At 35.3% G+C, this 229,195-nt stretch overlaps 2 protein-coding genes across 5 annotated transcripts; both read left to right on the top strand.

Annotated features, from left to right (window-relative positions):
• Window positions 1–4,945: 4,945 nt before the first annotated feature.
• On the top strand, window positions 4,946–228,868 carry LOC129948485 (axotactin). Of its 4 annotated transcripts, none has more exons than XM_056059498.1 (20): window positions 4,946–5,791; window positions 70,121–70,628; window positions 70,705–70,957; window positions 72,721–72,940; window positions 73,821–73,956; window positions 75,581–75,865; window positions 93,731–94,261; window positions 95,316–95,512; window positions 128,980–129,848; window positions 147,610–147,824; window positions 148,592–148,991; window positions 168,655–168,902; window positions 168,987–169,418; window positions 169,564–169,764; window positions 172,867–173,484; window positions 179,447–179,631; window positions 179,696–179,983; window positions 180,048–180,408; window positions 180,493–180,671; window positions 228,343–228,868. In XM_056059498.1, exons 2-20 carry the CDS (start codon window positions 70,181–70,183, stop codon window positions 228,664–228,666), a joined length of 6,390 nt encoding a protein of 2,129 aa, XP_055915473.1. In that variant the 5' UTR covers window positions 4,946–5,791; window positions 70,121–70,180; the 3' UTR covers window positions 228,667–228,868. The 4 variants fall into 4 exon arrangements, with proteins under 4 accessions (XP_055915473.1, XP_055915476.1, XP_055915475.1 ...); XM_056059501.1 differs by having other exon boundaries at window positions 228,256–228,486; XM_056059500.1 differs by lacking the exon at window positions 228,343–228,868 and adding an exon at window positions 205,044–205,486.
• Window positions 54,046–54,970, top strand: LOC129948487 (probable peptidyl-tRNA hydrolase 2). The gene has a single exon (XM_056059502.1). The coding sequence runs from the start codon at window positions 54,194–54,196 to the stop codon at window positions 54,734–54,736; it is 543 nt and encodes a 180-aa protein (XP_055915477.1). The 5' UTR covers window positions 54,046–54,193; the 3' UTR covers window positions 54,737–54,970.
• Window positions 228,869–229,195: the final 327 nt, after the last annotated feature.

Consider the following 229,195-nt stretch of genomic DNA (forward strand, 5'->3'; position numbering starts at 1 on the left):
ACTCACTTAAAGCACTTGTTAACTTCCCATAGGAAGTTAGATATTGTAATGGGTCCGATTTGTCAAATTGAAAATTTTGAAATTTCTCGACGTTTCTAGGTCCCTAGAGTTGAAATAAAAGATTTTTAGAAAGATGTCTGTGCGTGAGAGTACGTACGTCCGTACGTTCGCGACGTTTTTTTCGTCGTCCATAGCTCAAGAACCACAAGACATATCGATTTCAAATAAATTTTGTTATACAGATAATAAGGCAGAAATATTCAAAAAGGGCTCTCAATAAAAGTACGTGGGTGGTTTTTTTACCATAGCAAAGAAGTGTATTTAAAAAAAAATCCTTTTAACGGTTTGTTTAAAAATCAAAAAACTGAAAAAAATTTGTCACCTCCAAAATTTTACGACTAAAGTATGATTTCTTCTTTAAAACAATTTTGTGCAACGAAGAATAATGTTTTTGACATTACATGATAAAATGTTGAGAAAAATCGAATTGACAGTATTTTTTACAAAAAATAAAAACCTTAAAAAAAAATTTATAAAAGTTGTTAAAAATTTATTTTCGACTCAAATATCTTTTCAAAAATTTGAAATATTGGCTTCAAAGTAATTTAATTCACAAAAAAATATTGTTTTCGATATTCAGTAATTTTTATATAAAAATACAACAGTCCGTTTTTTCAGAAAAAATAAAATCTACAAAAAATAGTACGAAAATTTGGTAAAAATTGATACGAGTACTTATAGACAAACGGGATGGGAAGTTATCAGTGTTATCCCAGCCTCTTTTTTTTCAAAATTTAATTAAAACAAGCTCTACTCTAAAACCCCAATGATTGGTAATAAAAAAGTTACCAAAAACCTGAAAACACAAGTTTTTTTTCGTTTTTTTAATTGTAAATATTTCTTAAACCCGTTTTTTGGGAAAAACAAAATATGGAATAAATCAGAAATGTATAAAGTTTATATTGCAAACAAAAATTTGGTATTAAGTTAATGAGTACAAGTTCTTTTTGTTTTTTTTTAAAGAAGATCATAAAAAGTACCTGTTTTTTTGTGTCACATGGAAAGGGAGGAGATCTAAATTTACCTATTAGAGTAATTTAAATCAGATAAAAGGATACCCTGGTTGTTTGGAAGCTTAGAACGAGTATAAATTTGATAGAACCAAGAAGTATGGGTAGAGTTATGGGTCTAACCAAAGAGGAAATAGGCCGAATTCGAGCTTACCACTATCTCGGCAAAACTATCCGTCTTTTAGAAGTTATACAACGGAAAGAAGTTGAAATTTTGTATACAACTACCTCAAATACCCAGAGTTATGGAAAAAATCACAAAAGAAGAGTCAATAAAACCACATCATTTCAGAAAAAGCAGCTTTCTATTATTAAATTGAAGGCAGGAAACTGGGGCAAATGATGACATGTTCGACATCAAAAAATTATAAAAAGACCACCATTGAATGCTGTATGCAAGAGCAAACGCCTTAATTTTGCACCAAATCAACGTAGGTGGAATCGAGCTTGGCATACCGTCGTCTTTTCCGATGCAAACAAATTAATTTGGACACACCTGATGGATGTAGCTGGTAGCTTCATGGTTTAAGAAAGGAAGAAATGTAGCAGACTAGACCCCACTCTATGAGAAGGAAGCACACATTGCAAAATTTTTTTTTTAATCTATTCAATAAAACCATTATTTACCTGAACCTGAAATTTAAATGTGACACAAAAAACAGGTACTTTTTATGACTTTCTTTGGAAAATCCGTCAACTTATTATATTATCAACTTAATAAAAAAATGTAATGTAAATTAAAGACATACCTCATTCAATCTGCATTTGAGTTTTTACAAAAAAGCTTAAGGGTTTAAGAAATATCGGCTAAAAAACAACATGAAAAGCTTGTCACTATCCATGTGACATGAAGTGTGCAAATCAGAGTCATGTCTATTTTGAAATTGTATTATTCAAATTTAAAAAATTCAGTTTTAAAAAAATGTCTACTTTTTTTTTAACTACCACATATTGCTATCATTTTTCAGTGGAATGAAAATTTTAATTTATAAAAAAAAGATATTGTCCAAGTAAGCTTAGAACAAAAGAGGTGTAAAATGTTCATAAAGTTAATGCATTTTTTTATTTTTAAAATGTTCGAGTATAAATGGTAGCATAAATTTGTCACTTTTTATTGTTTGATATATGATGAATGAAATATCATTTGAGACATCATTTTTGAAATTATTTAGTCAAACATAACATTTGTTCAACATTTAAAGTTTAACAAATCGGAACAAAACAAAAATGTTTACTATAGAGTTAAGAACTCACGTTTTTTTTAACTTTTTAATTTAAAACAAATTAGCTCTTACTTATAAAAATTAATCTTTATGTATAACGTTAATGTTTTTATCATTTTATCATCATTTAAATAAAATTAGTTTCATGTCTAAAAATCATGTAAAAACATAAGGTCACTAAATAAAATAAAGTTAAGTTAAATTTTACTCCTAAACTTTAAGTTTTTTTGTGTATTTTATTTGAAATTTCTTGATTTTCAGACTAACTCAATTTGAACTATGGAAAGACAAATAATCAAGCCACGCATTAAAGGACAGCTCTTATTGCTTCTTTTTGGCAACTCCTCTTTGTTCCCAAAAATTGCACCATTCACGCTCGTCGTTAAGGAATATTATGCATTTACAATCTCACAAGGTGCAATTGAATCAAGAACTAAAGCCACTTGACCATTGCAAGCGTTTTCTTTAGTCAGAATCGTGGCAAGAAATGGCAATGGTGGATTTTAGAAGAAAGATGCGAATTTTCCCCTCTGTGGATTCGTCAATAAGCTAAATTTAAGCATTTCAGCGAATAATAGTCCAAGAGTGATTGTTGAAAAAACAGTACCACCTACAAAGAGTGACTGTGTGGTGCGATTTTTGAGCAGGTTTTTTACCGAAATCAGTACGGTCAGGCAATAAGTTTGAATGGTGTTTACTAACGTGAGATGATAAAGAACTTCTTATGGCCCACAGCTAATGGAACAATTGTTTTTTTTGCCGTGACAACTCAATGATCGTGTTATCTCACTTTTGGCGATGTCAATCGGCTGCCCAGATCATATAGTTTGACACCGTTCGTGGCGCCCATTTTAATAAAATATTCTGTATCTCATATAATTGAATTATACCAATATTATCATAATGAAAAGATATGGCAGTTATTTTTCTAAATAATGTGTTTTTTTTTTTTCAACATCAATATCGGTCCTTAAAATTTGACCATCCAGTTACTGCAATAAATTTGATAAGAAGGAAACCTTGTATTAAAACTGTCATTTCTGCTTTTTCCGAAACATGGTTATCCCACTGGAATGAAATTTGGATTTGTATGCAGGACTGTTTCGATTTGATCCCAAAAGAGATCTAACGAAAACCTCAGTTTAATTTTTCAAAGCCTCGTTAGGTATATTTAATATAATTAACTGCAGATTGAACAATTGCTCTAAAGGGCTTTTAAATTTTTTTTTGTGACATCTCTCAAATGTTTTGTTTATTATTCAGTTGTTTACGCGAAATCATCAGGGCAAGTTACACAATTGAACACCACGTTCAAACGGTAAAACTTTATTATCAAAATGAGTGTTCGTCCACTTAAACGTTGTGCGCATTGGGCCTATTTTAAGGTAGACGTGGTATCCCTTCACAGTCGACTCTTCATCGTTTGGTCTCCAAATTTGACACAACCGGTTCAGTCATCAGCCAACACCCGTGCGTTCAAGGAATGCAGGATCGGCCGAGAACATCGACGCGGTCGGTGAAAGTGTACAGCAGAACCCGAGGCAATCTATTCCTCACCGTGCCGTCGGGACTTGGACCTGCACCCGTACAAGATCCAACTGACCCAGGGGCTCAAAGTTCATGATAATAGACAACAATTTTGGCTCAAAATCATCTTTAGTGACGAGGCTCATTTTTGGATGAATGGCTATGTTAACAAGTTAAATTGCCGTATATGGGACGACACGAACCCAAACGCCGTTCACTAGGTGATAATGCATCCCCAAAAAGTTAATTGGTCCGTACGTTAGAGATAGCGGTCACCTTCAACAGCGAGCGCTAAATTATGATGATAACTAATTTATTATGGCTCAAACTAAACCATATGGACCTAGAAGACATGTGGTTCCAGCAGGAAGGTGCCCGTGCCACACAGCAAATGCCACGACATCTTTACATAACACCTACCCGCTCTTATTGAAAAACCCTACATACATTTTTATTCACGAATATTTCAAAATTGAAAAATTAACTTCTTGGACCTTAGTTTCAAACTAATGCTCTTACAATTCTGATAGTTATAATGCTAAGATCTTGAAAACTATAAAATTTTAACATTTGTTTAGAAAAAATCAAAAAAACTAAATGAATTATTATCATAAAATAAATACATGCATTGAACATCTAATACAAGTGCGACAGCTCTGTGCTTAACCATTATCTCTTAAAACCAAAATTCATGCTTATCTATTATCTGTGAATTCTGATCGCACACCTTCTTCATCGTACTTCAACTTTTACACCTGATAGTTTTCCATATGTGATTTCTTTCCAAACTTATAGACATTAAGATCGATGACGCTCCTAACGTTTCCAGTGACAGTGACAAAGTACAGTTTCACCGAAATCATCGATCGTTTGCATTAATTTAATTCTATGTTCCAGCTGATCTCAATTGTATAAAGTTCACTTTTGATAATAACTTCGCCACACTTTTGTCATCGAAAGAGAGAGAATTCAAATCAAAACAGTGATTTCGCTATATTTCCAGATTCCAGTCTACCTCACTTTTAAAAAAGCTTTTTATTGGTCTCATTTAAAATTGGTGAATTGTGGTGAATGGTGAATAATGAATGAATTGTTCAGTCTTCTTATCAGTTGATTCAAGTCGTCCTCTTTGTATCACCGTGATCAGCAAGCAGAGCAGCCAGAATTCTACGAACTGTACGATCAGTCAGATAAGCTGTGTCGTTTTGTCAAGGTAGAATTTGATCTCTGCGGTTTTAATTCGATTTCATCCAATTGAATTTCCGTGACGTGCGGTCTCAATCTTAGTCTGATAGTCGGTGGTGCCATCAATAAATCAATCTACATAATTCTATTATTATGATTTCTTATGTAAAAATAAGTCTTAAATAAAAACCTTTATTATAACTTCAAAACAATCAGCAGTGGCTGAAGAAGTTTTTTTGTTCTGTCTGTGGAACACTCAGTAGTTAAGTGTTGTGTGCATCATTTTCACAGCATTTCATTCGTCGTCTATCCCGAAGATAGTTTTGAGTGAATTTGAATTAAAGTGAAAAATCACTTTGAATTGTCGTTTTCGTTTTTGTCGTTGTCGTCGGTGTCGTTGTCGGTATCGGACGGTAATGTTGCTGTTTCGTGTCATCAGTGAGAGGAAGTGTTAATTATTAATCGCGATTTAAGAAGTTTCTTTTCATTCTTTCTTTTTTTTGCGAATTTGTATTCGGAGCTTCTATATTATATAAAATAAGATTTCGCATTGATTGTTATGTACTTTGATGTTGACAGCAAACAAAAGTAGCTTCAATACAGTTTGTTATTAAGAATGATTATATCTAAAATATTTATATAGATTAATTTGAATAAAAATCAAAAAAGAAATATAAGCACGAAAAATTAATATAAATACTGCGCGTGAGTGGAGGATTTTGTCCGAGGATTTAATTCAATTTGGAATTCTATCTGCTTCCTGTTATTTGAGTCACAACAATTTTGGTAAGTCAATATAAATAATAGTATAAATTTGTTTAAATAAAAAAATCATTGAGTGTTGTAAAACTGGTGAATAGTGAGTCAGTTTAATTTATTAGTAGAACGAACAACATACGAAGGTTACGATACTTAATATAAACAATTTAATATCAATTTGTATCCAACTTTGAACGTACTTTTAAGTAAAGAGATTTAATCTTTCGCCGTACTACGAGAATGTGAAATGCTTTCACAAATTCTGTATTTTCCTGTCATTCAAATGTTTATGAATCAAAAACCAATTTGAACTGACCCATCCTTTTAATACACTCTTATGCCAGCACTTTTTTTTTAGCATAAAAAGTTTATGAAAAACTTCTTTGTACATTTTTAATTAGAGTTTTTCTTAAATATTGTATTGTATGGGTTTTTTAAGCCTACGAATTTTATAAAAAGAACTAAGTTGGATTGAAGTCAACTTGCTAGTAAAAAAAAACACACAAACTACAGAAAATATTACACCGAGTATGCAATTGAACTTTTACTTGATTATTTTCCCTACTTTTCTTCTAACTTTTTAAACTTTTTTAAAGTAAGTTTTATTAAGAATTTTCACTTTTTAGATCTAAGCTGAGGTTTGGAAATTTAAAGATTTAATACAGAATTCTCTTGTATGCTCAAACAGACCCATTTTTATAAAAAAAATAATAATTTGCAGAATTCAAAAGTTAGCCTTTCCTTTGGTCTGCCTTAAGGAAATTGCACTTTTCAATTGGGTTTTGATGCCCTTAGTTCAAATCCTACTTTAAAATGGATGCATCACGTCAGCCTTTTGCATTTTTAAAATTCGAAAAAAAACATGTATATAAGGTTGTTTGAGGTTAAAATTTAGGTGGTGCAATAGTCCGTAGAGAACCAAGGCCTAGTGACTTGCAAATCTCAACCATTTCTGTGTGCGAGCAATTGCAGGGATGGAGAAGACCTACAGTTTCTTTGCCAAATCTAAACGGTTAATTTGAGAAAGCACTTTTTTATGACAAGAATTACTCTTGGAAAATTTATCAATTCCTCGCAAGAGGAAGTGCCCGTGAATAAAATTTTAAGTGACAAAGGTATTGACCGAACCCAAGACCTCTCGCATTACAGTCCAATGCACTAACCATCATGGAACGCGTTTTTAGAGGTTATCTAAATTTATGAAGTACTTAGCTTTTTTTTAATAATGTTGAAAACAGGTATTTTTAAAGCTTTACAAAAAAGGTTAAAATTAAAGTCTGCATTCGAAGTCTTCCCTAAAAAAAAATCATCCAAAACAAATTTTCCAAAACTATTAAAGCACCAAATTCTAGTTTTTCTTTGAACTTAACAACGATTCAAATAGAGACTTGTAACTTATGGTAATTTCGAGAAACTAAGTAAGATACTACAATGACTTAGTTTTTATCTAAAACAAAAAGATTTGTACTCTTAAAAATCATCATACAATTTATTATTAAGAGATATTTTGGGTTTTAACTTAGTATTGAATACCAAGTCTTTGGTCATTTAAAGCATTTTTTAATGGGTTATATTTTAAAGACTTGATGTTGATGTTGAAGCTTTCATTTTCGGACATCTTCAAAAAAAGTATTGTTGTATTATACAGGAAAAACGTAATTTTGACAACCATTCTTTGAAATCTCAAACAGCCTCAATAGAAATAAGAGGCTGGGATGTGACCTACACTGATAACTTCCCATCGTGTCTGTCGATTTGTCTTGCTTATAAGGTTTATAGGTTTTTGTGTTTTGTTAAAAATTAATGTCAGTTGGATTATTCTTACAAATTTTTAAAATTAATAATAATACTTTGCATATATGATGAAATAGTTTGATTTCAAAATCTATTTTTGTTAACGAAATTTTTTATAAACGAACACAAATTGGAAATGAAAATAATTTAAAGTCAGTACCTTCTATTGTTCACGTAATATCTAGAACATAACATCATTTTTAGCAAATGTTCGAACTGTTTTTTGTATATTTTATTTTTTTATGAAAATACGTACTGCTGGATTTTTATCAAAAAAGTTAAAAACAACATTTTATGTGAGATAAAATAAGTTTGAAACCAATATTTTTAACTTTTGTATAATTTCTATGAACTTTTAGAAGTACTTTTTTTAGGTTTTAATTTAATGCTAAAAAACTATCAATTAGATTTTGTACAAAAAATTTATCGAATGTTGAAAACAACATTTCTCATAAGATAAAATTAGATCTTTGCCAAAATCTCAAAGTTTTGAAAATATATTAAGTCAAAATTCAATTTTTACCAAAGGGAAGTAATGTTTTTTTATTTTTTTTTTAAATAAAATAGTTATTAAGTTTGGTTAAACCGGTGACTAGTGAGTCAGTTTGATTTATTACTAGAACGAACAATATGCGAAGGTAATTGAAATACCAGTTCGTATCCAACTTTGAACGTACTATGAAGTACAGAGATTTTTTCTTTTGCCGTACTACGTGAATGTGGAATTATTTAACATTATTCTGTCTTTTCCTGTCATTCAAATTTTAAGGAATAATAAACCAATTTGAACTGACACTTCCTTTCAAAACACTCTTATGCCAGCACTGTTTTCGTTTGCTAAAAAAGAGTATGAGAAACTCTTTTGTACATTCTCAATTAGAGTTTTTCTAAAAGATCGTAACATAATGTATAGGTTTCTAAGCCTAAAAATTTTATAAAAAAAATAAGATGGATTGAAGTAGCTTATTAATATAAAAAAAAAAAACATACAACCTTCAGAAAATACTACTCTTAGTATTTTCCCCACTTTTAGTAATTTTTAAAGGTAGTTTTATTAAAAATGTTCACTTTTCAGATCTCAATACTGAAGTTTTAAAAGTTATAAAATGTAATATGGGATTCTCTTGTATGTTCAAAAAGACCCATTTTTATAAATCAATTTAATAATAAGCAGAATTTCTTTTGGCCTATCTATAGCTCGGTTTGCAGCTTAAGTCTTTATTTGAATTTAATTCAAATTTAGGGTTAAAGAATCTTTAGAAATTATCCAGAGAAGGAATTGGACTTAAATCTTGCTTTTTCGGTTTCAATTAATATTTTGTTGCAAGTGTTTCGATGATATTGAAATAATATTGCAATCACTAGTTTCCAAAAAAAAATAACACTGGTCGACAAGGTGTTCTTACTGGCATTGAAATTGCAATTTTCCAATGGGTTTTGGTGGTCTTAATTGATATTCGACTCTAAAATGAATGTTTCACGTCAGGCTTTTGAGATATCCTTTAATAAAATTGGAAAAACACGTGTATAAGGCTTTTTGAAGCTATCAAAATTTTGGAAGATGCTTTTTTTTTACAAATTATTTAAGTATTTCTAAAACTTAAACAAATGGTTTAAATCAGAGTTTGCATTCGAAATCAGCACTAAAATTAATTGTTATTAATTATCCAAAACGAATTTTCCAAAACTATTAAAGTACCGAACTCCAGTTTTCCTTTGAACTTGATAAAGATTCAAATAGGAACTTATGACTTATGCGAATTTCCAGAAACTAAGTCAGATACTAAAATGTCTTAATTTGTACCTAAAAATCATCAAACAATTTATTGTTGAGATATATTTTGTGTGTTTAACTTAGTACTAAAAAACCCGTTTTTGGTCGTTTTTAGCATTTTTAAAGGGGAATATTTTAATAACCTGATGTGATAAAAAATGTAGAAGTGAGCTTTGAATTTAGGACATCTTCATTCTTTAAAAAAAAGTATTATTTTTTTATACAGAAAAAATAAACGTAATTTTGACGACCATTCTTTGAGATCTCAAACCGTCACAAAAGAACATTTCTTTTAATTTTAGTATATTCTTTAAATTTTTAATTCCCAAAAGAAGTTATTGTAATCGGTCAAAATTGTTCAATGGAACATTTTAAAATTTCTTAACGGTTCAACGTCCCTAGAGTCTAAGATAAGAGATTTTGTATGTGAGCCCGTATTTACGTACGTTCGGAAAGCTTTTTTCATCGCCAATAACTCAAAAACCAGTAGAGATATTGATTTTAAAAAAATGTGTATATTCAGGAATAACACTAAACAAATTGAATTGGCCTTTTTTTCAACACAGCAATTTAAAAAAAAAAAGTGAAAATTTCAGCTAGCCCAAAATATCTCACGAACCAAAAACGCAAGTGACTTGAATAAAATTGTATATAATATATCGTGACGTGATACCAAACAAGTACATTTTTAGGAAAAAATTCAACTAACGATCTTTTATAAACAAAAAAAAATATGAAAAAAAAATAATTGTTATCTCGAATATTTTACGAACAAAAAAATGATCTTATGATAATGTTATGCAACGAAAATAAGATTGTGATACCTGGTGAAATTTTGAGAAAAATCGAATCGTTTTCGTAAAAAAATATGAATCTAAAAAAATATAACGAAAACTTGGTAAAAATTAATTATTGACTCAATTTTTTTTTTTTGAACATTTAAGATTTGGGCTTAAATCAAACTTCTTCTTATAGTAAATATAGCTTTCGACTTACTTAAGGTAGCACTACAGTCCTGTGTGAACTAGGGACTCACCCAACAAACTTCTTCATCTAGCTCGGTCCTTAGCTAGATTTCTTCAGTTTCGCGCTCCAAGTTGGGTGAGGTCACTTTCCACTTGTGCGCGTTACCTGATCCGCGGCCTTCCTCTGCGCTGTCCTGTGGGTGTGGATTCGAAGACTTTCCGGGCCGGAGCATTGGTTTTCATGCGCTCTACGTGACCCAGCCATCTTAAACGTTGGACTTTTACCCTTCTGGCTAAGTCTACATCGCCCGTACAGCTAGTCGTTCCATCTTCTCCTCCACTTCCCTTCGATGCATACGGGACCGTAGATCACACGAAGAACTTTTCTCTCGAATCGACCCAAGGTGCTTTCATCCGCTTTTATCATAGTCCATGCTTCTGCACCGTATAGCAGGACTGGGATGATAAGGGTCTTATATAGCAACACTTTGGTTCCTTGAGAGTGGACTTTACTACTTAATTGCCTTCTTAGTCCAAGGAAACAGCGGTAAGCAAGAGTTATTCTGCGTTTGATCTCAGCGCTGGTGTTGTTTTCTGCGTTTACAGCGGAGCCTAGGTAGACGAAGTCCTTGACTACTTCAAAGTTACGTCTGTCGATTGTGACGTTTTGACCAAAACGTCGGTGTTGTATGTCCTTTCTAGACGACAGCATGTACTTTGTTTTGCCCTCATTAACCGTTAAACCCATTTTTGCCGCCTCCGCCTCAATACTTACAAAAGCCCCATTGACATCACGCTGAGTTCTACCGATTATATCAATGTCATCAGCATATGCCAGTAATTGGACAGACTTTTGAAAGATAGTGCCCCTAGTGTTGACGTGTGCGCTCTGCACTATTCTTTCAAGCACGATGTTAAAAAAATCACATGACAGCGCATAACCTTGTCTAAAACCTTTTTTGACATCGAAAGGTTGTGTTAAGTTGTTTCCAACCTTTATGGTGCAGGGTGAATTCTCCAAGGTCATCCTGCACAAACGGACGAGTTTGGCGTTGATGCCAAAACTAGACATGGCTCTATACAGATGCTCCCTGTAGATGCTGTCATATGTGGAATTGAAATCGATGAAAAAATGGTGGGTGTCGATTTGGTGTTCTTGGGTTTTTTCCAGGATCATCCGTAATGTGTATATTTAATCAACTGTGGACTTTCCTGGTCTAAAACCACACTGGTAAGCACCTATCAGGTTGTTGACGATGGGCCTTAGACGTTTACATATTACGGCAGAGAAGATCTTATATCCGATGTTAAGTAGACTGATAGTTGGTGCAGTTTAGAGGATCTCCTTTTTTCAGTTTTCGTCATTTAGTAAAAATTGTATAAAAACACAACAGTGTGTTTTTTACATAAAAATTAAAAATTAAAAAAGTAGTACGTAAAATTAGTATCAATTGACATTCGATTACCGAATTCTCGTGAATAAATTAAAGTGTAGTCTTCAAACTAATTTCATACTGTGCTAAATTTTGTTCTTACCGTAAGATATTGTTGTTAGAAAAATCTAAACTGTATTGGTTTTCGAAATAAGATCTCGTTAACAAAATAGATTTTGAAATCAAACTATTTTATCTTATGGAAAATATTCTTGTTAATTTTTACTTAATCTTTTAGAAAAAATTACAAATTTAAGAAAAAAACACGAAAGCCTACAAAAACAACAAAAAAAACTGATAATAAATGGTTTTCGACTAAAGTAAAGAAAAAAGAAAGATGTTGACTTCGAATTATTTATCTGACGAAAAATACTGGTATAAGTAATTTGTTTAAGTTCTAAGCAAGACAAATGGACAGACGGGTGAGAAGTTATCAGTGTGGGTTGCATCCTAGACTTTATTATTTGAAAATATAAGTTTTTAGAAAAAAGCTTAATTTCAACACATTTCTTCATGTGCAAGTTTAAGAGATCCACTCCATATCGGGCCTGTGGCTCTTACCGATGTTGCTTATAGAACAAAAATAATGATATAATAAAAATCATAATTGAACACTCATATTGATTAATTAGAAAAAGAAACATATAAAGATCCGATAATAAAACGAAAAGCACAAGTTAAAGTTTGGGCTCGAAATTTTCTTAGTACTGTACAAGTTTTTTTATTCCAGGATTTTTAAAAAAACACTTTTCCTCTCTTTTTATGTTACGAGTATGTTAATCTGTCTGCATCATTACGATTTATTTTTTATTAATTTCATAATACCTTTTGTAAACCTTTCAATTGTCATAAAGTAATAATACTCAATAAGTGTGTTGCACTTGAATAACTCATAATCAAACAATTTTTTTGGTACAAAATTGTTATGTCATAATAATTTGCAATTGAACTTAAGTGATATTAAAGTCACCAGAAGCTGAGTAGCTTTGTTAAACTCTTCTAATTACATATAATTTTTTTTGTGTAGTTTTTAAGCTTTTGCAATATAATTTATTGCGAAGACTAGAGATGGATACGATTCATTGCACTGTACAAATAATGATATTTGCTTTTGTTATTTTCTACACAACTAAAATATTGTAGCTTTCATTATAATAAAAATTATAGTGGGAGGTAAATTTCCGTTGCTGGTGATGTGTTTCGTTTATCTTATTGTGATGAGTTCTATATCTGCTAGATAAGTCTTATAGATCACACAAAATACGAAAAATTATCAAAAAGTGTAAGAACTTCATATAAGGAACTTTTATTAGCAATTCACAAAATAGAAGAAAAAGATTGAAATGTTAAGGTATTGTAATCTTTTGTGATATAGACAGAGGACTAAACAAAAACAGTTGAAAAATAAAGAAATTTTCCAAAATATCAAACTAACAAGTAATTTTATTTTCAACAATCAGTAAAATCCAGATTCCAAGAGGAAAAGGGTTGCTGATTTTTTTTACTCAATTGTGCTACACTGAGTGGTGTTGACTTTAATACTAAAGTGTAAATACTTATGAAAATTAGCTTATCTCAAGGAGGTATTAAATTACTGCTGTTTATGTCAATAATATCAATAAATATATAAGTACTCACTTTGAGATGATACTTGTTGAATTTGTTTATTCAATACTTGTCGGCGTTCTTTAAAAATTTCACATCATACAATCATACTCTCTTGCTCTAATCTTATGTGTTTAATTTTTTGAGATACAGCGAACGTTTAATTGGCATTTCATTCTTGTTTACATAAATAATATGCTATGCCCATATATTGTCTCTTAAATCAAAAATACCAGGTGATGGTGCTTTTGGTGTATGTATAATTTTAATATTAAAGAATTTTTGAAACAAAAATTCGAATCCAGGGTTTTTAAGGCTAAGTTGAGTTTTGAAAATATTTTTTAACAAAAGGTATGATGATCTTGCAAAGGACAAATCTTTCTTTGATACAGTTTGAATCATTTGAGTATTTTAAATAGCTTCTGAAAATTCCCATTGCATATTCATTTGATTCTATATGAAGTTTTGAGAAAATCTTGAATTTCGAATCCAGGCCATATTTTAACTATAAGCGTAAGTTTTGAAGATACCCGTTTTCAACACTATTTTTTATATTTTTTAATTTATTTTAAAAACTTAATATAACAGAATTGTTTAGACAACGGATTCGTTATAAGAACAAAACTTACTTTATAAACCATTGTAAGACAGGTTTAATTTACAACATATGAAGATTTCTTGAAGAAAGAATATTTATATTTTCACTAAATATTAAAGAAAATGATTATAGATTTTGAAAACCAACACGTATTTTATTGAAAAAAAGCTACTTCACAAATTAATATAGTCTCAAAAAGCCTTATGTAGGTTTTTTTTCAAACTTCAAAAATTAGCATTTCAACAACCTGACGTGAAACACTAATTTTTAAGTCAGATTTAAATTAAGACCATCAAAACCTAATTCAAAAGTGCAATTTTATTGCCAGGAAGAAAACCGATCAATTTTTTAGATGTGATTTGTCCATAAAGGAAAAAGTTTAAGAAACGTGGTTAAAATAAAAACTGATTTTAATCATCTAAATTGTGAGCATTGTTTTTTTAAAATTGAATTGTTTGTTGTATTACAAAGTTATGACCTAGAATATAAATTTTTTGAATAAAAGAATTTTATAAGAATATTAAACATTAAAAATCTTAGATTGAAAATATGTTTTTCTAAATTCGTATTTAAGTTTTTCAAAAATTTAAAAATCAAAACCTCACATTATTTTTACAAATTTACAGGAAATGCCTTTAAATGCATGCAAGCTAAAATGATAACTTTTAGCTTATACTGTTTTAAAATTTGTATATTAATAAGCTTTGACAAGGCAGCGCACAAAATTCTATACTTTATTAGAAATATTTTTGAGTATTAAATATCTTACAGAAACTATCAATTCTGGAACGCTTTTTTAAGTTTGATAAAATCAAGAAGAACAAAACAAAGCACATAATTTAAGCTTTGATCTATAAGATGGGTATTATATACATCTATATTAAATAAGCAATAATGAAAACAATACATACAAAATCTTCTACAAGGAAAATAAATCATGTCCGGGAACGTTATTGAAATGACCGTTCACCAAATGACGATTTCAAATAAGAGCGCCTTTTGATTATACGACGGCCATCTTAAATGCGATCTGGCTTTTTTAATAGGAACATATTTGAGGTTACTTTGTTATTTCGAGTCGTAAAAAACATGGAATGACGGACTATTGATGTAAGCTCTACGAATAATGAATAGAAAGGTACTTAACATTTAGACACAATTTATTTGACGAAAAATACTCTGACAGCCGGCTTTGTTATTGTTCTCTTATTCGACTGACGTTTGACACCGAATGGCTGGAAATACTTAAAATAAATTTTGATCGATTATCGATATGTTCACTGAAATCACTTGAGCGGTGTTTAACAAACTATTTTTGCATTTTTATAGTTAAAAATAAATAATCTTTTAGTAAACTACAAACAACATTTTATATAAAAAAAAAGGTGTATTGAGTAATGACCGGGGTTAAATACCTTACATTTTTCAATTATATTTTGGACTTGTTGTTAAAGATTGTAAATTAGGACACGTGTATATTCATTTAATTTAAAATCCACCTTATTAATAAATTATATTGTTTGACGGACACACAAAACAAGTTAGTTTTAGTATTTTTTTTGTTTCAATTAGGTCAAGATTTAAGGTATTAAATTGCTAGCAAAGCCAATTCTGCACCTTTGAGATTTTGAGGCATATTCATTGAAACATTTTATTAAATAAAAAAAAAACCTTTGAAAAATACATATATTATAAAGAGAAAATTAATTTAAACAAATCGTATGAAAATACTTACCTGAATACCATAAGTAAGTAAGTACGAAAATACTTTTTAATATTTAGTTTTTCTACAATTTTTTCTGAGTTAAAATGTGTTCCAAAAGTGACTAAACGAACTTAATTTACGAATAAGTTGATATTCACATTAACAAATGATTATTACGAAAAATGTCTTGAAAATTAAAGCAATAAGTTCATACTTAAAAATGGCTTCTTAAATATATAGCTTTGCGAAACGAATAAAATCCTCGACTGGGTCTCGCGATCTTCCTTCTGTATTCAAAAACAAAAAACGCTAGGGCTGTTTTTTTTTTAAATACATTTTTTAAGTACACTTTTTTTAATTTGTTCTAAAAAATATTTTTGGTGCCCAGCTTTGTAGTGCTTATAAATATATGTTCTAAATTTATTTTGATCCGTTTTTGACATATCGAATTTAAGAATACAAATAAATGATTTTTTCAAATCCACAAACTGTAAACAATGAAATGACAGTAAAATAAATACGTGTACAAAACAATGATTGAAATTGGTTGATCATTTCTTGAGAAAGCTTGAAAATTAAAAAAAAAAAAAAAAAAAAAACGGTTCTATGGAGGGTACCCTTTAAGACCAACACAAAAATATTTTTGTGTAACGAAAGAGGCCAAGTTAATAAAAACAATTTAAGAGAATATTAAATAAAACTATATCGGTTAGTTTTTGAGAAAATTGGCATTTTGCACCAACAAATTTGTAAGGAGACTACTATTATTTTTAGTCTTACAAAATCCCTGCTTAAAAGTTTGTATATTTTTGTGTTGGGTAGAAAAAGTGGTCAGTTGAATTGTTCTTAAAAATTTTAAAATTACCAACAATATTTTTCATATAAGGAAATAGTTTAGTTTGCAAATCTAGTTTTGTTAAATAGATTTGTAGTCGGAAACAAATTTTTACCAATTTTAGTAGCATTTCGTAAATTTTTACAAATTGGGTGAATGAAATTATTTTGAGAGATATCAAGAACGGAACACCAATTTTTACCAAATTTGCGTACTATTTTTTTATAGAATTTATAGAAACCATATTTTCTGTGCAATAAAAAAAGTTTGAAGACAATGTTTTTAACTTTTGAAAAGCTATTTGTGTCAAAAGTAAATTTTTACCAAGTTTTAGTGTTGTTTTTTTAGGTTTTTTTTTGTAAAAAAAATTGACAATCCGATGTTTCTCAAAATAATGTTGAAAAAAAAATTTGTATAAGCTTAAATTAGCTCAAAGAAATAATTTCAAATTTTTGAAATGATATTTGTGTCGAAAATCAATTTTTACCAACTTTTGTAAAATTTTCTTTAAAGATTTTATTCATTGTAAAAAAAAAACTGTCAATTCATAATATAATATTTCTAATACGTTTAAAATATTTGAGAGCTATAATCTCCATTTTTCGAAAAGATATTTGAGTCGAAATCAATTTTTACCAACTTTGACTAATGTTTTTTTTAGGTTTTTATTTTTATAAAAAAAAGCTATCGATTCGATGTTTCTCAAAATGTTCCCAAATGTTAAAAACGTTATTTTTCGTTGCACAAAATTGTTTTCGAGATGGAATCATTTTGTATTCGTAAAATTTTAGACGTGAACAATTTTTTTTCCAGTTTTTTTCGATGTATAAAAAAAATTTTAATTGGATTTTTTTTTCCAAAAAAAATATGTTTGTTTTGTTACAATATTTACATAATACAAAATTTAATTCAAGTCTCTAGCGTCATTGGTTCATGAGATATTTAGGGCTAACCAAAATGTTCACCTTTTTTAGGCTGCTATGGTAAAAAAGCCACCCACGCAATTTTCTTGAGAGCCCTTTCTGCATCTTTCTGCATTATTATCTGTATAGCAAAATTTATTTGAAGTCGATATCTCTTCTAGTTCCTGGACGACGAAAAAAACGTCGGGAACTTATAGACGTATGAACGTACGTACACACTTACCCACAGACATCTTTCTAAAAATCTTTTATTTCGACTCTAGGGACCTTGAAACTTCGAGTAATTTCAAAATTTTTAGTTTAACAATTCGGATCCATTACAATAACATCCTATGGGAAAATGGCTATTCTGCTTAAAAGATTAATTTTTAAGCTAAAACTCAATTGTCCTAATGGTTAAGGCTGTAAAAGCATGTACAGAATGACAGAAAGAGAGACTGACGGACCCGCTTTTTTAATTTCTCTACCATCTACCATGTTTGATTTAAATCTTAGATTCTAAATTTCTTACGAAAGCAAAACTTGTCATTTATTTCCATGTGTCGCAAGAAAAAATTATAAAGAACGCAAACTTAAACACTTAAAAAGTTTGTAGAAATGAAGGCTTCGACAAAAATTAGGACTGAAATTATTCGAAATTAATATATTTTAATTTTTAATGGCTTACTGTTATAGAGGATTTTGAGGTACAAACCGCAAGCTATTCAGCCCATTTATTTGAATTTTCAAAACATTTATGAAATTTCAAAACTTCGATTCTACGCTGAGCAAGTAAATAGTCTATCAATCCGTGTATCCTGGTCCTGTTAGCAGTCGGCTGGCGAAATAAAAGAAGTTATTAAGAGTTCAAAAATGCCACTTAATAGGAAACAAAATTTTACTGCCGATTGGTACTTAAAATTCTTAGGAAAACAAAGTCTAATTTCTTTAAATCGCTCTACCTAGATGCAAATAAAACGCATAAGCGAGTATGCAAAAATAAACAAAAAACTAGGTTTATCAAAATGTAAAGTCTCAAAGTCGTTTCGGTCTTAAGTGATATTGTTAGGTGGCGTTAAAAATATTTTAGCAACTACAATGAATGTAGAGTTACTAGCAAACCATTCCAAGAAACTTCTTAACGCGTCAACAAACTCACAACTATTTCAATATGCTTCACCCTCAATCACTATTTCAGACCTAGACGACCCAATTACAATGAATGAATTGCAAGAATCCCTAAAAAACATGAAAAAAAACAAGGCAGCAGGGCTAGATCCCCTCACTTTTCCCATTCTTTCCTAAATTTTCTTCTTGATTTGTTTAATAAACTTTTTGAAAAAGAAGAAATACCTCAGTCATTTTTAATGTCACAAATTTGTCCAATTTTTAAAAAAGGAGATCCTAGCCCACCAGCAAACTATATGGGCATTTCGATTCTTCCTTGTTTGAGAAAAATATTTACCCAAATTCTATACTGCAGGCGTATGAGGTGGGTAGAAGAAAACAAATTGCTAAGCACTTTCCAAGCTGGTTTTCGCTCTGATCTTTCAACTGTGGATCAAATCTTCGCACTCTCCAATAAAGCAAAACGTTTCATCGATAACAAACAAAAACTTTATGTATTTTTCATTGATTTTAGGGCAGCATTTGATACTATCAGCTGGAATTCACTAATTTATAAATTAACAAATTTAGGTATATCGACGAAATTTTTGAAACTCTATAAACTTCTCCTCACCAATACTTGCGCTACTGTGTCAAATGGGAGTTCCATATCCAGCTTCTTTAACACTGATTGCGGTGTGCCTCAAGGTTGCCCCTTAAGCTCGATTATGTTCGACCTTTTCATTGACAATGTCTCCCGTGATTTTCCTGGGTTTGGAAATCTACTTACTAAGGTACTACTTTATGCGGACGACCTTGTTGTTTTGTCGGACAACCTCACCACATTACAATTACAAATCAATAGACTTAAAAACTTTTGTGATAAATGGGACCTGAATATAAACACTTCAAAATCAAAAATTATGATTGGAAAGGTAGGTTTTATGAATGTATTGCGTTGGTTGATGATTCAAGTTCTTAACCTCGAACCTCTCCAAGCAGATTGGTCTACAAGCAACTCAATCACACTTTGTTTGTAAACAATTATTTTAATAGTAATCTTCCTGCAAATCAAATAGGTACTTCGTTTAAAGCAAGAACTGAGATGCTAAATCTGAATTACAAAACTCATAGATATGATAATCCCAGGTGTAACCTCTGCAATCGAAAGGAAATCGAAGATGTCAACCACTTTTAACACGTTTGTCCAATTCGAAAAAAGCTCTATAGACTTTATTTTTCAAAAAGCTTTCTCAATCACCAGGAAGCGAAGCAAATTTTAAATGGAGAGTGGGATTGGAAGGACTTTTACAATTTTATTGATCATGCCTTATTTTAACGAAACAGTTTTTTAGAGTAATTTTAAATGTTCTTATATAATTTTTCAAATGTATTTCGAGTTTTGGTCAAATAAAGAATTTATAATAACAATAATAATAATAATAATAATATATTTTAATTTTCAAAGAAAGAAGCATTAACTTCAAGTCAAGAATTTAATATAAAATTTTGTATACGAGAAATTGCCAACTAAAATTATATGTTCATAAAAAACTGAAAATTGTATCCGTTAAGTTTTTTCGATATCCGGATTAAGGCCTTTGAAAGAGTGTTTATTAGAAGGAATATAAAAAAGTTGAAACTCAGTCGCTCCTCTACTTCTTATAGCCCCTTTTCTTATTTCATTTTATTTTCTATGGTTATTTTAATCAATTTAATTGCAATTTAATAATCATAAACCTTACCACCCATCGATTTGATTCTCAAGTTTTTTTTTTCGAAATTCTTTCATTAAGACATATAAAGCTGTATTTAAAAATGTAAAATATTATCATCATTATTATTGTAATTAAAATACCATCGCATTTATTTACATTAATTTTATTCTAAAAATAAAATTTATACAATTAAAAAACGTTTTTTATGCGGTCAAGTCAATTCGTGTATTGTGATTTTTTTTGTAATCTTTTTGTTTAATGTTTTCTTAATTCAAATTAATTTTGCTCGTAAATAAAAATCTTTAATGGGAATTCCCTCAACTCTTCACAATATAAGATTGTGTGGTGTTTTATGACTAATTGCAAGGTAATTATTCAAACTGAAAAAGAATTATTACTTTTTTATTTCTACCGCACAACAGGTTGATTGCCCTACCTTATTTATTATTAAAGCTTTTAAAGCAGCTTACCGGTTAAGAAAAAGGTATTTTATACTTATGTGCAAAGAATTAGGGTATGGAATTAGTTTTGAAAGTTGTTTTGTGAACATCTGCATTTATTGTGAGTTTATGTTTGAACAATTAATGTTAAACATTTTAAAAAACAACCCCATGTTGAAAACCTATTGGGCCATAACTACAAATAATCAGGCACAAATATCATGTTTACTAACCCCATTTGAAACAAGGGGGCTATTTCCCTCTCACCACCTGCCTGTCGATAAAAAAATAAATAAAACAAGATGTAAATTTAAGTTAACACCCATCATCTAAAAGCATGCAGATACTTAACTCTCACCCCCACATGTCATAACTCAATTACATACCTTTCAACAAATTAACACACACGATCCACAACTAACAATCACATGAACGGTGTTGAGTATTAAAAGTGTCAGTCTGTCAGATGTACACATATTCTAATTCTCACCTCAATCTCAAATGAATTCGGCCTGGTGTAATCTTTTTAGCAAATATCATTATGCAATATCTGATGGCTTTGGCTGATATTTTGAGCTTATGGGAATTTGGGGAGGCTTTGACGTGAAAAAAAGAGCAAAAAGTCGCGATTTGTTGACATATCTGTCAAACTGCCATTATATTGGTTTAAATTGTTGATTTGGTTAAAGAGACTTATAACGAGCTAAACAGTATAAGCTTTTATATGGTAAAGTTTGCATAAAGATTTATTTCCACTGATATGTTAAAGGTAAAAACCGATTCAAATTTTCGACTTGATTTCACGATTATTGTTATGCTTATAATAAAATGATAAGATAATTAACATACCTTTATTCAGGTGTATGCAGAGTACGTAAATATCTACTATATATGTAAATATTAGCATAAGAGTTTAAAATAATGATAATGTTGCCTGTCAGAGAAAACTTGATTTAAAAAAAGAAAACGTGGTGGAATCAAAATATTTAACAAGTGCTTTTGAGTTGTATGTTGAATTATGAGCAAATAAATATGTGCACATATTTATGGACTGACACCAATGTTATTTTGATTAGCAGTTCAAAATTCATATGCTTATGATTATGATCTTCAAGACATGAAATGAAGATACATTTTAGAATTATTGTCTTGATGATATTTTGATTTCCTTTTTGCTTGATTTTTGTGAATGTAAACTAATAAAAACAAGAGTTTCAGTATCTTTGAATTACGGACATTGTCTCGTTCTGTAAAGCTTTGAATGTAATACTATGTCTTTTTAAGGGGCAAAGGGTTTTTGAATTTAAGATTTCCTGAAATGATTGTTTGTGCTGCTTTGGTGGGTGGCCCATAAGCAAGCTATATTTTTCATAACTAGGGTGCGTATGGTGAATTTTTATTATCAAATTGTATGTCAACAGCTGAGTTGTAGTGTGTGATTTTTTGGCATGTAGAGCAGTAACTTTTTTAAAGACGGGAATAGCCTGAATTTTCTCTAATTTTTAAACCGATGTGGATGGGACTGGGATGTGACCCATACTGATAACTTCCCATCCCGTCTTTCGATTTGTCTTGCTTATAAGTTTATATGTTTTCGAGTTTTGTTAAAAAAATTATTGCATAATTATATTCACTAAAATCAATACAAGCTCCTGTGATAGAATTATACTTATCATAGCTAGTACTGTGGTAAGGAACATTTAAAAATCACAGTCACGAGGGCGAAAGTTTCTAGAATGCGCATGAATAAAAAACATAGATTACAAAACTGGACAGTGTATATTAAAATTCAAGACATCAAAAGCAAAAAGCATTGTGTTTATTTTTTTCTCTGAGCAAGAGGTTTTAGATCAATTAGGAGTAAAATACATCTTTTCTCATAAGATAGAACATTTGAATAACCAAATATTTTTGTATCCAAATCCTTTGAATTTCGATAAACAAACCCTTGGATAGAGTTTGCTTTTGAGATGGCATGGTGTATGTGATTTGAGAAATTCATTTAAGAATCGAAGATTCCGCCCAGATCCTTAAAGGTATCAAGTCTTTGTAAAATATCGTTTTCAAGTTTATAATTATAATATAATGAAATGTGATTTCTAGAAAATGTCACAACGCTACATTTCTTATTATTAAAATAAAGCCCATTGATATTGCACCATTTAATTAAATTATTTAAATCAATTTGAACTTCTTTTTGCATCGTTAAGTGAATTTATGGAACTGAATATTTTCAAATCGTCAGCAAATAGAAGACATTTAAAAAAAGTAAGATATTAATGTAAGTCGTTAATAAAAATTAAAAAAAAGTGGTCCCAGGTGACTACCTTGAGGAACACCCGAAAAATTTATAATTTCCTTAGATAAGGCATTATCAATTTTTACCACCTGTTTTCTTCCTACTAAATAGCTCTTTATCCACATTAGAAGCTGAGAGTGAAATCCATATGTCTCTAGTTTTTTAAGAGATCACTATGTTTAACGTTGTCGAAAGCCTTTGAAAAATGAGTGTAAATAGTGTCGACTTGAGAACGCATTTCCATCTGTGAAAGACAAAAATCTCAAAATATTGCTAAATTTGTTGTAGTGGATCTACCTTTTAAGGAACCATGTTGGTAAACTGAAATTTTATTGTGAATAAGATTATACAATTTGTTTTTTACTACAGCTTCAAAAACCTTAGAAATTAACTGCAGTTTTGCAATTGGTCTGTAATTTACAATCGAACTTTTTGTACCTGATTTATGAAGGGCAGTTATTATAGAGTGCTTCCATTTATCTAAGAACTCCCCATTACTTAAATAAAGGTTAAATATTAGCACAAGTATTTTAAAGAATTGGTGGGATATTGTCTGGTGAAATAGAACAACTTTTGTTCAAGAGATAAAAGTAAGTACTTGTAAGACATTGACCACATATTACTGCAAATTACCAAGATCAACCATAGGATCTGATTATATTGTGTTAGCATAGTCTAATTTGAGATTAATGATATTAGATTGAAAAGACGATGTGAAGTTATTACAAATTATATTAATATCGGACAACACATTATTATAAGTCATGCTAGATGGAATCTCAGTAGAGTTTCTTTTCGTGTTAATAAATGACCAAAAACTCTTAGAATTATTCTCAATATTCGATTCAAGAGACGAGGTGTATTGGTTGTATAAATTTTGTTTTAAAAAATCATACTTCCTTCTAATTTGGTTGAGCTGTTCATTTAAATGAATTGAAGATTGAAGAAACAAAACATGAATCGTGCGTTAGTTGTATAAACGAATGTTGCCGAAGAAATAATATCTAAAAAATCAACCTTTATAAACAAATTGGATGAATGAAATTAGTATGAAGTCACGACATATCCAGAACCAAACATCAATTTTTACCAAATTTGCGAACAATTTTGTGTAGATTTAATTTTTTTTTATGAAAAAACGGACTGTTGAATTTTTATAAAAAAAAATTCTGAAGGATAAAATAAGTTTTAAGACAATCAATGTTTACCAACTTTATGTAATGCTTTTTTTAGGTTTTTATTTTTTTGTAAAAACTTCCCACTCGATTTTTCTTAAAATTTTCTCGAATATTTAAAAGACATTTGAGTCGAAAATGACTTTTTACAAACTTTTATTAATTTTTTTTGAAATGTGTTCACAAAAAAGTCATCTCATTTGCTCACTTCATTGGATGATCTGTAGCAGGCTGAATTATAATCTTAATGAAAGATACTACTTCCAGGACTTAAGTACTGTAGAGCAAATCTCCAACATGTTTCGTCTAAGAGCTAAACTTCCAAACATAAATTACGTTCCACATCGCGAAGGTGTCCAGTCCTGAGAGAAACTAGAAGAAATGTTCTTGGTAGAGACTTTTTATCAAAAAATGAAATTTTAGCTCTCTTAAATGAAGTGGATGTGTCTAAAATGCTTATATATTGCAAAACAGCACTTATTTATAGAAGCTGAATAATAAATACACATTTTTAGCTAACACAGCTGCAACTTAATTAATTACAAAATTTTAATACAGTTAAAACTTTGTCAATCAGGCAGACAGAAAAACCATGGTTTGAAGACTGACAATAAAATTGTACAAATAATTGCAAGTAAATAAAAATCTATCTAAATCTAAAATCTAAAAATCAATTCGATTTTTTTTTAAAAATGTCCAAATATTGAAAACCATATTTCTTATAAGATAAAATTAATTGGAAGCCATAATCTCAAATGTTTGAAAAGACATTTGAGTCGAAAATCAATTTTTAACAACTTTGAGTAATGTTTTTAAAAAAAACTTATCAATTCGATTTTTTTCAAAATTTTACCAGATTTCAAAAACGTTTTTCTTCGTTGCACAAAAGTGTTTTGAAGATAGAACCATTCGACAAATCGGACCGATTACAATAACTTCTTATGGGAAGTTTAAAATATTTTTGCAGTGGCAAAGGTCGATTCATAAGTTTCTGGATAACATTTGAAACTCAATGTAAACGTCAAAAGTAGCAAAGTGTCAAATTTTGCTGAACGACAGCTTTTTTTAAACTTTAAGCATTTTTCAAGCAGTCAATTGGCCTGCTATAGTCTCAAGAACAACATCTCTAACGAAGCTAACGGCTAATTTGAAAAAGCACTTTTAATGACAAGAATTATTTATGGAGGATTTGTCAATTCCTTGCAATAAACAGTACTCGCAATTTAAAAGCTGACTAGCTTGAAGAGAGAGGTGATCTACCTTTCGTAGGTTAAAAACAAACCGAGCTATTGCATTAAATGCCACCTTTAGTTTGTGAGCTGATCAAGATCCGCAAACAGCTCAAACCCGTATGTTATTATAGGTAGGACAAGTGCTTTTACCAGCTTTAATTTGATATGGGTAGGTAGTACGGATTTAGTAACAGATAGTCCTCCAAGTAAAGCATAAATCTTTGACACAACTGCATCGACATGGTTATTTTAAGTTAACCTGTTGTTAATGACCAAACCTAAATTTCTAACTTGGGTAACATATCTAATAATACAATTATTCAACATAACGGGAGGGAAATTATCTGGGTTTGGTTTGTTTATTGAAATTGGAAGAGCTTTAGTTTTTTTCAGGATTGAGTTTAAGTCAGTTCTGTGTCGACCAATCATATATTGTCTGTAAATCAAAGTTCATTTTGGATAATTGCACATAACCTGCATAGATATCAAACTGACAGTAAGATAAAACAGAGGGCAGATCATTATTGAACATTGAAAACAGTAAAGGTATAAGGATTTATCCTTGGGGAACACCATTATTTACAAGGAGGAACGAGGACATTCTACCATTGAAAAGTCAAGTAAGGTTATCACAGTTCTAAATTATTGTTTAAAGCATGTCTTATGTCATCAGATATGTTGAGTAAAGCTAAAACACAACTATGTCCAGACCGAAATGCAGATTGCAAAGGATTCAATAATTGCTCGTATTTAATACAATATTTTATCTGGTTACTTCTCAGACTTTCAAAAACTTTAGATAGAAAAGATAGGACAGCTATCGGTCTAAATTCCTTCTTTCCTTGTTTTAAGATAAGGATAATTTTCGAAGTTTTCCATAGAGTGGGATATGTAGATGTCATTATAATGGTGTTGAATATGTGCGTTATGTGGGAAAAAAAGGAAGGATAGGAGGATTTTAATAAAGTCAGGATGAATATTGTCAAGTCCGGTGCATTTAAAGAATTTAACGTTTAAACCTTCCAAATCAATATTATCATCACAAGATTGAACATTTTTTCTCAAACCAATATTCTTAACTTCCTTCCAGAAAAACTTTGACGACCGATCTGAGTTAAACTTGTTGTTATAAAATTTGTATTTCGCAATTTTTATCAAATTCGTTACAGAATTATGTAACCGTTTAAAGTCGAATAGCATTTCTGGACAACCAAAACGTCTCCAACGTCAGTATGAGCCTTAATAGCATTAAGTATATCCGCAGAGAGCCGAGGGCAACTTCGAGATTTTCTATGACACGTTTTTAATGTAACTGATGTAAAGTATTCAATTTGATAGTTTACGTTAGATGTGGTGTAAATTGAAGGAACATCCATCAACATGCATTCGTCCACTCAATCTCTATCGTTCTTCACACAGAGAAATGGTTGGAAGTAATTAGTCCCTAAGCCCTGTCCTAGAAGAAGAAAAATCTGCACCATTGCAAATGTAGATTTGAGTTGTATAAAATGAATGCGCTCATGTCAATAACAGAATTACCGGCGATAAGTGAAAATTCAAAAATTCCCAATGAACAGCAAAATATCGTTTTCATTGTCACATAACTATTGTTGCCGGTGCGATAGTCTGGTCAAATACGTTCTGGTCAAATCCCATCTGTGAATAGCCAAAAAGAAATTCTCTGTCCTCAAAACTGATGGACTGAATATGATTTTTCGTTCGCAAAAAATAACTGAACTTTTAACCAAATCAATGTTTTGAGTGCATAATCAAACAATTTGGCCCTAATTTTCTCAAAAAACAGTGGTACAATAAATGGCGTACACTACGGCGTATACGCACTTTATTTTCTAACATATTTTTTTCAAAAATGTCACGAAAGGAAAAGCTTCAAGTAATTGGAATAAATATGAACTTAAAATATTTTAAAGTGGAAATGCATCTGGTAGATTGCACAAAATTCTGCCCACCATTTAACCTAGACAATATTTATCATGAACTCTGCGAACTTCATTCCTAACATTTCGCACTTGTAATTTCTACCCTTTTGTTCGCAATAATTTAAAATTTCCTCTTAACAACATTAACGGATTTTCAAAATTCTATTCTAAAACTCCCTGTGAGAATTATAAGTTAATAATTCATTTTCAACACCCCAAAGTTATCAGAAGATAGTTTTGCTGTGGAAATTCAAATAAAATACCTGTTACATTTCTACATTCTTCATTAAATAGCTTATCTATGAATTGTTGCAATAAAGTTCTCCTATTTATAAGAATTTGGATTGTTTCATTTTAGTGCTGCATTTTGTTTTAAATTTTCATGAAATTCAGATGGAAGCATTTAGAAGATAAAATTCCAAAACGAGAATTCATTGAGATATTTGTCTTTGTGATTACTATTTTCTTCAGAATTTTTCGTGTTGCATCTTGATTCCTAAGTCGTAGGTTTGTCTTTCTTTGTGTGACTTCTTAGAATTTGAGAAAATGTTTCAAACATTAAACAAAATTGACATTTTATTTGAAGGTTAATTAAATTTAATCTCACCAAATCGCCAACTTGAAATGACTAGCTACATTTTCACAAACTTATAACAATGTATATGCATTAAGAATCTCATTAATTATTACTAGTCATCAATTTATTATTTAATAAGTCGTCACAAGACACAACAATAATTAGATATAACGCGCGCGGTCTTCAGACCTATAAGAACTTTCAATTAAATAAAACATTCAACAAAAAAAAGAAAAAAACTAATCCAGTGCCAAAATTCTTAAACAACAGCAAATAAAATATGTTTTTCCACTTGAATTCAATTCAAATAATAGATTCACACAAGATAAAAGATACACAACAACAACAGAAAAAAAAACGAAGAAATTCAACATTGAATGCTTGAGTTGCTTCAAATAAAGTTGCATACATCAAAAATGAACAACAACTGGAACTCTGACATACTCATTTCATGATTTATCAACGAATCCTTTAAGTGCAAACTTATGTCCATTTTAAACTTACTATCGCCAGGATACAGCTATTTACTATTTATACTCACAGACTATAGGATTTTTTTTTCTTTCTTTGATTCTTATTTTGTAAATCCTTTCGCAAAGTTGCTTCGATTCGAGATTGGAAGGAAATTTATTGACACAGGAAAAGGAATAAAAGTCCATTTTAACAGTTCCTTACTTTTTCTTCCTTCCAATTGCTTTTCCTCATTCGAAAAAATTGTGTCGCATTCTTATCGATGGTGTTGACCAAAAAGAAAATGAAGACGAAAAAAGAACACATTTGTCATTTAAGATAATGTATCTTTCTTTGCTTATTTTTAAGTATCTTACACATACTGAGATAAGCTTTAAATAAACATAAGCAAAACACACTCACTCACTCACGCTAACACTTTACTGGGGCTGGAACTTTGCTGAATATTCAAAGAATAATTTTTCAATTTAGAAAGAGAGTTCATTGATTCAATAAAACAAAGCTGACGACGACAATAATGATGCCCAGAGATGTGATGATGTTTCGGTATTGTTATGTCGGCAAAGCGATGTGTAATACTTGTTTAGGGTTGCCACTAGAGCTGCCAGTTTATTTTTCAAAGAGATCGGAAATATTGGGTATTAACTAGACTTTGAATTTTTAGACTTTTCTAAGGAAAATTCCAAATGCAAATATTATGTTTTCGAAAATGTTAAACTTCTCAGAAAATTGTTTGAAAAATCACACAATGGCAACACTAACTTTATTGAAATTGTTTCAAACTTAGTCGAGGCTATTTACTTAAGCAATATACAGAGAACAAAGTAGACTTGCTAAAGGTCAATAAAAAAGTAGTGTGGGGGGTCATAAGTGAAATCATGTGGATTCAGCTTCAGCCACTTGTATAAAAGATTGAAGCGATTTAAGTCAATAAGATAATTTTAAAGAAATTTAAAGATAAGAGTGTTTTTTTTTAAGGAATTGTCTCGCATATAATATTTGTTTGTATTGTTTCTTATTATTTATGACTTTTGTTGATTCATTCTCTTCATTTGTCCAAACTTTTTTTAGTTCAAATTATAAGATAGTATGCAAAATTATTTCCATGAAAACCTTTTTATTTTCTATGGAAGAAGTTGTACTGATGTTGGAAAAATTAAAAATTTTGTAAGTGTTCAAATTTGATTATGAATTTAAGTAAAGGCAGTTAACTGATTTTCTCGAAATTCAGTGTAGTTTTTTTTAAACTACTTTTTCATAAAATATTTTTTGTCGGTTATAATTTTAATTATAAGAGGCCTATTGATGAGAAGTAGTGTAACCTCAAATTCATTGAATTAAAATAATTGCGATTGATGATTAAAAAGATCCATTTGTTTCATTGGACAAAAATACACATAATATTTAAATTTAGAATATTTAATTCAATACTAAGGTAACCTAATATTTTAGAAATAAAACATTAATTTTTAATTTTCGTAATTCTTAACAAAATGTTTGGTCCAAATAATAAAATATTTCATATCGATTTTGGCACTCACCATTATTTCTTAACTCTTACAAAAATTTCAATTCTATCTTTAGGGAATAATATAAAATCCTTATTCTTTAATTTTGAAAAAGTAAGTCTACGTCTAAGTCCTGACTTAGACGAAGTAAAGATTGCCGTATCTAAGCTGAAGTCTAACAAAACCGCTTGAATGGCGAGCTCTTCAAAGCAGCTTGAGATAAGTTAGTAAGGAGCATGCACCAACTCATCTGCAAAATATGGTATGGGAAGAAAGCATTTCCGATGGGTGGAATCTCAGCAAAGTTTGCCCGATTTTGAAAAAAAGAGACCATCTAAACTGCACCAACTATAGAGGAAGCAGTCGTTTACAAAATCTTCTCTGCCGTAAGATGTGAATGTCTAAAGCCCATCGTCAACAACATGATATTTGCTTATCAGTGTGGTTTTAGACCAGGAAAGTCCACAGTCGGTCAAATATTCACACCCTGAAAAAAAAACCAAGAACATCAAATCAACACCCACCACCTTTTCATCGATTTCAAGGCCGCATATGACAGCACATAAAGGGACGAGCTCTACAGAGCCATGTCTAGTTTTGGCATCCCTGCCATTTGTGCAGGATGACCATTTAGAATTCGCGCTACTCCATAAATGTTGGAAACAATTTAAAAGAATCTTTCTATGTCTAAAAAGGATCTAGACAAGGTGATTTGCTGTCAAACGGGTTTTTTAACATCATACTTGAGGGAATAGTGAGAGCTCCGACGTCAACACTAGAGGCACTATCTTTTAAAAGTCTGTCCAATTAAAAGCATACGCTGATGACATTGACATAATCGGAAGAACTCAGCGTGATGTCAATGGGGCCTTGTAAGTATTGAGGCAGAGGCGGCAAAAATGGGTTTACTTGTAAATGAGAGCCAAAGTTCATGCTGTCGTCAGGAAAGGACCTACGACACCAATGTCTTGGTCAAAACGTAACCACGACAGACGTAACTTTGAGGTAGTCAAGGACTTCGTCTACCTAGGCTCCGCAGAAAACAACACCAGCGCAGAGATCAAACGAAAAATAACTCTTGCTAACCGCTGTTTCCTTGGGCTAAGAAAGCAATTGAATGGCAAAGTCCTCTCTCGAGGGACCAAAGTCTTGCTATTTAAGACCCTTATTATCCCCATCCTGCTATACGGTGCAGAAGCATGGACTATGACAAAAGCGGATGAAAGCAACTTGGGTCGGTTCGAGAGAAAAGTTTTTTGAGTCATATGCGGTCCCGTATGCATCGAAGGGGAGTGGAGCAGAAGATGTAACGATGAGCTATTCGGGCTGTACAGCGACGTAGACTTAGCCAGAAGAGTAAAAATCGAACGACTAATATGGCTGGGTCACAAAGAGCGCATGGAAACCAATGCTCAATAGGACAGCGCAGTAGAGGAAGACCGTGAATCAGGGACCTCATCCTACTTGGTGCGCGAAACTGCAGGAATCTTACTAGGGACCGAGCTAGATGGAGAGATTCGTTTGGTGAGACTCTAGTTCACACAGGACTGTAGCGCCACCTTAAGTAAGTAAGTAAGATGTTGAAATGGAATGACGTTTGCTGTTTGGCACGGAGCGCCGCGCCGCGCCGCCGTCTTGCTGGAACCACATTACATCTAGGTCCATATGGCTCAATTTCGGTCACACAAAATTGGGTGTCATAATAAGGTAGGTCTCGTTGTTGACGGTGACCGATTCACTAACGTCGTTTTCAAAAAATTAACTAAATACCCGGAAGGCCCAAAATTCACACCAAACGGTCACTTTTGATAATGCATTATCATCTGATACACCTTGCGTGGGTTGATGTCGTCCAATATAATTCAAACTTGCTTTTTAAAATAGCCATATATCCAAAAATGCGCCTCGTCGCTAAAGATGATTTTTCGACTAAAATTGCGGTCCCCTTTCCAAACTTCAAAGCTCAGTCAGCGACAAACGGCGATGTTGTCTATGGTCAGCAACTTTGTGCTTCTTGTTCGGGTGTACGCCAAGTCCCGAAGCAAAATTCGCCACGATTAAGTCTGCGAAAGGCCGAGTTCTTGTGCGCGGCTAGGAAAAGACTGCCTTGGGTTCTGCTACTTGACTAAAAAACGTTGAAGAGTCGACTATGAAGGGCCACTGCGTCTACCGTGAAATGGGCGCAATGCACGCAACGTTTGCGTTAACGAACACTCATTTTAATACTAAAGTTTTATCATTTGAAAGTGCTTTTCAATCGCGTTACATCCCATTATGATTTAGCATAAACAACTTAATAATAAACAAAACATTTGACAGATGTCAACAAAACAATATGGCCACCACGGCACGCCAAAATCTAACCACTCCAATTGAAATACACTTTATTTAGTAAGTAGAACAAAAATACATTTTCGATAATATGGATCACTAATTTTGATTTTTCTCAATAGATCTAAAGTAAAATCATTCAATCACCAGATAAAAAAAATTGAGAATTTCCACAAGTTAAGGTCAAGAAATGTGAAGTCTGGCCTTATTTGGGATGATCTTTACATTTCAGCACCTCTCACACTCAAAAAAAAAAAAAAAAAACTGGCACCGGCAAAGTGATTTTTAGATTCCTACCAAGCTACCAAAAATCTGCTGGTAAAATTTACTAGGATTTTCTAAAAAAATTTTTCAGGAGATTTTTTGAAGAATTCCTGGTAAAATACATCAGATTTCTCGTAGAATATATCAGGAGAATTTTTTTCCTTGTAAAAATGTACCAGAATCCTAGTGGAATATTCCAGAAGTATTTTTTTCTTCTGGAAGAAATGTACCAGAATTCTGGTACAATATACAAGGAATATTTTTTCCTGGTAAAAATGTAGCAGAATTCAGGAATTTTTATTGCTGGTAAAAATGTACCAGAATTCTGGAAAACGAAGCTGAATTCTGGTAGAATATTAAGCTCTTCCCGCCAAATTATTGTAAGCGCATTGAAATTATTATTCGTAGCGTATATTTAATTTCCTACTAAAAATAACGCATAGGTAATATTTCTAAAGAAAACATTCACATCATCATCGTCTCTAATATGTCCAAGAAAAAAAGGAATAAGGAATTGTGTCTTAACTAAATTATCGGAAGCTGATGGACAATAAAATTCCTTATTTTATTTACCAGAAAAAAGATAATTCTTGAAGTACAAAAATGTCTGGTATTTAGTACCGAAGACTGGTTTTATCTACCAGGAAAAACATACCAGAAAATAAATGTCCTGGTTCTATTTACCAGATTCCAGATAATCTACATTTTACCAGGAAAAACAATACTTTCTACCAGGACGCTGGTAACATTAAGGTACCAGAAAATTTTCTGTCAAAAATTTTACCAGCAAACCAGATTTCTGGTAATTAAAAGCAGATTTATTTTTACCACGAAATCTGTACTATTGTACCAGTTTTTTGCTGGTATTTTTTACCAGATTTTTAATATCAGGAACATTTTTTGAGTGCACCAGCACTTTACTCAGAATCAAGAAAAAGGATTTTAAAAAAATATTACAAAAAGGCTTTCAAAATAAGGCTAAATTTAAATCATAGATATTTTGTTTTCTAATAATAACAAAATGTGTTTTACTTATTCAAGGCTTAGCCAGAAAGCCAGAAACAGCAATTTGTTTTGAATATTTTCAGTTATTTTCATAAACTATAAAATATCAAGAAATACATAATCTTAACTAATATTCTAATAATTCTGTCATAAGTAAGCCAATTTTCAAGGTATATCCACCTATTGATACTTTAAAGAACTTTAAACCAATATGTATATCGGAATTAATAATAGGTCCTCATAGACAATAGGACAAAAATTGTAATTTGTAATTTGTGTACAAAATATGTATATGTATATTGCTATGCTTCCCGGCTTATAACCTAACGTACTTCCGAAAATCACCAACATCATATAAATCTTCTTTACTGAGGAATCTTACCTTAAATACAATTTTTTAAATTAAGGTATCAGAACTTGTACACCCTGTATTCAAAAAAAAAATAATAAACATTTGTCAAATATAAAAATGCATTCCCTTATCATTACCATCGCGTATGTGCAACGTCATTTTAGCTACCATTTTCCAATTTACCATTCATTTAGATAAATTTCTTTAAAACGTTTATTCAATTTTCCCTTCTCCATCCATCAGTATTCTCTAAGGTGGGGGTGGGTATATTATGAACAATATGAAGAAAAAAAATATACATATAAATAAAAATTAAATTTATCATTAAAAACAATTCACTGTTGTCACCCCATTTACAACAACTCATATATAATACAATAAATCCATTGGGTCCCTGCGTTATCGTACAGTGGTGCAATCAATACGACCACAATTGGAATAAAAACTGATTTTTTGTTTTACTAAACGTGTTTTCTTGGCATTTTATAAATATTATAGAAGAAAATTCCCAAGACAACGAATCGGCAGTAGCCAGATTTTTGTATTTAAAAATTGGTACAACTGAATAGAAGAAAGTTTTGTGAAAATCACAAGTTAAAATTAACTTTAGTAAAGGAAATCTAACTAAAACTAATAAAATGGACAATTCTCAATAAGGAATGGTAGAAAATGGAAATGGAGATTCTATAAAAATAGTTGATTTAACAATTGCAGCTTTGACATAAAATAAAAACTTCAAGAAGGGGGTTTGTTCGTAGACTACTTCATTAACATGTGGTATCAAAGCGAACATGAGGCTCGTCCCAATTCTTTATATATCTGAATCGAGTTGAAATGAGTTTGATTTGACTCGATTCCGGTCGGGGATAGGAATCATTTCAAAATTTGTGAAGAAAAACCTGTATGGAGGAGTTAGTTTCACAGATAATGCATTTTGGTTTGTTTATTTGCATGTTTGGGTAAAAAAAAAAATATAGTTTTGTGTCAATCAAATCAAAATTAAAAACTTGCACCTGAAGTAGGTAGCATATTCTTATATGTTGCTGAACTATTCAGTTCTTCAATGTTTAACACCAATCAAACTATCTCACTTGCACTTCATAAGAAACATCGAAACACTATTTGTATTTCAGATAGTTCTGTCAAACATTTTTGGTGGAAACACCAAAAATATTTATTTAATCTAAACTGAGATAAAAATTAAGTTCTTGCAAAATAAGCCCAGTTTGTCCATTTTCATTAACAAAACTTAATAATATCAACAGTAACCTATTGATTTTTTTTTCGCCAATGGAAAGCACAGTATTCCAAATGCACAACTACTCAACGAACACACCCATCGAACTAAGAATGCAATATCAATCGTACCAACATTTGAGAACGAAATCACATAAGATCCATTCGAGACTCGTATAAATGTCAAAAACCCATCCGTAGTAAGATTCTACTTTAACTTTTATCGGTAGTATTCATACTACGGATATTATTTTTGTTATTCGTGTAAAATCCTACTCTACTATTGATAGATAGTGGAATGACTTCGAACAGAGTATTAATGAAAAAAGTATCTCTCATTTGGACTTTTTTTGCCCCACTGTAAACCATATTGTCATATTCATAGTTTCACATACTATAACTAAGCCATACCATAATTTAGTTAATATAGCTCTTTATAGAAGCTTACTTCTGAATATACATTCATATACAAACATTATAAACCTCCTCACCGTGAACTAATAAAATGTTTCACCGCTCCTGTAGTATGCTCAGTCAAACCACGGAATTCAGATACTTTACACGCGTTTTCTTTGCTTACTTTTTACACTACTTACTTTGCCTACCTATTTTGTTCTAAATATTTTTACTTGAATGGAAATATTACTCTAGTGGAAACAAAGAAAATAACGTTGCGAAAAAAAAACACAATTTTCCCCTTACACTATACTCGTACCTCTATTGAATCATCCTTCTTTTAAGGATGACAGCTACTCACGTAAAATAGTGTAAGCATTCTATCGCACGCTATCCTTATAAATTTATCCATCTATCCGTATATATGTATTGTATACCTAGTGTTGTATAGGCAGTTCCAGTGCGGGTTATATGCGTGCAGCATAATTTTTTTGTGTCGTATTCCGTTGTAGTAAAGTTCATATACTCCTAAAAGTCCTTGTTCTCCTTTTTTTTCCTAACCTTAGAAGTTACCTATAGCAAAAAAAAGTGGAAAGTCTACTGCCTTTTATTGTGAATATGACCTTGGTATATGGTACTCATTCAATCACCAATCACTTCGTTGCCGCCGTCATCGTTGTCACGGAAGAAGTTTCCATTTTTTTGTTAATTCGTCGTTGTTGTTGTTGATATATTCTATCAGTTGCTATTTTCCGCATTCGTAACGCCACCGTGGTGATACCGTTTCGAAAATAAAGTATAACCTTAATTATTAAATATGGTAAATTCCATTTCTTTCCATTCACATTGAAAGGATATTCGCTTGTGAAAAAGAAGTAAAACGAAAATGGCGCCCGGGCAAGTTTAATAACTTCAGTGAGATATTTAGAAAATAACCAATATTCAATGTGTTTTCTCGGGAAAATCTGTTTAAAATTTAAACTGTGTTCAATTCACGGTAATTTTAATTAAAAAAAGAGATATTACACCAGAAATATCGCCTCGTCTATTAGTGCTTCCATTTATATAGCTAACCGGTTTTCTAGTCGGCTCGTCTATTAATTGATATTATACCTCCTCTACTTTACCCACCCACATTCGGGACAGAATATACTTACTTACTCATTCATGGTCATCGGTCGGGTGCCTTATTAAATTTTATATATCAACCCCCTATTTCTCCCATTCCCTACCCCCCAACCGTCTTTTTCGTGCCTTGCCTTGCTCTGCTTAGCCTACAATCCAAAGTCTGTATATTCGATGACATTTTTGTGTGAAAAATGTTTTCGTGATGAGATATTCTTCAACATCAGAGTCGGGCCGGCCTGTCTCATAGCAATTCCCTGAACAAAGTATATGGATGACCAACAAGTCGTATGTACATAGTGAGTGTAAGTCTGTGAGTTAAATTTCATTCAATCAAAACCGAAACGATCCGACTTAAGTCTTAAAGTTTATGTGTTTTGTTTTTTTTTTTTGTGGGTTGTTGTCTTTGAAATAATTGGATCCCTCGTCATTTTTGAGATACTCATAATAAGTATCTTCTGAATTGCCCACCAGTGAGTGAATTATTGTGACTATTACCAGATTAATCTCTTTTCTAGCAGGAGGGCCACACACCCCTATATTAAAAATACGTATGTGAAGTTAATGTTGTTGAAACTAAAGCTGTCTGTACAGCGGTTCATTTGAATGAATTCAAAATAAAATAAAGCACATAAAGTGTGATAGTGGTGGATTTGCATACAAAAATATACATAATTATATTTGTTTGTATTTTAAGTGTATTAAATTTTATTTAAGCCGGCCGGTATAGGGCGATTGAGCGTGTTATCCATGTCATCGCCGACGTAGTCGTGATTCTCGTGGTTGCTTTGATTTGATTCTGTCATTTAAAGTGGATTATAAATTATTATAAGCCAAAGAGCATAAAGACGAAAGATTTTTCTTTCCTTAAATAAAAATTTCCGGTTGGAGCTGGTCTTAAATTCAATATAATATAAACTACACTACAGTAAAAACTAAACTTATGTGCATAGCTAATATAATTATTGTCATCTTAGTGCAATGAATCTTATTGGCACTCTGAATGCAAATTGAAAACGTGATGTTTGAATTTAGATGATAATTGATATTGTTATAACGCCACTGTATTTGAAGCTGAATTTTGGATTACAACTTGCATTTGATATATTAAATGGGATACAACAAAAGTGATTAATTGTAATGTGAGTCTAAAAACAATAACCTATTGATATCCGTTTGCTTTTTATTCTGCATTCAATAACGTTCTATTTATTAAAATGTTAAAATATTTTTTTAAAAAAGAGGATGAGATGCAACCCACACTGATAACTTCCCTTCATGTCTGTCGATTTGTCCTGCTTAAATTTGTTTAGGTTTTCGAATGTAGTTAAAAAAGTTTTCGGTTGAATTATTCTAAAACAATTTCTAACATTATTTGGCATATAATGAAATAGTTTGATTTCAAACTAATTTTTACAAATTTTAGTAGTATTCCTTAATTTGAAGTCAATATCTTCTATGTTTAACTCTTTCAGTCACGATTATATACTTAGAATATTTTATCATTTCTGTTTTATTTTTATAATTAAAATCAACTAAAATATAGCAGAAAATATTTTTAAAACATCTTACTAAGGTTTTCGAGAAATGAGGTGAGGTTATTCCTTTTTCGAATGCAAAGAGGAACTTTGCACGTATTGCACTGCCATATTGTCCTCACTGCACTTACTTTTGTGCTACATTTGCAGCATATTCTCGAAGTACTTATTTCTGGTTGATGTTGACTACATTCTAGAAGAATTTCCTCTGCGTCTGTAGGCTTGTGGCGTTTGATAAATGCAAGTCCAAGAGATGAGGACCTGCAACTTCGTTTTCTGTGTTCTAAACCAGGCCTTTGCTTCTGTCTGACATATTCCGGCGACAGAAGACCCTGGTATACGCTTCGTCTGAAGTCTTTCAGAGTTAATGGGCTTAGGTCCGTGCAAGAAGAGGCCTGCAGTTCCTTATAAATTAAACAATCAAGGAAATGAAATAAAATCCTGTGCCACCACTTGTGTGATTTTCTATCAAGAGCATAACTTCCTTTGAGCTGGTCAAATTTATCGACAAAATTCATGTTCGCGTTGTAGTCTTTAACGGCTTCTGGACAGGAAACCTCGTTATAGGTACCATCGGCTCTCTACGGTTAACTTTACCAACCTTCTTAGGATCATGATAGTTTGACAACATAAATACTGATCTCTTGTCTTTCCCTTTCGCCTCTGCGTAAATGCCTGTCTTCTTTTAGCTTCGTCAAAAACTTTCTATTAGAATTCACCGTTCCACAGGCGAAAATTTTGTCTTCTTGTAATCTAACTTGTAAAGGGTAACTTTTAAAATAATTGTCAAAATAAACTTTATGATTTTTTCCTTTAAAATTTTCACAAAATTTCGTTACAACTTTGCCGCCTAAGTCAGTTTCAATTTTAGATCCCTACTTGCCAGTATAAAAATCGAAATCAAGGCAGTAACCTGACTCTGCACACATCACCCATACCTTGTACCCTCGTTTTGTCGATTTTGTTTAGCATGTATTGCTTCAAAAAGTTCCTTCCCTTGAACTTTATCATACTCTCATCAATAGCAATTCTTTCTGATGGCTTGTAATTATTTCGAAAATTAGTTAGTAAAATGTCCAGTAGAGGTATAATTTTATACAGTTTGTCGAAATTTGGGCAGTTTCTGTCAGGCATTACGCTACTGTCATTCACGTGCAAATAATTCAGAAGCCAACTGAATCTATTTAAGCTCATGAACTTCGAGACATAGCTGTCATGAAAATCAGGTGCTGAAGACCAGTAATCCTTGTAGCTTGGCATTTTTTTTATACCCATCACCAAGTTCAACGCAATCTTTGTATATGAAAACATATACAAAGACGCAATGAAAACGTCAAGTTCTTCAGTTGTAGTGGGTGTATAAGGTTTTCCAGATTGAGTTGCGTAAAGGTTAGTTTAAAAACATAAAATGTTTTGTAAATGTTCTGTCCAAAATAGCCGAAATAGTCAAAGAAGGGCAACATTCTCCATGCCCAGAGTTTCATCAGATATTCCCACACTTTCCGAAAACTCACCAGGTGTGTCCATTCTATAATTTTTCTTCCACTTTGGAGCTAGTGTCATTGGTCTATTTACATTCACGGTGTTGGACTCTGTAACATTAGGATTTCACTGAACTAAGTATGATAAAGGGAGATCATCATCGGAATCAAAGTCATAATTGGGAACTTCTCCTATTAAATCCCTTAACAAAAGTGGACTAAGCTGATCGTCTCTTTCTTTTCCGTCATCCTGGTCACTACAAAAACTGTCGTTTCTTCCAACAAATATTCAAAAGTTTCTCTTCCTTGTAGCCGGCGGCGCGACATACTGTAAAAAATCAATATCAGCAATTATATTTACATGTATAAATTTCATTTGGACTGTGACCAGAAACACACAACATTCATGGTGGTTAGTATAGTAACCACCATATTTTCTCCATCAGTACACAGTGAAAACACAAAAGTAACATTTTTTCTATGTTATGGTGTTATGCTTTAGCATAAGTTGTCAAGTAGCTACTGGTATACCGATGTTGCAATTTTTGCCATCAAAGGTAATGCTATTCCAGTTTTTGCAAGTTCGTCAGCTTTGAAATTTCCTGGAATGTCTCTATGATTTGGTGAGCAAATATTGTGAATTTTAAACTGCTCCTCCATATACACAAAAGATGTTTATCAGTTGCAGGCTTTTAGTGAGTTTATTGAGACATAGGTATGTTAGGTAGGTAGAAATGGCGATCTCAAGGCAACCTAGCCTGAGATCCGTTTTGATACCAAAAACTCGTTTGACCTTTAATTGAAGGGGATAGATTTATAGAGAAGCTTCATAGCGATTATGAAATAGCCATTTTGTCGCATTGAGAAAAAAGATTAGGTCTCTAATCTTTGTCTCAGATAGCTCATCAAGTTCTTGAAAGAATGCTTTTCCAAAGCATTTCATTCTGGTGTTTGCTAAAGCAGGACATTTGGTGAGGAAATGGATTACGGTTTCACTTTCTCTTTGGCCACTACAGCTACGGCAAAAGGTGTTGTAAGAGATACCCACCTTCTCTGCATGAACTCCTATAGGTTAATGTCCGGTACAAACCGCAACAATCCTGGCTATGTCTTGCCTTGGCCTGCATAGAAGATCGTTTGTACGGGTTTAATTATAGGTGGGCCATATCTTCCTAGATATAATGCAGTTGGATAAATTGCTCCACCTTCGGTTTAATTCAGGTTGGTAGATAGTAAAGAGTTTACCCTTCATAGCGTCAAGAGGAATGTTAACCATTTCCGTAAGTGAGCTATAAAGGGCCGATCCTTGCCTGGCTAGCTCGTCAGCCCGTTCATTTCCCACGATACTACTATGGCCCGAAACCCAGATCAGGGTGACACCGAGGTCAATATTCAGGATCGCAAGCTCATCGCGACATTGCTGGACCAATTTATATGAGTATATGGCCGAGTTAATGGCTTTGACAGCTGCCGCATTTCGGTTTTGTTTTGAGCTTTGTTTAAGTATCTTACATGCCTCCCTTATTGCCAGCAGTTCAGCCTGAAAAACGCTAGCTAAGTCAGGAAGTCTAAAGGATTTAGCTACATTAAGGGATTCAGAAAAGATCCTAGAACCAACTCCGCACTCCATCTTTGAGCCGTCAGTAAAGATGGTTAGGTCGAAACCTATCGATACGATGTCATCCTCCCAATCTTCTCTCGATGGGAAAATAACCTTAAAACCCTTACTAAGGTTCAAAGTAGGAGTGCAGTAGTCAGTGTCTACCGAGATAATATCTGAGGGAATCAATTTCGTTGTGTTGCTGTGACCATAAGGTTTTGACAACCAGCTGTTTGATTCCTTCAGCCTAATAGCGCTGCAGGAAACTATGTATTTAATAAAAAGGACGATTGGTAGAAGATCCAAAATAACGTTTAAGACGTCCGTTGGGCAAGTACGCATGGCCCCTGTGTTGAGATTGGACGTACTACGGATGTGTACGTCCATAAAATCATCTTCGACTGAAGTTCCCACTTTTTGCCGAAAGTTTTGCTGAATTTGATTTAATAGACATTGAATTGAATCGTGAACTACAATAGTTAATGAAGAACAAAGAATTATTTATTATCAAATTATGCTCGCAGTTTCGGCAAGACAAGTCGGATTCTTTTTTTTTTTGATGCACCAGGTGGAACCAGAAAAAAATTCCTTATTTCGATAATTCTTGCTTGAATACGATAAAATAATGGTATCGTATTGGCTGTTGCATCTTCTGCCATTGCGACAACTTTATTGAATGGAGGCGACTCAGCTCCTTCAGTATTTCAACTGCCAATAAACATTCAAAATAACTTAGACACGGTGTGCAATATAAAAAAAAAAACAATTATCCATGACCACAGTGCTAAAACAGTGTACAAATATCATCTAGGATGGATACACTATGGCACACAAACATTCGTTTGAAGAGTTGAACAGGACATTGAAAGAAAAACAACGACAGACTATTTGGCTGCACTCTTTTCAGGTGATTTCAGATAAACATTTCGCGTTCAACGTACACTGATGAGATCAACACGTGATGAAAGTTGAAAAGTACAACTGAAAGTAAATATGCGTTTTCAAATGCTTCAAGATCCATCTGCTGAAACATTCTCCAAACAACTGTTGGATCGGAAAAATTACTGGTCGATTTCTGCAAGATTATTCATTCACAAGATGCCCTCATTGACCAGATATTTCCCGATGTACACAGACAATATGCAAATCATGTGTGTGCGGCAAAAAATGTGGATGCCAACGAATTGAATCTCAAGATGCTACCGAAGCTGTAAATTATGCAACTGAATTTTTGAACTCATTGGATTTACCAGGAATGCCACCGCATAATTTACAACTCAAGGTTCGATCTCCGGTAATTCTGTTTCATAATTTGAATCCACCACGGTTGTGCAACGGAACGCGATTAGTAACTAAAAAATTAATGAAAAATGTTATCGAAACCATTATTCTAAATGGAAAATTCCGAGGTGAAAATATTCGTATATTATAACCATTTATCCCTATTATATCCACAGGTGTGATTTAAATGCCTTCAATTTCCAATTATATTGGCATTTGAAGTGACTATCAATAATTCTCAAGGCCATCCGATGTCTGCCTGCAGCTTAGATGTGAGCACTTCATGTTTTTCACACATTTTGACATTTCTCGACGTTTAAGGTCCCTAAAGTCGAAAGAAAATATTTTTGAAAGATGTCTCTGTGTGCGTGATACGTACGTTTGCTACGTTTTTTCCGTCGTTCATAGCTCAAGAACAAGAAGATAAATCTTCATGAGCTATAATATTGCAGAAAGATGCAGAAAGGGGTCTCAAGAAAATATCGTGGATGTCTTTTTTACAACAGCAGTTTAAAAAAAAAGCTGAACAATCTAATATAGTTAACAAGACTATATTAAAATAATAAACTAACATTAATAAATATTTAGCTATTTTTGAAATATAGATATTTAACATTTATCATTTAAAAATAGACAGCGTTACGGCTGCTGGAGCTGACAGCATCGCTGCCGAACTATTCAAAGCAGCAGGCGATGACTTGGTAGGGAGCATGCACCAACTCATCTGCAAAATATCGTCGGGAGAAAGCACGCCCGATGAGTGGAACCTCAGCATAGTGTGCCTGATACACAAGAAAGGAGACCCTCTAAATTGAGCCAACTACAGAGGCATCAGTCTCCTTAACAATGCGTATAAGATCCTCTCTGTCGTATTATGTGAACGTCTGAAGCCATTCGTCAAACCTGATTGGTTCTTATCAGTGTGGCTTCAGACCAGGAAAGTCCACTATCGACCAAATATTCACAGATCTTGGAAAAAACCCAGGAGCTTAAAATCGATACCCACCATCTCTTCATCGATTTAAAAGCAGCGTATGACAGCATCTATAGCGGAGAGCTCTACAGAGCAATGTCTTGTTTTGGCATCCCTGTCGAACTTATCCGTTTGTGCAGAATGACGATGGAGAATGCACGATACTCTATCAAGGTCGGAAAAGATCTCACCGATGCATTTGATTTCAAAAAAGGTTTTAGACAAGGCGATACACTGTCATGCGACCTTTTCAACATCGTTTTGGAAAGAATTGTGCAAAACTCAACTGTCAACTTCAGAGGCACAGATGATATTGACATAATTGGAAGATCAAAGCGTGATGTCACTGGAGCGTTTTTGAGCATTGCGACGGAAGCGAAGAAGATGGGTTTAGTGGTCAATTAGGGGAAAGCCCAAGTATATGCTGTCATCAAAAAAGAACACTGAACGACGACGTCTTGGACAAAACGGCACCATGGACAGCTATAACTTTGAGGTAGTTAAGGACTTTGTCTAGCTAGGTACCGCTATAAACACAGACAACGACACCAGTGCTGAAATCAAACACAGAATAACTCTTGCAAATCGCTGCTTCTTTGGACTTAGAAGGCAATTGATAATTAAAGCCCTCTCTCGACCATCTAAAATCACCATCTATAAGACACTCATCATCCCGGTTCTCATTTATGGCGCTGAGGCCTGGACTCTGTCAAGAAAGATGAGAGAGTCTAACGATGCTACGAGAGAAAAATTCTTCGGATGATTTTTGGTCCCGTATGCATAGATGGAGAATGGAGGACAAGATATAACGACAAACTGTACGGGCTGTACAGCGACACTGACCTAGTTAGCAGAATTAAAGTCCAACGGCTTAGATAGCTGGGTCATGTAGAGCGGATGGACATCAACGCTCCAGCCCGGAAGGTCTTCGAATCCAATCCCGAGGGACGGCGCAGTAGAGGAAGACCGCGACTCAAGTGGCGCAACCAGGTGGGAGAGGACCTCAACCAACTTGGTGTGTGAAACTGGAGACAGCTAGCTAGGGACCGAGCTGGCTGGAGACGCATGTTGGTTGAGGTCCGCCCCGGACTGTAGCGCTACCTTAAGTTAGTAAGTATTTAGCGTTATGGTTGGGTACTTTTTGTTTCTTTTGATTGTGAAAAGCTTACCAACTAAAGTCAATTATATTTGTCCTTGGAATATATTTATGTGCTGTTTTGATTTTCCTTTAACACGCGGGAAAATAAAAGGGATTTAGCAATGTAACCTTATATCTGGTATTCCATTCATAGATTTTTTTTTTGAAATATTAAACCTCTTTTTGGAGGTCCACCCTCGAGATTTTCGATTCAAGAAACTTTTTTATAGGTACGTTTTGTAGGTCTTAATGTTTGTAACCAAACGTGCGAATTAAATTCTTATAAACATTTTACCTCTTTACAAAAAAGTTAGTTATGCATTTTGAAAGCAATTGATTTAAATTTTAAACAATTTGAAACTTCGATAAAAGTCAACATTTTAAGTTCTATAAATGCTTTGAACGAGTATTTAAAAACGGGCAGTTCCATAGCATTCATGGATCTTAAGTGTTCAATAATGGTTAAGAAACTTTAAGGCTTAAGATGAAATGCAAATCCGATACTTTTGTACTTGATAAATTTCATTCGAATCTCTAAGCTTGTTTGTACTCAATTGTATGTAGGACTTATCTTTTCTGGTATATACCATAATATAATTTACACTGAAAATTTCTCACCACATACATCATCATAAATCATCTTCAATTTAAAACCTTTATGTAGAGAAGTGCTTCTTCTTATTAATAAATACTCATTCTAGATATCTATACTTAAGAGCATGAGGTACATAAATAGTTAGGTAATGTTTATTCAAGTTTACTAATTTATAATTTTCAAACAGAATTTCTGCTTCAAATAACTCTTCATACTTAAACATTCACAACTCACATGCTTCTAGACAAATTAAAATATAACTATTTCCCATTTATTCTGATTGAGATTTAAATTATTGTTCTGTTATTTTATATCTATACTATAACTTTGAATTGAGTTGCATGGAATTCGCTTCATTCAACACTTATGGTATCAAATGAAGCGCCACTACTTCAGTAGGATAAACTGCTCTGCACAAACATATTGCTTCCCATGTTCAACTTATGTGGAATAATTCTCAAAAGTATAGGTTTCTGAGTTTTGTTGTGCAATGTTGTAGGTGTATTATGCAATCAAACCTTATAACAATTACCTGGATCATGAATTGGAGTTAACGATAATTATAGAGACTTCAATATATACAAGTATGGATGTGGATTTACTTATAGGTTAGCATGCAGATGAACGGATCTAATATTTTAAGGGATGCATTATAAGTTCTTTTTTTGTTGTGTTAGTCAAATTAAAGTTTAATTTATTCCATTAAAGCAATTAGTTGATTTCATTGCAGTTACAATAACAAAGAAAAAAAAAACAAAAAAATTACTCAATAGCTTGTGAAACTTTTAGGAGTGCACTTAATGTTATAGAGGGGTTCTTTGCAAAATTACTTGATTGCTTGCGGTGTAATTGAGGCGTTTTGTGAAATCAAAGGGTAGAAATAGGTAAATAATTATAAATACCACAAGAATACTTGAATTAAAAATTGCGCAACATAATTATTGGGAGGGATTTGGGCTTAAAAAATAAAATGCATGGCTAGCTCACACGTATTACCCCTTTTGTGGGTCACGACTCACACGACTAAATGTGGCATGTTATTGTAATGTTTATTTTATAAACCGCCATGTGATTGAATTGCATACAAATTAGATTCGCGACAAAAGGAGTTATATAAGTTGCACACATTACAGCAAAATAAGACTCTCAAATAAAATTTGTGAGGAACTTATAACTTTAAACCGTCTTGCAAAGTAGTTTTTTTTTATAATAAGCGCACACTCAAGGTTATATATTACCCTTATTATGTAGACACAGTGTGAGCACTAGGAAAGGGAGAGAGGGTTTGAAAGGAGATGCCGGTGCACATTGGTTTTGAATTCCTTAATATTGCAATAGCTGGGAAAGACAGAGTGTTGCAAGGTATTCCACATTCGCAAGTTACGGCTAAAGAACGAATCTCTGTACTTGACAGTAATACCGAAGATGGGCTCGAGGGTATATTGATGAGCATTCCTAGAAGCGCGAGTATTACGGTTGAACTGTTAAAGGGAAGGAATGCAGCTGGCTATTTCTCTAGAGCATAAACCATTAAAATAACGGTAAAAGAGGGTGAGACAAGAAACATTTCGACGATGTTCAAGTGACGTAAATGATCTTATGATGGTAATATCACCAATCAGTCTAAATGCTATACGTTCAATACTGTCCAAGAGGCTTAAGTAAGTTGCAGGAGCACCAGCCCAGATATGGGAGTTATACTCAAGCTTTGGACGTATATAAGTCTTGTAAATAACAGCCAGATCAGAGGGGGAGAAAAACTTCTTGCATCGCCTTAGAAAACCCAAACATCTTGCGGCATTTTTGGCGACATCGCGTATGTGATCGTTCCACAAAAGGTGGTTGGTGATACACATACCAAGAATATCCAGATGTTCAGTTTCCTCGATGCAAGTGAAATTTATGAATAATGGCAGGGGGTATATTTCGCTTTAACGATACAAGACAGCATTGCGTTTTCGAAGCCTTAAATACCACGCGGATTCTTATTCCCCATTGTACAATGCTGTTTAGGTCGGAATTTAATGAGCTTTTCATATTTTGTCGTTGCAGTTCCACATCCGAAGAAGAGGGGTGTGAATCTGAAAACGAATATGAAAAGCAAAGAGTTCTATCGTCAGCGAAACAATGTATTGGATTAGATGTTGCTGACAGGAGATCATTAATAAAAATGAGAAAGAGTGTTGGAGATAGAACAGAGCCCTGGGGTACACCAGCATTTATTTTGTGGTTTTCAGACTTGAATCCGTCCAATACAACTTGTATTGAACGATTCGAAAGGTATTTACTAATCCAATGAAGGAGGGATTCATGCAAACCGAAAGCACGTATTTTCGATAAGAGAGCCTGATGCCAAACCCTATCAAATGCTTTTGAAATATCTAGTGCAATAATCTTACTTTCTCCAAAACTATGTAAAGATTTGTTCCACTGTTCGGTGAGATGAACCATGAGATCACCAGTGGACCTATTGCTACGAAAGCCATACTGTCGGTCATTAAGAAGCTTCCGTTCTTCAAGATATTTCTTGAGCTTAATCAGCGTTTCCATGACCTTGGAAAGAAGGGACGTAAGTGCAATCGGTCGATAATTAGACGGTGAGGAAGATTCGCCTTTTTGGGAATAGGCTGCGGTTTTCCATCTGCTCGGAATGAGACCTGAGGAGTAGGACATTGCTTGCGCAATGGTTTTGCCAGCGATGAAGAACACCTCTTCAACAATACAATAGCGGGTATACCATCCGGACCAGCAGATTTGTGTATGTTAAGATCTTTTAGGACTCTCGCTACAGTACGAGTGCGATAAAAGATATGCCCCATAGAATCATTAACTCGCTCAAGTACAGGCGGAGTCATAACACTCACTGGCAGAGTTGAATTGGTGGCGAACTGCTTAGCAAAGAGATTTGCTTTCTCTAAAGAGCTAACAAATGGAGTGTCATTCATAACGAGCGTAGGAACCGAGGAAGAGGAAGAATTCCTCATATTTTTTACAAATGACCAAAAATTTTTACTGCCTTTGGGACATTGCAGTATTTTTTTAGTTTGTACTAAAAAAGCTTATGGGTTTCGAGAAATGTTTTTCTTTAAACTAATTTTTACATTCACACTACTTCAGCATTTGTAACATAAACTAGCCATCTTCCGGCCACAATGAAATTTTCTAAGGCTCTAAAATTAACAGAGAAGGATTTCAAATTGTTTTTTTAATAAAACATAGATACGAAAAGTCATATGGGTTATTTGTGATAGTAACGGTAAAATGGGGTTAAAAAATATATGTTCAAATAAAATACTTTTTACATTTTTAAAAGGGTGTGTTCGTAGACCCTAATCCATACAAACTATTTTTGACCTATCTCTTTGTTCAAAAATTTCAAGAGAAAAAATGAAGAAATTCTTAATGTGACATAAAAATTGTTCTTATCGCTTCCGAAGCTATACTAGAAAAAGTATGTATATTGCTTTCAAGAGTCTTTTTTTTCAAAACATTCATTACAAAATGACTGATAACTATACATACCTTCATAATGTTGTACTTTATACCATTCTTTTAATCCGGTAATTCTGATGTTTTGGCATCCTGTTCATGATGTTGGCCTGTTTAATAACCCAAGATTTCGACCTCGAACTCTGAAAAAAATAAGAAAAAAATCTGAAATATTTCTGGCTTCTTTGTATTTTTTATAATTTTGTGGAACAATGGAAATTATACTTAAATATCAAAAATAGACAGAGTTAGAGGATTGAGCCAAAAAAAGAAAAGAATGGTATGGGATTGGGGGTATATGTCCTCCCTATTAGCCGGGAGGGGTAGTTTTTACGAAATGTGAATTGTAATTCACAATTAAAGATTACAATTTTACCCACAAAAATCGTTTATTTTTAACTTCCCATAGGAAGTTATTGTAATGGGTCCGATTTGTCAAATTGAAAATTTTGACATTGCTCGACGTTTCAAGGTCCCTAGAGTAGAAATAAAAGATTTTAAGAAAGATGTCTTTGCGCGCGTGTGTACGTACGTTTGTACATCCTTACGTTCGCGACGTTTTTTTCGTCGTCCATAGCTCAAGAGCCAGAAGAGATATCGGTTTCAAATAAATGTTGTTATACAGATAATAAGGCAGAAAGATGCAGAAAGGGCTTTCAAGAAAATTGCGTAGGTGGTTTTTTTACCTTTGCAGTTTGAAAAAAGGTGAACATTTTGGTTCACCCTAAATATCTTACGAATTAAAAACGCAAGAGACTTGAATTAAATGTTATATAATATATTGTAACGTGATATCAAAGAAGTATATTTTTTTGAAAAAAATTCATTTAACGGTTTTTTATAAATCAAAAAAACTGAAAAAAAAAAATTGTCAACTCCAAAATTTTGCGACTAAAATATGATTACATCTCCAAAACAATTTTGTGCAACGAAAAATTAAGTTTTTGACATCTGATAAAATTTTGAGAAAAATAGAATTGACAGGTTTTTTATAAAAAATAGAAACCTAAAAAAAAATGTATAAAAGTTGGTAAAAATTTACTATCGACTCAAATAGTTTTTAAAAAATTAAAAATATTGTCTTCAAACATTTTTTAATTTCACAGAAAATATTGTTTTCGATATTCAGTAGTTTTTTTTCATAAAAACCCAACAGTTCTTTTTTCATAAAAAAATAAAATCCACAAGAAATATTACGCAAATTTGGTAAAAAATTCATGCATACAATTTGTAAAAAATGATTTTTGTTGTTACGTTTAGACTTCTAAGTCGAATATATTAATTTCGTATAAGACCAACGTCATTAAGAAGTAATCAAAAAAAGGGTTAAGTTTGATATCCCGGTTTTTATATTCCTGCTTTTTAAAATCCAGTTTTTCAAAATCCTGCTTCTCATAATCCCGAAAATACATATTGATTGTGTAAGATTTAATTTTTAAATCGAAAATGAATGTTTATGTACAATAAAAACAAAACAAATATTATTATATTTTTAGTCAAGTAATTTAACATAAAAACCTATGACAATTATTGCTATTTAGTTTTGTGCATGTATTTTGTATAATATCGGCATTGTAGCTATTTGACGGGATTTTAATAAGTGGGATTGTTATTGTCGAGATTTTAAATAACTTACTTACTTAAGGTGGCGCTACAGTCCGGGCGGACCTGGGCCTCAACCAACAAGCGTCTCCAGCCAGCTCGGTCCCTAGCTAGCTGTCTCCAGTTTCGCACGCCAAGTTGGTTGAGGTCCTCTCCCACCTGGGTGCGCCACCTGAGTCGCGGTCTTCCTCTACTGCGCCAGGATTGGATTCGAAGACCTTCCGGACTGAAGCCTTGATGTCCATCTGCTAACTAGGTCAGTGTCGCTATACAGCCCTTCTCCTCCATTCTCCTTCTATGCGTACGGGACCAAAAATCACCCGAAGAATTTTTCTCTCGAAGCATCCTAAGACGCTCTCATCTTTCTTTGACAGGGTCCAGGCCTCAGCGCCATAAATGAGAACTGGGATGATGAGTGTCTTATAGATGATGATTTTAGATGCTCGAGAGAGGACTTTACTTCTCAATTGCCTTCTAAGTCCAAAGAAGCAGCGATTTGCAAGAGTTATTCTACGTTTGATTTCAGCATTGGTGTCGTTGTCTGTGATAGTACCTCGAAAATTTAAGCTGTCCATGGTGACGTTTTATCCAAGACGTAGTTGTTCAATGTCCTTTTTTGATGACAGCATATACTTGGTCTTGCCCTCATTGACCACTAAACCCATCTTCTTCGCTTCCGTCGCAATGCTCAAAAAACGCTCTCCACTGACATCACGCTTTGATCTTCCAATTATGTCAATATCATCTGCGTATTCGGGTAATTTGATGGACCTTTGGAAGATTGTGCCTCTAGTGTTGATAGTTGAGTTTTGCACAATTCTTTCCAGAACGATGTTGAAGAAGTCGCATGACAGTACATCTCCTTGTCTAAAACCTTTTTTGACATCAAAGGCGTCGGTGAGATCTTTTCTGACCTTGATAGAGCAGCGTGCATTCTCCATCGTCATTCTGCACAAACGGATAAGTTTGACAGGGATGCCAAAACTAGACATTGCTCTGTAGAGCTCTTCCCTATAGATGCTCTCATACGCGGCTTTAAAATCGATAAAGAGATGGTGGGTATCGATTTGAAGCTCCTGGGTTTTTTCCAAAATCTGCCGTAGTGTGAATATTTGGTCGATAGTGGATATAGCTATCTTCACTTCGTCAAGGTCGGGTAGGCGGAATTGTTGATCTGGGTCGCCGAGGTTGAGTGGTTCAATCTCCCTTACAGCGGAATTCGGTTCGTCATCGCCGTTATATAGTTTGGAGAAGTGATCTTTCCATATTCTTAGCATCGACTGTGGTTCTACTACAATGTTCCCCTGATCGTCGTCGTTGAATTCTTGCTTCTTTTAATTCTATAGTCACTGACTTTTTTTATAAGACTAACATTTTGCAAATTAATACAAAAACGGATTAATGAGTGTAAGTTGTTTTTTCTATAGTCACTGACTTTTTTTATAAGACTAACATTTTGCAAATTAATACAAAAACGGATTAATGAGTGTAAGTTGTTTTTTCGTCTTGAAAATACAATATTATCAATTTGAGTGATGGTTGGCATCTCGAGTCCTTTTTTGAGCTTCTTCAAAACAGTTGTGTTCATTAAATTTGGTTTTCCAGAAAACCATTTTCTTTTCCTTTTCGCCCTACGCTCTTTTATTTTTGTAATTATATTTCACTTTTATAATTTTCGAGACCGGAAATAAGTTTACTCCATCAATGTCCACAGACAGTTCCTTAGCATACCAAGATATGTGTACATGCAAAGTAAATTTAATTTTCCATAATTGCTTGCCTATCACATGCTGCGTTTACGTTGCAAAGTGTTCCTGCATCCGATAAATTTACCTTACATTCCTTACCGAAAATTCTTTAATCAATTAACTTATACCAAGAACTACTGGTAATCTCCATTAAAAGTTCCATTCGATTTTAAAACCAATCAATTTACCAAAGGACCAACTTTCATTTCTTCTTTAAGGGTCTACCTTTACAAAATACCACCGCACCAACATCAACATCCATCACAACCACCACTATACACTTTAACCACTAACAATAACAACATCAATATAAAACTTATAATCTGATGGGGGGAGGGTAGACGGAAGTGTATGCTTCAGATTGTAGGTGTATATATAAATGGAAAATGTCACCTCATAAATCGATTCCAAGTATCCACAAATAGCCAGTGGCTGACGTGAAAGTAATACACTGCAACTTCGATCCTTATAATTCACATTGTTCCTTCTATACCACACAGCTTGTCAGGTCTATCTAAAGGTATAGGAAAAGATTTACTTTACACAACCAAACCCTAACCCATCCCAACCCAACATTAACTAACCCAACGCAACAGCTAGTCATAGTCATAATGCTCAGCTCCTTTCCATTAAAATGATGCCTGTCCATTGTTTTAGGACTTAAACGATAGAAAATTGCTCGTTAAACAAGACCACCAGGTGTAGGCGTACGTACAATATAATCCAGAAGATCATTACCCGCACAGGACAATTTTAATCCAATACCCACTACCTTTACAATCTACCTTACCTACCTCTACGTATGTATGTTTACCTAGGAGTAGTATTCCCTATCCAGGCACCCAAGTCCAGGTAGATCTCAACTCCAGACACGTGCTGCTCTGCGGTGGGACAACGACATCAGACACAGTAAACAGGGATTAAGCTTAAGGACAATTGAATTATTTAAAAAGACAACGATGATGATAATGACAGGACCAAAAGAAGAATTAATAATGCTGTTTTGAAACATGACTAAAGTTGTTTGGACCCAGAGTCACACAGCTAGAGCTAGACCCAGAGTCAGAGCCTTTCTCTCTGTATGTTCGGTATATATGGTATTGTAGTTGTAAGTGCGTATAAAAGAACTACGTTGTTTTGTCATCATCATCGTCCTTGCATGAATATGATGTGTAAAGAAGAAAATCCATTAGAAGGACCCAGAGAGTTCCATTTAAATGGAGATTCACTTTGAATGTAGATGTTTTTGTTGTTGGTTGTTATAGCTTGTGGGTTGTCGGGTGTTTATTTGAGAAAGTGGACGGACCTTAACTGTCCCTGCATATATTCATGTGATGTTAGGAACTGGAACTGGAACTTGGACCTGCTAGAGGAATAGAAAATAAAGTTGATGACAAACCCTATAAAACTATTTTCGTAAATTGTAAGCAGACAAAGGTACATTTAATTCATTGTGTGTCATATGTTGTCTTAAAACAAGTGCCAGAAAAAGTTTTGTTGCATTGTCTTTAAAACAAGAATATAGAGACTTAAAATAGTTTTTGAGATAAAAGATAATCTTTTTATACCAACAAACAACTTGAAGATTTGTACATCTGCTCTGAGGTTAGTTTCATTTAAGTTTTATTGTTTCTTTTTTAATGATATGTTTTAAGGAATTTCGGTCATTTTCAAGTGGGTTATAATTTAAATAGAGTATAAAACTTTATAACAGCTACGATGGTTTTAACGAAATGTGCAATTTTTGTTTTTAACCTAAATATTTTGCTTTTAATTTTGAAGCTTTTGCAATAAATGTATAAAAAGTGCAGAAAATCTTATTTTTAAAACTGTACTAAATTTTGAAACTGATCAAAATATAAGTTGAGATTTCGAGGCCACAAAAATTTTCAAAATATTGAAAATGATCTACCACAGTTTTTTCGACTCTAAACGATCTTAAGAACGCTTGGATTTCTTTTCTGACGCTAACATACTCTACTTAACTCCTTAACTGTCATCTTGAGAGGCATACAGACGTGCTGACTTCTTGTGTGAATTCAAGAGACTCGCCACTCGGTGTCGTGAAAGAATTCCAACAAACTTATAAAAGGTCCTTTGCAAAGCAACATTGCTTTGCAGACCAGCCTTCCCGAATTATTTAAAGAAAAATAAGCATCTTCCTATAACTTGTCTCAGTTTTAAGGAACAAAAAAACATGATGGGTGGCGATGGTAAACTCGTCGACACTACTCAAGTCATCAATGGTTTGGCTGTGCTCCTCTCATTTTTCGTAGGCTATAAGTATGCCATCAAGAAGCACATTACAGAAGCTGGCGATGATAAAGATGGTTGTTCCAAAGACGAAGCTAGTTCTGCTGGAGCGATGTCCTTTTCAGACTACTCAGATAACTACAAAATGTTCATTGTAGTGCGAAACGACCTCAAGATGGGAAAGGGCAACATAGGGTCCAAATGCGGACATGAAGCTGTTGGAGCTTACCAAAAATCAATGAGACATAAACCAAATCTCGAACGCTTATGGGAACGAACTGGTTGTGCTAAAATAGCTTTAAAGGTAGAAAGTGAAAGAGAACTCCAGACAATCCGTAGATCTGCTGAAGCAAATGGTCTGGTATGTTGCGTCATCCACAACGCTGGTCGCACACAAATCGAACCCAGTTCCAAGACTGTATTGGCCATTGGGCCAGCTGCTTCTAGTGATATCGACAAGCTAACAGGCCATCTAAAGCTTTTGTAAAGCTTAATACGGTGTTTGCCATTTCCGAGTTGTTGAAGAATATTATATTCAACTTCCTTGACGAATTTTAACGTACAGGTATCTATCATGTAATTCACTTAAAGGAGCGCATGTCTTCGTTTCATCCAATTAGCACGAAAACATGGAACTTGATTCACCCTAACTCTTAAGATTTTCTTATTGTTGTTTTTTTTTCGAAACTAAAAGATTATTGACATTGAAGTCAAGAAATACAAAAAATATATTGTTCAGTTTCGGCTTCAGTATTGGGCAGAACAACACTAGACGTACAGTACAATACTTTCCCTTTGGTGAAGCCGAGTGGATAAAAAGGTCAATTAAATCAATTTTAAATACCCTTAATAAAGGGTTTTTCAATAAAGGCGGGCATATGATAAAAATGTCAATCGATGCATTTGTTGTGTGGCACCTAGCGCCGTCTGCTTTAACCACATGTCGTCTGGGTTCATATGGTTCCATTTGGGCCATGTTGTCGCTGTTGACAGTAACCGCCTCTCTAAGGTCGGTTTCAAAAATGTACGGACCAATTAAGCAGCCGGCCGGTAACTTTTTGAGAATACATTATCAGCTGGTGAACCTCGCGTTGGTTGGTGTCGTCCCATATCGGCAATTTTACTTGTGCCTCGTCAATAAAGACGGTTTTTGGGCCAAAATTGAGGTCCTCTTTCAAACGATTCGAAGCCCAGACAGCAATTAAACGGCGTTGTCTATGGTTATGAATTTTGAGTAACTGGGTTAGTTGGATCTTTTACGGATGTAGGCCCAAGTCCCGACGACACGGTGAGGGATAGACTGCCTCGGATTCTGCTGTACACGTTCACCGCCGCGGCGATTTTCAGAGCCAATCTTGCGTTCCTTGAACATACTGATGTTGGCTGATCGTTTACTGAACCAGTCGTCTCAAATTTGTCCACCAAACTATGAAAAGTCGCCTGTTAAGGACCACCACTTTTACCGTAAAATGGTCACAATGCTCCTCCTTTAGCGTTAGCGAACACTCATTTTGATAATAAAGTTTTAAAATTTGAACGTGCTGTTTAGTCGTGTAACTTTGATGATATGACTTAAACAACTGTATAATAAAAAAACGATTAGACAGATGTCACCAAAACAATCGAAAACCCCTATAAATGCAAAATATTGCTGGTTATATTTAAGAATAATTCAACTCACAACTTTTTAAACAAAACACGAAAACCTACAACCTCTTTTTTTAGAATTATGCATTCCACAACCGAAATTACATTCTTTTTAGCACAAAGACTAAGGTGCCTATATTTTTATACTTTTTAAGTTCAATTATCAAAAGAACTCAAATCAGGGGTTCACCACCAACATCGTATTTTCGCTGATTGTGTCCTTGAAATGCATCAACACTATTCTGATTTTCATTGAAGAATAATCTTAAGTGATGAAGCCTGTTTTAACATCTTAGACTACGTTAATAAGCAAAATGTCGGAAAATACAAAAATGATTGTTGAAAAACTCGATATTCCAAATTTTGTTTATTTTAGAATTTCTGTTGTTTAGCAAGATATGGTGTAACTACTAATGAAAGCATTGCAAGGTTCCAACAGTTTTCTAAATATGCCATTTTAGAAGTTTCATGCAGAAATGTTTGAAATTGTGTTGAAACGTGTTACGAAAATAATATATTTTGTTCTGGTTGGAATTTTTATAAATGCGAAGAACGCTTCAAAAATATACATGAAGCAACCCAGAACTAATGAGAAAGTTTCGCAGAAAAATGTGATCTTTTCTATTCGAAAATAAAACAATGATATGCATTTTCTGGCTCTTTTTTTGACGAATTTTTTCGGACTCAATTTATGGGAGTCTATAAATACTATCGTAATCAATCTTCTTACGTAGATTGGAGCTGATGCTAGGGGACAATTTCTTGAAAAATACAGTTTTATAGGAATTTAAAAAAAAATTGAATATTAAAGAAGTAAAAAAAACTGAAAAATAATGAAAAGAATGAAACAATTAAGTTACATTAACTTTCCTAACGTTTCGGCAGGGGTTGCTGCCTTATTCTTTAACTTAATTGTTTCACTGCAAAAATTACAGCGACCAAAAAAGGCGACGGAAAACTATATTTCCAGTAATTACAATTTAAGGAAATAAGTGATATTAGGTAAATAATTTCTCCAAATAAATAAAAACAAATTTTGGTAAACACATAAGTTGGGAAAAAACTTAAGTGTGGCGCACAAAAATTACACGTTGCAGAATCTCTTCTGAAAAACTATGAAATGTTCAGTATGTTTTTTAATTAGTCATTAATTTTTTAACTTTACTGTTTTTGAGGCATTTATGTATATTCTTGAAATTCTTGTTTAAATTTTAGTTCTAGAGCATCCAAAGCAAATTCACTTTAAAAAGTAAATTTCTTCAATATGTTAAGATTTTTGTTTTTAATATTAAAGCAATTTTGAAAGAAAACAACATTTTAAGAAAGCGTTACACTATTTATGTGTGTCAACAAAAATTAGATGGAGTTTTAGGAAATTAAAGGCGATCAAGGTGTCTTCCTAAGAACCTCAGTATTTGCTCTTTCTTTAAGAAAAGTTCTTACATAATACTAAAGTTTTTCCAAATTCCGTATTTTTTGAAAACGAAAATGTTTATTTTTTGAAAGCAAACCGGTTTTTTGTGAATATCGTTAAATAACTAACAAATCTTAAAATTAAATCTTTACATATGTATACAACTTAACTGTATATTATTTTGGCTCAAATGAACACAACTCCCCCAACATGGATCGTGCATTTGTCAAAAGTTGATGAATTTGTACTGCTTCTTGGCCCAATCATCAGTTTAAAGTAGTACTTTTAGCAACAAAGTTTAATAAGGAATTTTAGTCCGAAAACTTTCGTTTACCATGCTCACATGGCCAAACAGAAACAACGGTTGAACTTATTTTAAGCAGATTTGATCTCAGTAATAATGATTTTAAAAAAACTCCAAAAAGTGTTTTTGACGGATTCTGAAATTTCAATATCATCTTTAAATGATTTTCTTTTCTTTTTTTTTTTATTTGGTTCAGATGTAATAATGCAGGGGAGAATCCCTTAAATACTTTTTAAGATAGCGCTATAGCCCTGTGTGAAATAGATTTTAGATTTTTAAATAAAACTCTTAAAAAAGTAGATTATGTTTTCTTTTTATTTTTAAATATTATGATTAATGAATAACTGTTAACCATTTTGATTAAGCAAAATCATCGCAATTTCATTTCTTTTTCTCTGACCAGCCTCACTGAGCAAAATATCTCTCCTGGAAGTATTATTTGCAGCTTCCTCTTGATCATTTTCATTCGTATTTTCATCGGCACCTTGGAATGCTCTTGAAATGTTATGTAAAATAAAACACGCTAAAATAACTTTTGGGGCGTTACATGAACATTTTTGTTTGAGCTGCCCAAACACCCTTTCAATGGTGACTCCCTGTTTTGTAAAAATATAGTTAAAATTAACTTCGGCGGCACTGACCGGATTCCGATACGGAGTCATTAAAAATGGAGTTAGTCCATAGCGTTCGTCGCCAATTAGTACACTTGTTGAACTTTCAAGGAGAGTCTGGTATATATCCGAATTCTTTAAGATTCTCGAATCGTACACCGATCCTGGCCATGAAATGTCCACACTTGTAAGCATTTCTCCTCTGTCACATGTCGCTTGAATATTTATTTAGTGAAAACCTAAAAAAATATAAATACTTTTAAATTCACTAAGCTTGTGTTACCTACTTTTTCTATTTATAAATTCATCGCTATGTATCGAAGGTTTCTTTATTCGCACATAAGTACAATCAATTGCTCCAATACAGGATGGAAATTTATATTTTCTAAGCCAAATTATTTTTATTATTTAAATTATTTATTTCTTTGCAGCATCTTTATCCTCTACCGTATTGGGAAACTTGATCCACTCCTCTTTCCTAATTACAATTTTCTCAGCTACTTTGACAATAATCCTGGAAACTGTGCTTTGAATGATTCCAAAATCTTCGCCAAAACCGCTTTGAAAGCCAGGATCACCAACAAATCGTAAAAACACCATTATCTTATTCTTATTTGTTAATCGACCGCCTCAAGAAACAAATAAGACTTGCATTGGGGTAAACCTATAAAGATTCTTAAAATTTCATGTTGACTCAACAGGAGCAAACAAATTTAAATATTCAGCCATTGCGGTTCCTGAGACAACTAATTTGCAGTCTCAACATTTTATAAGCTTTACCTCATTTAAATGAGATAATGCGTTCTTTCTGCATACGCAAATGTCTCTAATGAGATAGATCTCCAAAATGAGATCGATCACATATTAGTTAGTTTTGTCTCAAAACGATTTTGCATAGCAATGATAGCAAAAGCTTAAAATATTGAGTTTTGAGACTGAGCCAGACCCAGAAACTCAGCCATTTTGATAGTTGTTTATTAATTGAGTAAGAGAAAAACCATCCTCAACAATTTGTGAGATCGATCTCATGCAATCAATTGTTTGCTCATCTTTTTGCATATCAAAACTAGAACTTTCGCATATAGAGCTTTCGTAGAGAGATCGATCTCAACACTTTGAGTTCGAACTCACAGCTTGAGATCGATCTCGTTCTCTTTATTTTGTTTTGAATGCTACTCTAAAAAAGTTCTTAGAAAAGTGAGTAAAGAGCTTAAACTCATCTTTTTGCATATGACCCATTGTTCTGTGTTTACAAATATTTTGGACTTGAATTATGTTTGTCACTTTTACCTACAAGTAGTCATTTTCGTTTTTAAATTTGGACACAATATTATTTTCAAGTGCCATTCGTGTGCTCGACTCGATTTAGAGCTTCATTATTTTCAAAGTTAATTCTTTGGAAGTCAATATGTAAAAAATCAAATGCACCGAAATTACTGACCATTTTAAATTATATTTTTTGTTTGTTCACTCTCTCTCGAAAACGTTTTCCGTTATCGGGAAAATATGAGCTAATAAATTCAGACAAAGCGAACATAAATCGACCTACCGTGCAGGAGATTTAATAGTTCAGAAATGTTCTTCAAAGTTTCTTGGGTACCGGTACATTAAAAATGTATTAATGAGTAAGAGAAAAACCATCCTCAACAATTTGTGAGATCGATCTCATGCTAACAAACGTTTGCTCATCTTTTTGCATATCAAAACTAGAACTTTCGCACATAGAGCTTTCGTAGAGAGATCGACCTCAACACTTTGAGTTTTTCAATCATTTTCATAGCTTAAATTTCAATAAATTAATAAATGGTAGACAAATTCCATTATATACAAAAGAATTAGGTATCATTTTGTTATTTTACTCCACTTAAGGGGGTATTCTGGTCTAGAAATTAAAAAAAATCGATTTTTTTTCTTTTCATATTTTCATTGTTTAACTATTTAAGAATATGTCTACGCGAAGATTTTTCCAAATTCAAATTATTTTCGGAGAAATAAGTATTTTGCTGAGCAGCCATCCAAATCGTTTGGGCTGCAACTAATAGAACAAAAGAAAAAATGAGGTACTTTAAACGCGTTTTTCTCAGAACTGCCTTTTTGAATCTGATACCCACGATTTCTCAGGTGCTGCCGAACCGATTTACTTGAAATTTTAAGAGAGTCTTCTTTAGGGACTTGTCTACGTCCGGAACTACGGCCATCCCCAAATTTTCATTTTTACTATTTTTAACAAATCGAAGAATGTTCAAAAAATTGGTAAATTTTTTGTATTTTTCTTTAGACAGCCGCCATTTTGTAAAAAAAACTGTTTGTAACTTTTTCGTAGTTCCAGATATTGCGACATTATTGTAGATTAATAATCTTTTTTAGTTTTTGATTTCAGATTCCAAGGAGGGTTAAAATCGTGGGTATTGTCACGCACCAAATTTTTGAGACGCACCACTCCATCAGCTGATAACTAACGTAATTTTGATTTTTTTTTTACTTTTTTATTTTTTTTTGTATGCTTCTAATGTAAATAAATAATGTATACAAAAATTGATGGCAAAATTGTTGCTTGCTTTTTTCTACAGCACTTCAAAAATTACCTAAAATTCATGTCTCTAGACCAGAATACCCCCTTAAATAGAATCATTTTTAGTAACATTTAATCCTCTCTAAAAACTTAAAATTTATTAATACGAAACATATTTAAAAATTCAAATAAAATGAGTTAAATGACTCTTAAGTCAAATTATTTTAATTTGATTACTCTGCTTTTGTCAACTTATTATCATTCCAGCTGAATACTCCAACTAACAAGAAATAATTTATTGTGAACTTATACTTGACATAAACCTACATTAATTTGCATTTTGTTAACATCAACTTTTGGATCAAATTACCTTCAATATTAAAAAATAAATGATACACGATTATGCCACTTTTTTGCACGCATTTCGATGGGTGCGTTTTTTTATGACAGAAGTTCGTTTTTGTATTCTGAACTCTTTTATTATAAGACAACAGATGGTGAATACTAATCAGTTTATATCTGTCACATTTGTCACAGGTGGTGTATTCATGAAATTATACAATTTATGATTATGATCGATACACTGCAGATCAATTAAATAGATGCAATTTTCAAAATGAAACAAACTAATTTAATGTTGGCTAAGATGATAAAAAAATCGTTAAAAATGGTCTTTCGGTATTTTTGCCTTTGATGAAAACAATATGGGCACTATTAACCATTCCGAAAAGGATCGGTCGTTCTTTTCAAAATGATGGAATAATAAATACCGCTCAAAACCCTCCTCAAACCCGTCCTAAAGTGAATCATCAACAAATGTCATCAGCATTTTCATATGTTATTAACAAATAATGAGTGTATCATGTTGCATGATGTTATCTGTCAATATTTAAACATTAAAATACATTTTTGATTGACAATTCAAATATGTTTTCCACTAAAATGTAGATATTTTAAATTTCATGTTTATCTTTGAACTATGTATGTATGTTGTATTGTATTCATACAGACAATATAAAATTTATAAATATGGTCTACTGCCTTAAGGTTGTCTCTTCCTATAGGTACTTAACTTATATACTATCTCCTATAGGGAGAGATATAACCCATTTCCAATTCAAAAACTCAATCTGTCGTAAAAGCTGAATTATTTGAAATCTAAGCTGAAATATAAATTACTGGACGAATAATTTGCCGCTTCGATTGCGTTTATAAATAACCAGATGAAATAGAGGTACACATAAACTTTCCTTTACATATATTTTGATGCAAATAAGTATGTGTCTGTATAATGGCCTTCAGTTCCACAGATTGAAACACGGTATAGGGGATTCGAATAGTTTGAGATTTAGTGTTGATTTTAAGTTTGTTGTAATTCTTTACATACGTGGGATGGGAAACGTCCAAAGTTCAATAACAAATGCAGTATTTAAAGAAGCACGGTTCAAAAAGTCTGACAGCTTAAAATTCACACATAACAGTGTCATTTCTTCAAGTTTTGTGTTCTAACTTCTTATTGTCAAATCGACTTATCAATGATCAGAATTTTGTTGAAAATCCCACTGATCAAGACCCCCGTAGAAGCAATATCAAAATTTGTACGTTAAAACTATAAAATATTCAATTTAACCTGACAGACTATAAAAAAGTCCATCCGTGTTCATGTTGTTCATGCGGGTTCTTTTGTATCCATAATGGATGTCAAAATCCTATACCGAAGCCTGAATGCGTTCTCCCTATAAAACATGCTCCTGCTGCCTGCTTCCATTTCTTGCTATTTGGACAAATAATTGCTCAGTTAACATAAATCGTCTATACACACATAAAATAGCCATCAGCCATCTCTCTTTCCCTAAACGAACTGGCGAAGGGACAAACTGATGCTTGCTCTATGTTCTGCTGCCATAAATACTCGTAAATATCTATCAAAATTTTTGAAACGGTTTTACATAAATATACAATCCTTGTTGTTTGTGCAGTGTATATGTGTTTGTGCCTGTGCTTGTGAATTGTGCAAGGACGTGCGTTTTGTCTATTCCTATATAACATCAGAGAGAGAGAGTTATTGTAAAAGTAAAGTGAAGTATAGAGTAAAAAATAGTAGGTAGGTTTGGACCGATAGGTAGTAAAACCGACCATCATCATCGGACTTGCACCATGCGGTCACTTCATTTGACTATAGATGGCGTGGCGGTTAGTTGGTAAGTCGTTACAACCGCAGTCGCTGCCGCTGGCTGGCTGGATGGCAATGGTGATGGCAAGCGGTCGGTCGGGCACCGTTGCCTCTTCTTTTATTCAAAACCAAACTATAATCCTTGTTGCTTTGAAATTGGAAACTTTCTGATGCACGAACAGCAGCGGACCATCAACGGATAGGGATGCTTCGTATAGGCGTTTTATATGAAGGGAGAAACGATTAATACTCATATTAAACCGCATACAATACTTTTTGCTTTGTGTGTCTCTTTCTTTCCCACTCACTCTTTGAGCTTAGATAGGCCGTCAAAGCTTATTTATTTGCCTTATCACAGTAACTGCAGAAACTGCAACCATAAAACTGAATTGAATTAGAAGGTCCAATTTATATGGACGTCATTGGTTGAGGGGGAATTAAAAGTTAATGTTTTCAATTTAAAATAAATTCAAAATTGATTTGAAATGTGAAAGGGATGTGATTTTTTAAAATAAAGTATTTCACTTTTATTTGTTCAATAGTAATATTAACTTTCCATAAAAAGTTACTTTGTTTTCAAACGATTTAAAAAAAAAGAGAATATAAAGCGGAATAACTTTCACTTGGATTAAAATAAAAAATTCGTATTTAAGAATATAAAAATATTGACCTACTTAAATTTGAAGAAATGCGTATCATTTTACTTTTATTTGCAGAAAATGTTATATAAGCACTTTTTGATGATCCCATTTTTGCTACAGATACAGATCCTTTTCAATTGCTAGTCTGGTTTTTGTCTTGTCAAATCAACACAAATTTCAGTGTATCATCAATAAAAACAATTCCTTGCTGTTTTTTACAGATGTTTTGGAATTTATTTTTCGGAGCTAGAACTTTAATATAGAATATTTTTAATAAGAAAGTTTACATCTATCTCTCTTAAATTTGTCAAACGACACTCATAAATATTTTAAATTATAATTAAGAAGGCAATGTGAACATTAAAATTTAAATTCATTTTTATTTTATTTGTGACACCTGCTGAAGAAGGGAATAGCGAAAGTTAAAGCAAAATGTACGCTCTTTTTACGGATATTGTTTAGATAGTATCAAACTATTCTCTCTTTTTGATTATATTCTTGGTACTAACCTCCTAGTAAGTAATGTTGGAAAGGAACCAACCTTCATAACTAAAACTCTTGAATCAGATACTATACAGCATATGATCTTGGACAGCAAAGTATCCAAAGAACACTCGTTCTCTGATCATAGATATATCCAGTTCAATATAAATGTGGATGATAACCCAAGTTCATTGACCTTTCGAAATTATCGGAAAACTGAGTGGGCTTTATACAGGAACTCATAACAGAGTTCACTAGAACCTGGAATATCTAGTGCTTCCTCTAACGCTAATGAACTTGATAACAAAGTCAATGACCTTACCTCAGCTATGAACAGATCGCTAGAAATTGCTTGTCCACCAAACCACAATGGTGGGCCTAAGAGCATGTCTCGCTCAGGAAAGAATGCAGGAAACTTTTCAACGGGGCACAAGCCATAAGACTAGCCTCTTACTGCGACTCGTACAAGGACTACCTAAGCATCGACAAGAAGGCACTAAGGAAATCTAAGCGATCCTTCTGTGGCACGATAGAAGAAATTTCTGAAACCTCTAGGTTACGGAAAATTCTTTCAACTAGTCCAGCGATGCCAAGCTGCTTGAAAAATGCAGACGTCTTCTGGACAAATTCAAGTGAAGAATCGGTGAACTTACTATTGGACACTCACTTTCCTGATGGTAGCTCTCTTACCAAAACTTGCACCAATTATATACGTTCAAGTTCAAATACAACATATCCACAAGGTCTTATCATAAGGGATAAGCTACAATGGGCTCTCAACAGCTTCAAACCATTTAAATCTGCAGGACCAGATGGGATAATACCAGCCGAGTTACAAAAGACTTCTGACATAATTGCACCAATTTTTGAGGAAATTTCTACCAGCTGTCTTTACCTGGTCCATGTTCTCTCGGCATGGAGAGAAGTAAAAGTTGTTTTTATACCCAAAGCAGGTAAATGATCGCAAGTCAATCCTAAAGATCTATGACCTATAGGTCTATCATCATTCCTTCTTAAGACCTTGGAAAGATTGATTGATATCCATGTAAGGGAAGTATTGATACAAGACTCCGGTCTTCGTCTACTGTACAGGCAAATCGCTGGAAACGGCGTTAAACCCCTTAGTACGCATCGTCGAATATTTCTTCCATCATAGAGAGTTCAATATGGTTGCTTTCTTTGACATCGACTAACTAAAATCTCTAAACGTAGAGACTCGCTTGGGGAGTTGATTCATTAAATGCTGACTAGCAAAATAACTATGTAACTCAAAACTGGACAACTCTTCTGCCAGAAAATTTGTTAGCGGAGGGGCACTGCAAGGTGGTGTTCTATCCACTCTCTTCTAGAACCTGGTGGTAAATGAAATAATTACTATTCTGTATGCGGAGGGCTTCAGAATGATAGCCTATCCGGACGACGTTCCTATAGCAGTTTCAGGAAAGCATCTTAACATCATAAAAGAGCTCTTACAAAATGCCTTGGACAGACTAATACTTTGGGCTGATCCGTGTGGACTTGGTGTTTACCCACACAAAACCAATTTGGTCTTATTTTCGAGGAGATATTCCATTCCATTTGTCCACCCACCCTTTATTAAAATTCTTAGACGAGGCTAAATACCTAAGTCTTGGCTTAAACAAAAAACTTAATTGGAAACGAAACGTACTTCTTTTTTTTCAAAAAAGCTATTGGTAATAAATGGGGCTTACAACAATCTCGCATTGGCTATACACATCGGTCATCAAACCGATTTTAATGTACGGTGTGGCAGTATGGTGGACTGCTTTGGGGAATGGTATAAACAGGGATAAGTTAAATTAAGTCCAACGTTCAGCTTGCCTATGTATAAGCGGATTGTTTCGCACTACCTAACTCTACATGACACCTCCTGACATATTTAGCAAACAAATAGCAGAAAGCTCTGCTCTTCACCTCAAAGCTTTATCGCAGTGGGCCTACAACAACATTGGTCACTCCGTAATTCTTAGGTATTTAGAATCAATTCCAAAGCACGCAGACTACACCATCCCCCAAATGCAATTTGACAGAAATTTCCAGATTTCTATGCCTCCCAGATCTTTTTGGGAGGATAGGACATTAATGGAAGATGAGTCAATCCATTTACATACAGAAGGGTCAAAAACAAAAGAAGAAGTTGGTGAAGGTGTGTACTCTGAACGACTGAAATTAAGTCTCTCATTCCGCCTTCCTAATCATTGTTCCAGGCGGAACTTTTGGCGGTTAAGGAAGTCTTTTACTGGCTTAAAGAAAACGTGATACCGAGCTTGTCCTTGGGATGTGTACTACCAACGGCAGCGTACGAAAGGATTATTAAATTCTGATCTTAACAGCATTTTACAATTCGAAATTAAAAGACATGTAGATTTGAACGCTTCGAAAACTCAATGCTGTCTACTGTCGCAAAAGCGTAACCTTCCACCAATGCCACTTTCAATTAATGGTACTTGCACCGAAAAGACTGAACAGCTATCAGTTTAAGGTTTGTGCATTACAAACCACTTGTTGAGGAGTGATCACATATTTGACATCGCCAAAAATGCTGCTTGGTGTTTAGGTTTTCTCCAACGATGCAAGAAATTTGTGTACCCCTCTTGATCTGGGTATAATTTACAAAGCTTTTATTCGTCCTAAACTCGAGTATAACTTTATATTTGGAGCTCCAATAACGTACTTAAATCTTCTGGATAGAATTGAAAAAAGACCTCTTAAAATGATAGGAGACCTTTCTCTCACCGAGACATTTGCTTCTCTTGAATACCGCGCTCCGCCGCAAGGTCTCATGCCTGTCATTGTTTTATCGTTATATTTGTAAACAATGCTCTAGCGAAATAGCCAGTTGCATTCTTCCCCTTTAACAATTCAACAGTAATACCCACATTGCTAGTAATGCCCATAAATTTACCCTCGAATCCAATTTCGGACGTACTGTAAAGTACACGAATGTGGAATGCTTTAACAGACTCAATATTTTTCAGTCAATACAATGTGCAGCCATTCAAAACCAATTTGCTTCGGTATCTCCTTTCAAATCCTATCCTCCCTTCCCAATTACTCGCACTGTGTATAATCATTATAAGGGTATTCATAGCCCCTTGAGTACACGTACAGTATAAACAAAAAAAATATCACAATAAATAAAAAAAAAAACAAATATCAAAAAACTGGCTAAAAAAGTTCAAATGAGTAATATTATTTTTTTTTTCAGTCAAAACCTTTTCCTATGTATGTGTTTATTTTGCTAAAGGGGTTTTAAGCGTTGATTAAAATTATTATATCGGGTTTTTCCATAAACTACAAGTTTTATTTTAAATAAAACAAAAACGGGTTTGGATATTAATGAGTCTTTCTGTGAAAGTTCGTTCGATAATATTATGTATGTAACCCGATTTCTTTTGCATGGTCACCACGGGCAAGCTTGCAGAAGTCTAGACGCTGAATCCAATTTTCGACGGTTTTCAAGCATAAATCGGCCGATACTGCTGCAATTTCACGTTCGATATTCGTACGAAATTCATCAATCGTCCCTGGTTTGTTGGCATAGACCATAGACTTGACGTAGCCTCACAGGAAATAGTATAACGGCAGCGTCAAATCTCACGATCGAGGCGGCGCGGCGGTGAGATAACACGTTTTCCAAAATTGATTTCCAATAAATTGATTGCGACATTCGCTGTGTGGCTTGTGGTGCAGTCCTGCTGGAACCAAATGTCTTCAAAGTCCATATCATCCAATATGCCAAAAACATTCGGTTATCATTGAACGGTAGCGACCCCATTCACAGTATCGTGCCGGTCTTGATCATCACGGAAGCAGTACGGCCCAATGACGCCGCCACTAGCCCATAAAACACACCAAACCGTAATTTTGTTAGTATACGTGTGGATTGTTGCCTGACTTATACCGCTTATTTTGTTTATTGACGAAGCAATTCAGCCAGAAATAAGCCTCATCGCTGAAGATGATTTTTCGATGAAAATCCGAATCATTTTTAAGTTTTTGTTCAGCCCAATTCACGAACATAAGATGCTTTTCGTGGTCAAGCGGCTTCAGTTCTTGCTTCAATTTAATCTTGTAAGGATGCAGACCAAGATCTTTTCGCAAAATTTGACACAACGACACGACACACAGATGCGCAATGCTTGAGAACGATGAGTGAGAGACACATTTGGGCTTTATACAACTGAAGCATCGGCGGTGGCAGCAGCAAAATTCTCGACACTACGGGCACTTCTTTGTCTCACTGGTACGGCAACATTTTGTACTGTGCCTGTGGAGTCATATTTTTATATTAGATGCTCAATTATAGATCTCGTAGGACGATTATGACAACCACAAATTGATGTTGCGCTCTTAACGTTGAGGCCACTGACTCCGAATTTCAGTCGTAAATTTTAATAATTTCGTACATCTTTCCATCATGAAATGGCAAACCTTACTAAAGGGAAATGTCAAAATAGCGGCAAGAAATATGGTGTCTTTTACTGTCGCTCTACGTTTCTAGCGTCCCTGTTGAAAAACTTTGTACAAGTTTATTTGGCCATATAGTTACTTGATTTTTTAATTTGCCATTGGAATGTTTGGAAATCAAACAAAAGCATCGATTCTCAAAGTTTTAATATTTATAGAATCTAAATCGGTCACCGCGGTTACATGAAATTTATAATAACCCAACATAACGCCTAAAAGATTTTTTGTTGTATATAAACGCGTCTAAGCAGTGAGCAATGTATGGGAGGATCAGGATTTGTGGTAGGTGCAAAGTTGGGTGTATGCCAAGTTTCTTTGCATTTGACTAATATGAATTTTTGAAAACACACAATTTCACATTTGTGGCATTTTCTCCTGAAAGAAGTTTCTGAACGATAGAGCCATTTTTGGGCGATATGACATTTGTAATATCTTGGTGTTATTTTATTGCGCAATAAGACCTTAAGCTTATTTTATTTGGACTTTCATAAAACACAAAAAAGTTTTAACGCTCAAATGTTCGGAAATATTGCCGAAATCGTGAAACAAAATTTTAATAAAATTCCTTCTAGCAAGATTATAATTATGTATATCATTAAAAATTTAAGCGTTTTCTTCCAGTTTGACTTCTGTTTGTTAAATTTGGTCAATTTATCATTTTTCAATACGATAAAACAGAAAAAGTGTAACTCAAGATTGTCAACAAGAGAGTCGAAAAGAACTCGAGCGATTTTGTTTTGATCTAATAAAGGTTTTGATAAGATTTGGTTAGAAGTCGTAGTATTACAGAAAACAATAGTTTGCATTAAATTTTCCTTCTAGCTGTTTTTATAATAATACAATATATTCGAATTCAAACACAGCTTATTTTATGTAAGTATTTTCTTTAAATAATTGCATAAGTTGTAATCTACACACCTGCAAGTGTTTAAGTGCTGAGATAAATAACTATTAATAACTCCTTTCAACCAATGTGTATTCAAAATAGACAAAGTTATTAAATTTCGATTTATTCAAGGTCCTTTTGGTTAAAGCTTTATTCTCTTAAACCCTAACCTCTCCAATATCCACCCTTACCCAAATCATACAGACTTCAACATCAATTCACTTTAATATCTCACAAAATAAAGTTATTGGTATACGTGCCTTGTCGTTGTCGTTAGTTTATTCCTTCTTCGTCGTTGTTGTTGGTGGTGTTGGTGATAGTCGATGTTGTCTACAAAATATACATCTTCAAGGATATAAATTGCCTTTCACATTAATCAAATCTAAAAAGGACCACAAGTGGCAACTTGTTGATCCTTAAGCCTTTTGGTTATTCAGTGTCATTCGGCAAATAAATACAAATAAACCAACACACAACAAGTCATAAATCTTTAAGGACCAAATTAATTTACCACAGACTTATAAAATCCTATACATACTTACCCTATAGCCACAGTATATGCAGTATATATACTACGAGAAGTATCCTTTTGTTCAAGAGTATCGTATCTATATCAACAAAATCCTTTTACGTTTGAGTGTTTTTAGTCTTAAGGACACATTTAGATCCTTAAATATCCAATATTTATCATAATTATTTTGCATTTCAGATCCAATAAAATCAAACAAACCAACAACTGTACACATCCGCAGTAGGCTATACAATTAAAATGAAGCGTCGTCATGTAGCCTGGACGCTTTGCAACTTTCTAGTTTTAGTAAACTTATTATTCGTGTCCTCAGTACCTGCTGCTAATACAAATTCCGTAGCAAGTGTGAATCCCAGTGTGAATGTGAATAACATTCCGGACCCAAACACTAACAACAACAGCAACAACAACAACAGCAACAATAACAACAACTTGAATGCTAGCACCAACATAAGCAGCAGCAACAATACAACCAACACTGCCACCAGCCCATTAGTCAAGGAGAAGACCTATGAAAAGTGCACAGGTCCCGGTGATCCGGGTCCATGTAAACACTACCTGTACAAATGGCGCTTCGAGCCCACAACCAACGAGTGCACTACCTTCATTTGGGGTGGGTGCGAAGGTAACAGCCAGAATCGCTTCAATACAGAAGCTGAATGCTTGTACCGTTGCATTGGAGCACCACGTAAGTTTTTGCAATTTGTCATAATTCCACTTCTGACGTTTGTCAACCCGCAAACTTCGTCTTTCTATATTTGCAGATACGCTGCCACCATACTTGCTGCAGACCACAACAAAGGAGCCATCAACAACTGAGGTGGCTGTTGTCGGCGGAAAATCGAACACTCCACCTCCGAGGCATTACGATGATCCCTCGCATATACCAGTGCCGTTCGAACTACGTGGCCCAGAGTTGACTTTCGCCGAAACGGGACACGAGAAGACGTTCTTTTTCGCCAAGAACAACACATTCATCCAGATGGACGGCGACATTATCCAGACTTTTCAATTAAGGTAGGTAAGCAGCTAGCTGAGTTTTACGATAGAAATGACGGAATTGGGGGGGGGGGGAATATTTACGCGTGCATTGCAGTTTGTTCAAAAACTCTCTCGTCTGTAGTCTGAAGGTTTGTTAGCTTAGGATATGATGCATAGGTGCAGGTTTAAGGGACAAAATTAAACAAAAGCTTCTTACTTGGTGGCATGCTTTGATTGGATGTATGTATACGGACAAGGACAACGACGACACCGACGAACGAGGATGATGCTAGAAGCTGTAGCTGACGGATAGTAGGACAACAACATGTGTGTCACCTAGGAATAATTCTGTTGACATAGGGAGAATTGAATTGCGGGTGGTTGGTTGCTTCTTTCATTTGTGTATCTCTGTACCCACAGATATAGACACATAGGTACAAGGACACCCGACGTGACCAACTTCAGTAATTTTATACTCTGATCTCTCTCTCTCTCTGTTTTTCTTTCTCTGTTTTTCTTATTACTCGTATCTGTACATTAAATCAGAGAGGCAGAGACAAAATTACTAGAGAGGCATGTGTGAGAAGAATAATGAGTGGTGATGGAAAGAAAAAATTAAATAAATCGAAAGGACATTGCATAAAGTACCTACACATAGAGAGACACAAGATTATTATGTCTGATTTGTCGTAGGTATTTCGAATGATGTACAAAAATTGACTTGAAGCTTGGAATTTACCTCAAGGGCATATTATAACAGCTATATTTATATACTATTAGACAGGTGAGCTTATTATAACCATCTTCAAGGACTCTTTGCATAGAACAGAAAATTAACTAAGTAAAAGTCTAGACTCAAAAGTGAATTTCTGAAGAATGAAAATATATGGTATTTGAATTATCAAATGCCATTACATACTCGTAATATACACAAGCTGCAATTATAATGAAGATGATCTTTTATTCCGAAGAAAAAAGTTACTTTGAAAATAAGAATACAAATTGTATTTACATAAATTAATCACAGGTTTAAAAATAATGTTGAAGTGTGATATGTAATTTAGGGTAAATTTTGCATTTGAATATTTGACTTGAAGGTTTAATCAAGGATACTTAAATACATGTATTTATTTTTATTCATCTTCCGGCGGTAACGTGACGAGAAATTAACATATTTTTGTTTTAAGTGGATACATACAAAAAAAAGACACTAGGTGATTTTTCTTTATAAAACCAAACGATAAATGGTTTAAAATGTTGTTGATTAGTGGAAGTATTTGTAATAACATATAAATGCTTGTAAAGAAAAGGTCACAGAATTTGAGTTAAAATAAAAGTTTGATTTCCTTTTTTCTACAGAAGGAATGGTAAACGAAACACTGGACCAAAAAAGAACGAAAATATATCAATTTGGTATTTAAACAAATTTGAAAAAATGAAAAAAGCGTATACGCCTCATTGTACAACCATTGTTTTCATGGCAACTCTTCGTAGAATAATTTTTTCTCCGAAGTTAATATTCTTGGATTCAATGTGTCTCTTTAGAATGTATTCATTACCACTATGAGTAACTGATACAAATTTCAGCAAGCAGTCTCTTAAAAAAATATCCTTTGAGAAATACTCAAACACATACATGTTTTGAAAATCATTTCAAGTAGGTAGCTATAATTTGAGCATATTACTCTGCAGTTTTTAATAAGATAATTGTCATTGAAAAATCACGCATCCTTTATTCTCCTGTCTAACTTCTACTCTTATTAAATTTCACCTTTATTTTAACTTACCTCTTCTTTCAGATTGTGTCGTGAAATTTCATTCCAATTTCGAACCCGTCTGCCGCACGGTCTATTAGTCTATCACAATGTTAAAAATCCTGATGGAATCGATTTGGATCCTTATGCTTTGTATGTCATTGTTGAAAAAGGACAACTTAAAGTTGTGCATGTCTTTGGAAAACATTCGACAAGTGTCACTGTCGGCGAAGGACTAAATCGCGATGAATGGCATAGCGTAATGGTAGGTATCGATATATGTATGTATGAACAATTGTAGACCTTACAGTATTATGTATGCTTCGCTATAAAAAACATTCTACCTACATTGCAGAACCTATTGTACTATCTTGCACATCAATTTCGTAAATAAACAATATGAAAAGAAAAATTGCAATAGTTTTCAATTGTTTCGAGAGTCGAGATCCTGTTGAAATGAGACTCCTATCATTCGAATCTCCAGACAATGAAGAAAAGAAGAACATTTTTTTCATTTTAACACAGTCAATATACATATATACAAAGATGTAGTAGTGCTATTGCATCATTTTTTTTGTTCTCCTTCGAGTCAATGATGGGCTATTAAAATAGACAAACAAAAATCAAAGCTGTACTTAGAGAAAGAAATAGGGGATAGATGGGTTGTTCGTGAGAAATTGGTAATATACTAAAATTGTAAAAAACTGCGAAGTTCTCCTAAACGAGAAATTTAATTTCACCTCTTTTTGATAAATATTAAGAAAAAGAACTTTAACATTTTACTTTACTTTAGATTAAATTTATTCCTTAAATGAATGAGAATCAAAAAGAACGAATAATTTAAATATAGGAATTAGTAGAATTTAGTCAGAAATGGTCCTATATTTGGACAAATAACATCCAAATGTGATATAATTTTTATTCATGTGTGAACATAATGTAATAAAATTTGAACTTGAAATAACAGTTAAATAAAAATTATTTAAAGCTACGAAAACATTCAACCATCTTTCCCCTAAATTTTTCTGCAGCAGAAAATTCTTTTTCTTTTTTTTTTCGAAATTCATTTTATCCTTTCATCAAACCCTAATCAATTTCTTTTTTTTTCTTCTTCTTCTTTTCGACACAATTGATGTTGTTCGCAGGTCCGTATCGATGTGCATGGTGCAAGATTAATAGCTCGCGTCGACAATAACCAAGAGGAAGTCTATCTAAAAGGACTGAATCACGACACCAACTATGGAGTTTCGACGAATCTGCCCTCGGTTGTTCTTGTTGGCGGTAAGTTTTCTATATATGTGCGATATACATGTATACGTGTATTTTGTCTTATAGTGTCTCATTTTAAGGGTGCTGTTGAAAGTTGATGATATTGATACCTTCATTTTTTTGTTTGAATTTTTTGTTGCGCCCATTTTTCGTTTTAATATAAGTTTTTCAACACAAGCATAATGATTTGGTATTTATCACTGTGACACTCAATTAAGGTTTGAATTTAAATTGAATGTGACTTATTGATGAAAATAACGGGTGTTGATAGCATTCCATTTGAGCCCTATGAAGTCATTTAGAGAAGTTTGAATCATTTTATTAGCTGGTAGTTATAATAAAGTCATTTATAAAAATTTGGCAACCTAATAACTTTTTCATTTCCTATTCTATTATTAAGAACATTAAATAATACCACACCTACACAAATATTAAACATTTTTCAAATTTTGTCATTGATAAAAGAAATGAAAAAAAAATGCTTGGTTTCTCTACAAAATTAATTTAATTACAAATTGAAAATATTTCAGAAAACTATTTTGAAATTACAAGATATAAATTTGACAATGTTTGTAAAGAGAAAATTGTTGGTCAACCGCTAAGTACCTTAAGAAATCAGTTGACAATTTACAAAAATGTTAAAATGGAAGCAACGTTGATAAGAGCTCAGAAGCATCACATTTTAACTGTGACCAGGACATTTTTTATTACTTTTGAAATATTTTTTTCAAAAATTCAAGGTATCCTTAATTTTTTTACACAGCTTTTAAAAATGTTCTAACACGTTACTACAATTCAAATTTCAGTGTTAATATTATTTTGAAAATCCGTCAAAACAAATCCTTTGTATGAGGAGGTGTCACAGTGTCCTAATTTTTTTTACCCATGACCAATTTTATTTAAGAGATTCAAACTTTTCTATACAAATTCAATTTAAAGAAAAACACAATTTCATCGTTCATCATCGGCTTCACACAAGTTGTGCGACGTGTTTGCTGTTTGCTATATATATAAATGTGCAAGGACAAAGTTTATCTCAAAAATGGCATCAAATGCCACTAATTAATCATGTCCTCAGCAGAATTTACCAAGATATCTCATCCTGTTATACCAAATAGAAAGAAGCTTTGCCCAACATAAAAAGTGTTTTCAACATCCTCGCACATATCCTGTGTGTGTCTGATGGATGTATCTGCTTGTATGTGTGTTCGTGTGTGTGTTTATTGTATCCTTTTCAATTTTTCATCCATTGTCCGAAAATTCTCTCTCTCCAATTATATAACGGTGATTTCTTTTTATTTTCTTTTTCAATCCAACATATGCCGGCGGCGGTGGCGGCAATCCGGAAATTCAACCAAAAACGGACAAATAACTCCTCACACGTACTCGTGATTCTGCAAAATACTCAACTGCCATCAATACTATTTTTGGGGATATTATCCTTGTGTGTATATGTGTGATGGGGGGCGGGGGTATGTGAACGTTACCATCACAACCACCAATACCATCATCCTGAACATTATTTTCGTTTTCGTCGTTGCAATGTGGGTATGATTCTATCACTATATCACCACCACACTATACCACTACTACCACCACCACCATCATCATCATCATCATCATCGCCATCCAAAAGGATTATCCTCGGAAGAGAAGCTGCATGGTGTCAAGTATATTATCGAATCATTTGTTGGTTGCATTCGAAATGTTGTCCTAAGCTCAGGAAAAGCTGCCTCCGATCTCCTACCAATCACCCCTTTGGTAGCCACAAAGCATGAAAACGTGAACGAAGGATGCTCCAATAAATGCCATTCGAGACGGAATTTGTGCTTCGTGGGATCCAGATGTATTAATCACTTCTATGGAATTTCGTGCGACTGTTTCGGTACTCACTATGAGGGTGAACACTGTGATATCTATAGTAAGTGTTATAACCAACTAACCTACATATAAACATATATATAAAAATTTACCTATTCTGTAATGTATAACTATATGAACTTATAACACTAAGGTGACCATATTTTTTTTTTAAACAAAGATCTAAAGGATACGAATGAATATACAATAAATATATAAACATAAATACTAACGTACAATTCGGTACTAAATTCTTGAACCTCGTTTAATATGATTTAATTTCGAGCCTTTTAAACTTTGTAAATTGAATTTACTTTTCTAAGGAACTTTAATTACTTATTTTGAATATAAAAATGGGAAAAGCACCTAACATTCTAGAAAAATGTAGCATAAGTAATCTCAAAATATTTAAATATCAATAAATAATAAATAAAGAATTAGTAGGGCAATTATAATTTATAACATTAACATTTTTAAGTTTTTATAAGAGAGTACACATTATAATTTAGACAAGTAGACAGAGACAAGTGACAGACAAGAGTTTTTCGTATATAAAGGAGAATATTATATTTTAAAAAAGATACAAGGTTTTGGCTGGGCTATTAAAGAGCCTTAAAAACTTTTCTGTTTTTTAATGTTTTAATGAAAGTTAATTGGAGTATCCCTCTAATTGAAGCACAATTTAGATGTTTGGACACAAATTTTCATCAATTTTTTAAATTTGATTGCTCAATGATGTAGTCTTTGGGCGTTGTTTTTATTTCTGAGTTCATACCTTTATGTTGTGTGAGTTTTCATTTTAGACCTAAGACAAACAACTTAAATCATTCACCATTCCTTACAACAAGTTTTGAATTTATTAAGAAAAGGAAACAGTGGATAATTTTTTGCTTCGGAAGTGAAGTTCTTGATTCCCAAAATGTTTACTTTATGAACTTAATGTAAACTTTTAAGGTATGAGTTTAAAACGAACATTAATCGCTTTTGTTCCTATCGTTTCCCTGAGTCAGCAAATAACACGAAAAGTGTAAAGTTCTGCTATTTTTCAAAGAATTTTTTCTTATTGTTTCATCAAACAATAAACTTTGCAAATTATACTTAGAATATTGAAAAGCTTTTCAGTAACATGCAAACATGAATGTTTTCGATTAACGAAATCGAATTTGTGTTGTCTAAAATTATAAACAAACTACAACTCGATAGCCAAATGAATCTGTGTTTAAGTCAATTGCAACAACTTTTGTGTTAACTACGTTGAGCTATGAATGAAGCCCAATATCACAGTCTTGCATGTATGAAGGGAATTGATGTTAATTAACACAGTCTATGATAATGTTTACAACATTTTAAAATACGAAATCATTGCAAAGTTGTGTTTTAAACTCAAAGTCGCTGGTGTTATTGATTCAGGAGATATTTGGTTTTAATCTAATGCTTCATTTTTTTTATAATTGCTGAAGACCTTAAAAAGTCAATTCAGCAAAGCGAACAATAACTTTCTATTGAAATGTTGGGAAATTAACAAAAACCGCACCTTTCATATCACGTCAATTTCATTATATTTACTTTACAGCCCTTCTAAAAATTATAAAACATCGATTTTCAAACTTTTTACTTCATATCTATCGATACTTTTGTAAAGGGTTTTTCTTTCAGGGTTTCTAAACTTTTACGAAGGTTTTTCTTGAAAGTATAGGTCCTTAAACAGAATGTTAAATCTGAGACGATCACCTGAGATCCATCAAAAACTGCAAGACTACCAGACCAATTTGCTGTTTGGTGTATACGAGTATTTTGGCTACAGCCTCATTGATTGGTCCAAACTCCTGTGAGTACATACTCGTAAAATGGATGGTTATAGATTAGGTGATTCCAATGCAAAAAATTGATCTGAACAAAATCCACATCCATGCAAAATAGAAGTTGGGATCTGTACTGTCACATGCAGGCTGTATCTGTATTGGTCTTAGACATTTTTTTTATTTTGCAATGACTGGACAATTCAGAGTAGATTATTGTAATATTCGTAGGCTAAGGGCACATTTTTGTTGGAATACTGCCATACTGTTTCATACAGGCCGCTGTTTTGGCACTAAGTGAAACCCAAGAAGGTGAGGATTCCGATCCTGCTGAATTTTGTATTCATGGGTATAGCTTGGTGGGTTTATTCTTTTCCCACCATGGCCTCGCCATATACAATAGGAATGATGTTGCTTATCAGCTCTTACCACAATATGGTCTTTGAACCAATTCCTTTCTTAATTATATGTGGTTTAAATTCTCCGTGAATAAGCAAATCATTCACCACTGCTTCCTTTATCGAAGCAAAAATTTAGACAGAGTATCAACTTCTCGTGAATTTGATGCTTTGTCTGATTCCATCCACTGAATTGTTTTGTCCTATCCTCGCACTGAAATCGTTACGGGCAATTTCAATCCTTCATGGCTTTAACATTCAGGGTAGACAACACCCGATGGAGCGTGTGCAGAAATATTCGCTGAGTTGAACCACCTAACTCAGCTTGTCAACGAGCCTACCCGAATATCGGATGTTGAAGGTCGAGCAGAAAACTCTCTTGACTTGTTTCTTACCTCTGACCCTGATAAGTACTCTGTTAGTGTTCCATCTCCTCTAGGCACATCTGACCATTGTGTTATATCAGCAAATTTCTCGTGTCAAAACTGTTCAGTTAAAGAAAGAGCTCCTATGAGAACCGTTTGGCAATACGAGAAAGCCAACTGGGACGGCCTCAATAATTACTTCAGGATCTTTAACTGGTCACAATGCTTCCTCGATAGTGACGTTGACGCCAGCGCTGATATGATCACAAGTTTAATTCTCCTGGGAATGAGAACTATTATACCAAACAGGGTTAAAAGTATCAGAACCAAGGAAAACGCTTGGCTTGATGCAAGCTGTAAAGAGGATATTAGTGCCAAAGAGGTTAATTTCCGTTGCTATAAAGCCAACCGTACTGAGGAAAGCCGGAAAAAGTTCAAACAAGCCAGGAAGGCCTGCAACGCCTATATTCGACGAACCAAACTTTTAACTGACCAAAATTTACGGCCAAAAATACTGCTATGTCCCAAAGGCAGTAAAAATTTTTGGTCATTTGTAAAAAGCATGAAAAATTCTTCCTCTTCTTTGGTTACAACGCTTGTTGTCAATGACAATTCTTTTGTTGGCTCTTTAGAGAAAGCTAATCTCTGTCAGTGAGTGTTATGACTCCGCCTGTAATTGAGCGAGTTAGTGATTCTATGGGAAACATTTTTTTTCGCACTCGTACTGTGGCAAGAATCCTAAGAGATCTAAACACACAAAAATCCGCTTGTCAGGATGGTATCCCCGCTATTGTTCTGAAGAGGTGTTCTTCAACGCTGGCAAAACCACTGCATAAGCTTTTTCATCTAATTACCGACCGATTGCACTTACATCCCCTCTTTACAAGGTCATGGAAACGCTGATTGATTATCAGTTCAAAAAATATCTCTAAGATCAAAAGCTTCTTAATGACCGGCAATACGGCTTTCTCAGCAATAGGTTCACTGGTGATCTCATAGTTCATCTCACCGAACAATGGAGCAAATCTTTACATCGTTTTGGAGAAAGTAAGATTATTGCACTTGCTATTTCAAAAGAATTTGATAGGGTTTGGCGTCACGCTCTCTTATCTAAAATGCGTGCTTTCGGTTTTCACGAATCCCTGCCTCATTGGATTAGTAATTACCTTTCGGATCGTTCAATACAAGTAGTATTCGATGGATAACATAAATGCTGGTGTGCCCCAGGGATCTGTTTTATCTCAAACACTCTTTCTCATTTTTATTAATCATCTCCTGTCTGCAACATCTATCCAATACATTGTTTCGCTGACGATAGTACTCTTAGCTTTTCATATTCGTTTTCAGACTCACATCCCTTTTCTTCGGATGTGGAACTGCAACGGCAAAATATGATAAGCTCATTAAACTCCGACCTAAACAGCATTGTTCAATGGGGATTAAAAAACCGCGTGGAATTTAATGCTGTCTTGTATCGTTAAAGCGAGATATACCCCCTTTGACATTATACATGGATGGCATTTGCATCAATGAGACTGAAAACCTCGATATTGTCGGTATGTGTGTCACCAACCATCTCTTGTGGAATGATCACATACGCGAAGGGTCCAAGAATGCCGCAAGGTGTTTGGGTTTCCTTAGGCGATGCAAGAAATATTTGGAACCTTCTGATCTGGCTGTTATCTACAAGACTTACATACGTCCCAAGCTTGAGTATAACTCTCATCTCTGGGCTGGTGCTCCTGCAACTTACTTAAGCCTCTTGGATAGTATTGAATGTAGAGCATTTAGATTGAGTGGTGATATTACCATCATAAGATCATTTACGTTGCTTGAACATCTTCGAAATGTTTCTTGTCTCACCCTCTTTTACCGTTATTTTAATGGTTTATTCTCCAGAGAAATAGCCAGTTGCATTTCTCCTCTTAAACAGTTCAACCATAATACTCGCGCTTCTAGGAATGGTCATCAGCATACCCTCGAGCCCAATTTTGGTCGTACCGTCAAGTACGCCTTTTCCTAGTGCTCACACTATGCCTCTGCATAATAAGGGTAGTAATATCCCCTTGAGTGTGTGTTTATTATAAAAAAAAGTCAATCTTAAAATTATCAAAAGCACGTAATGCTTTTAAAGTTTTATAAAAGTAGAAATATAAAAACAAAATGATTGACTCCATCATTTTTTTGTTTATCAGTTAAGCTTTCAGTTATCCTGCAGAAAATTATTATTAAGCACCATGTTTATGGGAAATTTAAGAGTCTTAAAAATGACAGTTGACCGTTAAGGCAGTGGAAACCATTAAATTTCAGTTGTCAATTTGTTTTGAAGTTTGTCAAAACGTTGGTACATATAAATAAAGTAATATTCACGTTCGGGTCATTTTGTTATTTTTAAAGCTTTCAATCTTGAAGTCAGAATTTTGAAAAGAAAACATCTCTTTGATTTTAAAGGAAATTAGGATGGTCACCTTAGCCTAAACTCTATTCACATTCGTAAATGTCCTATACACACATAAAATAGTAAAGAACTTGAAATTCATACTAAAACTTTTATATGTGTATAAACCTTCATATGCATGTATACATACACATATAGGACACGACAACGAACGGCGACAACTAGGATACTCTACCATAGGTATTATTATTTTAGTTTAGAAAATTCGGAAATACGATTTTCGGATGCACTTTTCTTTTTTTGTTTTTTTTATTTTTTCTTTTTGTATATTTTGGTGAGATATTTTATTTGTGGGTTGGATGGAAGTGGTTTTTAGAGACGTGCATACATATAGTTTATGAAGGTATATGTGTATGTGAATATAAAATGGGTGTGGTATTTAGTGATTAATGAAATGGATTTATTCTTTGATTATTATCTTCCCAAAGAAGGTATACGTAAGAAGTATTGCAGTTTCAGTTTGGGTGTTTTATCTACGATTATATAGATACGCGCAAGGTTTTAATTAATTTAAGAGATTTGTGCATCAGCAGATATGTGTAGTTGAAGATCTATAAAATATTGGATTGCTATTAATGTATGTGTAAGTGTGAAGTTTCGTTGGCTTAAAATTAAATCTACACGATGATATGGTGAATGGTGATAGGTACTAGAAGATGACAAGTGTGTAATTCAAAGGTCGTGTGGTATTCAGAATTAATTTTGAAATTATTTTATTCAATTCAAGCGTTTCAAGATAATTAATATTAAGAGATACTAATCAATATAACAAGGGTGGATGTAAATTTTTGAATTATTGTTGTTGATTTTGTGTGTTAGTATTTGGCAGCTCTATTTCTGATAGGTCAATAACGTTTCATTGCAGATGTTATTGTCAAACATCTTCGGTTTAGTCGATAATTTAATTATTTTCAGTCTTCTTATACACAAATAAATTATTAAATAATTGAGGCGGTAGAGGTTTGGGCTATTTTGAGTAAATGTTGCATTAAACTTTGTGACATTTAAGCACCATGACACGCTTACTAAGAGTGTGAAAATATTGCAGCTGTATAGACCAGAGTTAATGATGACCATGAATTATTGAGTAGGAGCAGTTCGCAGCAGTAATGCCTCGGTTACTCCACTACGTAGAAAATTATGCAGGTGCAAGAATATAGGCTCGGTGAATATAGACTTGGCCAAAGACCCTCTTTTTTATCGAAAACTTGTGTTGATCAACGGAGGATACATGAACAAGCTAAAATTCTTTATTTGGAATTGCAAGAGACTCCAATGCATACAAAAGATGCTGGGATGCGACCCACATTGATAACTTCCCATCCCATCTGTCGATTTGTCTTGCTCAAAAGTGTGTAGGTTCTCGTGTTTCCTTAAAAAGTTGTGAGTTTATTCATTTTTAAAATTATCAACAATATTTTGCATATGATGAAATAGTTTGAATTCAAAAACTATTTTTGTTAACGTGATTTTTAGACACAATGCAATTTTCACCAATTTTAGTAGCATTTCTATCATCATTCACTCTCAAAACTCTGGAACGATTGATTGATTCTGCTTTGACGACCCTAAACGTCGAATACTCACTCTGTGATTTGATTAATCTAATGCTAAAAAGCAGGATCATAGACTCTTAGATGGTGGATTTTTGTACGAAAAGGTCTGTCGGTAGAGGCACTCCGCAAGGTGGTGTTCTGTCCCCTCTCCTGTGGAACATAGTTGTTAACGAGGTACTAATATACCTTGAGAGGAAAGGCTACAGAGTGGTTGGGTATGCCAATGATGTTGCTATCGCCGTCACAGGAGACCTCCTCGAAAACGCATTCAATATGCTCGCTAGATGGGCTGATCACTGCGGGCTTAGTATTAATCGTCAAAAAACAGGCCTCGTCCTTTTTACACGGAAATACAAGATCCCAGTAATTGTACGTCCTTCAGTAAAAGGTGTACCACTTATTTTTAACAATGAATGGTCTAATATTGGACACAGAATTAAGTTGGAAATATAATATTCAGGAATGAGTTAAAAAAGCTACAGTAGCTCTTTTCCTTTGCAAGAAAGCCAAAGGAAGCAAATGGGGTTTTCAACCTAGCATAACCTATAGGCTATACACATCGGTCATCCGACCAATACTAATGTACGGGGTTGCAGTGTGGTGGACTACACTGGATAAAGCCACATACTACGACAAATTCAGCAGAGTCCAACGCACTGAATGTCTCTGCATAAGCGGGGCATTAAGAACCACACCCTCAGCAGCGTTAGACACTCTCCTCCATCTGAAACCCCTCGAAATCTTCATCAAACAAGTGGCAGCGAGTACAGCGATAAGACTTAACGCCTCATCTTAATGGACCAACAACAATGTGAAGCACTCCATCATTTTGAACCTCTTTGGTTCTATACCAAAGTACATAGACTACACTATTCTAAAGCCCCAATTTCGAAAAAAACTTCCAGGTATCCATTCCATCCAGAGATGAATGGGAAGACAAAAACCTCCTGGATGACAAAAGCATTCACTTTTATGCAGATCCAAGACAAATGAGGGAGCTGGTAGTGGTGTGTACTCTAAGCATCTTATTCCGCCTCCCTAATCATTGTAGCGTCTTTCAAGTGGAAATTTTAGCGATCAAAGAGGTTCTCTCCTGGCTAAGAAAAAACGTGATTTCAACTTCTGATATTAAATCTCTTGACGGCGGCGTCTCAACCAAATCTCAAACTGCCCTCTATTGTCTATCGTCTCTTATGGAGATGGCACAGCAATTTAACATTCACCTCTGTTGGGTGCCAGGCCCCAGAGACATCACAGGAAATTGTAGAGAATGGAACCGTAGTTCCTATTTCACCTGAAAGGGAGAAGATAGGTATACCGATAGCTGTATGTAAACTTCTGCTTAAAGAAACAGCTTCTGCGATGACAAACTCTAGGTGGCACAATTTACCAACATGCGCAGCCACAAAACTCATATGGCCTTCACTGGACCTAAAGCACTCTAAATACTTGTTATTTTAAAGCAGACTTCATATAAGCTCCCTTATAGGTGTCTTTACAGGACACACCAAGTCACGCAATATGACTTGGTGTGGCCTCAAATGACTTCTACAGGAGCTATATGGACGAGGAAGAAGAGGAAACAATCTCTCACCTTCTCTGCACTTGCTCTGCTCTTTCACTAAGACGCAAACTTCATCTGGGAGACTACTCTTTTGATAATCCCAATGGACTAGCTAAAAAGGATATCAAATATCTTCTTCGCTCAAAGCTCAAAATGGTTCGACTAGTAAGACGTAATTCTCTAGATTCATGTGGTATCACAATAGCCCTTTTCTGTTGGCCTAAGTGCGTGGATTCTGAATCAGCAGCCACTTTAACCTAACCTTACCTACCCTTGTAGCGTTTCTTGAAAGTTTTTTATTTCTTACATAAGCAAATACAAATTGTAGAATGAAATTATTTTGAAAGCAATATCTTTTATTGTTCACTAGATATCGAGAACCGAACATCAATTTTAACCAAATTTTCGTACTTTTTGTTTTAAATTGCATTTTTTATGAAAAAACCCTGCATTTGTTAATTTTGTTTAGGTTTTTATTTTTTGTAAAAAAACTGTCAATTCGGTTTTTCTCAAATTTTACTGAATGTTGAAAACAATATTTTTCGTAAGATAAAATTAGTTGAAAGCCATAATTTTCAAATTTTTGAAAACATGTTTGAGTCCAAAATCAATTTTTACCAACTTTGAGTAATATAGTTTTATATTTTTATTTTTTTTTATAAAAAAAACAATAGTTAATGATTCGAATGCACTGCAACGTTACTGTTAGTGGTTAGCGATACCTTGCAATGCTAATAATACATTTTATTTCAACAACACGTTAGTGCCACATGCCTCAAGATAATTTTGTTGGGGATTTGTCAAAAGGTCAATAGTAGCTATCGTTGATTTTTAATGTGAAACCAATTATTGGAAATTTATTGACAGGTGTTTTATACTAAAAATTTCTGTCATTGAGCCAAAATTCTTGGTTGAACTCCACCGAATAATTTTTACTGATGGAATTCTACTATTGGAATCGTTAGAAATTGGAACAATATTTGTGGAAAACTTCATTTTACTCCTTAAGAAATTCTTTATCTTATCCTAAAATAAATATTTGTTTTGCATTTTGATAAGTTAGACAATCTGCTATCTTTATTTTCTTATAAAATTCATAATTGATCTAAAGGGTGTTTTTTTAAAAGCTATTGGACAGTTTTTCAAAAATAAATACATACAATTCAGAAAAATGCACGAAATCTTTCTTTGAATCGATAGAACGGACCATATTTTTTTAATGGCTGAAGATGATTTCATAAGACTGCGCCTCAAAGGGTCCATCCGCTAAGTCCAAATTTGGCAACATTTCGGCCAGTATCTCACGAATAAATGCTTCAATGTTGTCTTCCAATGTGTAAATTGAAGCGATCTTGTCTGTATAGACATAAGCTTTAACATAGTCCCACAAAAAATAGTCTAAAGGCGTTTAATCGAACGATCAAGGTGGCTTATTGACCAGTCCTGAACGTTAATAAAAATGTTCACCGAATTCGCCACTCAATTAGTCCATTGTTGCGCGTGCTGGGTGACATATGGCACTGCCTTGTTGAACTCACAGGTCATGCAAGTCAAGCTCTTGCGTTTTTGACAAAAAAGTTGGATAGCGTAAGGTAACTGTGCGCTCACTATTCACAGTTACCTTACGATTCGCATCATAAACCGCACCAAACTGTGACTTTTCCTTTATTCATTGGTAGCTCTTGCAATTTTTCTGGCTGATATTTACTCCTAAATCGACAATTTTGCTTATTTACGTACCCATTGAGCCAAAAAGAGCTTCGTCGCTGAACACAATTTTACGGTAAAAAAGTGGTTCTTCGGCCAACTTTCCAAGAGCCCATTCACCAAATATTTTACCTTGCAGTAGGTCGTTGGGCTTCAATTCATGCACCAGTTGTATTTTGAAATTCATCACACATAAATCCTTCAGCAAAATTTTCCACGTTGTTGAGTAACAGAGGCCTGAATCGAAAATTTATGGTCATCATTAACACTGGTTAATACAGCTGCGATATTTTTTTCAGTTGGCACTCTACGTAAGCGTGTTGGTAGTTTAATGTCCAACAATATAAACTTAGTGCGAAATTTAGTTACAACAGCCCGAATAGCAGCTTCAGTGGATCGATTTAACTGACCATAAAATGGAAAAAGCGCGCGATGAACTTTCTTAACAGAGCACGCATTTTGATAATAAAATTGAATAATTTGCAAGCGTTGTTTGTTTGTAAGATGATTCATGGTAAAATTGTAGACCAAACTGAAGATGTTGTACAATGAAATAAAATATGAAACGTGCATCAGCTGTTTAAACCAGTTTTGCCAAAAATATAATAGCCTAATAATAATAATCACCCTTTACATAAATACATATTAATGAAGTGTATACCTCGATAGCGATTTAAACTTAATTTTTGCGTCAAGATGGAGATAAGAAGACTTGAAACACAGTCTTTTTGTATAGTGCTCTTAAAAAAAGGCCCTTTACAGTCATGTTTCACGGGTATTTACCATATTATATACCGGATTTTCTTTATGAGTGCATTTATTTATTAAATCCGTTAATTATCTAACGTTAATATAAACTTATAGCTATTTACATAATTCTTAATTTAAAATTTTAACTAAAATAGAAATAAATAAATACTATAACATATTAAAAAAGCTTTCTTTGTTTACTTTTAACATTGTCATTAACAGATGTAATTAAATTATAAAATTTATTGAAGACTGAAATCAATTGATTTCAAGGGCTATTCATACCATAGTTAGTTCTGCTAAAGATCGGACATAAAGGTATCTGTCTTCTTATGCTAGTTTGACTATGGCTAAAATTTAGACGATTCAGAGCTGTTGCGGTTATAATAGAACCATTAATTAATTTTAAAATAAAACAAAATTGGAGATGTTTTCTATGTTATGAAAGTGTAGGGAGGTTTATTAGCAAAAGTATCTGAGAATAAGGAGGTGGTGTGAATATTTGGGAAAACGGAAGAAACGAAGACAAAAACGCATAAATCTTTTTTGGATACTTTCAAGTATGTCAATATTGACTGAATAGTATGGTGGCCATATAACACAGCCGTATTCAATTATTGGCCTGACAAATGATACATAAAGAAGTTTTAAGACGTTTGGGTCACGAAAGTCACGAGAAAAACGTTTAATAAAACCTAGAATCTTGTTAGCTTTTTTAACTATAAAGTTATAATGGTCACAGAACGTTAATTTACTGTCAAGAATAACACCTAAATCAGAGAAAACGGAAAGGTTACAAAGGGAGGAAGAATCTAATAAAACACATAGTCTTACATTTGTCAATATTCAATAAAAGTCGGTTTGTATTGCACCATTCCCTAAAACTATGAAGATATTCTTAAAGCTGTGAACAGTCATTAATTGAACTAATAGATTTGAAAATTTTAATGTCATCAGCGTAAATTAAAACGGAGGAGTTTTTTAAAACGGATGTTATGTCATTTATATATAAGATAAATAATAAAGGACCTAAATGGCTACCTTGTGGAACACCAGAGTTGACGTAAAATTGGTCGGAAATTAATTTCTGAATATAACGCTATAACTTCTGTTCTTAAGATAAGACGAGAACAACGTCAAGAATTTGTCGTTACGTTGTTTATGAACTAAAGTCTTGTGACACAATTTGTCAAAGGCTTTACTGAAATCTGTGAATACGCAACCTACTGTTTACGATCTTCGAAGGAGTCAAAGCAGAAAGAAGTGAAATGAAGTAGGTTTGTAATTGTTCATTTATTCTGGACGAAACCATGTTGATTTTCACATACAGTTTAATTACAATTAAAGGATAACATCTTACAGATAATGTACTCAAATAGTTTGGGAATAACGGAAAGTTTGGCAATCAGCCGGTAATTCTTTATTTCATTCATAGATCCTTTTTTATGAATCGAAGTTATAAATGCACTTTTCCCTAAAAGTGGGAAAATTGAGATTCTGAAAGATTCATTGAACAAAACAAACACAGGGTACGATAAATGAGACACACAGTTTCACTTTAATAAAAACACTTTTATAAAAATCCAATTTCTAAAGGTGAAAAGGCTCATTTTGAGCATTTACTTATTTTCATTCACAAATAAAATAAAAAATAATTATAATTATTTAACATATTTATTATTTTGTAATTAGATATTTTTCATTTTTTTCTTATTTTTTTTAATATAAAAATGAAAAACATATATTTCCAAGAAAAATTAATTTCAATCGATAGTGAAATTTTGAAAACAGAAATAAATTAAAAACTATATAATTACATGGGTATTAATCCAAACATTTGCTTCGGGTAAAAAATGCACTTTAATAATTGCATGTTATGCTAAGTAATTACAAGTTAAGCTATATTCATTACTGATTTCTTAGAATTACATAAATGTCAAATGAAAACTATGGCTAACCACTTTGCGAATTTATCAGTCCATTTTCATTATTACTAGTGCCAGTATATTGGAAAAGTTTGGTATAGATGCATATGTCCTTAGGAGCCCTTATTTTGTAAAAGCCGTAATTGAAATGGGTAAAAGAATACAAACTACCTCGAAGCCAATTGAAATCAATAGTCATATGTGAATTAAAAAATATTCAAAAACATAAATTAGTATTCCACGAAATCAATGAATTTGAAATTTTAAGAGGTATTTATAATATTGAAATTAAATTGTTCCTAAATGGTAATACCTATAACAACTAAAATAAATTGATTCCAATTAAAATTGCCCATAAATAAATTAAATGAGCCATTCTTTAGCACCAAATACTTTCCTATGTACTGTACAACATATTATATGGATGCATATATCCCTAGCAGCTGTTGTTTCACTGATTTGTCCTGTAGCATTGATCTCCTCTCAATCACACTCATCATCAATCTTGAAAATAAAAAAAAAAACACAAAAAATGTTTATACCTAGAAAATAACTCAGTTTCCCACTATAATATCGACAAAACCCCAAGGGGTAATTATATTTTCACACTGCAGATGCAGTGACTATATAGGTAGATAGGAACTATACCAAACCAATGAAAGGATATCTGTCTCGTGTCCTGATGTCCTGTATGCTTGTTACCGTATTTCCGTTGTCTGTCACCTGACGACTGCATTCAATGCTGTGTCCAATTCCATTCCATTTAACCACACAAAAAAAATATATGTACATATATCTATAGGAGTATCGATGTTTATAATGTTGAATATCGCCATTGGTGACAATCTGGTAATACAAAAACACACATTGGTAGGTGTTACATATAGGGATGTGTACATAATTCGGAGTATACTCCATTCGTCCTCGATCCCCAAGGACATCGCATCCAATGATGGTAGATGATGGAGGTATATCTCTGGTTGGCGTTCAGGACATTATTTTTGAGAGCCAGTTAAATAAAATGACCGGTAATGGATTGGGAAAAATTATTTTCAATATGTCAGTAGGTTTTGACACTTTTCGTGACGCGTCGGTCGACCGTCGTTCGGTGCATGGTTCGCACAATGTTCGTTCTGAATAATCACACATATCGCACCTGTGTACAAAACACACATGTATCTTATCATGATGAGTGGTGTAGTGTACAGGTACTCGTCCTTGTGTTCAGGTAATTACCCACCCACTAGGTATACCATATTAGAATTGGTAAATGATTGAAGGGTTAAAAAAAAGAAGTAGGAGAAATACTCAATTAATGATTCTTCAAATTTTAATTCGAAACATCTATGGAAAGTACTTTTAGTCGAAGAGGAATTTAAGTAAAACTAAATTATTTGTAACAGATATTTTGGCAAGTACATAAACCTAGAACTGCAGACAATGCTGAGGATATAAAAGGACCACTTTTACAGACTGTATAACGGCGACGACGAACTGAATTCCGTTGCCAGGTAGGATGATCCATTCAAAATAGACAATCCCGTCCTCCCGACTAAAACGAGCTTTTCAAAGCAGTTGGAAATATTTTGGTAAGGAGCATGCACCAACTTACCTGTAAAATATGGTCGAACGAAAGCATGCTCAATAAATGGAACCTTAGTATTGTTTGCCCGATTCTAAAAAAAGGAGACTCTCTAAACTGCACCAACTATAGAGGCATCAGTCTACTACCGCAATATGTGAACGTCTAAAGCCCATCGTCAACAACCTGATAGGTCCTTATCAGTGTGGTTTTAGACCAGATAAGTCAACAGTCGATCAAATAATCACATTACGTCCGATATTGAAAAAACCCAAGAACATCAAATCGACACCCAACATATTTTTTATCGATTTCAAGGCCGCATATGACAGCATCTACAGAGACGAACTGTATAGAGCCATGTCTAGTTTTAGAATCATTGCCAAACTCGTCTGTTTGTGCAGGATTACCATGGAGAATTCACGCTGCTCCATAAAGGTTGGAAACAACTTAACGGAATCTTTTCATGTCAAAAAAGGGTATAGACAAGGTGATGCGCTGTCATACGGTTTTTTTAACATTGCACTTGACAAATAATAGTGCAGAGCTTCCAGGTCAACACTAGAGGCACTATCTTTCAAAAGTCTGTGCAACTACTAGCATATGCTGATGACATTGACATAATCGGGAGAACTCAGCGTGTCAATGGGACTTTTGTGAGTATTGAGGTAGAAGCGTCAAAAACGGATTTAACGGTCAATGAGGGCAAAACAAAGAACATGCTGTTGTCGAGAAATGACTTATAAGACTAAAAGTCTCGGTCAAAAAGTCACCTTCGACAGACGAAGCTTTGAGGTAGTTAAGGATTTCGTCTACCTGGGCTCCGCTATCAAACGAAGGATAACTCTTGCTAACCGCTGTTTCTTTGGGCTAAGAAAGCAATTGAGTAGCAAAGATTCGCTATAAGACCCTCATCATCCCCGTCCTGCTTTACGGTGCAGTAGCATGGACTATGATAAAAGCGGATAAAAGAACCTTGGGTCAATTCGGGAGAAAAGTTCTTCGTGTGATCTACAGTCCCGTATGCATAGAAGGGGAGTGGAGGAGAATATGGAACGACGAACTGTAGAGGCTGTACAGTGACGGAGACATAGCCAAAAGGGTAAAAGAATAACGACTGAGATGATAAGAGCGCATGGAAACCAATGCTTCGGGCGGGAAAGCCTTCGAATCCACGCCCACAGAAAAGTTCAGTACAGGGACACCTTGTGCGCACCCAAGGGGAAAGTAACCACACCCAAGTTCGAGCGCCAAATGATATCAAATCAAATGATAAGGATTGTGTTCAAGGAAAAAAACAAGCAATCATCTCGGAAATTGTACAATTTTCTATTTCGTTTGAACTAAGCAACATTTTAGAAACAAAGTAAAACTTAACAACAAAAAGCTTACAAATAGTTTTAACAACAGCGACGAAAATTATTGAAAACTTCGCGAGAAAATTTCTGCGTATTTCACATAAAATTGGACACTTTCCTATGAAATGGATTACATCTTCCCTTACTTTTAAGTTACAAAGGCTGCAGTAGATGGGCAGATCCTCCCGATTTGGTCTATAATTATTTCTCCTCACATTTTTAAAATTGCCGATATGAGCTCCTGTTTGTTCTCGTTTCGAAAGTAGTTACGTTCGCATAAATTGTGATTAAGATAGTTGTACGTAGATCTAGGCACCGAGGATGTAGCATAATTAATAGTGTGGGCTCTCAGTTTTTCATCTAATATAAGATTCCGGAGGTCATCGAAGTATTTACCATTTTCATCTACTCTTCGGAAGTCCGTTTTACAATAGGTAGCATGGTTTTCTAGCTTTGTTTACCACAGATTTTTCTTCTCAATTGTTTTCAATGCCAGAATTTTTGGGAGTCTTTTATCGGGCATATTAAAAATTTTGTTGATATAATCAACATGACAATTAATAGTTTTAATGAAGAGCGGTGATAGTCCTGTCTCAATTTAGATCATTAGTTTGGGGAGTTTTTCGGTAAACGAAAGCATTTTTTAATAAAGAACCTTCGAAGTTTCTCCCCTCCCCTTACCTGTGCTGCATACATCGTAACAGACCTCACCACTGCAACAAAGACCTTATATTTAACACTACGTAATATTGACTGATTTGAGAAGCATTACTTCCATGTTGCAGATATTGCACTTTAATGTTTAATCAGCTTTTCTTTAAGGTGTGTTTCCATATTAAGATTGCTGGTTATGTTAAATCCTAGATATTTATAGGCTTTAACAATCTCGATTGGTACTCTGTCAAAGAGCCATTTCTCATTCCTGGCTGTTCTACCAGAACCATTCTGGAATATCATAACCTTGGATTTGCTTAAATTGACTTTCAGATTCTATAACCGGCATAACACATTTAGTCAGTTATTCATCAACTGTAGGGTTTCGGGCGAGTAAGCAAACAGTATGACATCGTCTGCAAAAAGCAAGGCTTTGATGAGTATCCTCGATATTTCGATTCCACCAGGAAGAAAATCAATCAGGTCCTCTATGAGCAAAGCAAAAAGATTTGGGCTTAAACTGCATCCTTGCTTGACTCCCATCTTTTCGGCACCATTCCATAACACTGCCTTATTTTCGTCATAGATGCTTTCTAGCACCTGCCCAAATTCGGTTTCATAAAACTTTGATTTTTTCCTTGCATATTTCTTTGAACTCGCGTTTGCTACTTAATACATTTTTTTTGAAGGAATGGGAGCTGAATTTTCTAAAAGCCAACCAATTTTCTGTAATTTTAAGAATTTTTCCCTGGTATTTTCTTGGTTCCGGGCATGAAAGTTTTATAATTTTTTCAATGTCGCCTATTAAAATTGGGGTCGCCGTTGGAAGATTCCATTCCAGGTTGCATCGATACTCGTGCGCTCTGTCTTCTTTCCAATTTAATTTTCGTGGCAGCTTTAAGACCGTTATATTGTCTTGCTCTATTAAGTTAGTTCAGAATTCACCTGCTAATGACAAATGATCGGAAAACGGGACACTTTTGACCATGAAATCTGAAATTATAGAAATCAAAATTCCCTTTATTAGACAGCCAGAATAACCTTCTTGGACTACGAAGGTGTACTCTCCACACTTATCAGACTCAGAAACGCTATTTAATATTCAAAAACCAAAAGCATCACACACATTCAACCTTTAGTTCCTCGTGCATTGACAGTAGTGTCTTTCGAATCCCTTATTTCTTCCGCAAATCTGTTTTCATTTCATCATTAATTCCTAACTTCATTACTATTGTTCTTTATAAAACTATTGGGCAAATTGAAATCTCGATCCCAGTGATTACATTTTATATTATAATAGAATTATTGAGAAATGAGACATTATTCTAACAATAGCGATGAAAACTATTGCACATTTCTTGAGAAAATTTTAAATAAGATTGAAAAATATTTAAAAAATTTGTTTGCTGAATAATTTTGAATGAAATAAGAAGTATTTTTTAAACTAGTAGAAATTAAATTTAGGGTCTTAAAACCACGAAGATAACAGATGATACAAAATATCGAAAAATTAATATTGAAATTGTAACTGATATAATTTTAGGAACTATGTCTTCTGCTCCTACCGAAATAAATTTATAATCAAACGAACTGTTCTGTACTTCCTGAAAAATTTTAATTCAATTTTCTAGTTTTGATAGGAACTTTGGATTATTAAAGTTCATATTAATTCAAAGGAAAGCAAGTTTTGAAAAGTTTTCAATATTGTTTTCCAAAACAGATATTAAATTTAAGTTAAGTACCTCTATGTGCAGTGCATGTGAAAAGTCTAATAATATTTTTGCTTGTGTACCTTTTCTCTTTTAAACAGCCGCAACCATAATGACTTTACGTGGTGCTAGTTATGTATCATACCGCATCTACGATTGGAAAGATCGTGTTCATTCATCCTCAACACGCATCAGTATGATGTTTCGAACACGCCATGATGATTCAGCCTTATTCTATGCCAGTGGCGAAGCCCTCAAACATCAATATATAGCTGCATCCCTCAAAAACAATTCAATACAAGTCGAAATGGATTTCGGTGATAATTTGATGTCAGTTGTGCTGAGGGACAAATTGACACGCAGCTATTGGCACAATTTGACAATTTATCACGAGCAACGAACTGTGAAGATAATATTGGACCAGCAAATTAAAACGGTCGAAATACCAGCTAGCGCTAGTGCAAATTTATTATTCGATCCGGAAATATATTTTGGCGGTGGACCGGACTTGCACAAGAAGAAGGGTTTAGCATCGCATAATAATTTTGTTGGAATTTTGAAATATGTCTTCTATAATGATGTGTCCATATTGTACGAATTGAAAAAGGGGAATCCAAAGGTTCATTATCATGGTACGTATTAGAGTACACTTACATTTCTAACACATTTGAAAAGGGATAATGGTATATGTTGAAAATTGCAACCAAAAGGTGACACTCTCTTAAAGCAGATTCAAGTTTTGAAAATTTGTTAGTATCAAAAATGCTTTCAATCCTAAAACCTGTGTCATATTCATGGGAACTGATAAACAGGATCTTCTTTTAAGGTTAAAATGTCTCATGATCAAATTTTCGGTTAAACAGTGCTTCGCTAGTTTTTCTTTTGTTTGAATAATTTACACACACTAAAGGGATTAATTCTACCCTTCCCAATATTCAAAGTTTTAACACCGTGTAAGCTTTAGGAAATTGGAGAGGATTTAAAAAAAGATACCAATGCACATTGGTCTTAAAGTTTTAAATATTAAGTAACTGAAGTTTTACTTCGAAATTGTCTTAAGTTAAAGTATTGTTCATTATTTCAGGAACTTATTCAAAACTCTTATCAGTCCCAGTTTATCGCATCACCAAATAGCTTAATACTATATGAGCTCAGTTATTCTAGGGCATAAGCACTTCTACCGTATTTAATTTTGGCCACAAGACTTGATGTTTTAGCTTAAAAGAAAGACTACGATAGTGTTAAAGTAACTTCTATTTAAAGGAAATCAAATTGTTTTTTTTTTTAAGCTATAGTTTTGGAATTTTCAAAATTAAGTTAATCTCAATTTGATGTGAAATACAATCGAATTTAAAAAATGTTCTTACAGATTTTCATATTTGCTAATTACAATGAGTTTCCAATATTTCCCCAAGTTTTGAAACCTTTCAACTCCCTGTTTCGCCTTATAATGAACTCTATACAATATGCTAATCTTCTAAACGGATATTCCTTTTTAATAGAAAATCCTTAAATAGCAGACTATGTAGACAATATTCCATAATTTTACTCCTAATATTAGGTACCTAATCTATACGTACCTAATATCCTGTTTAATACTATTGATTCACATTACATTATGTTCTCGATTATACGTTACAACATTTCCAATATATATATAAATTTGTGTATATGTAATGTACATAGGTATCCTCGAAGCTGAATTCCAGGAGAATGAAGTGCATGTCATCCCAATAACATATCCTTTTGCGACATCTCACATTTGGTGGCCTATAAATCAAGCCGAAGAATTTAATATTAAATTCGATTTCCGAAGCAGCAGGACGGCTGCTGTCCTTGCATATAGCGATGTAACAACTTCAGCCGGAAATGGATTTTGGGAGGTAAGTTCTATATCCATATATATATACGTATATTTAAGTATGTATATTATGTTAACATAAACTTGCACACACAAAATATATGTCCTAAATCTATTTGTATAAATGTAACCCTAGAATTGGGATGCGATGTTCGTCGTAGTCGTCGTTGTCGTCGTCGTCGAAAGTCGTAAGTAGATTTTTTTAAGCGATATGGTAGAATGGATTTGAGCCTTGAAAATGTCGACGAACGAAGACGACAACGACGAAGGAGGAGGATGAGCACAACATGGTCCTAAGTATATATTTATTTCAGTTTTCTGTAAGAGAAGAAGTCGGTTCTTCGGATTGTATATGTAGGTTTTTCTTATTCTATTTTTGCTGTGGGCTGCATGTCAGGATTTAGAAGACTACCGAAAGGAATTTTCACAGATAACTCCTTAAGCCTTGCCGAATGTGTTCGGGTCGGTAGCCATAATTTTATGGGACTAGTTTCCTTCAATATCCTGTTTGATCATATATACATGTTTATATGAACTACCGCCACCGTCGGTCGTCGTCTTCGCCGTCCGTTACCAAAAATTCTCTTCTTGCTAAACGAAATGGTTGATAGTTCAAAATTTAGGAGGTTTCCTTTTTGAAGTCCCATGTACCATCCTCGAAAAGGTTATATATATTTATACCTCCCCCAAAAATAAGATGTACCCTTATTATGAATGTATCTGTATCTATAAGTATATATGTAAGTTGTTCTAATACATTAGTAGTTGCTTTTGAGTCAAGCTATATTTGCAGCTTTTACACGAATGCAGTGCATAGGATTCTCGCAGTATAGCAGGCGGTAGACTGTGAGATGGTATGGAATGGAGTAGGATGGGGGTTTCGGGTTACTGCGAGGGAATTAAATTACTAAATCGCTCCATGAATTGAGCCATATTGCATTATGTAAAGAAGAACTTAGGTTCCTATAGGGGACGAGTGTTAGCACAAAAAATGAAAGGTTTTATATTGCTCCCGGACTGGATTGAACTAAAATCAATTACAATCTATAAGTATATACGTGAGGGATGTGATTAATTCAAAAGGTTTGTCGGGAAATTGAGATATATTGATATTATCTTTAAATTGAATTTTATCAGCTTATGTCATATAAAATATAGAACATTAGTTAAACTGATATAATTTTCTATAACTCTTGGTAAAGGATATTCGAAACTTTGCAAAGCACATTTTGTAATGATATGAAAATCAATCAATTTGATAAGCTTCATTTGTCCTATAAGCTTATGTCGACCCCCTAAAGTAAATCTCTTGCTATAACTTTTTATTGCGCAATTTCAATAATAATTTGTCGAACATGTTTAAAAGGAAAAGTAATATGACCTTGAGCTGATATCAGGTTCTAAGAATATCAATTATTTTTCAAAATTTTTTTTCGAGTTCCTGTTTTAATAAACTGATTAATTTAAACTGTTAAATCTTTCCCTTGCACAAAGAAAAATTGTATGAAACTATTCCAAAGATGAAGGGCAGGAGAATATCAGACATAGGCACCACTGTGCGTTTTTACATTGATGCTATTTGTAAAAAAAACATGGCGATCTTCATGACTGATTCTATACTACGGTAACCCCTTATTACAATGAAATTATCATTTACGAATGAAGGCGGAAACGGTATAACTGTTACAAAAATGTATTGGACATTTTTTGGCCTTAAGATTTATTTATAAGATATGGCAAAAGCTAAAATTTTTGTATTGTACAAAAAAATATTGATATTAATTTTTTGTTAAATAAAAAAAAAATTGACAGACTGATACGGGTGGGATGTTTTCAGTGTAAGTTGCATCCCCATTTAGTATTTTGATAAGTTCGTCCAGTTAAAGCATAGGGTTTCCCCAGACTTGTATTTCTATCGTTTCCGAGGGTGAAATGTTGCGTGTCTTCTATCTACCTTAGGTCGCGTAGGGTGTACATTGATTCTGAGTTTGTTTTATATAGTTTTGCAGATTGTGGATATCATGTCTACACTTAGTACTTCAATATCCTTTGGCTATCTTGGATTTGTTCGAGAAAGCTTCTTAATTGGGTGAACTCGACTTTTTCATTGGTAAGTTCGCTAACATTGTATTCTCTGCAGAGCCTAAACAATTCATTGAAGCTTTGTTTGTTGCAGTTTTTTAGATGCGATCAATTTTAATTGTAAGCTGATATACTGGTTAGACCATCCCCTTCTTCATGTAGTAAAGATGGAGCTTAAGGGTGTGAAAAATTAATGTAATCCGGTCTCCATACACATAGGTAGTTTATAGTGTCATATGGAAGTCTGAACATTTTTGTTGATAAAATATCTTGAGAGTTTTTCCTTTCTTACTTACTTAAGGTGGCGCTACAGTCCTGTGTGAACTAAGGCCTCACCCAACAAACTTCTCCATTTAGCTCGGTCCCTAGCTAGACAAGCCACCTGATCCACGATCTTCCTCTACTGCGCTGTCCTGTGGGGGTGGATTCGAAGACTTTCGGGGCCAGAGCATTGGTTTCCATGAGCTCTTCGTGACCCAGCCATCTTAGTCGTTGGATTTTTACCCTTCTGGCTAAGTCTACGTCGCTGTACAGAACGAACAGCTCGTCGTTCCATCTTCTCCTCCACTCCCCTTCTATGCATACGGGACCGTTGATCACACGAAGAACTTTTCTCTCTTACCGACCCAAAGTGCGTTCATCCGCTTTTGTCATAATCCATGCTTCTGCACCGTAGGGCAGGACGGAATGTTGAGGGTCTTTTATATCGACACTTTGGTCCCTCGAAAAACGGCTTTGCTACTCAATTGCTTTCTTAACCTTAAGAAACAGCGGTTAGCAGTTAGAGTTATTCTGCGATTGATCTCAGCGCTGGTGTTGTTTTCTGCGTTTACAGCGGAGCGAAGTTCTTGACTACCTCAAAGTTACGTCTGTCGATGGTAACGTTTTAACCAAAACGTCGTCGGTGTTTAATGTCCTTTCTTTGCCGCCTCTGCCTCAATACTCATAAAAGCATAATTGACATCACGCTGAGTTCTTCCGATTATGTCAATGTCATCAGCATATGCCAGTAATTGGACAGACTTTTGAAAGATAGTGCCTCTAGTGTTGACGTGTGAGCTCTGCCCTATTCTTTCAAGCACGATGTTAAAAAATCACATGACAGCGCATCACCTTGTCTAAAACCTTTTTTGACATCAAAAGGTTCTGTTAAGTTGTTTCCAACATTTATGGAGCAGCGTGAGTTCTCCATGGTCATCCTGCACAATCGGACTAGTTTGGCAGGGATGCCAAAACTAGACATGGCTCTATAGAGCTCGTCCCTGTAGATGCTGTCATATGCGGCCTTGAAATCGATGAAAAGATGGTGGGTGTCGATTTGGTGTTCTTGGGTTTTTTAAAGGATCTGCCGTAATGTAATGCCGTAATATTTGATCAATTGTGCACTTTCCTGGTCTAAAACCACACTGATAAGGACCTATCAGGTTGTTGACGATGGGCTTTAGACGTTCACATATTACGGCAGAGAAGATTTTATAGGCGATGTTAAGCAGACTGATTCCTCTATAGTTGATGCAGTTTAGAGGGTCTCCTTTTTTTCACGATCAGGATCGGGCAAACAATACTGAGGTTCCATCCGTCGTGCATGCTTTTTTCCGACCATATCTTACAGACAAGTTGGTGCATGCTCCTAACCAACTTATCTCCAGCTGCTTTAAAGAGCTCGGCATTCAAGCCATCTGCTCCAGCGGCTTTATTAGACTTCAACTTAGATATGGCAATCTTTACTTCGTCTAAGTCGGGAGGACGGGATTGTTGGCTTTCGTCGTCTATATCGAATGGGTCATCCTGCCTGACAGTGGAATTCAGTTCTTCATCGCCGTTATACAGTCTGCAGAAGTGGTCCTTCCATATCTTCAGCATTGACTGCGGTTCCACTATGATGTTTCCACTTTCATCTTTGCAGCCTTCGGTTCTAGGTTTATGTACCTGTGAATTTCGTTTCACCTGTTCATAAAACTTTCGAACCTCATTCCTGCTTTTATACCTCTCACCATCTTCGACCGCACGCTTCTCATGTATTTGGGTTAAGAATTGAACTATAATATGTTCTAAACTCAGGAGCGGAAATTTGAGGGAAAATTTGACGGTCTTGGTTACGTATTTCCTTTGCCAACTTCCACAACTCTTTACTGACTTTTACACTCCTTATTTTGAGGTCAAGCCTTTTTGAGCTCGTAGATAGTTCTCTTTCGCTTCGTTGTTTTTCGTTTTCCGAAAAATATTGACCAATTTATAACTTTTTTTCCTGGCTGTTTCGCAATCATAATTGTACCATTTATTCTTCGGTTAGATCCTTCTGAATTATTAGATTTTGCAAATTAAAACTAAGATTATTTTGGTACTCAGTTTTTTTCCGATCATTCTGCAATTTAAGTAACAGATTAAACTTGATTGTGGTGTAACTCCTATAGAATTAAGCGAAAATAATCATTAAGAACTACTATTGGTATTAATATGCATTTTTTGTTGGAGTGGTTGTTATCAAAACTCAATTTAAGTATCTTTTCATAGTCAGTTCAACAAAAAAACAGAAAAGACAAATACTGACTTAAATAATGGTTTTCCATATAATTTTACACATAGGTATGCACTTACATAAAAAGACTTTTATTAATTTGGAAATAAATTTGAATGTTCTGTCAATATTTAATTCCATTCCAAAATGACAACCAAATTGTAGAATTGACTACACGCTCATCCCTACATAATTGTGATAAAATTACCAAATAAAATAATAACTATATATAGATATGTATACACCATATGAATTTAGTATAACATCCAATGTTCATATGAGGCTGATGATGTTTCTATATTGCATAAGCTTTTACGTCAATCTATACTTAAAACCAATGAGCATGTTTCCATTTAGTCCAATATTCGTTTCTCCATTTGTAATTGAATAAACTTTTCGATTGTCCAAATCCAAAATTATGGATATTATGACTCGGTCAAATTGTTGTCAATAAACAAATTATACTTATGTATGTATGTACCTATACAATCAACATATACTAAATGTATCAATGTATGTGTGTATGGTATGTAGAAAATATTGGCAAAAATATACTCAAACTTATAAATAAGCTTTTATTAGTTGACATTTGTCGTTAAGAACTAATGAATTTGCAAAAGGACATTATAAGGGCACAATCGACTCGGACATGCATAGTCATAGCCAATAACCTAACCTAGCCAGCTTGATTATAGGTTCTGTCCGCAATTTTCCAAATGAACCATATTTGTAGGTTTATTCTCCATCGCCTTCACTTCATTTCTATATAGAAGTGGCCAATAGACTTATAGCCTATTTAGATTATGGTACACAAATATGTAGGTATTAAGGTGTTCAAGCTGGAATTAATTTATCGTTGGTCATTAACTTTTACAATGAGACATTTCACTTTTAATTGATTGCACTCTCTGAAGCAGCAATGTGTCGATGCTTATTTTGTTATTTATGAAAGCTATAAAAGAATTCAATACACATGCAGAGGCATTAATACCATCACACACACACATATAAGCATATAGAGAGACCAAAGGTTCTCAGAAAGTGACCGGAACACAATTTCTATTTGTTTGTGATGCTTGCGAACTCATATTGAAAACATAATAATATTTTCCTTTGTGCCAACATCGTCATACCTACATACATACATACATATATGAAAAAGGTATTCGAAAATATTTTGAAAATTGTGCGCGCTAAAATTTTAATTAATTTGCAATTTATGCTTTGGAAGAGAAATTTTGATGGAGAACTCTATTTATTTCCCCCCCCCCCCTCAATTTCCTCGCATCACATCCATTCCATATTCAAAGTCTCTCGCCGGTTTTAGCCATCCATAGGATGTGTGGATGTATATGGTAACCATAAATGGTAATACAGAACTTTGATACGATGAGAGCAGGATGTTATAAAATCTCAATATAACGTTGGTATTTAGAGTTTATGATAAGGTATTTAAATGTTATGACATGAAGCTGCTGAGGCTGATGCTAACCAACCATCAGAGGTAGGTTATTACCTTTTAGGAGAAATACATTTCGGGCTTTTGGGTATTTGCCTTGATGACATCTAAAAACAGCTATGGCCACAATAATAGAAGCACTAATAAAATATTCATAACTCTATACGACTTTTCGAAAAATCCATAAAACTATCAAAGTATATTTTTAAGTAACGATATGAAAAACTATCCAGAGTTAAATTGTGTGTTAAAATCTCGTTGCTGAACGGCTAATTTAAGAAAGCACTTTATTCTTTTCCCACCATAGTCTCGCCATATACATTAGGAATGATGTTGCTTATCAACTCTTACCACAATATGGTCCTTGCACCAATTCTTTTTTAATTTCATTTGGTTTACATTTTACCAAAAATCACTATTGCTTCCTTTATCAAAGCCCAAATTTAGACAGGGTATCAACTTCTTGGGAATTTGATGCTTTATCTGACTCCATTCAAGGAATTGTTCCGTCCTATATTCACACTGAAATCGTTATTACTAGCGATTTCAATGTACACAATTATTCATGGCTTCAACATTTGGGCCAGTCAACATCAGAAGGAGTGTGTGCTGAGATCTTCGCTGAGTTAAATCATCTAACTCAGCTGGTCAACGAGCCCACTCGAATATCGGACTTGTTTCTTACGTCTGACCCTGGTATGACACCATTGTGTCATATCAGCAAATTTCTTGTGTAAAAACCATCCAGTTAAAGAAAGGGTTCCTAAGAGAACCGTTTGGCATATGAGAAAGCCAACTGGGACGGTCTCAACAATTATTTCATGATTTTTAACTGGTCACTATGCTTCCTCGATAGTGACGTTGACGCCAGCGCTGATTTGATCACAAGTTTGATTCTCCCGGGAATGAGAACTTTTATACCAAACAGGGTTAAACGTATCAGACCCAAGCAAAACGCATGGTTCGATGCGAGCTGTAAGGAGGTTATTAGGGTAGAGAAGGTAAGTTTCCCTTGGTTTAAAGCCAATCTAACTGAGAAAAACCGGAATAAGTTCAAGCAAGCCAGGAACGACTGCAACGCCAATATTCGACGGACCACATTTTAACATGACCAAAATTTACGGCAAAAAATACTGCAATGTCCCAAAAGCAGTACAAATTTTTGATCATTTGTAAAAAAAATATGAGGAATTCTTCCTCTCCCTCAATTCCTACGCTCGTTGTCAATGACACACTTTTTTTGTTAGCTCTTTAGAGAAAGCTAATCCCTTTGCTAAGCAGTTCACCGCCAATTCAACGCTGCCAGTGAGTGTTATGACTCCGCCTGTACTTGAGCGAGTTAGTGATTCTATGGGACCAATCTTTTTTCGCACTCGTACTGTGGCAAGAGTTTTTAAAGATCTCAACATTCATAAATCCGCTGGTCCGGATGGTATCCCCCCTTTTGTTCTGAAGAGGTGTTCTTCAACGCTGGCAAAACCACTGCGTTAGCTTTTTCATCTGTCCTACTCCTCAGGTCTCGTTCCGAGCGGATGGAAAACCGCATTTGTCCAGCCTATTCCCAAAAAAGGCGAATCTTCCTCACCCTCTAACTACCGACCAATTGCACTCACGTCCCTTCTTTCCAAGGCCATGAAAACGCTGATTAATTATCAGTTCAAGAAATATCTCTAAGATCGAAAGCTTCTTAATGACCGACAATACGGCTTCCGCAGCAATTGGTCCACTGGTGATCTCGTGGTTCATCTCATCGAACAGTGGAGAAAATCTTTACATCGTTTTGGAATAGTAAGATTATTGCACTTGATATTTCAAAAGCATTTGATACGCGATGTCGCCAAAAATAATGCTGCAAGATGTTTGGGTTTTCTAAGGCGATGCAAGAACTTTTTCTCCCCCTCTGATCTGGCTGTTATTCACAAGACTTATATACGTCCAAAGCTTGAGTATAACTCCTATATCTGCGATGGTACTCCTGCAATTTACTTAAACCTCTTGGACAGTATTGAACGTAGCGCATTTAGATTGATTGGTGATAATACCACCGTAGGATCATTTACGTCGCTTGAACATCGTCGTAAAGTTACCTGTCTCACCCTCTTTTACCGTTATTTTAACGATTTATGCTTTCGTGAAATAGCCATCTGCATTCCTCCCCTTAAACAGTTTAACCGTAATACTCGCGCTTCTAGGAATGCTTATCAGTATACCCTCGAGCCCAACTTTGGTCGTACCGTCAATTATAGAGATTCGTTCTTTAGCCATACTACGCGAATGTGGAATTCCTAACCACACTCTGTCTTTCCAAGCCATTGCAATATTCAATAATTCAAAACCAATGTGAGCCGACACATCCTTTCAACCTCTCTTTCCCTCTCCTAGTGCTCACACTGTGTTTGCATAATAATGGTAGTAAAGTCCCCTTAAGTGTGTGCTTATTTTTAAAAAATAGCAAACTAGATTGAAATCCAAACGACTTTTCATCATAAAAATCACTCTTCGAGAATTTGACAATTCCTCGCAAGACTTCTGACATGCCAGTCTAATGCAATAACTAACCATCACGACACGGTTAGCTTTAATAAAATGGAAAACAAAGTTCGCTTATTTATAAAAATAAGAAATGTTACTATAATTTCGACCATAGCTGTATTGTACATATAATAAAATATTTAACCGAGAGGCCAGAGAAATATATTGTTGTTGGTGTTGGTTTATTATTATTTGTGTGGCGCATATTGTTCACTCTCTTTGAAATCTTATGGGCAAATATTTTAATTGAGGATAAAGTTATGTTTCCATATAATATAAGGATGAAGATATTTCATTTCTACATCCTTAGCTTATAAATTTGAATTTTAAGTTTAAAGTCTTGATAATGCCTGAATACTTTATTAATTGTACATAAATGAAGATTTTCAATTTATTAATAGGTAATAATAATAAATTGAAAGTGTTTATATTTATAAAATGAATTTAATCTAATGGTTGTATATTATTATAACACTTAGGCAGATGGAAATTATTTACTGTCAAAACTATGTGCATCACTATAAAAGTGCGTAAGGCTATCAAATGATGAGTATTAGGTTAGGAAAGTATCATAGAAAGATACAAAAATTGTGAGATTGGAAGTTTTATTCTTTTAAAAATTTGACAAAGTATCACTCTGCAGAAAACTGTGCAGGAAACCATGCACAGATTTCTATTTATAACGAAACACAATCCCAAAGATGCAATTTGTGCACAAGCTTTTTTCGTTTTTTATTTTCCGGTGTTCCTTAAAACCTTAAAAAAAAATGAGGTAAAATATATTTACATTTTATGTTGCAAGAACAAATTTTTGGATTGAGTTGATAAATACAAATTTCATGCCGGTTTTTCCGAAGAAGCTATAAGAACCTTTAAAGTAAAGAAAATAACAAACAATTCTTAGGGTTTAGGTAAATAATGGTTTTGTAGAATGGATTCAAATAATTTTAAGTAATGTGTGCTGCCTCCTGGTTTTTGAATTACTTCAAGTAACCTGTGGTGCTGTCAGATAATTGAGTGATATTCGATCTTAGGACCGTTTTATGGCTTCTATAATCTCTTCGGCTTTTTGATATTGCTTCCTCCTTTGTAGACTTTTCTTAAAAGCCATTCCAAACATTTTCCATAATGTTCAGGTCAGAAGAATATGGGGGATATGGTAATAGGTTCACATTTTGCCCCTGAATCCAGGCTTTAGTTGTCCGTGCGGTATGTATTGGTGCATTATATTGTTGGAAAGCCCATCGCGGTCTACCAAATAGTTTAGAAAACTGCGGAAAAGCTCACTCCGTAATCGATTTGTAAGAGATTGCCGTCATTTTAGAGGTTTTAAAATCCAGTTCCACGGTACCGTAATAGGTGATTGCTCCACATACCATTACACCGCTTCCTTTGCTGTGCCGTTTTTCAAGATAGATTTCTTCCTTTCTTAAATCATGAAAATAGCAGAAACATCCATCAGGTCCGTCCAAATAAAATAAAAGAAAAAAATAAATTGGGTGGCGTAACAGTCCGTTGACAACTAAGGCATAGTAACTTACAGCTCTTACAATCATTCCTGTGTGCGAGTACTGTTGTCAGGGAAGGAGGGGACCTACAGTTTTAAGCCGAATCCGAACATCATGAAAAGAATTACTCTTGGAGAATTTGTCAATTCCGCGAAAAGGCAGTACCCGTGAAAAAAAAAACTCTAAATGGCATAGGCAGGGATCGAACCCAAGACCTCTGGCATGACAGTCCAACGAACTAACTAGTTTTAATCGGGAAAGACGACAGTATATGAAAAGCTTAATTCCACTTACGGCGATTTATTGTTCTATGGTGGTTTATTCATCATTTTTTTTGATGTCGTATATGGTCTGCTTTCTGTATCACCGAGAACAGATACAGTCGATCTACTAGCATTTAACCCAGCTTCTGTCTTGAATTTACTAATGGAAAGCCTTGAATTTGAAGCAGCTCTCACTATCGCCCGCTTTTTCTTAAATACTGATGGATTAGACCTAGAGCCCAAGAGTCCAATTCCAATCTCTGAACTTAACAGTACGACCTAAATTGGGCTCAAGGGTAAACTGATGGGCGTTCCTAAAAGAGCGAGTATTACGGTTGAATTGTTTGAGGGAAGGAATGCCACTGGCTTTTTCATTCGAGTATTGCTTATGGAAGTAGCGATAGAATAATGAGAGACATGAAACCTTAAGACGGTGCTCGAGAGATGCATAAGTTTCAGTTAGACAATGGTCACCTATCATTTTTAGAGCTCTCTTTTGAATCCTGTCCAAAAGACTCAAAGATCAGAAGGGGTAAAAAACTTCTTGCATCGTCGGAAAAAACTTAAACTCTTAGCAGCATTTTTGGCGATGTCAAATATGTGATCACTCCACAACAAGTGGTTTGTAATGCATATACCTAGGACTGATAGCTGTTCAGTCTCCTCGATGCAAGTACCACTCATGAATAGTGGCATTGAAGGAGGGTTACGCTTTTGCGACAGTAGACAGCATTGAGTTTTCGAAGCATTAAATTCTACACGGTTTTTGATTCCCCATTGTTCAATGCTGGCAAGATCTGAATTTAATGAGCTTATCATACGCTGCCATTGGTAGTACACATCCGAAGAACAAGGATGAGAATCTAAAAACGAATATGAAAAGCTGAGGGTACTGTCATAAGCGAAACAATTAAGTGGGTTAGAAGTTTCAGACAAAAGATCATTTATAAAGATGAGAAAGAGCGTCGGAGACAAAACGGAGCCCTGGGGCACACCAGCGTTTATTTTGTGAATATCAGATTTGAACCCGTCCAATACAACTTGAATTGAACGGTCCGAAAGGTAATTTCTAACCCAACGAAGAAGGGATTCATCAATACCAAATGCACGCATTTTCGATAAGAGAGCTTGATGCCAAACTCTATCAAATACTTTTGAAATATCAAGCGCAATAATCTTACTTTCTCCAAAACGATGTAAAGATTTGTTCCACTGTTCGGTGAGATAAACCATGAGATCAGCAGTGGACCTATTGCAAAGAAAGCCATACTGCCGGTCATTAAGAAGCTTTCGTTCTTCAAAATAATTTTTAAGCTGAAAATTGATCAGCGTTTCCATGCCCTTGGAAAGAAGGGATGTAAGGAGGATTCGCTTTTTTTAGGGACAGGCTGGACAAATGCAGTTTTCCATCCACTCGGGAAGAGACCTGTAGAACAGAACAAATGGAAAAGCTTACGCAGTGGTTTTGCCAGCGTTGAAGAACACCTCTTCAGAACAATAGCGGGGATACTATCCGGGCCAGCGGATTTGTGAATGTCAAGATTTTTAAGTACTCTAGTAACTGAACGCGTGCAAAAGAAGATTCGTCCCATAGAATCGTTAACTCTTTCAAGTACAGGCGGAGTCAAGTCACTCACTGGCAGCATCGAATTAACAGCAAACTGTGCTGCAAGCAAATTGGCTTTATCAATCGAGCTTACATAGGGAGTGTCATTGGAAACAAGCGTCGGAACCGACGAACACGTAGTGTTTCGCACATTTTTTACAAATGACCAGAAATTTTTACTACCATTGGGACATTGTAGTATTTTTTGCCGTAATTTCTGGTCATGCAAAAATTTAATGCGTCGTATATGTCCGTTACAGGTCTTTCTAGCTTGTTTGAACTTATTCCAGTTTTCCTCAGTTGGGTTGGCTTTGTAACTCCGGAAACTTACATTTTTGATCCCAATAACCTCTTTACAGCTCCAATCAAACCATGAGTTTTCTTTGGGTTTGATAGATTTTACCCTATTCGGGATAAGATTTCTCATTCCGCAAAGAATTAAGTTTGTAATCATATCCCCTCCATTCCTGACAACATTACTCGCACACAGGAATGGTTGAGAGTTGTAAGTCACTAGGCCCTGGTTCACAACGGACTGTTGCGCCACCCCATTTGATTTGATTTGAATCATATCTGCACTGGGATCCACGTCACTATCGAGGAAGCATAGTGACCAGTTAAAGTTCTTGAAGACTTCATTGAGACCGTCCCAGTTGGCTTTATCATATTGCCAAACGGTTCTCGTAGGGGTTTTAACTTTAACTGGCGTTTTTTGGCATGAGAAATTTGCAGATATGACACAATGGTCTGATGTACCTTGAGGCGATAATACACTGACAGTATATTTATTAGGATGACAAGTAAGATACAAGTCTAGAGTGTTGGCGGATTGACCTGCAACGTAAGGAATTCGAGTTGGCTCGTCAACTAACTTAGTCAGGTGGTTTAACTCAGCAAAAATCTCGACATAACGCAGCCACGAAGAATTACGTACATTGAAATCGCCCGTAACAACGATCATATAGGACTGTAGCGCGACCTTATGGATTAATACCAGGCTTTTACTTAAAAGTGCAAGTTTTTTTTATTCACATGAAGCTAAGTGTTTTAAGATTGAATACCAAAATTTTTACCTGAATTTGTGGGTAAATATATCACTTTCTAGAAGATTCCATAACACCTGAAAGTCACTTTTGGTAATTGATAACTCAGTTAATTAAAAATAAACCAAAATATTCAACTTATTAATGGAAAAGATTATACAATTGCTTTAAGCTTGAAGCTTTACAAAATAAAATAAATTTGTAAAATAAGAACAAAACGAATCCAAGGTCTTAACACAAATTACTCCTATCTGTGAATTAGGTACTTACCTTAAAATTAAACACTCCTGTTATCGAAGACTTACATAAGGCCTTCTCACTATAAGCTTATATGTTCATCCAAAAAAGATTAGAGTCCTCCAAGATTTCGATTTGATCACGAAAATATGATATTAGGTTTGCTGAGCCAAAATTCTAGGGTACAGCAATCTTCAACTTCATATCTTGTGCCCAATCCATAATCCTTCAGTGACACCTCCTTGACTTTATTTCATATCGTCAAAGCTATAAGAATATACATTCATTTTAGTGATATCTTTTTGACTTCAAAGCATTCCACCACAAAAACAAAAACGTATACATCAATGAACTAAATCTGTGCAATAAGCTTACAAAGTGAGCTTTTCTTTTCAACACGCTTAATACTAAGTCTGTGAATTCTTAGTTTTCAACAAGTTTCCATCTTAGAACAAATTTAAAGGCTAAAAATGATGAAACAAAAGATCTTTTAGTCTGTTCATTCAACTTTATACGTTTTTCAAAATCCACAAAAACTACATCCTCGACATAATATTCAGTGACATCACCTCCTTTCACAAAACATCATCTACTTAACCGTTCAAACTTGGTTCTCGTATCTCAATCCATAAGAGGTGAAAACATCCTTTGAGTGCCTAATTAACTGTAGGTGTATTCAAAATCAAAAACCCCCACCATATCATCCGTCACTACTCATACACTCGACGTAAGGTACAAAAACCAGCTAGAATGTGAAGATAAGGATATACTCGCCTAGCAAACATATACATAAGTACATATGACTACATACATAAATCACATTCCCAAGATTCACTTCATCTTTCTCTAATTTCGAAAACAAAACTAGCTATACGCCTTCTTTGTATATTACACAAGTAGGTATAATAGACCGGAATCCTTTATAAATTTCAAAAGTTCACACGCTCCCCTGCCCTTCTCCGTTTCTACCTCTGTCGCACTTTGGTATGCTTTGACGGCCGTTAGAACACTAGCACCACTAAGAAAGCACCAAAGTGAAACCCTATAAGATAAGAGTTTTCGAAAAGCATAGAAACTTAGAAGATATAGGGTCTCTTCGCTTGCTAAAGCAATGGGGCGCGTAAGAAACAAAACGCGCCACAACAGTGCGGCGGCGGCGGAGGCGGGAGGGCAGGCGGCACAGTCGAGTTGGTGGCTGCGACGGCATCTGGTAAGACACAAATAAGTGGTTCACTTTGCAAATCGTCGAGTGGTAGCTTTTGCAACCGTTATATCTACGGTCACGTTTCCTCGTCTCTGCATACACCCTTCCCCACTTTAAAAGTGTGAACAGAGTTAGTATTTATGGGAACCTGAAAACACGGAACTATGATGGGTTCGGGTGTTTAGGGATCGGCATCAGCATCGGCATTGGGACCGGTAACAGGAACAGGACGAAACACAAGGGGCACACAACCATCACAGACTGCATTATTAACGTATATAGGGGTGGAAATTATTTCCCTTTAAGGACTCGAAATGAATAAAAGGGAGAAATTAATTTCAAACCCAAGACACGGATGTGGGCGGATGCCTAGAGCCGGATGTTTGGTTAGGTATGCAGAAGCGGCAGCACCAAGAACAGTTTATTGTAGAAACGGATGCTGGAGTTGGCGTTGTTGGGAGATTGTTTTCGAATCAAAGAGGTTTTCACAGCGAAAACTTTTATTCATTATAAATGGGTGTCTTGGCATTGTGTAAGCTTCTGTTGTAAGAGGGATTTTATATTTTTTTCTTATTTTTTGCCTTTTGATGTTTTTTTTTTTTTTATTTCTGCTTTTTGTTATAAGAAAACAAGAATGGAATAGTTTTATATTTTTAGATGGGTGGGGGATGAAGCTTGAGGGTGACTATAATAAAATGACCTGCGACTAAATTAAAAGTGAGAGGGGTGAATATGAGGTGAATTTTTACTTGTTGCTTCAAGCAAGCCACTTAATGAAGGCAAATTGCTTAGCATTTGCATTCATTATGGCTAAAGATCTTAAGTGGCTGAGAGTGTCTATAGGTGGCCTAAGTTAATTTAAGGCCAAGGAGGGGGGGTTATTAAGGGAGTTAAGGAGGTAGACTATGGACATTTATGTAAGTTTTAATTGAAAAGTCTCTGGATATAACTGCATTAGGTTCTCTCAATTAAGTCCACTTGCAACTTAAATGTAACAAGTTCATTCTCTTGTAATAATAAAGTTATGCAATATCTTTATTTTTTTGGTGGGTTCATAGTAGAGTTGCCCGCAGCTAAAAATGGTGAACTTTGAAATCTGCATTTTTTGCTTACTGTGCACTAAAAGTTTTAACTATTGTTATGCTTATTGTTTAAGTGGAAAATTGTGCTTATAGTTTTCTTTAAATAACAAGAAACTTTTAAAGGCAAAAATACTTCTAAATCGTCAATGAGAGTTCTTGTCAGCATTTTTAGCGCCTTTAAATTTTGAAGCACTAAGACCGAACTTAAGCTTAAGTAAATTGTGATCATGGAGATAAAAACTCTTTTAAGGGAGCAACTTTACTTGAAGTAGTCAATGCTTCTTTTAAAACAAATGGTTTGAACATACAAATGTAATTCCCTTTTAAAATGTTGGCATGTGCTATGGTTAGGTTAGGTTAGGTTAGATTGGCTGTCCAGATGTCATTGACTCATCTAGACTCAAGGGTCCATTGTGATACCACTAATGAGGTTACTCATGGGAGAGTAATGAACTTAAACAAACCAAAGTTAGAGAGACGTTTAGTGTCAATCATTGCCAGTTCACTGGTATTATCGAAGAAGGGATCACCGAGAAAGTTATTCGTGCTAATGGAGAGTGCTGGACATGTACACAGAAGGTGTTGGACTGTTTCCTCTTCTTCCTCGCCCATGCAGCTTCTACAGAAGTCATTTATGTAGACCCCTAGCCTCAGAGCTAGCTTACTATGAGGAAGTGTCCTGTTATTACTCCAATTGTAGAGCTTATACTTTGTCTGCTCAGGGATATCAAGCCTTTTGACCGTTTTAAGTCTATACTTGGCCATATTTGCTTGGTTGCTAGACCATCTATCATTTTTTAATTCTAGAGCATATTGTTTGAGAAGATATTTACATGTGGAAAGTGGTGTTCCTATATTATGTTTTTTTTCTAACATAAGGCAGTGTTCCATTTTTGGGGAGCTCATCGGCTTTGCAATTTCCCGAAATGTCTCTGTGGCCCGGCACCCAAATGAGGTGAATATTAAACTGTTCCGTCATCTCATTCAGATATGATCGGCAATCATGGACTGTTTGAGAGTTTGTGGAAACAGACGCGAGAGATTTAAGAGCGGCTTGGCTGTCTGAGAACATGCGTATATCCTTACAAGGTATAACGTTTTCTTTGAGCCAGGATAGTGATTCTTTAATCGCCATTACTTCTGCCTGGAATACACTACATTGATTGGGAAGTCTGTGTGATAGACTGAGATTCAGTTGTTCCAAAAAGATACCCCTTCCAACTCCGTGATCGGTCTTTGAACCGTCTGTATAGAAGTGTACTGTATCGTCTACCAGGGGTCTCTCATTTAAGCTTTTACCGAATACCATTTTTGGGGTGGTCTAGTCTAGATCTGAAACTGTCTAGAATAGTAGTATGTCCAGTATTGTTACTGGTCCATGGAGAGGTGGCTCTAAGCCTCACACATGAGTTGGCTGCCACCATTTTGGAGAAGATGTCAAGAGGTGTTATATTTAAAACCACTTCCAGTGCTGCGGTTAGTGTTGAGCGAAGTGCTCCTGTGATGCACATACCTGCTGACCGCTGGACTTTGATGAGCTTATTTAGATTTACCATCTTGCCCAGTGCGGTCCACCATACGAACGGCTCCATAAATGAGTATCGGCCTGATTACCGAAGTGTATAGCCAGTGGGTTATTTTTGGGGAGAAGCCCCATTTTGATTCTATGGCCTTTTTACAAGTAAAAAGCGCTACAGTAGCCTTTTTTACTCTTTCATCAATATTTGCTTTCCAATTTAGTTTTTTGTTTAAAATGAGTCCCAAATATTTAGCTTGGTAGGAAAAGCTTAATGGTATTCCTCTAATCTTGGGTGGGCTAATCTGAGGAATTTTATATCTTCTCGAAAAGAGTATTAATTCTGTTTTATGTATGGGTTGACGTCCAATCCACATTGCTAAGCCCATTTAGTTAGCCTATTTAGGGCATTTTGTAGGCATAGGCAATCACCTTGAAACCCTCTGTTTCCAATGCTGTAAGTAGGTCGTTTACTACCATGTTCCATAAAAGAGGCGAAAGGACTCCACCTTGGGGAGTGCCTCGATTCACCGATCTGGTGGTAGTAAAACTTCTCATGTTAGAAATTATTGTCCTGCTTTTGAGCATGAGACTTATAAGATCTATGAGTGACTTCTCTAATTTCAGCTTATCCATTGCTGTTGTGATCGCCTGGTAACTGACGTTGTTGAAAGCTCCTTCAATATCTAGGAACGCTACCAGGTTATATTCTTTGTATTCAAGGGAATGTTCAATAGTACGTACCAGTGAGTGAAGTGTGAATGATTTCCAATGGTGGAATAATCATGTCTGAGCATTTTTGTAGTTCGGACGGAATGATTCCGTCTGGTCCTGGAGATTTATATGGATCAAAGCATTCTATGGCCCATTGCAGTTATTCCCGCGTTATTAGATCAACTAAATCTCTTGTATAAGCTAAAGACTCTGATGTTAAGTCATTGATTTTGCTAGAGCTACCTGGAAAGTGGATGTCTAATAACAAATTAAGAGATTCTTCATCTGTGATAGTCCACGTGCCTGCTTCTATCTTTAAAGCACTGGGTATTGTTGGACTTTTTGAGAGAATTTTCCTGAGTCTTGAGGCTTCTGAAGTGTTTTCTGTTTTACCACAAAAATTTCTCCAAGAAAACCTCTTACTCTTTCTTAATTCTTTTTATATTGCTTTAGAGCTTGTTTGTATAAGTCCCAGTTAGAAGGAGATCTAGTGTACTTAGATCTGTTGAAGAGTTTGCGACAGCTCTTTCTGAATGGTTCTAGTTCTTAACGCCACCAATAAGGTTTCTTTTTACCCTTAAAAATGGTTACAGGGCATGAAGATCTCATTGATTCATTTAAGGCTTCGGTGAGATGATTTACAGAAAGGAAAGGAATGTATCTGTGGTCAGAGAAGGAATTCTCTTTTAAGACATACCAGTTTGAAATCAGATTGTGGATCGAGTCAGAGGTAATTGTAATATCAAGTACTTCTTTCCTATTCTTGGTTACAAAAGTGGGTTCGTTACCAATATTACTTATGAGTAGGTTAGTGCTTAGTAAGTAATCAAATAAGGTCTCACCTCTCTCATTTATATCAAACCTACCCCATGTGATGGGCGTTAGCGTCCGAACCAATTAGGAGACCAACTTTTTTCGATTGCATGTGCTATGGTTTCTTACAAAAGTTAGGTACTAACTTAGCAAACATTCTTACAAACTTAATTTTTGCCTGGGTGCTACAGTGTTTCGAGCTATTTACAAGAATAACTTACCCCTTTTAAAGACAAATAAATAAATTGGTTGGCGCAAAAGTCCATAGAGAACCAGGACCTAGTGGCTTAACAAACCCATTCTTGTGTGCGAGTTATGTCAGGGATAGCCTTACAGCTCATGTGTCCAATAGGAACGGCGAATTTTAGAAATCACTTTTTATTACAGGAATTACTCTTGGAGGACCCGTCAGTTCCTCGCAAGAGCCCTTGAAAAAATTGTAGGTGGCTCTGGAAGGAAGGAAGGCTTATAACCAATACCTCTAAAGTGAAAGTCCTATGCAATGAACATCACGCCACGGGTACTACTACTTGACCCCCTTTCCCCACTTAAAGTTCGTTGGCTCAGGTTGAAATAAGTTTATTTTTTTGGAAGTATTAAAGACGTGAACTGGAGCAAATTAGTCATCGTTGATCATGAAGTGAAGTAACAGCTGTTTAATGCCGATGTTGGTTAATAAAGGGTTTTTCAATAAGAGCGGGTAGATGTTGAAATGGAACGAACAAACTGTGTGTGAGATATTTACAAAATTATTTTTTATTTGAAACGTGCATCCATTAAGTGCGAAATATGGCATAATTCAAATGTCCACCTCGGCTTGTAAAAGTGGCACGGATCTGAGTGGTCCAATTTTCAATGACTGTTCTGCATAGATGAGGATGAATTTGAGCGAAGGCCTGTGTTATGTTCACCTTTAGGGATCGGTCGATTGTTAGACCTGAGGCTTCCAGAAACCCTACAAAAAAGTCTGGTGGGGTCAAATCCCACGACCTTGGTGGCCAATTAACATCACCCCTGCGAGATATAACCTTACCCTTAAATCGTTTATGCAAAGAATCAATCGTGGCGTTTCTGTGTGGCACGTAGCGCGACCGTCCTGCTGGAACCACATGTCGTGTAGGGGGATCAAGTTTGATTTGGGTCATAAGAAATTAATTATCATCTTTATGTACCGCTCGCTGTTGACGTTGGCCGCCTCACTAACTTCGTTTTCAAAAAGATTCTGCCAATTACGCCACCGGCTAAAAATCCACACGAAACGGTAACTTTTTGAGGATGCATTATCACTTTGGCTGATGTCGTCACATATTCAGGAATTTTGCTTGTTAACACAGCCATTCATCCGAAAATGCGCCTCGTCACTAAAGGTGATTTTTCGGCAAAAATTGAGGTCCTCTTCTAAACGATTCGAAGCCCAGTCAGCAAACAACAGGCGTTGTCTATGGTTATGCACTTTGAGCTCCTGGGTCAGTTGGATCTTAAAAACATAAACCCTACACTTTTCCTGAGTGGTTCAACGTTACCAAGTCTCAGATGGAGAAGATTCGGGTGTTCACGCGGCTACATTTCACTTTCTTAACAGATGCATTCTGATAAAGGTCAAAGTGATATTCATGCTTATCTACCACGTCAAACGAAGAGAAGTGTACTGACGAAGCTTTTACAGTCAAAACCTTCAGGAAAAACACTTATTAGAGCTATGTGCAAAGTTTTCAATATTGGTCATAAAAGAGCGGATATACTTAAATATAAAAAAAGGAGCTGGGATGCGACCCACACTGATAACTTCCCGTCTGTCAATTTGTCTTGCTTAAAAGCTTGTGGGTTTTTGTGTTGGGTTAAAAAAGTTGTTAGTTGAATTATTCTTAAAAATTTTAAAATTATCGACAATATTTTCAATCTATTTTTGTTTCATAGATTTTTAGTCGAAAACAAATTTTTACCAATTTTACAAGCATTTCTTAAATTTTTACAAATTGGATGAATGAAATTAATTTGAGAGATATCAAGAACCCAACATCAATTTTTACCAAATTTTCGTACTTTTGTTTGTAGATTTTATTTTTTTATTAAAAAAGACGGGCTGTTGGATTTTTATAAAAAATGACTGAATATCGAAAACAATATTTTCTGTGAAATAAAAGAAGTTCAAAGACAATATTTTTAATTTTCGAAAAGCTATTTGAGTCGAAAGTAAATTTTAAACAAGTTTTAATATTGTTTTTTTGTTAGGTTTTTATTTTTTGTAAAAAAAACTTTCAGTTTGATTTTTCTCAAAATTCTACTGAATGTTGACAAAAATAACTTTTAAAAGATAAAAGTAGTTCAAAGGCAATATCTCAAAGTTTTTAAAAGATATTCAAGTCGAAAACCAATTTTTACTAACTTTTATTAATTTTTTTGTTTAGGTTTTTATTTTTTGTTCAAAAACTGTGAATTTGATTTTTCTCAAAATTTCATTGAATATTGAAAACAATAATTCTTATAAGTTATAATTAACTGGAAGTCATAATCTCAAAGTTTTGAAAAGATGTTTTAGCCGAAAATCAATTTTTAGCAACTTTGAGTACCTTATGTTTTTTTAGGTTTTTGTTTTTTGTAAAAAAAACTGTCCATTCGATTTGTCTCAAAATTTCACTGAATGTTGAGAACAATGTTTCATATTTATAAGCTAAAATAAGCTGAAAGGCTGAAAGAAAGATATTTGAGTCAAATATCGATTTTTGCCAACTTTTGTTAAATTTTCTTTTAAGATTTTAATTTTTGTAAAAAAAAAACTGTCAATTCGATTTTTCTCAAAATTTAAACGAATACAAAAAACAATATTTTTTAAAAGATAAAAGTAATTTAAATCCAATATCTCAAAGTTTCGAAAATATATTTGTGTCGAAAGTCATTTTTTACCAAATTTTATTAATTTTATTTTTTGTAAAAAAAACTGTCTGTTCGATTTTTCTCAAAATTTTTCAGAATGTTGAAAACAATATTTCTAATAAGTTAAACTTAGTTGGAAGCCATAATCTCAAATTTTTGAAAAGATATTAGAGTCGAAAACCAATTTTTACCAACTTTTGTTAAATTTTCTTTCAAGATTTTATTTTTTATAAAAAAAAACTGTCAATTTGATTTTTTTCAAAATTTTACTGAATGCTGAAAACAATATTTTTCAAAAGATAAAAGTAGGTTCAGGCCAATATCTCAAAGTTTTGAAAAGATATTTGAGTCGAAAGTCAATTTTTACCAACTTTTTTAATTTAATTTTTTGTAAAAAACTGTCTATTCTATTTTTCTCAAAAGTTGTCAGATTGTTGAAAACAATATTTGTTATAAGTGTTAAACTTAGTTGGAAGTCATAATCTCAAGTTTTTAAAAAGATATTTGACTCGAGTAATGTTTTTGGCAAGAGTACGATAACTTAGGCGACAAGTTAAAAAATAACGGTAATACTTACAATTAAGGATGATACATTTTTTTAAAGCCAACATTCTGTTTTCTTGGCCAATTTTCAAATCAAGTAAAAAATATATGTATTTTTTGAATAAAATAATTTTAAACTCAAAATTTGAGTTAAAAAAGTTAAAAAAAGGTTTAAAGTATAATTTTTCAATACTTCAAGATTATCCACTATTGTTCTTATATCAGAATCTATTGCTCTTATTTGTTTTTGATCAAAAACTGAAAACTAGATGATTTATGTCCTATAGTTCTTGAGCAAATTAAAAACTACACAAAACAAATATTTTAATTAAATCACTTTTCTTTTGCTCCAGCGTTGGTTCTTGAGATATTAAAGGTTAATCAAAACGTTCACCTTTTTTTTAAACTTTCTGTGGTAATAAAAACACAAAACCCAACTTTTTTGAGAGCCCTTTCTCCATCTTTCTGCATTATTATCTGTATAACAAAATGTATTTGAAGTTGATATCTCTTCTGGTTTTTGAGCTATGGTCAACGAAAAAAACGTACGAAGAAACGTCGAGAAATGTCAAAATGTTCAATTTGAAAAACCAGATCCATTACAATAACTTCCTATGGGAAGTTACTAAACGTCCCACATTAATCGATGTGAACTTTATCATCTTTAAGTCAAAAAACTAATTACACAGCATTTTTTTAAAACTCAAATCGTAGAGGGTGGGTCGACAAATACCTAATTTTTCAAACTTACTTCCATCTATAGGTCAAACAAAAAACTTTTAGTTCAAAACATCCCCCAATCTACTACATGTATATATATAAAAAAACCTCTTAGCCACCATTTTAACATTAAACCCAAAACCCGATATTTATCCTATTTGCCTACCCCAAAGTCAAAAGCTTTGACATGTCGTGTCTGTCTTTAAATTAGATTCCAAATTACATCAGTCATAGTCTTGGTAGACTTACACCCAACAAAATTTGAATAATAGAACAACAATGGGGCTAATCCTTGACTTAAGGATTAAATAAGGATAATTTAATCAAAATGTTTCCTTTCTATACCAAGGTCAAAATATTTCCCAGGATTTGATAATAATTCCAACGAATAAAAAATTAAAAAAAAAAATATTTCAAGCCCATCCTTTCAAAATGAGTTATCACCATCAGGACGAACAAACAACACAACCTTGACATCAAGTTCGTGCGCTCTCTAAATGAGTTTCATTCAATCTTGCCATCTTATCAGGCTCGTCAGTCACTATAAATTATGTGTGACTTATGTACTACTCGTATAAATCTGTATATGTATATGTGACTCTAAAGAATTTACTCTCCAACCGAAAATGCAATAAATAAACATCAGCTACCAACATCAGATCGACCAAAAGGTCAGAAGCAAGCATTTTGGCTTTCTATAGGTATGTAATTAATTTGATTTTCCTTCTCTCTTTCTCTCCTTATTTGTGAATTCCTTTATAAGTAAGCCCACAAGAAAGAAACCCCATAACTTTGTATATTTTCGTATATATAAAAGCTAATTTCGTATGTAAATCTCTTAAACGCACGTAGCTTGCCTGATGGGACTAATATACTTCCTTGTCTCTGCCCCGTTTGGCATTGGGATTTGTGAAACCCTAAAGGGTATCGTATATCTATACCAATCCTAACTTACCTTCCTTCATACAAGTATACTCGTTTACAAGGCACAAAACTAAGTCGACCGTATTTAACAAATCTAATCAATCAGTTGTCATTGAATTACAACTTAAGATATAGCAAATCACATGAACATCTGCCCCCTAGGAAGGACACTAAATAACATATCTCTCACTTTGACAGAAATAGTAGTAGTAGTAGTTATATAGTTGTACTCGTCTTGGTCCTTATATTAACTCACACTGTCCTTCGTCTGTCTCTCTGTCTCCGTTGCTGTCTTGATGATGATTGTTGCTTTTGCCTCTTACTGTTGTTGTGAGTGAAAAATCATGTCAAATTAAATTAACAAACCCGACCCGAGGCCGAAGCCGAGCGACGGACGCACAATAAGGGTAACTTGAAAGGTCACTTGGGACTATAGCGTCTATATATAAACACATATATATAAACTGTATAACAATTCGAGGTATCCTTGTGTCAAGCCCTTTAGCAACACACGCTCGACAAATGTTCCAAATACGTTTTGCAGACAATTAAATTAACTGCTTTTGTTGCTCTCTCGCTCGCTATTTGGAAGTCAAGCCCCCTTGGCCAATAATCCGTATTTTGCTTTAAAGCTTTCTATACCTTTTCACAGATACACTAAATTCTTCTTTCATTTAACCGTTAACGTTGTCATTGGTGGTCTTGAGACTATATTCAGCTTGAACTTCTCAACCTTCAGTTTCCATATAAGAAGCTTCCTCATATCCGGAAACCCTCTTCAAACGGAAAGAATTGTTGTAGAAGTCCTTTTTACCTGGTGGACAATAAGCCCCGCTCCGAAGAATTTTAGACCCCCAACCCCCCAAGACCGACCAAAGGACAGGCTATCTCTGTTTCGTTTACTTACAAATTGCTTTAGATAAGATTTTCTGTCTTTTAATTAGATACAAGCTGATATAAATTTATACCTCAACTCACAAGGAAGGTGGAAAATGGGAAGTGTATAGTTAGTTCTATGTTTACCGAATAAGAAGGATAGAGGGCGCTGTGGATGTCACAGCTTTGTAAAAACAAATTGGCAGCCATTTATCGTTAAGACGACTCCGACTGACGTGGCAGAAAGGTGCCTTCGTTTCTCTAGCAATTGCATCATCATCATTATCGTCATCATCATCATCACCATCGCATTATCATTGTCCTTCTTCTTCTATTGTTTTTAAGGCGTGTTTTCAACTTCACATCCTTTTTGTATTATGAGTTTTTATTTTCTTCATCTTTATTTTAAAGGAGATTTTACGAACGAACACATAAAAGTGGTAAGAGGATACGAACGTTTTCGTGTCGTCTTTTGCCGTAAAGTCGTTGCGACGATGGTGAATAAAGAAGGCAGAACGTCCGGGTCTCAGTCGTCGTCCTCGGCAAACGGAGCCAAAGTCGTTTAGCTAATTATTATCGAGTTAAGTTTAGAGCTAAGTCAAATCTTTTTCTCAGCTGTGAAATTCTTAGATGGATGAATAGATAAACGAGAATGAATAAAAGGATTTGCAGTGAAATTGTTGGGAAGGTTTTTTAAGGTACTGGTTTAGAGGCAAATAATCAGGTTAGATGAATATGCAAAAGAAAGAGAAAAAATTAAACTAAACTTTTAGCAACATTATAAAAGTGTTTAGCCACTGATGCCACACTGCGTAGTGGCGACCCGAAGGCAGTTATTTAAAAAAAGTTATTGAAAGTTCCGAAAGCAAGAAGATCAACTTGATTTCATTAGGTGAGAAAATGTGTTTGAATTAAAACAAAATTTTAGTTTAATTGATATTTTTTCGTTGTTGTGGATTTTGAAGTCAATGATGGAAATAATGAATACTTTATTTTTTAATTCTGAAGAAAAGTGCGTATACGCCTAAGTGCATCACGCTGAATTATTTATCAACGATTGGAAATTGTTTTTATTAATTTTAACGGACTTTTGAAAATTACCTGTAATACAGAAATCATGAACTAAATTTAAAAGAAGTTGCTAGTTTCAGTACCTCAACTTTAGTTCCAACCCCAGTGGAAAGTTGTTGGAGGCAGCAAACTAGAGAGGGGGGAGAGGAGTTTCCACGACTTTAATGCCAAGCCAGGAAGGGAAGACATCTTTGGTGGAATAATCAGGAAGAACAGCCTGCATGACAACACTTCTGTCAACGGATTCAGGCTCATAGATTTTGCTGCGGGCGAAATGTCATGGTAGCCAGTACGCGTTTTCCACACCTCAACATCCACAAAGGAACTTGGAGTTCTCCAGATCAATCTACCGTCAACCAGATTAACCATATTGCCATCGAAGCCAGACACGCTTCCAGCATCATTGATGTACGAATTTTCCGAGAAACTAACATCGACTCAGACTACTACCCCGTTGAAGCCAAGGTGGAACTTCGAGTTTCCAGACCCTAGACAAAACAGGGAAGTGCTGGGAGAAGGTATAACGTCGAACGGCTGCAATCGCCAGAAATCGCCAAATCCTTTTCCGACCGAGTTACAAGTAATCTCTCTCGAAGTTCTCTGCTGCCAACACAATGTATCGAAAACCAGTGGCAACATTGCCAAGATGCAATAAGCCACCAACAAGGAACCCCTGGTTTGATGATTAATGTCGGCAGGCAAAAAAGAACGAGAGCTCCTCATGAGCTCTATGAGCAGAAGAAGCGAGAGGAACTCAGACTTCTTAGAAGGAAAAATAGAGAAATAGAAAAACCTTGAACCAAAGGCTGCATAGTCGAAAGTCAAAACATCAAAGTGCAGGATGATCCATTCAACATAGACGACGAAACCCAACAATCCCGTCTTCCCGACTTAGGCAAAGTAAAGATTGCCATATTTAAGCAAAAGTCTAATAAAACCCACTGGAGCGGATGGCTTGAATGCCGAGCTATTTAAAGCAGCTGAAGATAAGTTGGTTAGGAGCATGCACCAACTTATCTGTAAGATATGGTAGGAAAAAAGCATGCCCGATGTATGGAACCTCAGTATTGTTTGCCTGATCCTGAAGGACACCCTTTAAACATCGCTTAGAAAATCTTTTCTGCCACAATATGTGAACGTCTAAAGGCCATCGTCATCAACCTGATAGGTCCTTATCAGTGTGGTTTTAGACCAGGGAAGTCCACAGTCGATCAAATATTCACATTACGGTAGATCCTGGAAAAAACCCAAGAACACCAAATAGACACTCACTATCTTTTTATTGATTTCATGGCATCTACAGGGACGAGCTGTATACAGCCATGTCTAGTTTTGGCATCCCTGTCAAACTCGTTCCATAAAGGTTGGAAACAGCTTAACAGAACCTTTATATTTCAAAAAAGGTTTCAGACAAGATGGTGCGCTGACCTACAATTTATTTTACGTCAACACTAGAGGCACTATCTGTCAAAAGTCTGTCTAATGACAAGCATATACAGTTGACATTGACATTATCGGTAGAACTCAGTGTGATGTCAATGGGGCGTTTGTGAGTATCGAGGCAGAGGCGGCAAAAATGGGCAACACAAAGTACATGCTGTCGTCAAGAAAGGACCTACAACACGGACGTCTTGGTCAAAACGTTACCATTGACAGACGTAACTTACCGCTGTAAACACAGAATAACTCTTGCTTACCCGTACAGCCCGTAAAATTCGTCGTTATATATTGTTCTCCATTCTTTACCTATGCAGGTGGGAAATTCTTCGGAATCATTAGAAGAATTTTTCTCTCGAAGCATCCTAAGACGGTCTCATCTTTCTTTGACAGGGTGCATGCCTCATCGCCATAAATGAGAACCGGGATGGTGAGTGTCTTATAGATGGTGATCTTAGATATTGAGAGAGGATTTTACTTATCAATTGCCTTCGAAGTCCAAAGAAGCAGCGATTGGCAAGAGTTATTATTCGTTTGATTTCAGCGCTGATTTCGTTGTCTGTGTTAATAGCGGTTCCTAGGTAGACAAAGGCCTTAACAAGTTCAAAGTTATAGCTGTCCATGGTGATATTTTGTCCAAGACGTCGTGGTTCAATGTCCTTTTTGGATGACAGCATATACTTGGTCTTGCCATCATTGACCTCTAAACCCATCTTCTTCGCTTCCGTCACAATGATCAAAGCGCTCCACTGACATCACGCTTTGACCTTTCAATTATGCCAATATCATCTGCGTATCCAAGTTATTGGATGGACCTTTGGAGGATTGTGCCTTTAGTGTTGACGGTTGAGTTTTGCAGAATTCTTTCCAGAACGATGTTGAAGAAGTCGCATGACAGTGCATCGCCTTGTCTAAAACCTTTTTTGACATCAAGTGCATCAGTGAGATCTTTTCCGACCTTGATAGAGCAGCTAGAATTCTCCATCGCCATTTTGCACAAACGGATAAGTTTGACAGGGATGCCAAAACTAGATATTGCTCGGTAGAGCTCTTCCCTATAGATACTGTCATACGCGGCTTTAAAATCGATTTTTCCAAGATCTGTGAATATTAGGTCAATAGTGGACTTTCCTGGTCTGAAGCCACACTGATAAGGACCTATCAGGTTGTTGACGAACGGCTTCAGACGTTCACATAATACGGCAGAGAGGATTTTATATGCAATGTTAAGAAGACTGATGCCTCTCTAGTTGGCGCAGTTTAGAGGGTCTCCTTTCTTATGTATCGGGCACACTATGCTGAGATTCCACTCATCGGGCATGCTTTCTTCCGACCATGTTTCGCAGATGAGTTGGTGCATGCTCCCTACCAAGTCATCGCCTGCTGCTTTCAATAGTTCGGCAGCGATGCCGTCAGCTCTAGCGGGTTTGTTTGACTTAAGGTTAGATATAGGTATCTTTACTTCGTCGAGGCCGGGTAGGCGGAATTGTTGATCTGCATCACCTAGGTTGAGTGGTTCTATCTCCCTTACAGCGGAATGCGGTTCGTCATCGCCGTTATTTAATTTGGAGAAGTTGTCTTTTCATATTCTCAACATCGACTCCGGTTCTGCTACGATGTTCCATCTACACGTCCAATTATTCCCAGAAGCATGTCATTTTCCTTCGTGGAAATGCGCAGATGCACCCATGCAAGGATCATGTTCATTTATGAACTTTCTGCGAGCGGCCAGAAATGTTTACTTTTATTAATTTCTAAGTGCTGATCCAGGAATAGATGCTCATTTATGAAAATCCTGCGGGTTGTCAATCTTCAGCTTTTGTTCAAGTATTTCCAAAGCCTCCATTTCAAAATTATGGCACAAATATCACGCTGTAACTTAATTTCTATTTGTATCAAACTATTGGAAATTATGTCACTTGTTGAATCAGCTGAAGCGTCGGAAATTACACGAAAATTTGCAGTGGGACTTTATTTCCGTCTAACTGCCTGGTGTAGAAGATTATACTTTTGACATGAGGTTCCTGTTCTTTTGTTCGAGTCTTCAAGATTGATATTTATGTGACCTGTGTGCTGACTCTTATTATAATTTGAATTTCTCTGCATCGAAATCGAACTAGAGGATACTTTTTTTCGTAAGCTAACTATTTCTTTAACTTCTTTAAACGGAAACAAATCTGCCTTATCCAGATTTTCAATTACTTCGCACTTTGATGAGAACACTCCAATTTCGTCAACCGTTGTTTCTTCGGTACACATCTCTTCGATATCCAGTTTAATATTTGCTGAAGTTGTATTTGTCGTTAGCAATACATTATTGTGTAATTGCTTTTTATCATATTTTAACTATTTATCATTCTGCATTCTGGTCAAGTGCAGAAAAATTACTTCTTCGTTTTCTTTACAATTGATGGATACATTTAGTGTAGCTTCTGAGACCAATTCGAATAGCGACTTTTCATCATTAACTGCGTTCGTATTCTGGTACTGGGGTTCAAGGGTGTCCTGATCTATAGTCTGCACTTTGTTAGGCTTCTCTATGGTTTGCGCATTAATATTGATACCATCTATGTTTGATTCTTTAAACATTCTTTAAACAATATTTAAATTTGGGAAGCTCTTCCAAATACTCTTCTAGAAATGTATAGTATAAATCATACACTTCGATACTGTTATATTTGGAGAGTTTTTTGGTGTAGAGATTTTCCATTTCTTCAAATAAAATCTCCAAATACCTTATCTTGTGTGTATCAACTTCTTCCAGTACTCGAAAGTCGCTCATTTTTCTTTTTTAATGATATGTATTATCCTTTTAAATCGGTTTATCTCAAGGCCTCGAGTTGCTGCCGCAATCTTTTCTAGACCCATGTTGATTTGTTGGTTTTTGTTGGAGGTGTTTTAGTTGCCAGGTTAACTAAGTTGTGCCTCGACTCACAACTCGTTGATCAACGTAAGTTGATGTCAAAAACTCAGTTCATAAATTCGATACTAACCGATAAAAATATTATAGAATTCAATGTTATTGTCTTTTTGAATTTCAATTCTAGAAGTCATAAATACATCTTGAAAATAGAAAAATTAATATAACACCTTGAATGTTGTCAATAAAACATTGAACTCGATGAAACCATGACATCTGAGAGTCGGATTTGGTAAAACAACGTTAATGTCTTATTTGAGAACATCTATTATAAGATATACGAAAATATTTTAACTTGTTTCTTGTTGGTGTAGCCGTACAAATTTGACTTTAACTTCATCAGCATCATTTATAAATCATATCTGACCAGCATAATATTTCTTGCTTTTTCGGTTAACAAATTGTTTTTCCTTCTTTACCTGGTTTAAGAACATCTTCTTTTGCATTTCTTTCGATTTCATCGCTTGAGCAAACAGAATCACTCAACATATTTCCATCGTTGTTATCATTTTCTATGGTATGATCCGATTCAGTGACAATATCAACCTCTGTTACACGTTTGATTTTTGTTGGCTTCTTCTTCGACTTAAGTGGCGGTCTGGCAAGTATTCCATCCTGAATTCGTTTCACAACCACAGACGATGTAATGATTTCTGAACCAACAGCAACCCTTTTTTTGATAGTTTAGGACTAAAGCCTGACGTAATTGTGTCCAATAACAAAGACTCAAAAGTTGGTCTTTCTGATGTAGTTTGCTTAGTAAGATCAAAAGATAATGTTGCAGGTTCAGTTTCCATCCATAACTCGCCAATGGTTTAATGTTTTTATGCAATTTCTTACTGACATTTTTTCTGCCACTTATTTTTTATCCGAATTAAATTTTAGGGATTTGAAAACTGCTAAGTCCAGTAGTTGCAGAAAATGACTTGAGTACGAAGGAAGTTTTAGTACAGTAACATTTGCAGAAATGGCAGTTTGAATAAGATCAATGGTTAAATGCGTGGAGTGGCCGTCGTATACAAAACTGGACACTCTTATCCGATAGCTGACAAAAAACGCTTTTTCAAAATAGTTTTTAAAGACATCTGCCTTCACCCGTCCACTTTGAGTTGCAGCATAAGTTATATTGAGAAAACCAGTTCTAGAAGGCGACATCCATTGATCCCATATATTTTTTCAACGAAACATTATTAATAGAGGAGCTATTTGACCGTTTGCACCGCATGCCATTAGAACCGTTATGCTCTCTTTTTCAGTCGGTCAGTGTTCTTCTTTCGGGCGTACTCTACCGACTGGGGCTTTTTAATTGATAGACTATGGCCCTTTTTAAAGTTTAAGTACCAGTCTTCGCCTAGTGTTCCATTTCTAAAATTAGTCAGCAAGTTATCACCTAGAAAGAATTGTTCTACCAATTCCAAAACTTCTTTGCGGGATAAACCAAAACCCCTTTTTTTCCAATACTTTAAGTCCTGTTGCCAATTTTTCTTCTGCAAAAAAAGGAAGAGCACAAGGTCGACCATATGTCCTACTTTAAACTCCTCAATTCCTTTTTACGTGGCAGATAATTGTATTCTTTGGAATTTTGTATATGATGCTGGCACGGTAGCTTGTCATTGGCTACTTTTTACTTTAGCAACTGCTTCTAGCAATACTGATTAGGAATAAGGCATGCCTCTTGTTGTTTTTCGTTTATAATTTCTCATTTTGGTCTTTAAAAGTTCGAAAAAATGCACTTACCCCAGGCTTCAGTTATGCACTTTCTCTTTCACAGTAATTTGAAAGGGCAAGTGCATACCATGGCCAAAAATGTATCTCTATTGCCTTCTTACCACTAGCGAAGTTAACTTCTCCCACACCTAAGTTTGCCGGCAACCAAAAACAAACTGATTTCAAAATGTCAAAAAACATGTAAACAAAAACTTTTGTCAGTGCTGCCAACTTTCTTTTTTTATAAGGAAAATTTATTTAACATCGCTGTTTATAAATTAAAAGTTGTTTTCCACCTTACTTTTTATATTTCTTTGGTCAAATAACTAAAGGGGCTTAAGCCGACCTAGCCAAAAGAGTTCCTTTAAATGTTAAGAAAGTTTAAAACTTGCTTTCTTCTATCTTATGCTTGTGGTAAAGCGTAGTAGTAGTGCTTTTTTAATAGGAGGGAAAATTAAACCATACTCTTTTCACTGGCCTAGATTCAACACCTTAGGAAAGTATCTTTGCTATCTAACGTCAAAAATGTGTTTTTCCTTTTTGCGGAACAAGTTATTCATGACATAATCGACTTTTGTACTAAATTTTTGTTAAGTGCTCTTAAGCTGGTCTACACTTTACACCTCCACTAAACAATACTGCCTAAAACTATTTTAAACTTTTTAAGCATACAAAATCTGGGATATCCGTATGAATACTTGTATTCAAACAAACCGCATCATTTACATTAAATGTTTTACCAAATTTAGTGTGACTCATACTATCCGCATAACAAATACCTCAGGCCAAACCATCTATCCAAATGAAACAACATTCCCGCGCACTTATCTAAAACATCAATTCTTCTTTCAAAAAATCTAATCTAATTCAATTCCCTTTATAAAGCTCGTCAGTTGGAAAAGCCTATTTTAAATATTATTATTTGCCAAATGTTAGCCGCCAGCTAACGTCCGTCCATCACTTACCTCAAAAATAGAAAAAAAAAAAACAATCTCACCTTTCCTGCTCACGCCCAAAACCAATCATTTCAATATAAATGAGAATGCAAATTCTCTTTTACCTTCGTAAAATGTAAAACCTATATTAATACACCATCCATTGACACTTTGAAAAACTGAACCGTATTGAATCGAACCAAACAACCACATTATATATTGATATGATGATTAAAACAGTATCTGAATTTGCAATTTTACTAAACCTTCATGGCCCAACTATGCTCGAGTTTATGTGTGTAGTACGACTTGTTTATAGCTGAAATACAACAGCAAAAAAAAAATAACCCCATTTAATTTTAAAACCTACATTTAATCATTTTTGTCTATTTTTCATTTCATGCTGCTCGTGGCTTCCACACGACCTACCCACCAACCAACCAACCAACCAACGAATGCCTATGGACGAATTTTTTCCACCATGATGGATTTTACACCGAAATCATTTTCTAAAATCCGAAAATTCACTAAAAACGTTGCTGTTATGTGCAAACGAATGTATTACCAACAACAAACCGCCACAAACACCAAATCTACTGTTGATTTTGATGCACCACCACTATTCAATGTCGGTATAACCGGAATTTCAACCCCAATACCCAAACTAAAAACCTCGAACCTGCGACCCTTGTCGATTTGAATCGGAATTACCTCAACCGGATGTTTAACGTGCGTTTTAAACAAAAATTCAAAACCCCAACAACAACAACAACAACGACAACAAATCGTTTGCCACTGCGATAATGACAATATCCAATTCAATTCAATATGCGACCTTCTACAACCCCTAACTTTAAACCCCTAACCACCCAACATGTTTATACGTTTGTTGTACTGGTGCATAGATACGGCTTACCGCGGATAAATTGAGTTTTGATTTAGTGCCATCAGATGCCAATAGTGATACCACCCTTCCAACGGTAATTAAAATCAATCGACCCACCTCATGGCACTCGGTGGAACTGGACTATCGAGACGGCGAGATTAGATTCACAGTGGACTACAGACACACCCTTAGAATGATGTACGAGATGACGTTTATCATCGGCGACAAGGTTATAATTGGCAGCAGTCTGAAGTCGGCCGCATCCGGGCTGGTCGGCTGCATCCGGGACATCGAAATCAACGGCCATCTGATTGAACCACGTGACGTGATAAAGACAGAACGAGTTGTGGGCGAGGTGGCCGTCGATAACTGCAATTACATTGATCCCTGCAAGAGGCCAAATACGTGCGAGCATGGCGGCAAGTGTTTTGTGCGCGACAACCAGGTAACATGCGACTGCAAGGATACAGGCTACATTGGCAAGAATTGTCACTTCACCAAATACCGGAAGACGTGCGAAGAGTTGGCATTGCTTAGCTACACCAAGTCGGACGTTTACCTTATCGATATCGATGGCAATGGGGTTTTCCCGCCGGCACATGTGAAATGTGATTTTCAGAGTTTGGAGAATGCCACCAAGACAATTGTGGAACACAATCTGCCGAGTCAGATTGACGTTAGGTCGGCGAATGATATTGATTTTAGTTACAACATCCGTTATAGAGAATTTTCGCCGGAAATGTTGCAGGAACTGATATCGCATTCGTTGTATTGTACGCAGTATATAAAATATGATTGCTTTAGGGCACCGTTGGAATTGCATTCCGCCACGTGGTTTATCTCTTCCAGCAATAATAACACAGTCGACTTTCTGGGTAATGTTAAGAGGTGAGTGTGTGAGACTTTTTGAACTTGATTTGCTTTTATGATTTTAACGCTTTTTCTTCATTGTTGGCTTTTAAAGTATGTAACTTTTATAATACGAAATGTTTTTCAAATTTAAAATAGAAGACGTACGTTTTTTGATAATTTTGAGTCTTTCTAAATGAAACCTTAAGCTCAGGAAAGGATTCTTTTTTGTTTAAGTACTCACATCAAACAGGAAAATAAACTGAATACTTTTTGTCATTTAAGCCATCAAACTATAATGATTTGTCTAGGGTACTGGACAAGCAGTAAACTTTTTTAAGAGTGTTCGATAATTTGTCGAGAAAGGCTCGAAATAATAAAAAAACTGGTTAAGAAACATTTCAGTGGAGGGCTATTCTGCTGCATAATTGTGAAAATATTATTAAAATGTTTTTAAGATCAAATGATTTTTGATTAGCAAAAGTACATTCCCATTTTTTAAGTTAATTAAAAGAATATAATCTTCAAATTAAAGACATAAGGAATGGACAAGAATACTTGTCATTATCTGATGATTTAAAAGAGATTTTAGATTTTAGAAAGTTCCAAATTTTATTAGTTTTAACAGAAGTGTATTTTACAATATCATCACTTTGTTAGTAAAATCAAACATTCCAATTATTACACAACGTTGTTTAAGTGGCTGCCTCAGCAGACTTCGCGGTATCACATTCTATCACTCCAATTTTTAAAGGCCATGTTCCGTTTATAGTATCCGTAGCGTGATGGTTAGTGCGTTGGACTGTCATGCAAGGGGTCTTGGGTTTAATCCCTGCCTATGCCATCAAAAGTTTTTCCACGGGTACTACCTCTTGCGAGGAATTGACAAATCCTCCAAAGTAAGTCCTGACATGAAAAGTGCTTTCTCAAGTGCGGTTCGGATTCGGCATACAAACTGTAAGTCCCTTCCATCTCTGACAACATTACTCGCACACAGGAATGGTTGAGAGTTGCAAGTCACTAGGCCCTGGTTCTTCATGGACTGTCACCTTATTTATTTATTTTATTTTATATATTGGCCTTATGTGCGTGACTCGTTAAGTTATTTTAGGCTTTGAACGATTCTTTCCAGCTTTAAAGCGGCCAAATGCCTGATAATACGACTTGGTAATTTAATGCAATTTAGAACTATCGTAGCCTGAGCTGATTGGAAAAGTTTGATACCCTGCATAATCGTTTGGTATTATAAATCTATTTTTTTCAATTTCAATTTAATTGGCAAAACGTTGCTTCCAGTCTCATTAAAAAAAAACTGTCGATCTTTGGTGAATTCATTCTCATCTTGGCAATAACCAGCAGATTCCAAATCCCTAGATGTGCCAATTTTGTTTTATTAGCAGCCGAGATTAAACAGCATCTAGTCAGAATTGATGATTGTTAGCCCCAAATTGCTATCCAACTAAAACTGCTCGAAGGTAGTAACCTTACTTACTTACTTCAGGTGGCGCTACAGTCCGGGCGGACCTGGGCCTCAACCAACAAGCGTCTCCAACCAGCTCGGTCCCTAGCTAGCTGTCTCCAGCTTCGCACGTCAAGTTGGTTGAGGTCCTCTCACACTTCGGTGCGCCACCTGAGTCGCGGTCTTCCTCTACTGCGCCGTCCCTCGAGATTGGATTCGAAGACCTTCCGGGCTGGAGCGTTGATGTACATTTGTTCTACATGACCTAGCCATCTAAGCCGTTGGACTTTAATTCTGCTAACTAGGTCAGTGTCGCTGTACAGCCCGTACAGTTCGTCGTTATATCTTCTCCTCCATTCTCCATCTATGCGTACGGGATCAAAAATCACCCGAATAATTTTTCACTCGAAGCATCCTAAGACGCTCTCATCTTTCTTTGACAGGGTCCAGGCCTCAGCGCCATAAATGAGTTTCAGGATGATGAGTGTCTTTTAGATGGTGATTTTAGATGCTCGAGAGAGGACTTTACTTCTCAATTGCCTTCGAAATCCAAAGAAGCAGCGATTTGCAAGAGCTATTCTTCGTTTGATTTCACCGCTGTTTTCGTTGTCTGTGTTCATAGCGGTGCCTAGGTAGACAAAGGCCTTAACTACCTCAAAGCTATAGCTGTCCATGATGACATTTTGTCCAACACGACGTTGTTCAATGTCCTTTTTTGATGACAGCTTATACTTCGTCTTGCCCTCATTTACCACTAAACCCATCTTCTTCGCTTCAGTCGCAATGCTCCGCTGACTTCATCCTTTGATCTTCCAATTATGTCAATATCATCTGCGTATCCGAGTAATTGGATGGACCTTTGGAAGATTGTGCCTCTAGTGTTGACGGTTGAGTTTTGCACAATTCTTTCCAGAACTATGTTGAAGAAGTCGCATGACAGTGCATCGCCTTGTCTAAAACCTTTTTTGACATCATATCAGCGTGCATATTCTCCATCGTCATTCTGCACAAACGGATAAGTTTGACAGCGATGCCAAAACTTGAAATTGCTCGGTAGAGCTCTTCCCTATAGATGCTGTCATACGCGGCTTTAAAATCGATAAAGAGATGGTGGGTATCGATTTGAAGCTCCTGGGTTTTTTCCAAGATCTGCCGTAGTGTGAATATTTGGTCGATAATGGACTTTCCTGGTCTGAAGCCACACTGATAAGGACCAATCAGGTTGTTGACAAGGTAGTAACCACGAAGCAATAATGAAGCAGATGATCGTTTATTTCCAATTTTCACTGGGTTCCTGAAATCGAAAAATTCAAGGTGCAAAATAATCGTCAGGTGCGTGAGATTTTGAGATCAATCCTTCAAGTAAATTTCTTATGTTACGGATAGAAACTGGCAAATGCTAGGCAGCGAGTGTGACCCTTGTAAGCAATCGAGTCAGTTTTGGCGGAAGTGTTTGATCAGTACTGCCTCCAGAATGACAAAAAAATATATCCTGGGACAGAAATATAGGGTGTTGATGTTCATGAATAAGGCTGTAGCATTTTCTCGCTATAGTTATAGTCATTTATTTTTATTTAATCTTACAACAACTAAGCAATCCAAATAGGTTTTGGTGAAAAATGTCAAAAATCAATAAAATAAGCATAAGAAATAATTTGAACCACGGTATTTTTAAACAAGAAAACAGAAATTTTATACTTTTTAGTATTAACAGTATATAGTTAAGTGTTGTAATCGATTCGATTTGTCGAATTGAAAGTTTTGACAGTTTATTAGTTCGAGATACTTTCTTTTTTTCATTGGTCATATCTCAAGAACCAACTCAAATAATAATACCAAAAATGTAGAAAGGACTTCTAAAAGAATTATGTATTGGTTTTTTAACTATTGGTATTAAAAAAAAAATAGTTGACCTCAAATATGTCTAGAACCAATAATATTTAAATCAAATTTTATAATGCACATTGTGATGTTTTACTAAACTAGAATAAATTAAAAAAAATCTTTTTTTATAAATCAAAAAAATGTGTGTGGCCCCCAATATTTAAATAACAACAAAGTGTATTACCGGCCAAAAAATTGTATGCATCAAAGAATTTTGACATCTGGTTACATTTTTAAGAAATAAGAAGATTTAAAAAAAATGAAAACCTAAAATAAATACTACAAAAAAGTAGTCAAACTTGAATTTCGACTCGACTATCCTGACAACATTTATTTATGTTTCCTTCAAAATAATTATTTTTAACATTTGCTAAATTTCTTTAAAAATAGAATTGAATGTTTTTCATACAAAAATAGCACAATTAGTAAAATGTAATTATCTGACTGAATTATCCCGAAAAAAAAGGACTTGACTTAAAACATATTTAATTCTGTATAAAATATTGTTTTTAACATTAGGTACATTATTTAGAAGAATTCAATCGGCATTTTTTTATAGGAAATAGAAACTTACAAAAAATGCTACTAAAAATTGGTAAACAATTGTTTTCGACTAAAACATATTGCTGCTAATTTTATCAAATTTGTAATTGTCATACTTTTTATCTTCCCAGAGGATTTTATTGTAAACGGTCCGATTTGTCGAATTGATAATGTTGACATTTCTCCACGTTTCAAGGTCCCTACATTGGTTTATCCAAAGTATCTCACGAAGTAGTAACGCTAGAGACTTGAATTAATTTTTATATTAGAGATAGTAACGTGATATCAAGCAAATATTTATATTTTTTGAAAAAAAAATCCAACCAACGGTTTTTTATAAATCGAAAAAACCAAACGTTTTGGTAAAATTTTGAAAAAATCGAATTGACAGTTTGAAAAAAAAAATGGGCTGGGATGCGACCCACACTGATAACTTCCCGCCTGTCGATTTATATTGCTTAAAAGTTTGTAGGTTTTCGTGTTGGGTTAAAAAAGTTGTCAGTTGAATTTTTATTAAAAAATTTTAAATTACCAACAGTATTTTTCATATCAAGAAATAGTTTATTTTGAGAATATAGTTTTGCTAAATGGATTCTAAGTCGAAAGAAATTTTTACCAATTTTAGTAGCATTTTTAAATTAGATGAATGAAACTAATTTAAGAGATATTAAGAACCAAACATCAATTGTTAAAAAATGTGCGTACTATTTTTTGTAGATTTTATTTTTTTACGAAAAGATAAAAAAAAAAACAAAACTACTGAATACGGAAAACAATATTTTCTGTGAAATAAAAAAAGTTTGAAGACAATATTTTTAATTTTTGAAAAGATATTTGAGTCGAAAGTAAATTTTTACCAAGTTTTAGCATTGTTTTTTTTTTAGGTTTTTATTTTTGTAAGAAAACTGTCAAAACGATTTTTCTCAAAATTTTACTGAATGTTGAAAACAATATTTTTTGAAAGATAAATGTAGTTTAAGAATAATATCCCGAAGTTTTGAAAAGATATTTTAGTCGGAAATCGATTTTTGGCAACTTATATTAATTTTTTTCTTTAGGTTTTTATTTTTTGTCAAAAAAACTGTCAATTCGATTTTTCTCAACATTCTACTGAATGTTGAAAATAATATTTTTTATAACTTAAAATTAGTTGCAAGCCATAATCTAAAATTTTGAAAAGATATTTGAGTCGAAAATCAATTTTTATCAACTTTTTTTTGGGTCTTTATTTTTTATAAAAAAAACTGTCAATTTGATTTTTCTCAACATTTAACCAGATGTTAAAAGAGTTATTTTTCGTTGCAAAAAATTGTTTTGGAGATGAAAACATTTTTTATTCGTAAAATTTTCAGGGTGACAAATTTGTCTTCTCAATTCTTTTGATTTATAATAAAACCGTTAATTGTTTTTTTTTTTTCGAAAAATATACTGGATTGGTATCACGTTACAATATATAATATAAAATTTAATTCAAGTCTCGTCCTTCATTGGTTCGTGAGATATTAAGGCTTAATCAACATTTTCACCTTTTTTTTAAAACTGCTTTGGTAAAAATAACACCCAATTTTTCTTGAGAGCCCTTTCTGTATCTTTCTGCATTATTATCTGTGTAAAAAAAAACAGTTTGAAGTCGATATCTCTACTGTTTCTTGAGCTATGGACGGCGATAAAACGCCGCGACACAAGCACGCACAGACATCTTTCCAAAAATCTTTTATTTCGACTTTACGGACCTTGAAACGTCGAGAAATTTCAAAATGACAATTTGAAATATCATTTCACTATTAAAATAACTTTCTGTGGGAAGTTAAAAATACTATTTTTTTAACATTTGGTAAAATTTTGGGAAAAATCAAATTGACAATTACTTTCATAAAAAATAAAACCCTAAAAAAAACATTACTTAAAGTTTGTAAGAATTTACTTTCGACTTAACTTTCTTTTTAAAAATTAAAAATATTGGCTTTCATCTCATACAAAATATTGTTTTCGATATTCAGTAGTTTTTTTTATAAAAATCCAACATGTAAACACCGAAATGGGGTGAAAGTGAACAATTTGGGGTAATTGTAAATATCCATTTTCAATGCCTTTGGTGTTGATCTAACAATATTTTATATCAAAAGATGCCACGTACATATCAACGAAAAACTACAGCTCCATCATACACGTCAGAAGATATCCTCCATGCTGTTGAAGATGTGTGCAACAAAACCAAAACATTTTGACAGAACCGTACGGTGTCCCTATTTTGGTTATTTATAATCGCATCGGTGGAAGGAAAAATCCTACTGCCATTATATCCAGAGGCAGAAAACCTGCACTTTCGTCAAACGAAAGGACACTATAGCTAGGTGCCTTATTTCAAGATCTCGTGCTGGTTACCCTTGCCATAAGGATGGCCTCGTTAATCTAGTAGGTAGCTATATAAGGGCAGAGAACATGGTTACCGCTTTCCATAATGGTAGGCCAGGAGACGACTGGTATCGGAGTTTCATGTCACGGCATCCAAACCTTTCTCTAAAAAAAACCGGAGCATTTACAAAAAGCACACCAAGATGCTCAAAAAGCTGAAATTATATTCGATTTCTATACGAAATTAAAAAAAGTTTATGATGAGTTCAATTTACAAAGTCCGGATAAGGCAGCTTTTGTTTTAAATACAGATGAAAGTGGGTTTGATAGTGATCCAATACGTCTCAGAGCCATCGGAGAAAAAGGTGTACCCTTAAGCCGGGTCTCTGGTGGTTCTGGAAGAGATTTAACAACAGTCTTGGCATGCGTGCCTGCTAGTGGAGATAAGCTACCACCGCTTATTGTTTTTAAAGGTGGTGCAGTCCAAGCACGATGGACCTCAATGGATTCCTTTCCAGGAACACTTTATGCTGCGTCAAAGGAGGGGTGGATGGAAGAGCCCCGGTTTTTCCATTGGATCTCCAATGGTCTAATTCCTCACGTCAAAGAAGTTTAAAAGGAAAGAGGTTTATTAGACCAAACTGCCATTCTGCTCTACGATGGCCACTCTAGCCATATCAGTGTTAGGATCGTTGAAGAGGCTTTAAAAAATAATATACAATTGGTTCGTTTTCGTCGAAAGCGATATAACTTTTGTTAATCTGAACCAAATTTGTGGATTGTTACCAGAGTTAAAAGCAACTGTTATTGAAGGAATAAAAATTGTGAAGTTTAATAGAAAAGTTCCAATTTTCGAAATGTAAAACTTATTTATCAAAATTATTTATTTATATTAAAATAAAACTCCATTTAACATTTTTGCCTTTGAATTTCTTCTGTAATAATTTTTATTGGGGTAAATGTAAACAACGTTATTTTGATTTCTTTTCTTCATTATATGATTAAGGTTTCATTTTGTTCATTTTTGTAATAAAAGTTTTTGTTCTACATGCTTTAGATACCGAGTTTTTTGTTTTCATTTACCCCATTTTTCTCGTTTATTTAAAAAACGAGGGGGCTAAATGTAAACATCAAATTTTATGAAAACTAATAAACAAACGCCATAAAGATTACTACTCTTTAATAGACAATACAATCCAAACTTAAGTAGCATAAACAAAAGCTGTTACAAACATTACAAGTGAAAAAAAAATCAAAAATGCAAAATCGTTTACAATTACCTCCTTTGACCCTTTTTTTTACATAAGAAATAAAAACATTCAAGAACTGCTACTAAAATTTGTAAAAATTGGTTAACGACTAAAAATCTCGTTTACAGAAATAGATTTTAAAATCAAACTATTTCATCAAATTCAAAATATTATTGGTAATTTTTAATTTTTAAGAATAATGCAACTGACAATTTTTTTAACAAAATACGTAAGCCTACAAACTTTTAAGCAAAACAAATTGACAGACAGGATTTGAAGTTATTCGTGTGGGTCGCATCCCAGTCCCTTTTTAACATAGAAATAAAACCAACAAAAACAGCTTAAGATTGATAAAAATGGTTTTCGACTTAAGTATCTTTTTCGATCTTACACAAAATTCTGATATTCATATTTTGTTAGACTTTTCTGAACTTCTCGCAACTTCTCGAATGAGAAGTTATCAGTTTTTCGAAAAATATTATTATTTTTTTTTTTTGACAGAAGGAAATCTTCAAAAGACACTTGGCAGTATTCGACACCAAGTAGTGTGGGACTTTTAACCACTAAAACCACCTCTTCATCAGGACCAATCTTGAAGAATCGACTTCCGATTTTTCTTTCTTAATTTTGTACAATCACTTTGGGGGAAGTTTAAACTTTTAATACTTTACCATGTTTTTTTAGACCATAAGCTCGTGAGGCTTGGTTCTTCTTAATCTCCGAACATGGTTTCTTATATTCAAGACGGACTCCATTTCAGAATTAGTATGACTTTGCAGTCTCTGGTTGTGCGATACAGCGTACTTTTTAACAACTTCTGTAACCATTTCTATTTGTAAGTCACGATGTAGATCGGTATTTCTTATGTACCAAGGTGCATTAACTATTCCACGAAGGACTTTATATTGGAATTTTATACAGCCCTATAATTGGATTTCATAGGTCCAAACAGTACTTGATTATACAGAATTATTTTGTTTTGGATTGATAAATCAGAGTTGTTACCACGCAACCAGTACATTTTTCTATATTTCAAGTTTAGTTCTTCTCTTTTCTTTTTGATGTGCTCTTTCCACTTAAGCTTTGCATCCAAAGTCATTCCAAGGTATTTGGCCGTATTGGCGTAAGGTACAGCTTGATTATTAATGATTATTGGAATATTGTTTATCTTTTTATTTGTAAAGTTTATATATGAAGATTTTGTTTCAAGCTCTCACTGTGTCGACGGCATTTTGTAGTTTTACTGCTGTCTTAGAGACACATTTTTCGAGCACCAAAATTGCGGTATCATCAGCAAAAGTAGCCGTTATGGTGTGATTACCAACTGGAATATCCCTTGTGTATAGTAAATACAGGGTAGGACCTAGGACACTTCCTTGTGGTACACCGGCTTCTATTTTCTTCAATTTCGAGTATTCTTGATCGTACCTTACTCTAAACAATTGATCTGAGATATACGATTTTAATATTTCAAAGTACTGCCTGGGAAGATCCCTTTGCAGTTTGTACTCAAGTCCCTCATGACAAACCTTGTCAAAAGCTTGAGCAACATCTAAGAAAATAGCTGAACATACTTGTTTTTCTTCTAATGCTTTTTCTATTACATCCGATATTCTATGAACTTGGTCTATCGTGGAATGTTTATTTCTAAAGCCAAACTGATGGTTTGGGATTAACCTTCTTTCTTTTATTATAGGTATCTTCAGAAGCAGTTTTTTAAAAACTTTTGCCATAATTGGTATGAGTGATATTGGTCTATAAGCCGTCAAGTCTGTAGGTGATTTACGTTGCTTTGGTATGACAATTACTTCAGCAATTTTCCAATGGTGCGGGACATACCGGTGCTTAAGGCATGCATTTATTATATATTGGAGTTTATTGAAGGCTTTTAATGGCATTTCTTTCATAACCTGAGCAGTAATAAGATCGTAACCTGGTGATTTTTTATTTGGTACCTTTTTATTTCTTTAAGTCTTACAATTGGTATTTCACTTTCATCTATCTTATCAACAAACTGTAAGTTACTTTCAGCCGCGTTTGATGAGTATGGCTTAAAAACATTCGCAAGATGTTCAGCGAAAAAGTTAGCTTTTTCTTTCGGATTACAGATCCATTTCCCATCTTGAGATTTAAAGGGCAAGTTTTGTAACTGCGATCTTTTCAGGCGCATGGCTGCTTTCCATAGCGAAAAATCGGTTGAAGCATCACTCGTTAAATTCCTTAGAAATATACTGAGTGAATAATTTTTGAATTTGTAAATTTGTTTTTTTTTGAGATTGTTGCTTATACGGTTAAACGTTGTTTTATCATCTCGAGCTCTTATTTTCTCTATTATCAACACTCTTATCTCTAAAGGATATTTTGTCTGCTATTAGAAAATGTTGGAGTACTTTCTTCAGCGGCCTGTTGCACATCAGCAATAAATTGTTCCACTTCATGGTCAATTTGCTCGATTGTATCCATGGGAGATCTTAAATTTATAAAACTTAAAAGCCTTTCTCTAAAATCATTCCAGTTTGTTTTCTTATTTACAAGCTTGGGATTATACTTTTTTCTAGTACTTCCGATTTACTTAGTGATAGAATCACTGGAGTATGATCTGATGACAGGTCATAATTACCTTCGACTCTAATGTGATTTCGTTTGATTCCTTTAGCTATGAAAAAGTCAATAAGGTCTGGTATTTTGTTAGTATCGGAAGGCCAGTAAGTTGGCGACCTGGAGGAATACAATTCGCAATTGTATTTACGGCCTGCTTGGAAAAGTCTTTTGCCTTTTGTTGATATAAGTCTTGAACCCCAATGGGTGTGTTTCGCATTGAAGTCTCCGCCAACAAGAAAGTTATGCCCAAGAAGATTAAATAGAACTGTATAGTCATTATTATTTTTGATAAACACGTTGGACCAAATCCTCTTTTAAATTATTCATCATATTGATGAAAACACTCCATATAATAATAAAACATTTGCTTAAACATTTCTAAACTCAATTTAATATATAAATAAATAATTTTGTAAAAGTTGGTTAAATGTTAGCTCCAATTATGAGAATATTAAAACACCACTCATAATAAGTATAATTAAATTACTTCAGTACATAAAAGTACTCACCATCAGTAACTCACAACTAAACCGAAATATTATACAAACAATAGTAATATTTATTTCGAAATTGATTATTTATTCAACTGAAGCAGCAATTACATATATACACATGCATAATGTATGCATAACTTTTATAAAAAAAAAAAAACAATTATAGAATTTAAAAAATAAATATAAAACGCAGCCCTTCTGAACACACGTTATATGAAAAAATTATATTTATTTTTCTAAATGCCTTAGAGAAAATGGACTTTTTATGTTTTTGTTTAAATTCATCTCTCCCTCTGTGTATTTCTTACTTTATCAACATTTTCTCTGATTTAAAGCAAATAATTTCTGTTTAATTAAAATCGGAACTTTCAAAAACTTTTGTAATAACTTTTTGAAATTAATTTCGGCAACACAAATGGTCAACTATACACTCACATATACATATGTTAGCTGCCCCTATATTACCCTCTATGTTGTTAAGGGTGGAATGGAACATACTATATATAGAAATATACATATATAGTTGCACAAAACGTCTGATTGTGTTTCCGAGAATTCGGCTGGTCAGTATAATGCATAGGTTTAGGTTTGCCCAATTACATATGCAATTATAATTAATTTTGCAAATTAAATCGTAAATATTTAAGAACCTAATTCTATGCAGAGGTATTTTGTAGTAGGATATTATAATTTAGTCGGAAAACTATTACGAGTCTATCTACACTTGTCACATCACATCGGATGGTCATAGGTCATAATAGCCTTTGCAGGGTAAGGATGACAAGGTTAATGCTGGGATCAAACTTATTTTAATTGTTTTTTTATTTGTTTATGTTTAAATGACTGGAATAAATGGATTTTCTATAAAATTTAGTGCCCTGCATTTTTGACGTTATTTTGTCATTTACTTCAAAAAAGTTTCAAAAATGTTCCTCGTATTATTTTATGAATTGTACCATATTTTGAGAAAGAGTATTATAAAGGGGCTGATAGATTGTGTGTGGGCTGGACATTTATAGGAGGTGAGAGTGCACTCACTGTATGCAAACTTAATAGGAAAAGCCTATCAATTTCTGTGAGCTGAGATTAATTACACAATGTGTCATGATAAATCTCAGACAAGATCACAACTATACAGAAGAGAGTGTTGTTTGTCCATACCTATATACATATAGGCAGAAGATTGAAGGTATAGGTATCACATATCCCATTAGACCCATCAGCTCTACTATCACATCACATTACCATTAGGGAAGGGAAACAGCGAAGAAGAAGGTGCCATCAATTATGTTGACAATTTGATTGATTCTTAGGTAAGGGCGTTGTTCGCATAAACATTTCAAATGACATGACTTGCCTCTCTATATATCATCCTTTGTATATAATGGTGTATGTAAGTGGCTAGCTGCACTATTCTTACGTCTAAAATGACAATATCATCAACTTAGTCAAAGTTTGAGTCGTTGCTGAACCTCAACATGATACACTTATTATAGAGATACAACAATTAAACATGCAAAACAGAGATTTGCAAACGCCCACCTCATACAGAGTGTTATGACTTAATACACCCCAAAAAACATGCCAAAACAGCTTGTTGACCTAATCCCTTTTGAATAAGAACAAAATGTGACATTAGTTGGACATAGATACGGTATGTTGTAGAAATTTTAGTCGATTTATAACCAGTCATGCGTTTGTGGCATTCATTTTGCGAACACGACATGGCGGGTTGTTGATATACTAGTTTGGGTAAAAGCGTTTGACAAGGACTAATTAAACCTTGAACTTTCTACTTAATAATGGATTTTGCTTAGTTTGAAGATGAAGCCAAAATATTCGTTAATTTGGTGCTATGAATTGCATGCTGCTCATGAGCTCTATGAGCAGAAGAGGCGAGAGGACCGCCGACTTCTCAGAAGGAAAAAGAGAGCGCATGAGAAGCGTGCGGTGGAAGATGTTGAGAGGTTTAAAAGCAGGAATGAAGTTCGAACGTTTTATGAACAGGTGAAACGAAATTCACAGGTACATAAACCTAGAACCGAAGGCTGCAAATACGGAAGTGGAAATATCATAGTGGAACCGCAGTCAATGCTGAGGATATGGAAGGACACCTTCTGTAGACTGTAAAACGGCGAAGACGAACTGAATTCCACTGTCAGGCAGGATGATTCATTCAACATAGACGACGAAAGCCAACAATCCCGTCATCCCGACTTAGACGAAGTACAGATTGTCATATCTAATCTGAAGTCTAATAAAGCCGCTGGAGCGAATAGCTTGGATGTCGAGCTCTTTAAAGCAGCTGGGGATAAGTTGGTTAGAAGCATGCACCAACCTATCTGTAAGATATGGTCGGAAGAAAGCATGCCCGATGAATGGAACCTCAGTATTGTTTTCCCGATCCTGATCCTGAAAAAAGGAGACCCTCTAAACTGCACCAACTACAGAGGAATCAGTCTACTTAACATCGCCTATAAAATCTTCTCTACCGTAATATGTGAACGTCTAAAGCCCATCGTCAACAACCTGATAGGTTCTTATCAGTGTGGTTTTAAAACAAGGAAATCCACAGTTGATCAAACATTCACATTACAGCAGATCATGGAAAAAACCAAAGAACACCAAATCGACACCCACCATCTTTTCATTGATTTCAAGGCCGCATATGACAGCATCTACAGGGACGAGCTGTTTAGAGCCATGTCTAGTTTTGGCATCCCTGCTAAACTAGTCCGATTGTGCAGGATGACCATGGAGAATTCACGCTGCTCCATAAAGGTTGGAAACAACTTAACAGAACTTTTCGATGCCAAAAAAGGTTTTAGACAAGGTGATGCGCTGACATGTGATTTTTTTAACATCGTGCTTGAAAGAATAGTGCAGAGCTCAAAAGTACACACTAGAGGCACTGTCTTTCAAAAGTCTTTCCAATTACTGGCTTATGCTGATGACATTGACATAATCGGGCTTTTGTGAGTATTGAGGCAAAAATGGGTTTAACGTTTAATGAGGGCAAAACAAAGTACATGCTGTCAAGAAAGGACATAAAACACCGACGTCCTGGTCAAAACGTCACCATCGACAGACGTAACTTTGAGGTAGTCAAGCACTTCGTCTACCTAGGCTCCGCTGTAAACGCAGAAAACAACACCAGCGCTGAGATCAAACGCAGAACAACTCTTTCTAACCGCTGTTTCTTTAGACTAAAAAAGCAATTGAGTGGTAAGGTCCTCTCTCGAGGGACCAAAGTGTTGCTATATAAGACCCTTATCATAACCGTTCTGCTATATAGAACCATGGTCTATGACAAAAGCGAATGATACCTTGGGTCGGTTCGAGAGAAAAGTTCTTCGTGTGATCTACGGTCCCGCATGCATCGAAGGGGAGTGGAGGAGAAGATAGAACGACGAGCTATACGGGCTGTACAGCGACGTAGACTTAGCCAGAAGGGTAAAAGTCCAACGACTAAGATGGCTGGGTCACGTAGAGCGCATGGAAACCAATGCTCCGGCCCGGAAAGTCTTCGAATCCGCACCCACAGGACAGCGCAGTAGAGGAAGACCGCGGATCAGGTGGCGCGCACAACTTGGAGCACGAAACTGGAGACATCTAATTGAAAATTTAGAATGAAACAACAACAACTTGTGTGTGCTACCACCAAGTTCATAGGCTGGAGTTATAGCTATTTCACGGGGACCAACCCGATTATCAGACTCCTTTTAGTGGTGCTTAATCGCTTTTATGTTCAATTAATTTTTTGAAGAACTTTAGCCCGAGCTGGGCTTGAACAAGCGACCTAGTGTGTGAGGAGCTAGTGCACTACGCCACCGCACCCACATGAAAGTTGTAAGCCCATTACAGGTTTTTTTTTTTGTTCTATCGAACTATACTGAACCGATTAGCATTTTTCTAAGCACACACAAGTAATTGTTGTTGTTTATTTAGGTTTCTTCTATTATCTCCTCTTTTCTAGTGAGGGACCGAGGTAGATGGAGAAGTTTGTTGGGTGAGGCCCTAGTTCACACAGGACTGTAACGCCACCTTAAGTAAGTAGGTAAGAAATTGCTTGCTTGGAATTTTTCTAGACTTTTTCTTTTGGTCTTGGACTGATCCCTTTCCTGGTTTTGGTCTTGGACTTGGCCTTGGTTTTTGTCTTGGTCTTGCACTTGGAATTTAAGTTGGTCTTGGTCTAAGTCTGGTCTTGGTCTGGTCTTAGTCTGGTCTTAGTCTGGTCTTAGTCTGGTCTTGGTCTGGCCTTGGTCTGGTCTTGGTCTGGTCTTGGTCTGGTCTTGGTCTGGTCTTGGTCTTGGTCTGGTCTTGGTCTGGTCTTGGTCTGGTCTTGGTCTGGTCTTGGTCTGGTCTTAGTCTGGTCTTGGTCTGGTCTTGGTCTGGTCTTGGTCTGGTCTTGGTCTGGTCTTGGTCTGGTCTTGGTCTGGTCTTGGTCTGGTCTTGGTCTGGTCTTGGTCTGGTCTTGGTCTGGTCTTGGTCTGGTCTTGGTCTGGTCTTGGTCTGGTCTTGGTCTGGTCTTGGTCTGGTCTTGGTCTGGTCTTGGTCTGGTCTTGGTCTGGTCTTGGTCTGGTCTTGGTCTGGTCTTGGTCTGGTCTTGGTCTGGTCTTGGTCTGGTCTTGGTCTGGTCTTGGTCTGGTCTTGGTCTGGTCTTGGTCTGGTCTTGGTCTGGTCTTGGTCTGGTCTTGGTCTGGTCTTGGTCTGGTCTTGGTCTGGTCTTGGTCTGGTCTTGGTCTGGTCTTGGTCTGGTCTTGGTCTGGTCTTGTCTGGTCTTGGTCTGGTCTTGGTCTGGTCTTGGTCTGGTCTTGGTCTGGTCTTGGTCTGGTCTTGGTCTGGTCTTGGTCTGGTCTTGGTCTGGTCTTGGTCTGGTCTTGGTCTGGTCTTGGTCTGGTCTTGGTCTGGTCTTGGTCTGGTCTTGGTCTGGTCTTGGTCTGGTCTTGGTCTGGTCTTGGTCTGGTCTTGGTCTGGTCTTGGTCTGGTCTTGGTCTGGTCTTGGTCTGGTCTTGGTCTGGTCTTGGTCTGGTCTTGGTCTGGTCTTGGTCTTGGTCTGGTCTTGGTCTGGTCTTGGTCTGGTCTTGGTCTGGTCTTGGTCTGGTCTTGGTCTGGTCTTGGTCTGGTCTTGGTCTGGTCTTGGTCTGGTCTTGGTCTGGTCTTGGTCTGGTCTTGGTCTGGTCTTGGTCTGGTCTTGGTCTGGTCTTGGTCTGGTCTTGGTCTGGTCTTGGTCTGGTCTTGGTCTGGTCTTGGTCTGGTCTTGGTCTGGTCTTGGTCTGGTCTTGGTCTGGTCTTGGTCTGGTCTTGGTCTGGTCTTGGTCTGGTCTTGGTCTGGTCTTGGTCTGGTCTTGGTCTGGTCTTGGTCTGGTCTTGGTCTGGTCTTGGTCTGGTCTTGGTCTGGTCTTGGTCTGGTCTTGGTCTGGTCTTGGTCTGGTCTTGGTCTGGTCTTGGTCTGGTCTTGGTCTGGTCTTGGTCTGGTCTTGGTCTGGTCTTGGTCTGGTCTTGGTCTGGTCTTGGTCTGGTCTTGGTCTGGTCTTGGTCTGGTCTTGGTCTGGTCTTGGTCTGGTCTTGGTCTGGTCTTGGTCTGGTCTTGGTCTGGTCTTGGTCTGGTCTTGGTCTGGTCTTGGTCTGGTCTTGGTCTGGTCTTGGTCTGGTCTTGGTCTGGTCTTGGTCTGGTCTTGGTCTGGTCTTGGTCTGGTCTTGGTCTGGTCTTGGTCTGGTCTTGGTCTGGTCTTGGTCTGGTCTTGGTCTGGTCTTGGTCTGGTCTTGGTCTGGTCTTGGTCTGGTCTTGGTCTGGTCTTGGTCTGGTCTTGGTCTGGTCTTGGTCTGGTCTTGGTCTGGTCTTGGTCTGGTCTTGGTCTGGTCTTGGTCTGGTCTTGGTCTGGTCTTGGTCTGGTCTTGGTCTGGTCTGGTCTGGTCTTGGTCTGGTCTTGGTCTGGTCTGGTTGGTCTTGGTCTGGTCTTGGTCTGGTCTGGTCTGGTCTGGTCTTGGTCTGGTCTGGTCTGGTCTTGGTCTGGTCTTGGTCTGGTCTTGGTCTGGTCTTGGTCTGGTCTTGGTCTGGTCTTGGTCTGGTCTTGGTCTGGTCTTGGTCTGGTCTTGGTCTGGTCTTGGTCTGGTCTGGTCTTGGTCTGGTCTTGGTCTGGTCTTGGTCTGGTCTTGGTCTGGTCTTGGTCTGGTCTTGGTCTGGTCTTGGTCTGGTCTTGGTCTGGTCGGTCTTGGTCTGGTCTTGGTCTGGTCTTGGTCTGGTCTTGGTCTGGTCTTGGTCTGGTCTTGGTCTGGTCTTGGTCTGGTCTTGGTCTTGGTCTGGTCTTGGTCTGGTCTTGGTCTGGTCTTGGTCTGGTCTTGGTCTGGTCTTGGTCTGGTCTTGGTCTGGTCTTGGTCTGGTCTTGGTCTGGTCTTGGTCTGGTCTTGGTCTGGTCTTGGTCTGGTCTTGGTCTGGTCTTGGTCTGGTCTTGGTCTGGTCTTGGTCTTGGTCTTGGTCTTGGTCTGGTCTTGGTCTGGTCTGGTCTTGGTCTGGTCTTGGTCTGGTCTTGGTCTGGTCTTGGTCTGGTCTTGGTCTGGTCTTGGTCTTGGTCTGGTCTTGGTCTGGTCTTGGTCTGGTCTTGGTCTTGGTCTTGGTCTTGGTCTTGGTCTTGGTCTTGGTCTTGGTCTTGGTCTTGGTCTTGGTTTGGTCTTGGTCTTGGTCTTGGTCTTGGTCTTGGTCTTGGTCTTGGGTCTTGGGTCTTGGTCTTGGTCTTAGTCTTTTCTTGGTACGGTCTTGGTCTGTTGTTGTCCTGGTCTGTTACTGGTTTTGTTATTTTCTTATGATCTTGGATTGATCCTCTTATTAGATAGGTTTTAAGTAATTTTCGTCTTGATTTTAACTTAGTTTGCTGTAATCTTTCCAACAAAATAAATTTCTTTCTTTTCTTAAATTAATTTGAGGTTAAAGAAGTGGTAAATCTGAATAATATAAAATTGAAATACATTCTCCGTATATTACATTCCATACACACATTCTAACCTTGTTTACTGCTTTTTAAATATACATAATATCTCTTTTGTGCTTTTATTCAATATGTCTGCCTACCTTATGAGCCTAAGGCTTGAATTTATCTGTTCAGATTTATTTCATTTGTCTCGTATTCCAAATTCCAATTTGATATTTTTTTTTTTTGTTCTTTTGGTGTTTTGTATTTATTTTTTTGTTTGTATTTTTTTTCTGTGTTTTCCAGAGGAGCATGTCCTTGTTCTGACAACAAAACATGTGTGGACCCAAATCAATCATGCAATTGTGATGTGAAAGAAAACAAATGGCATTCAGACGAAGGATACTACAACGAACCGCACAGTTTAGGAATAACAAATATGTTCTTCCGGCAGCAAAAGGATTTAGATGAAGAGGCACAAGGACGAATAACATTGGGTCCATTAGAATGTGTTGAAACAAGTAAGTTTCATTATTTGTTGTTTTTTTTTTTTGTGGAACTTTTTTTCTTATTTTCTTTTTCTGATTTATAAATAAATTCGTACTCGTATGTCTTTCGAATATGCTCCACATATATGATAAGAAACTTGTGTATGAACTTAGTCATAGATGCGTTTACCTAGATCCTAAAGAAAGTCTATATACACATCAAAACAAAGAAGAAAATAATTTCAAAATAGGTCACATTGAAGCACGTTCTTCTTCGCATATAGGACACTTAATACTCAGATAGTTTTTAAACCTAAATTTATCTTGAAAATAAATATGTACGAGTATCTAACATGCTGAGATTGATTATGAGGATTTCTTGAACTAAATATATTTTATCAAATAAACAAAATCAGAATCTGTTATGTTGCTTCTTTGCATTTAAATCTTAGATAAATGCCAAACATCAGGAACCATCAGATAGAATATTCTTAGATTCAAAGTCGTTCTAGTTTTTGATTTCATGTTCTATCTTAGTCAATTTAAAGTTTGAGCTTAAAATTTAAGGTTTATTCAGTTGAAACAAAAAAAAAACAAAGTAGTTTATAGTTTTTAATTACCTGCCAAAACTTTGTCTACAACTATAAGCCATAACCAAAACCGTCTATCTGATTTAAAAATTAACTCGTCCTTTCTTTATCCTTCGCGTCAACATTTTTTTGTTTCCATACCCGTATCTAAAGCTACTTTGTACTTTTTTCTCTTTCTCTCTTTATCTTTATTTTTTGTTTAACTTATAGATACCCAAAAGTATGTGGTCACATTTACCACGTCACAATCGTACATTGAAGTGCCTGGCTGGAGAAAGGGTGACATTGCCTTCTCATTTCGAACCACAGGTGAAAAGGCAATCCTTCTGTTTCAACCACCGATACGTCCATCCTATCCGTCGTTTGTGGTCGCCTTGACTGGTGACTACCAGCTTACGTTCAACTTTACCCTGAGTACGGGCGAATCGCGAACACTCGTTATAGACTCGGTGAGGAAATTCAATGGCGGTGAATGGCACAAAATATGGATCGACTATAATGAGTATCATGTACGGTTCATGATTAATACTGATTACAAGATGGTCGATTTGTTGCCAGAGCAGGAGTTCGGTCCATTCGAGGGCAGTATGTTCATTGGAGGAGCTACTGGGTGAGTAAAATTGTTTTTTTTTTTGTGTTCTTTGTTTTACTTTCTTTGTAATGAATCATCTAGTGTAGGGGAATGTGGGGTAAAATATACTACTTCATACTTGATTACAATAACCTGTTCAATTTCCTTGCACTTGAATTCTAATCGATACAAATCTCTCAAAAAGGAAAGAAAAGTATAACTACTGAAGAACCCAAGTAAAAAATTAGTTGAAAGTACTTGAGAAATTGAAACATGTACTTATTGAGATTTTAAAAATTAAAAAAGAGGAATTTGAATACAAGCACAAATATCCAAGAACTTACAATTTAAAAGAATAAGAAAAACTGTTAAAATTTGAACTTCAAATTATTAAGTGCTTCATACAACGTTTTGCTGTAATAAACAGATTCCAATTATTATACTTGTACTCGAGTACCAATATACATACTTCATTATCATTACTAATGAAAAAAATCAAATGGGGTGGCGCAACAGTCCGTTGTGAACCATTGCCTAGTGACTTACAACTATCAACCATTCCTGTGTGCGAGTACTGTTGTCAGGAATTACATTACTAATCAGTTCTGTTTTATGTTAGTGACAGAAGTTCGTAGTAAAAAATTATCTAGTTAAAGTTATTGTATTCTTTTTTATTACACTTCAGAATTTTCAGAAAGTAGTAAGCTTCAAACTACAATCAGACGCTCATAAAAAGTGCATCTGTTAGTTGTAAGTAAGAAAATAAAACAATTAAAGGCTATTACACGCACAAAATACAAAACATAATTACCATTTAGCATGAACCACTACTTACTTACTAACGGCAGACCTTGGCTTCAACCAAAATGCGTCTCCAGCCAGCTCGGTCCTTGCTAGCTGTCTCCAGTTTCGCACGCCAAGTTGTTTGAGGTCTTCATCCACATGAGTTCAACACCTGAGTCTTCCTCTACTGCGCCGTTCCTCGGGATTGGATTCAAAGACCTTCCATTCTCTACATGTCTCAGCCATCTAAGCCGTTGGACTTTAATTCTGCTAACTAGTCCAGTGTCGCTGTACAGCCCGTACAGTTCGTCGTTATATCTTCTCCTCCATTCTCCATCTATGTAGACGGGACCATTTCACCCGAAGAATTTTTCTCTCGAAGCGTCCTATGAAGCTTTCATCTTTCTTTGAGAGGGTCCAGGCCTCAGCGCCATAAATTAGAACCGGGATGATGAGTGTCTTATAGATGGTGATTTTAGATGCTCGAGAGTGGACTTTACTTCTCAATTGCCTTCTAAGTCGAAAGAAGCAGATTTGCAAGAGTTATTCTTCCTTTGATTTTAGCACTGTTGTCGTTGCCTGTGTTTATAACGGTGCCTAGGTAGACAAAGTCTTTAACTGCCTCAAAGTTATAGCTGCCCATGGTGACGTTTTGTCCAAGACGTCGTTGTTCAGTGTCCTTTTTTTGATAACGCATATACTTAGTCTTGCCCTCATTTACCACTAAACCCATCTTCTTCGCTTCCGTCGCAATGCTCAAAAAATGCTCCATTGACTTCATCCTTTGATCTTCCAATTTTGTCAATACCATCTGCGTATCCGATTAATTGGATGGACCTTTGAAAGATTGTGCCTCTTGTGTTGACGGTTGAGTTTTGCACAATTCTTTCCAGAACGATGTTGAAGAAGTCGCATGACAGTGCATCGCCTTGTCTAAAACCTTTTTTAACATCAAATGCATCGGTAAGATCTTTTCCGACCTTGATAGAGCAGCGTGCATTCTCCATCGTCATTCTGTACAAACGGATAAGTTTGAAAGGGATGCCACAACTAGACATTTCTCTGTAGAGCTCTTCCCTATAGATGCTGTCATAAGCGGCTTTAAAATCGACTAAGAAATGGTGGGTACCGATTTAAAGTTCCTGGGTTTTTTCCTAGATCAGCCGTAGTTTGAATATTTGGTCGATAGTGGACTTTCCTGGTCTAAAGCCACACTGATAAGTGACAATCAGGTTGTTGACGAACGGCTTCAGACGTTCACATAATACGGCAGAGAAGATCTTACATGCAATTTTAAGGAGACTGATGCCTCTGTAGTAAGCGCAATTTAGAGGATCTCATTTCTTATGTATCGGGCATACAATGCTGAGATTCCACTCATCGGGCATGCTTTCTTCCGACCATGTTTTGCAGATGAGTTGGTACATGCTAGCTACCAAGTCATCGCCTACTGCTTTGAATAGTTTGGCAGTGATACCGTCAGCTCCAACGGCTTTGTTTGACTTAAGTTAAGATATAGCTATCTTTACTTCGTCAAGGTCGGGTAGGTGGAATTGTTGATCTGCGTCGCCGAGGTTGAGTGGTTCTATCTCCCTTACAGCGGAATTTGGTTTGTCATCGCCGCTATATAAGTTGGAGAAGTGGTCTACGATGTTCCCCTGATTTTTTTCCTTTTGGTAAAATTTACGAACCTCATTCCTCTTGTGTTTTGTATGCCTGTTGTTTCGCTGCGACGCCATTCGTCGTCAAACCAGGGGTTTCGCTGTGGTGGCCGTGTTAAACATAGCACTTCAGAGGCGGCATCTCTGATGGCTGCAAGGCAATGTTGTCACTGGTTTTCTATGCTTAATGCAGTCAGCATAATGTCTCCTTAAAAAGTTATTGGAGACTCGATCGGAGAGGAAAATGGCAATCTCTTGCGATTGTAGCCATCTTACGTCGAAACTTCTCACAGTCGATCGCAATGTGGTAAATCTGGTTGCAAGTTGATTGATCAGGATCTTTCCATGTCCCTTTGAGGATATTGAGATGTGTGAACTGATTACTAGCTACCAGAACGTCTCGCCCCGCAGCGAAATCAATCAGCCTGAATCCGTTGTCGGAGGTAGTGTCGTGCAGGCTGTATCTCCCGATTATGCCACCAAAGATATCTCCTCTTCCTAGCTTGGCATTCAAATCTTCTAAGACAATTTTAATGTCATATCCAGGGCACTGCTCATATGTCTTGTCCAAGAGCTCGAAGAACATATCTTTGGTGTCTACATCTTTCTCCTCTGTTGGGGCATGCGCGCATATTAGGCTTATGTTGGCGAATTTAGCCTTGATGCGGATTGTCGTAATGCGCTCGCTCTCACTGTTGAAACTCAAGATTTTTGCCTGAGTCTAGTTCCAACAACAAATCCACACCCAAAAAGACGCTGTCTTTGTACTCGGTAGCAGTCGTCGTAGCATAAATGGCAGTCTTTTAGTTTGCGTTTGCCCGGTCCATCCTTTTGCACTTCTTGGATGGCGGTAATATCTGCCTTGCAACAGTTTAGGGCTTCTGCTAGTTGATCGGCTGCACATGGTTGTTAAGGAACCTAACATTCCAGGAACCTAACATTCAAGTTCGGTTTCCTTATTTCGTTCGCGTGGGTTGTCAACAGTGAATCCATCCGTATCCCAGGCTTGTTGGTGTTTCGCAACTAAGGTATTTTTTACTTGGCCAGGAAGTCACCCCGACGGAACAACCCCCAACCTGGAGGATCAGATCCTTAGTATAACTCCAAGGATGGGGAGCCGGATAAACCGTTCCTTACAGGCCTGGGCTCCGAATATGAAGAAGCCCTATAAGGTGTTCACTAAGTAGTTCAAGCTTACTGGAATTGTAGACCCCACTGTTGATTCCATCTCGAGAATTCGTCCGCTGCCGTCTGGAGAGGGAGAGGTGCCTTAGTGGAAACACCTCTCTCGTTCGCTGCCCCAAACAACTTTCCACTGGAGTTAGAACCAAATCTCCATTTGAGGTACTAGGCACCCGATGTTCATCGGGGGGAGGTGAGAGTAGGAGTTGTTAGACAGAGGTGGGCTCTAAAAAAAAACATGTGGACGCTTGTTTCCTCTTGAATGCACATGTCTACCACTTGAACATCAACATGAACTATTACAGAAAAAAAAAGGGGCTGGGATGCGACCCACACTGATAACTTCCCATCCCGTCTGTCGATTTGTCTTGCTTAAAAGTTTGTAGGTTTTCGTGTTAAGTTTTAAAAGTTGTCAGTTAAATTATTCGAAAATTCAGACCTGAAAAGCATATTTACGATAAGGACGAGCATGACAATTGTACTAAGAAAGAGTAACATAGAGATCAATGAACTGCTTTGCCTGGGTAAAGGTTTTATAAAACCAAGCATAGAACTTGCTTTATTGACAATAAAATTAATGTGATGTGTTAATTGTAATTTGGAATAGAAATGACCACCAAAATCTTTAAATGTAAAAACGCGATACTATGCTGTGATATGCAATAGTCAAATACACTTCCGATTAGTTTTTTAGTAAAGTTATCGTCCAGCATTTTAAAGGGTTAAGAGCAAGGCTATTTTTCCCACACCAAAATGTGGCTTGTAAAAGAATACGATCATGAGTGGACTTTATTATTTTAAAAATCTTCATATCGTCAGCAAAAATGAGAACTTCACTTGAGCTTAAACATGACTAAACATCGTTATTAGACAGGATAAATAGAAAAGGTCCAAGATGACTCCGCTGAGGAACACCAGATTGAGCAACAAAAGGTTCTGAAGGACGATTTCTAAATTTTAAATGTATAGTTTCATTCCAACAAGCCCCATTTATCCTATCATCTCCTACATAAGCATCAGTATCAGGGATAGTTAGCTGTGGCCACAAAAGTTGTTTGCCCAATCTATTTGCAATGGGAAATGTTTATTCTTCCTAGAGAATTTTCCTCCTGTGGATTGTCGTTTGAGCAAATGTTGATGACTATGGCTACACTCGTGTGTCCTTGGGGTGCGAGATTGTACGTATACAATGTTGGCCGAATAACAACAACTACTATACTACTACTGAAGGAAGCCATTTGTGAATTTGATTGATGGTTTGATTGGTTTTTGCAGAACCTGCAGCGAGCAAGGCCACTGCCTCATTCCCCACCGCCACTTCTTCGCTACGGCGTTACTGATGTCAAGCTGATGCTATTCCACGACTGACGACGACGCAGCTGGTTTGGTGCGGTTCAACTGTGATAAGGACATCCATCTTAGTATACGTACTCGCACATAGGGTTCCTCTATTTGTCATTAATGCCAGCGGCTGTGTCTCTAATTATCATTGACCAAAAGATCATTTCTCATTTTGTGTTTGTTTGTTTGCATTCGACAAAAAAAAATGACGAAGCGATTTAACTTGAGACTTTGAGATAAAGTCACTTTAGAATAATTTACTATGCACTTAAAGATTTTTTCATCAAACATCCACAAAAAAAATGAAAGATTACATTCAAAATGGAAAATCTATAAGGAACAAAATATTACCTCCTTTTAGGGGAGTTTTGTTTAAATGGCTTTGATTTCGATTTTGAGCTTTAATTTCCAGTCAAAATCAAAGTGAAAAGTGGTTATGGTGAAATTGATATGAAGTATAAAGGTTGCCATCGCCACCCCCGCCACCGCCTTCGCGCCTTTTATATTGGTTTTTGAAATTTGAATAAATATTTCATTTTAATAACGAAATATTCCTTTGACATTTTTTTTTGGACCAATAATAATATCAATTCGAAAGGATGGCACTTTTTTTTGGTTGAATGATGAACTGTAAGTAATTTGCACATTCATTTCAATATTATAAATTCTAATGATACTTATGATTGATTTAGAATTGTATCTTAAGAAGAAAATCAATTCTTTTATTAAATTCTTGAAGTTTAAATGCCTTTTAGATATTTTGAGAAGGTTTTGTTTTTATAATTTCTTAACCAAAAACCATTAATTTTCGTATCACAATAATATTAAAATTGTGATTTTGTAACTTAAATCAGCCGTCACCGACAAATTAAACATTTTCCACTTAAAGACCTTCGAAGACAAGTTTTCCCAGGTTTTGTTATAAATCTTCTCAAATAAACAAAAATACCAGCCCGATAGGTAACCAGGCTCAACCCATCTAAAAATATTTGTCTTTAATTTTATTATCAGAAACATCAGGAACATAACAGCGTTATTCTTATATCGTTCCATCAAAAAAAAAAACTAAGTATCAGAAAATAACAGCGAAACTTACATTCCAAAAATTTCCCAATTTAAGTCCCAATACTTTCCTATAACTAAAGATACAAGAATATGTATAAAGACATGGAATGTTCTTTTCTTAGAGACGATAGTCCTGAAAATATTGTTGTCTTATCTGCCAAATGTCACGCCAGTTCAGAGTCAGACATTGCACGAGCCTTTCTCGCACTATGGGTTTTTCGGTTTATTTTTGAAGTTGAGTAGAAGAGGCAGAAAGGGAGTGAGATAGAGGGAAGCCCCTTGTGATTCGAAAACGAAACAATATATTTATCATTTTGTAGCATCATGAGGAATTCCTTTGAATTGTAAGCGGATAAGGGCCATCCTGATGGGCCTGAGACGCAAGGACACCTACTCGTATATCCTAGACACAGAATATACTATAATGTATTTCTCATTGCCAAAGTGATTAATGATATACATTCACATCGCTTGCTTTTTGATTTATTGTTTGCTTTGGCAAATTGTTTACACAACAATGACATTGAAATTGTTTTTGATAAATATTTTAATTTCCCTTACACTTGTGCTATTTTTTCTGTCTTTCTTTCATTTCTGTCTATAGGTGTTTGGCTCATTTTCGCATTCATGATTTTTATTCATTTTCAGGATTAATAAGGAGATTATTGCTAATAAGTATTTTGAAAAAATGTATTTGGGGGGTTTGCTAGAGACTGAGCTTTTATATACTCATGGAATAGGAGGATGCGTGAAATGTGTTTATCTCGTTTAATTTTAATTTGAAAATTGCAACAGTGTCATCGAGATGCTTTAATGTAGCACGTTTTGGCTTTAAATAGTTATGTTTGAAAATTATTTTTTTTTTAAATTTTGCCTAGGTAGGTAGAAATGGCGTTCTCAAGGCAACCTAGCCTGAGATCCGCTGTAGTGCGCCGTTTTGATACAAAAACTCGTTTGACCTTTGATTGAATGGGATAGATTGATAGAGAAGCTTCATAGCTATTATGTTAGAGCTATTTTGTCGCATTGAGAAGAAAGGTTAGGTCTCTAATCTTTGTCTCAGATAGCTCATCGAACTCTTGAAAGAATGCTTTTCCAAAGCATTTCATTCTGGTGTTTGCCAAAGCAGGACATTTGCAGAGGAAATGGATTATCGTTTCACTTTCTTTTTGGTCACTACAGCTACGGCAAAAGGTGTTGTAAGAGATACCCAACTTCTCTGCATGAACTCCTATAGGCCAATGTCCGGTACAAACCGCAACAATCCTGGCTATGTCTTGCCTTGGCCTGCATAGAAGATCGTTTGTACGGGTTTTGTTATAGGTGGGAAATATCTTCCTAGATATAATGCAGTTGGGTAAATTGCTCCACCTTCGGTTTGATTCAGTTTGGTAGATAGAAAAGATTGTACCCTTCATAACACCAAGAGGAATGTTAACCATTTCCGCAAGTGAGCTTTTAAGGGCCGATCCTTGGCTGGCTAGTTCTTCAGCCAGTTTATTTCCCACGATACCACTATGGCCCGGAACCCAGATCAAGGTGACACCGAGGTTACTATTCAGGTTCGCAAGCTCATCGCGACATTGCTGGACCAATTTAGATGAGGATATGTACGAGTTAATGGCTTTGACAGCTGCCTGACTGTCTGCAAAGATAGCCGCATTTCGGTTTAGGTTTGGGTTTTGTTTAAGTATATTACATGCCTCCCTTATTGCCAGCAGGTTAGCCTGAAAAACGCTAGCAAAGTCAGGAAGGCTAAAGGATTTGGCTACATTTAGGGACTCAGAAAAGATCCCAGAACCAACTCCGCACTCCATCTTTGAGCCGTCAGTAAAGATGGTTGTGTCGAAACTTATCGACACGATGTCATCCTCCCAATCTTCTCTGGATGGGAAAATAACCTTAAAACCCTTACTAAGGTTCAAAGTAGGAGTGCAGTAGTCAGTGTCTACCGAGATAATATCTGAGGGAATTAATTTCGTAGTGTTGCTGTGACCGTAAGGTTTTGACAACCAGCTATTTGATTCCTTCAGCCTAATAGCGCTCCAGGAAACTATGTATTTAATAAAAAGGTCGATTAGTAGAAGATCCAAAATAACGTTTAAGGCGTCCGTTGGGCAAGTACGCATGGCCCCTGTGGTGCCCACGCACGCAAGCTGTTCTCTGAACCTTCTTTAGCTTATTAATATTATAGGCTTTGCTAAGAGCAGGCCACCACACAATCGAACCATATGTTAAGATTGAGCGTACTACGGCTGTGTACGTCCATAAAATCATCTTCGACTGAAGTCCCCACTTTTTGCCGAAAGTTTTGCTGCAGGCGTAGAAGACAACACAGGCCTTCTTAACCCGTACTTTAATATTTACTTTCCAGTTTAGTTTAGGGTCGAGTATAACTCCCAAATATTTTGCTCTGAAAGACAATGATATGATTTGACCGCTGAGTCAAGGAAGCGTGAAGGGCGGTACTTTAGTTTTGGTGATAAAGAGCAACAGTTCAGTTTTACTTTGGTTAACTCCTCATGATTTGTAACAAGGACATGTTTCCCATTGATAGTTATTCATGTTTATGACTAAGAACTGAAGATTACAAATAAATAATATCAGTACTTTGTACTAATAGATACTTGAAAAAATTATGTAACACTATTGTCAAGTATGTACTTCTTTGAAAATACCAAGAATTATGCACTAAATTACCAAAGTACTTGAAAAGTGCTTTTTAAGTATTTACTTGACAAAATTAAGTACTTTAAGGCACTGGACAATTACTCAAGTACTTGATAAACAGTTTAAATACTTGATTCTTGGTACTGGTAGATAAATACTTGACCAATTGTGATAATTCTAATGACCCTATCTGCGCCACTTGACACCCTACTCTACTTGATATATTTAGGAAACAAATAGCTGAAAGATCTGCTATTTGCCTCAAACCTTCGTGATAGTGGATTAACAAAAACATTAGGTACTTATCTATTCATCTACGGATCTTATGTCTTACAGATTACTAAAAATTCAATGAGTAATATAACAAAATATATATACAACAGACATATATATATAAATAAGTATATTTAAATAAATACCTATCTTAAAACTAATGTACAATATTTTGTAAGTTAATTTTAAATTACAATCTGTTTGTTTAAAGATCAAGTTCATTACATACAAAATTGAAAAGTTTAATGCACCTAGAAAAGGATTCATTGCAACCATAATTGTATCTAAGTTTTAAATTATTAAGAAAATGACGTAAAGGCAATTCTCTCTCCGGATAAAGATCTCAAAGTAAGGAAGAACCGGTGGACACTTAATTCTATAAAAATATATACATCATGCACAACAAGTCCAATTAAGGTACACTTAGATACATATGATGGAGTGTCAATTCTCCATTTTAACTGCCTAACTACAATCCTTGTAAAAGCCTTTTGCACTCTTTCAATATGTGTTATTCTAACAGAAGTGGAGGGAGACCATAAAATTGAAAAATTCTCAAGAATTGGACACAGTAAAAACATGTAAACTGATTTTAAAGCGTAAGGGTTATAGAACTCATTGTAGTTTCGCTTAACGAAACCAAGCTTTGAATTAGCCCTTGCTGTAATGTAGGCCACTTGTAAAGAAAACAACAACTTTGAATCGAAAATGACTCCAAGATCACGAACCTTAGATTTGCGATCAAGAATCTGATTGAAAATTTGGTTGTTGTTTATCTTTGGAACCAAAGTTCGATGTGCAGTAAAAACAGTACGTTTTTGTATATTCAAAGAAAACAAATTTCTTTCACACCGAACGCGAACGGATAAAATATTTAAATCATTTTGAAGATTTTGATGATCAATTCTATTTTTTATGCAAAGATATATTTCAAGTTCATCATTAAACATAAGGCATTTTTTAAAAGAAATGCGATTTCATTAACGAAAATATTAAAAAGTAGTGGTCCAAGGTGACTTCCTTGAGGAACTCCAGATGAAACTTTAATAATACTTGAAACAAAATATCCTAATTACACACATTGTGTTCTGTCATTAATGTAGCTAGATATCCGTTTCAAAAGCAACCCATGAATACCGAAAACTTCTAGTTTAGATATAAGAATGTCATGACAAATTGAGTCAAAAGCTTTGATAAAATCAGTATAAATAGTGTCAACGTGGTAGCCATATTCAAAAAAATCAGTGACATATCTACAATAAAGCATGAGATTTGTTGAAGTTGATTTAACTGGCATAAATCCATGCTGTTCATTAGGGATTGCAGAGATTATAGAAATTCCACGATAAATTACAACTAAATTTTTGAGCCTGATTTGTAAATAGGGCTTACGTATGAACACTTCCATGGGTTCAGAAACAGTCCAGTAAATAGGGATTTATTAAAAATTACCAAAAGCGGAAAAGCTAACAAAAATTGATATTGCTTTAAAATAAAAGATGGAATTCCATCAGGACCAGGATGCAAACTGGGTTTTAATTTTGAGTTACCATTTAGGATATTGGATTCAAAAAGATTAAGTGTTGAAATATTAGCATTACTACTGGACTAGCTTTCCGTTTGATAAAAGTTCACACGAAGTTTGTAATTAAGAATCAATTCCAAAGCACACAGATCACACCATCCCCCAACTGCGATTCGACAGAAACTTCCACATTTCTATACCTTCTACATCTTTCTGGGAGGATAGGGCATTTTTGTAAGACGAGTCAATCCATTTTTATACAGAAAAATAAAAAAAAAAAAGGGGTTAGTGGAGGTGTGTACTGTAAAAGAATTAAATTTAGTCTTTAATTCCGCTTTCCCAATCATTGTAGGGTTGTCCCATGCAGAACTTTTGGCAATAAAGAAGTCTTGTCCTGACTTACAGAAAACATGATATCAACATCTGGTATCCGTAATTTCTCAGATAGTCAGGTCATTATCAAATTTCTGGACTCTGCCTCTACTAACACTATAACAGACCATAATTGTCGATCATCTCTAATGGAGATGGCACAACTGTCTAATATTCACCTTTGCTGGGTGCATGCCGGCCGGGCCAAAGAGACATGCAACGGTACAATCTATTCTTTCAATTTTAGCACATTCTGGTATACCAATCGCTACTTGTAAACTATTGTTAATGCAGGACGCTATGAAGAAGGCAAACACCAGGTGGAAAAACATCACCACAAAAAACATCTGGCCTACACTAGATTTAAAGCGATCAAGGTGATTGCTATCTATAAGCAGACAGCATATAAACTCTATAATAGGTGTCAAACCCGGGCACTGCCTAATACGATGCATGCCAAGCGCCTAGGCTAATCTCAAATGACTTTCGCAGAAGCTGTTTAGACGAGGAAGAGGAGGAAACAGTTCTTCACCTTCTCTGTACATGCCCTGCTCTAGCTCAAAAACGATCTAAATATCATACAAGCATAATCAACCTTTTACGTTTTGTAAGTAACTCAAACTGGTTTCTTCAAGCTTAAGAGAAAGCCTCAAAATCCATCTGGTATCCCAATGGGCCATTAAGCTGGGCTAAATGTGTCCTATTCCATCACGGACAACCACTTTAACCTAACCTTACCTATCACCAAGGACTGAAGTACATGTTTTGAGCGCACATTCAACTGGATAATACTTCCCTTATTATGTAGAAACAGTGTGAGCAATAGGAAAGGGAGAGAGGGGTTGAAAGAAGGTATCAGTGCACATTGATTTTGAATTCCTAAATATTGCATTGGATGGGAAAGACAAGATGTTCATGTGGCAAGGTGTTCCACATTCGCATAGTACAGTTAAAGAACGAATCTCTGTACTTGACAGTACGACCAAAATTGGGCTCGAGTATTATGGTTGAACTGTTTAAGGGGAGGAATGGAACTGGCTATTTCTCTGGAGCATTAACCATTAAAATAACGGTTAAAGAGGGTGAGACAAGAAACATTTCGAAGCTGTTCAAGCAACGTAAAAGATCTTATGATGGTAATATCACCACTCAATCTAAATGCTCTACGTTCAATACTGTCCAAGAGGCTTAATTAAGTTGCAGGAGCACCAGACCAGATATGGAAGTTATACTCAAGCTTTGGACCTATATAATACTTGTAGATAACAGCCACATCAGAGGGATAAAAAAACTTCTGGCATCGCCTTAGAAAACCCAAACATCTTGCAGCATTTTTGGCGACATCATGTTTGGGATCGTTCCACACAAGATGGTTGGTGATACACATACCGAGAATAAAAAGATGTTCAGTTTCCTCAATGCAAGCGACATCTATGGATAATGGCAATAGGGTGTATCTCGCTTTAACGATACAAGACAGCATTGGGTTTTTGAAGCATTAAATTCCACGCGGTTTCACACCCGAAGAATCTGAAAACGAATATGAATATGAGAGGAGATCATTAATCAAAATGAGAAAGAGTGTTGGAGATAGAACAGAGCCCTTTCTTTCTTTTCAGACTTAAATCCATCCAATAAAACTTGTATTGAACGATTCGAAAGGTAATTACTAACACAATGAAGGAGGGATTCATGAAAACCGAAAGCCCTAATTTTCGATAAGAAAGAGAGCCTGATGCCAAACCCTATCAAATGCTTTTGAAATATCAAGTGCAATAATCTTACTTTCTTCAAAGCGATGTAAAGATTTTCTCCACTGTTTGGTGAGATGAACCATGAGATCACCAGTGGACCTATTGCTACGAAAACCGTATTGTCGGTCATGAAAAAGCTTTCAATCTTCAAGATATTTCTTGAGCTGATAATTAATCAGCTTTTCCATGATCTCGGAATATGTTTCTTAATACTTGAATAAACAACACTCAACTATAGGGTTCTACTTGACAAACGCCTGCATATAAAAAAAAAACATTTACCTCTATAATAAGTTTTGTTTGCAATTAAACTAAAAAAAACAACAACAACTGTATTGAATAACTTAATTACATCCCTTTAAGTTATAAAGTTTGTTCTTGTGTTAAAAAAAAATTATACCTAAAATCACCCTGCTTAACCTGTCACTCAATAATTAAATGTTTATCTACTCTTAAATAAAAAATAAACAATCTTAAATATTCCAATAAATGTTCTTAATTGCAAACAACAAATAACCCTTAACCGAAGAGAAGCAATCCGTCAGATTACCTGATTATCCTTCACACCGCTATCCATCGCCATTGCCAACATAGCCATCACCCTACTGTGAGCCGTACCGTGTACCGTTACCGTGCCATAAAAGTATCCAACATAACACCTTTATTTCTAATCCTGTTAACTACTGTGAAATAAACTTTAACTGCACGTATTTAAAATTCAAACGGTAAACTATAAAATAAACAGAGACGGTGAGAAGAGTACACAGTAGGTACCTACAGTAAACAGAGTAGTGAGTTCGAGAGTATGGAGAGAAAGAAAAAGTTCTTAACGATTTAATGCCAATTTGCAAGTTGAACTAACTACCGTGCAAAAAACAACAACAAAAATAACAAAACAAAATTAAAACTCTGAAAATGAAAATAAAATAGAATTAAGTTATATAAATGCACAAAGCACTCGTCAGAAAGAGTGAACTACTCACTTCACTTTACACTAACCCCCATCATAGTTACACTACACACGTTACCACCCTCAACAATTCCATTTCCGATTCCAACGCGCGTGTGGTACTAGCACTATACGTACTAAAATCACCAGTTTACTGCTATTTATTTCCTGAGTATCTGCTGATTCAGGATCCTCACTAGAGTAGATCCGTCGAGAAACGTTATAAAATCCGTGCAATTTATCCCAAACGGTGAAAAAAATATATACACAAAACATAATATGTATAAATGTGCTGGACTATATATGTATGTATGAATATAGTGTGATGAAGTAAGGTCTGATGTGAATGTGTATGTCCAAGTGGTATATTACTGAACAGATGCTTGACACAGGACCAACAACAACAACAATAACACCATCATCATCACTACCCAATTGTCCTTTCAACTTTTTGAAAGCACACATTCACCGTTGGAGGTTTGGGACACAACATTTACCCAGACCCACGCCCACACTTACTTCCAACCTCTAGCGTATACTTGACACAGCACAGAGACTAACTTCGTTCATGTCACACTCATAGAGCAACCACGCCACGTCACGCCAACGCCAACGCCACACATCACCATACACCGTTTATGTCCTTCTAGCACAATACACCCTCGGAAAACAGTGCGCTAGCGCTTCTGCTATAGGTACAACGTTTACAACTACAAAATCCTATTAGGGATGTAAACATGAAAAGTGCGAAGCTATTAAAAATTTATTTAATGCCCTCACAAGCAATTAAGCGCTCATTCAGTTTTCAGTTTGCAGAACGGTGTTTTCGCGTGTAAGCCCAAACCTCAAATGCATTCAGCGATGTAATTATTATTGAAAGTCCTTTTTAAGGATAAAATAATGTAATTACGATCAGCGTGGTTGAGTGAATATGTGTTGTCCGTCGGGCGTCTCTTGTCCCTCTCTCTTTTGCTGTGTGTACGATGTTGCTGCAGCTGCAAAACTATGCATATGCCAAAGTCTCTGTGTGACGTCCAGATCCCCGCGTGGCATGTTGCTGTCGCGTCTCGCGCTGGCCATGCCACCGTGCCGCGTCGCCATCACCAACACCACCATTGCCACATATGGCAGCTCACTGAGATTTATTCTTCATCGTGGTGAATATGGTGAGCATATGATTTTTATATTATTTTTGTTCACTATTTTTTGGTTGCGTATACGCCGCAGTGTACCGGAGAAAGACAATTTATTCAATTCGGAGGACATGATGTGAGGTCAGCAAATGAGATATGTATATTAAGCTTGAAATTGAAGGATATTCCAATATTTGAATAAAACCAACAACAAAAATAAAACTATGAGCAAAATGTTCTTAATGGTGAGTGATTTGGGTTGTGATCATATTTTTACAAAATTAATATTGTTTGGTTAGTTTTTTTTTTAATGTCTGTATGCAGATGTTTTTGGAAATTCGAAAGTTTACAAACCTTACTAACGAAATTTGTATGAGAATTGACAAGTATTGAGCACGCCATTACTTAAGATAGATAAACGCTTCATGTTTGTGCTATAAACGACATAACATCGTACTTTGCATAAAGACTTATGTTTTAAGGCATTTAAAGTTTACTTAACACAAGAAACACAAGGTTGTTTAAAATCGTCTTTAGTGAAGAGTCTCATTTTCACATTTTAGGCTTCGTTAAAAACCTGAACTTAACATTTAGGGCTTGGAAAATCTAAGGTTGATAGTTAAAAGACCTCTTCATTCTCAACTTGTCAACGTAAGGTGAAGTTTTTGGGAGCTGAATGGCAGTGTGATTAGAATATGCTTACTTATTCGAAGAAAGGCTTGTGCCACTATCATGGATAACGCAAACAATTTATGATCATTGATTTAGACGGATGGAATTTAAAGATACAAATGCCTATAACGTTATCGTGTGTTATTTCTTGGATCACAATTGAACACTAAGATCTTGTAATTTCACACGTTTAGAAATTTTTTAAATCGCTATCGAGGACATAAAGCTGCAAAAATGCGAAAAAGTTGGTATAACTGATGGCGTTCTTTTTTATATTAAAATCAACATTAATTGATATCTTAAAAAAATACTCGTTTTCTAAATTAAGAACAAAACCTCTTATCGGTAAACCCAGGATGTAGTTTTTGCTACATGGCGATGTTAACATAATTAAGACTTTGTTTGAGAGAAGGAGTTCTTCCTTACTAACTTGCTACAGGTGGCGTTACACTCTGGGGCTGACCTGGGTCTCAAGCAACATGTGTCTCCAGCCAACTTGCTCATTGCTAGCTGTCCTTAATTTCAAAGTCACAAACCTGCCCCCTGAGTGACGGTATTCCTCTACTGTGCTTTCCCTCGGGACTGGATTTAAAACCCTTCTGGGCTGGAGCGTTGATGTCCATTCACTCTACATGACCTAGCCATCTAAGCTGTAAGACTTTAATTGTGTTAACTAGGTCAGTGTCGCTGTACAGCCCGTACAGTTCGTCGTTATATCTTCTCCATCTATGCATACGGTACCAAAAATCACTAGAAGAATTTTTCTCTCGAAGCATCCTAAGACGTTCTCCTCTTTCTTTGACAGGGTCCAGGTCTTAGCGCCATAAATGAGAACCGAGATGATGAGTGTCTTGTAGATGGTGGTGTTAGATGCTCGAGAGAGGACTTTACTTTAGCAGCGATTGTCAAGAGTTATTCTGTTTTTGATTTCAGCGCTGGTTTCGTTGTCTGTGTTTATAGCGGTGCTTAGGTAGACAAAGTTCTTAACTATCTCAAAGTTATAGCTGTCGATGTTGACATTTTGTCCAAGACGTCGTTGTTCAATGTCTTTTTTTGATGACAGCATATACTTGGTCTTGCCCTCATTTACCACTAAACCCATCTTCTTCGCTTCCGTCGCAATGCTCAAAAAATGCTCCACTGACTTCATCCTTTGATCTTCCAATTATGTCAATACCATCTGCGTATCCGATTAATTGGATGGACCTTTGGAAGATTGTGCCTATTGTTGACGATTGAGTTTTGCACAATCCGTTCTAGAACGATGTTTAAGAAGTTGCATGAGACTGCATCGCTTTGTCTAAAACCTTTCTTGATATTAAATGTGGTCAGATCCTTTCCGACCTCGATATAGTAGCGTGCATTCTCCATCGTCGTTTTGAACGGATAAGTTTGACAGGGAAGCCTTAACTAGACATTGCTCCGCAGAGCTCTTCCCTATTGATGCTGTCAAATGTGGCTTTAACATTGATAAAGTTATGGTGGGTATCGGTTTGAAGTTGCTGTTTTTTTTTTAAAGATCTGCTGTAATGTTGTTATTTGGTCTCACTGATAAGGACCTATCAGCTTCCTGGCGAACGGCTTCAGACATTCAAATAATACGGCAGAAAATATCGTATAAGCAATGTTCAAGAGACTGATGCCTCTGTAGTTGGCGCAATTAAGAGGATCTATTTTGGATATTGGGCAAACTGTGCTGAGATTCCACTCATCGGGCATACTTTCTTCTGACCATGTTTTGCAGATGAGTTGGTGCATGCTCCTTTCCAAGCCATCGCCTTTGAATAGTTCGGCAGCGATGCCTTCAGCTCCAGCAGCTTTGTTTGACTTAAGTTTAAATGTAGCTATCGTCACTTCGTCAAGGTCGATAAGCGGAATTGTTGATCTGCGTCGCCGAGGTTGAGTGGTTCTATCTCCCATACAGCGGAATTCGATTCGTCATCGCCGTTATACAATTTGGAGAAGTATAATCTCAACGGTTCTACTGTGATAAGTTCGGTGGATGAGCAAGTCAGAAGGTAGAAAGAACAAACAACGTGCAGCCGATACCTTCTGAAGCGCCTGAAGAAACAAATCCCCGAAACCTCCCAGTAAAGATGAAATCGTTGCCGCAATTAAAGCACTTAAGAACGGCAAAGCGGTAGGTCATGATAGAATTCCGGCAGAGCTTTTACAAGCAGCACCAACGTCATCAAGCGAACTGCTTCAACCGCTCATAAAACAAGCCGGGACCACCGAAAACTTCCCCCATGAGTGGTAGAAAGCAATGATCGTCAAGCTCTCAAAAAAAGGAGATCTTACAAAGTGCGAAAACTGTAGAGGAATTTGCGTTCTACCAGCCGTTGCCAAAATAGCTCAGTTTTGTCAGGTAGTGGAGGGATCCAATGAAATTTGACATCCTATTTAAAGCACTTGGATTACTCAGGCGACGTTTGCTTACTCTCTCATAGGATCATGGATCTCCATCAAATGACAACAAGTGTGGAGAGAGAAGCAGAACTTGTGAGGCTGAAAATTAATTCCGGAAAAACAAAAATGATCAGCTTCGGAACTCTACCATGCACTCAAATAAATATTTTCTCGCAACCGGTGGAAAAAGTGGAGAGCTTTCAATACCTTGAAAGCATCGTTTAAAACGAAGGCGGAACCGAACAAGACATCATGTGCTGCATCAGTAAAGCAAAAGCGGCGTTCGGTAGGTTGCCAAAAATTTGGAGGAATAACTCTATGAGCTTAAAAACAACGCTACGACTGTTTCGCACAATGTCGAATCCGTGATTCTTTATGGGTGCAGCACTTAGAAGGTTACTTTAGCCATAACAAGAAAGCCGCAGACCTTCGTAAATAGATGTCTTCGAAGCATCCTAAGGATTTTTCAGAAAAAAACCGCTAGGAACCTATAGACTATATAGACTATAATACGAAGACGTAAGTGGCGATGGATTGGACATACGCTTCTTAAAGGTAACGACCGCTTTGCAGGCCAAGCAATGCAGTGGAATCCGCTCACACAAGAAAGAAGAAGAGCTGGACGACCGAGAAGCACATGGCGCAGGAGAGACGAAGCGGAATCAGCGTCACTAGTCAAGAGCTGAAGGGAGCTAGAACACATCTTCGGAAACCCAACACGATGGCGCTTAGGCGTAGTAGAGGCCCTATGCCCCTTACAGATCTGAGGACCTGACGATACCTGTTGTGATAATCCTCTATCTCCCCCAAAAAGACTTCTAGTTTTTCGAAAACTATATGGATACTTTGAAAAATATATCAATGTTAACAAATGAGCTTAGTTGAGATCTACCACTATTCGGATAATTCGGATGAGAGGGATACTAATCTCTGTGGTGAAACCTAACCGAAAATGTAAGGTAGCCTGTATTTGATTATACTAGTATTAATTCCTGATCCTTTAAATTTGAATATATTTGAAAGTGTACTTCGTCATGTAAAGTTTTTGAGATATTCGTATACGAACCCAAAAATCAAAAGATTTTGATTTAACTAAATAAATGAATGTACCTCAAGAACGTTTATGTCCCTACTTATCTAATTACAATATTCTTTTCATAACTCCTAATGATACTTTAACCCTATTTTAAAATGACTAGTTAAAAAACCTTAACGTCTACGTCTATTTTTATCATTTTTTCCTCATTTTGAAAATTGAATGCCTCTATTAACAAGCCTCCTCTAAACCGAAAAGATGTCTTAAAAAATATATTTTTTTCTTAACTTAAAAGGTGTGTTTACCTTTCACACGGTAGTCTTTTAAAAATGTTTGCATTTTTGTCTGTCTCATCTGCATTCAAATTCACTTAGTCCTTTTAGAAGAAAAATAAGAAGAATAAAAAAGAAAAAAATTTGTTGACAAAAACAAATTAAATTGCATGACGTTATGCAACTAAGAGAGTGTACGTATCGTAGATAGATACTTTATAGAGTACCATCACACACACACCCCTACAAAGCTCATAGAATATCCTTAATGTGCAGGTAAATAACAACGAGACGACACTTGATGGAAATTTTGTTGAAACAAATTTACGTCATCCTCAAAAATAAGTTTTCCTCGACAACGACGACGATGTTACATATAACGAATTCATTTTATTTTTTTCCCCTCACTCCTTTTCTCTTTATTCACATTCATTGCAATTTTAAGTTTTCTGATTCTAATTTTTTGTATCCTTTTCTTCTCTCTCCCCCATTTTATCCAACAACTTGAAACCACAAAACGTAAAAATAAAAATACTAAAACGACAACTACGATGACGATGACGATGACGATGACGATGACGACCGTCAACGATGCAAATGTACAGGGATCTGCTAAAGAAATTGATAGTGAAGCAGGGACTCATAGGATGCTTCCGTGGTTTGGTAGTTAACGGTGAGATCCTTGACATCTACAGCTATATGTCAGTGCATCTGTCAGAGATAATAAAAGACTGTAAGCCATCATGCGTTCCTTCACCATGTAAGAATAAAGCCGAATGCAAGGAACTCTGGAGTACCTTCCAGTGTGTCTGCAGTAATCCATGGGCTCACCTGGGTGAATTCTGTGAAACAAGTAAGTAAATTTATCCTCTTTTGACAGCAATTAAATTGAAATGATTATATGTATGTATGAGTATATGTAAAATTTTACTTGCAGACATTAACGAAAAGGCATTGACATTCATCAACCGCGAATCGTTCCTTAAACGCAATTTTCTCAGTACGAATGCTTCAGTCGAAGACAAACGAGTCATCCTCAAGAATATTCTTAGCCAGGATATTCTCATTAATTTACGTACTTACGACAAACACTCGTTGGTCCTGTATGCCAACGATCATTTCAACAACTTTGTACACTTGTTTATCAGCGAGGGCAAGGAGATTGTCTTTCTTTATAATTACGGTGACGAGATAGTGAATCTCACAGTTGTCGATGAGAGCATCAGTAGTCTGACAAGCATCCAGGTGGCAATAATTAGAAGTCCACAGAAGACTGTGATGCATGTCAACGAGCGTAGTGTGACAGTGCAGAAGGGAACATTGCTCCTTGATGAATATGCCAATAAGCCATGGATTAATCCAGAAAAAGGTACGTGATGCTCATGGCTGAAGGGTTTTAGTTTTGAGACTGATGGGGATGGTCTTTTTTGAAAACACCAAACTATTTATCTATCTATTTGTGTGTATGTGTACGAATTGTGTTCATGTGTGGAGATATTTTTAATTCTTTGCAGAAGTTCTATCACCACATCGTCCACCAGCTCCCCCAACAGACTACTTCCAGTTCAACATTGGTGGCTATGATCCAGCAAATTTGCTAAGAACAAACACTGAATTCCCAGAACTGCAAGGGTACATTGGATGTGTGAGAGGATTGAAAATCGGAGATAATCTAATTGACTTGGCTGAACTTAATGAAGGAAATATTGCGCATGGTGAGTTCTTTTTTTGTTTTAGTAATTTAGTTTTTAATTACATGGGTTATTTCACCACTAAGTAGCAGGTAACTTGTCAAGTTAATGAATTTGACGTGTTTCAAGGAATTTCTATGAAACACAAAAAGCTTGGAAAATTATGCAAAGCTAAAACTGTGCAGAGCTGGATTTTGAAATGTCGGTTCTATGTTGTTATGTGATTTGGGTTACTTGAAGTTGTTGATTAACAAGAATACAATCTTTGAGGAATTAGATGATATATGACTTTAATTAAAAGATTGCATTTATTGAATTTATCTAGAAATTGAAAGTTCAAATTTTGGAAACAAAAATCACTTGACATTGAAAAGATTGCAATCTTTTTCGCAATCCTTTGAATGTAATCCATTGATTGCAATCAGTTGAGTCTTTTGCTCTTACTTGAAGTCCCTGCATTCATTTGAAATCTTTGCAGTGAATTTTAAGCACTATTTTTACTTAGGTCCTCAGACCTGTTAAGTCCGTTGGGGACCCCTTAATGGGCATAGGGACTTTACTACGCCTTCGTGCCATCTTTTACGGTTTTCGGACATGTGTTTCATCTCCTTCCAACTCTTGCCTAGTGACGCTGCGCCATGAGCTTCTTGGTCGTCCAGCTTTTCTTCCTTCTTGTGTCAGCAGATTGCACTGCATTGCTTGGCATGCAATGCAGTCGTTACCTTTTCAAAGCGTATGTCCAATCCATTGCCACTTACGACTTCGTAATATAGGTTATATAGATTCCTTCTAGGAAGGACCTCATTTGAAATACGATTTGGCCAAAAAATCCATAGGATGTTATTTATAAAGGTTTTCAGCTTTCTTGTTATAGCTGAAGTAACCGTCCAAGTGCTGCACCTAAAAAGAAGCACAGATTCAACATTTGTGCGAAACAGTCGTAGCTTAATTCTTAAGCTGATAGCGTTATTTCTCCAAATTTTCGACAGCATACCGAACCCCGCTTTTGCCTTTCCGAAGTGACAGATGAAGTCTCGTCCGGTTCCGCTTTCGATTGAGACGACACTTCCAAGCTATTGAAAGCTCTCTACTTCTTCTACCGGTTGTGAGGAAATAATCCAAGTGCTTTATATAGGTTGTCAAAGTCCACTGGATCCCTCTGCTACCTGACAAAGCTTCGGGCTGTACAATGTACATTGCTTATAGCTATGAACAAAAATATTGGTAAAAGAATACAGCCCTGTCTGACTCCGCTAAAAATCATCTGACAACCTACCATCGTGCAAAACGAGACGATTGGATCCATCATATGCTGCTTTAATAATAGCAATTAGTTTTTCCTGGATGCCTCTCCTCCGCAAAGCCAACCAGATATGCTCCCTGTCAACGCTATCAAAAGCCTTCTCGGAGTCGATGAAAAGCAGGTGTAGTGGTGATCGATATTCAACGCACTGTTCAAAATTATCCACAGGGTGTTAATATGATCAATACAGGATGATCCAGCCAGTAATCCTGCTTGTTCGGCATCGAGTGTGGCCTCAAGGTGTTCACTGATGATTTCCAGTATAAGTTCTGCTACTATTTTGGCAACGGCTGGTAGAACGCAAATTGCTCTCCAGTTTTCGCACTTTGTAAGATCTCCTTTTTTGGAAGCTTGACGATCATTGCCTTCTTCCACTCATGGGGGAAGCTTTCGGTGGTCCCATCTTTACTGATAGGTGTGGTGCGGATTCGGGGATTAGTTTTTTCATGCGCTTCAGAAGGTATCGTCTGCACGTTGTTTGCAAACACTCGGTTTAAAACCGAGAAAAAGTGTTCTTTCTGCCTTCTGACTTGCTCATCCACCGAACTTATCACAGTACCGTCTACTTCTTTCACCAGGGGTTGCTTTGAGGTGTGTGTACCCGTCAGCTCTTTGGTTATTCTGTAAACATTCCTGCTATCGCAACTGTTTGCAGCATCTTCTGCTTCTTGCGCCAATGCGTTGATGTAGTTACGCACACTGCGGTGAACCTCTCTCTTTTTCATGCGATACGAGGACTCCAGCTCGTTTCTGTCTTCCTTCGTTGATACCTGCCCATGATTCTTCTGAAAGCCAAGTTTTGTTGCTAGCTTTTTTCTGACCGACTATTCTGTCAGCACCTTAAATGACAACGTTTTTCACAGCATTGCAATGGTGTTCGATGTCGTCATGTCCTGTGCTGTTGATTGTTCTCATTTCGTGCGACAGGTGGTTCCTTAGTTGTTGACGGGTCGTGAGATCCTTTAGTCTGGCGGTGTTGAATTTGGGGATCTTCGAACTGTAGCTGTGCGTATTCTTAGGGTAGATATCATTAAGTGGTGGTCACGGGCAAGTCCCATATCGGTGCCTCTTCTGTTTCGTACATACAAAAGACTGCTTCTAAAGCGTCGACTTATCGTGAAGTGCTCAATTCGGTTACTCTTGCCTGTCCGTTGACACTCAGATAACTTTATGTGCTCAAACATAGTGCCACCAATCACAAGGCTATTGGCGTTGCAGAAGTCAATGAACCTCTTTCGATTATCATTGCAATTGACGACTCCGCAATCACCCATCACATACCTTAGCCCGTTGTTGTTACTACCAACCTTAGCATTGAGTTCTCCCATAACCAAAATTATATCTCTCTCTAATTGGAGGAATTGGCAATGTGCGGACCTTCACTTCCTGTGTCCAGAAGCGTCCTCACATTCTAAAAACCAATCTTGTCCGGGTACAATAGCCAAAAGTCGTCAACGAGTTATCATTGATTATCAGTTACGAAGAGTGCTAATCTCCGTAACCTATCCTGAAGAGTCAAGCAACTTCACCCTTGCAATTTTTGCTATCTTAACTGTCCAAATCATCTGTCTTTAATAGACACCGAGCATTTAGGAGAAAATGGAAAGCTATCCCACTAAAAATTAAAAAAGTTTAAAACAGCTTAAAGTGTTTCGTAACTTTTCATTTTTTGCCAATTAGACACTCACCGTTGAAGCACCTTTTTCTGTTATATTTTATTTCTGATACTGCTCTGATTGATTCTCAACCTTTATCCACTGTATATCTTCCTGAATTTCATTTCTTATTAAATTATCATTATTTTTTCTCCCAATTATTTTCAGCTCTTGAAGGTGTTCTCCCCAGCTGCCAGCTAAAATGCGATGCCGAGCCTTGCAAAAATGGTGGTTTTTGTAAGGAGAATTTCGCCAAACAAGAATCCACATGCGACTGTGAGCACACTAGCTTCCTTGGAGAATTCTGTATGGAAGAGAAGGGTGCTGATTTCAGTGGTGAATCAACATTGCAGCGAAAATTTGAATTAACTGGTAAAGTCGACTACGTCAAACTACAATTGGCCTTCTCGAGTGCCGATCTGAAACGTGCAAATCGTGTTATGCTGCTACTCCAGACGAATAACGAACGTAGCTACTATCTTATGGTAGCAATAGATACCGAAGGATATTTACTATTCGAGGAGGACCGTGAAGATGGCTCAGCAGTGGGGGCACACATTGAACGGACTTTCCTTAAAGGAGCCCGCCATTCTATCTACTATCAGCGCAACGGTACCGAAGCATCACTTCTAATCGATCGTGAACAGGTGCCACTGGCACCAATTGCCATTCGACCCCTGATGCAAAACGTCATCGACTCGGGCGCTAATCGGGTGCAAATTGGCGGAATCAATACGACGGATTCCAGATTTGCTGTCTTTAAAAGCTATAGTGGCTGTTTGTCAAGTAAGTTAGATTGCGGATTAATTTCCCATTCGTTTTTTTTTTTGTTCTTTTTTCTTTTTGCTTTTGCATCCGCAATTTGAGTTTATGATATGAACTTAGGGGAAGAGGTGGGAGGAAGGAGGTTTTACAAAAGGCGAGGAGTTTTCCGTTCATTCGCATAAATTTCCACCATCGGTGCTATTAATCCTTAACGGTTCATAGAGCTTCTGACAAGGGTTCGAACAAAATTTGTTCCCTACCCGTGAAATCGATCCTAACGAAAAAAAAATTATCTCAATCTTATAAGGACCCATCTAAAAAGGGAGTCAAGGATGAAGAAAAAGAATATTGGGTGTATGTACGTTGTCGTCGTCGTCTCTATGCCTTTATACCTTTTTACAATATTGCTTTAAGAACAGAAGAAAAAGGATTCACACAGATTTCCTCATTTTTCTATGGTGGTAAGGCATACTGTCTGTGTAAGGGTGGGCAATGGGTGTTGGGCGTTTTACGTCCGGCGTCTTCGATAGCAGCAAGGACATTCATTTTCCATCGTCACTGTTTCTCATTTTGTTTCTCTATTTTAAGGGAGGTAGAATTGTAATATTTATTAGTATCCTTTTAAGGAGCTCTTAATATCTGTTCGTTCAGGCGACTAAAAAGGTGCACGCTTGACTGCCACAGCTATTGCGGATGAAATTATTTATTGCCAAAATGAGTTAAACAAGATGAGCTCATTGTGAATCCTGGTCGTTTGTTTCTTATTTATGATAATTCGCAAGATAGTCCTGCCAAGATAAAGTACATACAATGTACTTGATTGAAGCCAAGGTCACCTGTTGTACTGGTATTAACTACGAGTATAAAGCATATCGCAGTATTGTGATCCTTACACCTGAAATGCTATGTATTGTCTTTGGATAAAGGTTAATTGTATCCGATACTTTATATCTACTGTTTTTAAAAGTCAATCATTGTTTTGGTCCTTCGAGCGGGATATATTGGAGTTTGAGTTTTTGTTTTTCTGTTTTGTCATCGAAAGGAGACATATAAAATTTGTGAAGCTCATAAAATAAGGATGACAAAGTATTATAAGAAAAACACAGGAATATTTTTCCTACACGTGAACCTTATAATAAATATAAAACAAAAAAATATTCGGTTGTCAAAACTTTCTTATTAACGGACGAGAAATACGATGAAGGCGCAAATTACGATGAGGTGGAAAGCGGCAACGGCAATTTTAATGAAAGCGTAGCGTAAGGTAATTAAAAATTCAAACTCAACAAGAAAATAAAGCTCCAGTGCTATCGAAATGACTTTCAGAGTGAATAAATTACTTTTTTTTTCTTTGTTTTCATTTTGTTAAAGGCAAAGGACTTTTTAATATGTTTTGGCTTGAGATTTTAATGAAAAATCGATAAAAATACGAAGAAAAAAAAGGAACACGCACATGTACACTCAATATCTTTTGAGAGGAAGAGGTGATTTCTTTTTCGTTTGGTCCTTAAAGGTGAAAAGTATAAAGAAAAAGGTTTATGAAAGGATTTTTTTTTTGTTCTGTCCCAAGGGACTGATAATGTCGTTAGACGAGTTAAAGCTTTGATATTATTTTTACTTAAGAAAAGTCTTAAAAAAGAGTCGTAACAAATGGGACTTAAATATAACAAAATAAAAATAAAAACAATTTTGCAAACAAGTATTTTATTGTTATTAGGTGCATTTAAAATAAATACTTTAACATCGTTCTGCTTTTTAGTCTTTTTTATGGGATCGAGGCATTGATTTTTAAAGACAGTTTTTACAATCTTTAAAAGAAATAAAAAGTTTTCTCAACTGTGCTATAAAAAGTGATGAATATCCCAACAACATTTTGTATCATGTTAATTAAACGAAGAGTTTGATCGAACTGATTGATAACAGTTCATTTTAAACAAACAGAAGAAGAAGAAGGGCCCATGAATAATTAAGAAGAAAATTTGCCTAACCTAAGATTAACAAGAAAAGCCTAAATTTAAAAGATCCATAATTCACCATAGAATTTCTTTCAATAAGACCTTTTAATGTAAATATCTCGCTATTTGGGCAAGTGACATTTTTAAGTTGTCGTGTCTTGACATTCGACAATTAAACACAACGCCATTAGCTGTAGTCCTAGCGTGGACGAAAGCAAGATTTGTTCGCAAGCGGACACTACACAATATTTTGTTAACACAAGAGTTCAAGGCGGTTTTCAACTTTTTTGTTTGTTCTAATATTAATTGTGTTGGAATATTAATAACAAAATGCGATTCTTTTCTAGATTTTAAGATTAAGAAGAAAGATTATTTATTGAATTCGTTAAACAAAGTAACGTTTGAACTTAAGACTAATGTTACATTTATTTGTAGATTCATAGATTAACAATGCTTTAAGCAATTTGCAAAACAAAAAACAGCTAAACTGAAGTATTCAAATGTTCAAATGGTAGATATTGTTCATTCAAGAGGACACAAGCGTCCACAGGTTTTGCTCAAAACTTACCTCTGTTTATCAACTCCTACTCTCACCCCCCGCTGTGAACATCGAGTGACTAGTACCTCAAATGAAGATTGGGTTCTAACCCAAGTTTTGAAAGTTTTTGGGGGCAGCAAACAAGAGGATGTTTCCACTAAGGCACCTCTCCTTATCCTGACGACAGCGGACGAATTCCCGAGATGAAATCGGCGGTGGCGTCTACAGTTCCAGTAAGGTTGAACTACTTAGTGAACACTTTATAGGGCTTCTACATATTCGGCGCCCAGGCCTGTAAGGAACGGTTTATCCGGCTCCCCATCCTTGGAGTTATACTAAAGATCTGATCCTCCAGGTTGGGGGTTGTGCCGTCGGGTGGACTTCCTGGCCACGTAAGAAAATACATTAGTTGCGAAGCACCAACAAGCCTCGCATACGGACGGATTCACTGTTGAAAACCAACGCAAAAGAAATAAGGACAACGAACTTCACATGGAATGGTGGGTCCCTTAACAGACCACATGCAGCCGAACAATGAGAAAAAGCCCTAAACTGCTGCAAGGCAGATATTACCGCCATCCAAGAAGTGCGATGGGATGGACCGGGCAAACTAAAAGACTGCGATGTATACTACGGCGACTGCTACCGAGAACAAAGACAGCGTCTATTTGGGTGTGGATTTGTTGTTTGAGTTTGAATGTCAAACTAGGAACAGGAGACATCTTTGATGGCATAATCGGGAGATGCAGCCTGCACGACACCACCTCCGACAACGGATTCAGGCTGATCGATTTTGCTGCGGGGTGAGACGTTCTAGTAGCAAGTACGCAGTTTACACATCTCAATATCGACAAGGGCACATGGAAATCTTATCATCAACCAACTTGAACCGAAGCCTGCAACGACGATCAGGGAACATCAGGGAAAGGCGATGACGAGCCGAATTCCGCTGTAAGGAAGATAGAACCACTCAACCCAGGCGACGCAGATCAACTAGGAAAGTCCACTATCGACCAAATATTCACACTACGGCAGATCTTGGAAAAAACCCAGGAGCTTCAAATCGTTACCCACCATCTATTTGTCGATTTTAAAGCCGCTTATGACAGCATCCATATTGAAGAGCTCTACAGAGCAATGTCTAGTTTTGGCATCCCTGTCAAACTTTTCCGTTTGTACAGAATGACGATGGAGAATGCACGCTGCTCTATCAAGGTCGGAATAGATCTTACCGATGCATTTGAGGTTTTAGACAAGGCGGTGCACTGTCATGCGACTTCCTCAACATCGTTTTGGAAAGAATTGTGCAAAACTCAACCGTCAACACTAGAGGCACAATCTTCCAAAGGTCCATCCAATTACTCGGATACCCAGATGATATTGACATAATTGTATATGCTGTCATCAAAAAAGGACATTGAACAACGACATCTTGGACAGTACGTCACCATGGACAGCTTTAACTTCGAGCTAGTTAAGCACTTTGTCTACATAGGCACCGCTATAAACACAGGCAACGACACCAGCGCTGAAATCAAACGAAGAATAACTCTTGCAAATCGCTGCTTCTTTGGACTTAGAAGGAAAATGAGAAGTAAAGTCCTCTCTCGAGCATCTAAAATCACCATCTATAAGACACTCATCATCCCGGTTCTCACTATGGTGCTGGAACCTGTAAAAGAAAGATGAGAGCATCTTAGGATGCTTCGAGAGAAAAATTCTTCGGGTGATTTTTGGTCCCGTATGCATATATGGAGAAACACTGTGACCTAGTTAGCAGATAAAAGTCCAACGGCTTAGATGGCTGGGCCATGTAGAGCGAATGAACATCAACGCTCAAGCCCAGAAGGTCTTTGAATCCAATTCCGAGGGACGGCGCAGTAGAGGAAGACCGCGACTCAGGTGGGTGAAGACCTCAACCAACTTGGCGTGCGAAACTGGAGACAGCTAGCTAGGGACCGAGCTGGCTGGAGACGCATGTTGGTTGAGGCCCAGGTCCGCCCGGACTGTAGCACCACCTTAAGTAAGTAAATTAGTAAACGGAAGTATTGAAAAAATGTATTTTAAATGTTTTACTTTTACGGAATATACCAAAAATTAATACTTGTTGTAAACTGAAATCAATTGGTTGAGAGGACTGTTTTTACCATAGTTCGATCTGCTTTATAAAGGACGTAAAGGAACTTGTCTTCTAATACTTGAACGGCTATAAATAAAGTTTAATTGTTCCAAAATTGATGGTGTTATGACTGACCCATTGATTAAATTTATAATAAAGCACAGCTAAATGTACTCCCGGTGTTTAGAAAGCGATGGAATATTTATGAGCGTGAGCCTACGGGGGAAGTTCGAGCCTATTGGACAATGGGAAGAAAAGGAGGCAGAAGCGCATGAATCTTCTTTGTACTCCTTCTATTCTGTTTATATGGACTGAATAAAAGGGAGCCCAGGTCTCATACAAAAAAGTTAAAGAGAACACAGTAGAATTTATAGCACATAGCATTAATGTCATAGTTCTCAAACAAATGATTCCAGTTAACATTGAAAACAGGTGTAAAAGTTCATTAAAGTTCATTTTTTAAAGTTCAATTCAAGATTTTCTTAGGAGAAATTATGAACATTACATACATTTAAATTAAAAGATAGGTCTAATGCTGGGTGATGTCGGTCTTCTTCGACAAGTAGGGTATTGGCTGAATTTACAGAAATATCAGCATTGAGTGTGTCCGAGAAGAATATAAGGTCCAATATTTTGTTGAAGTTGTTGGCAATCCCATTAAATTGATTTAGTCCACATGAGGAAAGACCGCCAATTGTCAAGAATTCGTTAGTAGAAGACATGTTAATAGGAGATAGATAGTGATAATGCGTCTGTTTAGTCCAGATAGTGATAATGCGTCTGTTTAGTCCAGATCTCGTTTGGAAGATTGAAATCTCCTTAGACTAGTAGCTCGTCTTGTGGCTCAATGTGTTCGTTTATTTTGTCTATGCGTTGTTAGGAGAGCTTAAAGGTTTTAACTTTTATGCAAATCATTTCTACATCAGATTGATGAAAGTCGTCAACCAAAGTCCATATCAAGCAATTCTTTACCGCAAGCAAAAGTCCACCTTCTTCAATGCTGATGTCATTTAAGCAGTGTCTTTCAAGTCTGTACACTTGATAATTCAAATCGAAAAGTTCCGTATCCAAGAATGTATTGTTTAGCCAAGTTGTTTCAGTCAAAATGATTATGTCGTGAGGAAGAATGTTTATATATTTTTGTAGACCTTATTGATCTTTGTCTGTAGTCCATTGAAATTTTGATAGTAGATTCGAATATTTTGAAGCTGCTTTTAGGCCACATAGAAACGGAGTTGAGAAGTCCAAAGATGTTTAAGTGTTTCAGTAGTTATGCTTTAATTTATTTCTTCTCTAGATTTTGAGCTTAAGAAAACTGATTTTTAATTGTTCCAGTTTCATCTTTAAATCAATTTAAATACATTTTTCCAGACATTTACATCCAGGTTAACAACTACATTATGAAACCCTTAGAAGAATATATGCTTTTCACCAAATCCGGAGCCGATAATATTACGGTTATAAATTTCCAAGGAGTACGTAGTGCTCAATGTGCAGCACAATTTGAAAACATTACAGAACCAAGACCACAAGAACCTATTCTTAATTTTACAATGGTAAGCATTTCAAAAATTGTCTGATATTAGTTTTAGAATATTTTTGTGTCTTAACTTTCTTTAGGGATCTGGTCAAAATTGGGCCGAAGATCCTCCAGTTCGAGTGCCATACATTGCCAAACATATTGATGTCTCAACCAAAGAAGAACAAACTCAAGTTGTCTTCATAATTCTCATAGCAATTTTTGTTATAATTGTCATATGTTGTCTATTGGAAGTTTATCGCAGTCATCTTGAGTACAAGAAGCGTATTGAACGTGAAACTGATGAAGACATAATTTGGTCGAAGGAACAAGCTACAAAAATGCAACAATCTCCAGGAAATCAAACGAAAAATTTCAATTACAAACCGGTTAGTAGGAATTTCTATTTTGATTTCCTTTTTTTTCTAGACAAAGTTTGTACGTTGTTTGAAGGTTCCGCAAACTGAACGCAAGGCTTCAACTGGTGCTCCTTTGGTTGGAATATTAAAAAATGGAACTACTGGAGGACAACAAAAGCCAACTGAAAATACCAATGGAACAATACCTCGTGAACAAGAAACCAGCGGTACTCCAGTCGTTAGCAAACCTGACAAGATTATAGAAGTTGACGAAGAAATCGAAAAAGTCGAAAAGGAAGCCAAGGAACCCACAAAAGCTAATGAGATCAAACCACCACCAACAACTACTGAGGCAACAAAAGATTCTGAAACAACTGAAGAAAAGAAAAAGCCCGACGGGGAAGACGAGAAAAAAGAAGATAAGCCTAAAGGTCCGCTGTTACCAGGGGTAAGGGGTACGTTTATAAAAAATCTACAAAACAAAATCTCCTGGATTGCTAAATTGTATTAATTTTTGAATTTCTCAACAAAACATATAGATAGCCAGTTAATGGATGCTGAACTTAAATGGGATCCACTGCCTGAGAATTCAAGTGAAGAACCACTCTTAGATGGTAGTTTGTCCAATTCCATAGCTGGTGATTCAGATTCTGATACAAATGAATCACCAACAACAACTGCTGCAGGGACAGCATCCACAAAAACATCACAGAATCCGGTAAGCAACAACAGTAACCTACAAAAATTAGCTCCAAAATGCTCGATTAGTGAAGTTAATCTTCTTCTCCTAAGCTTTGACTAAAGAAACATTATAAATATTAGTTTGTAATGTGATTGTGATTGCCATCATCTACCTATACTAACATTGAACGAAATTAATTTTTATATAATATAAACATTTTTTGTACATAATGTATATGTAAATTTGTATTTTGTATATTTTTTAATTGTTTATTTTAAAAAAAATGTATTGATGTCATTCTACTTTCATTAACAAAAACAAATCTATGCGCACTTAATTCAAGTTGTCCATGTCAAAACAGTTATTTTTTAAATGTTATACTTTTTTGAAGATCAAGACACTAGTTATATTCCCGTTCTCCAAAGTGACACACGCTTTGTAAATATTTGAATATGCAATTTCGAAAAAGGCAGATGTCGGATATTTTGTCAAATACGTTTTTTTATACCAATGTGACGTAAATACTTGTCTACGTCCATTAAGATCGAAAACGGCAGATCTCTGGTATTAATTCTACTATAAACGTCATCGCCTGTACATAAACATTTTCGAAAACGGCACCTTTGCCTACTCTGCCTGTACAAGACATTTTTTATTAAAGACAACTTTGGGTATACGAATTCTGTACCAATACATAACATGAAGACTGTAAAAGGAACGTTTTATTCTTATCATCAAGTACAAGCTTTAAAAGGTCCAAACGAAGTGTCGACTTTCTGGGATTTTTTTTATAATAATCACACACTCAAGGGGGTATTACTACCCTTATTATGCAGAGGCAAAGTGTGAGCACTAGGAAGAGGAGAGAGGGTTTAAAAAGAGATGTCGGTGCACATTGGTTTTGAATTCCTGAATATTGCAATGACTAGGAAAGACAGAGTGTGGTAAGCCACTCCACATTCGCGTAGTACGGCTAAAGAACGATCTCTGTATTTGACAGTACTACCGAACTTGGACTCGAGGGTATACTGATGAGCATTCCTAGAATCGCGAGTATTACGGTTGAACTGTTTAAGGGGAGGAATGCAACTGGCTATTTCACTAGAGCATAAGCCGTTAAAATAACGGTAAAAAAGGGTCAGACAAGAGACCTTACGACGATGTTCAAGCGAAGTAAATGAACTTATGATTATATTATTATCTTTCAATTTAAATGATCTACGTTCCATACTATCCAAGAGGCTCAAGTAAGTTTCAGGTGCAGAGATGAGAGTTATACTCAAGCTTTGGACGTATGTAAGTCTTGTAGATAACAGCCAAATAAGAAGGTTCGAAACATTTCTTGAGTCGCCTAATTAAACCAAAACACACATCGCGTATGTGATCATTCCACAAGAGGTGGTTGGTCACACACATACCGAGAATATCAAGGTGTTCAGTCTCATTGATGCAAGTGCCATCCATGGATAATGGCAAAGGGTGTATGTCTCGCTTTAACGATACAAGACAGCATTGCGTTTTCGAAGCATTAAATTCCACGCGGTTTTTTAATCCCCATTCAACAATGCTGTTTAGGTCGGAATTTAATGAGCTTATCATATTTTGCCGTTGCAGTTCCACATCCGAAGAAGAGGGATGTGAGTCTTAAAACGAATATAAAAAGCTAAGAGTACTATCGTCAGCGAAACAATGTATTGGATTAGATGTTGCAGACAGGAGATCATTAATAAAAGCGAGAAAGAGTGTTGGAGATAAGACCGAGCCCTGGGGCACACCAGCATTTATTTTATGGTTTTCAGACTTGAATCCTTCCAATGCTACTTGCATTGAACGGTCCGAAAGGTAATTACTAATCCAATGAAGCAGGCATTCATGAAAACCGAAAGCACGCGTTTTCGATTAGAGAGCCTGATGCCAAACCCTATCAAATGCTTTTGAAATATCAAGTGCAATAATCTTACTTTCTCCAAAACGATGTAAAGATTTGCTCCACTGTTCGGTGAGATGAACCATGAGATCACCAGTGGACCTATTGCTACGAAAGCCGTATTTTCGGTCATTAAAAAGCTTTCGATCTTCGAGATATTTCTTGAGCTGATAATTAATAAGCGTTGCCATGACCTTGGAAAGAAGGGACATGAGTGCAATCGGTCGGGAGTTAGAGGGTGAGGCAGATTCAACTTTTTTTGGGAATAGGCTGGACAAATGCCGTTTTCCATCCACTCAGAACGAGACCTGAGGAGTAGGACAGATGAAAAAGCTTACGCAGTGTTTTTGCCAGCGTTGAAGAGCACCTCTTCCGAACAATAGCGGGATACCATCCGCACCAGCGGATTTATGTGTATTTAGATCTCTAAGAACTCTTGCCACAGTACGAGTGCAAAAAAAGATTGGTCCCATAGAATTACTAACTCGCTCAAGTACAGGCGGAGTCATAACACTCATTGGCAGCGTAGAATTGGCGGCGAACTGCCTAGCAAAGAGATTAGCTTTCTCTAAACAGCTAAAAAATAGAGTGTCATTGACAACGAGCGTAGGAACCGAAGAAGAGGAAGAATTCTTCATGTTTTTCTTACAAATGACCACAACATTATTACTGCCCTTGGAACATTGCCTTCCTGGCTTGTTTAAACTTTTTTCGGCTTTCCTGAGTACGGTTTTCTTTATAGCAACGGAAACTTTCCTCTTTGGCCCTGATAACCTCTTTACAGCTCGCATCAAACCAAGCGTTTTCCTTGGGTCTGATACTTTTAACCCTCTTCGGTATAAAAGTTCTCATTCCCATTAGAATTAAACTTGTGATCATATCAGCGCTGGAGTCATCTTCACTATCCAGGAAGCATAGTGACCAGTTAAAGATCCTGAAGGAATTATTGAGACCGTCCCTTTTTCGTATTGCACAAACGGTTCTCTTACGAGCTCTTTCTTTAACTGAAGAGTTTTGACACGAGAAATTTGCTGATATAACACAATGGTCAGATGTGCCTAGAGGAGATAGAACACTAACAGTGTACTTATTATAGTCATGATGATTATACCAGTAAATATGTTCCAGATTCGATAAAAGATCTCTTTTGTGAAGGCTATCCAGGACAGAACAAAAATAAAATCAGATTTTTAATGGTCTCGTCTGCCCAAAAAATATACATATTTTCCCGTCCGAGGTCATTCATTTAATGACTGCGACAGAAATTTTTCTGTTGTCAAAAAGTAAAATAAGACGCGAAGATTGGGTGTTCAGTTATGAACAATATACTGATCTGATTATAAAATCAAGGAATACAGCGAAATTTAATGTGAAAAGTCAATACAGTTTTTAAAGCTTAACCATTATTAGTGAGAAGTTACGAAAAAGCTGTACCAAAAAATCAAAAAGTTACTTTTAAAGTATCGACTTATTATGAATTTGTTTTTGACCCAAGTAAACCTGGTGAAGTAATCGTAAGAAACTATATAGATAGTGACATTTGCCAAGAAGTCTACATTCTTTCAAAAGTTAAAGGTACTCGTAATAGCTCACCAAACCAATCAAATTTAGCTTAATTAGCAAAGTACCTATAAATCATCTAAAAATGCCCTTTTCGAAATTGCATATTCATTTCCATCGTCAAAACAATTTGAAAAACATTTCTTGAAAGTGGAATTTAATTTGGAATTACGGACCTCCAATTCAAAAACATTCTTAGAGCTTTTGAAACATGAAAAATCAAAAAGCATGTCAAATTTGTTACAAAAAAATGTATGTGAAAATGTTTATTATTAATTAAAATAACTTCTTCAATTCGGAATGTACAAAAATTTAATCAATACTGTTCTATGGAGGTTACCATAGGCTGTCAAAATAGAGCCAACATTTGCTTGCTTTTTTGCAAAAAATAGACAAAGTTCAACATTCAACTATCATTTAAGATAAAAAGAAGATGAGATTAATAAAATGATTGTTTTGAAATGGACCTTGATTATACGTATTTTTCCTTATCTACCTCTTAGCTTGTCTCTTATCTGTATACTTAATTTTAGATGTTTTTTTTAATAAATAATTGTTTATTTGTATGCTTTTTTGTTATTTTTTTGCATTTAAATGTAATTGTTTTTGATTTACTTAAAATTAAATAAATTGAATGTGTTTTCTTATTCCTTTGGTTTGGATTTTTCTAAAGAATGTTAATATTAGTAAAATAAAACAAGATCAGAGGAGTTTATAACAACTTATACGATTCCGCCTGCGTTCTCTTGAGTTGTAATAAAGCTGTTATATTTCCAATACTTAAGAAAGATGATGCTAGCTTGCCTGAGAATTTAAGAGGTATTTCAATATTTAGAAAAGTATTTTCTAGAGTTCTATACGAAAGACGTATCAGTTGGGTAGAATTCAAGCTGGTTTTCGTGAGGGGTTTTCAACGGTAGACCATATTTTATATTTTTTTCGAGTATTGCTAACAAATTTATCCAAAAGAAAAAGAAGATGTATGCTTGCTTTATCGACTTAAAAGCTGCATTTGATACCGTCAATCGACAAGCTCTCATTTACAAAATGGCCTCACTTGGTATACCAAGATAATTTCTTAATATCTACGAAACATTCTTATGGAGAACTTATGCAACAGTTTGGGAAGGTGCCGAGATTTCAAACGACTGCAGGTCTTCCCCGAGGATGTATCCTCAGCCCAATCTTGTTTAGCCTTTACATTGATGATATTTCAGATAATTTACCCTGCGGAGCTTGTTTTTCTGATATTCGTATAAAAGTATTTCTTTACGCGGATGACTTGGTTATACTAGCGGATAAGCCATCATCTCTCTCAAGCTACAAATCAATAGGGTTCAAACGTACTGCAATATCTGGAACCTTAAAATAAATTCAGAGAAATCAAAGATAATGGTATTCGAGGCACGGAGTTGAAGAAGGTTGAAAGAAGAAAGGTGGTTCCTTAACAACCAACTAATTGAAATAGTACAGGAATTCAAATATCTGGGAGTGTTGATGTCTGCTAACGGTAGCTTCAATGAACATGTTCAGCGTACGAGTAAAGGTACTAAATAAGTTTCTTCCCCAAAAAAAACATAGGCTTAGGATCTCAATACCGAGTTTTCCAAGCAACCATTAACACTTGTCTTACGATATTCAAGTCTTTAGTTATCGAAAAGTTGATGAAAATATATATCTTCATCGTCAACAAGAGAAATTTATAGAAATCTAAGCCACTCCTTAAATACTAATGCGACAATTTATTTCAATAGTAGACTTTCTGCGAGAGCTATAGGTACAATTTTCAGAGCAAGGGTTGAAATATTGATCTTGAATTACCGATGCGGAATAGGTCAGATCTAACTTTTCTTTGCAATTATTGTAACAGAAATGAGCGTGACGATATTAACCATTTCATAGCTATTTGTCTGATACTACAAGAAATTCCAAGACTCTATTTCAAATATAGTGTCCACTCTATAAAACAAATGTTTGGTGTAATGAACGGATCAATTGGGTAGACAAATATCTTCATGTTCTGCGACCGTGCCTTAAATCATCGAAGAAGCTTTTCAACCTTTTAATTTTTTTAAAAGTAATTCATGTGTTTGTAAAAAACTATTTCAAAAATGTTGGTTTTATAGGTACGCGTTTCACTTAGAGACGGGAAAATGCAATTATGATTTTAAATTTTTTGAAGTATTGTCTTAACTTCGTATCCAAACTGAAAAGGCTGTGATTTTTAAACCACACCGAGATTCTAAAATCAATACTGGTACTTATTTAACTGGAATTCTAGAAAAATATGTCTAAGATAGCACAAGCTTACATATTCTTTATGGACAAGAAAACTGTAGGAAAATGTTGGGTTTTGTCTAGCTTTTGATATCCCGTTCTAAAAGCTTAAATCTCTTGAATACCTATGAGATTTACCACCAAAATATTTTAATAATTATCAATCATTTTCCCGGGTTCGTTTCCGAAATTTTTTTACGTATGAAACTTATAATCGCTCTGAAAGGATGTTTAATGTTACAGCAAAAGAAGGCCATCCAGAGTAGCATATATTTTATCCGGAAAATTTGTATTAGTATATCAAATATAAAGTAAAAAGTTAAGGAACATAACATAACTTACCAAATTCCTTAGAATATTTTAAATCATCAAGACTTACCTGCAATAAAACAAAAATAATATTATTAATTTTTAATGAAGCACCAAGAAAAAAAAACGGTAGTGCCAGAATTCAAATTAAAACAAAATTTCCAATTTTAAAGAAAAAAAAGGGGCTGGGATGCGACCCACACTGATAATTCACATCCCGTCTGTCGATTTGTCTCGCTTAAAAGTTTGTCTATATGTACTCGAATCAATTTTTACGAAATTTGCGTACTATTTTTTGTAAGTAAATTTAAAGTTTTTGAAAAGATATTTGAATCGATATTCAATTTTTACCAACTTTGAGTAATGTTTTTTTTAGATTTTTTTTTATGAAAAAAACTGTCAATTCGATTTTTCTCAAAATTTTATCAGTCGTCAAAAACATTATTCTTCGTTGCACAAAATTGTTTTAGAGATGAAATGATACTTTAGTCGTAAAATTTTGGAGGTGACAAAGGAACCTTGAAACGTCGAGAAATGTCAAAATTTTCAATTTGATAAATCGGACCCATTACAATTACTACCTATGGAAAGTTAACTAGCAAACCCGGCGAACTCCGTTTCGTCGCCAGATGGCTTCGTTTTTTGTAACATTTTGTTTGGGGATTAAAAGATGAAGATACGAGTAAATCATTTGTTTTCTTTTTATTTGAAAAGGAAACATTTTATTTCATTTCAAAACAGTAAAGAATTCATTTCGATTACAAAAATGAGGTGTAATTTAGTCGAACTACTCTAAGTAAAAAATGAAAGTGAATTCAAAGTAAATATTGAATCGAAGCGTTAAACTTGTCCGCAAATTATCCGTTTAGTTGAAGTGCTCTTTGGTAAACCACGTCTGACGTTAACACAAAAAAAGAGGATTTTTTCCCAACACGTGAGAACGCAAAGTATAGCTTCCCATTTGAAAAACAATGATTTTCTAAATTTATCCCGCAAACCCTAAGCGATTGGCCTTGCGACTTGTTAATTGTCATTGCGAACGCAAGGCGAACTGGAAATTGCAATCGTTTGAAACGGAAGATCAGTCGGAATCATTGATATTCGAGGAATACATACATTTTCATCTGCGTACTTACCTTTAATATTGGTTGTCTTAATCAAATTCGGCATAACCGAATTCCGCAAGTCGAGTACCGTTGCAAAGTCGCGGTGGATTCAAGTTACTGAATACATAATAATTGAACCAACTTTAAGTTGCAAGTTATGTGGTGGAAATCCTGGTAACTTCAGAGGGTTCAAAAACTCCGTTAGATAATTGACTACTTCATCGGGATTTTTTATGGAATTAACGGATTTGTATGTCACTAAATCGCCAGCCAGTGCAGCGCCAGTGTACATCATTTTTCTTTGCGGCGCGAATTGCTCGTTGACTTAACCCAGCATAACTCTGATAAATCTCACTAATGTTTGGGAAAACATTTTCAATTAGAGCTAATTGAGAGTTTACAAATCGGCAAAAGTCATTGGTAAGAGTAATTATACCAGTTTTCGCATCAAATGGCACTTTTCCATTTCCAATAGCTAACAATTGATTGGAAAATTGTGCAGCACTTTGATAATTTTGAAGTTGAACTCTCATCTTAGTGGTTAGCGATAATGTGTTTACGTTATTCCACAAAAGTGATACCTTCAGGCAAGCATTCAATTCATCTGCAGGCGTTAGCTGTAAAGGACGTCATGCGAAAGCATTTATTGTTTTCAAGGATGTATTGAAGAAAATGGTTGGACTCGGGATCACTTCCATCAAACAATGGTTTTGGTGGCGTAAGTATTGGATCCAGTTTGACTTTTCCACTAACGCAGCACTATCCAACCGTTTCTCTTTTGAACTTTAACGCATTCCGCAATATCGGCATACAGTCGTCATTGGTCCAAATGTAAATAGTCATCACCACTGTAATTCGCAGTTGTCTTAATCGGGCATTTTCTCTTAATATATTAAGTCTTTCTTCGCTTAAGTTCTGTGCAACACTTGTTGCTGGCTTGCATGTCTTTTTCGGCGGCCGATGTTCGCACGTCGTACTTTGGGCATTTTATATTATAGATTTTTTATTGTTCTAAAAATATTCTACGTGACAAATATTTTGTTTCAGTTTTTTGATTTAAAAAAAAACTGTTTGTTTTCGAAATTATACTAAAATTGCTCAGAAAGTGTATCTATTACAGAATTTTATATAACTGGATTTGGGATCAACCAAATTTTTCACTTTTTTCTTCTACTCTATGATAAAAAAAACGCTCACTAAATTTGTTTAAAAATTCTTTTTGCATTTTTTTTTTCTTATTATCTTTAAAACAAACGTTATTTAAAATCGACATGTCTGACTCTTCTAGAGATATTGTTGACTAAAAAAGGTTCCCGAAAGTAAACTTTGGTTTAAAATATAGGGCCTTTGCTTTGTAACGTAAAAAATTTTAAAATTTTCAATTTCACGAATCGAAACGAATCACAATAGCTTTAGATGGGAAGCTAAACGTTTTCTGTTGAAATTTTCCTGAATTTTGTCTGCTATAAACTTCACGGAGCCCGAGACCTTTCTAACGAATGCAAAACCGTAGAAATCGGTGTGTGCGTTTTAAAGTTATAGCGTCAAGAAGGAAAACCCAACTTATTTTCCTATTATAGATTAAAAATTAAAATAACAAAAATATTCAAATACCCACGAAAAGATATAAAATTGTCATTGCTTATATTATAAGGTTCGTGTCTTAAAAATGTTCGTACTCACTGTGCACTTTTTAGGGATACAATTTAGGGGTGACTTTCTAATACCGTAGCACAAATTTCCTTCTGATTTTTTTTAGGTAGGGGTTTCAATAGAACATGTTTTAAATATTAAGGCTAGGAAACACCTTTAAGTCATAAAAAAAGAGGTTGGGATGCGACCCACACTGATAACTTTCCATCCCGTCTGTCGATTTGTCTTGCTTAGGTTTGTAGGTGTTCGTGTTGGTTAAAAAAGTTGTCAGTTGAATTATTTTTAAAGATTTTAAAATTACCACAATATTTTTCATATAAAGAAATTGAAAATCTAGTTTTGTTAAATAGATTTTTAGTCGAAAACAAGTTTTTACCAATTTTAGTGGCATTTCCTAAATTTTTACCGAAAATCAATTTTTACCAAATTTACGTACTATTTTTTGTGGATTTTATTTTTTTATGAAAAACGGACTGTTGGATTTTTATAAGAAAAAACTACCGAAAACCATATTTTCTGTGAAATAAAAAGGGTTCGAAGACAATATTTTTAAAGCTATTTGAGTCGTAATTAAATTTGTACCAAGTTTTAATTCTGTTGTTTTTTAATTTTTTTTATTTTTGTAAAAAAAATGTCAATTAGATTTTTCTCACAATTTTACCGAATGTTGAACACAATATTTCTTATAAGATAAAATAAGTGATGCCATAATCTCAAGTTTTTGAAAAGATATTTAAGTCGAAACTAAATTTTAACCAATTAGTTAATTTTGTTTATGTTTTTTTTGTAAAAAAAAACTGTCAATTCGATTTTTCTCAAATTTTTTTAAATGTTGACAGAAATATTTTTTAAAAGATAAAGTTAGCTTAAAGCCAATATTTAATAGTTTTGAAAAGATATTTGAGTGGAAAATCAATTTTTACCAACTTTTGTTATGTTTCTTAGGTTTTTATTTTTTGTAAAAAAAACTGTCCATTCGATTTTTCTCAAAAACCAGATATAAAAAACGGTATTTGTCTTTACAAAACATTGTTTTGGAGATAAAATCATGTGTTGTTCTTAAAAATTTCGAGGTACCAATTTTGTTTCAGTTTATTTGATTTATAAAAAAAAACAGCTAATTGGATTTTTATCCAAAAATATATTGGTTTGTTATCACTTTACTTTATATACTATAAAATTTAATTCAAGTCTCTTGGTTCGTGAGATATTTCGGGTTAACCAACACCAACAACCAACTGCTATGGTAAAAAAAAAAAACACCAACGAAATTTTTGTGAGAGCCCTTTTTGAATCTTTCTTCAATATTATCTGTATAACAAAATTTATTTGAAGTCGATATCTTTTCTGGTTCTTGAGCTATGACGGACAAAAAAAAAAAAACGTAGCGAACGTACGTACACACTCATCCACAGACATCTTTCTAAAAATCATTTATTTCGACTCTAGGGATCTTGAAACGACGAGAAATGACAAACTTTTTAATTCAACAAATGGGGATATAATAATTTCCTATGGGAAGTTAAAAAATTTTCTTTTTCGGACTTAACCGTACTTTTTTTGTATTTCGTTTTTTCGAGCCTAAAACATGTTTTTTTTGAACTTATAGCTCGGCGGCGGGCGTACTTACTTAGCTAGGTATCTGAGGAGGCTAGCGGCCCCCCTGTAACCCCCCTGTTTCGGATCACTATAGGACTTGGGGTGGGTGCGATTTTAGGCATATGCAAAGTACTTTTTGCAATTGAGCACTAAAATCAAAGAAATCAAAACAAAAAAAATCAAGTATGGCAACACTGAACCAAAAACAGTGATTATATTTCAAAATCAAGCATTTTTGGGCGTTTCTTATGTGAAAAAGTGAACTTTGAAAATTAATTTAAAATAGAAACAAATGTTTCCTTCATCTTAAACTCCTATACATTTTAAATATTTGCACTACATACGTATGTATCTATCAATTAACAAAAACCGCTTCAAAACTCGTGCAGTGGTAATGGAAACTTGAGCCAAATTTTATATTCAACGATGTTTTAATTGATAAAAAAAAATTGTTCTGAAATAGTGTTTGAATATTGTACAGGGTCCGACAAATAACTTTTTTTTGGAAATGCTATAAAAACATCGAGTTCTGCTTTGGCTTTGTAGCACGTAGCGCCGGCCGTGCTGGCCGTCCTGTTGAAATCAAATGTTGCCAAAATCCTCCTCTTCAATTTTTGTGAACAAAAATTCGTTCAGCATGGCCTGATAACGATCGACATTTATTGTAACGGCCACTTGCTCATTTTCGAAGAAAAATGGTCCAATTATGCCTCGTTTTAGGTGTATCGGCTTTATAATGTATGCTTGCGGGTTTTTAGCTTGTTTACATATCCATCAAGATCAAAATGAAGTTCATTTTATCTCAAAATATGTTTTTCTTGCCAAAATCGGCATCATCTCTAAGCATTGTTCCCAGCGTTGTTCAAGCTCATACACAACCATATGCGTTCAGCGAAAGGCTAAAATTAATTATCTGTCAAATCAGACATGAGCTAAATGTTACCATTCACGAAATAACCACAAGTTGAACAAACAAAAAACTTTAGATGGCGAACCCCATATAAAAGGATTGGTGCCTTAAGAATATTTCTATTCCCTACGCACTGTTTAGGGATAAAATTTTATATTCAACGATGTTAAAATTAATATAAAAATGTGTTCTTAGTAATGTTTCAATATTTTTTAAAGAAATAACTTGGTTTACCAAATAATTTGAGTTTAAACAAATTTTACTTACCATTTTAAGTTTGTATTGTAATACAACATTAGTAAACAGAACACTTTTCACCGATTATCTATGGTCTGGTTTTTATAACACTTTAATATGTCATTAACTAATTTCTTTGTATTATTATTTAGCTAAGAAATTTACAATTTAAAAATTCGAAATTTTTTCTCAAATACATTTTTTTCAACGAAAAAATAGAGACACAAATAACGTAAAAATTAAACCACTTGTTCGTTTCTTTCAATTCAAAATAATTTATATTTGAATTTAAGCGCCCAAATATATGCCCGAAATTCGATTTCATTTTTCGCACTACACTACCCAAACCGAAGTCGACAATACCGACGACGCGACGCACGCACACGACGACGACTGAGCTCTCAAAATTTTACCGTTCACAATTTTTGTTCACGAATGAAAAAAATAAAACTAAAAAACACTTTAAATCTAATAAATTATGAACATTAGAACACTTGAATGTATAATTTATCACTTTATAAACATTTTAAACGAATTTTTTACTTTTTATATTAATTGTATTAATTTTTTCTTAAATAATTCTTTTTCTACGAAACGATCACGATACAAACTAACGAGAGAACACAATTGAACTGTTGGTTTGAGAAACTTGTTCAATCTTGCAAGAACTAATCCACTACCACTTGTTTTTGTTTGTTAAGGTATGAGTGGGAAAATGATGTAGGTATGAATGAGAAATCAATTTGTCCTCTTCGATAAAAGAATGAAAAAGATATGAGAGAAATCGAGGCGCCAAGTTGACAGAAAGATATCGATGAATATTAATATCGATACTCGATTTGATTGGTACCAGTGAATCTCGCTATCGAACAGAGTTTTTTTAGTTCAAAGCTTAGTTCACACTGATCAAATAAAGAATAGTTAAAAAAATATAATTTTAAAGGTCTTTTTTGATAGTGGAGGACTGAAATCCACTTTTTCTTGTAAGTGAGCTCAAAGAAAAAGTTCAAAAGTGTTAAATAACACAAATGAGATGTCTAAATGTGATCACCTCTTCGGGGAATAACACAGTCAACAAAAAATTTCTTGTAAAATTGCAATTGTAGCAAACAATTTTTAATTTGAAAAATTCGGATGTGTTTTATTTTATTTATAAAAATGTTAAAATATGACAGCCCCTAAAGTGACAATAGTCAAAACAGTGGGATATTCAAAATGGATTATTTTATGGGAAACCTCTTTATAAGGGATAACATTTTATAGATCAATGTTGGTTTTGAGTAAAACACAAATTATTGAGAAAATTTTTGTAATTGTTTATATGGTTCAACTACAGAACAAAAACCTTTTCTTTCAAATAACTCAAAATAAATAAGTCCAAAGGTGTCAAATCACATTATCTTTGTGGCCAATCGACATATCTACCACGTGAGATAACCCTTCCTATAGAAACTTAAGGCTTGAGTTCTTGAGTCAATTGCACCTTGTGAGCGTAAAAATGCAAGTCTTTATGCATAATGATCATCAATTAGCGTCAGAAGTGAAATTGCTGGACACTACGACGAGCTGAGGTGGGCGCCTCTTCAACCAAATTACCGCGAAAAGCACCAATACTTTCATACACTGGTGTTTTCACATCTTCTACCCGGTTTTCTGAAATTTGTGGCACGATTTTTCCGATTTAACGCACATTTTGACGATTTAATTGGCCGAAATCACAAGTGCATGCATGGTTCAAATTGAATTAGGCTGAAATTGACAAATGTCAAATGAAATGCAGAAAAAAACTTGAATTTGACGTTTAGGTGCCGTTCGCATTCAACATTGGGCCTTAAAATGTAACCAATTGAAATGCAGAAAAAAAAACTTGAACTTGGCGTTTAGGTGCAGTTCACATTCATCATTGGGCCTTTACAACGTAATCACTCTTTAAAATCGTCAGATTTCATAAATAATGGTTGACAATGAAGGATCTAGAAATATTGTCTCATAAGATTATTGCATTTGTCTGTAATTAGTTTAAACATCCATGCAACATCCAAACGACATTTTTGAATGCATCATCGGCACAATTCCTTTCTAACTAATAAAGTGTCTCAAAAATGGTATTATTGTTGAATTTTTACTCTACCATGAACATTTTAAAATAAAGTTCTTTTTAGACGACTTCTATAAAAAATTATCCTAATATGTCAGGACACTTAATAATCCTCTAAGCTGTCAGCTGTCAAATTTTTTTACTGCATAAATGGTGGAACATTAAATTTTGCTCGTTTCCGAATGTCAGAAGCTATCTCAAACGGAAAATCTGCTTGTTTTTTTTTAATAGCATTTTATGCATGTAAGTTTAACTAAAGGTTACCCAAAACTGCATGTGCTGGCATGATTTGGCCAAAAGTCATTTAAAACACCATGATTCCAAACAAACGTCGAACAACTCATGCCAGTGGCTTGCATCGCAGTTGAATGTCGAAGACCCACCGATGCCTTCGACGTCCTTCGAAAAGTGAAAGTTCTGTGCAAAACTTAAATAATAAACAAAAATCATTTTTAATCTTTTCATACAATAAAATGATGTTTTTTATCGTTATAATAAAAATGTATGAATAAATTCTTTCTTTAAAAATAAAAAATATTCTCTTGACTGCAAAATTTGTTTAGCTATGATTTCACGATTTGACAGATCTCATAAGAAATAATTCGATACTCAAAAGAACTAGTGCGAAAAAAGTAAACATTATTTAGTACAATTATTTTCCGTTTCGAATGTCTTACAACAATAGTGTTTTGTTCGAAAATCTATCGATAGTATAGTAGGATTTTACACGAATATAAACAATATCCGCAGTATGATTACTACCGATAAAAAAGTAGAATCTTACTACGGATGGGTTTTTGACATTCACACGAATCTCGAATGGATCTTATGTGATTTCGTTCTCAAATGTTGGTACGAATGATATTTCATTCGTATCTCAATGGCAATGTTCGTTGAGTAGTTGTGCATTCGAAATCATGTGTTTTTCATTGGCGAAAAAAATCAATCTGTTACTGTTTATATTATTTAGATTTGTAAATGAAAATGGAACAACTGGGTGTATTTTGCAAGAATAAAAAAGATAATTAAGTTGTTAAATGTTTAAATCAGATTAAATAAATCTTAATGGTGTTTCCACCGCACAAGAAGATTTAAAAATGATTAAGTTTGACAGCACTTTCCAAAATGCAGATGATGTTTCCATGTTTCTTATGAAGTGCAAGTGAGATAGTTTGATTCGTGTTAAACAATGAAAAACTGAATAAATAGTTCAGCAACATATAAGAATGCGCTACCTACTCCATGCATTTTTTTAAAAATTTGATTAAAACAAAACTATGTTTTCTTTACGCAAACTTGCAAATAAACAGACCATAATGGATTATCTGTAAAACCAACTCCTCCACACAGATTTTTCTTCACAAATTTTGATTTGACTCCGATCCCCGACTGGTATCAAGTAAATCAAGCTCATTTCAACTCGATTTAGTTATATAAAGAATTGGGACGAGCTTCAAGCTCGCTTCAGTACCACATGTTAATGTAGTAGTCTACGAACAAACCCCATTCTTGAAGTTTTTATTTTATGTCAAAGCTGCAACTTTTAAATGAATTTTTTTTATATAATCTCAATTTCCAGATGTTTTCTTGCCATTTCTTCTTGAAAATTGTACATTGTTTTAGTTAGTTTTTTTACTGAAGTTTATTTTAACTTTTGATTTTCACAAAACTTTGTTCTATTTGTGTGTTTCTTTTATTATTATTCTGACAGATCTTATTTCAGTTGTACCAATTTTTAAATACAAAAATCTGTTTTACTGCCGATGCGTTTTCTTTTGAATTTTCTTCTTTACTATTTATAGAATGCCAAAAAAAACACAACTTTAGTTAGTATAAATGCTTTCTTAAAATATAAAAATTATCTCTTGACTGCAAAGTTTGTTATGGTTTCTCAATCTGACAGATCTCATAAGAAATAATTCGATACTCGAAAAAACTAGTCCGAAAAATTATTTAGTTAAATTTGTTCCGTTTTGAATGTCTTTCGAATAAATGAAATACAATTTGGAACAAAAACCGCTTTCGAAAAGAATTGACTTTCTAAACGAAATACAGAGTAGGGCCCCAGTAACATCAACTTTTGGAACTTGAAAAATACCGTTTATATTTTCCCCGATTTATTTATTTTTATTTATTATTTACCCTTCGCTCTTGCTAATTAATATTATACTCATTGTGAAAATCATTTCTTTTTATAAACGATACTTGCATACAATGTGCAAAAACACACATCTTTTCAAATATCGTCCTTTTCTTAAACTTAAAAACTTTGTAAGGATTTAACGTCCTTGCTTTCATTCAAAAAAAAAAAAACAACAACATCAGACATGCAATATCACATTAATAGAATCTTGTTTTTTTATTATAAATTCCTTTTTGTGTTAGGTTGTGTTATAAATATACGTGACACCCGTTCCGTCAAGTTCATAGAAAAGTTCTTTGGCTTCCTGTTGTGAGCATCGACAACGCATGGCGGTGGCATTCTTATTTTAGATTTCTTTTTGAAACTCGCCGTCTTATAATGAGATCTTAAGTTGAAATCTGTTTTGTTTTTACAAGCTTCATGTTGGTACATAATACGTATTTCGTATAGAATACATATTCACATTTTTTAAATGAAAATAATCCTTTCTTCCACATAAATGCTCACTTAAATTAAGGATACAGTAAAATGTCTCATTGTAGGGGCTTCAAATTAATTTTTTGTTTTAAGAGAGTTTTTTCTAAATGTCAGTTTTGGTTTAGTTAACACACCCAGGCATTGCAACCAATTACGTATACAGTCAAATCTCTCATTTAGAAAAGTTGAAACCATTATTTTTATAGTTATATATTTAAAGTCTTTATTCAAGGTTTTTTTTAGATCAAACTGCGTCTTGATTGATAGGTTCGGTTAGATTAAAGTGGCTGTCTGCGATGAAATGGGCCAGTTTAATGGCCAATGGTGATACCACATGAATCTTGAGGCTTTCTCCTAAGCTCAATGAAACCAGTTTGAGCCCCTTGTGAAACGTGAGAGGCTGATTATCCTAATATGATTTAGCTTTTTAAAATAGTTATAGAAGAATTCTCCTAAGTAATTCTTGTCTTTTTTGAGCTAGAGCAGAGCAGGTACAGAGAAGCTGATGAACTGTTTCTTCATCTTCCTCAACCACACAGCTTCCGCAAAAGTCATTTGAGAATACGCCTTGGCGCTTGGCATGCTGTTCTATTACGCAGTGCCCCGTAATGACCCCTATATGAGCTTATATGCAACCTGCTTAGAGAAGCACCTTGATAGCTTGAAATCTAGTGTAGGCCAGATGTTTTTTGTGACCTAACACGCGGTGATGTTGTTCCACCTGGTGTTTGCCTTCTTCATAGCAAACTGCATTGGAAATAGTTTACAAGTAGCGATTGGTATGCCAACATTTGCCAAACGTGGTAGAATGGGTTGCACTGTACCAGTAGAGATGATGGAGAGTTATGGGGACTGTTATATAGTTTGTAGAGACAGAGTCCAGAGATTTGAAAGCGGCCTGACTATCTGAGAAAATACGGATATCAGATATTGATATCACGTTTTCTTTAAGCCAGAATAAGAATTATTTTATTGCCAAAATTTCCGCCTGGAACACGATACAATGATTGGGAATGCCGAATGAGAGACTTAACTTCAGTCGTTCAGAGAACACACCTCCACCAACAACTTCTTTTGTTTTGACCCATCTTCTAAGAATGTCCTATCCTCCCAGAAAGATCTTGGAGTTATAGAAATCTCTGTCGAATCATAGTATGGTGTAGTCTGTATGCTTTCGAATTGATTCTCAATATCTAAGAAATACGGAGTGGCTAATATTGTTGTTAATCCAGTGCGAGGAAGCTTTGAGGCGAATAGCAGAGCTTGCAGCTTATTGTTTGCTAAGTATATCAAGATGTGTTAGGTAGAGTAGGATGTCCAGTGCTGCAAATGGGATCGTGAGAAGCGATCCGCTTATACATAGCCAAACTGTCCCAGGCATTTAGCCTCATCTGGGAACTTTAATTGGATTCCTTTAATATAGGGAGGGTTAACAAATGGAATCTTGTATTTCCTCGAAAATAGGACTAATTCGGTTTTCTGTAGGATAACATCCAGTCCACACCGATAAGCCCAAAGTATTAGTCTACATCCCCACAAGCAATCACTCTGAAACCATCCGCAACCAGACTAGTTAGGATTTCATTTACTACAAGGTTCCAGAAGAGAGGGGATAGAACACCACCTTGTGGTGCCCCTCTGCTAACGAATTTTCTGGCACAAGAGTTGCCCAGTTTTGAGTTAATTATTTTACTAGTCAGCATTAAATGAATCAACTCCCCAAGCGAGTCTCTACGCTTAGAGATGTTAGTGCAAATGTGTCCCCGTTGTTAAAAGCACCTTCGATGTCAAGAAAAGCAACCATAGTGAAGTCTCTATGATGGGGGGAGTATTCTACGCCGTTTAAACCGATTCACCTCTACAGTAGGCATGTTAAGACGTAGACAGAAGTCTTTTATCAATACTTGCCCTTAAATGGATAGCAATAAATCTTTCTAAGGTCTTAAGAAGGAATGATGATAGACTTATAGGTCATAGATCTTTAGGATTGACTTGCAAGCATTTACCTGCTTTGGGTATAGGAACAACTTTAACTTCTCTCCATGCCGAAGGAATATGGAACAGTTAAAGACAGCTGGTAAAAGTTGCCTCAAGTTTCAAGGATTGGTACAATTATGTCAGAAGTTTTTTGAAGCTCGGCTGAGTTGAGAGCCCATTGTAGCTTGTCCTTTGTGATCAGACCTTGTGGATCTGTTGTTTTGAAACTTGATCGAATATGATTCTTGCAAGTTGCGGTAAGAGAACTACCAGGAAAGTGAGTATCCAGCAGTAAGTTCAGCGATTCTTCACTTGAATTTTTCCAGGAGCCGTCTGCATTATTCAGACAACTTGGCATCGCTGGATTAGTTGAACGAATTTTCCGTAATCTGGACGCTTCAGAAGTTTTTTTTATCGTGCCATAGAAGAGTCGTCAGGTAGATCAGTTAGATTTCCTTAGTGCCTCCTTATAAATTCTTATAGGGATTCTTTGTAAGAATCCCAGTGAGAGGCTAGCCTTGTGGCTTTGGCTCGGTTAAAGAGTTTCGTACATTCTCTTCTGAGCCAGTCAAACTCTGAGGCCCACCATTGTGGTTTCCTCTTATGAGCATAAGTGGACAGGTAATTTGTAGCGATCTATTCAAAGAGGAGGTGAGCGTTAGGGGAAGGACTAGATATTCCAGGTTTTAGTAAAATTTATTATAAGTTCCTGTTTGTAGCCCAGTAAATTGTCCGATAGTTTCAAAAAGTCAATGGATTAGGATTTTTATATTGAACTGGACATATCTTTGATCAGGGAAGTAGTGTTCTTTGGTTACCTTCCAGTCCAAGCTCATATGGTGAATAGTATAAGAGATAAGAGTTATGTCTAGGACTTCTTGTCGAGTTTTAATAATAAAGGTTGTTTCATTTCCAACATTCCTTGATTGATGATTGATTGATTGATGAACTTTTTAATAATTTTTTATTAATTTTATTGATTTTTTTCTGAACACTTCCCATTTTTTTTTAAATGACAACAATTCTGTTTTAAATGTTGGTCTCAGAAAGAGCTTAAAAAAGTGAAATCCTTTTTCGATTCTGACTAAGATGAGCCTTTCAAAAATAATCTTAAAAATTTGAGATCCGGCTCCGAGAGTTTTAACTGTTTAGACTCCCTCACCTTTTGATACAGTGCTAACCACACGATCTAATGAGGCAAAATTGAGGGAATACGAGTGTGGTAATGGTAATGTGGTTAAAGAGAATACCTTTCACCTTATTTCTCACTGAATGTGGCATTTATTTTTTACTTTTTGAAAACCCAACTTTTTTTTGGGAGGGGGTGGGGGTAACATATATCATCTAAGGGAAGAAAATTACTTAGGGCAAGTTTATTAATTTGTTGCGGCAAAAAAGGCTAATGGAGCGTATGTGTGAGGGTATAGCCGAGGCGAGAGGAAATATTCCAATGTGTATACCTAACTTCTCTGTGTTTGGTCGGAATGCTAATTATTAAAACTGAATTCATTCACGAATTTTGAAATGGTTTTTGTTAAGTAAAAAAGGAGTAAGTACGTAAAAGGACTAATAATAAAATGAAAAGCAAATTTGTGTGGGGTTGAATGACTGAGCTGAAAGGAATTTTTCAATTAGGTGCTTTTTAAAGTTGATCGTTTTCGTTTTGAATTTTTTTTTCGTTTTCATTTTCATTTTTGGGAAAATAATTTAATTTTAATTGATGCTGGCGGGTGTTTCGGAATCTGGAGATGTTGTGTAAAATGTTTTTTTTTTACATTCATTCTTAAATGAAAAATGTCTGATTATGAGATTCAAAACAATTTTGTTAAAAAAAAGTTTCAGATACATGTCTATTTTGTTTGTTATAAATAATATGATTGAAAAACAAAAATAAATTGAAATTTTAATTACTCTGTTTTATTTTTGTCACGGTACTGACATTTTAATTTTCAAAGTTAAAATGTTTCAAGCTTTGTGGAATTACAAAACCTATTTTTAACTTTTTTATCCACTTGGAATATTTTTGAACTGGAAATTTAGCACAAGATAAAGGCCTTGATTTGTACACTTTTCAAATGTATATTTTGTTTTTGGGAATTCTTTACGTAAGCTCTGTCTTTTGCGAAACCTCACAGAAAAAAAACCTAACGGTGTGAAATTGCATAATCTTTGTGACCAATCAAAGTTATTCTACCCAAAACTTCTCACACAATAAAAAAGGTCGTGATGTGTGGTTTACTGGCCGTGATCGTAAGAACCAACTATCGTCCAATGGTTGACCTTCTATCGATATATTCAGATCAGCATTTCCGAAAATCCAGGAATTAGTAATTGCCCAAAACTTGCAACTTTCTTGCCATGTCGAAGTTCTTGCTTTACCTCCTCGTGGTGGTGCCCGGGCAATGATTTCTGTATCCCTATGTATACTTAAGTAGGCTAAAATTACCAGGGCGAAGTTCCCTGACTCTTTAGCATAGGTTACGGAGATTAGCACTCTTCGTAACTGATCTCCATCCCGCTATGGAAACCGAAACCGAAATTAATGATAACTCGTTGACTATTGTACCCGGACAGAGATTGGTTCCTGGAATGTGAGGATGCTTCTAAACGCAGGGATTGAAGGTCCGCATAATGCCAGGTTCATCCAATTAAAGAAAGAATTCATGCGGTACATTATAGATATCTTGAGGCTAACCGAAGAGCAATGGTCGGGATCGGGCAAATACAAGTCATTGACGCGCACCACTATCCTGCTCTACTCTGGTCATGCGCCCGGAAGCACTCGAGAAGCTGGAGTTAGTTTACTCCTTATAAAAACGGCAGTCAGGAGCCTTTTTCCGTGGGAGGCTTATCAAAGCCTGGTTTCAGAGTAGAGTACGGCCCGTCACCATTATACAGTGTTCCGCTCCGACGAAGCTTGCATATGATTTAAAGAAAGAATGGTTTTACACTCAACCAGGATCCGTCTTTAACAACACACCCCCAGAGATATTATTTTGGTTAGGGGAGACTTCAATGCTAAGGTTGGGAGTTTCACAAACTGTGTAATAAAATTAGATGAGTATCGACAGCAAGCCTTCCAACCAAATTGATCGCTTCGCGAATAGTCGACGTCTTAGAAGCAGTCTCTTGGATGTTCGAAACAGAAGAGACGTTGACATTAGACTTGACCACCTGACCACCACTTTGTGATATCTACCCTAAGATTGCGTACAGCTGCAGCTCGAAGATCCAACTGAATAACACGAGCCCCCAAATTCAACATCGTTTGGAAACAACTACTGCTCTCCGAAGCGTCCACACAAACCAATCCCCGAATAGGACTCGATGAAATTCCCGCAGAGCTTTTAAAGGCAGCGCCAACGTCATCAAGCGAACTGCTTCATCTACTCATAAAAGAAGCCTGGACCACCGAAAGCTTCCCCCATGAGTGGAAAGGAATTATCGTTAAGCTCCCAATAAAAGTAGACAACTTGAGAGGAATTTGCGTTCTACCAGTCATTGCCAAAATAGTAGGAAAAGTTAGGTATACTGGAACGCATCAGAGAACACCTTGAGGCCACACTCAATGACGAACAACCAGGATTCCGCGGTTGATCCTCCTGTATTGATCACATCAACACCCTGCGGAATAAACAGTGAACAGTGCGTTAAAAATCGAGCACCACATAAACTTTCTGTTCAACGACTTCGAGAAGACCTTTGATAGCATCAACAGAGAGTACATCTGGTTAGCTTTGAGGAGGAGAGGCATCCCAGAAAAAAAATAGCATATGATGGATCCAATGGTAGGTTGTCAGATGATTTCGAAATCCTTAGCGGAGTCAGACAGGGCCAATATTGTTTTTGTTGGTGATAAGCGATGTACTGCGCGCAGCTATGTCAGATATCGGAGTGATCCAATGAAATTTGACATCCTATTTAAAGCACTTGGATTATGCGGACGATGTTTGCTTACTTTCTTATAAGATCATGGATCTCAATCAAATGATAAAAAGGTGTGGAGAGAGAAGCAGAAATTGTATAGCTGAAAATTAATCCCGCAAAATAAAAATGTTCAGCCTCGGAACCCCATCATCCTCTCAAATAAATATTTCCTCACAACCAGTGGAAAAAGTGGAGAGCTTTCAATACTTTGGAAGTATCGTCTCAATCGAAACGAAAACGACAAAAATGTCATCTGTCGCATCGGCAAAGCAAAAGCGGCGTTCGGTATGGAATAACGCTATCAACCCAAATATTCACACCACGGCAGATCATGGAAAAAACCCAGGAAATCGATACCCACCACCTCTTTATCGATTTTAAAGCCGCGTATGACCAATAGGGAAGAGCTCTACAGAGCATGTCTAGTTTTGGCATCCCTGTCAAACTTATCCGTTTGTGCAGAATGACGATGGAGAATACTCGCTGCTCTATCAAGGTCGGAAAAGATCTTACCGATTCATTTGATGTTAAAAAAGGTTTTAGACAAGGCGTTGCACTGTCATGCGACTTCTTCAACATCGTTCTGGAGAGAATTGTGCAAAATTCAACCGTCAACACTAGAGGCACAATCTTCCAAAGGTTCATCCAATTACTCGAATACGCAGATGATATTGACATAATTGGAAGATCAAAGCGTGATGTAAGTGGAGCCTTTTTGAGCATTTCGACGGAAGCGAAGAAGATGGGTTTAGTGGTAAATGAGGGCAAAACCAAGTAATGCTTCCATCAAAAACGGACATTGAACAACGATGTCTTGGACAAAACGTCACCATGGACAGCTATATTTTTGAAGTAGTTAAGGCCTTTGTCCAGGCACCGCTATTAAAACAGACAATAACTCTTGCAAATCACTGCTTCTTTGAACTTAGAATTCAATTGAGAAGTTAAGTCCTCTCTAAAATCACCATCTATAAGACACTCATCAACCCGGTTCTCATTTATGGCGCTGAGGCCTGGACCATGTCAAAGAAAGATGAGAGCGTCTTAGGATGCTTCGAGAGAAGAATTCTTCGGGTGATTTTTGGTCCCGTCTGCCAGATGGAGAATGGAGGAGAAGATATAACGACGAACTGTACGGGCTGTACAGCGACACTGACCTAGTTAGCAGAATTAAAGTCCAACGGCTTACGTTTCAGCCCGGAAGGTCTTCGAATCTTACCCCGAGGGACGGCGCAGTAGAGACCGCGACTCAGGTGTGTGAAGACCTCAACCAACTTGGCGTGCGAATCTGGAGACAGCTAGCTAGGAACCGAGCTGGCTGGAGACGCATGCTGGTTTAGGTTTAGGTCCGCCCCGGACTGTAGCGCCACCTTAAGTAAGTAACTCCATCAGCTTAAGAACAAAGCTACGACTGTTTCGCACAAATGTCGAATCAGTACTTCTTTATGGGTGTAGCACCTGGAAGGTTACTCCAGCCATTGTAAGGAAACTGCAAACCTTCGTAAATAGATGTTTTCGCAACATCCTAAGGATTTTCTGGTCAAACCGCATATCCAATGAGGTCCTTTATAGAAAGACAGGTCAGTAACCTATAGACTCTATTATACGAAGGCGTAAGTGGCAATGGATGAGACGTACCCTTCGAAAAGGTAACGACTGCATTGCAGACCAACCAATTCAGTGGAACCCGCATACACAAGAAAGGAAAAAGAGCTGGACGACCGAGAAGCACTTGGCGCAGGACAGTCGAGGAGGAATCAGCGTCAGTAGGAAGCTGAAACATATCTCCGGCAACCGCACACGATGGCGCGTAGGCGTATTAGAGGCCCTATGCCTCTTAAGGGTTTCCGAATGGACCTAACAGCTCTGAGGACTTAAGTAAGTATTTTCAAAAATATATTTTTAACCAACGACTAGACTATTATGACACTTCGAATGACAGCTGACTTTGACAGCTGAGAAGCAAAAACTTTTGTAATTGATTGCAAGTAATGAATATTTTTAATATATTTTTATGTAAAGCATGTTATTCTAATAAAAATTTATAATAAAAATTATGAAAAGCATGAAATTTATAAACGAAATCCAAGCAAGAAGCCGCATTTGCCTGATATTGTAGAAAAAAAGCACACAAGGCATGATTTTTCTAAGAACATAAACTTTCAAAAAAAATGTATTCTTAAAATCCTAAATTCTATATCCACTCAGCCAAAGGTTCATGTCAAATTTGACAATCAACCATCATCAGCTCGTCCAAGGAGCCGTCAAGTATCCTGGGGACCTCCACCAGTTGCTCAAGACAATGTCAATCAGTTGCCCTTCAAAATCGATGAAAGTGCCGATGATGTTGACATCGAAGATGATAAAAATCCAATTGAATCTAATACAGAAACTTTAACTGTGCCAAATGAAAGACGTTCTCAAAATGCCCTAACCACAACAAATGGTCATTGCAGTCCGACCTTAGTAAGGCGAACCTCATAGCATTTTTTTTTGTAAATTTCTATACTCATCGTATTTTTGTTAAAACGTGTGTGTTTGTGTTGTATATACTTTTGTGATATAAATAAATAAAAATGTATTTTGCTTAAACAATATAGAAGTGAGAAGAAACAAGTCAGAAATAAAATTTAAACAGTTTTTTGAAATAAGCATTATAAGATGGCATTTTTCATATGTGTCAAACACCTCCAAGACTGCTGTGAACTACTGACATTGATGCCCTACATACAGAATTATATAAATTCAAACCTTTGCTCCTTCATTAATTAAATTAAGTCAACGAAATGGTAAAACATTTTAAATTAAATTCAGAACGTGCATCCTTTTTTAAAGCAAGTCATATCGTTTTAGAATGTTAGGTAGGGAAGTTGTACATATTTTTGACGATTCGAATGTTGCGCCACGCCACCAGTGATGTCCCAAAAACTTTCAGACCTTCCTCTGCATCCATAGAACCCCATCGCTTGCACTAGGAGTATACCCAAAAAAGTCTAAGAGGAAACTAAATTAAATGCAACAAATTAAAATCCATGTCAAGTGTTCACACGTGAACTAGTAAACGCTTGTTGGGCTTGTGACTTGTACTTGTGCCTATACGATATATGCTTGTGAGTCCTCCTTGGGTATGCATCTCAACGCAAAAACATTCAGCTTCCTGATTCAGCCTACATTTTAGCAACAACTTAACCTCTATAAGCACATACGAGTAATATAGCTAGCCTCTGTTTTTCTCTAAATGCATGTTAGGTTAGCAAAGGAGCGTACTTACTATACGAGTATACCAAGGAGCAAGGATGAGGAAGAAAATAGAAGGAACAAAAAAAAAACTACTACTACGCGAAAGAACTTAGTCCTAGAAAATATACAATCCGACAATATTCTTTGTAGAACATAACCTCTAAATTTCAAACGAAAACTATTGCATTCTCCTGCCATGTAGGTGATGCAAGAGGGCCGTGCACTTCCATTAGTGCACACACCGCCTCACACACGATTGTCGAATGCAACAAAAATAGTTTTATGCACTAGCAACAACGGTAACAGCAGCACAAGCAGTTGAAGATGGATATAATATGACGAGCTCTGATGTGTACAGTGCATACGTTGTATAACGTCCTCTGTGTTTTACTCCCAAGGACATCCAACAACACCCATCATTGTTGGCGCGGTGAAGAGCACTCGTTATGTTATGGGAGCTTTTATAAAAGTTAATGCATGCATTTATTGTTTATGAAGTGATGCCTACTTTAACTTCAGTGTATAACAACAAAAAGTATGCAACTTTTTACTGCAGATCCTCATCATCAACATCAGCAGTAGCAGCATCATCATCGTATGGTTGTATGTGTGTACATTAATAAAATGCAAAAGTAAACTACCAAACTTATATATGAACAAATATTTTTTATAAAATATGAAAGAAATTTCGTCAACATTTTACCAAAGCCCTTGAAAAGCATTAACGAAAAATGTTTACACAAAACTTAGAGGGTTGGTTTTTTGTATTTTCCTTTTTGTGTGTGTGTTTTTTTTTTTTTTGTTCATTTCCAGGTGAAACACGGTATCATTTTATAAATCAAGGACACGCAAAACTCTTGGAGATATCTTTTCTCTGTTGTTTAAGGACTCTGAAGGAAAATGGAATGATTTTTTGTGTGTTGAGTTTAATAGCAGGCTTGTCATGAGCATTTCTATGAAATTTTAAAAAAGTTTATCCTTGGGGATTTGTGCGTATAACAAGAAAACATATGTGATAGGTCCTTAAGGACTTAGAAACTGTTTCAAGATTTTACATATTACTTTAAGGAAATTTAATATAAGTTGATGGGAAAGCAAATGATAAAGCCCCAATAGCTTCAAGTTGTTTTCAAACCAATTACAAAATCTGACATTGATATCTTATGTTTTTTTTTTAATTTGAATCATCCTGTCGGTATATTGTAAGCGTTTTTATCTTTAATCTCCTTATAACTTCAATATATGGGCAAAAATCATCTGTCTTCTTAAGACATTTTTTTTTGATATACAGGGTTATCCATTTTATGGTTTCAAAAGTAAACGTACATAAAACATAAAGTATTTTATTTTTTTCATGATATTTTTATTTTTATCTACACTAATATTATAAAGAGGAAAGATTTGTATTTTTGTATGTAACGAATAAACTCAAAAAGTGCTGGACCGAGTAACATAGGCTATATTTAGTACTATGTTACAGGGGCGAACGCAGGTAGGGGTTTTTCATTCATATAGGTAGATAGAAATGGCGATCTCAAGGCAACCTAGCCTGAGATCCAATTAGCGCTGTTGTGCGCCGTTTTGATACCAAAAACTCGTTTGACCTTTGATTGAAAGGGATAGATTGATAGAGAAGCTTCATAGCGATTATGTTAGAGCCATTTTGTCGCATTGAGAAAAAAGATTAGGTCTCTAATCTTTGTCTCAGATAGCTCATCAAGTTCGTGAAAGAATGCTTTTCCAAAGTGTTTGCGAAAGCAGGACATTTGCAGAGGAAATGGATTATCGTTTCACTTTCTCTTTGGTCACTACAGCTACGGCAAAAGCTATTGTAAGAGATACCCAACTTCTCTGCATGAACTCCTATAGGCCTATAGGCTCATCGCGACATTGCTGGACCAATTTAGATGAGGATGTGGCCGAGCTAATGGCTTTGACAGCTGCCTGACTGTCTGTAAAGATAGCCGCATTTCGGTTTTGGTTTGGACTTTGTTTAAGTATCTTAAATACCTCATCTCTTAAAAACGCTAGCAAAGTCTGGAAGCTTTAAGGATTTAGCTGCAGTTAGGAACTCAGAAAAGATGCCAGAACCATCTTTGAGCCATCAGTAAAGATGGTTGTGTCGAAACCTAGCGACACGATGTCATGCTGAGGGAATCATTTTCGTTGTGTTGCTGTGACCATAAGGTTTTGACAACCAGCTATTTGATTCCTTCAGCCTAATAGCGCTGCAGGAAACTATGTATTTAATAAAAAGGTCGATTGGTAGAAGATCCAAAATAACTTTTAAGGCGTCCGTTGGGCAAGTACGCATGGCCCCCGTGGTGCCCACGCAAGCTGTTCTCTGAACCTTCTTTAGCTTATTAATATTATAGGCTTTGCTAAGAGCAGGCCACCACACAATCGAACCATATGTTAAGATTGTACGTACTGCGGCTGTGTTCGTCCATAAAATCATCTTCGACTGAAGTCCCTACTTTTTGCCAAAACTCCGTACTTCAATATTTAGTTTAGGGTCGAGTATAACTCCCAAATATTTTGCACTATAAGACAATGAAAGGATTTGACCGTTGAGTCGAGGTAGCGTGAAGGGCGGTACTTTTGTTTTGTTTTACTTTGGTTAACTCCTAGTCCACAACTCGTGGCCCAGCTACTAACTTTCTTCAAAGCTGACTCCATGATTTCACTTATCACAAAGGTGTACTTTCCTGACACCAATAGCACCAAATCATCCGCATAGGCTACCACCTTCACTCCACATCTCTCTAAATTAACAAGAATTGTATCCATGGCCAGAAGAGGCGAAAGGACACCACCCTGGGGGTCTCCCCTACTCACGTGTTTTGTTGCGATTGTATTGCCTAGAGTGGCTCGAATCTTCCTATCGCTGAGAAGGTATCGAGAGTAAATTCTTTATAATATATTGTTTTTTCTACAGTACGCACTACCTAATGGAGGGCAGTCTCCGTAGATTTGCCCTTAATATAAGCATGCTGAGAGCTTTCGAGAGGTCGTCCAACTAGGATTTCTCTAATATGGTAATCAAGAATGCGCTTCAAGGTTTTAAGGACAAAAGATGTTAAGCTTATTGGTCTGAAATCCTTCGCGGATTCGTGACCTCGCCAACCCACTTTCGGGATAAAAACTACATCCTTTAAAAATTTGTTCCAACTATGGAGCTGCCACATCATGCAACTTTTGAAGCATAACTGCTTCCGCTAACAACATCGTCAACCTCGACATTATCATCAGATTTGTCGGTGTCTATTCCCCGACTCTGCAGAATTTTAATTTTGGCATTCCTTATGTCAAAACTAAGTTTCCTTTTGTGGGGCTTTTCGAGAGCCCCTAGACTTTCCTCGCTAATCCTCAGAAGGTAAGAGGTGCCGGCCGGTCTTCTGCGGTTCTTCTGCCTTTACTATCTTATCAGATCCTGTCCACTTGGCTTTATGCTCATGAGCGGCAGCCAAATGCGAGTCTTTGGTTGTCTAGGGATTTCCTCAGATGGGATAAGCTTGAGGTTCAAGCATTCCCAGTCATTGCTAACCTTAGCAATGCTTTCACTAAGGAAATCCCTAGAAAACCTGTCCACACACTTGATTACACTGTACCCCCTGAGCATCTCGCCAGAGTCAAAACTAGGGTAGGGGCCCTCACTGTTTGATATAGTGTATGAAAACACCATCCCAGAGAGCTTGCCCTCGATAGAGTACCACAAGTTCTGCAGACCTTTGCTGTTTGTGGAGAGCTCATCCACAACTGCTACTTGGATGTCATCCCTGACAACCAGAGATGGCAGAAATGCGATTTTATTTATTTACTACATTTGTTACGTCTGCTACATAAATGAGGTAGTTAATGTAGTTAAATGTAGTTAACGTAGTGAAATGTAGCAGACGTAGCGGAAGACGTCAAAACGTAGTTTTAAATGTCCATTTAACCACCAAATTGACAAATTGCATCGAAAAGCTAACTGTGAAAGTGTGAAAAACTAACTCTCGAAAATTCGGAACAGGCTTAACCAAGAACATTCCAAAAACTTCGAATTCTTTGATTTAGTTCATTTACGTTTATCCAATTAACTACACGTAGTTTACCGAGTAGATTACCTGACGTAATCTACTCCGCCATCTCTACTGACAACCTCACTAACGCCTGTTATGCTTTTAAGAAATTAAAGTCCTCCCAATATGTGTTATGGTACAAGACCATTGATCAAAGAATTAAAAGATAATGTGATTGTTGCAACTATCATTACGGGTCCTGCGGTCGGTCAGCTCGCTCATGTTCCGCGGATCCCGATTATTATAGTTATTTGTCGTGAGGCTGAAAATTAATTCCATCAAAACAAAAATGATCAGCCTCGGAACCCGACCATCCTCTCAAATAAATATTTCCTCACAACCGGTGGAAAAATTGGAGAACTTTCAATACCCTTAAGTATCGTTTGCATCGAAAACAGACAAAAACAAGACGTCATCTGCTGTATCGGCAAAGCAAAAGCGGCTTCGGTATGCTGTCGCAAATTTGGAGGAATAACGCTATCAGCTTAAGAATAAAGCTACGACTTTTTCGCACAATCTTCAGCTCGCTCATGTTCCGCGGATCCCGATGATACCAACTGATTTGCCCATATCTTTTAAAAGATTACAATTCCCTTTAAAAATATCCTTTACCCTAACAATAAATAAATCCCAGGGACAACATTTTTCCATAGTTGATTTCGACTTAAGGAAAGAGAGTTTTTCTCACTGGCAATTGTATGTGACACTTTCTCGAGTAGAATCTTCTGAAAATCAATACGTTTTGTTGCCACCTACAAATACCACAGCCAACGTAGTGTTCATTGAGGCTTTAAGATAAGCATACAAGTGTTTCCTAATTAAGTGATTCATGGTCGTTTTAATTAGCATGCTTATAACTTAAATATCTGTACCTATTTATGTCTACCCGTGCGAATCCGGGACGGGCCGCTAGTTTATTATAAAGTTTGACATTCTGTGTGAAACAATCCATCATTTAAATGACCACCACTCGAATCGTTCTAAGCATCGATTTTTTGTAAGTAATTTTCGGACACTTTTTGACACAATTTTAATTTTAACTTGACGAATGTTGGGTTTTAAGTGCTCAAGATCTAAAAGTTTATCTGCATAAACACAGTCTTTCAAGTACTTTACTTTACTTACTTACTTACAAAAAAAAGTTCAGCTGTGTCAAATTGCTTGATCTTGGTGGCCAGTTGATATCGCCAGCGGCCAGAAAATGTCTCTTGCAATAAAGCTATATTTGCTCAAGTTGTGTGGCATGTGGCAACGTCTTTTTGAACCCACATATTCTCCAAGTCCTATTCGTCAATAGCTACAGAAAAAAGTCGGTTATCATATGCCCATAACACTCCAAATTGTCGGTGACAGTCGTTCCAGAGTCGTTTTCGAATAAGTTAGGTCCAATCAGAGCTCCGGACCAAAAAGCGCACCAAACAGTGATTTTTTGTGGATGTAATAACTTAGGAATTTCAGAGCTCTAAATACTACAATTTCGTTTACCCAACTAGTGAGAAATATGCTTCGTCGCTGAAGACATTTTTTTTTTCAAAAAATCGCCGTCCCCCGCCTCCTGTTGTTCAAGCACCCATTCGACGTATCTACCACACTATATATGTGTAAGCTGGACTTTATATGTGTAAAGGTATAGATCCAAATACAAAATACGCCATAATGTGCCGTAAGACAGTCATAACTTCTGAGAACGACGAGGAATCGACACATTCGGGTCTTTGAATATTCTCAATCTATGTACGTTATCTCCTTCATGCTATCCCAATCGTCTTAGTCGAGTTTTTGGGAAAAAAATTGAATCCAAATTGAATATAATCGCAAACAAAATTGACCAGCACTTTCAAAACAACTATAAAAAGCGAATTGGATGAAATTTCGAGCACTTTTGATGAACGATTTAAGGAAATTGAAAACAACTTTGATTTGCGTCCAACAGCTCAACGTTAGATATGGTTTGGGGGCATCTTCAGAATAGGGCGCAGACAACGGTTAACGAAAACTGGTAGTCTGCTCGAGATTTTGACAAAGCATTTACATGTTTCAGAAGTATATAACAGCACTGATTTGACGTTGGATTCGAAGAGTTTCAACTTAGTGAGTAGCGCTATTTTGTTAGAGTTTCACACAGGAGAAAGGATTCCAAATGCACCAAGGGCTTGTTTTAATCTACTGTTAACATCCAGGTCCGTTCCGTCATCGAAAGCTATAAAACTTCCCAGATAATTAAACTGCTCGACCTCCTCTATGATCCCCTTCCTTAGAATAACTTGTGTGCTTTGGCCCGTGGTCATTACTTTGGTCTTATTTGTGTTAATCCTTAAGCCAGCCAATTCTCCATTCAATTGCAGCGAATGACACATCTCATGTAAGCCTGAAGTGTTGTTTGCCATGAGACATATATTGTCAGCATAGTCTATGTGGCTAAGCTTATCAAACAGACTCCAATGGATACCGTGTCTTTCTTTGTACCCATCGTAGCAGTCATCACATCGTCAATCGCCAGCAAAAACAGAATTGGGGATAAGACATCTCGTTGTGTCACTCCTTGACGCACATCGAAGGAGTCAGAAATCTGTCCATTGTGCAACACAAAACACCTTGCGTTGTTGTACGATTCTTTAATAACAGCGACAATTTTCTCAGGGATTCCTCACGCAATAAGCGATCTTCAGATGCATTCACGATTGACCCGATCAAACGCCTTCTCAAAATATACAATCATAAGGTACAGCAGTGATTGGTACTCCGATGATTGTTCGAGTATACTTCTCAAGGTGTTGATGTGGTCGACGCACGATCGGGCACTGCGAAACCCCATCTTTTGAGGGTATAGACTCGATCTTGGACTTAATCCTACACAAAATACGGGAAGCTGCCTCAGTGTCTGCTTTTAGGAATTCTGCGGGAATACCATCAAGTCCAGCTGCTTTGTTTTTCTTTAGAAGATGTATCGCATTACTTACTTGTTGGGGGGCTGTTGTCAATACCCCTAGAAGATCTGCACATGTTTTTTAAATGTGGATTCAATTCTGCGTTATGGTCATCATTTAGCACCGCACCAAAGTGCTTCTTCCATCTTTTGTAGCTGATCTTCTATCGTCACTAAAAGGTTTCCGTTAAAATCTAACACTGGATGGTTAGTGTTAGTGCTACTACGCTGTCCGACAATGTCCTTAGTGACATACATACTTTATGTATGTAGTGATACTTTCATTGGCACGAGTGAAACGATGGTGCACAGGTCTTACAATATCTGTAATCAATCCAGTTTCCTTAAATTTCTTCACAATTTTCCAAATTGCTTGCGTAGTTTGGAGGATTATTTAAACCATAATTTCCTCTTAAAGCACGATATCAGGCTATGACAGAATCAGCCATTTTTTTTAGTCTCTTTTAAAAATTTGTATGCGTTGCGATAGTTAATCTCCTTTTTCGTCAATGCCAAACTTTCAACTAAGCAAACATTGGTTTAACAACTCTTAGTTTGATAGATGTCGAATAATTATAGTCCTATACTTTTGAAACCCCTTAAAAATAACCCATGACGATAAATGTTTAAATTAGTAATATTTGATATGAAAATCGCTCAAGAACCTAGAACTTTAAATTTTTGTCTTGATTGTTTGGACTGTTAAGAATCCAGTTTCTTTTTCGTAGAAAATGATCTTATAGTTCCACTACTTTCCACCAAACTGTCACTTTCTCTGGATGCATCGGCTTCTGGACAAAAACGTGATCAATTCCTTACCCCCAGGTGCTGCGGTGTAGAACCCGTGGCATGATGGTTAGTGCATAGGACAGTCCAGCAAGAGATCTTGGGTTCAATCAATTGCTGCCTCTTGCGAGATATTGACAAATCCTCGAAGACAATTTTTTTTTTCATGAAAAGACCTTTCTCAATTTAGTCGTTCGATTTTGACATACAAACTGTAGAGGAATGCTTGTGACCGTTAAAATATGATACTGACTTTCTGACAAGATTTCGAATAAGAAACAACTGTCAGTATAAAGATAACCTATGATTTAAAGAGTAACCACTTGATGGCTTACCCTGTTCAGTGTTGCAGGCTTTATAGAAGTTGTATTTGCTACACAAAAATACTGTCTTTTATGTCCTATTAGCCTTGGAATTGCACTGAATTTATGCTCCGTTTACATATGCATACAATATTAATTTTATTGCCTAACCTGTATGACCGTAAATTTATTCACATTCAAGCCGTATGCGTATGTTGAATTTCTTATTCAATTTCAAAATCATATTATAGCTAATCAATTCTCCTTGGCATCACAAGTGGTTTTGACGTTTACGAATAAAAATTAAAAAAAAAAATCAAAACAAAAAACATTCAAAAATATTTCAACCAAAAAAAAAACCATCGAGATCATTCATATCAAACTTAATGACGCCCTTGAACCTTGAACGCTTTTTAATCCCTAAAAACCAACACACAAGTTAACCCAGATTTTTTTTACGAAAGCATTAACATGAATCATTCAACAACCATTAACAGACCTATTCAGCAATTCAGCATCAGCATCCTGCCTGAATGGTGAAATCATTCACTTTTCTAATTGCCAAGAGTTTGAGTTGTTGTTGATGTTGAATGGTGGATGACGATGATGATGACTATGATGACGATGATGGCAACCATTTTATTTATTTTTTTCCATTTCTCCATTTTTCGTTCCACATTATAATATTTTCAAAAGAATACGCTGTTCTAAGCATAGAGTGTCTATTTAAAGTTCAAGTTTGACATTTCCTGCCCCCATTTTGAAATACAATAAAAAGCCATCATGGCCTCCTCGACCTATTACAATACAAAAAAGAAAATGAAAACAACAAAAACAAAACTCACAGCAAAATAAGCGCGCGGAACAACAACAATAATAACAACAACAACAAATGCAAACACTGAACTAAAAGAGACCAAAAGTAGCACAACTTCGGGATGGAAAACTTTCAATTTTCAAACATCGAGCTCGAGCTCAATGTGTTGTGTTAGTATCTATAGATATAGAGCGATAACAGGCCCGTGCCGTGCCACAACCGCACCATTCTCTAGCCCCTTTCCTTCCCGTTTCCACATTGTCGACAGTCGAGTCGACAGCTATAATACGGTTCGTCACTCAAAGCGGCAACAGGCAGAGAGAGCATTTAATGTTACAACACTCAACAGATTGGCACTTGAAGGACTCATATTTACACAAAAGTTAATGGCTTTTAAGTTGTGAACACAATTTTTCGTTTGTTTTTCCGTTATTTCCGTTGTGCCATTGTGTATGTACTATATAACTGTATTTATATATGAATTATGGTATAGAGAGGTAACTGCTATGCACGTTTATGTGTGTGTGATTTTTTTTTTGTGTTTAATGGACGTCACGGATAAATAGGTTTTTTATTTTTTTTTTGGTAGCTATTTTCTTTTAGTTGAGTTTTGCATTTTTTTCTGTCAAGTGTAACATGAGTTTAAATATTTATATAAAATAAAAATTATTAAAATTGATGCTTTTGTCCTTTGCATACATTTTATGTAGGTTAGATTATATTTTGGATATTGGAGATTTTTTGAATTTCAATCTTGGGTAAGACATTCAAGATGGTTGACAATTTTTGTTGCGTTATTTTTTCTTTGTTTTTCTTGTATTTTTTCGGCCCTGAAAACATCCGGAAGAAAGACAGAATGTATAGTTCTCATTATTTAATATTACATGACGTGCCCCGGAAACACTCCATTAAAGCAAATAACCAGAAATATGTTACCATACCCATAAGGAAGTAGGAGCACAGGGTGTTATCGATTTTATTTCGGTTTTTAAAAATCTAAACATTTTGAAAAACCTTCAAAAAAATAGGATACAATTTTGCAGTTAAATAAAACCAATTGAAATAGAGCAACTTTTGAACACTGACCTTATTTCAACCAATGCTTGGTGAGAGGCTACGTGTTATATTCAAAGTAAATATGGGTGTTTTTCGTCTTGGGCAAATATGTGGGGTTGTTTCTCAAAATACTTTGGTCTTATTTCACTTTGCCAACTGTCATTATCTGTGTGGTTTAAGACCAGGAAAGTCCTGACTCAATTAAACATTCACATTACGGCAGATCCTGGAAAACGGAAGAACATCAAATCGACACCCACCATCTTTTCATCGATTGGGTTTGTTTCTCAAAATACTTTGGTCTTATTTCACATTTCGGCAGATCCTGAAAAAACAGAATAACATCAAATCGACACCCACCATCTTTTCATCGATTCCAAGACCGCATATGACAGCATCTACAGGGACTAGCTGTACAGAACCATGTCTAGTTTTGGCATCTCTGCTAAACTCGTCCGTTTGTGCAGGAGAATTCACGATGCTCCATTAAGGTTGGAAATAACTTAACAAAATCTTTCGATGTCAAAAAAGGTTTTAGACAAGGTGATGCGCTGTTAGGTGATTTCTTTAACATCGTACTTGAAGAATAGTGCAGAGATCACACGTCAACACTAGAGGCACTATCTTTTAAAAGTCTGCCAATTACTACCATATTCTGATGACATTGACATAAGCGGAAGAACTCAGCGTGATGTCAATGGGGCTTTTGTGAGTTTTGAAGCAGAGGCGGCAAAAATGGGTTTAACGGTTAATGAGGGCAAAACAAAATACATGCTGTCGTCAAGAAACAACCTACAACACCGATGATGTTTCGGTCAAAACGGCACCATTAACAAACGTAACTTTGAGGTAGGCAAGGACTTCGTCTACCTAGGCACCGCTATAAACTCAGCAAACAGCACCAGCGCTTAGATCAAACGAAGAATAACGCTTTTTCTTTGGGCTAAGAAAGCAATTGAGTGGCAAAGCTCTCTCTCGAAGAACCAAAGTGTCACTATATAAGGTCCACATTATCCCCGTCATGCTGTACGATGCAGAAGCATGGACTATGACAAAAACGGATAAAATCACCTTGGATCGTTTCGAAAGAAAAGTTCTTTGTGTGATCTACAGTCCCGTAGGGAAGTGGAGGAAAATATGGAACGACGACCTGTATGGGCTGTACATCGACGTAGACTTAGCCAGAAGCCAAAAGTCCATCGACGAAGATGGCTGGATCACATGGAAACCAATGCTCCGGCCCGTACAGTCTTCGAATTCACACCCACAGGTCCTAGTTCACACAGGACTGTAGCACAATCTTAAGCAAGTAAGTAACTGCTAAAGATTTGGCTTATTTCACTTCATCAAAATGCAATATGGCCAACTGCTTAAAATGAATCATTTTCAAAGATCCTAAATTGAGAGGCAAACGTGGGTAAAAAAAATTACCTTATGACAACTCCAAAAAAAAAAGTAATCGAATTTGAAATGATCTCCAAGCAATCACCGTGGAATGATGGTTACTGTGTTGGACTGTCATGCCAAAAGTCTTCGGTTCAATCTTTGTTTGTGCCATCAAAAGCTTTTTTCTTACGGGTACTGGCTCTTGCGAGGAATTGACAAATTCTCCAAGAATAATTCTTGTGTTGAAAAGGGCTTTCTCAAGTTATTATTTTAGGATCTTTAACTAGTCAGAGTCACTATGCTTCCTCGATAGTGACGTTGACGCCAGCGCTGATAAGATTACAAGTTTAATTCTCCAGGAAATGAGAACTTTTATCCCGAATAGGGTTAAAAGCATCAGACCTAACGAAAACGCATGGTTCGATGCGAGCTGTTAAGAGGTTATTAGGGTTAAGAAGGTAAGTTTCCGTTCCTTTAAAGCCAATCCAACTGAGGTAAAAAGGATTAAGTTCAAGCAAGTCAGGAAAGTCTGCAACGCTCATATTCGACGGACCTAATTTTTCCATGGCGAAAAATTAAAGTAAAAAATACTGCAATATCCCAAAGGCAGTAAAAATTGTTGGTCATTTGTAAGAAATATGATGAATTCTTCCTCTTCCTCGGTTCCTACGCTCGTTGTGAATGACACACCATTTGTTAGCTAATATGCATAAATCCGCTTGTCTGGATGATAACCTCGCTATTGATCTTAAGAGGTGTTCTTCAACGCTGGCAAAACCACTGCGTAACCTTTTTCATCCGTCCTACTCCTCAGGTCTCGTTCCGATCGGATGGTAAACCGCATTTGTACAGCCTATTCCCAAAAAAGGCTAATCTTTATCACTGTCTAATTACCGACCGATAGCACTTACGTCCCTTCTTTCCAAGGTCATGGAAACGCTGATTAATTATCAGCTCAAGAAATATCTCGAAGATCGAAAGCTTCTTAACGACAGACAATACAGCTTTCGTAGCAATAGGTCCACTAGTGATCTAATGGTTCATCTCACCAAACATTCGAGCAAATCTTTACATCGCTTTGAAGAAAGTAACTAGATATTTCAAAAGTATTTGATAGGGTTTGGCAGCAGGCTCTCTTATCGAAAATGCTTGCCTTCGGCTTTCATGTATCCCTCCTTCATTGGATTAGTAATTATCTTTCAAATCATACAATACAAGTAGTATTGGATGGATTCAAGTCTGAAAACCACAAAATAAATGCTGGTGTGCCCCAGGGCTCTGTTTTATCTCCCACACTATTTCTCATTTTTATTAATGATCTCCTGTCTGCAACTTCTAATACAATACATTGTTTCGCTGACGATAGCACTTTAGCTTTTCATATTCATTTTCAGATACACATCCCTCTTCTTTGAAACTCCAACGACAAAACGACAAACAGCATTGTATAATTGGGAATAAGAAACCGCGTTTAATTTAATGCTTCAAAAACCCAATGCTGTCTTGTATCGCTAAAGCGAGCTACATATATCCCCCTTGCCATTATCCATAGATGGCACTTGCATCGAGGAGACTGAACATCTCAATGTTATCGGTATTCGTATCACCAACCACCTTTTGTGGAACGATCACATATGCGATGTCGCCAAAAATGCCGCAAGATGTTTGGGTTTTCTAAAGCGATGCAAGAAGTTTTTCTCCCCCTCTGATCTGGCTAATATCTACAAGACTTATATACGCCCATATCCTCAGTATAACCCCCATACCTGGGCTAGTGCTCCTGCAACTTATTTAAGCCTCTTGGACAATATTTCACGTAGATCATTTAAATTGATAGACGATACTATCATCATAAGTTTATTTACTTCGCTTGAACATCGTCGAAATGTTCCTTGTCTGACCCTTTTTACCGTTATTTTAATGGTTTATGCTCTAGAGAAATAGCTAGTTGCATTCCTCCCCTTAAACAGTTCAACCGTAATGTTGGCAATTCTTCTTCAGAGATTCGTTCTTTAATTAAAACACGGGCTGCTAACTTTTCTTGCAAAACTGCGAATTATGACAGCAAAACTTTCAGCATTTTGGTATTAAATTCTAACAGTTGCGTTGTTGAAGCGTGTTTCATTTAATTTCTAGTAATGACATATAGTTTAATGGTAATCTTCAGCTTTTCAAAGGAGATAGTCTCAAGAGCAAGTTTTCAAAAACTTTGCTAATTTCCGAAACACCCTATAGAAAAAACCTCTACAATCTATAAATGGAGCTTTGCTCGCACCATACAAAAACATAATGTGATACTACAAACTTGGCTAGCTGAAAGGATTTTATTTGTTTGCCATATTAAGAACCACGATATGTATCTCTAGCTCTGTATACCTTTTTTAGCTCTATATATTGTACAGATGTATCATCTACCCCCTATATACCGTTTTATACGAGTAAAAATGTTAGAAGGGCAATAAAAACAACTTAAGGTACAATCACGATAAATTTACACGTTAGTATGAAATGTTGTTATCCAGGGGACTTATATGCCGTTAGAATTTTATGTTTGGGTAGAGAGGTATTTGCCCAAAAACTATACAACCATGTTCATTTGATTCGTTTTGTTTTTGAAAAAGCTTATAGAGCTCCACCAAAATGCAAACAAACACTTTCTGAATGAATTTAGTCTTTCTTAATTGGAAACATAGCAGAATTAGGTACACCGTTATAATCACAACACACAGTTGTACAGTAAAAATAAAAAAATCAAATCGAATTTATGAATGAAAATAAAAGAAATTCGATTATCAACGTAGACCTAACCTATAATATATAACATACGACAAGTGGGAATTATTAGAAGAACGTGAAAAATCAACTTCATTGACTTTAAGCAGTTAAGGAAGGTTGGTATAACTAAAGCTTAAGTATTGAGAAATTAAAAGCAATCTTTCACTAGATTTGTGGCTTTTTATTATGAAACGTTTTTTGGTGAAACATATAGAAACATATGTGTCCTTATGAGTTCTTGCCATATGTGGATGTGGAAAATGGAAGTCATGATTATTATAAGTTGAAATATTATATTTGCTTGATGGTTTTTGGTTTTTGGTTTTGATCACGTTTTTTTGATTGGTTTTCAAAATGCGACATCTAGAAAATTCATTTATTTTTAGCACCTAATATGGGATTAATTTGGTAGATTAAATAGAAAAGAAACTCATAAGCTTTTGTAGGCTTTAATAAATGAAGAGGGAGAGTTTGGAAATTTCTGCACAAAGTACCACTACTAGGATTTTTAATCGTTCATCAATACTCTAATATTGTTAATTAAAAATTTCAAATATATCGTCGGAATGTAGCCGGTACAAAGTTACATAATTAGTGAAGTTTTCATTTAAGAACTTCATTGGGCTTCGAACATGTTCGGAATGCTGATTAATGAAAACAACCCATCAAGCAATATAGTTCACAAAAATATAACAAAAAATGTTATCGTCGGAACTAATTCATCCTGCGGCAATCTTGGAGTTGCTTACAAATTCAAATGGTTTCATATTGGCAGTTTTCGATACGATACCACTCCAGATGAAGTTATTGCATTTGTTTCCACTAGCCTGGGAATAGATGCATCTCATTTTGTGTGCCACAAACTATCAGCTAACACAGATAAGGTCGTAAGCATGGTTTTGTCAATTTTAAAATTGGTGTTCAGGTGGATGTTTCATCATTGGTCTTTGCGGAAAATTTTTGGCCGATAGGTGTCAAAATTCGACCTTTTGTATATATGGCAAAAAACTTCTTGGAGAAGGAAGTAGGGATAACAACCTAACAACGAATGGTTTAAACAGTGGCGTAGCTAGACCTTTGGGGGCCCTATATCCAATTTTTTTTGGGCCCCATCACCTCTTACCAAAACTGGGCCATAACCTTATAACATTTTTTTAAATTAAAACACTATCATCAATAAAGAAGTTAAATTTAATTCAATGTATAAAGACATAGGAACTTTAACATAAATACATACTACATAATATATAGATACATTTTTTATAAAGCTCAAAAAAAATTAAATAATATTTGGACTTCATCTCAAAGTACTACTTTCCTTGCATTTTTTTCGGCAAATTTATTTATTAAATCTTCCATACCTGAAGAAGATTTCAGTTTTTCAAGATTATCTGCTTCTATTGATAAAAATGATAAATCTGACAACCTCTTCTGTCCCATTGAAGTACTGATATAATTTTGTATTATTTTCAGCTTGGAAAAAGATCTTTCAGCTGTTGCTGTGGTGACCGGAAGAGTCAAAAAGAGAAAGCATGCTGTTATTACTTCAGAAAAACTAGAAGCAAGACTATTAAATTCTATGACTAATAATTTAGCAAGTTCTTTTATGGAATGATTGATTAGTTGATTGCAGAAATCACCAGATATGTCTGTATTGTACTTTTCCACTAGCTTTTTTGAACCTTGATTTATCTCATCATTTGAGAACGATAAAAGCTTATCCGGTTCCAACACTTCAAACATACTACTAAGACTATGAAGGCTTTGAAATCTTTGCTGAGTTTGTCCATTCAAAATGTCCAAGCAGTAATAGTAAATATTGACTTTGAAGTAAATTTCCGGATCAAAAATTCTTTGATCTTCTGCCAACTCATCAAAAAACCGCATCGTTATTTTCCTCCTTTTATTTTTGAAGACAGGCGTCACTCCCAACTCGTTGGCTAAATCCTTGGGCTTTTTAAGTAGATCACTGAGTTTCTTTTGATTTCTTTTTTTTCTAGGCCGTCTAAAAGATTTTGAAGCAAAATACTTGCTTTTTGTAAATCATTTTCCTCGTCTTGAAGGGCTTTGGAAACTGGACTTATAATATCAAACAGCGAAGAAAAAAATGACATCAACACAATAAAGTCGTACGTCTCTAAAATGTTTATAACATTTTTACATTCGTCTCGTCTGTTTTTTTTTTTGTTGAAGTCAAATGGATTTGGTGTAAGGTTTTCATTATCAATGTATAGTTTGATCTTATACCACATAGTGCATCATTTCGTGACGACCATCTCGTAGGACAAACTTTTTTGAGGGTAATTTTATATTTTTCGAATGAATCGTTGTGCAGCAAAGACCAGCGCTTCATACTGTTACCAAAAAAGGTATATATTTGTACTTCTGTGTGATGTTGGAGTTGGTGGCTGTGTCAGGCAGGACGACATATTTTAAAAGCTCGAATAAAAAAGTGTTTGCAGGTTGAAGTTGTAGTATTGTTGGTTGGTAGGACATGAAAAAAAGAAAAAGATACACAGGAAAAAAATATTTGACACATGTAAAAAATGATCATCGGAACATTTCTTTGTAATAAAACTTTATTAAATATTTAAGTGAATTTTTTTACACACGCCTCTATATCTTTGGGGGCCCCTATATCTCGGGGGCCCTGTTACATGGATACAGCTGATACAGCGGTAGCTACGCCACTGGGTTTAAAGTCTACATATTATGTTCGTCTTTCGTCATTAAAGATTTATTTCCACAATGCAAGTGGCCTCCGAACCAAATTACATGTGTTACATATTATGATATTATCATCATTGTTGAGTCATGGCTTTATAACGGAATTGTCTCTTCAGAACTATTTGATTGCAGTATCTACGACGTTTATCGTCGCGATCGATGTAAATCATCTAGAGAACATGGAGGAGGGATAATTATCGCTGTTCGATCATACATTTGCTCTAAAGAAGTTATTTTACCAACTCGGACATTGAACAAGTTTGCATCTCCGTCAACTTAAATGCTTTTTCCATAGGAAATGTATTTTTTATTGTAAGTTATGTGCCTCCAAGTAGCTCACTTGATTTGTATGAAAAACATATTAGAAATATTGATTTTATTAATAATCTTTGTTCTATATCTGATAATTTATGTTTCTTAGGTGATTTTAATTTAACTGATATACATTGGAATTGGTCTGAAACGGATAAAATTTTTTTTCCATTTAATATTAAACAAGATCTCGAAGTTACATTCATTGATTTTTTATATTCTTTAAACTTAGTACAAGTTAGTCATATCGATAATTCTTTAGGAAAAATATTAGACTTTATTTTTATATGTTGTGATGAAATCAAAGTTAGTTTAAGTAATGCACCTTTTTCTCTTTAAAACGAATCCATTCATCATAAGGAATTATTCTTTGAAATAGAGTTTTACACTTATTCGTTAAATGATGTTAAAAAAAACTGTTAGATCGTATAATTTTTCTAGAACTTATTTTGTTCAACTAAATACTTATTTCTCTGGCATTGATTGATTAAATGAATTTATGTTTATTGATGTGAAAATATGTACAACCGCTGCATTGAAATTGTATTAATGGGTTTTGAAAGATTTGTTCCCTATTCTTTCCAAAAAAAATCATCGGATTCACCTTGGATTAATAAGCAGCTCCGTGACTTAAAAAGAAAAAACGTAATGCATACGTGAAATACAATAAATCACAAAATCAATCGGATTATGATAATTTTAGTAAATTACGTAAAGATTTTGTAGTTCTTAGTAAGTTTCTATATAGAGCTTATATCTTGAATATTATTCTGGTCATTAGTCAATTCTAAAAGAAAATCGATAGGGATTCCAAATACCATGTTTTTTAGAGGTTTTGAATCGTCGGATTTAGACTCCATAGTTGAATTGTTTGCTAATTATTTCAAATCCGTTTATTCTCATTCAGGATTTAATAATAGTTCACTAAAAAACATAAAAAGTAGGTTTGATATTAGTTCGATCCAGTTAAGTTTTGAAGAAGTTAATTCCGGACTAAAATCACTTCAGTCTAATTATAGTTCTAGACCAGATGGCACTCCTTCGGCAGTGTTGAAAAATTGTTGTGATTCCATCTGTGCTCCTTTACTAAGCATATTTAACAAGTCCCTACAAGAAGGTATTTTTATTGATGAATGGAAACTTTCTTACTTGGTCCCTATACATAAATCAGGTTCTAAAAATGATGTAGAAAATTATAGGGGTATTTGTAAACTCTCCGTAATTCCCAAATTGTTTGAAAGCATGGGGAAAATAAAGCTTAATTTTCTTACAAGTCAATATTTATCAGAAGTACAGCATGGTTTTGTATCCGGTCGATCATCTGTTACCAATTTAACTTATTTCACTTCGTATGTCACTAATGCTATGGAACAAAAATTTTAAGTGGACACAGTATACACTGACTTTAGTAAACTCTAAACTCAACTTTTGCAATCTGACATTGATTCTTTATCAAATTGGTGTCACATCAATAGCCTTAAATTGAATATCAAAAAGTGTAACACGATTTCTTTTTCCAGAGAATCTCATATTTTTTTATTTAACTATGCAATTGAATCTGTGGGTTTAGATATGGTTTCAAGTATTAAAGACTTAGGAGTTATTTCGATTATTTGGTTCCCAAGGCCAACTCGCTAGTAGGTTTCATAAAACGAAATGGAAAAGACTTTAAAGACCCTTTCGTGTCATTGTCAATGTATATATCTCTCGTCAGATCAATTTTGGAATATGCTGATGTTATTTGGAGTCCTATTTATATAGTTCATTCTGATCGGATTGAAAAGATTCAAAGACTATTTACAAAATATATATTTAAGAAAATTGTTAGAACTTTAGTCCTAGTAATGAGGCTAGATGTCAATTACTTGGAATAAAGTCGTTACAATCAAGAAGAAAAATTCATAGTGCTTATAAGAGACTTACTATGCTACCATATTAAATGTCCATCTCTTCTTACCTTGGTACCAATCTATGTTCCCGCTAGGTCTATGAGAGCTAGATTCTTCTTATTCCAAAGAATTCACATGACAAATTATGGTAGTAATGAAACGTTATCAAGATCTATTATATATTTCAATGAAGTGTCTTTAAATATTGACTTTTTTAATCTTAATCGTAATAAATTTAAAACTGAAGTATTATATTTATTCACTTTTTAATTTGCTCTTGGAGTGCTTAAATCTGTTAGCTGTAATATTGCTTGTAGATTAAATAAATAAATAAATAAATAAATTTATTCTTTGAAAGAATATACAGGTTATTGGTATAAGGTGCCCCAAACGGCAAGAGCGAATAAGTTGGATTAAAACATGAAAATCGTAAGAGAGGGGGGTGTAGTGTCTACTTCCTACCCATAAAGTGGTAGTTGACGTTTTTTTAGAACTTGATTTAAAAAAGAAAAAAATTATTTTGTTAAATTGTCAGTTAAAAATTATTTCTTTACTTCAGGTTTTAAAAATGTGTATTTAAAAACCCTAAGAGCTTTTTTTTAAATAAATTTTTAATATATAACATTTTTTGATTTGAGTTTCAAAATATATTTGTATGCAGTTATTTAGCGCTTATTTAAATACATTTTAAATTTCAATTTCGTAAAAAACTGAAGACTTACGTTTCGAAAACAAACATTTTATTATTTTTGAGCTTGTACAGAAAATTATTTTCCAAAATTATTGAGCTTTCAAAATTGTTGAGCTTGTACAGAAAATTATTGAAATGATTTGATTAGTTGTTGAAAAAAAAAAAACAAAATAATGGTTCTATGGGGGGTACACTTATGGAGCAATTTAATTATTTTCTTTTATTGAAGGATGCCTATAAAAAAAAAAATTAGAGAAAATTTGAAACAAATATTGGTTCGTTTTTAAGAAAATTCCAATTTTCGATTTTTAATCAGGTCTTTAAAAAAAATAAACAAACTAGTAAAGGGAATCGGCTTTAAACCCTAATTTTCAAATTTGAACTCAATAGAAACAATGGTTTGGGCTTAAGTGGCCACGACAGACAGGCGGATGGAATTGGGAGACCCACTTTATTTTGACTCTTTTACCATCTTAATATCATGTTTGATTTAAATCCCGAGTTCGAAGTTTATAACGAATGAAAAACTTACCATAAAGTTCCTATATGTCGCAGGTAAAAACCTTTAAAAAATATTTGAGACAAAAACTAATTTTTAGTAGCATTTTTTAGATTTTTTATTTCTGAATCTAGGAAAATAGTTTATTATCAATGTTTACACCAATATTTTGTATACAATTCAATAATTTTAAAGTGACTGCCTTCATCTTTTGATATAATTATTATCTGAGGGTTCTCAAGATATGGCCGGAAAAACAAGGTATCCCGAAAGTGCGGATTCACAAGCTCACAAAGTCATCTCTCAAAAAAACTTTGTTTTAGATTCTAGGAACTTTGAAATTGCGAAAAATGTAAAATTTTTGAATTCTACAAATCAGACCACTGGTATCATTAATTGGGAAATTAATAAAAATGCGTATACGCCCAGTGTACCATTTAGGTTCAAAATTTTATCGAAAACAATATTTTTTAAAAGATAAAATTAGTTTTAAGCCAATTTCTTAAAGTTTTGAAAAGATATTTGAGTCGAAAATCAATTTTTACCGAACTTTTAGTAATGTTTTGTTCAAATTTTTATTTTTTGTAAGAAAACTGTCAACTCGGTTTTTTTTCAAAATTGTATTGAATCATGACAGTAATATTTTTTAAAAGATAAAATTAGATTGAAGCCAATATTTCAAAGTTTTGAAAAGATATTTAAGTCGAAAATTAATTTTAACCAACCTTTTTTTAAGGTTTTTATTAAAAAAAAAACTGTCTGTATGATTTTTCTCAAAATGTTTTCGAATATTGTAACAATATTTCTTATAAATTCAATTTAGTTGGAAGTCATAATACCAAATCTTTGAACAGATATTTAAGTCGAAAATCCATTTTTAACAACTTTGACATTTTTTTAGGTTTTTAATTTTCTGTAAAACAAAACTGTCCATTCGATTTTTCTCAAAATTTAACCACATTTTGAAAACGTTATTCTTCGTTGCAAAAAATTATTTTTGAGATAAAATCCTTTTTTGTTCGTAAAGTTTTCGAGGTGCCAAATATTTTTTTTTTCAGGTTTTTGATTTATAAAAAAAAATTGTTAATTGGAATTGTTTCCAAAAATATATTTGTTTGGTATCACGTAACAATATATAAGATATAAATTCAATTCAAGTCTCTAGCGCTATTGGTTCGTGAGATATTTTGTGTTGACCTAAGTTTTCAACTTTATTTGAAGTCGACATCCCTACTGGTTCTTGAGCTTTGGACGACGAAAATAACGTCGCAAACGTATGGACGTACGAACGTACGCATTCACGCTCGAACAGGCATCTCTCTAAAAATCTTTTATTTCGACTCTCTGGACTTTTAAAAAATGTCAAAATTTTCAATTTGACAAATCGAACCGATTACAATAATTCCTATGGGAAGTTCAAAATTTAACCTTAAGCCAAATTTTTAAAAGCCAAAATGTGTTCCTTTTTAATGCCTAAAACATTTTCTCTAAGATCTTAATTTATTCATACAGCTAGTAAAGTATTAGATAAACTTTTATATAATGTAATCAATGTTTATGTGTGCTTCGAAAATAAACTGTATTTAATTGCTTTGTTGTTTTATTGACTGAACCTTTGTATGTGTCCTGCTTAACTATCCGACAAATATGTATGGTTTGTATAATTACCTACCTTATTCATTTTTTAACCTTGAGGCTACTCGTGCGAATAACTCATAGATCGTGTAAGTCATTGGCGGCTCTTTTTGCAAATTGTTAATTGGTATTTAAAAATTTTGCCCGTTCGAGTGGCCTCAAAGTAACCCAAAATTATTATTTATTAATTCTATGTGCTATAATTGTTTATTTTTTTTGTTTGTATTACTTATTTTCTTCTTTTTTTCTTTAAAATTTATTTGGTCCATCATATTAATGCTGATGTTTTGTCCTTCAATAATTGTTTTTAATTAGCAATCATAAAAATCCAAACTATTTCTTTGACAAAAAAAAAAATAAAAACATATCCTCCTGATAACTGCTAAAACTGTGCTACTACAGGATGAAACACCACTCCTGGACAAAGCCACCAATGTGAAATCTCAATCTGATGGAACTGCACCATTGTTTTCAGCCTCCACCGAAGATCTCTCAACTCTAGATGGTTCTATGAGCCCACAAAGTCAACATCAAAATGATCCTGTTGAAATATCTACCATACCAATAGCTCCATTTGTTACAAAGCCAAATCCAAAATCAAGTGCAGCTCCAGTTTTCATCGATGAATCACATCGACAATTTTCAAATCCAATAAGTTATATAGGTGGACCGAGATTGGAGCCAAGAAATCGAAATAGTATAGAATCGGTCCTTTCATTAGATTAGCAAACATCGACAGGACCTTTGAGATGAATCTTTCCGTCCTATTGAAATGAGGCTGCAAAGTCAATTGTTTAAAAGAAAACAAAGAAACAACAAACATAAATTGTTATAGTTAATTGTTTAGCTTTTGAAAAGTGTTATTGTTGTTGTTATATATTTAAATTTCTTAAATTATTAAAATAAAACAATATATTTATAAAATCAAGGATTGCATTTTTGTAAACGGATGAAGCGTAAATTACGGTTTGAAAAAAAAGGTAAGTCAAGTTTCTCATTTCATTTATTTATAATTTATTGGTATAAGTTTGTATTGGTATAAGTTTTTGTTGTGTAGTCCTAGTGAAATTCGATTAATAGATTACTTAAAGACTTCGTATTCAGATAAGTTTGGACAGATCAATGAGACCGCAGCCAAAATACACACCAAACAGATATTTTCTCAGGTATTATTGAAATTTTTGATGGATCTCAAGTGAATTGTGATTGTCCCAGATTTAAAATTCTGTTTAAGAACCTATTTTTCAACAAAAAC

Source organism: Eupeodes corollae, chromosome 2 (genome assembly GCF_945859685.1).
Source record: "Eupeodes corollae chromosome 2, idEupCoro1.1, whole genome shotgun sequence".
NCBI lineage: Eukaryota > Metazoa > Arthropoda > Insecta > Diptera > Syrphidae > Eupeodes > Eupeodes corollae.

Bases quoted from the DNA above. Each gene is read 5' to 3' on its own strand.
- LOC129948487 (XM_056059502.1), top strand. From the start codon at position 54,194: ATGATGGGTGGCGATGGTAAACTCGTCGACACTACTCAAGTCATCAAT.
- LOC129948485 (XM_056059498.1), top strand. From the start codon at position 70,181: ATGAAGCGTCGTCATGTAGCCTGGACGCTTTGCAACTTTCTAGTTTTA. The intron at 73,957-75,580 runs GTAAGTTTTCTA...GCCATCCAAAAG, and splicing joins CTCGGTTGTTCTTGTTGGCG to GATTATCCTCGGAAGAGAAG. The intron at 147,825-148,591 runs GTAAGTTTCATT...TTTAACTTATAG, and splicing joins ATTAGAATGTGTTGAAACAA to ATACCCAAAAGTATGTGGTC.